The 232,927-nt window shown below is 36.9% G+C and overlaps 2 protein-coding genes across 2 annotated transcripts; one reads left to right on the top strand and one right to left on the bottom strand.

The window, feature by feature from the left end:
- Positions 1–29,261: 29,261 nt before the first annotated feature.
- LOC150089460 (torsin-1A-like) lies at positions 29,262–127,074 on the bottom strand. The gene is made up of 5 exons (XM_090389989.1): positions 126,979–127,074; positions 83,853–84,003; positions 57,027–57,104; positions 47,914–48,054; positions 29,262–30,349 (listed from the first exon to the last, which is right to left on the bottom strand). Exons 2-5 carry the CDS (start codon positions 83,971–83,973, stop codon positions 29,262–29,264), a joined length of 1,428 nt encoding a protein of 475 aa, XP_090246115.1. The 5' UTR covers positions 83,974–84,003; positions 126,979–127,074.
- Positions 127,075–139,564: 12,490 nt separating this feature from the next.
- Positions 139,565–225,597, top strand: LOC150089459 (uncharacterized). The gene is made up of 6 exons (XM_090368608.1): positions 139,565–139,784; positions 148,088–148,603; positions 158,633–158,721; positions 188,050–188,271; positions 197,688–197,757; positions 225,309–225,597. Exons 1-6 carry the CDS (start codon positions 139,596–139,598, stop codon positions 225,453–225,455), a joined length of 1,233 nt encoding a protein of 410 aa, XP_090224734.1. The 5' UTR covers positions 139,565–139,595; the 3' UTR covers positions 225,456–225,597.
- Positions 225,598–232,927: the final 7,330 nt, after the last annotated feature.

Here is a 232,927-nt window from a genome sequence, read left to right as displayed (position 1 = left end):
TCAGGAATGCATGCTAGTCTAAGTAGGTGGGGCTCACAGCATGTTTGTTTCTTATAGTCTCAAAAAATTTTTGAGCAAATTTCAGAGAAGATCATGTAATGAATGTCACCACAGATAAGCATTTGCTCATTTTCGAGATTTATAGGTCCAATTTTCGATATTAGGCTACATCTATCGAGATGGTGTTTGGGACAATCATAAAGCACATGGATCCAATCCTCCACAGGTACATTTACTGTCCTGGGTGAAACCCAGTTTGCAGACCTTTGCGTTCAGACAACCATGCCCTGTTAGCTGTTGTCAATGTTTAATAGGGTTTTAGGTGCACCAGCGAATAAGGCCTTATTGCTACGTATATACCATTTTTAAATTGCGTGTATTCTGTGGTCCATTGTCTGCTTGCTGGACGAAAAATCCAGTTTCTAGGAGAATAAAAACCAGGCTGTGTTCTCCTGAAACCGAGGAATCAGCCACATTATGAAAAGGCCTATTAAAATCCCTGACGACATCGATGGGATTCGAACTCAGGTCTTTTACACCCTGTGTGAGGAACATGGCGATTCTACCAACTCTGCTACCGACGAAGCAGAGTTGGTGACCTCAAATGAGGTCACCAACACCGGCATATCATCCTATGGTGCGGCCCATTAACCAGAAGGCCTTAAAGAAACTGAGAAAGTTATATAAAACAAAATATAATGTTACGTAACATGTCTGCGCTTGTAGCACGATGGTATTGTCACCGTTCTATCAACACTGGGTGGAAAAGGCCCGGGTTCGAATCATGTCGATGACGCAAGGAAATTAAGTGGGCTTTTTTCACTCCGTGGCTGAGTTAGTCGGTCTCAGGCGTAAATAGCAAGGTTTTTTCGTCCAGCAAAACAGGAAAATCGACCAGAGAATACACGCAATTTACAGACAAAGTAAAATATGGGTAGAGGTAATCATTTACAGGAGCCCCTAATATCATAATGTTTTTTTTTTTTTGTTACGTAAGCATATATTAGTATGCTACTACAAGAGAAGACAGTCCCGTTAGGTAGGACACGAGAGTGCCCTACTCAAGATAAGGTCAGACCATTGCCTAATACAACAGGACTATCCATGCTGTCAAAATTCCTATATATCATTTACAGAACTCCATACTCTGTGCGGCTCAGAGAACGTCGTGGAAGACTATACGATTATCATTTAGAGCGGTTTCAATCTCCACTGCCTTGTAGTAGTAGTAGTAATGCTAATGAGTACAGAGAAAGGCAGCAAGACTGGTGAAAGGAACAAAGGGGTGATCTTATGAAGAAAGTCTTAAGTTCTGCAAATTGCAGCTTCTGAAGACTAGGCACCAGCGAGGCGTTCTGATTGAGGTGTATAAGGCTTGAATGGATTGAGCAGGCTCAATGCTGATGGGATTCTTCCTCTTGCTCAAATTACAAACCCGAGGGGGCATGGATTCAAATTGAGGAAAGAGAGTTATAGAACAGATGTGCAGAAGCTTGCCTTTAGCCAGCGGGTAGTTGATTGCTGGAATAAACTTCCATCTGTTGCTGTGGAAGTTGATAGGTTAATAAATTCCAGGTAGAATTAGACAAACATTTGGAATGAATAGATCAGTGAAATGGGAAGGGTTTTTTTTTTTTTTTTTTTTTTTTTGACTGATGCTGTATAAACTTGCTTTCTTGCATCATGTGCCTATACTAATGCCAATTGAAGCCTTTCTAAATAAGAATACCCTTTCGTTCCCTTCACATGTTGTTAACCACCCTGCCATGCTTTCTATCATCTGCACTCTTCGACATTAAGCTTGCTATACCTTGATTAATATAATTGATTAATAGAAAAAACAACAATGGACACAGCACTGAACCCTGAGGACCGGGGCGTTCCTAGGGTATGTGACGTCCGGTTGCCAATTTAAATTTGGCGCACCCCCTTAAAATTTTCTTCATATGTGTACGTAAATTTCAGATTTTCAGGCCCCCCCCCCCCATCTTGAGCGTTGGCGCCCGGGTCAGTACACAACCCTTTCACCCTCGGGACACCCCTGCCTGGGGAACTTCACTAATAACAATAGTCCCAGAAGAGCAGTGCTCACTGATAACTACTCACTGTTCTCTAACACTTAACCATCTCTTTATCCAGAGCAGTAACGTGCCTTTAATGCCACATTTCTCCAGTTTGTACAGCCATCTTTTATGTACAACAGTACCAAAAGCCATCCTGAAATCCAAGTATACGTTTAAAAATTATTTTTGCATCCAGTTCCTTAGTCATTGCATCATAGTAATCTATCAGATTAGTTAGACAAGACCGTCCCTTGACAAATACACGCTGGGATTGCAGTATATACATACATGCCTGTCCAAAAGGACCTGCATTACTGCTTTAACCATTGATTCCATTATTTTATTTTCTAGAAGAGACATTAAGCTAAGAGGTCTGTACTTACTCATGTCGCCTTTTGATCCCCCTTTATGAACTAGGGATATATTCGCACATCTCCAGCCCATAGGTACCTCTCCTGAATCCAAGTATGCTCTAATAATTATGGGTAAGGGTTTGCTTGCCTCGTTTGCTGCCTATGTTAACATAATTGGATAGATTACATCTGCCTTAGGTGTCGTTTTTATGTCCATCCTCAATAATTTCTCCTTCAGTTTCCTTTCGGTGATCACAAAGTCATTTAGCTCTCCGCTAGATTTTGATAGACTTCTGGCATTCCCTTCCCTCAAAATTCCTAATGTGCGAATGTAATTACAAAATATCTGTACAGTTTATTAGCATCTTGAACAGGGTCATGAATAATTTACCGATAAACATTAAGTCGGCCAACGTGATTCAACCATTTTCTTCTACACTTAATATTAGTTTAGAAGTCTTTGCTGATTTTCTTTCCATTCCTTGTCAGAGACATCTCATAATCTGCCGTAGCTTGCCTAGCCCCCTTCATGACTTGATTACAAACCAAATTATATCTACCACAGACATCTGTATCACCAATAATTTATATGCATCTCATGCACTTATCTTCTGCTATGTGTCTCAATAGTTCATTTGACATCCCTTTAGGTCTTAGCTTTCAACAATATTTTTCTATTGGTATGAAAAGCCTCGTAGCATCTTTGATTACTTCCCATTTATTCGATTATTTCCCATTTACAATTTACAAATTATCACTTGGTCCCACTGCACATAATTTAAACTATGTAGGCGCCCTTACGAAAGCAAAAGTCTTTGCCTTTACCCATTATAGAAATAACTTGCTGAATCCAGTTGGGGCTGGAACGTGCCCCAGCTGACGGGAATATGGTTAACCCGATGAAGAGTTTTTTTTTTTTCCTCTTGTTGCCTCCCAACTTGCTGCTATAGAAAACAGTCATCGAAGATATCCAAAAAAGTCTTGCTGGTGTGCGAATGACCAACCTACAAATTCCAGTCAACATCTCGAAAGTTAAATTTCACTATTATTAGGCATACTGATTTGCCAGCCGACTCTACTTCACTGTATAGCTGCATAGTATACTGATCACAGTCATTAGGCCTATAACACACTCCCACTGTCAAGTTTTTTTCCCAGTGCTCATATTACACCAAACTGGCTCAAAATTGCACGTTGAGCCAACTAGATGCAGTACATTAGATTTCAGTTTCTTCTTAACTGAGACCATAACCCTTTCACATCTCCTGTCCTTTTTTTTATTTTTTTTTTTTAATGAAAATCCCAAACGAGAAGTATTAGAACCTATAGTACTTAGTATCATGATTGGATTGGAGATTGAGAAGACGAGAGAAGATATTTGTTGACATTACCCTTAAACTTCTGTGCACTGTAATTTTCACAAAATACGTATGAAAGAAGGTTGTTCCAGAAAACGCAGTTGAATGAATAAAGGAGGAAAATGAAAAGTTGGTTCTGTGAGTTTGAAGATGGACAGTAAATAGATGTTGTCTAGTGGTGGCATGTATTCGGACTGTTTTGAAAGAGAGAGCGGGAATTATATAGGGTGTTTCAGTTAAACGTTTCAGAACTTCTAAGAGGGGTAGGGTACATCCTGACAACTCGAAATCATATAGCAATGTGGGGTCGGAAATGCTTTCCTGAAGCGGTATTGTACACAGAAATCGTCGTGCGACGTCGTGCAGCACAGATTCGATTTTCGGTCAATGAATGGGCCAGTATTATGGGAGATCACCTCATCGGACCTTGCCTGTTACCGTGTCGTCTAACCGGACCTATCTACTTGATCTTTCTGCAGCAAGTATTGCCACAACTTTTGAGAGATGAACAGATTTCTGCATCGACGCAACAGACAATGTGGTTCCAACACGATGGAGCCCCTGCCCATTATAGCGGAGATGTTCGTAACTACCTGGATGTCACATTTGGTCAACAGTGGATCGGATCGGACGTGGTGGTCCCGTGCGTTGGCCTGCTCGGTCACCCGACCTATCATGTCTTGATTTTTATTTCTGGGGTCATATGAAATCGCTAGTTTATGACACCCCTGTTGACAATGCTGAGGAGCTGGTTGCAAGAATCGCAGTAGCTGCCGAAGAAATTCGAAATTCGCCTGGAGTATTCCAGAATGTTCGGATGTCCATGCGTCAGAGATGTGAGGCGTGCATTGTAGCCCGTGGAAGAAACTTCGAACACTTACTTTAATCCATGTACCGTTTGCTTCTTTTCATGTATTATTAAAACGATTTCTCACTTACGGTCTCTTTTCTTTATGGTGCTTCTGTGTACAACACCGCTTCAGGAAAGCATTTCCGACCCCACATTGCTATATGATTTCGAGTTGTCAGGATGTACCCTACCCCTCTTAGAAGTTCTGAAACGTTTAACTGAAACACCCTGTATAAGCCAATTCAGAAAAACAGTGCCCATGGAAGTATCTGTAGAAAAGTCATGCCCCAGAAACAGTACGTCTATGAGACAGCGAGTGAAGAGAGACTGTTAGATATGAGATTAATTAACCTAACTGCCCTATTCTGAATAGAATCAAGAAGCCTGTGAGAGAGTTTGGAGGCACCGTCCCAGATGTGGAAACAATATTCTATAGTAGGGCGGATTTGCAATTTGTACAGAGTGAACAGCTGTTTTGAAGAAAAGAAACGCCGAGAGCGAAAGGGAAAACCAAGTTTTTTTTAGATACAGAGGAAGTAATATTTGTAATGTGCTTGTGCCAAGAGAGACTAGAAGTCAGTGTAATCCCCAAAAGAGATATATCATTTTGCCTAGAAATCGGAGAGTTACCAAAGATAAGCATAGTAGCAGAAGAATCCTTTGTGCGAGATATAAGACAAGGCTGAGTTTCAGGAGGATTGAAATCAACTAAGTTGTCTTTGCCCCACTGGAGATCGGCATTTGAGGAATTGGTAGCAGATATTCGAGAAATTGAAGCTCATTTAGCAGGGCGTGGTTTCTCAAAATGAAAAATGGAATGCAATGTGCTGTCATGGGCAAAACTATGGATAAGATTTCCTGTCAATGGAAGGTCATTAATATACAAGACGAAAAGAGTGGGGAAAGAACTGAACCTTGGGGGACACCGGCATTAGTGGAGAAGTTTGAAGACAGAGAGCCATCTACCATCACTCTCAGTGAGCGATCGGAGGGAAAACTGGATAACCAATTAAAAAGAACAGGTGGGAGCTTATTTAGAAGACCTGTATGCCAAACACGATCGAAAGCCTTTTGAGATGCAAAGAGCAACTTCTTGCGTTTCACGGATATTTTACATTCAATTTGTCCATTATGGGTAACATAAGCCAGAATATCACCAGTGGATCGACACTGATGAAATCCATACTGGCAAACATTGATCAGACGTAAGGTTTCTAGGTAGTTAAGAGTTGGTGGTTAATTGATTTCTCCGTTACTTTAGAAAGAGTAGAATTAACTGCAAAGGGACGATAATTGCTTGGGAGGGGTTTCTCGCCCTTTTTAGGACCTGGCTAAATATGAGCAAATTTCCAAGCAGTAGCAAAAACACCTTTGGAATAAGAAAAATGAAAAAATTCGGCAAAGAATAGGAGTAAGTTCAGGAGGTGTTTTACTAAGATCATTGATACATGAGTTGGAAGAAAATTGGGATGTAGCAGGTCAGCTTTATCCTTGGCTGAAGTGACAACAGAACCATCTGGGTTTGACAGCGGTGGGAGCAGAGATGGGCAAAAGTGGCGGCTAATAGCTTTGGCAAAAAAACCAGAATGCTCGGCCACCATTAGGGCAAGAACCAAGTTTTCTACTCTTAGCCTGTTCAAAATCTAGTTTGGACTGATTAATAACTGCTTTACAATTGTTCCAAGATCTGGTGTAGGCAGAAAATGAAACTGAAGAATTGGAAACAAGCCGATCACGATATGCAACATTCTTCTCTTGAACAGCCTTAGCACATTTATTGGAAAACCAAGGTTTTGTATAAAGGACAAGATTTTAAAGTGGATTTTGGGATAAAGGATTCCATTCCTCAAGAATAATTTCACTGACACGATCTGAACAAATATTGACATCAGAAGTGGTAGTAGTAGTAGTGACATGTGATGCAAGAAAGCTAGTGTATGAGCTTATGAAACATCAGCCAAAAAAAAAAAAGAAAAAGTTTTGATACAATTATCGGACCAAGGAAAAGAAGGAAAGAAATCTCGCAGGTCATCTCATTTTGTATTCTTGTAATACTAAACAGTACGAGGTTGGGAATAGTCATGAAATAAAGGTTCCATTGGAGAAGAGACAATCACCAAATTGTGATCTGAAGGACCAAGAATGGTTGTTTTTGAGAAAAAGATGAAGCATGTTGGCTTGTATGGTTAGGATTGTCCACTCTTCTGATAGGTGAATAAACAATCTGTGTAAGGTCACTAGCAATTGCAAAAGCCTCAGCATCTCGACAAGCTGGGGCTGTGTGACTAGAAAACGGATGCTAACTGGAGTTGTGAACCTTCAAATCACCAAGGAAAATTATCTCACTGTTAGGATAATTGGACTGGAGAATGTCAAAAGGCAGAGAGAGGAAGTCAAAGAGTTCCAAATGATTAGTGGAGGATTAGGAATTATGATTAATTATCCTAACACAGCCCATGATAACGGTAGAGGTAACAGATGAATTTCACAGAATAAGGTAGAGAGATTTTTAGCCAGAGAAGATCGAAAAGAGGAGAATCCAGATTTACCAAGTCTCTGATATGGAATATCGGAACGGATATATGCACTAGTAGCACCTTTGAGACGAAAACAATCATACAGCGAGCAAATAATTTGGGCATCTGAGATGAGCAGTAGTTCAATCAACCGATAACTGAGATTCTGTCAGAAAATGTACATGGAGTTTGATAGACTGCAAGTGGAAATGGACATCGTTAAGATTAGAATTGAGACCACGTATATTTGTGAAATGAACTAGGAAGTGTTATATTCACTTCCTAGTGTTATAAACTTGGAAGTTATATTTAGCATCACTTATGTCTCAGTGAGACCATGTCTACACTATTCCTTCTGTGTCTGCATTTGCGACTTAATCATATTTCAAATTAATCAAACTTATTTACAATGCTTCAAGCATTAATGTACATGACTGACGTGCCCTTATTTTTAATTATATTAACACAGCCCATGTATTTATTTGTCCCATGTTGACCCGCAGCAGGAACTGAAATCCCAGACACCGTTCTTTCCAGGCTGCTGAATGTACCCAATAATAGCAATGTAAGAATCACTTTCACCTCGGCCTGTGGCTCTCGTTAAACTATTAGTCTGTGTATTTTCCCGAGCTAGCAGTTTTCCGATCCACCTATCATGCCTCGAGAGCATCAGCAAATATTCTTGCACCACTTCTATTCAAATGTGTCTCATTCCTGTGAAAATACTTCCTTCTGTTAACAAGCACTGATCACGTTCAGAAAATTTCTATACCACGAGCCTTGTAAATTCTTTCCCAGGTCGAACTGATTGACAAAGCTCTCAATGTATGCTTGCTCCTATCGTATCTGGGCAGAATTGCAGACACATTCAAATTCAATTCTAACTCGCGAATTTTTGCAAAATTTTATGTGTTGTTCTATATTATTCTGGAATACTGCAGTCACTTATGAACGCCTTGCACTTATGAATTTTAAAACTGAATAGGTACTTATCCACCCATCTTCTCACTTAACTCACTGTGTTGGATTGATATGTATTGATTGCTATCAGTAAATCCTTTCTACATTGTATCTTCACAAATTTGAAGATCAATAACATTAATATATGTTAGAATAATAAGGGCCCAACACCACATCCCAAAAGCTCCCATTAATAACGCCATTAATATTTACCACAGCTGAAACTAGAGGACCAACGCACCAAGTGGCGGGACACGCAAATTTCAATAAAAGCATTACACTACTTTCTGTAATTAAATAATGTTTATGATTATATTTATATAATATATATTTATAATAATTTATATTTATTTAAATGGTTTTTTTTTTTATGTAAACCCCAAACACGAGAGGTATTAGAACCTATAGTACTTTGTACCGTAGGCGCCTCCGTAGCCAGGTGGGAAGGAGCAGCAGTGCGTAGCACACGCTTCTTGATTAGACCGGGGTTCGAGCCCATCACCACCAAATACGGAGGATGTGGAAAGGTCAGGGAATGACCACCGCATATCCCGGAGCAATATGGCCTTAGTTGCTAATGCTCCTAAAAACCAAATAACAAACAAACTAACAAACTAATTTTGTACCGTAGTACCGTGCTTGGGTTGGAGGTTGAGAAGACGAAAGAAGATATTTGTTGACATTGGACTTGAACTTCTGTAGACTTTAAATTTCTGGAAATATGTATGGAGGAAGTTTGTTCCACAAAACGGCAGTTGAATGAATAAACCAGGAAGATGACAAGTTAGTTCTGTGAGTTTGAAGTTGGACAGTAAATGGATGGTGTCTGGTGGCGGCAGGTATTCGGACTGTTTTGAAAGAGAAAGCAGGAATTATAGAAGACAATTCAGAAGAACAGTGCCCATGGAAGTATCTGTAGAAGAGGCATGCAGTAGAAACAGTACGTCTATGAGACAGTGAGTGGAGAGATTCTGTTAGAGATGAGTCATTAATTAAGCTAACTGCTCTCTTCTAAATGGAATCTATTGTAGAAGCCTGAGAGAGGTTTTGGGGGCATCGCCCCAGATGTGAGAACAATATTCCATGGTAGGGCGGATTTGCAATTTGTATAGAGTGAGCAGCTGTTTGGAAGAAAAGTAACGCCGACAGCGAAAGAGAAAACGAAGTTTATTAGATGCAGAGGACACAATATTTGTAATGTGCTTGTGCCAAGAGAGATTAGAAGTCAGGGTAATACCCAAAAGAGATATATCATTTTTCCTAGAAATCGAAGTGTTACCAAAGAAGATAAGCATAGAAGCAGAATAATCCTTTATGCGAGATAAAAGACAAGACTGGTTTTAGAATTATTGAAATCAATTAAGTTGTCTTTACCCCACTGGAGAATTACCTGGAGACTGGCATTTAAGGAATTGGTAATAGATTTTCGAGAAGTTGAAGCTGATTGAGCAGGACAAAGTTTCTCAAAATAGAAAGCGGAATGCATTGTGCTATCATCAGCAAAACTATGGATGGGATTTCCAGTTAATGGAAGAAGGTCATTAATATAGAAGAGGAAAAGAGTGGGGGAAAGAACTGAACCCTGGGAGATACCTTCATTAGTGGAGAAGTTAGAACACAGAGAGCCAACTACCATCACCCTCATTGAGCGATCAGAGAGAAAACTGGAAAACCAATTAGAAAAGACAGTTGGTAATCCATAGGATGGAAGCTTCTTTAGAAGACCTTTATACCAAACACGATCGAAAGCCTTTGAGATGTCAAGAGGAACTGATTCTGTTTCACTGAACTTTTCCATTGAATTAGTCCATAAATGGGTAACATAAGCCAGACTATCACTAGTGGATCGACATTGACGGAATCCATACTGGCGATCGTTGATCAGACGGAAGATTTCTAGGTAGTTTAAGAGTTGGCGGTTAATTGAATTCTCCATTACTTCGGAAAGAATATAAGTAATCGCAATGGAAATGGGGACTGTAATTGGATAGGAATTGTCATCCATTTTTAGGAACAGGCTGGATATGATCAAATTTTCAAGTAGAAGAAAAAACACCTTTGGAATAAGAATGTGAAAAAAGGCGGCAGAGAACAGGAGCAGAGGTTTTGAGAACAAGTGGAGAAATATTATCAGGATCTGGAACAATCTTTGCATAAAGATTCGCCAAAATTCTTCTGATATCCTTTTGACGGAAGGCCACAAGAGGCATTGAATGGCGCGTGTTGAGAATGGTGGGAGGTGTTTTACCAAGATCATAAATACATGAGTTTTAAGAAAAATGGGATGCTAGCAAGTCAGTTTTATCCTCGGCTGAAGTGACAACAGAACCATCTCGTTTGGCAGAGGTGAGCAAAAGTTGGGGCCAATAGCTTTGGCAAGAAACCAAAACACTCGGCTACGATTAGGGCAAGAAGCAAATTTTCTACTCTTACCTGTTCAAACTCTAGTTTGGACTGATTAATAATTGCTTTACAATTGTTGCGAGTTTTGGTGTAGGCAGAAAATGAAACTGAAGAATTAGAAACAAGCCAATTATGATATGCAACTTTCTTCTCTTGAACAGCCTTAGCACACTTATTGGAAAACCAATGTTTAGATAAAGGACGAGATTTTAAGCTGGAGTGTGGGATTAAGGATTCCAATCCCCCCAAGAATAATTCCACTGACACGATATGAGCAAACAGTGACATCAGAAGTTTTGAAACAGTAATCCGACCAGGGAAAAGAAATATCGCAGGTCATCCCATTTTGCATTCTTGTAATGCCAAAATGGGATGACCAGCGAGATTTCTTTTCTCGCAATACGAGGTTGGGAATAGACGAGACAGAGGCCTCATTGGTGAAGAGACAGTCACAAAGTTGTGATCTGAGGTGCCTAAAGGGTCTGTCACGTCGACCGTGTACTTAAAAGGGTTGTTTGTGAGAAAAAGATCAAGCGTGTGGGCTGTATGGTTAGGATAGTCCGGCATGCTTGTACGTAAATGAACAATCTGTGCAAGGCAGTCGTAATTGCAAAAGCTTCAGCATCTTCAGCAGCTGGGTCGGCGTGACTAGAAAACGGAAGCCAGCTGGAGTTGTGAACATTAAATCACCAAGGAACATTACCTTACTATTAGGAAAGTTGTACTGGAGAAAGTCAAGTTTCAAAGAGAGGAAGTCAAAGAGCTCCAAGTGATTAGTGGAGTTGGGAGAAAGGTAGAGTTAACAGATTAATTTGAGACAATGAGGTAGAGAGAGATTTTAAGCCAGAGAAGATCGAAAAAAGTAAATTTTTTCGATCAACCCTTCCCTATCTCTTCCATCATGCAGTATGATTGATGACTTTTGAGGTTATGATGAACGTCGTGGAGAGATCCAATATTCCTTACATTTCGAGGGCACAGCTCTAAAACGGTGTTCGCAGGTCGGCCGCTAGTTAGTACACCGGACCGAACCTATTGGTAACTCTCTAGGAGGCTTCCGGATCAGCTAGTGTATAATCTTGCTACCTCTACTCTGCCAGATAGTGACTGGAGGGAGTCCGAGTAGTGTGTATGCGGGGAGCATTGTCGAGGCCACGTTATGTCAAGAATCTGGGTATATTCTTACCACATGTACACCATATCCAAAAATTTCATTACTTCATAAAGCATGTCCCACCCACTTTTTCTTACCATTGAATACACTATGAATTGTCAAACTAATAGAGAAAGCTTATCTGCGAAAAGATCTAAACCTCCCAAGGACTTCCTAAGTCATTTCACAAATGTACGTGGTCTCAATTCTAATCTCAACGATGTCCATTTCCACTTGTAGTCTGCCAAACCCCATGTACTTTTTCTGACAGAATCTCAGTTATCGGTTGATTCAACTACTGCTCATCTCAGCTGCCCAAATTATTTGCTGTATGATTCCTTTCGCCTCAAAGGTGGTACTTGTGAATATGTCCGTTCTGATATTCCCTATCAGAGACTTGGCATTTTGGAATCTCCTCTCTTTGATCTTCTCTGGCTTGAAATCTATCTACCTGATTGTGTCACATTCATCTGTTGTCTCTACCGTTCTCCCAACTCCACTAATCACTTGGAGCTCTTTGACTTCCTCTCTTTGCAACTTGACTTTCTCCAGTCCAACCTTCCTAACAGTGAAGTAATTTTCCTTGGTGATTTTAACGTTCACAACTCCAGCTGGCTTCCGTTTTCTAGTCACACCGACCCTGCAGGTCGAGATGCTGAGGCTTTTGCAATTACTAATGACCTTGCACAGACTGTTCATTTACCTACAAGAATACCGGACAATCCTAATCATACAGCCAATTCGCTTGATCTTTTTCTCACAAACAACCATTCTAAGTACACGGTTGAAATGAAAGGTCCTCTAGGCACTTCAGATCACAACTTGGTGATCGTCTCTTCTCCGATGGAATCTTTATCTCATGGCTATTCCCAACCTCGTGCTGTTTGGCATTACAGGAATGCAAAATGGGATGACCTGCGAGACTTCTTTTCTTCTTTTCCTTGGTCGGATTACTGTTTCAAAACTTCTGATGTCAACGTTTTCTCAGATCGTGTCAGTGAAATTATTCTTACAGGAATGGAATCCTTTATCCCACACTCCACTTTAAAATCTCGTCCTTTATCTAAACCTTGGTTTTTCAATAAATGTGCTAAGGCTGTCCAAGAGAAGAATGTTGCATATCGTAATTGGCTTGTTTCCAATTCTTCAGTTTCATTTTCTGCCTATACCAAAGCTCGCAACAATTGTAAAGCAGTTATTAATCAGTCGAAACTAGAGTTTGAACAGGCTAAGAGTAGAAAACTTGCTTCTTGCCCTAATGGTAGCCGAGCATTCTGGTCTTTTGCCAAAGTTATTGGCCGCAACTTTTGCCCATCTCTGCTCCCACCTCTGTCCAAACCAGATGGTTCTGTTGTCACTTCAGCCAAGGATAAAGCTGACCTGCTAGCATCCCATTTTTCTTCCAGCTTATGTATTAATGATCTTGGCAAAACACCTCCCACCATTCCCAACACGCTCCATTCAATGCCTCCTGTGGTCTTCCGTCAAAAGGATATCAGAAGGATTTTGATGAATCGTGATGCTAAGAAAGCTCCAGGTCCTGATGGTATTTCTCCACTTGTTCTCAAAACGTGTGCCCCCGAACTTACTCCTATTTTTTATCGTCTTTTTTCACTTTCTTATTCCAAAGGTGTTTTTCCCCCTGCTTGGATATTTGCTCATATCCAGCGAGCTCCTAAAAAGGGTGACAAATCCCTCCCATCCAATTATTGTCCCATTGCAATTACTTCTACTCTTTCTAAAGTAATGGAGAAAGCAATTAACTGCCAACTCTTAAACTACCTAGGAACCTTCCGTCTGATCAACGATCGCCAGTATGGATTCCGTCAGAGTCGATCCACTGGTGATATTCCGGCTTATGTTACCCATTTATGGACTAATTCAATAGAAAGGTTCGGTGAAATGCAAGTAGTTGCTCTTGACATCTCAAAGGTTTTTGATCGTGTTTTGCATAAAGGTCTTCTAAACAAGTTTCCATCTTATGGTTTGCCAAATGTTTTTAGTAATTGGTTATCCAGTTTTCTCTCTGATCGCTCACTGAGGGCGATGGTAGATGGCTCTCTGTCTTCTAACTTCTCCACTAATGCCGGTGTCCCCCAAGGTTCAGTTCTTTCCCCCACTTGTATATTTCCTCCTCTTGTATATCAATGACCTTCTTCCATTGACTGGAAATCCTATTCATAGTTTTGCCGATGATAGCACATTGCATTCAACTTTCCATTTTGAGAAACCTTGTCCTGCTAAATCAGCTTCAACTTCTCGGAAATCTGCTACCAATTCCTTAAATGCCGATCTTCAGGTAATTCTCCAGTGGGGCAAAGACAACTTAGCTGATTTCAACCCTTCTAAAAGTCAGTCTTGTCTTATATCTCGCAAAAAGAATTCTTCTGCTCCTATGCTAATCTTTAGTGACACTCCGATTTCTACGAAAATGATATATCTCTTTTGGGGATTACCCTGACTTCTAATCTCTCTTGGCACAAGCACATTACAAATATTGCTTCCTCTACATCTAAAAAACTTGGTTTTCTCTTTCGCTCTCGGCGTTACTTTTCTTCCAAACAACTGCTCACTCTGTATAAATCGCAAATCCGCCCTGCCATGGAATATTGTTCTCACATCTGGGGTGGTGCCCCCAAAACTTCTCTCAGGCTTCTTGATTCCATTCAGAAGAGGGCAGTTAGGTTAATTAATGATTCACCTCTAACAGAGTCTCTCCACTCGCTTTCTCATAGACGCACTGTTTCTGCTGCATGCCTCTTCTACAGATACTTCCATGGGCACTGTTCTTCTGAATTGGCTTCTATAATTCCCGCTCTCTCTCTTTCAAAACAGTCCGAACACGTGCCGCCACCAGCCAACATCCATTTACTGTCCAACTTCAAACCCACAGAACCAACTTTTCATCTTCCTCATTTATTCATTCAACTGCCGTTTTCTGGAACAACCTTCCTTCTTATGTATTTCCTGAAAATTATAATCTACAGAAGTTCAAGTCCAATGTCAACAAATATCTACCTTCGTCTTCTCAACCTTCAACACAAGCACGGTACTAAGTACTATAGGTTCTAATACCTCTCGTGTTTGGGGTTCACATAAAAAAAAAAAAAAAAAAAATTCCAAATTACCAAGTTTCTGACAGGTAATATCGGAACTGACACAATCATACAGCGAATAATTTGGGCAACTGTGATGAGCAGTAGTCGAATCAATCGATAACTGAGATTCTGTCAGAAATAGTACATGGGGTTTGGCAGACTGGAAGTGCAAATTAACATCATTGAGATTAGAATTGAGACCACGTATATTTGTGATATGAATTAGGAAGGGTTTGGGAGGTTTAGATCTTTTCACAGTTAAGCTTACTCTATTTGTTTGACAATCATTTTGTAGTCAATAGTAAGAAAAAGTGGATGGGAACTTCTGTATGACGTAATGAAATTTTTGGATATGGTACACATGGTAAGAATATACCCAGATCCGTGACATAAAGTGGCCTCGACAAAGCCCCCCCCCCCGGCATACACACTACTCGGACTCCCTCCACTCACTATCTGGCAGAGTAGAGGTAGGAAGATTATATACTAGCTGATCCGGAAGCCTCCGAGAGATTTACCAATAGGTTCGGTCCAGTGTACTGACTAGCGGCCGGCCTGTGAACAGCGTTTCAGAGCTGTACCCTCGAAATATAAGGAAGATTGGATCGTCACGATGTTCCTGATAACCTCAAAATTCATCAATCATACTGCATGATGGAAGGGTTGACTGGAACTCAGCTCTGGAGCCTAAACATGGGTTCCACCACTTCAAGCCTTCAAAAAGCAAAGTGGTGGTATTGCACCAGTTGATGAGAGTCATCTACCATCTAGTATAGCCCTCTGTGTTACATCTAGTAACACAGAGGGGCGGCATTTCTCTATGTGGTGTGACCCCCACACCACGACCCCTGCTTGTGTTGGTTCACACCTGGATGGTCACCCACCTTGTGCTTGTGCTTGGAGGTTATACCCAGGATTACTAAGAATCCCATCATTGTGAAGGTGTAAGCACCGGATTTGGCTGTTAAAGACCGTCCGGACTTCGCCGAAATTGGGTCCACTTGACTTGAGTGTCACCTGATTATCAGTTCCATCAGGATTTTAGACTCCCAGGTAACAAGTGGCTTGTCTGAGAGAATGTCTGTGACAACCTCAAGGACCGAGGTTGTCACTATCACAAAATGGTGAATATCTAAATCGTCACGGCGCAAAAGAAAGCCCTGCGCAAAGCAAAAGACTGGCTTCTTACAATACAATGTGTACAAAAAGGATAGGAAGGGAGGAGGGGGTTATGCTATTAGTTAAGAAACACATAAAATCCAAGGAAGTGAAGCCAGTCGACATCGCTGGACAGTGAAGTGTCGAGTCAGTTTGGTGTGACAAAGCATTGGGAGATCAAAATTGAGAGTAGGAGTGTGCTATAGGCCTAATGACTGATGAGTATAATAAGAAACTGTACAGGGAAATAAAGTGAGTCAGTAAATCAGAGTCTTATAATGGGGGATTTAATTTCCCAGATATTGACTAGAATTTGTGGGTTGGTCACTCACACACTAGCAAGGCTTTTGTGGATTTATTGGATGATTGTTTTCTACATCAGCATGTTCGGGAGGCAACTAGAGGGAGTGATACTCTTGATCTGATTATCAGTAGTGATTCTTCGTGCATTAAGAATCTGCAGATAAAGGAACCACTAGGTGGCAGTGATCACAGTGTGCTGAAGTGGGATTTACTCAAAGAGGTAACTACCATCAGGGGTAAAGGGAAGGGTTTTTGCTTTCATAAAGGCAACGATGGTCTGAGATAGTATTTAAATTCTATACAGTGGGACCAACTGATGATGTTACCAACAGCAAATTCAAAATGGGAAGCATTCAAAGAACTTATCTTGGAAGCTACTAGGTGTTACATACCAACTAAGAAATATTGTTCAAGGTTTAGGCCTAAATGGATGTCAGATGAACTAATGAGACATATAGCAGAGAAGAAAAATGCATGGGATACATATAAATTAATATGTGACACAGAAGCCTATGATAGATATCAGCTGATCTGTAACCAACTTACAAAGGACGTCAGGCAGGCGAAGGTAGATTACGAGAAATTTTTGGCAAAGGATGCAAAGAAAAACAGCAAAGAGTTCTTTACTTATGTAAACTCTAGAAGGATGGGGATGAATCAGATCGATCCACTTGATATCGATGGTTCAACTGTTGATGATCCTGCTCAGGTAGCTAACAAACTAAATGAATATTTTGCATCGACATTCACACATGAGGAATTATTCAGCGAGGGGAATGCCAGTGGTGTATTCAACTCTGGCAGTAAGCTAGATAATGTTGTAATAACTGAGAATAAAGTGAAGGAGAAATTGTTGAAGATAAACACAAGAAAGGCACCTGGGGTGGATGGGATCTATCCAGTTATATTAAAGGAGGCAGCAAAGGAAGCAAGCAAACCCTTAGCCATAATAATGAGAACTTCCTTGGACTCAGGGGATCTACCCATGGACTGGAGAAGTGCAAATGTGACCCCAGTTCACAGAGGATCAAAGGCTGACACAAATAATTATAGACCTATGAGTTTCTGTTCCAGGAAAATTAATGGAGGCACTGGTTAAAGAAGCACTGCAGGATCATCTAGATAAGACTTCAGTTATAGCTCGGACACAGCATGGTTTTGTTAAGGGGAAGTGTTGCCTGACCAATTTGATTGGATACTATGATGCAGTCACAAAAGAACTGGGTGTAGAGAATAACTTTGATATTATATATTTGGATCTTAGAAAGGCCTTTGTTACTGTTGTACATGGAAGACTGCTGAACAGTTTGGAGCAGTGTAGCATTGGAGACAAATTGCTGCTATGGATAAAGGGATGGTCGAGTGGGAGAAGACAGAGTTTGGTAATCAATTGACACTGCTCTTCGTGGACTAATGTTATTAGTGGAGTCCCGCAGGGTTCAGTGTTGGGTCCATTATTGTTTTCTGTATTTATAAATAATATTAATGATGGTATATCAAGCTTAATGTCCAAGTTTGCAGACGATACAAAGGTTGCAAGGGTTGTTAAGGACACTACTGACAATATGCTGCTGCAACAGGATCTGGAATGGTTGAGCAGATGGGCTGAGAGGTGGCAAATGAAGTTTACCATTGACAAATGTAAAGTACTACATATGGGAAACAGCAACCCCAGTGCAACGTATCAACTCTGTGGTACTACACTGACAGTGGTAGAGAATGAAAAGGACAGGGGGTTATTGTGCAGGCAGATATGAAGTTCTCTGAGCAGTGCACACGGGCTGCAAGAGTAGCTGATGGTGTTTTGTCAACGATATATAGGAATTTTTCTAGCAGGGATAAGGTGATTATTCCCTTGCATAAGGCAATGGTCAGGCCACACCTTGTGTACTGTATACAGGTCTGGAAACCTCATTTCAAGAAGGATGTAGAGCTGCTGGAACGAATACAGAGAAGGGCAACAAGATTAGTGAATGGAACAAAGGGTTGCTCTTACGAAGAAAGGCTAGTGTCTGGAGACTAGGCACCGGCGAGGTGATCTGATAGAGGTGTATAAAGCCCTGAATGGTTTGAGCATGCTCAATGCCGATGGGATTCTTCTTCTTGCTCAGAATAATCATCTGAGAGGGCATAAATTCAAATTGAGGAAAGACAGATGTAGGATAGGTGTGCAGGAATTTGCCCTTAGCCAGCGGGTAGTTGGAACAGACTTCAATTCTTTGTTGTGGAAGTTGATAGCCTAAATAAATTTAAGGCTCAGATGGACAGGTATTTCGAATGAACGGAGGGTCGAAATGGAAGTTTTTTTTTTTTTTTTTTCTTTGGCTGATGCGGCATAAGCTTGCTGTCTTGCATCATATGTCTCTAATAATGGTAATGCTAATACTGTACTGCTATGTACTCTCTCTCTTCCCCTAAATACCCGTTTATTCATAGCAGTTACTTTCTACCAGTACATCACTCCTCGAATTTGTGTAGCGCATGTTCATCTCTAAAAGTATCTAAAGCTTTTATATGATCACAGGATATAGTCCAAATTATGTTTGCATCGAGTTGCTTCGTACCTACCTCATATTAGCCAGACAAATAAAAAAATAATAATAAATATATAAACTATTATATTAGTGTTTCCTGGAAAGTCACTTGTACTACCCGTGTGTACTGTCTGTGAATTGCGTGTCGTTTGGTCGACTTGCCTGTTTTGCTGTACGAAAAACCCGTTTTTGCAGAGAAAACAAATGCCCGAGATCGACTAACTCAGCCATGGAGTGAAAAAGCCCATAAATGCTTCTCGCTTCATCGACAGGATTCAAATTCAGGCCTTTTTCACCCGGCCTTGGGAGGATGGTAACGATACCACTGTACTACACATGCAGACATATTGGTCAAAAAAGTGACATAGTATTTTATGGAAAGTAACCCCAGGGACTCACATCTGGTGAATATGGGCTTGGCACACCCAGGTCCCTGAGCTGGACATCATTCTTCTCTTCCTTGGTGATTCCCTTTTATCTTTATCTCTCTCTGGGTAGTTCAGAATTTTTTTTTTTTTTTTGGCTGGTGCAGCATAAGGCTCAGGCTTCCTTGCACCATATGGCTAATAATAATAATAAGTGGCTCCGGTTGTTTCCCACATCGTACAGGGTAGCCATAATTAAAGTATTCCTATTCAGAGCTCTATGTAGCTCTAAGTAATAAGCTGAATGCCACCAATATTAGCAAGTAAACTATTCAAGGCAGGGGGAGAAGGATCCCGTGGAAAACAATTTAGTTCCAAGATCTTCTGATAGGGTTGAATATGGCGCTGTACAAGAGGAAAGGCATGACCAAAAAATAAATAAGACAAGCCTCAACGAAATTACAAATTTTTATTTGTACTCTTTGCAAAAAAAAGAGAAACTGAATTGCACCTAAAGTTTTAAATCCAAACTAAAAAATAAGACACCCAAGGGAGCAGAAAATTTGCATAAATCTGTGTTAATTTAATTTTGACAGCAGCAGAGAGCAAAAAGGCACAACGCAAACATCGCAAGAGTATTCTGTAAGTTTACTGTTAACAATGCGTCTCTCTGCCTGATAATGCTTTAATTGCGAAGTTGTTCTACTTTAATGGATGCAATGCAGCAGCCGCTCTGCGTGAACTGAGACGTTGTAAGAATTTATAACCTCCTTTATCAGCTGTGGCAGTTAGGATGATTAACAAATTTGAGGAAACTGGGTCCTTTGTTGTTAAGCCTGGAAGAGGAAGCAAGCCTGTTTCCCTTCAGGTAGCAGAGGAAGTTGCAACGGCTATTGGCGACTGATCCATGGATACAGCTGCTGGAACTAGTAGCAGCGAGGCAATTGAATGTCCCATATTCCATTGTGGAAAATTCTTCAGAAACTAATCCACTATTATCTGTACAAGATCAGTCGCCAGCAGCAGTCACAAAGATATGATCCTGAAAAACGAATGGCATTTGTTCTAACGTTTTTGGCCAGAATGAAAGTGGACAATGCCTGGCCATGGAACATTCTTTGGGGAGATAAGGGCCATTTATTATCTCCTTGGGACTGGCAACACTCAAAACTGCTGAACGTGGGCTTCAGAAGCACATGCAATTCAGCAAGTCCCATTGCACTCTCCGAAAATAGTCTGGAGTGACTTCAAATTTCATCCTAGGGCCATGTTTTCGAGGAATTGCACCCACCAGTTCCATTACAGCAGAAAGATATCACATGCCGAGCAGTTTCATTATTCCTCAACTGCAGCAAAGATGCCTAGATGAGACAATTTTTATGCAAGATGGAGCTGCTCATATCACACGACCGGTACAGCGGCTTCTCCGGCATAATTTTACTGCAGAAAGTCAGTCGTTTTTCCATTGCATGGCCACCACGTTTGCCTGACTTGCCTGTCTTAAAGGGCAACGTAATGCAGAACATTACTCCAGAGATGTATTCTGCAGTCGAGCACACCATGCAATTTCTGTTCTAGAACAATAGTAATCACATCGACAGCCAACTCCACCATCAGAAGTAAAGTGTGAGTGAGTTTGGAGCTGTGAAATCATTTCCTGTGGGTTTATTTTTTTTTTTGCAGAGCAGAAATAAAATTTTTTAATTTCATTGTTTGTCTTAGTTATTTATTTGTTGGTACTTTGTCATGTCTTTCCTCTTGTACAGTGACAATCATCTCCTATCGGCAGATTTTGTAATTAATTTTTTTTTTCATGGGATCCGCCCTATGCCTTGAATAGTTAATTTCACCAAATAGTAATAGTAATTTCACCAAAATTACTTATTAATTTTGGTGAAATCCCGCTTATTACTTGGAGCTACAGAAAGCTCTGAATAGAGATATTTTAATTATGGCCACCCTGTACTTTGTGAAGTAGGAAACTTCTGTAAAAGCCAGAAAAAGGGTAATGTATGGTTCGTGTCAGAGTAGTGTTGTTGTTGTCCTACTCAGGAGACTGCTTGAGTTGCATTGTGCCAAGGTTTACACTTAAATCCCACCTGGATGAGGATGTATCCAGGTCAGCAAGGAGAAGAGAATGGGAACACAGAATAGTGACTTAGAGAAGGCTGAAACATTGTGACTGGGAGCTGGTTGTTGCCAGGATAAGGCACCTCTGCTTGAAAAAAAAAAAAAAAGAAAAAAAGTAGCAAATGTGGACAAGATCTCCCTTTAACAAATACTGTATAACCTTGTGATTTTCATATAACTGCGTTTATTGTGAAGATGACTTCTCAGTCCATTTCCTGAATCGCCAATTCCGTTATTTTCCTAGGCAAAGAGTTCAAGCATACAGGATTATAATTAATCATTTTGGCCATTAATCTCCCATCCCATTTCTTGAAAGATTAGCATTTTCACCCCTACAATTTGCATGCACATTATGTATTTATATTAAGGCAAGGGTCTTTATAACAATTCTAACTCAGATTCCTTTGAACTTTTGCCTACTGGAAGTTATGGGAAATTGAACCTTTCGAATTTTCACTTTGGAAGCCAAGGGTATTTGCTATGTATTATGAGTTTTCCTTTAGTTGTTTTGGCTCAATATTGTAAAAATTGATTATGAAGCTATCTGGCTGGGCTAATTGTTTGATCACAAGTGTTGGTCTTGTGTGACATAACTGAATTGATACGATGTTTATTAGCCAAAACTCTCGATTACTCTTATCTTAACTTGCATCTGAAGTTTATTGATGTAACTGAATTTAACTATTTAACTTGTACTTAGTAATGGTAAATGCTATATTTGTGATATGCTGTAAATTATTGCTTTTCTTAAGCTTGAAGATGTCTGGAAACCAACTCCTGACATTATATATACTATTTCCATATGATTGCATCTCTTCAGGGTTTGAAGATGTGTTTGGATGATACTTTCTGCTTTTATTTGATGTAATTATATGCTGTACATTACCTCATTACTTTGCAGTTTGTAGAAGTGACAGGTTGACTACTTCCAGTCTCTGACTCTTGTTGTTATATGTGATGTACTTATACACTGTAAATAACTTCATTTCTTCAGAATTTGAAGAACAGGATGACATCTTCCACTCTCTATTCCACTATTTTTCCTTTTTAATTCTACTGACTTCTATTTCATGATGGGTCCCTCTGTGATCCTTCTCTTTTCTATTCTATGCAATCCCATCCACTACCCATACTTCACTTAACTTGTATAACTTTTCTTCTTCAGTTGCACTTACAGGGACTTGTCCTGTCTAAGTGTGGCAAGATGAAGGTCCTGGCTGCCTCCTTGTGGTAGGGATGTAAAGTGAGACATGGCTAACTGGTGTTCCTGCTTCTCACCTACTAAGAGTCAGGCACAGGTCACCACACACAGAACACTACATTTCACATAAAATAGCCAGCATTGGCATTAGCCTCACCACAAGATGTTTACAAGCAGCTAATGGGGGGGACCCTGGGATCCATTAATTCAACATATGAACACTATTTATAGTTTTCAGAACCCCTTGACTCAAAGGCTATTCTCTTAATTATCACAAAAAGTTTGCTTATATCTTTGCTGTTTTTTAATATAACTAGCTAGATTCCTTCAGATTCAAATGCCTTTTACTTTTAGCTTGAATAAATTATCATGCAGCATCCCCAAAGCATCAATGGCCCACTCCACCTAATACTGCACATTCAGCTACTTCTTTAACAGGATATCTTTTAGACTTGTCTTCAGTTAATCTGTATATCTGCAATTTTGGTCAGGTAGATGAAAACTTTGTGGATTAACTCAATATTTCAGAAACTACAAGGCTTTTGATTGGAAATTTTTATCAGCATGGTCAACATTTGTTGTCAGAAGGGGCCTATTCTGTATACAGCTTACATTTGCACAAAGGTAGAGCAAGGGTTTTTGGCAATATGATTGAGATACTTTAAGGTTTCAGGGAAACTGAGCTAGGGAGTGGATAATATAGATTTGAGTTTATTTAATGATATAGGGTAATGCTTGTATACATGTCACAACTTCTTATTGGTTGATACAATGGCCGATATCGGCATGAGGATATTGACATTTCTAGTGCCAGGAAAGTTAAGCTTAAGTTCCTGTATATTTTAATACAGAGTAGTAAAATATACAGGAACACTGTCTTAACTGCATATAATGTCAGAAGTGTCATCAATAAAACAAGTGAATTAGAACTTCTGGTTAGGAAAACCAATCCTGACATAATAATCCCACAGAAAAGGTTAGGCTGATAAAGGCAGATTAAGAGAAATTCCTGGCTAAAACGGACAAGATAAGATTTTCACTTCAATACAGAGATAAAGCAGATCAGACCTTTCCAGATGAATATTTATAGACAAAGGACCCTTCATGGTGAGAAACAGTTCAAGCAAAGCTGGAAACACAAATATTGAAATTGCAGATTTTTTAGAAAAACTTTTGAGCCTATAAGCAAGTAGGGCAACTGGAATTGACAATATATTATATTCAGTAATTTTAAGGGAGGCAGCTTCTGAGGGAGCCAATATGAAGTCATCACTAGACTTAGATTTCCTTGGTTTAGAGAAATGCCAAAAGTATCATCAATACATAACAGCAGTTCTAATAGTGAAGTATGTAACCAGTCAGCCTGACTTTAGTATTGGCAAAATTATGGAAACAACCAAGACTGCACTACTCAAAATCATTTAGACACAATCTGGCTGTCATGGAAACATACAATGGTTTGGTTAATGGAAAAATATTTAATTAACTGATCCGGCTATCCATTTTGAGTTACTTGTAAACCAGATGTAGGAAGCAATTTTGACATTGTATACTTAGATTTCAGCACAGCAGGTGGTTGTCCTGCATGAAAGTTTATAAGCTATACCATGTTGGAACCACAAGGAAATCCTTGGTTGTTTGTTATTTGGTTTTTAGGAGCATTAGCAACTAAGGCCATATTGCTCCGGGGTATGCGGTAGTCATTCCCTGACCTTTCCACACCCTCTGTATTTGGGCTCAAACCCCGGTCTAACCAAGAATCATGTGCTATGCACTGCTGCTCCTGCCCATCTGGCTACGGAGGTACCCTGGAAATCCTTGGATTGAAGAATGGCCGCAGAGGGCTGTGATTAATGGTTACTCTTCAGATTAGGCTAACATAAAAAACGGGGTCATCAAGGATATAAAGCCATTGTTCTTGATTTTTTAAGTGACATTGAGAAAGGAATCGAGAGCATATCAAGATTGGTAGAGTATTTAATAATCAGCATCAAGCAGAGCTTCTTCGAGGACAGTCAAAAAACTGGCAGCCATTTTAATGCAGAAAAATGCAGTCTTTATGCATAGCACCCTCCCCTCCCAAAACTTGTATACTTCGGTGGGATTGAACTAAAAGCAGTGGAGGAAGAAAGTGATTTGGGAGTTTCGACATGGTCAGACAAATTTCTCTGAGCAACGTAGACAGGAGGCAAGGAAGGTCGGTGATGTTCTATCCATTACTGAACATTTGCTTATAGATATATAGAGATCATAATCTCACTGTATGTGTGACTACAATTTGGAAATTGTGTTCAAATATGAATACTGCATCTAAAAAGGCCAAGCTTCTTGAGAGGGCCCAAAGAAAGGCAATGTGCCTGGTGAGATGCCAACAGTAGTGCTTAAATATTATTGATTCTTCATGTTCTAATTGAATTTGAAATGGACAAATCTGCAGTAAAAGGAAGTTAAATATCTGAAAGAATTTAACTGTATTCTGTAGTGTGCTTTGATCACTTTCCACTATTTCAGAGCTTGGAAACTAGACACACAGACTTGACTGAGCTCTATAATGAAAGGAAGCAAAATGAATTTGGATAAAATCTTGATTGTTACAATTCCAGAATTAGAGGCCATAAATTCAAATTACAGGAATAAATCATCTCCATGAGTTGCTAAGGTTGAAAGCTCGGAGAAATGCAAAGGGCAGCTGGATAGATACCCGTGTGTGGTAATCAAATAGGGTAATTTATTTTCATTATTTATTTCACTGATTTATTTTCTTTTAATTTTTTTGGCTGGTACAGTAAATTCCTATTTCTTCCTTGCACCATATGGCTAATACTTTCCTGCACATATATGAAATTAGTTTACTGCTTTCTTGCTTCATGAGATGGTTATATCTTTAAGCCTCTCTATCTTTTCTTTCTTTCACTACTGTCACATTCAATACTTTTGGGTTTTAGAGTTGAACATGCTTTGTTTTCGTGGTTTGTTGTGAACACTGGGCCCATGGAACAATGCCACAGGCTATAAGCAAGTGGCCCATGCAACAACATAAATTTTGTATTCAAAACAGCAGATATCCAGCTGCAAAAGAAGCTTGAAATGGAAAATTTTACAAGACTCATCTCATCAGGATAATACATGCAGAATACAGTTTGCACATACAGACATTATTGACTTATATGAACTGAAACAGCAATCCAGTATTCAATACAAGTCCTGGTTGCAATTAAGTTAGATAATGATGAATCAAAAGAATATTTTTAGAGCTGTCATCCAGAGAGCATTTTCACTTTGATACAAGATTCACATCACATAAGTTGTGTCATAGGTAATAACTGTATTCTTCCAATAGATGTAGCTAGCTATTGAGTACATATCACATTTCTATCAAAATGGGATAATGTTAAAAATACATTTCTACCAAAATATCTCCAGAAAGTAGTTTAACTGATTTAGGGGAGCCTGCCAATTATTAAAAGTTCTTGAGGACAAAGCAGCATGATATTTTCCAAATGAAATTTCATTGCTGGAATGAACTATTAGGGACCAAAGTATATGGTTCATTGTCTTCTGTCCTTTTCTCCAGTGGCAGTATGAGTCTTAAAATTTTGGGGTTCCAGAAGCAGCTAAGCCACAACTTCCCAAACATGAAAAATTCAAGGTGCTATAAAAATTTTGAACACATTCAGCCCACAAGTTTTGCAGATATATGGCTCTTGATCTCATAGTCTACAATCAGCATAACTCAAAACAGTGAACTGTTTAATAATTTAAAGTAGTCAATTTGAAGATCATTGGTGGCTCTTGATTTATTTCCTAGAATTTATTATTGTGTCTGAGTTTATTCATGAAACCTTTTCTCTCTTTGTAGCATTGTTGTTGCAGAGAAGCTAATTTAGGATAATCATTGATCTCCTATGGTTGCATGAGAATTCTGACAATATGCCAACAGTAGTGCTTAAATATTACTGATTCTTCATGGTTCTAATTGAATTTGAAATGGACAAATCTGCAGTAAAAGGAAGTTAAATATCTGAAAGAATTTAACTGTGTTCTGTGGTGTGCTTTGATCACTTTCCACTATTTCAATAAAGGAATATGAGCGGGTAGTTAAACTCTATGGTTCTTCCACAGACCTCTTCCACATGCATCAAATCTTGGTCTAGTGGAAATGGAAAAACTGTCAAGTTATTCTGAACCACATTGGAAAAAGAGTATCCTGCAATATCTGGAAGAACTTTTTATGTTTTGTTACCCTTCTCAATTTCCTATCAACCCAAGCCTGTTCTCTAGTGTGAAGACACCCAAGGGGAGGGAAAAAAAAAAAAAAAAACTGTACCATCTATGGAAAAATTAAGAGTTGTAGGGTGATCTCTATATCTGTCTATCTACTCCCAGGGTGTCCTGGATTCATTCAATGCAATATTTAGATAGTTTGAGGCCAAAGTACATAGTTTCTCTGGAGGGGGGGGGGTTGCAAAACTGTACCACTTCTCCCCGGTATATCTTGTCTTACAAGGATTGACCCCACCAATATCAAGTATCCATTAATGTTTCCTGATATTTGTATCATAATCTTGTAAATTATGGTTTTAAATTTCTAGTGATTATTGCTTAAAATAAATTAAATAAAAAGCGATCAAGTAAGTTATTTTATTCAGAGATACGATTTAATTTGCATTAAAAAGTTCAAAAAATATGAGAATTATAATTGGCGTCGAATAACTTAGAGGAGAAGTGATGGAGGGGGGGGGATAAGTGCAACATGACAACTGGACAAGAATTAGTGTGGTGCACGAAGACCAGATGAGGATTAATGTGGCAGGGAAAGAAAAAGGCTGGGAACCACTGATCTAGACTAACAGAATTTATGCAAGGTGTATACCCTAGGGTTCCTCCCATTCAACAGGCAGCCCAGAAGGATGTGCTATTTGGCAACCAGCCTATTCCTGTTCTGTCAACCACAAGGGAAGAGCCATGGCAGACCCTTGCCTATGAGCTTAAACTATTGGTCCTGGAAAACGTCTCTGTAAAGGATTTGTTCCATAAAGTAATTCCAGGATTTCCCACCTTGTCAAAGAAAGACTGTTATGGCAGATAATTTTATAAAAAAAAAAAAAAAAAAAAAACCTGAAAATGCTTCAATATTTTAAAAGCGAACCTCATTTTTAATTACCCGCTAAAAATAAAATTATAAGTCATTAATGATTTAATCAAAGCATTAAAGCCTGCTATTTAACTTCTAAAATGAAATATGGAATAAAATAAATCTTTGATGATGACACAATAGTAGATTTCAAAGTTTATAAGAAGTCTTACAACTCACTACAGTGTTTAATTCCAATCAGTTGACCAGATATCAGTTTGTATCCATATTTTGAAAACATGGGCAAAAGTGGCATGTTGGTGACAGGCTTCTCAATTTTCTTTTGCTGAATGCAGAACTCTATATGTTAGCTTAGAACACCTAGGTTACAGGCACCAGATACCAGTGATGCTAATCTAAAGGAGCAGCATCACTAGATGGGCACCTTATCATTACAGATGCCTACATTGGGGAAGCAACATTTGACATTGGCAATGAATCTAATCTAATGCTATGGTATGACTGGATGGTCATGTGATAAATTCTGTGACACATCTCTTAATGGTTATTTTTAGTGAAAAGTGGCTTACTGACATAGTCATATAAAGCCGAATAGGACTTTATTACATCCTGTACATGACAATAAAAGTTAATCATGTTAAGAAATTTAAAAACTAATTTTTGACCCTAAACTGTGACCAGTAACTCAAGAGTTACTGGTCACAATCTATATAATAACAAAAGCTGATCTGACATAACAAAACAATCAGGAATCTCTAGTAAAATTTTTATTCTGCCATATTGCAACAGTTCCAAAATTAAGGGCACTATGCCAAGCATTAAATTTAACTAGTCAATTAATGTTACTTGACTAAAAAAAAAAAAACAAAAAAAAAAAAAAAACTGGTTTTTGGGACAGTCAACTAAGTTCAGGATGCTATATTAGTACTAGCACTATTATGAATTTGTTTGCAGTACTTACACCCAGTGTGGTCTTTCTGAGGAAATGAAAATTATCTCTAACTGTTATTTTTAAGATTCCCATAATCAAAACAAGCTTATACATATTCCCTTCTGTGTGTTTTTTATTTATTATTTTTCAACTCAAAATCAATGCTTGGCTTGAGGCTTCATTTGTTTTTTCACATATCCTTTATTTTATATTTACAGAGGTGAAGTGAATACTCATATATTAAAAATAAGTGAAAAGATAAGCAATCTGTACTGTTTTTATGAAGTGCTTTCATAAAAACAGCACAGATTAAGAGCCAATTAAATGTCTTTTGTGCAAAAACCACTACAATTGTCTCATGAAGTTATGATAATTCTTAGGAGGCACTTTACAATATTTTAAATGTATTCCTCAGAATTATTCTCCATTTTATAAGAATATGGCTTAAATTCAGCATCCTTTAAGAAGAATCATAACACCTATAAAATTAGTTCTTTCTTAGAGAATGAAAGAGAAAATAAATTTTCAATTTCAAAATATAAAGTATGAACATCCAAATTTTTCAGATATGGCAGATAATTTCATTAAAAAAAAAAAAAACTGAAAAATGCTGCAATAAATATTTTAAAAGCAAACCTCATTTTTAATTACCTGCTACAAACAAAATTATAATTCACTAATGATTTAATCAAAGCATTAAAGCCTGTTGTTTAACTTCTAAAATGAAATCTGGCATAAAATAAATCTTTGATGATGGCACCACAGCAAATTTCAAAGTTTATAAAAAGTCTTACAACTCACTATGATGTTTAATTCCAGTCAGTTCTACTTTACTAGATATCAGTTTGCATCCATATTTTGAAAACATGGGTATCTGTGTAGGGAAATATTCAAACTCATCAGCAATTTTTTCAACAATATCTTCTTCCTTAATCTGTAGACTCTGGTATCCATGTTTTTTTAAATAGTTCTTGATACAAAGCTTAACCTCATTTTTATGAAGGGGAAGAAATGGCACAATATGAAAATTACTGAAGTTCTGGATATCCTTATACCAGGAATATGAATCATTTAAGAGATTTAATTTAATTTGTTCAATTTCCACTTCAGATAAAGATTTGTTTAATTTATATAAATCAATAATGGTATTGCTTGTGTGCCATGTATTAGTGTTGGATATAAGGATGAATATCACAGGAATTTTTGGCTTTGCCATATCCCATCTTTTTAAGATTATTCCTAATTCCTGAACAAGAAAGCTTTGACTTTCATCCAGTCCATCTAAAATAAATAGGGTTGGAGCACAGAAATGTAAACGTGAATTAATCCATTGCCAAAGGAAACCCTGTTCATAACTCCATGATGAAGAGAACAAGACAGTATGTGGTTCAAAAAATCTATAGACTGTTTTAGCAGGAAAATGTTGAGCTAAAATTGATGATACCAAAGTTTTTCCTGTTCCAGTCCCACCAATGAATAACATCACAGAAGTGGATTCTGAAATTATGGTGGTCTGAAGTACATTCATTATATTTTCTAGAGCCTTTTCCTGTCCATACACTTCTGAGTGGAGTGTCCTATTTATTTCTGTTATATCAATTTTGTCTACAGAAACACAAGTGTATAGTTGAAACCACGATAATATAAAAGAAATTAGTACCAAAAGAAGTGCAAGTAAAATTAAATATATCCAAAATCTACTCTTTTTTGAACGTATAAACCCATCACAGTTAATAGGAAATTCTGTTTCAGGATTCCTCTCAGCAACAAAACTAGAAGCATCTCCTCCACCTCCAACTTCTTCACCATGGCCTCTCTTTCTCTTTTTCCAAGACACTAATTCATTTGTTGGAACTGGATACAGAGACTTGGCAGACTCTAAAGGAAAAATTATGATATTTCAGCTTTAGTGAAAGCAGAACTGCTTTCATAAAAACAGTACAAATATTATAATATTATTTATAATATAATAATTAATTTAATATAATTTTTTCCTGCTTTTATGATAAAATACAGAGATATATGCAGCTACAAGAAACCAATATAATTTTAAAAAATTGCTAAAATTTTCATTAACAAAATATGTTTAACTTTCTAGCAAAAAGTAGATAGCAAGAAGGACATAGTGAATGAAAAGGTGGTATCGCAGGAGTGATCATCATTTGTACATTACAGTGATCTATATACCTGCTAGGTATAATAGTTTGGATGATGGTAATTACCTTAATGGAAGATAAGATCTTTCACTAATAATAATAATAAAAAAAAAGTAATCTAAAATCCACATATAAAGTTAGCTAATTCACTCATTGAGGCAACTTTTTTTTTTTATAGTGATTAATACTGCTATGATAATGCACTTTACATCCTTTGCATAATGTTCAAATGATGAGATTGAGAATTTTCTGAGACTGTGAGCTGGATAAGGAAAAGGAGTTGTAATGCTGCACCGTTTTGCTCTGTAAAAGCTAATGAAGATATATTAAATCTTCCTTAAAAACAACTTAACTGCATTATTTAATCTTAATTATACAGACAAACAAGTTAGTGCATAGCATTGTTTTTGTTACATCTCATATTGTGAATGCCTTTACAATGAGTTTCCCTGACATTGCACTACTTCAAATAAGCAATGCTTCACTAGTGTACAGAAGACTAATGCTACTTATTTTCAGCAGATACCACCAACCAGACAACACTGTTTTGAAGCTTGCTGGTCTCTTATTGGTGCGAGTAGGTAGCCTGGTGATATAACGAGTGACCACCCAGTTATGAAGTTTAAGGTAATTAAGGTAATTACCATCATCCACAAAATGAGATGCCAGATGATGTGCGATCATAAAGACTAAAAAGGGCTTTAGGGCTGAAAGCCTCAGACCACAGGAAATTTACTAGATGAACAAGTTAGCGAAAAGCATCATTTTAGTTTGTAGTAAATCAAAGTAGGTGAAATAGCATTGTTTTTGTTACATCTCATATCGTAAATTTCCTGGAATTTTCCTCGTATTGTAAATTTTCAGGGAAGAACTATACAAACTGTAAGAGTGGGTGGACATGTGATATATGGGAAGTGTTTTTTTTTTTTTTTTTTTTTTGCTGATGTTGTGTAAGCTTGCTTTCTTGCATCACTTGCCACTGTTAATACTAATGATGCACATAACAGAAAAGAATGTTTGCAAAATAGAAATGCAGGATAATAACAGACTACCACAGCACAATGACATTACAATTACTGACAGTCAGTTTGTTAATGAAAATAAGCAGAAATTAGCAAAATTTAAAAATAAATTCTAGTTGTAACAATTTTTTTTGTGTGTGTGTATATATATATATACACACAAAAAAATGAGAAAAACTGGGGTTTGCAAAAAAAAAAAAAAAGAAGGTGGAGAAACTGTCACCAACTACATTACAACGATGATATGGAGAAGAGGCAAATCAGGTAAAAAAAAAAAAAAAAAAAGAAATGCCCACACTACCCAAGTACTGAGATTCTGACAGATGGTCCTGAAGAGGTTTACAAATGAAATGTGGTGTGGAAGTTTGCCCACAACTGTTTTACTATTTCAAATGCAAAAAGAATACATTTTTAACTTTTACTGCAATTGGATATGAATCTTGGATTCACCACTATTAACCTGGAAAACAAGAGACAGTGTAAGGAATTTTTCCATGAAAAATCCAAGCTGTCAAAAGTGATATAGAGTTTTTTTTTGACTTCATGAATGTTACCACAGCATCCACGTAAACGACAAGAATTCCACACCCTCTCATAGACTAGATTTGATCACAAGTGATGCGGCTTTTCCTCAAAGTTTGAAGAACATCTCTAAGACAACAAAGAAGTGGTTGGCTTTACCAAAAACAAGAAGAATTTTACTTTCCATTGAGAGGATAACAGGAGTTATTGGTTGATCAATGTGCAGAGGAATCACATTCTGCATAAAATTCCAAATATCCTTTCTAAGGAAGACCAGGCATCACACGATGGAGAAGACTGTATAATCAGAGATGCATACTGTCACAGTATGCATCTCTGGATTATGAGACTGAACTTCCTTCAAGAAAAGTGGTCCAGTTACAAAATTCGCTATAAGCCACAGCAAAAAGTAACATATAGAAAATGGAAAGGCACTTTGTATGTGGAAAAAATGTGATGTTAATTGTTTAAATATCTCAGAGACTAATTCTGAATCAAGCACTATTATTGTTCAAATTTCAGTACTAAAAGTTTTTAATTATTAGATAATTGAACTCACTTGGTGATGTATTTAAATTTCAAAATTCACAGTCTGTCACACAAATTATAAAAAACACAATTTTCAAACCAGTTTGTTTCGCTAAAAGGAATCATTGTACTTACTCCATAAAATAAAATAAAATGGTATGCATTTTATTTATTTGAGACAAAATTGCTGCTGCTGCTAGCTGGAGTGATAATTACACACGTGATCAGGGCATAGTTCTACGAGTTTTGTAGCAACTTAAGAGCATCTGACAGCTGTTGTTAGTAATGGAACACAAAAAAGGGCATTCAGGGAGAAAGTAATTATAATTAATGCATTTAGTTGAAGCCTAAAGTTTGCCTGTAGTTGTAAATAATGTTTCTAAAATAGAAAAAACATGGCTTAAGTGTTTTTTTTTACAGTTGCAAAGTTTCCTATGGTTTGGATTTAGCTGATTATTTTGTGAGAGAGTTTTATTCAGTAAACAGTGTTAAAATGGATAATGAAATGACCATGAAGCTTAAATCAGTCATGAATTAAGAAAAGGAAACTATGTAATGAGCAAGATAACTTAGTTCAATTTTACACAGCAGATCCCTTCTAGTTACAAGCAAGGATAGAGCTCAACACATCTTCAGTTTTTCATGATAAATAAAGTAATACAAAGATGAAAGCCAGAATGATGAATGTGGAGATAAGCTCAATTTAATCCTCCTCATAAATAAAATGCAAATGGCAGAAGCAGTGTCATATAAAGGAAAGGTAACTGTATTTATAAAAGTAAGAAAATTGGTCAAGAATAATCTAAATTTAATTGCTAATTGTACTGTAACTGAAAAAAAAAAAAAATAATAAATAAATTAAAATAAATAAACGTTGCATTATATAATTATCTTAAATACTCTCTTACGTCTTATTTAAGTTATTTGGTTTTTAGGAGCATTAGCAACGAAGGCCATATTGCTCCGAGGATATGTGGTGGTCATTCCCTGACCTTTCTGCACCCCCCATATTTGGTGGTCACGGGCTCGAACCCCGAATAATCAAGAAGTGTGTGCTACGCACTGCTGCTCCTGCCCACCTGGCTACGGAAGTGCCGTCTTATTTAAGGAATGTTTACATAAATAAGATAACAGAATTTGAAACATGGCAATTTACTGAAAAACAAGGTGATACAGTGAAATCTCATTAATACAAACTCAGTTTATACAAAGTACTAATTTATATGAAGCACATATACCATCCCCTGCAAAAGGATAGGCTTTCCTATATTCGTTTATTACAAAATTCGGTTAATATGTATTACAAAGTTCTTTTTTGCCACACGAGGGCAGGGGCAGCAGTGTGCAGCATGCGCTTCTTGATTAGACCAGGGTTCGAGCCCGTGACCAAATACGGAGGATGTGGAAAGGTCAGGGAATGACCACCGCATATCCTCGGAGCAATATGGCCTTAGTTGCTAATGCTCTTTAAAAAAAACCAAATAACAGCAATAACAATTGCTACATGAGAAATAAATATTGTCATTTTGTATGTTTAATACAAAACTTGGCAGAGCTGTCCGTCCGATTATTGCCTCTGGCCACCCAGCTCCCCACTTCCCAAAGGATGGCACTGACTGGTTAGAAATTAGTTTTGTGTAAACAAAGCACTTTATGGTAGTTACAATGTCAAGTGCACTATGAAATCATTCTGAAGGATGAGTTGTTAAATTAACAAAAGAATAAAAAGTTTTTTTGTCGTTGTTTACATGCACTCCCTCGCTCTCCATGGGAATAAGGTCAGTTGCAATTGTTACCCTAGTTCAAATTTGCTACCGTATATAGCAATTTATTTTTTGTGCCATTTTATCTGAGCTGATGTCTTTTTCAGAACTTGTCTTTAAGTTAATTTAAAATTTGTTTACATTGAATCTTATCGAGCAGTGTTATGGTGAAAAAACATAAATGGACAGAATTAAGCCTGGAAATAAAACTAAAAATTATACAAGAGGCTGATAGGATGGAAAGAAGTAAAATGGACATGGCAAAGGAATACAACATCCCTTTACCTACAATACTGAAAAACCAAAGACTTGAAGAAGTGTGTGACACTGGAGCAGCGATGAAAAACAGGAAACAAATTCGTGGTGCAAAACATGAGGAGCTTGAAACAAAACTCTTCGAGTGGTACCAAAAAATGCGTGCAACCAATTTGCCAATATCAGATCCGATTTTCAAGAAAAGGCAAATTGTCTAGCTCAGCAACATAGAATTAGGGACTTCAAATGCAGCAGTGGCTGGCCCCAAAGATTTAGAGACAGGAATAACTTGGTTTCGCGAAATTTTTGCAGTGAGTCTGCATTAGTTGACAAAGAAAAGGCTACAGACTGGCTGTGTTCTGTACAGTCCATTCTTGAAAAATATGAGGCAAAGGATATTTTTAATCTTGACGAGGCAGGTTTATTTTTTAATTTGCTGCCAAACAAAACATTTATTGTTGGAGGAGAGTCTTGTCATGGTGGAAAATTTAGTAAACAAGGACTCACTGTTCTGTTATGCTGTAATTCGGATGGCAGTACAAAACTATGCCCACTTCTGATTGGTAAGTTTTCCAAGCCAAGATGTTTTAAAGCAGTTAACCAACTTCCATGTGACTATGAGGCTAATAGAAGTGCTTGGCTTACAGTCAAAATTTTTCAGTCTTGGTTATCAAAAGTGTACAGAAGAATAGCTTCAGGGAAAAAAAATGAACATTTTGATGATTCTAGATGGTTGTACAGCACACTCTGCCGAGACACTTAAGTTGACAAATATACGGCTGTTAATTTTACCCCCCAATACCACCAGTTTAATGCAACCATTAGAGGCACTATTTATAACCTCAAGAGAGCATACAGAGCCCAAGCTCACCTGATAAGTTATTTGATCTGCAACATAGAAGGAGGGAACAATTTGCAGCCAAATTGGAATGTCTTGGATGCTATCTGCAATCTTGTTATTGCTTGGGACAGTATTGCATCAAGTGTAATAATCAAATGTTTCAGAAAGAGTGGCTTTGGAGGGAACATGATCGAAAAACATAGTCTAGTAGATGAACGTGATAGCAACATCGAGGAATTTGGAGCATATGGAATTTGTTGGAGAATTTGAAGAGTTTGTGAAGAGCTGCTGAGCACCAAACAAAACGATGACGTTTTTGTTACACACACACACACACACACACACACACACACACACACACACACACACACACACACACACACACACACACACACACACACACACACACACACACACACACACTTCCATCTAAAAAAGATGGCCAAAATGCATTGAACATAACAGAGAACGTATTGGCTGCAGTAATGTCGATAAGGAAACAACTATTGCATTTGGCAATGTCTGTGCAAACAACATTGGGTTCTTTCTTTAAATTAGATTAATTTATTAAAAAGTTAATGGTTTGTATGTCTCCTTTTATTTTAAGATTGTAATTCTTTTTACTGTGATACTAAAATATTATATATATCAAAATATACACTGTACAATATTTTCACTTTCATTATTGCTTTTTTTTTAGTTTATCTTACAAATTAAATAAAATCTGTAAGAAATACGATATTCCTATTACTGTATTGTTAGACATGGCTTTTGTTTTTATTTTATTTTATTTATTTAAATTCATTTTTTTTTTGATATTATTCGTAGATATATAGTATGTACTAAAAAAAAAGACACTTTTGGGGGACCTTGTTACTACAAACCTCATTATTACAAAATGTGAAACTTTACGTCCCTTGAACTTCATATTAACAAGATTTGACTGTATATACATATAATTTGGCAGTCTTTTACAGGATCTTGATAGTTTTCTCGTATGACTGTGCACAAAATAACTTTGTTTTCATATAACTGGATTTGTAGCTACTTACAAAAAAAATCTTCAAACTCATGCAATGGCCAAAAGCCAAAACTTTCTTATATTCCTTTCCTCAATTTATGAAGACTTATATAGTTCTTATACTTATGGATATTCTTAAACAGTTTTGATCGAAGAATTTTTGCAGAATTTTCATAGAAAGAATACTCTTTCTAGCTTTACCTAGATTTCACTCTGCATCACAAAAAAAATCTGAAAAAGCCTCCTAATTTGCTAAGAGATTGAAGCTGATGAGAAACCAAGTGACTGATAATGACACAGATGAGAATTTCTACATTGAACAGACTATTAATTTTTTTCTTGGTTACTATAGAAGAGGTTCCACTCTTGTTAAAGCAAAGAAAGTTGATGCCTTTAAGATCACCTCAATGCTTTTTTTTTTTTTTTTTTTAATCAACAAACATCAACGAGTCGAGACTGAGCAAGCTTATTCTCGGGCTGATATTTGGTTGATACATTAGCTCAGATCAAACAATGCTGAACAGCAGAAAGTCCAGTTAGAATGGAATGAGAAAATGGCAGTTCGACTTCAGCCTATACAAACCATGCAACTACTGCTCACCTCCATGCTACAACAGACATCTACTAATATGATTAACAGAAGGCAATTTTCACAAGCTGATGAATTTCAAGGACAAGTTGAAATTCACACACAAGTTGGTCATTACTTTCAGCCAGTTCCCTTTCCTTACTAGCAGACAGAATCAGATATGGTTCAAGACTGCTCCTCTCCTAAAGGGATTGGGTCCAAACCAAAGCAGCCTGTCTTGCCACCTTGCTCTTGTGGATCCACAAGAGCATGATAAGTCAGTAGATCGTGTGGAAAACATGCAAGGCGCCCAGTTCAGAATTTTTACTATTGGTATATTAAGATAGTGAAAACAGTAAGGTTAGGTTATGTGCTCTGTTGGTCAAGAGGCCTTAACTTTATTGGATATTAGAGTGGAAGTCTCTATAGTCACACACACTTTCTTAAATAAATTGCAAGATGGTCAGAGTGTGGCTGTGAATAAACAACTCCAAGAGTGTATTTAATTATATCTTTATAGACACTACACCAAAGTAAGACACAGTGTCAGACTCTTCATTTTCCTCCATATCAATAAAGATGTGTTCAGAATTATTAATCGTCAACAATATTCATTCAGTCTTTAGGATATGATATTGGGAGACCAATATCATATCCTAAAGACTGAATGAATGTCACCAGTGTCTAAGTGAATTCAACATCAAACTGAATTATAAACAAGTTAGTTAATGTATACAGTGTATTATATTTCGAATGAATTAGCAAATGGTAATAATTCATCATTTACACATATATATAAGAGAGAGAGAGAGAGAGAGAGAGAGAGAGAGAGAGAGAGAGAGAGAGAGAGAGAGAGAGAGAGAGAGAGAGAGAGAGAGAGAGAGAGAGAATGAAAAACACGAAAGCAATGAATTTTAGGTATGAACTGAAAGCATTTCAATTCATTTCTTCACATCCATCATATTCCCATTCATTACTCCAATCAGCACAGAGCAAAAAACATAATATCCAGTTGTCAGCCATATATTGTGGCTGACAACTGGATATTATGTGGATAGCCTATGTGACATGTATGGTAAAAAAAATAAATAAATAAAAAAAATAATAAATATATATATATATATATATAAGAATTAATGGATTTCTACTGATCCAATTTTAATGAAATTCGAGAAGGTTCAATAAATCATTCTAACTGAGAAAAATATAAAATTTTATGAAAATCCATCTACTGAGAGCTAAGTTACTAAATGCAGGTGGATGAAGAAATAATAACTGGCTGATTTCTATTGGCCCAATTTTAATGAAATATTGGATTTCTTAGAAGGGATGCAGTGTAATTGTTCTAAATTTTATTTTGACTATGCATCTTCTGATACACTGTAGCTTAGAGAAACAACAGTAAACAGATAAAACACAGGAAGGTGGTAGAACAATGCCTTCAGACATTATTCCAACTCTTGTTGGTATACGTTTCCTGGAAAGAGATCAAGAGCATAAAGGAATTGATACAAAGTTTTATGACCATCAATGAAGTAATAAGAGAGAGTAGTGAGCATACACGAGAAAATGAAGTGCATCAGCAAATAGAAGAATGTTCGCCATATAAGATTCCATTCGCCAAAGTTTGCCATTGTTGCCAGAAACAATGAATGGAAAACACATGATTCAGAAAACTGTCTGAAGAAGAAAATGACATATATGAAGATAATACAATGCAAAACCAATAACTTCTCAGGATGTTCAGGGGCCACAAAGGAATCACTCCACTACAGATGCTTCAGTTCAGTTGGACACTAATGTTCCTCATGAACCTTTGCAACAAAGGTATGATACTGAAGCCTCTTCATCATTTGAATCATTATCAGTACCACACTAGAACATGTACATTCATTCACAGATCAGATCTCCCTTAAGAACAACACTCTAATGTAAATGAAGGGTTATTTAGTAGTGGACAAGGTTATTCATATAATTTAAGACAAAGTGATACATTAAAACAAAACGAATGTCAATTGTTACTAGACAAGTAATATTTTTGGTATAAATATATATATATAAAAAAATACATAGAATCAGTAAGTTTAATAATTTGTTTGTGTATAATACAAAGATGTTTATGTGTTAAAAAAAAAAAATCTTCGGTCAAATTTTGTTTGGAAAGGATGGAAGGTGATGTAAGAACCTCTAAATTAAAAAAAATAATTAGATAAAAAATAAATAATAGGATCAAAAAACAATTTAAAAACCTCTTGTTTCACTTTCTCTGGATGCACAGACTTTAGGCCAAATACATTAAGATATTGCATGGCTACAAAACATTATGAAGTCCTGATGTTGTTAGCACTAGTGATTGTTTAGTCTATCATCAGAAAATTAAAAATATAGAGAAATAAGAAAATCATACTTATTTTTGTTTATTTAATGTTCTGTATCCACAAGAGATATCCTTGTCAATCACACTGTCTTACCAAGTGTACTAGTTTTTGTATGCTTATGTTATTATTGATACATACTTAGTGAAAAAAAATTGCTGCTGATGCCAATGGAAGCAGAACACATGTTATGTGTTAGCAACGTCTGGCATTATACAATCTGAGAATGCTAATTCATGGGTTGCCAGGTGATTAGTATACAGGCAAAAAAGGGAATGAATACATATAATAGCAGTATAAAAAAAAAAAAAAAAATGTTAGAATAACGATAATGAATCATTATGTTCTATGTATCCTTGAATTTGAAAACTTTAAAGCTAGCATTCAATGAGTGGCATGTTTTTTTATTTTAGTTGTCAGTTAAAGGGAAACAACACCGGTACTATTAGTTTTTTTTTTTTATATATATAATTTTGGTCAATAAGAAACTCAGCATTTGTGAAGATGATAAATAAAGAACATTGCTTGCTTAGGAAGAGACAGTGCATTATAGCCTAAGTTGCTGATGCACCAAACAATCTAATAACAACTACCAGGATAATATAGCTGCTGCTATTTGTACATCATTTTATGGAAGCTGGTAGTCTAGAGAGTTAATCAAATGAAGTATACAGACACACACATTCCTTCATACATTTTCCTGAATAAAGCAGAAGCCATTTTCATTTTTCAATGTGTTGGAATTCTTGATGGAGTACTGTTAATGGGAAGCTACTATAAATCTTTATTGAAAGGAAGAAAACTCCTGAGACACAATTTATTATCTTAATTGTTTGCCTGCTGTGCATGATATAGCTCTATCTAAACAGACAAGGACATGTACTTGAATTTTGTTAAGATGAAAAAAATAAAATAAAATACTATATAGATCTTATAAATTATAAAAGGAAACCTTATACCTTTATGTAGGATCAGAATTCTCTCAACACTCAATGTTAGAAGGATTATGTGATTATATAATCACACAAACTCAGGAGTTATTACTAGATGAACTTATGGAACTTGGAAAAAGATTTCTAAATAGGGGTTACACAATTGGTACCATTATAAAGATAAGACAACAAGCAAAATATAAACGAGAGACTGGTATAATGAACAGAAATATTTTATTAAAGTTCCATATGTACAGTATTGGTACAAACAATTTGTTAATTATCTTTAAAAACACAGAATTTAAGGTAGTTGCCCAACCACTTAGTAAACTCCATGTTGTTTTGAAACGTAGAGTGGTGGACTCCGTTCCAACTACAGATTCAACACAATGTAGTTTACAATATTACTTGCGGCAAACGTAATTCCTTGTACAAGTAGCCATCGTTACTTGCCAATGACTAACCCCAATGCCATTTTTATTTATTTATTTTTGCATATTTTTTATAAATTGAAAGTTTAAAATCGTCAGACAAAATTTATCGGCATCATACTGTGCTGTGCTATGCACTGTTCACATGATTTACAACAATCTGAGGCAATCAGCAATTAGCACATCTGTATCAGAGACAAGAAAGATTCCTGCCCTCAAAGTAACCACTTATGAATGCGGGTAGTAAAGGTCCAAGCGGTGAACCATTCAGTTGGTTGTTGTTTAAGCTTTTACAAATGTTGGAAATTTATTACGCTAACATTTTTTTATTAATTGCGCTATTAATAAATGAAATAATAATAATATCCATGTGTAGTTTTTGCCAGTTGTGTTACAAAGTTTTTAATTTAACAGAATAAAGAGATGCCATGTCTGGTAAAAGAAGTTCATTGAATCCTAGTGCAATATTCGGAGGATGGAATCTGGTGAAAGCCACCCTAATGTGTGTAGAGCTATGAATATGCCTCCATCGACTATTACTGCAACTAAGAAGAATGCTAATAAAATAAAACAATTGAAGCAAAGTGGTAGGTAAAATTTTGGTGTCCGGAACCTAACCCTGTGATTTCTGATTGACTCCATTATATAAAGGGTTCCATTTGCGCCTGTCCCCCAGGAACCTAACACAGATGTAAATCGAGGGCTACCTGTATACTGGTTTGACACGGAATTGTCTTTCAATGAGACAACATGTGGCACTGAGCGGGCTAGCTGGGTGGGTAAAGTGCCTACCTGGCAACCCAAAGGTCGCGGGTTCGAATCCCGCCTCAGGCTTGGGTCAAAGTACTGCAAAAACCTTGGGAGGTGCATTATGGCCACAGAAGCCAATGCGCCAAAAACTACCAAAAAAAAAAAAAAAAAATGTGTGGCATCAGTCAGGGCAAGAAGGAGATGTGCCTCGGAACTTGCTTTTCATGCTATCAATGATAGCCATGTTTTTCTTTTTAATGAAGTGAAAGTTTTAAATATGCAACATAAATTATTAATCGCTGAAACTCTTGAAATTAGGTTAAATGCAAATTCCATAAATGTTCGTAGGCCGTATACTATCTTGGACTCGTGTACTTTCACGTGCATTTGTGAATGGTAATTCACACATTGGTTTAGTAAAAATAATCTCGTATCAGGTAGTCGATAGGTTTAAATATAAAACAAGAGTGTGTATCATTCACAAAAACACTTTACTTCTTGTGAGCAGGAGTGTATCTGAATAAGTTTGGTCCCTTATAAGAAATTTAGACAATTTTATCTCACATTAACATGCGGTATTGGTTTTGGTTGTTTTGGGGGTGTTGATGGCCGTTGACTTCTCCTGGCTTTTCCTGATGCGATATGTTGGGTATGAGAATTGAATGCATGACAATCATTTAATAAGTATTTATTTATATAATTTTAATGTAATTTTTGTAATTGATTTTATTTAATATTAAATATGGGACATTTATTAGACAATTATATAATCACATAATCCTTCCAACGTGAGTGTTGAGAGAATTCTGAACCTACATAAAGGTATGAGGTTTCCTTTTACAGTTTATAATAATAACAATTAGGATCTTATAAATGTACAAAAGAATGAGAGTAAGAATTTTAATTTCCTAACTAGTAACCAAAAAGGTTTGTAATTTGGGCTTTTGGTTAAAATGCAAATAGAATTTGGTACCGTACATGTCTTATTGAGTATAAAATGTTAACTTTAATTTCAAACAAAGGAGAATTACACTCAAAAGTTATCAACATTAGAACCTGAATAAAGGGAAACATATCTAGGTCTGATATGAAATTTCATTAGCATTAGCATAGGCATTTGATGCAAGAAAGCAAGCTTATGCAGCATCAGCCAAAAAAAAAAAAAAAAAAAAAAAAACCCCACTTCCACTTCACCCCTCTGTTCGTTGAAAATACCTGTCCAGCTGAGCCTTAAACTTATTTAGGCTATCAATCTCCACCACAAGGGATGGAAGTCTGTTCTACCAACCAACCACCCGCTGGCTAAAGGCAAATTTCCGCACGTCTATCCTACATCTGTCTTTCCTCAATTTGAATTTATGCCCTCTCAGGTGATTATTCTGAGCTAGAGGAAGAATCCCATCAGCATTGAGCATGCTCAAACCATTCAAGGCTTTATACACCTCTATCAGATCACCTCGCCGGTGCCTAGTCTTCAGACACTGTAATTTGCAAAACTTAAGCCTTTCTTCGTAAGAGCACCCCTTTGTTCCATTCACTAATCTTGTTGCCCTTCTCTGTACTCGTTCCAGCAGCTCTACATCCTTCTTGAAATGAGGCCTCCAGACCTGTATACATAAAGGGATCGAGATATTATATCGATCCCTTTATCATTAGCCATTAAAAAATAAGGGGGAAGGGTTACATATTGACAATACCCAACAATGATGTTCACCACACTCATCAACTAATCAGAAATGAGCCTCGTCAGTCTGCAAGAAGCTCCTTGGCTACATGTCATTGACTCAATTGTTATCAGAAAACAAAGAAAAAAAGTCATTATGTTGATGTGGATCAGTTCACATTAGCTGCTAGACCACACATAACTTGTATGGGTAACAATTAATGAGGTACTGAATAACTTTACAGACAGTTGAGATACTGCCCTAGTACTAATGGACAAATGTTGATTTCATGCTGCACCATTGGACATAGCAACAGCAATTTCTTCCAACAACAGTCACCATGGCAGGGGGAAGGGCACTCTATTTTATGAGATACAGGTAAGTTACCCATATCTTTGAATTCTCTCATCATTTTGTGCAGGGTATTTTGGGAAAGGGGATCACATTCTTAATCTTTTTAAACACTAGTATTCTTTAAGTGCAGCCATGGAATTGGTGTTATTCTGATTAAACACCTTTACCAACAAAGCAACTTTTGAACATTTGTTCACTGCATTCAGTATACCTATTTTTAAATTCTCTCATGTCAGCAATAGTCACATGATGTTAAATTGCCCCATGGTGGCAATTCCTGGAACTAACTTTGTTTTTTTACACTTTCCATTTCCACAGACTTTGGATGGTGTACATCCTAAATTTCAATTTTCTATCACTAACCATTTTCCATCTACAACCAGCTGAAGTGATACTTTAATTATAACCAACCTGTAATAATAATAATGGTTAAATTTTTTCACAACTTAAAAAATGCTTCTGATTTTTATACCAATGAAGATTTGATGTGTTTTTATTTTTTCCCCCTATCAGGGCAAATGTATACTGAAAAATATATAATGGGCTGATAACACTGTTGTCAGTTATTATGCTTATATTTATCTTTTCTTAGGTGTATCTTGTGTAGTGAATCCAATGGCCTCATGTTTTTCTCCAGTATCAGTATTTTGGTGGCAAATGAAGGTTTTATATTTTTATGACATTAATATATATTACATAAGCCAATACTGTTATGTATAAGAACCTGTAGTATTCATTACAATTTTTTTTTTTTTTTTTTTTTGCAGTTTGCTATGGCTAAAGAATAATGGTAAGCATTACTTCCAGACACATTCTGCTATGTGGATATTATATAGATCCAAACAGGTGAAGCACAACACTGTCGATGACACCAAGTTTTACAGCACACATGAAACCATGTTTTTTTTAATACCTTGAATATGGAGAGAGCCCACAAATCACAATGATTACTCTTATACAGTGGATATATCAAAGCGTAAAACGTCTGCAGCTTGAAAAGCTATAGTGTATCCCAAACAAACTGGTTAAACAATTCATTAAATCATTATTAGATCCCTAAGGTACACTTTCAGGCATATACAGTTCATGGTTCCAAAGCCGTCTGATGCAAAAAGTAAAAGGTGGCATATTAATCGATCCACAAGTTATGCAAATGTTAGTTTCAGATGAGTTGGAAGACAAAATGTCTAACAGTCATTTTGCCTTGTAACAAATGAGTTTCTTGGTAATATTAAGAATGAAAATTAAAATTACAAAGAAATACTTGACAAAGTAATTGAAAATTAAGGAAAAATGGGATACAGAATGTCAGTCAAGTTCCATTACTTGCACTTTCACAGTGTTAGTGAACAGCACGGGGAGAGATTCTGCCAAGCGTACAGCAAATGGAGGAGGGAAGGTGGGATGAAGCTCTGATGGACAACTATATCCGGTCTTTGGTTTAGCATGATCACACAAGGCAAAGGCAATCAAATGTATATTTTGGAATAATTTTTTTTTTTTTTTTTAATTAAACCCAGGAAGGATTCTACTTTTTAATTTGGTATTTTTTCAGCATGTTGTTTACTTGTAGCAAAGAAGTTAATCATTGTCAATAAATCTGATATAGTACTATTGCATATTTGCTTATCTTTTATTTCTGATGCTATACAAAGACTATGGTCATGTTTGGAACCAGCATATACCCAAATTCATAAAGAAACACCAAGGAGAGCAGATAAACACAACCTTTTTGAAAATTTGTTAATAGTATATGTTTTCAAAAAACAACCTGTTAGTTTAGAGTTCTACCAGTTTAGCTTTCTCAACATTACTTTTAGCACAGACATCTGGTAAACTCCCAAAATCATAAATTTACAGCACATCTATCCATACCTGTATCTGAAATATTTTTTTGCGGTCAAATACACACTGGAGGAAATATACAATATTCTTTTTGAAAGCATTTTATGGCCATGGAAGACAATGATAACTACAGTGTGTAGCACAACAGGAAGAGAATGGTGCATATCATAAATTAATATGCAACTTTTTCTAGAATTATACCTAGCAGCATTTTGACTGTGGCCTACAATTTGGCTGTACACTCACTAATTATCAATTAAATAGTGATGTTAACAAAGAAATAGTTCAGAAGTATTAAGTTACAGTTGGGTGGACAATATGGCTGAAAAGTGACAGGGTTTTCAAATAGACTTCTCTCAGATTCTGAAGCTACTGCTGATGGATTAACTCCCAAGTAAGCAGTGCTATTTTGAAGAGGAAAAGAAACACCACGAAATGCAAATAAACAGACTTCTTTTGAAACGTGTTGCAGCATTCAATGCTTTCAAAAAGCACCCTGTTGCAAGTTATCACCAGTAAAGCTTGATAAACAGAGATCTGATAGATTCCCACAATCAAAATTTTATAGCCTAGCTATCCATATCTGTTTGAATACCTGATCAAATACACATTGGACACTATATTTGACAATGTCCAATGTACTAAATATGTTTGTGTGACCCCCCCCCCCAGAGTCAAAATGTACGAGAGCATTACGTCAAATTAATATTGATCAAATTATGCCAAACTGATAGACTATAAACTGCAATGGAAAGGAGAAATAACCACTCCTTAACTCCTTAACTCCACAAGGATAATCTCTACCTCATTAAGGCCACTACACTTCTCACCTTACTTTCAGGACACGGTAAGAGGTAGTTTTTGATTGGTCCAACAAACCATAGAACCTCAGAGAAAGAACCCAAAGCAACACTTCCCATCATACTGGCAGTCTAATGAACAAAGAAACAAATGTCAGGTAACAAAATCACAAAGTTCAACCATGAACACTATCCCACCAAGTTTTATAGCTATGCAAGAATGGCAGCAGCCATTAAGCCTTATCCAATGAAATACACGTTCCCAACTAACACTTCTATGCCACCACAAAATTTCAGTCCTTTCCTCTGTCTTCCCATCAGATAAGTCAGTCTTCATGCACAGACTTTAGTGTGGCATGCTTATACCATATCTAAATGTATAATGTTATTTTATTTTATTTAATTGTGTTAGTATATAAGGAGGAGACAAATGAACACAAGTGTGTGTGTATGTTTTTTTTTTTTAATACCAACAACTGATACTTCATTTTTAAAATTTCCATGTTTATGCACTTATCCCATCTTTACACAAAATTTTTTATACCTCTGTCATAAATCTTTTCGTTGCGGTTGACATCACTGCACCATGGCCTATTTCACTTCACTTCCTAAAAAGTCGTAAAAATCTCCAAGCATAGTGATGGCTGATGTTTCTATTGCATGCTATCACTTGCTCTCTGGTTCAAAGTGTCTGCATCATGTTTTATTTGCAGTCAATATGCAATCCCTATCACAACTGATTCTGTTCATCATTGATATATTTGGAAATCCACTGCACACAGATCTTCCAGTCCTATAATCCATAATGAATGATGGTGCAGGCAAACCCATAACCAATATACAGCACCCTGCACATCATCAACTATAATACATTGATCTATCCAAAACAACATATTCTTATTGCACAAAGGTATAAAATTGCCCTCGATGAGGGTCAGCCTCCAGAGTTCTTTTCACTTTCACGGTAGTGACATGCCTATTCATCCACTTGTAGGTGTAATGTACAGTCGTCAATGTTCACCCTTTCTATACATTGGTGAATTTTCTGCTCAAGTGATGCCCTCTATTATAAAAAACTGCATAACACTGAATTGGAAACACTTATTATTGCAAATGTGTCATATAGTATCAGTACTGCATATCACTCCTCACATATACAAGACAGCCAATACATCCTATTGTTCAGTAGAAGCATTAGCACCAATCCCTACATTAACATCCATGGCAATGGATAATTTAAATTTAGACAACTGAAATGTTACTTTTATTTGTTTAGCTTACAAAGCAGCAACTTTAACGTATCTTGAAGATCCTCAAGAGAGGGAATGAAATGAAACAAATTGATAAATTCATCAATTTATTTTAAGTCAATTAAAATGAATCAAATGAATTCTACAAATGTAATAAGAGAAATGCCTCTTGCAATCATACTGTCTAATATAAGGAAGTATTGACTTCCTTGACCATATAAGGAAGTATTAAATGTATTTTTTCTTATTATTACAAGCTTATGCTGCTTAGATTTTCATATGAATAAGCTATCACATAACAAGTAAAAATAAATATGTATAGTACCATGATTTTTTATGTGTATTTACAAGCATGTAATATTTACCCAATGAATCCATGCTGTTGTCAATGTACATGGAAGGAGATGGCAGAGCCAAAAGCTTTCTTGGAGTTGGTGAAGGAAGAGATAAGGATTTCTTCATTGATTTCTTTGACATGTTTCTGCCAGGTAACAGCAGCTTCCTACCTGTAAAGATTATTATTATATGAAGTAAATTAAACTACCCAGATTACATGGTGCTGCACGTAAGCTGCAACAATTTTTTTTCTTCTAAATTTATATATATATATTTTTTTTTCAGTTTCATACAATTTATAATGCTGTACCATTATATCTCTCTAGCTACACCTGACACAAACATCATAAATGTAGCCTTTGCAACAGTTATGAATCTGAAATCATTCAACATAAATAATAGTTTTTGAAGTGAAGTTTTCAGTTTTGCAAAATAAATGTGTAAGAGTATCTTCTTTTATTATTTCAATACAATATAAAAGCAGAAAATGTTTGAATACACAATTTTGATATTTCACGTACTTAATGATGCGAAATATATGAAATAAGGAAGTGACTGGTATCTAATATATTAGACAGAATATATATAAATAATATTAAACAGAAAATAAAGAAGGTATAACCAATAACTGCAAAATGGAGATGAAGAACAGGCTTTTTCTGCACAGGCAAAAAAAAAAAAAAAAAAAAAAAAACCAAATAAATAGGAAAAGGACAAATTATATGCTTCCCTCCTCACACAACTATCCAGTTGACCTTTGAATTAATTCAAGTTGTCAGCCTAAACTACCTGTGTGGGCAACTTGTTTCAGCAATCAATGACTCGCTGGCTAAAAGAAAACTTCCTAAAATCTAATTTAAACCTCAACCCCTGTAATTTCAGATGGTAGATCACCGGTCTAGATTTCATTAAAGGTTTTTAATAGGGCTTATAATGTCAAAATTACTGCATTAATTTTAAAATGCAGTAATTTTTCCTGTATATAATGTTTAATGCAGGGCATCTACCCAGCTGCATGGATGGTAGCAGATTTAAGACTAATTATAAAAAGTCCAGAAAAAAATCAAGTGAGCTGGGTTTGTATCGTCCAATTGCTCTTTTATCAGTAATGGCAAAAACTTATGAAAGACTGTTAATGATTAGACATACCAGGATGGAGTTATCTAGTGGCCAATTTGGCTATAAGAAAGAACACACTCCACTGAAGATGGCATTTACCATATGGTGAAATATGTGCAGGAGTATTCTGGGCAGTACGTCCTGGCTTTATTTATTTGTTTACAGAAACCCCCCGGCTTATGCAATACTTGACTTTACATAAGTTTCTGCCGGCCAGTGCAAACTTAAAAAAATCGTGGAAACTTATTTTGCACCCCGCAAGAATAAATGGAGATAGCGTAAAAATATCGTAATGTGAACCCAATAACACATTGTTTTTTTTGGTAATTCGTTTCAAGACCTCGGAAGTTGAAATTTTCATTATATAACTAAGCTTTTTATCTCTCTAAAAGGCATTTTTATAATTTGCACTACACTCTCATCATTATCATATGTTATAGGAATCAATTTTTAATGCCTTTGTGATATTTTTCTAAAACACATTCCTGGAGGTCACTATCATAAAACAATTTGCACTTTCTGGTTTACTGGGCTTTTCGGTTAGCACAAGCTATTATAAATGAGTAGTAAACTAGATCTTATTACATTTGCGATAATACCGATAACTGGACTCGTGTGGATTTATACGTTACGGTATTATGGTGAAATGTGTCCCCCACCTTTACTGAAATTTTCAATCATAAAAAACAAATTTTCAGAAACTTCTCTTCATTCCTATTTACGTATTACAATGATAGAGGAAAAGGGCCCAACGGAAATTGCAAGTGCTGGCAGTGCCAGGAAACAAAACAAAATTGATTTAGAAATGCAGATGAAAATGATTGAGAAGTACAAAGCAGGACAGTTTGTCATCTATTGCAAGCAACGGGTGGTTTAATAGGTTCAAGCATCGCGCTGGTTTCCAAATTGGGCCTCGCTGCTTCAACAGTGAATACTATTTTAAAGGACAGTGCACGTATAAAAGAACATGTTAAAGGATCAATGCATTTAAGATCAACAGTGATCACAAAACAGCGTTCAGGTGCTATATCGAAGATGGAAAAGCTATTAATAATATGGATGGAAAATCAGATTCAGATGAAGTGCCATTGAATCTAACAGCCATTCAAGCAATAAGTATTTATGAAGATAATAAGTACGGGGAACTCCAGGCAAGGTACGGGGAATTCGTGGCAAGCAACGGATGGTTTAATAGGATCATGCATTGCACTGGTTTCCAAAACATTCAAGTATGTGGTGAAGTCGCCAATGCTGATTCTGCAGCTGCAGAGAAATTTTTTGATGCGTTGGGAAAAAAACCCTTCTAAATACGCACAGCCCTCAACTTCCGCAGCAGTGTGCTTATCAGCTGTAGAGTTAATTCTGGCGATGATGCTTGAAAGGTAAAACTTGCTGAAGTCACACCTGTCTCCTCTCTCTTTTTGTAATTTTTCCTGCGCATGAGATAAAAAATTTAATAAATAATTCTAATTACATGTTCATCGAACATTTCTTTTTTGCTTATATCAAATTCAGCACACATTTGCGAGTGTAGAATTTCCTCAAATGCTTATTTAGGGAAATTCTGACTTACGCAGAATTCTGAAGAATGCAACACTTATGTTAATTGGAGAGTGGCTGTATTTATTTAATTATTGATTTTCACGGTGTCTTCGATATGTTATGGTGGGAATGCATTCTGTCAAGAATTAGAGTTACAGTGTTGCAATAATCTTTAAGTGTTTAACCAGTATTTTAGTACAGGTGACCCCCACTTAACGCTGATAATTCGTTCGGGAAAAACAGAGTACTAAGTGAGCGCCGCATTCCCATAAGGTAACATATGTATTTGTGAGTTGCGGTCGGTGCCATAGGACATTTCCTAATCAATAATAAACGGTAGTGAAAAGATGCCCAAATTTCGGTCAAAATATTTAATATTCAAATATTTGTACATATAAAATATTCTGCATTACATACGTATATAATTATGTGATAACTACTTACATATCAAAATTAAACTTAAAATTCCAATTAAAATCATGAATTTAATTGATCTAAATTTATTTTAATTGATGAATTTAATCATGAAAAATGTGTCGATTTTGGGTTGAACTTTGGCCCTCTTCCAAATAAACTAAAAGGGGTATTAATTTTAAATCCCCCGCAGTGTTACCACCCAACAATAAAGTCAACCGATCTTTCACCACTTTGAAACCTGGCATGTTTTTTTTCTTTTTTCAATATGAAACTTCTTTTAGGCATTCGTTTCCACAAAAGTCCTGCTTCATCTATGTTAAAAACTTGTTGAGAAGTATAACACATAATACACCTCTTCAATAATTTTAAGTTTTTTTGAAAGTTTCGGCTCCTTGATCTGCACGTGCGGCTTCTCCCTGGATTTTAAATCTATTCAACCAGCCCGTACCAGTTTTAAATGGTTCCACATTTTTTTTTTTTTTTAGGCAAGTTTTCTTCAAATCATCATATTGGATAATCTCTTTCTCTCTCTTTTTTTTTTATAATATTTAACTTAACTGAATTCTGCACTGGATATTATCTTCAATAAAATTATTTAAAGTCTTTCCATTTCAATCCTAATAGCTGGCCTAGCCCTAGTTGCTTGCAGTGGAACAGCTATCTTTCCCGCTGCTAAAATTAATTCTTTATTTTTTTATAACTGTTCGTACAGTTAAACTTGCAAGTCCTAAATTAATGCACACATCCGCTTGTCATTGACTGGAATCGATTCGCTTCAAATTCAGTCTTTTTCTTACATTTATAGTCTTCATACTGCGCCCAGACATTGTTGCCTTTTCATTCTTATCGGCCATTATTAACTCTTTGAAAATGTAACTGCGTTGGTTGCATTAATTACGATACAATGTTCGAGTAAACTGTCCGTTACGCACAATGTCAAATACTGTACTGAGTGATGATTAGACTCCGGATAAATGCATATAATGCAAATATTACAAGCAATATACTTGATCATTTTTTAAAATGATCAAGTATATTGCAAACAGCAAAAATATAGATCAAGTGTGAAATGCTAATAAGCCTTTTAACTTATTCCCAAAGGAAAACTGTAAGCACTGCCCTTGCTAATGAAAGAGCTATAGCATTTGTTTGACTTTTCTCATATTTGTGTTCTGTGTGCTAACTGTAGCATATCACTTACAAGTAGTGCACGTCAGTTGTTACTTATTCACTCAACATGGTGTCACATTCTCTTACATTTATTATTGGAATAAAAGAAAAGGTTCTCTGGCTGCAGGATTACCATTAGCTGGTTGTTTTCTGATCACTGGACCATTCTCAGTACATGCTAAACATACTTGCATGTGTGAAAAACTGCTGGTAAGCTGGCAGCAATGTCCATGATGCTTGTAACAGTTTGGGATTACCACACTCCACTGCATGCTATCTAGGTCACATTGTCAGTCCGTTCTCTTGGTGAATTGCATACAAAAAATTTCTTGGTATCTAGCTGCTTTATGGTTTAGACATGTGACAGTCTTTGACAGAGTGGTCAATCCCTTGATCGATAGGGTGAGCATAACAAGGTGGTCATTCAGTAGTTTGCATAAAGACAATGTCTTGAGATATCCATAAAGACACTTCTGTATGCAAGGCCTCCATAGCCGAGTGGTGTGAGTGGACATGCAGTAGCACATGGTCTTTGAGTAGACTAGGGTTCAAGCCCCTGACTGCTAAATACAGTCGATCTGCCAACCCGCACTGGACCAGCGTGGCAGATTATGGTCCATTTCCCTCAACATGAATTGTTGAGGAGGCTTCCATTCTGCAGCGGATTGATAATGGCTGCAGTTTTTACCCTTCTGTAAACAAATCAGCATTAATCTATATACAAATCAATGTTCAAGATTTAAAAGCTAGTTTAAACCTTAAATAGATGTCAATAGGCAAATAAAATTTTATTTGCAAAGTGAATCTACTCTACATTACATTTGGTTTATCCAACTATTCGAATGGTAATTTTACTGCAAGTTTGTTTTTTTCTGGTTTGAAGTTTTTTGCTTTGAAAACATGTTCAGGCTCTGAAGGCCAGTTCCTTCGCCCATTTTTTCAGGTAAAAACCTTAGAAAGTTCTTCCCATCATTAACATGATTCAAACCAACTTTTGAATTTCAAAATGCTGGAGAACAGGTAACTATAAGGAGCAAAGATTTTGAACTCATACTTTGGACTTGATAAATTTCACTGACAATATGCATTTTATGTTAAAATATGGAAATAGGATTGTTCCAGTACAGCAATTTCTTTTTTGGACCGTCTGTTAAACATAAACTGATTGTGACTGGTCTAAGAAGGATACTGTTGTGAAAGTATCCCTCCTTAAAGGAGGATACTTTCACAACAATATCCTCCTTAACATTTTGAGAGGGGAACATCTCAGAAATGTTAAGTTAAAGTGTTATTTATAACAATGATCCTGTTGTCTATACTTAGCCAGTAAGAGCATTTCTACAGCTTCACCAAAAAGACAAGATTTGAAGTGCATCCTATTTTTTTTTTATTTTTATTTTCACTTGGCTGAATATCCTATCACTCAGTAGTGATATGAGAAATTGTTAAAATGCCAAGCATGACTTGGAGTAATCTCTTATATTTCAAGCTTCTCTGTGCACTTATCAGTTCTCTAAATAAGGACCACTGTACATCATCTTTCTTCTTTTATAATAGCATCTGTCAGCTTATTGCACTGAGATTGATATAACTGTTACTGCAAAACACCTACTGATTCATCTGTTTCAGTATCTCCAATGATATTGAGAAGTAATGTAAACCTCTCCACAAAAAATTTCAAATTTAAAAATCATGTGCTGTCAAATGATGAAGCTTCTGCTATCTTAGTATTTATACAAACATTTTTCAATGGGAAGTTAAGCATCACGTGGAATTTCCTCAAATGCTTATTTAGGGAAATTCTGACTTACGTAGGGTTCTGCAGAACGCAACGCTTACGTTAATTGGGGAGTGGCTGTATTTATTTAATTATTGATTTTCACGGTGTCTTCGATATGTTATGGTGGGAATGCATTCTGTCAAGAATTAGAGAGTTACAGTGTCGCAATAATCTTTAAGTGTTTAATCAGTATTTTAGTACAGGTGACTCCTGCTTAACGCTGATAATTCGTTCTAGAAAAACAGTGCTAAGTGAATCCACGCTAAGCAAGTGCCGCATTCCCATAAGGTAACATATGTATTTGTCACACACAGCAATAAAGTACTTTTTCACCGAATAAAAGAACGGAACCTTCTGTTGTTTTACTCTTAGCAGAAAAAATGCCTATAATTAAGAAAGAATCATCCTCTTGGTTTAGTCTGCTATAGCAATGAACTTCAAATATGGAAGTGGAAGAGTTAATAACCATTAGTATTATGAATTCATAGATCATATTTTAACATTTGTGAGGTACACTAGAATATGAAGAATTCTTCATGACATTTAAGAATTGCATCAAGTGTAATAATCAACTGCGGTATTGCATCAAGTGTAATAATCAACTGCTTCAGAAAGAGCGGCTTTGGAGAGAATATCATTGAAAAACATGGTCCAGCAGATGAATGTGATAGCAACATTGAGGAATGGGAAAATTTTAAGGAGCATATGAATTTGTTTGGCGAATTTGAACAGTTTGTGAATGTGGATGATGAAGTTGCTACCAGCAATGCCAGCACAAGAAGAACAGCTAATAACAAAGCAAAACAATGATGTTTTTGTTACTAGCAACAGAAAAGTGAAGACACACACATTCAGCATAGCAGAGAATGTGTTGGCCCGAAATAACGCTGATAAAGAAATAACTATTGCATTTCATGTCTGCTGTAGTTAAAAATGTATATAGGACAAAACTGTGCAAAATTGGATTCTTTCTTTAAATTAGATTAATTTATTAAAAAGTTAATGGTTTGTATGTCTCCTTTTATGTTAAGATTGTAAGTCTTTTTACTGTGATACTAAAATATTGTAAATATCAAAATATATAAAGATAAAGTGCAGCCATTATCAACCCACTGCAGGATGGAAGCCTCCTCAACAATTCATGCTGAAGGAAATGGACCATAATCTGCCATGCTGGTCCAGTGTGGGTTGGCAGATCGACTGTATTCAGCAGTCAGGGGCTTGAACCCCGGTCTACTCAAAGAGCGTGTGCCACTGCACTCCCGCTCCTGACCACTCGGCTACGGAGTCTGACTGATTGACTGATTTGGTAGTTGTTGGCGCATCGGCTTCTGTGGCCATATTGCACCTCCCAAGGTTTTTACAGTACTTTGATCCAAGCCCGAGGCGGGAATCGAACCCGCGACCTTTGGGTTGCCGGGCAGGTACTTTACCCACTCGGCTAGCCCGGTCGGCCCGGCTACGGAGGCTCCCTACAATATTTTCATTAATTGCTTTTCTCTTAGCTTACCTTACAAATAAAACAATCTTTAAAAAATGTGTTATTCTTATTACCGTATTGTTAAACAAGGCTTTTATTTTATTTTATTAATTTAAATTAATTTATTTTTGATAATATTATTTATTATTATTCTTAGATATATAGCATGTAAGAAGAGGGGAAAAAAAACAAACAAACAGTACCCTCGTTACTACAAACCTTGTTATTACAACAAACATGAAAATTTAGGTTCCTCGAACCTTGTATTAATGTGATTTGGCTGTATTTATCTTGTGGGGTTCATTAATTTGCTGTCTTTAACTTCTTTTGAATTGCGAGCAGAATTTGACATGGTTCAGTGCCACGCGGTAGTGATTACTTCCACTTTTTAATTTGGAATCTCCAAAAAGTGTTCTCTATGGCTTTTGTCACCACTTCAAACTTCTTTACTATCCACTTTCAGAGGAGAATGTGCATCCTCCACACAAATTAATCAGATAACAACAGCACATTAGCAAGTGCCTAATCTCTTCTTTTAATACCTTTGCTACTCCAGATTTTAGGCCTGCCACGACAGGAGCATTATCAACAATAAGTGCCATACACTTTTATAAAGGAATCATACACACTTTCAAGTTCAGAATTAGATGCATGAAGTTGTACCTTTTAGAGTCACCTTCCAATTAGAGAAAGCTGCTTTGAACTTTTTTTTAAAGGAAAGGTCACCACAATGAAATATAGTCTGGAATTGTTTTGTTTTTACTGCCCTCCCCACCAAGTAAAAATCGCACATTTTTCAGGTCCATCACTACCTCTTCTTTCCCTCTATGTGCAGTTCATTATCAATGCCTGCTATTTGTTTTTCCACAACTGAATTTTTTAGACATTTTGCTATTGGGAAACATTTCTGAACAATAATGCACCTACCTCAGCGGTAGCACACCTCAGAGGAAGATTATATGTTCTATGATAAGTGATGCAAATAAACGGAATGCATGACATTATCACTATGAAATGCTACATATATTTTTACATTTCAGTGCACCGAACACACATTTTCCTTATGTTTTTTGCAAATGTCTGATTACATTGTATTTACCCCCACATGAAATTTAAAAATCACAACTACACATAGTACAAAATGTAAACACATTACAGTTTTCAGATTTTACAATACATAAAAAATCTTGCATATATGTCTTCTAAAATTTTAAATTAATTTTTTTTTTCCGCATCTTACTGAAGAACATTATTAATTAGCTTCACACCACAAACACCATGAGTGCTGTGGCCACACACAAACAAGCCAAAGCGTTTTCTGCATTCCACACACTTCATGTAACAAATTAGCACACCTCACGGCTGATTCATTAATGAAAATAAATAGAAATTTGCAGAATGTTTAAATAATTTTGAATGTAATGGTAAAGCTGCAGTTTTTTTTTTCTTTCTTTATGATTTTTTTGACAGGGTCAAAAAAAGTCATAAAGGTAAATTCTCAATTGTAAAGCCAGAGAGTTGACATGTATGCACTGTTGTAAAATAAGCCAAGCAATATTTATCTGCTGTAAACTTGAAGTATAAATAAAACAAAGAACATAACAAAATACTTTTTATAATATTCAACAACTCACAAAAATCTTCTTCTTCCAAAACTGTTTCAGATGATGTAGGCATCAGAGGTTGGAAGCAATAACTTTTATCATCATCACCTATATTATTAAACAATATAATGGTTACTCTACATAATTACTAAAATCCAAAAATTAAATATGACAAAAGAATTAATTAATCAATAAATTACTTATTTTGGATACTCACAATTCAACCTGGATAACAACACTGTCAATTGTAAAAACAAAAAATTTAAATAATTATGATAAAAGCCCATCACAAATATTTTTTTTAAACGAAAATTTCACTATAACAAAAATATTTCCCGGTACTGTTCGACTTCCCTTAGACCTGTTTCCTACAACCTGATTTTTATCTTTCACAATATTAAAAACGTATGTCAATAGTTGTGGTTCCTTTCAAAAACAACATTTGTTGAATAGTACCATAGTGGTAGTTGTTCCAAGTTCTTTTGAGAATGGAAGACATGAATAGAAACATTGTGCTGCATTATTTATATTGCTGAATTATTGAGAGAGAGAAAAAAAAAAAAAAAAAAAAAACAAATTTTGTAGAGTCAATCTATAGCAATACTACTGATTCTAGCAAAACTGCTTTGAAGTCACCCTGTTGAGTGAAGGTTTAGAAGACAAAGAGATAATTTACAGTACACAGGGAATAATAGCTAATAATCTAAGGAACACATTCATAGAATATTTGTTAATATCCGGGCACTACCATGGCAATATAAAATGTTGTGAAAATGGAGAAACTACTGCTTATGAGTATGTAAACTATGAGGGCTGTTCAATAAAGAATGATCCTAATTTTTTTTCAAAGTCCCCATTTGATGAAATGCACTTACTCCAATGTTACTGCCATTCTTCAAAAACATGGTGTAAGTCATTTTTTGACACATCTTTGAAACTTGCCTCTGAAGTCCTTACAACTTCTATCAACTGGAAACATTTTCCTCACAGCTAATTCTTTAACTTGGGGTGGGGGGGAAGCAGGATGCAAGGTCAGGGTTGTAGAGTGGATGAGGAACACATTTGATATAAATGCTGGCTAAGTACTCGATGACAGTACAAGCAATGTGAGGGCTTGCATTGGTGTGATGCAGCATCATGCAGGTAGTTGTGGTCACTTGCGATGAATGTAATCCTGCAAAGTGTAGAGTACAGTTCAATTGTAAGGTCCCACAATAGCCATATGACTTGGCACAACATGCTGATAAACCATTCCTTGAATGTCAAAAAAAAAAAAAGAAAAGACCATAACCTTTCCTGCACAAGAAAACTTTTGCTTTATTCAGTTTTAGTGATGATGTAAACTTCCAAACAGAGCTTTATTGCTTATTCTGGTCAAATTTATGGAGCCATGTCTTTTCCACCATTATCATCTTGTGCAGAACCTCACCATTTTCAGTAATCATCTGTTGCAGCTCCTGAGAAACCTCTATGCAAATATGCTGTTGCTTAGGTGCAAGTAGCCTTGGAACCCAGTGTGCACAAACACGTCATATACAAATGGTCATGATTTTTTTTTTTTTTTTTTGTAGTTGTTGGTGCATCGGCTTCTGTGGCCATAGTGCACCTCCCAGATTCGAACCTGCAACCTTTGGGTTGCCAGGCAGGCACTTTACCCACCTGGCTAGGCTGGTCGGCAACAAATGGTCATGAAGAATACTGTGCATACTTCCTACTGTTATTCTCAACATCTCTGCCAGCTGCCTTACTGCTATGCAATTACATTATCTTCTCTCATGATTAGAGAAAGCAGTGTTTATGGTTTCTGTGTATATTGCTTGATTTTCATCAGACAATATGATTCAACAGGCATAAATGTAACCAACTGCCGAGATAACAACCATGACAACGAATCAACTTTGCAGTTGCTATGTGATGCAGCTTAGTTAGGTCTTAAATTCTGCAGCTCCGCTAGAAATAGCAAGCGGTATGGTTGTTCATGAAAAATTACGACCAAATAAGCCCTATAGTTGGTTTAATCATTTTTGGGTTCCACACCAAGCAAGCATTTTTGTATTTTAAAAATATGTATGTGTTTCAGAGAGCGAGTGGTGAAAAAAGTGAACAACTGTTTTAGTGAATTAGTGTTTGTAAACAAGTGTTGCATGCATTAGTGTCGATCGTGAACTGTGTTTATATTAGAAATAAATATCTACAATTTCTTAATTGTGTTCTTATGTATGCATTGCTCAACTGTATGTGAAATATGTTGTGTTCTTGCTGAAACAAGCCTGGTAGCTTTTGCTACATTTGCAGAGAAGTAGTGTTAAAAATCACAGTAGAAGCTACTCTCACAACCTCTGAGAAAACCAAAACAGAGTCCACAGAAAAAACTATGAACTGTATTTTGGAAGTAAGGTCACAAGTGGATGATGGATATATATCCATTGTCCTGCGGAGATGCTTTCTTCTACATCCTCCACACTCTAACTTTACCCTGTCCTTCTATACAAACTGTACACTCCCATACACTAAACTTATTTACGATTTTTTTAAAGGTTTCTTCACTGAAAGCTTAGGCAATTAGGTGCTGGAATCTTCCAGAGTACTTTGCAACCTCTACTGTCCTGGCCTGCCTCCACTGGTCGACAGACGAGCAATGGAGGGTCGCACCAGGGGCCCTGCAGCTAAACAGCAAGAAAAACAATACACAATGCAAACTCACACACAACACTTTTCCATCTCTGGCCTTTACAGAGTGTGTATAACTCTGCAGTGACACTAATGCTGTGAAGTTAAAAGGCCTGACGTAGCCGAGTGGTCATGAGCAAGAGAACAGTAGCTCACACTCTTCGAGTGAGTGGACCATGGTTCAAGCGCACAACTGGTAAATACAATTAGCAATTGAAATTATATTCATTATTTATTGTGAACTCATTTGGCCTGGTAGTTGTTTCAGAATATAAACAAGTTTTTTTTTTTTTAAACTTCATAAGATACCCAAAATTTTGTATTTGTGACCCCCCCCCTCACTTGTGACCTTACTTCCAAATAAAGAAGTATAGATAAGAGAGGATTAGTGGAGAAGAGCAGGATTTCAGAGGTTATTTAGTATACTGTAAAGTTTATTTTGATAAGTTTTTTTTTTTTTTTTTTTTTTTTACTGTAATAGTTTGATTTTTTTTGACATTCCAAGCTCATTTTGACATTTATTCTAAATATAATTTTTTGAAAGTTTCTTTTATTAATGTTTAGTAAATTTTACAATAGTTGTTACAAGATATGCTTTGAACACTTTGTCAGATGGTACCATGACTCAGGGAAATAGCTGATAGCGATTTCGGGGTGAGTCATGATTTTATCCTTTGCAGAACCTGTGGCATGTATTCCAAGTTCGACCTAAATGATCATAGCTCACCTGGAGATACTTTTCTTTGTCACCATTGTGAGGAGTGTATCAATCTTAAGTTAAAATTAGGTGCATTACTAGAACAATTTGAGTCACTGAAAAAACAGTGACTCAAATTGCTTGTCCTCGAAAACAATGTAATTGGGAGCTCCTCAGGGACTCAAGACTTTAGTAACTTACCAAGAGATGCACTCCCGATTCAGGTCCAAGAACAGAATAACCAAGTGCAAACTACTCTGGTTCAAATGGACAGTTCTATTAGGAGACTCCATTGTCAGGGAAATGGGGAATATTTTTTATAATAAGGATAGGTGGAATAGAACCAGGGTATGTCTGCCGGGACCAACTATTAATGATGTCACCAACAGATTGTCAGATTTTAAGGGGAGTAAAGAGAATATTATTATTCATGTGAGGACTAATGACATTAAGCCTACATGATCTGACGATCTGTTAGACAAATATAGGATATTGCTGAAGAAATGCCATGAGTTAGGTAAAAATGTCTTTGTGTCTGCAATTCTGCCCAGGCACGATACGAGGGATTATATGCTGAAATCCATGTGGATTAACTCAAAACTTGAAGGACTCTGCAAGGCTTTCGAGGGAAATTTCTATTAGCTTGGCCCGCACTTGTAGGTAGAAGGAACCTGTTTTGTAGAGACGGGATACATTTAAATAAGGGTTGCAAACTTAAATAACTTTAAGGGTTTGTCAGGGTAGTTAACTACCCTGACATAATAGTGCTTACGGAAACGTGGTGCCACCTGGAGATAGGGGATGTTGAGTTTCAGTACAGCATGTATAATGTATTTAGGAAGGATAGGGAAGACAGAAAGGTGATGTTTCTTATCAAAAGCATCTTGAGCGCAACAAAAGCTTTCCTGGATTCAGATGTTTTGCATGCTAGTATAGAATCTGTATGGTGTGAGAGATAGTTGGAAGCAAAGGTATAATGAGGAAGTAATCTACAGGCCAGGAGATTGTGAAGATTATGATGGGAGCCTCTACATGCAAATGGAATGGGCAAGTGTGAGTGTCTTATTATGGGGGGGGGGGGTCATTCCATGTCCCTGTTCGACCATCTTCAATTTCATTGAAACTTGGTGTGGATGTTTAAACAGGTTTCAAATGAAGCTCTGCAAAATTTCAGTTCAAAATATAGTATGCTTGAGGCACCAGCACCTTTTTTGTAGAGGTCACTTGTGTTACCTTCTTCTTTGGACATTCCACTTACCAACTGCATGAATTCAGCCTAACTAAATATCAGCTCTTATACTTATTTTCTGGCTGAGATATTTTCCTTCAAAGATTGACTCAAAATTTTACCTATCTTAAGGGGCAAAATCTTAATGTGGGACAATTTCAATTCTCTCGTTTTTGCCACCACTGGAAAAAGCAGAGTTTCAGCTACAAGGATCATGGTTTATCTGTTTTTTGTCTTTGCACCTAAGGCCTTAAAATTAAGCCTAAGCATCAAGTAGTTTTATATGCCATATTGTTATTTTGTGAGATCTTTTTGTTGCAGAACACTTCCTTAATTCTGCCTAATGTTTAGAATAATCTTGAAATAGAGCATATTCTAAAATTCTGGAATATTCTAGAAGAATACCCAAGAATTACAGAATATTCTTGAATTCCAAAAAAAAAAAAAAAAACTGATGAACATTCTAGAACTCAGGAATATTGTAGAATCATACAAAAAAATTATAAATAGCTGATATTTGAACCATGCTGTTATTAATGTGTTTTATCTTCATGATGAGCAGTTTGTTTATTTTGTTGCTCTATTTTTTATTGTTTGACTGTAATAAAGTTAATTAAGTTTTCACTGCTTGCAGAAATGTCCACTTATTAGTCAGCATGAAAGCCATGGGCCCAGAAGATTTTGCTGGAGATAAGCTGAACTCATGCACCATCAGTCATATGGATAATTCTAAATGTTGTGTGCTTTCCTATACATGCAAAACTAGGTTAAAATTATTTTAAAAAAAATTGAATTTGAAGAACAGCTGATAGGTCAACGTTGTGGATTAAAATTGGGTGAAGAGAACACAATGTCTACATTATGAGGTTTTGCTTTTGACAAAATTTGATTTTTGCAGTGTTCATGTTGCAATCCTTTCCAGAAGAAAAATCATATGGTGAAAAAAAAAAAAAAAGTTTACAACCAACTGATTTGTCAATGGCAGATTACCTGAAAGACCTAACAAAGGTAGACATAAAACCAGGCCAGAAGCTGTGCCCATCATGCCAAAAAGCAGCAACAGGAACATCAACTTAATCTGGATCAGACCACGACGACAAAATGCATGTGACTGAAAGCGTGAACATAAGTTTGATGGCTATTGGTATTTCCCCTCTGAAATTTCAGCAAATGGCTAAGAAAAACTCACAAAGCTAGGCCAAAAGGAAGGCAAATCAAGTACAAGATGTAACTGCCAATAAAATTACATCTATTGGTGGCTTGGATCCAAATGACATTATGGAGCCAAGTGCAAGTCATCAGTGTGGAAACTGCTTAAATTACAATGAGCTGCTGAAAGAATTGAGAGAAAAGTTGATGGTATCAAATCATACAGAAATACTTCAAATATTAACACTAGCTCCAGTTAGTTGGTCCATAAAGAAAACAATGGAAAAGTTTAGTGTCTCAAAAAGAATGGTCAGGAAAGCTAGAAAACTTAAAGCAGAAGAAGGAATCACGGCCATACCTGGAAAAAAGCTTTCTGAGTAAGTAAAGCAAAAGGAGATGGAATTTTTTGAAGATGATGAATTTAGCCAGATATGCCCTGGAAAGAAAGATTACATTTCCATTAGAAATACAGATGGAATAAAAATGCAAATGCAACTACTATTCAGAAACTTGAAAGAAATGTTTATAACTTATCGAGATAGAAATGGATCTGACATTGGATTTTCTAAATTTTGTGAACTTCGACCCGAGTGGTGTGTCACAGTTGTTGCACCAGGAACACATTCTGTATGTGTATGCACAATCCATCAAAATGTCAAGTTAATGCTAGCAGCAAGTCCTGTTGAATGTGATTACAAGGTTCTCATTGGCAAAACAGTCTGTGATTTGGAGTCAAAAGATTGTATGCTTCATTGGTGTGAAAAATGTCCACGAATAGATGAATTAAAAAAAGTTTCTAGAGAATATTTTTGAAAACAATGAACCAGAAGATATCGAATTCAAGCAATGGATACACACTTACAGAGATACACTGGATGCAAAGCAATTAACAAGAGAAGATTTTATTAGAGTTGAGTACAGAGATATTTAACCTTTCCTGTCATCACTACATTGCTAAACATCAAAGCTACCATTTTAAGTCAACGAAGGAAAGCCTAATGACAGGAGAATTGGTCATCTTGACGGATTTTGCAGAAAATTATTCATTTGTTGTGCAAGATGCTGTTCAAGGGTTCCGCTGGGAGAACAGCCAGGCTACATTGCATCCATCTGTCATTTATTACAAGGACGTTGAACTTCAAAATATAAGTTTCTGCACAATCAGTGAGTGTCTTCGACATGACACAATTGCAGTGCATGTTTTTCTAACCAACTTAATTGAATACTTGAAGAGTTTCATTACAGAAATCAGGCACATTTACTACTTCAGTGATGGTTCTGAAGCTCAATACAAGAATTTCTAGAATTTTATTATGTCATCGCAGAAGGATTTTGATATCAGTGCTATCAGTATTAGTTTTGATATCAGTATTAGTAGTTGCATTTGCATTTTTATTCCATCTGTATTTCTAATGGAAATGGAATTTCTTTGGCACTAGCCATGGCAAGTCACCACGTAATGGAATTGGTGGAACAATAAAATGATTGGCAGCACGTGTAAGTCTCCAACACCCAATTGAAACCCAAATCCTGACACCAAGAAACATGTTTGAAACATGAATTTTGTGACAAGCATGTGACTGGAATAAAATTCTGTTTTGTTTCTAAAGAAATTGAGCAAGTAAGGCCATTTCAAGAGAAAAAATTCATAGGTGGTCATACTATTGCTGCAACAAGAGAAAATCATCACTTCATTCCTACTGATGCAAGACAGATTCGTGTTTGCAGAGTATCAAATAGCACACCATCATCATTTGTGGATCACGTAGATCAGACTAGTGAAACCAATATTCAATATGTGCCAATTGTTAATTTAAAACCTGGCCAATACATTGCCTGTATTTATGACAATAATTGGTGGATTGGAAATATTTGTGAAATTTAATTTGAAGAACATGATGTATTGGTTAATTTCATGCATCCACATGGAGCAGCTTGCTCATTTTACTGGCCTGCTAGACAAGATGTCTGCTGGATTCCTGAACAACAAATTATTGCCAATCTACCAGATCCAAAAACAACAACAATGGGATGACAATACAGCTTGCTTGAAGTAGTAATATCAACCATCAATGAAAAATTCCAGTCCATTACAAAGCAGTGATTCAATATCTTCACACTCACTTGCTTATTTCAAATCGTATTGCGTTTTAAATAAATTTTGTTGCAGTTATAACTTCTTTCAAGCTCAGAAACCAATAGAACATCATTTTTATGCTTGGAATCCTGAATAAAGACCACTTTTCAGGCTTGCACTAAAGAAGCTCATGCAATTTCTTTTCATGCCATCTGCACCCCCATTGTAAAAAAAATACAGATCTTTTTGTGCATTGGTAATATATCCTTTCTCCTTAAACCAAAGGGCAGAGTAATTGCAGAAAATTTCACTCTTGTAAATGCAATAGTTCTGTCCTTATTGAGATGTGAAACTTCACCATTAAATAAGTACGCAAATATTATGTGGAAAATATAAAATGTTTAAGGACATTTTTTAGGCCTTAAGTAGCAAGACAAAACTGAAAAACCACGATTCTTGTTGCTTAAAACTTGCTCTTCCCAATGGTGGCAAAAACAAGAGAATTGAAGGTGTTCCGCATTAAGATATTTGCCCCTAAAGATAGGTCAAATTTTGAGTCTATCTTTGAAGGAAAATATCTCAGCTAGCAAACAAGCATAAGAGCTGATATTTAGTTAGGCTGAATTCATGCAGATGTTAAATGGAATGCCAAAGATTTTTATTTCAAAGTTATGACTTTCAAAAGTCATAACTTTGAAATGTTGATAAAAAGGAACACTTGACATGTTGATATAAAGGGAAAGTACTAGGGAAAAGAATACTCTAGACATCATCATCAACCATGAACCAGATGACAAAATAGGGTCGACAGTACAGGAACCAGTAGCAGGAAGTGATTATGGAGTTCTATGGTGGACGATGAAGAGAGAGGTGGCAGTAGTTAAAGGCAAACGAATGGGTTATAATTTCAAGAAAGGAAATTACAATGGCTTAAGATGATACATGGCCTCTATTAACTGGGTAGATATCTCACAGAGAGCAAATACAATTGAATTATGGTATACCTTTAAAACATTAATCACAGAAGCCTTGACTGCTTATACAGATGACCCCCCCCCCGCTTAACGCTAATAATTTGTTCCGGAAAAACAGAGCACTAAGTGAATCCACACTAAGCAAGCGCCGCATTCCCATAAGGTAACATATGTATTTGTTGTTGTTATTTGGTTTTTAGGAGCATTAGCAACTAAGGCCATATTGCTCCGGGACATGCGGTGGTCATTCCCTGACCTTTCTGCATCCTCCGTATTTGGTGGTGACAGGCTCGAACCCCACTCTAATCAAAAAGCGTGCGCTATGCACTGCTGCTCCTTCCCACCTGGCTACGGAGGCGCCTATATGTATTTGTGAGCTGCGGTCGGTGCCATAGGATATTTCCTAATCAATAATAAACGGTAGTGAAAAGATGCACAAATGTTGGTCAAAATATTTAATATTCAACTATTTGTACATATAAAATATTCTGCATTACATACGTATATAATTATGTGGTAACTACTTACGTATCAAAATTAAACTTAAAATTCCAATTAAAATCATGAATTTAATTGATTTAATTTAATTGATGAATTTAATCATGAAAAATGTGTCGTGGGTTGAACTTTGGCCCTCTTCCAAATAAACTAAAAGGGGTATTAATTTTAAATCCCCTGCAGCTTTACCACCCAACAATAAAGTCAACCGATCCTTCGCCGCTTTGAAATCTGGCATGTTTTTTTCTTTTTTCAATATGAAACTTCTTTTAGGCATTCGTTTCCATAAAAGTCCTGCTTCATCTATGTTAAAAACTTGTCGATAAGTATAACACATAATACCCTTGTTCAATAATTTTAAGTTCTTTTTTGAAAGTTTTGGCTCCTTGATCTGCACTTGCGGCTTCTCCCTGGATTTTAAATCTATTCAACCAGTCCTTACTAGTTTTAAATGGTTCCAATTTTTTTTTTTAGGTGATGTTTCTTCAGATCATCATACAGGCTAATCTCTTTCTCTTTTTTATTATTTATAATATTTAACTTAACTGAATTCTGCATTGGATATTATCTTCAATAAAATTATTTAAAGTCTTTCCATTTCAATCCTAATAGCTGGCCTAGCCCTAGTTGCTTGCAGTGGAACAGCTATCTTTCCCGCTGCTAAAATTAATTCTTTATTTTTTTTATAATTGTTCGTACAGTTAAACTTGCAAGTCCTAAATTAATGCACACATCCGCTTGTCATTGACCGGAATCGATTCGCTTCAAAATGTCTAATTTAATTTTCAAATTCAGTCTTTTTCTTACATTTATAGTCTTCATACTGCGCCCAGACATTGTTGCCTTTTCATTCTTATCGGCCATTATTAACTCTTCGAAAATGTAACTGCGTTGGTTGCATTAATTACGATACAATGTTCGAGTAAACTGTCCGTTACGTACAATGTCTAATACTGTACTGAGTGATGACTAGACTTCGGATAAATGCATATAACACAAATATACAAGCAATATACTTAATAATTTTTTAAAATGTTGATCTCAGAACTACGTAACAAGTCACTGTACTGCAATTAAATTAGCGTGCGAGAAAATTTCACTGAGCGTGGGAAAATTTCTCAAGTTGGCATGGGAAACATTTTAATGCTGTTTTGCTATTCATTTTCAAGCTATCAACTCCATCAAATGAAACGATTTCGTTTAAATATGACAAAAATGGAATCTGTAAAAGAGCATTATAGTCAGATACGGGTTATAATATAAGAACAGCGTTACAGTGAATCAGCGTAAAGCAAACTGTATTATAACGGGGGCCTGCTGTATACCATTAACAAAATACTCCATGAGGAAGATTCCAAGTTGGATGAAAAGGAAGTTGCCAGATTTCTTGAGTAGAAAAATATGGCATGGTAAAGTTACAGAGCAATAAAAAGTACTGAAGCCTATAACAGCTACAAATTGATCTGTAATAGTGCCACAGAAAAGATTAGGCTGGCAAAGGCAGATTATGAGAAATCGCGGGCAAATAGTGAGGATAATAAATTCTTCACATACATAAACGCAAAGAAGAGGAGGACCAGATCAGACCTTTATGTAATGGACATGGGATAGTATTAATACCCCCCAGCTGAAGTTGCAGATAAACTCAATAGCTACTTTGCATTGATATTTACAGAAGAAAAACCCTTTATGTCAATGAGTAATTATAGCAGTGAAGTTGAAAAAAAAAAATGCAATTAATGATTTTGAAATTTCACATGTTCATTTAATGAAAAATCTTTTGAGCCTATAGGCCAGTAAGGCTCCTGGGTTTGATGGAATATAATCATTAAGGGAGGCAGCAAGTGAGTGCACTGAAACATTAGGGCTAATTATGAGAGCATCACTGGACTCTGGAGTGATTCCTGTCAGATTGGAAAAGTGTCAATATATCTGCAATGCATAAGGGCGGTTCTAAGAGTGAAGTAGGAAATTACCGGCCAGTCAGTCTTAACTTCAGTAGTAGGGAAAATCATGGAGACAATGATCAACGTTGGAATTCTGAAGGATACTCAGCATCGTTTTGTAATGGAAAAATCATGTTTAACTAATCTGGTTAGTTATTTTGACAGTGTCACCCAAGGGAATAATTTCAACATTGTTTATTTGGATTTCAGCAAAGCATTCAACTCGACCCCACATCAGCAGTTACTTTATAGGCTGGAACAGGTTGGAATCACGGGGAAAATCCTTAGATGGATAGCTGGATGGCTTCAGGGCAGGAGGCAGAGGGTTGTGATAAATGGATAAATGGTTATTCTTCAGATTGGGTTGATGTAAGAAGTGGGGTTCCCCCAAAGGATCAGCATTAGGGCCACTGTTGTTTTTGATTTTCATAAATGACATTGACGAAGGAATAGAGGACGTGATGTCTAAATTTGCAGATGATGTAAAGATTGGTGGAGTAGTTAATTATCACCGCCAAGCAGAGCTTCTTCAGAGTGACCTGGACAGACTTCAGAGATGGTCAGAAAAACGGCATCTATGCTTTAATCCAGCAAAGTGCAAGGCATTACACCTGGGGAACAGTAACCCCAAAATAACTTATACACTTGGTGGAGTTGAACTAAAGCCGGTAGTGGAGGAAAGGGACTTGGGTGTTATGATACAGTCAGACATGAAGTTCTCCAAGCATTGTAGGCCCGCGGTGTCCTATCAATGATTTATCGAACAATTGCTAGTAGAGATAAGGACATCATAATCCCATTATATAAGGCTATTGTTAGACCACACTTGGAATACTGTGTTCAAGTATGGAGACCACACCTAAAGAAAGATATCATGCTTCTGGAAAGGGCCCAAAGATAGGTATCTCGCCTGGCGAGATCAGCACAAGGGCATCCATATGAGAAAAGACTTTGGAAAGAGCTTGGAAGCTACGCACTTTAGAGGAGACTTGATTGAAGTGTTTAAGGCTCTGGAGGCATAAGTAAAATGAATAAGGATGAAATTTTCAGTTATAAATAATTCTAGAACTAGGGTACATAATTTCAAGTTACAGAGGGGGGGGGGGGATTGCAGGAATTTTAATTTTAGCCAGCAAGTTATAAATTATTGGAATAAGTTACCTACACAGGTGGCAGAAGCTGGCAGTTTGGGAAAATTCAAACGTCAGCTGGATAATTATGAGATCACCACTGGACTCTGAAGTGATTCCCATCAGATTGGAAAAGTGTCAATGTATCTCCAATACATAAGGGTGGTTCTAAAAGTAAAGTGGGAAATTACCGGCGGGTAATTGCCTACAGGAGGATGGAAATGCAATTTTCTCTTATTAATTATTATTATTTTATTTTATTTATTATTATGTTTTTTTTTTGGCTAGTGTAGCATAAGTCATAGGCTTCCTTAAACCATGTAGCCATTGCTAACACTAATACTAACCACCAACTAATGAACTATTTAGAAATCTTCCATCTGATCAATGATCGCCAGTATGGATTCCATCAGTGTCGATCGATAGACGGGTAACCCATCGATGGACAAATTTAATGGAAATGTGTGGTAAAACGGAAGCAGTTGCGCTATTGACATTTCAAAGGCTTTTGATCATGTTTGGCATAAGTCTTTTAAATAAGCTTCGATCTTATGGTTTGCCAACTATTTTTTGTAAGTGCATATTCAGTTTTCTCTCTGACTGTTCACTGCGGTATGTGGCAATGGTATGTGGTTCTCTGTGGTCTAACTTCTCCACTAATGCTGGTTTCCCCCACGGTTTGGTTCTTTCTTCCGCTATTTTCCTCTCGTATAGTATTTAGTATTAGTATTAGTAATGGCCGCATGGTGCAAGAAAGCCTATGGTTTATGCTGCACAAGCCAAAAAAAAAAACCCCGAACAAAACAATGATAAAAAAAAATAAATAATAATAATTAATGAAAAAAAGGAAATTAAACCTATCATCCTATGCGCTACCCTGACCTGAAAGTACTATCCAGATGACTTTTGAATCTCCCCAAACTGTCAGCCTCTACCACCCATGTAGGCAACTTGTTCCAGTAATTTATAACTTGTTGGCTAAAATAAAACTTCCTGCAGTCCAATCTAAACATTTTCCCCCCGTAACTTGAATTTATGTCCCCTAGTTCTGTGTGTGTGTGTGTGTTATGGAGGTTTAATGGCGCATAAGCTGCTGAGGCTATAGTGCATCTTCCCCTAGTTCTAGCATCATTTATAATTTTGAAAATTTCGTCCTCATTCATTTTACTGATGCCTCTCAGAGCCTTTAAACACCTCAATCAAATCTCCTCTAAGGTGTCTAGTTTCCAAACTCTGCAACCCACATATTCGAAGTCTTTCTTTAGGTGCGGTCTCCATACTTGAACATAGTATTCCAAGTGTGGTCTAACAAAAGCCTTATATAATGGGATTATCACATCCCTATCTCTACTTGCAAAAGTTCGATATATCATCGATAGGACACCATGGGCCTTCCTTGCAACCTGTTTACAATGCACAGAGAATTTCATGTCTGACCGTATCGTAATACCCAAGTCCCTTTCCTCCAATACTGGGTTTAGTTGAACTCCACCAAGTGAATAAGTTATTTTGGGATTACTGTTTCCCAGGTGTAATACCTTACACTTTGTTGGATTAAAGCATAGCTGCCATTTTTCTGACCATTCCTGAAGTATATCTAAGTCTCTCTGAAGAAGCTCAGCTTGACAGTGATCATTAACCACTACCAATTTTAACATCATCTGCAAATTTAGACATCACACCCTCTATCCCTTCATCAATGTCGTTTATGAAAATTAAAAACAACAGTGGTCCTAATACTGATCCTTGGGGAACCCCCACTTCTTACATCAACCCAATCTGAGGAATAGCCATTTATCACAACCCTCTGCCTCCTGCCCTGAAGCCATCCTGCTATACATTAAGGATTTTCCCAGTGATTCCAACCTGTTCCAGCTTATAAAGCAATTGCTCATGTGGACTGAGTCAAAAGCTCTGCTGAAATCTAAATAAACAATGTCGAAATTATTCCCTAAATCCAGCTCGTGAGTGACCCTTTCGAAATAGCGAACCAGATTTGTTAAACATGATTTTCCCTTTACAAAACCATGCTGAGTATCCTTGAGAATTTCAATTCGATCCAAATGATCTTGAATTCCACCCTTGATCATTTGCCTCCATGATTTTCCCTACCACTGAAGTCAGACTGACAGGTCAATAATTTCCCACTTCACTTTTAGAGCCACTCTTATGTATGGGAGATACATTGGCACTTTTCCAATCCAAGGGAATCTCCCCAGAGTCTAGTGATGCTCGCACAATTAGCCTCAATGGTTCAATTGCTGCCTCCCTTAAGATTATGGGGTATATTCCATCAACTCCAGGAGCCTTACTGGCCCGTAGCCTCGAAAGTTTTTTCATTAAATAATCTTACGAAATTTCAATATCATTAGTTACATATTTTTCAACTTCACTCCCACAATTTCCTATTGCCACAAAAGGTTTTTCATTTGTAAATATCGATGCAAAATAACTGTTGAGTTCATCTGCAACACCAGATGGTGTATTTAATAATATCTCCTTTCCCTTACATAAAGGTCCGATCTGGTTTGTCCTGCTCATCTTGGCATTTATATACGTGAAGGATTCCTTATGCTCCCCTCTTTGCTCTGTTTGCTAGTGATTTCTCATAAACTGCCTTTGCCTGTCAAACCTTTTCTGTGGCTGTTGTTGTTTTGGTTTTTAGGAGCATTAGCAACTAAGGCCATATTGCTCCGGGATGTGCGGTGGTCATTCCCTGACCTTTCCGCATCTTCCGTATTTGGTGGTGACGGGCTCGAACCCCGGTCTAATCAAGAAGCATGTGATACGCACTACTGCTCCTTCCCACCTGGCTACGGAGGCGCCCTTTCTGTGGCTCTATTACAGATCACCTTGTAGCTGTTATAGGCTTCAGTACTTTTTATTGCTCTGTAACCTTTCCATGCCACCATTTTCTGCTCAAGTAATGTGGCAACTTCACTATTCATCCAACTTGGAACCCTCCTCGTGCAGTATTTTTTTAAATAGTATATACGCATTCAAGGCATCTGTAATTAATGTTTTAAAAGCATACCAAAGTTCAAATGTGTTCATTCTCTGCGCGATATCTACCCAATTAATAGAGGCCATGTAGTACCTTAGGGCATCGTAATTTCCTTTTCTGAAATTAAAATCCATTCCTTTGCCTTTTACTGCTGTTATCTCTCTCATCATCATCCACCGTAGAACTCCGTGATCACTTCCTGCTACTGGTTCCTCTACTGTCAGCCCTGTTATGTCATCTGATTCAGGTGATGATGAAGTCTAGGATATTCTTTTCTCCAGTACTTTCCCTGACATGTTGATACAAATAACAGTCATCTAGTTGATTTAAAAATTTTGTTCCCCGTGTCGAGTTTCCTTCCCATTTTCTCCAATCAATTAGAGGCAAATTGAAGTCACCCATAATAAGACATTGACGCTTACTTGCCCAATTCCATTTGAATGTAGAGGCTTTTGTCTTAATCTTCACAATCACCTGGTCTGTAGATTACTCCTACTCGCATTATACCTTTTTTTCCAACTATCTCACACCATACAGTTTCTATACTAGCATGTGAAACGTCTGAATCTTGGAAAGCTATCACCGCACTCAGGCTGCTTTTGATAAGAAGCATTACCCCACAACCCCTTCTATCTACCCTATCCTTCCTAAATACATTATAGAAGCTGTACTGAAACTCATCATCCCCAATTTCCGGGTGACTTTTTTTTTTTTTTTTTTTTTGGTAGTTGTTGGCGCATCGGCTTCTGTGGCCATAATGCACCTCCCAAGGTTTTTTGCAGTACTTTGATCCAAGCCCGAGGCGGGATTCGAACCCGCGACCTTTGGGTTGCCAGTTAGGTGCTTTACCCACCTGGCTAGCCCGGTCGGCTTTCCGGGTGGCACCACGTCTCCGTAAGCCCTATTATGTCCGCGTTACTTGTTTTAACCAGCAGTTCGAATTCGCTCATTTTATTGACGACACTTCTAACATTACTATATAAACAATTAAGACTTACTGTTCTTCTATATTTAACAACCCTTGAAGTTTTTTAGGCTCTCTTCCCTGGCATTAGCTACCTGCTCAAGTGAAACGTTTCTGCTCCCAGAACATCTATATAATACGTCCAGTTGGGGTAACAGATAAGAACTCTTAAGGTATGTGCAAGAGTTACTTTGACCAATATTATCAGATAAACGCGTGTCAGTATTACCCACATCCCCCCTAACTAGCAGTTTCCCTGAACCTTTAAGGTATCCTCAACAATACTGGCAAAAACTTTTACACCACCTTTGTTTAAGTGCATCCCGTCTCTACAAAAGAAATTCCTTCTACCTACAAGTGTGGGCCATGCTGATAGAAATCCCCCCCCCCCCAAAGCCTTGCAGAGTCCAAGTCTTGAGTTAATCCACAAGGCTTTTAACATATAATCCCTCCTATCGTGTCTGGGCAGAACTGCAGACACATAGACATTGTGGCCTAGCTTGCGGCATTTCCTCAGCATGGTCCTGTATTTTTCGAACAAATCATCAGATCGTGTACGTTTAATATCATTAGTCCCCACATGAATAATAATATTCTCTTTACTCCCCTTAAAATCTGACAATCTGTTGGTGACATCATTAATAGTTGCTTCCGGCAGACATACCCTGGTTCTACTCCACCTATCCTTATTACAAAAAATATTCCCCATTTCCCTGACAATGAAGTCTCCTAATAAAACAATGTCCTTTTTAACCAGAGTAGTTTGCATTTGGTTTTTCTGTTTTGAGGCCCGAATCGGGTGTGCATCACTTGGTAGATTGTTGGAGTCTTGAGTCCCTTACGAGCTCCCAGATGCATTATTCTCGAGGGCAAGCACGCGTTTTTTCAGGGACTCAAATTGTTCCATCAGTGCACCAAATTGTAATTTAAGATTGGCGCACTCCTTACATCGATCACAAAGAAAAGAATCCCCAGGTGAGCTAGGATTAGTCATGAGGTTGACCTTGGAAAACATTTCACAGGTTCCACAACGGATTAAATCATGACTCACCCGTAAATCGCCATCGGCTATTTCTGTGTGAGTCACGATACCCTGTGATGTGTTTAAGGCAGATCTGGTAACTACCATTATAAAATTAAATAAATATCAATGAAAGTTAACTTTAAAAATTATATCTATAATATTATTAAAATCAAACTGTTACAGGAAAACCTATAACAAAATAATCCAACAATATCTAAATAAATCAAATATTTAAAAGCACTAACCAACAGTAATCCACTTAACTGAGGAGCCCTGATGAAGTGCATCCGCTCACCTCGAATGCCAATACTGGAATATGGAATATATTAATGACTTTCTTCCAATGACCAGAAATCCTATCCACAATTTTGCAGACCATAGCACATTGCATTCCACCTTTCAGTTTGAGAAATCTTGCCCTGCACAAACAGTTTCAACTTTTCAAATATCAGCTACCAATTCCTTAAATGCTTATCTCCAGGTGGGACAAAGATAACTTAGTTAATTTTAATCCTTCTAAAACTCAGCCCTGTCATATTCTGCAAGAAGGATTCTTCTGCTCCTAGGCTTCCCTTCGATAACACCTTGATTTCTAATCAAGATCATCTCTTTTTTGGGATTACCCTGACTTCTAATCTCTCTTGGCACAAGCACATTTCAAACATTGCTTCCTCTGCATCTAAAAAAACTTGGTTTTCTCTTTCGTTCTCGGAATTTCTTTTATTTCAAACTGTTCACTCTACAAATCTCAAATCCACCCTACCATGGAATATTGTTCCCATATCTAGGGCAGTCCCTCAAAACCTCTCTGGCCTCTAGATTCCATTCAAAAAAGGGCAGTTAGGTTAATTCAACTCATCTTTAACAGAGTCTCCCCATTCTCTATCTCATAGACATTCTGTTTCTGCTGCATGCCTTTTCTACAGATACTTCCTTGGGCATTGTTCTTCTGAATTGGCTTCTTTAATTCCCCCCCCCCTCTCTTTCAAAGCAGTCTGAAGATGTGCCGCAACCAATCAACATCCTTTTACTGTCCAACTTTGAACTCACAGAACCAACTTTTCTTCTTCATTTATTCATTAAACTTCCGTTTTCTGGAACAACCTACATACATATTTCCTGAAAATTACAATCTACAGAAATTCAACAATGTCAACAAATATCTTCTTTCATCTTCTCAACCTCCAACCCATGGACGATACTAAGTACCATAGGTTCTAATAACTCTCGTGTTTGGGGTTCTCATAAAAACAAAAATAAATAAATAAAAATAAATAACCATCCCAAAGTTAAAAACTGGCAACATACTGAAGTAGTTTCAGAGGTAACAAGGGACCCAAGAAATAACCAGAAAGATACAGAACAAAAGCACTGACAGACAGCAACTGACATACCCTGAGATTGCTGATTACCTCAGCTTGCCATCAGACCATAAGAGAATTGTGTCTGAAACTGTGAGCCAGCCATGGGTATAGCTGTAAATATTTCCATGTCGAGTAGAGAGATGTATACTGTGAATTTTCACAGAAGAGCTGTAACCTACAAGCCTTTCATAACAACAATGAAAGCACACTGTGAACTGGCATGGTCAAAAGCACGTTGAACTTGGACTGTGTGCTAGATCAACAGAAAAATAGGTTCAGTGGAGTAACAAGTCATGCTATACATTCTTTCAGTCAGGTGGATGTGTTTAGGTATGAAGGATGGCTGGAAAACACAATTATTGCAAGCATGCAACAAATATTCACCATTCCCTAATGAGATTGAACCATACTTGGATTACAAGAAAGCTTGCAGTTTTCATATGTTTGAACTCCAGTACTAAAAGTGTAACATGGTATAAGAGAATAACTGATAAAGAGGGGGTGGTTATTTGAAGAAACAATATTAGCTAATAACCTGGTGGCCCACATCATTATAATCAGCAACTTTTGGGACCATAAAAGAGAACCCAATAGACATGTCACTTTATCAAATACCTTAGGCTCAAAAATGGTTACTGGATGGATATCCAGTGATTATCAAGTAATTAGGTTCAATATTGGGAGCTCTAGGTCTGATATAGAATCAGAAAAACCATTTAAGGTGGATTTGCCATAAAATATGCAAACTGGGAACATTTTGAGCAAATACTAGAGGAACAACTGTGAAGTGTTTCAGAGGAGACAGCAGCACACAAGACAAGTGATATGGTTGAGTTAATTCAGCGGTAGCTCTATGAGGCGTCAGCAGCATTGAAAAAGTGAACAAAACAAGCAGACACCAATTAACATGTTTGTTGCTGGAATGCAAACTTGCATCAAAATGAACTGCAATTTTTACCTTAACACAAATAACTGTCCATTCAACTGCAATCAGTATATGAATGCTATAAAAATAAAAATAAAAAAAAGCACATGAAATGAATAACTGAGCAATATTGACACTGAGTGAACCATGGGCTATTGCATTATGGCTGGGTTTTTGCTTGGCATTGCACTGTCTAAAGAGTGCTATAAAAACTGTATACTTGGTTCACAGTTTTATATGTTCTTTATGTTGAAGTTATTTTATCTAGTCTGATATTTCAACAAGGAAAGGTAAAATTTTTTGAAGATTATGCTTGCTGTATTTTAATTCTTTAATTTGTGAAAAACAAAACATCATCCTTACTGCGTGTGTCTACTGATAAAATTTTGTGTAAAAAATTTTTTCCCTAGAAAATTTTACCCTAATGGGTTGTTATAATGAATCCACAGCCGGAAGCATCAGGACTGAAAAGAAACAGGGAGGGACAATATGTTGAAGCTGACAACATTGAATCAGCTCTTTATAATATATCATCTGATACTGAAAAAAAATTCTGTTCAAGTGATGTGGATTCTGAATCTCGTTCAAATGCATCTGTTGATTTTAAAATGCCACAAACAGATGCAGGCATTACTTGGAGTGATAATTCTTCACAGATGAAATCCACTTACAAAAAAGCATTGCCTACCTGTACCAGTGCTCCAAGGCACACAGCCGACCGGGCTAGCCGAGTGGGTAAAGTACCTGCCCGGCAACCCAAAGGTTGCGGGTTCGATTCCCGCCTCGGGCTTGGATCAAAGTACTGCAAAAAAAAAAAACCTTGGGAGGTGCAATATGGCCGCAGAAGCCGATGCGCCAACAACTACCAAATCAAAAAAAAAAAAAAAAAAACCAAGGCACACATAAAGGACATTTACAAATATAAGCTCCAGTGAATGTGTTAAATGGTAGTTCCTAGAGCTTACAAAGTTGCAGGAGCAAGTTAACAGAGCAAGGAAATGACTCCAGAATCAGAGATTTTCAGGTATTTCAGAGGAACTTGTTGATCATAAAAATGACTACGTAAGTTTAAGACACACACACACACTCAGTGATCACTGAAATATGCCTACCCCACCTACAATAGACTATGCCACATAGCTAATAGTATAAAAAGCCGAACAGCTTTGTGTGCTAGAGCAGTGGTAATCTACATCTGATTGTGCAAGTCAACATGATAAAGCAGCAGTATGGAACATAGTAAAGATAACAGAGTTTCAAAAGGACATGATTGTGGCAGCTCATGCAGGGTGCTTCCATATTAGAAATGCCATGTTTTGTCAGTTGCTCACAGCCCACTGTGGTTAAGGTGTACACAGAATGCATCAAATGGGTCAAACCACCTCACATCAACAAACTGTAATCCTTTACAGAACTGTAAAGGATTACACAGAAATTCATGGTAAGCAAAGTGCAATGCACTGTACAGCTCAACACCAGGTCACTGTGTGATAGTTTACATCCCAATACAGTATGGGGAATGCAAGAACAATATCCTACAAGATGATATGCTGCACACTCAGACGTAAGGGGTTCCACAGCAGATGACCTGAGAAACACCTCACAGATGATCATCAATTGACGGCAATTGCTGTGGTGTCAATAACATGCTGGACGACTGGAAATGAGTGTGCTGATTGGATGAGTCCAAGTACCTGATGCAACATGCCACTGGATGCTTTTGTTTGTGGCCCAAGCAACACAATTCCATGGACCCATTATGCATGGTGCCCACTATCTGTGCAGGTGGCAGTGGTTGCTTATGGGGCAAGTTTTGCTGGCAAGAACTTGAACCCCTGGTGTGTATATGGACCAACACTTCACTAGTGAGGTCTACTGGCAGCTCTGAGAAGATTCAAGTACATCTTGCCATGTTGCATTTCTTCTCAGACAGAAATGGGATCTTTCAAGACAATAACGTAGGGTATCATTGGACCCAAACTGCACAAGTAGTTTGATGAACACAGTGAAAATGTGACTCATCTTGATTAGCCTCCAAATTTGCCTGACCTCAACTTAACTGAACATTTGTGGGATGTTTTGGAACAGGAAGTGAGGCATATAGACATGCAATCATCATATATTCCAACACTGTGAAAAGCCTTACAGTAACCTATTTTGTCCATCTGTCCACATCCACACAACTTTGTTGACGTCAGGACCCATAATTAAAAAAGGATGTTACTGAAACTTGGTGGGTTACTATCTGAAGTGTTATACATTAAGTACAGAAATTTTTAACACTGTACCACTAACTCTTTCAAACTCGGCATATGAACTTTTGAAATGCATCTAATATAATAGACAATTAAGAAGGTCATCTGTATGATAGAAAGAATAACTAGAAAGGAGTGGGGGTTCAGGGATAAAAACTTATTTAATGAATGTACCTTCCATTTTCTCATGCAATGTTCATATATACAGATTACCAAGTGCACTTCACAAAGGAGACATCCAAAATACTTCTCTATACAGCAGATGCTACTAAAAATTGTTATGGCATGCTGAACAAGTAATAACCAAGGCACACAAGATCATTTTGGATCAATTGCCAGTGGGTGGATCTTTATCTAATATATAGGAGCATGTGCTATTGTCTCTGAAAATCAATTCAGCATCAGATTAGCATTAGCAGAGGCATATGATGAAGGAAAGCAAGCTTATTCAACATCAGCCGAAGAAAAATAAAACCTCCCCATTCCCCACATCCATTCACTCCAAATGTTTGTCTAGTTCTGCCTTTAATTTATTTAAGCTGTCAACTTCCACAAAGATAGATGGAAGTTTGTTCCTGCAATCAACCACCCACTGGCTAAAGGAAAATATCCACAAATCTATTCTACAACTGTCTTTCCTCAATTTGAATTCATGTCTCTCAGGCAATTAATCTGGGCAAGAGGAAGAAACCCATCAGCATTGAGCTTGCTCGAACCATTCAAGGACTTATATATCTCAATCAGATCACCTCGCAGGTGCCTAGTCTCCAGACAGTGCAATTTGCAGAACTTAAGCCTTCTTCATAAGAGCAACCCTTTGTTCTATTCACCAATCTCATTGTCCTTCTTCGTACTCATTCCAGCAACTCTAACTCCTTCCAACAATGAGGCCTACAGAGCTATATACAGTACTACTCAAGGTGTCGCCTGACCATTGCCTTCTACAAGGGAATAATCACCTCCATATCCCTGCTAGAAAAATTTCTAAATATCATTGACAAGACCCCATGAGCTACTCTTGCAGCCTATCTGCACTGGTCAGAAAACTTCATATCTGACTGCACAATTACCCCAGGACTTTTTCATTCTCCACTACTCTGAGTTTTGTACCGCACAGTTGTTATGTTACTCTGGGGTTACTGCTATCCCCATGCAGTAAAACTTCAGCTGCCACCTCTCAGGGCATGTGCTCAACTGTTCTAGATTCTGTTGTTTAGATACTGTCATTAACGAACCTACCCACCTTCGTATCGTCTGCAAACTTGGACAAACCTGATATACCTTCATCAATATCATTAATAAATACAGAAAACAACAATGGGCCCAACACCGAATCCTGGGAGACTCCACTAATAACATTAATCCATGAAGACTAGTGTCCATTAATTACCACTCTGTCTTCTCGCACCCAACCATCCTTTTATCCATTGTAGCAATGCCCTTAGTGCCATACTGCACCAGTTTGTACTATTCACCAATCTGAACCAGTGGTTCCTTTATCTGCAGATTCTTAATGCATGAAGAATCATTGCTGATAATCAGATCAAGAATATCACTCCCTCTGGTTTCCTCTTGAACATGCTGCTGTAGAAAACAATCATCCAATAAATCCACAAAATCCTTGCTAGTGTCAACCCACAAGTTTCAGTCAATATCTGAGAAGTTAAAATCCCCCATTATAAAGCAATCTGATTTACTGTCCCACTCTATTTCTCTGTACAGCTGTTCATTGTACTCATCAGTCATTAGGCCTCTAACACCCCTACTTTCACTTTCCCTTTCCCAGTGTTTATTTCACACCAAACACATTCAACATTGCACTGTCCACTGGGTGCACTTCCTTATATTTTATGTATTTCTTAACCAACAGCATAACCCCTCTTCCCTTCCTATCTTGTCTATCCTTTCTGTACACATTGTACTCCCCAATTCTACATTGGGGAGTACAATGAGCAAAAAAAAAAAAAAAAAAAAAAAAAAAAGCTGAGAACATGTTCTTTATCAATGTCAGGATATGCAGATCTTGGACAAGAACATGCTCCAAGCTTAGATCATCTGAGCAGTGGCTGTGAACATATGTTATTTAGTTCTAAGGAAGATTTCAGAGCTTTTTCAGCAATTTGCCCAGCAGATATTTTCCTCTACATTCCTTATATCTGTGTAACACCACATCTCTGATATCCCAACAATATCTGAATTTGATGTCTTGACCAGCACCTCAAATTCATCAAATTTATTTACTAAACACTAGCATTGGTGTACAGGCAAGTTCACATACATCTGTTCTTACTCTTAGCTATCCTAACACAGTTCATGTATTTGCTTGTTCCATGATAACTCCCAGCAGTCCTTGAAATCCCCAGCACCTTGTTTTCCAGGCTAATGCTCTTTCCAATAAAAGTAGTGCAAAAATCACTTTCACCTCTGTCAGCAGCTACTGTTAATCTATTAGTCTGTGTATCCTCCCAAGCTAGCAGTTTTCTGACCCACCTAACACTGCCTCAATAGCATCAGCAAATATTCTTGCACTCTTTCTATTTAAGTGTATCCCATCCTTGTAGAAGCAGTCTCTCCTGTTAACAAGCATAGACCATGCTGAGAAAAATTCTACCCCACGAACCTTGCACAATTTCTCCAGGGCCAAATTGATTGACACGGTCTCGTCATGTACTCTCTCTCCTATCATCTGGGCACAATTGCAGACACGTTCAAATTCAATCCTAAGTCGTGGCTTTTTTTCAAAATTGACCTGTACTTGTTAAGTAGATATTGGATATTTAGCTCAAGCAGTAAAATAAACCACCACAAGAGAAGACAAATATATGGGAATTGCTGATAAAGAGGTTGCAAGATTGTTGGGCATCACCGAACATGGGAATAGTAACTCCAAAATTTCTTCCAGATGCGAAAGTGATTCCTCATGAGCAGGTTAAATAGTTTAGCCCAAACCTAATCCATGTTTCTATTGGTTGGGCATGGTTCATTCTTTGGGAAGTTACACGAGCTGAGTTGTAGCAAAAAAAAAAAAAAAAAAAAAAGCTGAGATCATGTTCTTTATCAATGTCAGGATATGCAGATCTTGGACAAGAACATGCTCCAAGCTTAAATCATCTGAGCAGTGGCTGTGAACATATGTTATTTAGTTCTAAGGAAGATTTCAGAGCTTTTTCAGCAATTTGCCCAGCAGATATTTTGCAGAAAACACCTGTCGTTAAACTTAAAGAGGAACTTAAAGTCTCTTTAGATACAGGAAAATGGCAGTTTGGCTAGCAGAATGAATCCAATTCACAGGGCAAGTATGGATGAGTGGTATTTCGTTCTGATTATACAGAGGGAAGCTGTATCTCAGCACATCTTGTGAAGTGGCTGTAATCTTGCTGTCTTGATTGGTGTGCTCTCAAGCTTGTAGGCTGCTTTGTCTAGCTAGTTAGCTGAAGCTCATTTATCGGAGAAATTTAGAGATCTCCTGTGGTGAAGTAGATTACCACCATGACAAACTGGTATTTTGTAGTTCAAACTTCCTCCCACAGATGGTGGTGGTACAGAGATTGTCCAGCAGGCTAACAGGATACAAGCAATGACAAATGAATATCAAATTTTGCTTTAAACTAGAAAAATCTGCAACAGAAATGTATGAAATGTTAAAAACTGTTTATGATGATGAAACATTAAGTCATACCAGTGTGAATGGTATAAGTGGTTCAAAGACAGACATGAGGATATTCGAAATGAACCAAGAAGCAGGCATCCATCAACCTCTCCAAACAAGGATAGAGTTGCAAAAGTTCAGGAAATTGTGGCAAGAGATTGTTTGACTCTTAGAATGATGGCTGATGAGTTGGAAGTGGATAAGGAGATGATCTGTCAAATTCTGCATGACGATTTAGGGAAAAGGAAGATCTGCGCAAAATTTGTGCCGCTGTTGTTATTTGGTTTTTTAGGAGCATTAGCAACTAAGGCCATATTGCTCCGGGGATATGCGGTGGTCATTCCCTGATCTTTCCACATCCTCCGTATTTGGTGGTGATGGGCTCGAACCCCGGTCTAATCAAGAAGCATGTGCTTTTGTGCCGCACAGCCTTGTGTGTGAGCAGAAACAATGAAGAGTGTTATCATGTTATCAAGACTTCATTCAGACAATCCTAATTTCCTCACCTGTACTGTCCTGGAGATGGGTGTTTCGGTACAAACCAGAGATTAAGCGCCAGCAAGCAGTGGACTTCGAAATCATCACAAGGGACCAAAAAGTTTCATTTACAGAAGTCTAGGATCAAGATGATGCTTATAATGTTTTTCAATAAACAGGGTGTGATTTCACAAGGAATTTGTACCTGAAGAGGAGAGAGTCAATGCTGTGTGCTACGTACTGGTGCTTCAAAGGCTATCCTGGGTGGGGCTGCAATTTCGAGAGTAAGGCAACTGGTTCTTGTCGCATGACAATGCCCCTGCCTACAAAGCACTTGCTTGCTGTGAAGACACTTCTGATGAAACATGGCACTGTATAGTTCAACCATTCACCCTACTCTTCCAATCTAGCACTAGCAGACTTCCTCTTTCTTAACGTGACAACTGCCCTTAAAGGAAAGAGATTTCAGGATGTTGAGATCATAAAGAAAAACCTAACTGCTGAACTGAACATCTCTTTGGATGCCTTCAGTAAATCTTTTCAGATACTTTTATAACGGTATAATAAGTGCATTCAATCAGGTGGCGATTACTTTGAATAAAAAAAAAAAAAAAAAAAAAAAAAAAAAGAGGCCATTTTTGAGCTCCTTCACTCTGTGTTCTTTTTATAGAATCGGTTCCAGCAACTTCATTGACACACCTTATACACATCACCTCACTGATAAGTATACACCTATACGGTATTCTAACATATTATACAGTGGAGTTGCCATGGTTTATTCAGAGGCACCTACATACAATAAATAATAAAAAAAAAAGTTCTTACTATGACATATAGCAGGTACAGAAGCAGATCTTCCAGAAAATTTCCATTTTGACTGTTTCTTTTTTTTTTGATGCCATTGAAGAGCTAGTGGTTTCTGCTGAATTATATTATCTTCTTTCATTCTTTCAAGTATCAACTAAATTCTCAATTTCTGAAAAATAGAATAATTCATTTTCCATAAAAGTTATGATCAAGAACATTTACCATACAATACACTTCTAGTTATCTGGTTTATGAATTATTTGTTCATCATTTATTATTATTTTCATTACCTGATAAATTTATTCAAAGTTAATGAAATCATGAATCATTCTATCAATCCACAATTTCTGGCATTTATATTTCATTATTCAATAAATTTACTGAATGTAATCATATGTTACCATATATACAAGTCAACCTTGCAGATACTTCCAAGATTTGCCAATATATTTTCAGGCAAATTTCAGAAAAATTGCACATGCCAAGAAATTTACTTCTCAGGTTTGCCACTTACCCAAGTGGTGCATTGTAGCTTTCCCTCCATATGGATCATGGCATCTAAATTTGTTTATATCCACATTATCTGTGTTTACATGGTGCAACCCAAAAAACAAAAACTGGTTTTTGTCTTTGTATTTAAAATAATAATAACAACTAGGAGGCTTTGCCTCGTGCTTGCTGCTGTTAATAAAATAAAATACTTACAGGGGCTTTCAACACCGTGTGTGTCTCTTGCTCAGCTATGAATACATAAATACATTACTATATCTATATAATATCGGTGTAGATACATCACAGACAACTCTTAAAGAAAAACTACGATCGTAGTGTGAAAGGTATCATTTCATCTGTATCTCATATTGTGCTCATCCCTCACAAAGAGTTACCAAGTATTGTACTACCTCGAATAAATAACGCCTTGCTAATAGAGAAGACTATTATTACTTATTCTCAGTGGGTGCCACCGTTTCAAAGATAGTTGGCTTTTCATCAGTCAGTGCCTTTCACACTACAATTGTAGTTTTTCTTTAAGAGTTTTCTATGGCATATCTACACCGATATTATATACATATAGAATCTTAAAATATTATGCCTTGTTGCATTTAATTTATTTAAATAAATACGTTACATATGGAAATCAAGCTTGTTTTACCACAGTAAAACAAGATTCTGTTATGTAATTTAGTTTTCGTTACGCATTACCACGTAACTCGCATCTCTCTTCTCTCATTGGCTGAATAAATATCATTAGGAGGAAAATTATCTTAATGCATTGAAAGATAAGGAATTTTAAATACTTTATATTTAAAAACAAAGATAGGTTTAAGTTACCTATTCATATACTTGGATTTGGGGCTTAGAGGGGAACAGGTATCCTGTGTGTTATCAGACACTCAGCCTAAAACACTGATGGATCCAATATCTCTCTATTACAGAAGATTTAGGAGAAGTCCGGTTGGCCTGCCTCCCTAAAATCCACTCATGCACACCTTCTCGATGGTAAGCCCTGTTACGTCACTTAGGTGGCAACGAACGTGTAGAGTGGTTCTCTTCAAGACGCCTGGTCAGCGTGAAGAGGAAAAGACCAAACCCTCCAGCAATGAGAGCACAACAATACAAATGGCCCTCAGTCCCCAGCAGCTTTCACTCTCCCTCTTACGGCAGCGAGAGGATCAGAGTGGAAGCAGAGGGTGCTAAGAATCTCTGGGTAAGACCAGGCTGCCATGCACGGAAATTGAACTTGGCCTGTTATAACGTAAGATCACTCATCGGTGAAGACAGGATATTAGAGCTGGAAAAGGAATTAGAAAATGTGAATTGGAATATCATCGGTTTGGCTGAAACAAGAAGAAGAAATGAATCACTTATAAGTTTATCAAGTGGAAATCTGCTGTACACCAATGGAAACAGTGAAAGGAGTGAAGGTGGAGTTGGGTTTCTGGTCCATAAAGATTTTAAAAACAACATTTTGGAATTCAAAAGTACATCACCAAGGGTGTCAAGACTAATACTCAAGATTTCTAAGAGGTACAAGCTAAAGATTATAATGATTTATGCACCAACATCGAGCCATGATGATGAAGAGGTTGAAGAAATGTACACTGAAATTGAGAGTCTTCTAGATGAGCAGAAAACCCACTACACTATTATTATGGGGGACTTCAATGCTAAGGTTGGAAAAAGGCAAAACAGCGCAGATAGAGGAACTATAGGAAATTTTGGAATGGGTGAAAGAAATAAAAGAGGTGAAAGACTTGTGGAATTTGCAGAATCTCAAGGAATGTCAGTAATGAACACTTTTTTCAAGAAAAGGGTGAACAGAAAGTGGACATGGAAGAGTCCAAATGGATTAACAACTAATGAAATCGACTTCATCCTCACTAACAGAAGATATATTGTGAATGATGTTACCGTCCTGAATAAGGTAAATGTTGGAAGTGATCACAGAATGGTAAGATGTATACTTGATATAGATGTAGGAAAGGAAAGGAAAAAACTGACTCGAGTAAATAATACAAAGGTCTTTGAAATAACAGAGGAGGAGAAAAAGCAGTATGTACTGGAACTTAAGAACAAGTTTGAGCTTCTGCAGACTGCTCAGGACCAAGATATTTACGAGGAATATTACAACTTTCTGGAAGTGATAAAGCCCAAGAAACCTATAGGGAAAAAGAAATCCAAAGAAGAAAAAATTAGTCGAGAAACACTTGTCATGATGAATCGAAGACGACAAATGAAGAGCAAGGAAAACACTGACAGGAAGAAAATTGAGTATACTGAGTTATGCAAAGCCATTAGAAAGAAACTCAGAGAGGACATAAGAAGATTTAACACAAGAAAAGTAGAACAAGCATTAAGGGAAAACAAAGGATTTAAATCAGCAGCCATGAACAGTAATACAGAAAGACAAATGATACTGAAATTGAAGAATAGCGATGGTGTACTTATAAACAGCAGAGAAGGCATAATTCAAATAGCAGAAGACTACTATAGAGAATTATACAAGGAGCGAGGGAATGATGCTAGCAGTGGGGAAGATGGATTGCAAAGTAGCAACACATACGACATACCCGATATTCTTCCTGATGAGGTAGAACATGCATTGAAGAAAATGAAGAATCAGAAAGCCCCGGGGGAAGACGAAGTTACTGTAGAGTTGTTAAAATTGGGAAGAAGTGACATAACACAAAAACTGGCAAGGCTCTTCACAAAATGCATTAGAAAAGGTGTGATGCCTAAGCAGTGGAATTATGCAATCATAATTTTGCTGCATAAGAAAAGAGATAAATCAGAAATTGGAAATTATAGACCAATTAGCTTGTTATCCCATATCTACAAGTTGTTCACAAGGGTCATTACTAACAGATTAGAAAGAATACTTGATGAGAATCAACCGAAAGAGCAAGCTGGCTTTAGGACAGGATTCTCAACTATGGATCACCTTCACGTAATATCACAGCTATTGGAGAAAGCAAATGAATATAAAACACCATTATGCCTGGCATTTGTGGATTATGAAAAGGCATTTGACTCTATACAGCATAAGGCAATGTTTCAGGCACTGGAAAGACAAGGCATAGATATTCCATATATTATGATTTTGAAGAAAATATATGAGAGTGCTACATCCTTTATTAGACTAGACAAAGACAGTAGCAAATTTAAAATCGAGAAAGGAGTTCGACAAGGAGACACAATATCTCCGAAGCTGTTTACTGCTGCCCTTGAGGAAGCTTTCAGAAGATTAGACTGGTCGCAGAAAGGAGTCAATGTGAATGGAGAGTACCTAAACCATTTACGATTTGCAGATGACATTGTGGTCATAAGCCACGATCCCAAAGAATTAGAGGAAAATCTTAATCAGTTATGCACAGTTAGTAAGGATTTTGGACTAAAGATGAATATGGCTAAAACAAAAGTAATGATGAACAAGTATGCCATGGAAAGGGAAATAATGATTGAAGGAGCAGTAATTGAAAAGGTGGAGTCATATACTTATCTGGGACAAGTTATTAGCTGTAATAATGATAAATGGCTGGAAGTCAAGAGAAGAATAAATTTTGGATGGATAGCATTCAGGAAATATAGTCACATACTGAAGAGCAATATCCCAGTTTGTCTGAAACGTAAAATAATGAATCAATGTATACTCCCCACCATGACTTATGGAAGTGAAACTTGGGCACTCACCAAAAGAATGGAAGAGAAGCTAAGAACTACACAGCGAAGAATGGAACAAATTATATTGGGAATCAGACTGTTAGATAAGAAGAGAAACACATGGATTAGGCAGCAAACTCAAGTAAAGGACATTCTTATCAAAACTAAAGAACTAAAATGGTCTTGGGCAGGACACATAGCTCGAAGACATGATGGCAGATGGACTAAGAAAATAACAGAATGGTACCCAAGAGGAGCTAGAAGAAAACCTGGAAGACAAAGGCGGAGATGGATAGATGAAATTCATGAGTTTTTGAGTAGTAAATGGATGGCCAGTGCTCAAAACAGAAAGAACTGGAAAGTTGCTGGAGAGGCCTTCATCCTGCAGTGGATTGAAAATGGCTGATGATGATGATGATGATACTTGGATTTCAGGAAAGCTTTTGATACTGTTACACATAAAGACTGCTGTACAAACTAGGGCAGTGTAACATTAAGGGCAAGTTACTGCTATGGACAAAGGGATGAGAGAAGACAGAATGGTAAGGCCGATGTAGCCAAGTGGTCATGTGTGTGGGTGGATAAGTACACGTGCCTTGTGTGACTGGGGTTCAAGCCTGTGACTGCTAAATAAGGTGCTGTTTCTTGTATTCTGTCTATTTTGTGAACTCCTCTGACTGTTTGGTCATCCAGGAGTATAAACAGGAAAAAAAAAAAAAAAAAAAAAAAATTTTTTTTTTTTTTTTTTTTTTAAATCAATGGACACTGCTCTTTGTGCACTAATGTTATTAGTAGAGTTCCCAGGGTTCAGTGCTGGACACACTGTTGTTAATGACAGTAATCACACTGTAGATTTTAGTGTTTTGCACCAACCTTACGTAAAAATAAAAACACAAAGGAAACTGGACTTTTAATAACTGTGTTTATAATAAATTATAATAACCTGTATTTACAATAAATTTAACTTTACGATAAACTATACATATAAAATATTAAAATCTGCTACATTAAAAACAAAACACTAAAATCTACAGTATGAATATACCCAACCTCAGAGGCCTGTTTGAAGGACAGTAATCACAGTTAGCTACTGCAACAAAGTCTAGAAAAGTTAGGCAAATGGGATGAGAAATGGCAATTGAAGTTTAAAAATATGCAGTACTTTGACAAATGCAATGTACCGCAATTGGGCTGCAGTAATCCCAGATTAATGTACCAACTGTGTGGTACTACATTCAGGGCAGTAAGAAAACCAAAAAGACCCAGGTGCAGTCATATATGAAGTTTGCTAAGTAGTGCAGGCAGGCAGGCTGCCAGGAAAGTCAATTGTACACAGGCTGGCAGGTTTGTTAATGGTACACAAGAATTTAGCCAACAGGGATAAGGATGTGATTATCCCACTGTATAAGGCAATTGTTAGGCCATATATTGAGTACTACATATATGTCTTGAAGCCTCATTTTAAGAGGGATGCAGATCTGATGAAACAGGTGCAGAGAAGAGAAATGAGATTAGTAAAATCAACGAAGATGTGCATTTACTAAGAAAATTTCTGTTCTGCTAATTGCAATATCTGGACACTAGGCACCTGTGAGGTGATCTGATTGAAGTGTTTCAAGCTTTGAATGGATTGAGTAAGCTCAATGCTGATGGCATACTTCCTCAGACTACACAAGTGGACAAATTCAAATTGAGGAAGGATGGTTGCAGGATAGATGTGAGGAAATTTGCCTTCAGAACTATTCAAACTACTGATGGGGATACACAGGTGGTGTGGGAAATTAAATTTTTTTTTTGGCTAATGCTTCATAAGCTTGCTTTCTTACATCATTTGCTGCCAATAATACTAATACTATTTTGTTCATGTCTCCTTTAAAGTACTTCCACCTGGTACTTATACTGATTACAGCAATTCTGCGATCACAGGAAGTATGAAACCATATGTTCTAATTTTCAAATAACTCTGCAATTTTTGCTGAATCTGAGACATCATAAAATCAAGAAGAAATTGCAGTTGCCTTGAATTTGTCACAGACATTCTCTCAGATATGCCAGACAAGCTGTACTTGCTACCTGGGAGTCTAAAATGCTGATGGAACTGATATTTGGGTGACACTCAAGTGAAGTGGACACAATTTCGGCGAAGTCCGGACGGTCAGTGGCCGCCAAATCCTCTGCTTGCACCTTCATGATGGTGGGACTGTTAGTAATCCTTGGTATACTCCATGCACAAGCACACGGTGGGTAACTATCCAGGTGTGAACCAATGTAAGCAGCGGTCGAGGTGTGGTACCCACACCACACCACATGGAAGAATACCACCCCCTCTGTGTTACCAGGCAGTACTAGGGGGTAGATGACTCATCAACCGGTGCAATACCACCACTTGGCTTATTGGAGGTTTGAAGTGGTGGAAACCATGTTTAGTCTCCAGAGCTAAGTTCCGGTCAACCCTTCCCCATCTCTTCCATCATGCAGTATGATTGATGACTTTTGAGGCTAATATGAACATAGTGGCAAGATCCAATCTTCCTTACATTTCGAGGGCACAGCTCTAAAATGGTTTTCGCAGGCCGGCCGCTAGTTAGTACACCGGACCAAACAGTCAGGAGGTGTCCGGATCAGCTAGTGCATAATCTTGCTACCTCTACTCTGCCAGATAGTGACTGGAGGGAGTCCGAATAGTGTGTATACGGGGTGGCATTGTCGAGGCCACATTATGTCAACGATCTGGGTATATTCTTACCATGTGTACGCCATATTCAAAAATTTCATTACTTCATACAGCATGGCCCGCCCACTTTTTCTTACTATTGAATACACCATGAATTGTCAAACTAATACAGTAAGCTTATCTGCGAAAAGATCTAAAACTACCAAACACTTCTAGTTCATTTCACAAATATACGTGGTCCCAATTCTAATTTCCACTTGCAGTCTGCGAAACCCCATGTACTTTTTATGACAGAATCTCAGTTATTGGTTGATTCAACTACTGCTCATCTCAGTTGCCCAAATTTTTCGCTGTACAATTCCTTTCACCCCAAAGGTGGCACTTGTGCATATGTCCATTCCGATATTTCCTATCAGAGACTTGGTAATTTGGGATCTACTTTTTTCGATCTTCTCTGGCTTAAAATCTTTCTACTTCATTGTGACAAATTCATCTGTTGTCTCTACCGTTCTCCCAACTCCACTAATCACTTGGAGCTCTTTGACTTCCTCTCTTTGCAACTTGACTTTCTCCAGTCCAACTTTCCTAATAGGGAGGTAATTTTCCTTGGTGATTTTAATGTTCACAACTCCAGCTGGCTTCCGTTTTCTATTCACACCAACCCAGCTGTTCGAGATGCTGAGGCTTTTACAATTACTAATGATCTTGCACAGATTGTTTATTTACTTACAAGAATACTGGACAATCCTAACCATACAGCCAACACACTTGATCTTTTTCTCAAAAACAACCCTTCTAAGTATACAGTGGGAGTGATAGGTCCTTTAGGCACCTGAGATCACAACATGGTGATTGTCTCTTCTCCAAAAGAGCCTTTATCAACCTCGAGGTCATCCCATTTGCCAAAATTGGATGACCTGCGAGATTTTTTTCTCCTTTTTCTTGGTCGGATTACTGTATCAAAACTTCTGATGTCAACGTTTGCTCAGATCATGTCAGTGAAATTATTTTTGCAGGAATGGAATCCTTTATCCCACACTCCACTTTAAAATCTCGTCCTTTATCTAAACCTTGGTTTTTCAATAAATGTGCTAAGGCTGTTCAAAAGAAGAATGTTTCATATCGTAATTGGCTTGTTTCCAATTCTTCAGTTTCATTTTCTGCCTACACCAAAGTTTGCAACAATTGTACAGCAGTTATTAATCAGTCCAAACTATATTTTGAACAGGCTAAGAGTAGAAAACTTGCTTCTTGCCCTAATCGTAGCCGAGCATTCTGGTCTCTTTCCAAAGCTATTGGCCGCAACTTTTGCTCATCTCTGCTCCCACCTCTGTCAAAACCAGATGGTTCTGTTGTCACTGCAGCCAAGGATAAAGCTGATCTGCTAGCATCCCATTTTTCTTCCAACTCCTGTATCAGTGATCTTGGTAAAACACCTCCCACCATTCCCAACACACTCCATTCAATGCCTCCTGTGGTCTTCCGTCAAAAGGATGTCAGAAGGATCTTGACGAATCTTGATGCTAAGAAAGCTCCAGGTCCTGATGGTATTTCTCCACTTGTTCTCAAAACCTGTGCTCCTGAACTTACTCCTGTTCTTTGCCACCTTTTTTCACTTTCTTATTCCAAAGGTGTTTTTCCTTCTGCTTGGAAATTTGCTGATATCCAGCCAGTTCCTAAAAAGGGTGACAAATCCCTCCCATCCAATTATCGTCCCATTGCAATTACTTCTACTCTTTCTAAAGTAATGGAGAAATCAATTAACCGCCAACTCTTAAACTACCTAGAAACCTTACGTCTGATCAATGATTGCCAGTATGGATTTCATCAGTGTCGATCCACTGGTGATATTCTAACTTACATAACCCATTTATGGACAAATTCAATGGAAAAGTTTGGGGAAACATAAGCAGTTGCTCTTGACATCTCAAAGGCTATCGATCATGTTTGGCATAAAAATCTCTTAAACAAGCTTCCACCTTATGGTTTGCCAACTATTTTTTGTAATTGTTTATCCAGTTTTCTCTCTGATTGCTCACTGAAGGTGATGGTAGCTGGCTCTCTGGCTTCTAAAGTTTCCACCAATGCTGGTATCCCCCAAGGTTCAGTTCTTTCCCCCCACTCTTTTTGTCTTGTATATTAATGATCTTTCATTGACTGGAAATCCTATCCATAGTTTTACTGATGACAGCACATTGCATTCCACTTTCCAATTTGGGAAACCTTGCCCTGCTCAATCAACTTCAACTTCTCGAATATCCTTTACCAATTCCATAAATGCCGATCTCCAGGTAATTCTCCAGTGGGGCAAAGACAACTTAGTTGATTTCAATCCTTCTAAAACTAAGTCTTGTCTTATATCTCCCAAAAAAGATTCTTTTGCTACTATGCTTATCTTTGGTGATACTCCAATTTCCAGGCAAAATGATATATCTCTTTTGGGGATTACCCTGACTTCTAATCTCTCTTGGCACAAGCACATTACAAATATTGCTTCCACTGCATCTAAAAATAACTTTGGTTTCTCTTCCGCTCTCTGCGTTACTTTTCCTCCAAACAGCTGTTCACTCTGTACAAATCGCAAATCTGCCATACCATGGAATATTGTTCCCACATCTGGGGCGGTGTCACCAAAACCGCTCAGCCTTCTATATTCCATTCAGAAGGGGGCAGTTAGTTTAATTAATGACTCCTCTCTAACAGGGTCTCTCAACTCGCTGTCTCATAGATATGCTGTTTCTGCTGCATGCCTTTTCTACAGATGCTTCCATGGGCACTGTTCTGAATTGTCTTCTATAATTCCTGCTCTCTTTTTCAAAACACGTCCAAACAAGTGCCACCACCAGCCAACATCCATTTACTGTCCAACTTCAAACTCAAAGAATCAACTTTTCATCTACCTCGTTTATTCATTCAACTGCTGTTTTCTGGAACAACCTTCCTTCGTCCTGAAAATTAGTCTACAGAAGTTCAAGTCTAATATCAACAGATATCTTCTATCGTCTTCTCAACCTCCAACCCAAGCATGGTACTAAGTAATATAGGTTCTAACACCTCTCGTGTTTGGGGTTTTCATAAAAAAAAAATGTAGGTCTTGACATTGGATGTATCACAACCGAGTTTCCATCTCAAAAGGAAAGAGAAAAGTATGTTATTAATGGTCAAATCCTTCCTTCTCCTAAAACATTCCAAAAGATACCTGCAATCAAGTTTTCCTGGAAAGCATACTGAAATTTCAAAACACCAATGGAGAACTACATGTAAGAGACTGGTTTGTCTGGGGTCAACAGAAACAAGCATTATATTGCTTTCCATGTCGATTATTTTGGAAGACAGTCAATAGTCTCAAGACTAGCACTTCTGCATCTAAATCTGCACTGGTATCTGCTGAAGGCTTGGATTTTAATGGGAAGTGGCGGAAACCTTCCTATAGGATCACAAACATGAGAAAGGCAATAGTCACAGAGAATGTTACCTAGCTTGGCGAGAACTAGAAAGGTGCCTGCTGTCTGGAACAGGAGTTGACACCATCTTAGAAGCGTCAATCAAAACTGAAGCTGTGAAATGGTACAACCTTTTAAAGCGCATCATTGATGTTGTACTCGTCTTGGGAGAACATGGTCTGGCATTTACTGGTTTATCCCATCGAATTGGTGATTCAAACATTGGAAGAACCCCATCCTTCAAGAACATGTGCTAAGTGTAGAGGACTCAGAAAAGGAGTGAGCGGCTTGAAGTTCATTATCTATCCCCTGACTCACAAAATGAATTTATTGCAGAATGCTCGAATCTTGTGAAAAAATACATTTTTCTGGAGAGGCAGTCTGCAAAGTACTTTGCAGTAATAGTAGATGCCACCCCAGATTCCTCCCATATTGGGCAAACAACATTTCTCTTGAGATACATACTTTTAAAAGAAATGCAGTATGAGAGTCAAGAAAGATTTCTCAAGTTTGCAGATTGTAGCAACAAAAGAGGGGAAGAAATTGCTCAGGTAATAACTGATACATTGAAAGAACATTCTATTCCTCTCAATAATTGTACAGCTCAAGCCTACGATAATGGGGTAAATATGGCTGGAAAATACAATGGCACACAGGCAAAAATACAAGAACGATGCTCAACAGCAATTTTTTCACCTTGCGGTTGTCACACACTCCACTTATGTGGAAATGATGCTGCTGAATGCATACCTGAAGCAATAACCTTTTTTCAGAACAGTTCAAACTGTGTACCACCTGTTCAGTTCCATTCCTAAGCGGTGGGAATTACTACAAAACCGTATTGGTTGTTCTCTTCATGGTATGTCTGAAACAAGATGGTCAGATTGTGTTGAATGTGTAAAGCCTTTTGCAGCTCACTTGCCTGGCATTAAATTTGCACTGGAAGACCACCTAGAACTAAATTTGATGGCCAAAACAAGAAATTAAGTCCATGGAGTTTTATTATATGTGACATCTTTTGCCTGTGTTAATGTCAGCTATGTGGTACAAAATATTAGCTGGCATAGATATTTGCAACAAGGTCATCCAAGCTAGTGATGCCACACTAGATGCTGAAGTAGCAAACATAGAAACTCTCCTCACAGATCTGACAAAACTTCGAAATAACTGGAAATGCATGTGGAATGAAGCCAAATTGGTTGCGGGAAACCTAAAGATAGAAATAAAACTCTCCCATAGGAGTTAGGTGCAAGAGGGCACAGCTGCATGATGACAGCACACCTGATGCTAACTTGGAGGAAGTGAATGACACAGATGATATGCCAGAAGAGGCCTACTTCAGAAAGTGTGTTTTACATTTTGGTAGACAATGTTATAGCAGGATTAACTGTCCATTTCAATGCTGTTAAGCCAGTTGGCAGAAAAATTTGATTTCCTGTGGAAATATCTCACCATGTCTGAAAGTGATGTGGAGAGAAAAGGTTTATTTTTATCAGAGCAATATCCTGCTGACCTTAACGGTGATGATTTTGGAAAAGAAATGCAATGTTTACCCTCGGTACATAAAGCGAATTTTGTAAATACACAGTTAAAGCCATTAGGTCTGTTGAACTTGTTAAGAGAGTATGAGCTTAGTGATCTGTTTCCAAATGTTTGTGTTAGCTTAAGAATAACTATTAACAATTCCAGCAACAATAGCTTCTGCAAAGAGGTCATTTAGCAAACTCAAGCTGATTAAGAATTATTTAAGGTCTACAATGTCTCAAGAACGTCTTGTGGATTTGGCCAGTCTAAGTATTGACTCAAACAATGCCAGAACAATTAATTTTAATGATTGCCAGTATGGATTCTGTCAGTGTCGATCCACTGGTGATCATCATCATCATCATCATCATCAGCCATTTTCAAACCACTGCAGGATGAAGGCCTCTCCAGCAACTTTTCAGTTCCTTCTGTTTTGAGCACTGGCCATCCATTTACTACCCACAAACTCATGAATTTCATCTATCCATCTCCGACTTTGTCTTCCAGGTTTTCTTCTAGCTCCTCTTGGGTACCATTCTGTTATTTTCTTAGTCCATCTGTCATCATGTCTTTGAGCTATGTGTCCTGTCCAAGACCATTTTAGTTCTTTAGTTTTGATAAGAATGTCCTTTACTTGAGTTTGCTGCCTAATCCATGTGTTTCTCTTCTTATCTAACAGTCTGATTCCCAATATAATTTGTTCCATTCTTCGCTGTGTAGTTCTCAGCTTCTCTTCCATTCTTTTGGTGAGTGCTCAAGTTTCACTTCCATAAGTCATGGGGGGGGGGAGTATACATTGGTTCATTATTTTACGTTTCAGACAAACTGGGATACTGCTCTTCAGTATGTGACTATATTTCCTGAATGCTATCCATCCAAAATTTATTCTTCTCTTGACTTCCAGCCATTTATCATTATTACAGCTAATAAATTGTCCTAGATAAGTATATGACTACACCTTTTCAATTACTGCTCCTTCAATCATTATTTCTCTTTCTGTGGCATACTTGTTCATCATTACTTTTGTTTTAGCTATATTCATCTTCAGTCCAAAATCCTTACTAACTGTGCATAACTGATTAAGATTTTCCTCTAATTCTTTGGGATCGTGGCTTATGACCACAATGTCATCTGCAAATCGTAAATGGTCTAGGTACTCTCCGTTCACATTGACTCCTTTCTGCGACTAGTCTAATCTTTTGAAAGCTTCCTCAAGGGCATCAGTAAACAGCTTCAGAGATATTGTGTCTCCTTGTCGAACTCCTTTCTCAATTTTAAATTTCCTACTGTCTTTGTCTAGTCTAATAAAGGAGGTAGAACTCTCATATATTTTTTTCAAAATCATAATATGCGGGGTATCTATGCCTTGTCTTTCCAGTGCCCGAAACATTTCCTTATGCTGTATGGAGTCAAATGCCTTTTCATAATCCACAAATGCCAGGCATAATGATGTTTTATATTCATTTGCTTTCTCCATTAGCTGTGATATTACGAGAAGGTGATCCATAGTTGAGAATCCTGTCCTAAAGCAAGCTTGCTCTTTCGGTTGATTCTCATCAAGTATTCTTTCTAATCTGTTAGTAAACGACCCTTGTGAACAACTTGTAGATGTGGGATAACAAGCTAATTGGTCTATAATTTCCAATTTCTGATTTATCTCTTTTCTTATGCAGCAAAATTATGATTGCATAATTCCACTGCTTAGGCATCACACCTTTTCTAATGCACTTTGTGAAGAGCCTTGCCAGTTTTTGTGTTATGTCACTTCTTCCCAATTTTAACAACTCTACAGTAACTTCGTCTTCCCCCGGGGCTTTCTGATTCTTCATTTTCTTCAATGCATGTTCTACCTCATCAGGAAGAATATCGGGTATGTCGTATGTGTTGCTACTTTGCAATCCATCTTCCCCACTGCTAGCATCATTCCCTCGCTCCTTGTATAATTCTCTATAGTAGTCTTCTGCTATTTGAATTATGCCTTCTCTGCTGTTTATAAGTACACCATCGCTATTCTTCAATTTCAGTATCATTTGTCTTTCTGTATTACTGTTCATGGCTGCTGATTTAAATCCTTTGTTTTCCCTTAATGCTTGTTCTACTTTTCTTGTGTTAAATCTTCTTATGTCCTCTCTGAGTTTCTTTCTAATGGCTTTGCATAACTCAGTATACTCAATTTTCTTCCTGTCAGTGTTTTCCTTGCTCTTCATTTGTCGTCTTCGATTCATCATGACAAGTGTTTCTCGACTAATTTTTTCTTCTTTGGATTTCTTTTTCCCTATAGGTTTCTTGGGCTTTATCACTTCCAGAAAGTTGTAATATTCCTCGTAAATATCTTGGTCCTGAGCAGTCTGCAGAAGCTCAAACTTGTTCTTAAGTTCCAGTACATACTGCTTTTTCTCCTCTTCTGTTATCTCAAAGACCTTTGTATTATTTACTTGAGTCAGTTTTTTCCTTTCCTTTCCTACATCTATATCGAGTGTACATCGCAAATGTTGGAAGTGACCATTCTGTGATCACTTCCAACATTTACTTTATTCAGGATGGTAACATCATTCACAATATATCTTCTGTTAGTGAGGATGAAGTCAATTTCATTAGTTGTTAATCCATTTGGACTCTTCCATGTCCACTTTCTGTTCACCCTTTTCTTGAAAAAAGTGTTCATTACTGACAGTCCTTGAGATTCTGCAAATTTCACAAGTCTTTCACCTCTTTCATTTCTTTCACCAATTCCAAAATTTCCTATAGTTCCTCTTCCTGCGCTGTTTTGTCTTTTTCCAACCTTAGCATTGAAGTCCCCCATAAAATAGTGTAGTGGGTTTTCTGCTCATCTAGAAGACTCAATTTCGGTGTACAATTCTTCAACCTCTTCATCATCATGGCTCGATGTTGGTGCATAAATTATTATAACCTTTAGCTTGTACCTCTTAGAAATCTTGAGTATTAGTCTTGACACCCTTGGTGATGTACTTTTCAATTCCAAAATGTTGTTTTTTAAAATCTTTATGGACCAGAAAGCCAACTCCACCTTGACTCCTTTCACTGTTTCCATTGGTGTACAGCAGATTTCCACTTGATAAATTTATAAGTGATTCATTTCTTCTTCTTGTTTCAGCCAAACCGATGATATTCCAATTCACATTTTCTAATTCCTTTTCCAGCTCTAATATCCTGTCTTCACCGATGAGTGATCTTACGTTATAACAGGCCAAGTTCAGTTTCCGTGCACGGCAGCCTGGTCGTACCCAGAGTTTCTTAGCACCCTCTGCTTCCACTCTGAACCTCTCGCTGCCGCAAAAGGGGGAGTGAAAGCTGCTGGGGACTGAGGGCCATTTGTTTTGTCGTGCTGTCATATGCTGGAGGGTTTGGTCTTTTCCTCTTCAAGCTGACCAGGCGTCTTGAAGAGTACGCTACCAGGTGAGAGTATACCACTGGTGATATTCAGGCTTATGTTACCCATTTATGGACAAATTCAACGGAGAAGTTCGGTGAAACACAAGCAGTTGCTTTTGACATCTCAAAGGCTTTCGATCCGTGTTTGGCATAAACGTCTTCTAAACAAGCTTCCATCTTATGGTTTGTCAACTGTGTTTTTGGTAATTGGTTATCCAGTTTACTCTCTGATTGCTCACTGAGGGTGATGGTAGATGGCTCTGTCTTCTAACTTAGGCAGAATGCACTGGTCCCAAAGGAAATAGTTGTTGTAAGTGACTATTGTCAGGGAAACGGGAAACATATTGTGCAAAAAGGATAGATGGAACAGGACCATGGTATGTATGCCAGGGGCAAAGGTTGATGACGTTGTAGGGCATATATCATCCTTTAAGGGCACAAAGGGTGATATTGTTGCACACATTGGCACTAATGATATTAAGAGTAGGAGGCCGGCTGGAGTATAATGCTGAAAAAAAGTTGAGTTAGGGTTGAATTTGAAAGTGTCTGCAATTCTGCCCAGACAGGATAGGAGGGAGTATATGATGAGAGCCTTATCAATCAATTCGGCCCTGGAGAGATTGTGCAAGGCTCAAGGGGTAGAATTTTTCTCGGCCTGGTCTGTGCTTGTTAACAGGAGAGACTGCTTCTACAGGGATGGAATACACTTAAATAGAAAGGGTGCAAGAATATTTGCTGATGCTATCGAGGCAGAGTTAGGTGGGTTGGAAAACTGCTAGCTTGGGGGGATACACTAATAGATTAACAGTAGCCGCTGGCAGAGGTAAAAGTGATTCTTGCGCAGCAGCCTGGAAAGCAAGGCAATGGGAATTTCCAGGACTGCTGGGAGTCATAGTGAAACAAGTAAATACATGGGCTGGGTTAGGGTAACTTAGAGTAGAAACAGGTGCATGTATACTTGCATGTACACCAATGCTAGGAGTATAGTTATTAAATTCGATCAGCTTGAAGTGCAATCAAGACATCAATCAAGCAAAGGAAGATATTGTTGGGATATCAGAGACATGGTGTCACACAGACATAAGCAGTGCAGAACTGGAATTTGGGGATTACAATGTGTACAGAGAGGATAGACAGGACAGGAAGGGAGGAGGGGTTATGCTGTTAGTTAAGAAACACAAAATCTAAGGAAGTGCATACAACTGATGTGGGTGGACAATGCAATGTTGAGTCTGTTTTATGTGACATAAGCACTGGGAAAGGAAAAATGAGAGTAGGTATGTGTTATAGGCCTAATGAATCTGATGAGTATAATAAGCAATTGTGCAGAGAAATAGAGTGGGCCAGTAAATTAGAGTGTCTTATAATGGGAATTTTAATTTCCCAAATATTGACTGGAATTTGTGGGTTGGTCACTCACACACTAGCAAGGCTTTTGTGGATTTATTGGATGACTGTTTTCTACATCAGCATGTTCGGGAGGCAACTAGAGGGAATAATACTCTTGATCTGATTATCAGTAGTGATTCTTCATGCATCAAGAATCTGCAAATAAAGGAACCACTAGGTGGCAGTGATCACAGTGTGCTGAAGTGGGATTTACTCAAAGAGTAAAGGGAAGGGTTTTTGCTTTCGTAAAGGTGACTACGGTGGTCTGAGAGAATATTTAAATTCTATACGGTGGAACCAACTGATGATGTTACCAACAGCAAATTCAAAATGGGAAACATTCAAAAAATTAATCTTGGAAGCTAGTAGGCTTTTCATACCAACTAAGAAATATTGTTCAAGATTTAGGCCTAAATGGATGTCAGATGAACTAATTAGACATGTGACAGAGAAGAATGCATGGGATACATATAAATTAACATGTGACACAGAAGCCTATAATAGATATAAGCTGGTCTGTAACCAAGTTACAAAGGAGGTTAGGCAGGCGAAGGTAGATCACGAGAAATCTTTGGCAAAGGATGCAAAGAGTTCTTTACTTATGTAAACTCTAGAAGGAAGGGGATGAATCAGATTGGCCCACTTGATATCGATGGTTCAACTGTTGATGATCCTGCTCAGGTAGCTAACAAACTAAATGAATATTTTGCATCGACATTCACACATGAGGAGTTATTCAGGGAGGGGAATGCCAGCCGTGTATTCAACTCTGGCAGTGAGCTAGATAATCTTGTAATAACTGAGAGTAAAATGGAGGTTGGTTGGTTGGTTATTGGACGTTTAATGGCGCATCAGCAACTAAGGCTATCATGCGCCAGAGTAAAATGGAGGAGAAGTTGTTGAAGATAAACATAAGAAAGGCATCTGGGGTAGATGGAATCTATCGAGTTATATTAAAGGCGGCGGCAAACGAAGTAAGCAAACCCTTAGCCATAATTATGAGAGCTTCCTTGGACTCAGGAGAGGTACCCATGGACTGGAGATGTGCAAATGTGACCCAAATCCACAAAGGAGGATCAAAGGGAGACACAGGTAATTACAGACCTGTTAGTTTACCTTCTGTTCCAGGGAAATTAATGGAGGCAGTGGTTAAAAAGAAGCACTGCAGGATCATCTAGACAAGACTTCAGTTATAGCTCAGACACAGTATGGGTTTGTTAAGGGGAGGTCTTCTCTGACTAATTTGATTGGATACTATGATGTAGTTAAAAAGGAACTGGATGCAAAGAATAACTTTGATATCATATATTTGGATCTTAGAAAAGCCTTTGATATTGTTACACATGGAAGACTGCTGCACAAATTGGAGCAGTGTGGCATTGGAGACAAATTGCTGCTATGGATAAAGGGATGGTTCAGTGGGAGAAGACAGAGTGGTAATCAATAGACACTGCTCTTCATGGACTAATGTTATTAGTGGAGTCCCTCAGGGTTCAGTGTTGGGTCCATTGTTGTTTTCTGTATTTATAAATGATAATGATGATGGTACATCAGGCTTAATGTCCAAGTTTGCACATGATACAAAGGTTGGCAGGGTTGTTAATGACACTAATGACATTACACTGCTGGAACAGGATCTAGAAAATTTAAGCAGATGGGCTGAGAGTTGGCAAACGAAGTGTAACATTGACAAATGTAAAGTACTACATATGGGAAGCAGTAATCCCAGTGTAACGTATCAACTCTATGGTATCACACTTACATTGGTAGAGAATGAAAAGGACTTGGGGGTAATTGTGCAGGCAGATGTGAAGTTTTCTGAGCAGTGCAGACGGTCTGCAAGAATAACTCATGGTGTCTTGTCAATGATATGCAGGAATTCTTCTAGCAGGGATAAGAAGGTGATTATCCCCTTGTATAAGGCAATGGTCAGGCCACACCTTGAGTACTGTATAGAGGTCTGGAGGCCTCATTTTAAGAAGGAAGTAGAGCTGTTGGAACAAGTACAGAGAAGGGCTACAAGATTAGTGAATGGAACAAAGGATTGCTCTTACGAAGAAAGGCTTAAGTTTTTCAAATTAGTGTCTGGAGACTAGGCACCTGCGAGGTGATCTGGTTGAGGTGTATAAAGCCTTGAATGGTTTGAGCATGCTCAATGCAGATGGGATTTTTCCTCTTGCTGAGAATAATCGCCTGAGAGGGCATAAATTCAAATTGAAGAAAGCCGCTTGTAGGGTAGATGTGCAGAAGTTTGCCTTTAGCCCGCGGGTGGCTGATTGCTGGAACAAACTTCCATCTGTCATTGTAGAAGTTGATAGCTTAAATAGATTCAAGGCAGAATTTGAGAAACACTTGGAGCAAGTGGATGTGTGAAATAAGGGGTTTTTTAGCCTGATGCTATATAAGGTTGCTTTATTTCATTATGTGCTATTTATTGTTATTTGGTTTTTTTTAAGGAGCATTAGCAACTAAGGCCATATTGCTCCGGGATATGCGGTGGTCATTCCCAGACCTTTTCGCATCCTCCGTATTTGGTGGTGACGGGCTCTCACCCTGGTCTAATCAAGAAGCGTGTGCTACGCACTGCTGCTCCTTCCCACCTGGCTATGGAGGCGCCGACTTATCATGTGCCTTTGCTAATGCTAATTTCTCCACTAATGCCAGTGTCCCCCAAGGTTCAGTTCTTTCACCCATTCTTTTCCTCTTGTATATTAATGATCCTTTTCCATTGACTGTAAATCCTATCCATAGTTTTGCCGATGATAGCACCTTGCATTCCATTTCCCATCCATTTTGAGAAACCTTGCCCTGCTCAATCAGTTTCAACTGTTTGAATATGCGCTACCAATTCCTTAAATGCCAATCTCCAGTGAAAACTCCAGATCTCCAAAAACAACTTAGTTGATTTCAATAATTCTAAAACTCAGTCTTGTCTTATATCTCGCAAAAAGGATTCTTCTGCTCCTATGCTAATCTTTGGTGACACTCCGATTTATAGGCAAAATGATATATCTCTTTTGGGGATTACCCTGACTTCTAATCTCTCTTGACACAAGCACATTACAAATATTGCTTCCTCTGCATCTACAAAACTTGGTTCACTCTTTCGCTCTCAGCATTACTTTTCTTCCAAACAGCTGTTCACTCTTTACAAATCGCAAATCCGCCCTACCACGGAATATTGTTCCCACAGCTGGTGTGGTGCTCCCAAAACCTCTCTCAGGCTTCTTGATTCTGTTCAGAAGAGGGCAATTAGGTTAATTAATGATTCATCTCTAACATAGTCCACTTGCTGTCTCATAGATGTACTGTTTCTGCTGCATGCCTCTTCTACAGATACCTCCATGGGCACTGTTCTTCTGAATTGGCTTCTATAATTCCCGCACTCTCTTTCAAAACAGTCCAAACATGTGCCGCCACCAGCCAACGTCCATTTACTGTCCAACTTCAAACTTACAGAACCAACTTTTCATCTTCCTCATTTAGTCATTCAAATGCTGTTTTCTGGAACAACCTTCCTTCATACGTATTTCCTGAAAATTACAGTCTATAGAAGTTCGAGTCTAATGTCAACAAATATCTTCTTTCGTCTTCTCAATCTGGCAGATATGAATGTATATTCAGATTTCCTGTTAAAATACATTGGCAGCTTCACAAGAAAGATTCAGTTTAATGCACAAATAACGAAAACAAGATGCCTGTCCTTGATGAATTAAATTAACCCTGCAATCTTTTCCACATTTTCATCTGTTCCATTTGTCGGTGTATGGCCAGAACATTGATCATCTTTCATGAATTAAAAAAAAAAAAAAAAAAAACGTTCTTGTTTATACTCTGGCACAACCACCAGGTCAGAGGAGTTTACAATAAATTATCAATACAAACATCAATCATATTTAGCAGTCACGGGCCACTCAAAAGAGCACGTGCTACTGCACTCTCGCTCCTAACAACTTGGCTACGCCAGTCCTATGTATGCCTTTGATTCTAGAAAACAACTGAATATTTATGCTTTTAATAATGCATTATCTCCAAAGGCTCTCCATAACATATCACACATTTCTGAAATTATTCTGCCAAGCTTGAAACAAAACTTGACGTAAACCCTTTGTTCCTTTGAATCATACATTTCAACAACAACAACAAAAAAAAGCATATTGTTTTAGTGAAGACAACACAAATGTTATGCACATTGTGTATATAATATTTTTTAATCAGAACAACATGGAATAATGTATGACAACGAAAACCATCATGGGAGTATAACTATTATCAACACCTAGCTGGAAAAGTGCACACATTGGTAACACTCTTATTTGGCCTAAACTTTTGGGTAACATCCTACTAGGTATATCCATTTACCTAGCACATTTACCCGCATTTTTCTTTAAACATGTAAACTAAACGAAAAAGTGGTGCAAAAGACTGATATGATCTAAAATGAAAGTAGAGGTCATCATCTGTTATGGAAAATGTTACACTATTAAAGAAATATGGCAATGCAACTGTGTGAAACTTTTGATATTAGTTATCAACTGTGTATAACACAAAGTGCAGAGTGAAGTATGGTGCTTAAATCATTGGCAGACAGCATGGCAAAGAAATAAATGATAAAGTATACACTACTCTATAGAGTATTATGAATAATTAATTACATTATAAAACTATGTTAATTTCAATACTTTAAGACCCAGTTCTGTCTTATTTCTTGCAAAAATGGGATAATCGCCTGCTATGCACATTTTCAACAATACTCAATTTTAGATAAGAGCCTGACTTTTTCTCACATAAGCAAATTACAAATATCGCTTATTTCACATCAAGAAAACTAGGTATGGCATTACTTTTCTTCAAAAGCTCTTAACACTGTACAAATCATCTTTTCTGCTATAAAATACTGTTCCAACGTATGGGGTACTGCTACCAGAATTTCCCTAAAACTCCTTTACTCTTATGGTAATTAATAATTCCTGTCTTAAAGACTTGCTTCACTATCATACATAAGTTCAATTTCTGCTGCATGCCTTTTCTATAGCTATCTCATTGTATAAGGCAACTGAAAGATGGAATGCTCTGTCCAAGTATGGGGACCATACTTATAAAAAAATAGTAGAGGTTCTTGAGAGGCAGGCAGCGTGCTTATTGATATCAGCAAAAAAGTATCCATGTGAGAATAGTCTTTGAACACATTTATTGTTTCACTAATAAAACAATTATTTAATTCCAGATATTAGCTGATTCTAATAACTGCAATAATACATCACCTGTATAACTGAAATGTTTTTAAAATAGCTGTTTTTAATTTACTCAGTGTTAACTTTCAAATAACACAACTCTTAAATATCACTAACAATCAGCACCAAGCAGAGTTCCATCACAATGACTTCGATAAGCTTTAATGATAGTCTTGTACTTTAATGTAGTAAAGTGCAAGGTCTTAACACATGGGAAATATCAATCCCAAAGTAAATTACACACTTAAAGGGTTGAATTAAATTATACCGCAAGAAAGGGATTTGGACCTTATATAACATAGGCACACAAAGTTTTCTGTGCAGTACACACATTCAAAAAGAAAGGGAGTTGGGAAAGCAAGCAGACTGAAAGACTAATGGCAGAAAACCTGTGGGTAGGTCGTAATGTGGAAAAATGTGTTAGTTCCCACATTCAAAAGGGAAAGGTCACTATCTATGAGCATATGCTCTATGATACAACCCCTCCCTTTAATGTCAGCAACACCTAAAAGGATAGAGTTTTCAATGACATCTGCTAGAAGTAAGTTAGGGGAAGGCAACTGCATAATAAAATTTCCAGGCTTGCTAGATGTCAGTCACAGTTGGCAAACATATGGAGCAAACTGTTAGTAGAAATTCAACTGCAAGTTTAACTGCTACTGCCTTTACATCAGTTGAATATCAAAGGTTCGAACAGAAAGAAGCAGGGGGACTGGTTATCCACAAGGATGACAACTCCTCTACGTGCGCAGGATTATACCTATTTCTGTTTTTACGAATGAAATAATAGCAAAATTATGCAAGGAAGGGTCTTCATTTCTCTTTTGTATAATTTTTAGAAGAAAAACCAAACTGTTTCATGCTTTAGCAGGTGGCCTATGACATCATCAATATTTTGCCATAATGCTCAACAATTCCATCATAAGAATACAGCCATTATTTGGGCTTGGCAGAAAGGCAATTTGACTTTCAGAGAGCTGAGGCTGCATTTTCAGTTTTACATTTATCCTTTTTTTTTTTGGAAAGTATGGATGTTGAACTGTTATCATTTTCTTTTACTACAAAAAGTTCCAGGACCACAACTTCTGTGATAACTTAAGGTAACTCCTTAATTTTCACATTTGTTTCCTTGGTATTAATTGCTCATAGGTTTTCTTTACCACTAGGATTTTGTAGAGGCAGACCAAGTTTTGTGAACCAAATAAATAGCATATATTACTATTTATTTAGTTCTCTAAAACCTCTGCCCTAAGTATTTGAATTTCTTTTCTTCCCTCAGTAATAAACAGATAGAGTATTCTGAGTATTCTTGACTAGGAGTTTGATAAAGGGAGCTCACACAAGCCCCTTGTTTAAAACAATTTCTCCTTCACTGTAATCACAGTTATCACAAAATCATTTAGCTACCTGACAGAATGGCTCACTTCTGGAAATTGAATCCCTAAAAAATTCCTCATGTGTGAATGTAGATGGAAAATACTCATTCAGTTTGTCAGCAACCTTAGCAGGATTATCAAACAGGTGACCATTCACATCCAGCAAACCAATGTGATTCAACCCCTTACTTCTACTCTTTATGTAAGTAAAAAAAATCTCTTTGCATTCTTTGGAAGTGACTTTAATCTACATCTAATTGATTGGAATAATGTGGGGGGGGAAATCGCCAAGAGGAACAAAATTTTTAAATAAACTAGATGACTATTATTTGTACTAGCATGTTACAGAAAATACTAGGGGTAAGAATATCTTTGACCTCAGTATTACTCAAAAATCAGATGTCACAGGGCTTAACGTACAGGAGCCATTGGCAGGTGGTGATCACACAGTCAGTAGTTAAAGGTAAAGGCATGGGTTATACCTTCTGTCGAAGAATATAATGGAAGGAAAAATTGAGGGGAAGAGGAGCAGAGAAAGACCTTCTGGGCATGACAGTTTGCAATGCTGCCCGTAGAGCACAAGATTGATGCAGTTGGAAGAAACTGATGGTGGTCACAACAGCTTCTCAGGGAGCTACGTGACTGAATGAAGATGGGTTTTAATTTCAGAAAAGGGGGCTATGGAAGTTTACGGCATCTATTGTAATAATTGGGTAGATTGTAGAGGTAGGATGAATACTTTAGAACAGTGGTCTCCAAACTTTTTGGTCACACACCCATGTTACTTAAAAGAACTACCATGCACCCCAGAAGAAAAAATTAAATATATAAGTTTAATATATATTTTTTTATTTATAAATCATTTACATGGAAGGCATTATATCTAAAATCACAAATAAAAAAATACAAAACAAAATTAAATCGAAATATTCAAGCACAAAATGATATGAAATCATTAATGCAACAAGTTTAGTAAATGTAATGTAATACTATTTGTTTTATTTATAAATAATTTACATGATATGCATTATATCTAGAATCACATATATAAAATCACAGTCTAATTCGATGCAAAAATACAAAACAAAACAAAATTGAAATTAAGGTACAAAGTGGTATAAATCAAATCAACAGCATATTTTTGTGGGAACAATTTGCTCGAATATTTTTCATTATTGCTGTGTATCTTGGTTTCATATTTTGGGACCCAGCTACCCGAAGATCTGGTTCCAAGTTAAGTTTATTTCTAAACGTGGTTTTAATAATAGTCACTGCAGAGAAAGTCACCTCACATAGGTATGTTGAGCCAAATGGAAGGATTGCATCGCTCACTCTGCTTACCAAATCACCCCCAGGGATCATCTCGAGCACCTTACTTTGGAGACCACTGCTTTAGTAGAATCATAGAATGCCTTTAAAGCAATAGTCACAGAAGCCATGAATGCATATATACTATTATGAAAATACAGCATGAGGAGGATGCAGGAATTGTCTGAATATAGAGCTAGCCAGTCTAATAGAGCATAAAAAAAAAAAAACAGCACAAGAAAGATGAAAAGTAATGAAGCCTACAACAGCTACAAGTTGATGTGTAATAGTAACACGGATAAAGTTAGGGAGGACAAAGCCGAGTATGAGAAAGCACTGGCTAAGGGAACAAAAAATGGGGACAAGGAGTTTGCATGTATGTGAATACAAAGAAGAAAAGGAATCGGATTGGACCCTTGTGTACTAGGTATGGGAATGACTTAGATAATCCAGTTGATGAATTAAATAAGCACTTCGCATTTGTCTTTACTGATGTAAGAAATCACTAATAGTAGCCTTTCTGTCTACTATTAGTGATTTCGAAATTACAGATGACTGTTCGTTAGAAAAACTTTTGAGCTAAAGGCAAGTAAGGCTCCTGGAGTTGATGGCATACACCCAGTAATTTTTAGGGAGGCAGCCAGAGAGTATATTGAATCACTGGGGTTAATTATGAGGGCATCTTTGGACTCAAGGAAGATTCCTTTGGAATGGAAAAGGGTCAATATATCGCCAATACATAAAAGTGATTCTAGGAATGAAATGAGTAATTACAGATGGGTTAGTAAGACTTCAGCGGTAGCAAAAATCTTAGAGGCAACAATTAAGAATGTAATCCATTTAAATTTAGATAGAAGTAGCATTCTGAAGGACACACAACATGGGTTAAGGGAAAATCATTTTTAACTAACCTGGTAAGCTATTTTGACAGTTACTCGTGAACTAGGCATAGGGAACAACGTCAACAGTTCATTTGAATTTTAGCAAGACATCTGACTCAGTCCCCCCAAGAGGTTGGTGTATAAGTTGGAACATGTTGAGATTTTGGAAAGATTCTAAAATGGATTGCAGGATGGCTGCAGGGGAGAAAGTAGAGGGTTGTGATTAATCGATATTCTTCAGATCGGGTCCTGCAAGGATTGGTTCTTGGACCACTGCTGTTTCTAATTTTCATAAATGACCTCAACAAATGGATAAAGAGCACGATGTCAAAGTTTGCAGACAACATAAAGATTGAGAGTTGTTAATGATTTGTGCTAAGCAATGCTCCTTTCTGATGACTTGAACTGGCTTCAAGAATGGTCAGAAAAGTGGCAACTATGTTTTAATGCAGCAAAATGCAAGGTCTTACACTTGAGAAATAGCAAACTCAAAATAACTTATACACTTGGTAGGGTTGAATTAAAAACAGTAGAGGGGAAGAAAGGGATCTGGGAGTTAAGATACAGACAGATGTGAAGTTTTCTGAGCAGAAAACCATGTAGCCGGGATAGCCCATGATGTCCTATTGATTTATCAAACAATATCCTGTAGAGATAGGGAGGTCATAACCTCCATTGTATAAGGCAAATGTAAGACTGCATTTGGAATACTGTCGAAGAACGGAGACTTCATCTGAAAAAAGATGCTGGATTCCTTGAAAGGGTCAAAAGACAGGCAACTTGCACGGTGAGATCAGGAAAAAGGACAATTGTACAAGGACAGACTTCAATTATATGGGCTACAGAGCTTGGCAACTAGGCACCTCAGAAGAGACCTGAACGAGGTTTATAATGGCCAGGAAAGGTCATTTTACTAACGTCTCTAAGAGGGTTTAGTTAAAGCCCTACAAGATAATTTTCATTAATGTTGGGCTAAAATGAATTGTACAGCAATTAAAGCAGAGGTGTTAAAATTTGTCTAAAGCCATTTATTGTTCATTCCAGATGTATATTTAAATGTTGAAGTGTTTAAATCCAGTGTGCTCTGTTGAATTAGTAGTTTATTCTCACAGAACAGCACTGTGTCAGTGAGATTGAAGCAATTTTTTTTTGAAATTTTAAGACTACTTTAAGACTTTATAAATTAATATGGTGAAATCAACTAAAATTTCTTTCCAAAAAATTAAAATTAAATAAAAAAAAAAACATTTGAATTAACATCTTTTCTTGGATACCTTTCTATCAGTTACTGTAACATTGTACCACACCTTTTGACACGTAGTGTTTCAGAACTGTGTTTTCTAGGAGCCCACATGGTCACTAACAACAGCTAAACATTGATCATTGAAGTAAATACTGAAAACTTAACATTTACCTAACAGTACTAGAAACCATAATTTCAGAACAGTCACTGACAATTATTTCAAGGTCTTTATCACCCTTGAGTGTGGTATCATCCAACTGATATGTTATTCTGGGACTACTGTAGCCCATATGAAGGACCCAGCATTTATTAATGTTAAACTTCAAACTGCCCTTTTCGATCTTTCTGTCTACTTTTTCTAGGTGTTGCTGCAGTAACATACCCTAATTCTGGTCATTAAGTGTCCTACCAACCTCCGTATCAACTGCAACCTTAGATATTAAGCTTGATATGCCTCCATCAGTATCATTAATAAATACTGAAAACAATAAAGATCACAACAATGAACGACAATTTCTCTTCCACTTTCGTCTCTCTCAAAATCATTTTCCGTGAATTATAAGTTGGCATACCAATCACTAAATACCTCTACATGTGTGTGTAGATACAAAATATTTATTCAAGTTATCAGAAATCTGAATAGTTATGGCATTTTTATCTAGTGGACTAATGTGATTCACCCATTTCCTTCTAATTTCAACTTAAAGAATTCTTTGCTATTTTTCTTTGTGTTCACAGCCAAAGACTTCTTGTAATCTGTTTCAGCCTGCATAACAGTGAATTGATTGCAGACTAGTCTTACTTACTATAGGATTCAGTGTCCCCTGACAATTTATAATCGTTCCATGCATTTTTCTCTGCCACTAGTCATCACTACAGTTCATCTAACATCCATTTGGTCTAAACCTCCTTGAATCTCTCTCAGCTGGAATAATACATTGGTCCAGTCCCACTGAAAAGGATTTAAAAACTGCCCATAAAAAAGGCCATCGTACTCACCTTGATGAAAGCAAAAGTTCTTTCCTTTACTCTAGACAGCAGTTACACTTCAAATAAATCCCACATCAATACACTATGATACATGCTATTATTAAATTTCATTGTTAATTAAATTATACTTAAACGGAATCACAACCCAGACTAGAGCAGCAAAGCAGTGAGCACAAGGTAGAGGTGGTACTGTGGCTCGTGGGAGAACCAAAGGGTGCGATTCTCCAACACATCACAGTCTAAGAAAATGTGCGAAATGTGAAATGTTTGCAGACCTGTCTATAACAGGACATGATCGAGCCAAGGAGGATGTCTTTGTGTGTGCTAGGTGCAGAGACTGTGAAGAAATTAGGTGCCAACTCAGTGTTCTGATGGGTGTCTACGAGAGGTTGAGGTGTAGGGCGGATGCCCTAGAAGAAATTAATGAGGGGCCCATCAAGCTCTCAGCTGCCCAACTCAACGCCAGAGCTCACTCCTGTGTATCAGGCAACACAGCAGTAATCTACAAGGCAGAATGCACTGGTCCCACAGAAATTAGTAGTAGTGGCATGTGATGCAAGAAAGCAAGTGTATGAGTTTATGCAGCATTAGCAAAAAAAAAAAAAAAATTACAAAACAATCCCCTCTAAATGTTTGTCCAGTTCCTCCTTAAATTTATTTAACCTATCAACTTCCACAATGACAGATGGAAGTTTGTTCCAGCAATTAACCACCCGCTTGCTAAAGGCAAATTTCTGCACATCTATTCTACATCTGTCCTTCCTCAATTTCAATTTATGCCCCCTTGGGTTCGTAATCTGAACAAGTGGAAGAATCCCATCAGAATTCAGCGTGCTCAACCCATTCAAGGCCTTAAACACCCCAATCAGATCACCTCGCAGGTGCCTAGTCTCCAGCTGCTGCAATTTGCAGAACTTTAGCCTCTCTTGGTAAGAGGATCCCTTCATTCCCCTCACCCACAGGAAGTAGTAGTAGTGGCATGTGATGCAAGAAAGCAAGTGTATGAGCTTATGCAGCATTGGCCAAAAAAAAAAAAAAAAAAAAAAAAAAAAAATTACAAAACAATCCCCTCTAAATTGTTGCCCTTCTCTGTACACGCTCAAGCAAATCTACATCCTTCCTAAAATGAGGCCTCCAGACCTGCACGCAGTACTCACGGCATGGCCTTACCATTGCCTTATACAGAGGGACAATCATCTCCTTTTCCCTGCTAGCAAAATTCCTGTATATCATTGACAACACCCCATGACCTGTAGTTATTGTTGGTGACTCCATTGTCAGGGAGATCGGAAATATATTACGCAAAAAGGATAGGTGGAACAAGAACAGGGTATGTCTGGCAAGGTCAAAAGTTGATGACGTTGTAGGGCCGATATCATCTTTTAAGATCATAAAAGGTGATATTGTTGTACACGTCGGCACTAATGACCTTAAGAGTAAGAGATCTGCAGATTTACTTAACAATCTATAATCAATGCTGAAAAAGAGTCAAGAGTTAGGATTAAATTTGAAAGTGTCTGCAATTCTGCCCGATAGGAGCGAGTATATGATGAGAGCCTTGTCAAACAATTCGGCCCTGGAGAGATTGTGCAAGGTGCATGGGGTAGAATTTTTTTCAGCATGGTCTGTGCTTGTTAACAGGAGAGACTACTGCAGGGATGGGATACACTTAAATAGAAAGGGTGCAAGAATATTTGCTGATGCTATCGAGGCAGTTTTAAGTGAGTTCGAGAACTGCTAGCTTGGCAGAATTCACAGACTAAAAGATTAACAGTAGCCACAGGCAGAGGAGAAAGCGATTCTAGCACTGCTTCTATTGTAATGAGCAGCAGCCTAGACAGAGAGTTGTTGGGAGTAATTATGGAACAAGTAAATTTGTGGGCTGTGTTATGGTAACTAAGATTAAGAACAGGTGCATGTATACTTGCATGTACACCAATGCTAGAAGTATAGTAAATAAATTTGATGAATTTGAAGTGCTGATCAAGGCATCAAAGGCTGATATTGTTGGGATATCAGAGACATGATGTCACACAAATATAAGCAGTGCAGAATTGGAATTTTGGGAGTACAATGTGTACAAAAAGGATAGACAGGGTAGGAAGGGTGGAGGGTTATGCTGTTAGTTAAGAAACACAAAATCTAAGGAAGTGCATCCAGTTGACATGGGTGAACAGTGCAATGCTGAGTCTGTTTGGTGTGACACAAACACTGGAAAAGGGAAAATGAGAGTAGGAGTGTTATATAGGCCTAATGACTCTGATGATTACAATTAACAGTTGTACAGAGAAATCGAGTGGGGCAGGAAATCAGAATGTCTTGTAATGGGAGATTCTAACTTTCCAAATATTAACTGGAACTAGCGAGTTGGTCACTCGCACACTAGCAACACTTTTGTGGATTTATTTGAGGATTGTTTTATACAGCAACACGTTCGAGGGGCAACCAGGGGGAGTAATACTCTTGATCTCATTATCAGCAATGATTATTCATGCATAAAGAATTTTCAGATAAAGGAATCACAAGATGACAGTGATCAGTGTAGTAATGTGGGATTTACTTAAAGATGTAACTAACATCAAGTGTAAAGGGAAGGGTTTTTGTTTTATAAAGGCAACTACAGTGGTCTCAGACAGTTTTTAAATCCTATACAGTGGGATCAACTGATGATGTTACCAACAGTGAATTCTAAATGGGAAGCCTTCAGGGACTTAATCTTGGAGGCTACTAGGCTTTTCATACCAACTAAAAAATATTGTTCAAGGTTCAGGCCTAAATGGATGTCAGATGAATAAAAGAGGCTTGTGGCAGAGAAGAAAAATGCACAGGATGCATATAAATTATCAGGGAACACAAAACCCTACCGCAGATATAAGTTAGTCTGTAATCAAATCACAAAGGAGGTTAGGCAGGCAAAAGCAAATTACGAGAAATCTTTAGCAAAGGATATAAAGAAAAACAGCAAAGAGTTCTTTACTAATGTATAACTCTAGAAGGAAGGGGATGAATCAGATTGGTTCACTTGATATTGATGATTCTGCTCAGGTAGTTGAAAAATGAATGAGTATTTTGCATCTACATTCACACAGAGGAGTTATTCAAGGAGGGGAATGCCAGACGTTTATCAAACTCTAAAAGTGAGCTAAGTGATTTTGTAATAACTGAGAGCAAAGTGGAGGAGAAATTGTTGTAGTTTAACATAAAAAAGGCACCTGTGGCAGATGGAATTTATCTAGTTATACTGAAGGAGGCAGCAAGGGATGTAAGTAAATCCTTAGCTATAATTATGGGAGTATCCTTAGAGTCAAGGGAGATACCCATGGAAAAGGGTGACACAAATAATTATAGAGCTGTTAGTTTAACTTCTGTTCCAGAGAAAATAATGGAGTCACTGGTTAAAGTGGTGATACAGGATCACCTAGACAAGACTGCAGTAGTAGTTCAAACCCATCACGGGTTTGTTAAGAGGAAGTCTTGTCTGACCAATTTGGCTGGATACTACAATGTGGTCACAAAGGAACTGGATGCAAAAAATAATTTTGATATCATATACTTGGATTTCAGGAAAGCTTTTGATACTGTTGCACATGAAAGACTGCTGTACAAATTGAAGCGATATGGCATTAAGGGCAAGTTGCTGTAATGGATAAAGAGATGGTTGAGTGGGTGATGTCAGAGAATGGTAATAAATGGACACTGCTATACGTGGACTAATATTATTAGCGGAGTTCACCCAGGGTTCGTTGCTGGGCCCTTATTTGTTTTTTGTATTCATCGATGAAGATATATCAGGCTTAATGTCCAAATTTGCAGATGATACAATTGTTATTGTTATTGTTATTTAGTTTTTAGGAGCATTAGCAACTAAGGCCATATTGCTCCGGGATATGCGGTGGTCATTCCCTGACCTTTCCGCATTCTCCGTATTTGGTGGTGACGGGCTAGAACCCCAGTCTAATCAAGAAGCGTGTGCTACGCACTGCTGCTCCTTCCCACCTGGCTACGGAGGCGCCAGATGATACAAAGTTTGGCTGGGTTGTTAATGACAGTAAAGACAGTATGCTACTGCAACAGGATCTAAAGAAGTTAGGCAGATGGGCTGAGAAGTGGCAACTGAATATATGAAGTTTAACATTGACAAATGCAAAGTACTGCATATGGGTAGCAGTAACCCAAGAGAAATGTACCAACTGTGTAGTACTACACTCGGGGAGGTGGAGAATGAAAAAGATCTGGGGATAATTGTGCAGTCAGATATGAAGTTTTCTGAGCACTGCAGACGGGCTGCCAGAGCAGGTCACAGAGTTTTGTCAATGATATATAGGAATTTTGCTAGTAGAGACAAGGAGGTTATTATCCCTTTGTATAAGGCAATGGTCAGGCCACAACTTGAGTACTGTGTACACGTCTGGAGGCCCCATTTTAGGAAGGATGTAGAGTTGTTAGAACGAGTACAGAGAAGGGTAACAAGATTGCTGAGAGGAACAAGGAGTGTACTTATGAAGAAAGACTTAAGTTCTGTCAGTTGCAGGATCTAGAGACTAGGCACCTGCAAGGTGATCTGATTGAGGTGTATAAGACCTTGAATGGTTTGAGCAGGCTCAATGCTGATGGGATACATCCGCTTGCTCAGATTAAGAACCGGAGGGGGCATAGATTCAAATTGAGGAAAGACAGTTGTAGAATTGATGCGCAGAAGTTTGCCTTTAGCCAGCAGATAGTTCATTGCTGGAACAGACTTCCATCTGTTTTTGTGAAAGTTGATAATTTAAATAAATTTAAGGCTGAACTAACAAACATTTTGAGTGACTGAATGGGCGAAGTAATGGGAAGGTTTTTTTTTTTTTTAGGCTCATACCGTATAAGCTTCCTTTCTTGCATCATATGCCTCAAATAATACTACTCAGTGGGTCCCTTATCTGTAGATTCTTAATGAACTAAGGGTCGCTCCCATAATTAGATCAAGAACACTGCTTTTGTTTGTTGCCTCTCTAACATGCTGGTGTAGAAAACAGCCATTCAATCAGTACAAAAAAGGTTCTGTTACCATGTGTGACCAACCCACAAGTTCCAGTCAATATCCAGAAAGATAAAATCCTCAATTGTAAGATAATCTTACAGGCACACTCTTTTTGTTTATTATAAACATCAATCATTTAGTCTATAATAACATATTTCTGCTCTCATTTTTATTTTCCAATGCACGTATCACACCAAATTGATTCAACATTACGCCCATGTCAACTGCATGTACTGCCTCCAGTCCTCTGTGCATCTTAACAAAGAGCATACGTTCTTTCCCAGCTATCTCTGCACACATTGTACTCACCATATTCAAATTCTGCATCTCCTATGTCCAAGCAGCATCGTGTTTCCAATATCGTTCACATTTCATGACTTAGCTAACATCTCAAATTTATTCACTGCACTTTTAGCATCAGCGTACAAGCAAGTATATATGAATCTTTTTTTGATGCTTTAGTAATTCTAATACAGCCCATGTAGACATCCAGCAGGTCTAGTAATCCCCGCCACAGCTTGCTTTCCAGGTTGTTGAATGCCCCAGTAGAAGCAGTGCACGAATCAATTTCACCTCAGTGTGTAGCTGCTGTTATATTACAAGGGTCAACAATTATTTTTCATCAGATAAAAAAAAAGTAAAGAAAACATGTTGACTAGATAGCTCTTTGAATGGCAATTCCAAATCTGTTTTCAGTTTTCCTTTAGCATGTCTAATTTTTGTGATGAGACTAATTACACATCTACATATACAGCGAACACACATGAATATAATTATTTATTTATTATTATTGTTTTTACATTCATATTTAATGTAATTGTTTGAATATAGCTATATCCTTTTAATTTTATGAAATGATTATAAATTGGTTCAGGTAAGATCCAATGAATTACAGAAACACATTCATCATCATGCTTCAAAGGGGTAAAAATCACAGCAACAAATTCTACTATGTGTGTTGCTCTTTCCTAACTAAATCATCATGGGTAGAATCAGAACATATACTGTATTTAGAAAATTTACCAGTTATACTTTGACTGTCCTCTAGATCAGTGGTTCTCAATCTTTTTTTTTTTTGCTCGTGGCCCATTTCTGAGTTTCATTCATCTGTGGCCCCACCCCTCATATTGTTTAATTATAATAAATAATATTTATAATAAATATGTACTTTATCACCTGCACTTTTTATTTATAACATGTATTATTTGTTTATAATATAAGGAATATTAATAATAAAAAAGGGGTTTATTAACTACAATCTTTATTTATAATAGAATTTTTACTCATAATATTTTGTTTATTCACAATATACAATTATGCTCCTAACAAAACATATTACAATAATATTACTGTCCCTTAGTTTAGTAAGATTCTTACTGATCTCAATAATTTCTTTTTTATATCAGTAATAATTTTATTTTAGAAGCGAACTTTTCGTAGCCCACTTAACAGTTTCCATGGCCCCCAATTTTACGACTTTTACCTGTGTCCCCTCAGAAATACGGCATGGTCCCCATTGAGAACCACTGCTCTAGATGACCAGGATAAGGCACAGGCACATAATATTATTATAAGTATGACTTGTTCAAAATGGATTATGTGACTGCTTGAACAAAAAGAAAAAGTTGATGTCATTTACCATATGCATGATATGGAGCAAATCAAAAGACCACGATGGTGATTGTTATTTTTGTAATGTGAATGCAACTGGTTTCAGAAATGAATTAGTGCAAGCTTGCTTATCCAAACCTGGATTTGGTCGTGAGACAATCCTTCATGATGACAGAATGCCAATTCCAGCAGCTCCACAGCATGGACTACATTCTTCAGAAAATGAAATGGAATGGGATGGGATGAAGGCACGACCGGCAGAGACCTTCGAACTTCACCTGATCCAGAGAATCACTGAGCTCGAGTTGTGTACCAAAAATGAGTTGAATCAGCTGGTTAGAAATCTAGCCCTCTTAAAGATAAAGGTCCAACTTCTCACCTCAAGTAAAAAGCAGAAATGCTCAATTATGAAGAATGTCAAAGTGTACTACTATTGAAAAAAAAAAAAAAACCTCAAGTTTCAGCAATATTCTTTATGGTAAACGGTATGCTATTCTACTGCGATGATATCAATGGAGTTTTTAGGGAATTGTCAAAAGTACACATTACATCTGAATGGCACCTCTTCAACTCCTCACAGTAAAGATTGAAAGCTGTTCTCTTGCATAACAGTAACTTAAAGCCATCCCTACTACCCACTCTGTTTATGTAAATGACACATAGTATAACATGAACTACTAGAAGCAATTCAACACAGCAATTTTTAATGGAAAAGATGTGATTACTCTCAAAGTCATGTTATGTTAATAGGCATGCAAGTAGGCATCACAAAATGTTGTTTTCTTATACCTATGGGATAGCCATTCAACCATGACCTGCTACATGACACATTGACTGGCCTCAAAGAAGCAAAAGAGCTAGGAATGAATACTGTGCAATGTTCAATTAGTGGACACTGAGGATTATCCTTACACCTCTCCACATTAACCTTGCCTAATGAAGAATTTTATGAGAGCAATGAGTAATATGAATTCAAGAGGATTTATCACTTAAGTGAGAAATTTCGAAACATCAGTGCCACAAAAGTAAAAGAGGGAATCTTCATGGGGCCTCAAATCAGCGAGAGCTCTGCAGGATGAAATCTTTGAAAAATGCATTAGAATTAAAAGGCATGGCAGGCTTTCAAATGGTTTTATGGTTATAGATACATAAGAACAATGATAGTGCTACACCATTCCCAGGTTATGCAACAGCAGTACATACTACATACTTAACGACACTACACGTATACAAAATCCATACACCTTTAAACCTCTGGCATTGACAGTGTTGTTTCACACCCAAAATGTATAGTATGGAGAGATGGGAGAAACCCCTAGAGCCGTTTGACACTAAACACACTCTACTACATATTTAAGTTATGTTATCACAGTTATGTTAAAAAATCACATTTGTATTTTTATAAATTTGGTTTAAAAAAAACACTTCTAAAATTAATTATATCCCTAAGAAATTACATACAGGAATATTAAATATTTTTTATATTAGTGTTAGCAGTGGCACAATGCAAGATTATACAGCATTGAAAAAAAAAAAAAAAAAGATCAAAATTGAGAGTAGGAGTGTGCTATAGGCCCAATGACTCTGATGACTATAATAAGAAACTGTACAGGGAAATAGAGTGGGCCAGTAAATCAGAGAGTCTTATAATGGGGGATTTTAATTTCCCAGATATTGACTGGAATTTGGGGGCTGGTCACTCACACACTAGCAAGGCTTTTGTAGATTTATTGGATGATTGTTTTCTACATCAGCATGTTCGGGAGGAAACTAGAGGGAGGAATACTCTTGATTTGATTATCAGCAGTGATTCTTTATGCATTAAGAATCTGCAGATAAATGAACCACTAGGTGGCAGTGATAACAGTGTGCTGAAGTGGGATTTACTCAAAGAGGTAACTACCATTAGGGGTAAAGGGAAGGGTTATTGCTTTCGTAAAGGCGACTACGATGGACTGAGACAGTATTTAAATTCTATACAGTGGGACCAACTGATGATGTTACCAACAGCATTCAAAATGGGAAGCATTCAAAGAACTTATCTTGGAAGCTACTAAGCTTTACATACCAACTAAGAAATATTGTTCAAGGTTTAGGCCTAAATGGATGTCAGATGAACTAATGAGGCATATGGCAGAGAAGAAACATGTATGGGATACATACAAATTAACACATGACACAGAAGCCTATGATAGATACAAGTTGATCTGTAACCAAGTTACCAAGGAGGTTAGGCAAGCGAAGGCAGATTGCGAGAAATCTTTGGCAAGGGATGCAAAGAAAAACAGCAAAGAGTTCTTTACTTATGTAAACTCTAGAAGGAAGGGGATGAATCAGATTGGTCCACTTGATATCGATGGATCAACTGTTGATGATCCTGCTCAGGTAGCTAACAAACTAAATGAATATTTTGCATCGACATTCACACATGAGGAGTTATTTAGCGAGGGGAAAGCCAGAGGTGTATTCAAAGAGAATCTTGTAATAACTGTGAGTAAAGTGGAGGAGAAATTGTTGAAGATAAACACAAGAAAGGCACCTGGGGTGGATGGGATCTATCCAGTTATATTAAAGGAGGCAGCAGAGGAAGTAAGCAAACCCTTAGCCATAATTATGAGAGCTTCCTTGGACTCAGGGGAGGTACCCACAGACTGGAGATGTGCAAATGTGACCCCAATTCACAAAGGAGGATCAAAGGCTGACACAAGTAATTATAGACCTGTGAGTTTAACTTCTGTTCCAGGAAAATTAATGGAGGCACTAGTTAAAGAAGCACTGCAGGATCATTTAGACAAGACTTCAGTTATAGCTCGGACACAGCATGGTTTTGTTAAGGGGAAGTCTTGCCTGACCAATTTGATTGGATACTATGATGCAGTCACAAAGAAACTGGATGCAGGGAATAACTTTGATATTATTTACTTGGATCTTAGAAAGGCTTTTGATACTGTTGCACATGGAAGACTGCTGCACAAATTGGAGCAGTGTGGCATTGGAGGCAAATTGCTGCTGTGGATAAAGGGGTGGCTGAGGGGGAGAAGACAGAGAGTGGTAATCAATGGACACTGCTCGTCGTGGACTAATGTTATTAGCGGAGTCCCTCAGGACTCAGTGTTGGGTCCATTATTGTTTTCTGTATTTATAAATGATATTGATGATGGTATATCAAGCTTAATGTCGAAGTTTGCAGACGATACAAAGGTAGGCAGGGTTGTCAAGGACGCTACTGACACTATGCTGCTGCAACAGGATCTGGAAAGGTTGAGCAGATGGGCTGAGAGGTGGCAAATGAAGTTTAACATTGACAAATGTAAAGTACTACACATGGGAAACAGCAACCCCAGAGCAACGTATCAACTCTGTGGTACTACACTGACAGTGGTAGAGAATGAAAGGGACCTGGGGGTGGTTGTGCAGGCAGATATGAAGTTCTCTGAGTAGTGCAGACGGGCTGCAAGAGTAGCTCATGGTGTATTGTCAATGATATATAGGAATTTTTCTAGCAGGGATAAGGAGATGATTATTCCTTTGTATAAGGCAATGGTCAGGCCACACCTAGAGTACTGTATACAGGTCTGGAGGCCTCATTTCAAGAAGGATGTAGAGCTGCTGGAACGAGTACAGAGAAGGGCAACAAGATTAGTGAATGGAACAAAGGGGTGCTCTACAAAGAAAGGCTTAAGTTTTGCAAATTACAGTGTCTGGAGACTAGGCACCAGCGAGGTGGTCTGATAGAGGTGTATAAAGCCTTGAATGGTTTGGGCATGCTCAATGCTGATGGGATTCTTCCTCTCGCTCAGAATAATCACCTGAGAGGGCATAAATTCAAATTGAGGAAAGACAGATGTAGGATAGACGTGCGGAAATTTGCCTTTAGCCAGCGGGTGGTTGGTTGGTGGAACAGACTTCCATCCCTTGTCGTGGAAGTTGATAGCCTAAATAAGTTTAAGGCTCAACTGGACAGGTATTTTGAACGAACAGAGGGGTGAAGTGGAAGTTGTTTTTTTTTTTTTTTTTTTTTTTTTTTGGCTGATGCTGCATAAGCTTGCTTTCTTGCATCAAATGCCTCTACTAATGCTAAATGCTAAAAAAAACCCAACTCATCGGTTACTAACTAGGCACTAATAATTTGTCTAAATCTTCCTTTAATTGATTCAAACTACCCACTTCCACAACAAAAGCTGGTAGTTTGTTCCAACAATCAATTACTCTCTGGCTGAAAGCAAATTTTCACACATCTTGCAGCTATTTATCCTTTTTCAATTAAAGTCTATATCCCCTTATGTGTGTGTTGTTCAAGAAAGAGTACGGTTTCAATTGGCATAATGCTTATATTGATGCAATGGACACTGGCAGCAGAATTCTCTCTTACTTCAACAATTGTTTTGAATAATTTGAATAAGTAAGAAACAATATCACCTACTTTATCACACAAACACAATAACTGCACTACTAATTTTAAACAAAAAAAGATATCAAAAACCAAAAATTTCTAAGTAATAAAAAAGTCTACTTATCAGCTTTTTAAAATGGCTCCTGCTCAGTGCTTAGCACTCCCTGCTTTACAAACAAAACCACCTTTCCGTGTGCACTCATTTGTTTTTTCAAACATTTCCATGGTTATCCACAAACTTTTATTCAGTCATGGGTTTGAACCTCAGTCACTCAAGGCATGTGTACTTATGCACCCTTTTTACTTGACCACCTGGATATGGCAGCACCAGATATGTAAGTCGCTTTTCTTATACTTTGAAGATCCAGACATTGCATATGTTTAGTGGTGATAGATTAAGGAGAGGGTTTAATCAGTGTCCAATTAAATTTGACTGACAGTTTTATTAATATAGCATACATTTGTAGAGGGGCTAATGCAAATGCATTAGAGTCCATTGGGTTTTAATTTTTTTTTTTTTTAAATTTGTTGTACAGTACTGTATTGCAACTGCATTCTCACATTCACACTAAAACTCTCCCCTTTCTCAGCAACCGCATCTTTCACGTTTACAATTTTATTTCCTTGCTAAGTGATGCACACACCAGTGAACTGCTACAGACAGTCAAAACGAAGTTTGTAAACTCTATATCAAAACTGCTGAGCACATTAATTATATATTCTGCAATCTACTCCACAAGTAATCTGTGGTTATCAGAAGTCCAATTAGTGTCACTGTTACTGTAACAACCTTGATGTTCAATTGCCTTTGGGGATAAATGAAGCCATACGAATACATGTGTCACCAGCAATGAACATATTCATTCAAAATGTTACCCTTGAAAACATCTAAGTGTCCACTGCAGGAAGGTTGAAAAAATCAAAAAAGATAGCTATCATCACAGTATTTGCATCTGTACTAGAGAGCGACTGCTTTAGAGAGGTCGCTTAACATGTAATTTCAAATATTTATGACCAGGACACAAGCCCAAGTGTCAACAGCAAGGTGTGGTGTACATTAAAGGTTTCATTGTACTTCAAGAGCAAAGCTGTTGTTGTTGTTATGTTATTTGGTTTTTAGGAGCATTAGCAACTAAGGCCATATTGCTCCGGGGATATGCGGTGGTCATTCCCTGACCTTTCCGCATCCTCTGTATTTGGTGGCTCACGGACTCGAACCCGGTCTAATCAAGAAGCAAAAGCAAAGCCTCTGTACTCTAAGGACTGTACGGAAAAAGACATCCACTGACCAGCAAATAACATCTCAATTCAACAAAGTCCAGAACTGCCCTATTTCAATATGTATCATGTGCAGGGAATTGAAGAAACTGAGTATTGGCAGTTGCCTTCCTATTTAGAAGTCACTAGTTTCAGAGAAAAACACAAAAATCCACTTGCAGTGGTTCTGGGAACAACATAATTGATGGTAGGCAAAGAGTGTGGCAAGACCATCACAAAGAGATGAGCCTTTCTTGCCTTGTTAAAACAACCCAAGCATCTGGAGGTAGTATCATGGTATGAGAAATGTTTTGTTGGCATGGACTGGGTCCATTGTCACTGGTGGAAGGTCGAATGTCATTCAGGGAGTACCTGAATTTTGTATCGCATCTACTGCAATGTCACACTTTTTTCCCGAAGGTGATGGCCACTTTATGGATAACAATGCAACAGCACATCATGCTAGAATGGTTAGAAGAATGTGACATGTATTTCCACCATCTTCCCTGGCCACCACAGTCACCTAATCTCAATCCTATTGAGAATGTGTGGGATATGCTGGAGAGAGCTATTTGGCAACAAAATCCTCTTCCTTCAACTTTGTCGCAGCTACACGATATTTTGCTGGAAGTTATGTTTTTCAGCCAGTTGTTTGTACATTTTTGGCCAGTGTGCATATATTACTAAATAAGGATATATATATATATATATATATATATATATAATGACAATGTTGACAAAAAGGAGTTGGTATACAGAGGGTTAAAGAGCAGAACAATGGAAATATTACACTGTTAATGACTTGAATTTCACAAATTGCAAATCACTATAAGAATATCAGTGATATATCACTATATTTTTCCGTAGTAGTAAAACTACAGAAGTAGCGTAAATTGCATCAATTTAATTGTATCTCATATTTTGACTACCTTCACAAGTTACTACGTATTGCACTACCTCGAATAAGTAACAAGCCTTCTCCATTGGTGAAGTGTTACTTATTCGAGGTAGTGCAATACGTGGTAACTTGTTGGGAAGGTAGTCACAGTATGAGATACAATTAAATCAATGCCATTTACACTACTTCTATAGTTTTACTACTATGGAAAAATATGATGATATATCACTGGTAATCTTATGGTGAATTACCAATCCGTAGCCTATTACGCCTTGTGCTTTGTACAAGTACAAATTGCAAATGTATCAATGTTTTCAATTGCTCAAACAGCAAGCAAATATGCCAATCATCCATTCATTTAGTATGGAGGTACACTACAGGCCACTGAATTCACAGATGTTGATTTGCAATAGGTGGTAACATTTTGTTTAAGTGGTACAAAATGCTGAAATGAAATCTCTGTTAAATGCAGACACAAAGTCAAATTTAGTGAAATTAAAACTTGATTCAATATGGATTACATTAACTTTCCAAAACAGTTATATTCCCAAACATTTTGAATTCTTGAATTTCTCATCATGTCCTCAGGAAAAAGGGGGAGATGACTTACATAGGCTTGACATAGTCGAGTGGTCAGGAGCGAGAGTACATAGCACGCATTCCTTGAATGGACCGGGCTTCAAGCCTGTGACTACTAAATACAATAAATATTTGTATTGATGATTTATTGTAGTCTACTGACCAGGTTGTCATGCCGGAGAATAAACAGAAAATTTAAATTAATTAATATTGTGTGTCTGACCTACAGTCCTAGAACCTATGTTTGGTTGTGCACATCTGCCTTGATATCCAGCTCAGCAAAAAATGGTCTGTTCTTGCTAGTGTCATGGTAACTGTTGCATTATTTGCTCAGGTGGGCACCTACATCATTTCAAACAAACTGCAGTTCTGTCCATTTGTTAGAATGGGAACTGGCTAGGAATGATGTCACAGCCTGCTGTGGGGAGCTGCATGTCTTGTGGCAGTCAATACAGATTTATGCAATTTTGTGAGAGATGGACTGGGAACCTCCTGTGCAATGTGGCTACTGGATGACCTAGAGCAGCATTTCCCAAACTGGGGTCTGCAGACCCCTGGGTACATATTTCAAATACATATTTCAATTAAAAAAATACATATTTCAAATTATTCATTCTATGTATAGTAAATTGATGATAAATAAAATTGTTGTTATTATTATGTATCTGTATAAAAATAAGAATAAAGTTGAGTTGTTTCACACTTTCTTAACCTTTGAATTTTCTTTTCAGAAAACCCAGTGTTCATACAGGGTTTTCTTTTTTGAAGGGGTCCGCAAACTTGTTTTTATTTTTGAAGGGGTCCATAAATCTCAGCAGTTTGGGAACCACTGACCTAGGGGGGGGATCTTATTCATGGACAAAAAAGAACAGATGGAGATGGGGCTGGAAGGGCTGTAACTTTGCTCTTATTTCTGTTTGCTTTAGGACTATGATGAATGGCTTATTCTTCTTTCAATTCTATTCTCTTTAGGTAGTGACAATGTAGACTGACATGGTTCTCTGACATCATGACAGAAGATTTTGCCATGTTAAATGTCATTAGAATATTTTTCTTGTGGACAAAGCTTCTGGTAGGTCTGCCAGATATAGTACTTCACACACACACTGGCATGGCGTCCAGTATACTGTGTTGTGTGTTTCTTGTGGAGAATCACCCACAGAACTAATTTTAGTCTCCTATTTTCAGTAAAAATAAAGCCTAGATACCTAGAATAGCCGATGTTTCCACGAAAATACCTAGAATAGCCGAAGTGGAAACATCGGCTATTCTAGATACCTAGAATAGCCGATGTTTCCACTTTGTTTCCACGAAATCAAGTATTTAAATTATAAAGTCGCAATACAGGCAAAATGCCTGTATTGTGTTGTACTGCATTTTATATGCCTTTCCTCCTCTCATATTTGGGGTTAACAAGCAAAAATGAAACGCAAGGGCAAAATCAGGATCAAAAACGGAGAAAAAGGACATAACAGTGAAAATTTATTTAAAAATCAAATTTAAAATAATTAAAATTATAAACATTTATTTCGTCTAATTTCTTTTTCATTAAATATTTTCGATCATATTTAAAGGACTGTTTTAGGCAAAAGGCATCCGATTGCGCGCAAGGCAATCACAATCAAGAAGAAAGTCAACACTCACTCTCTCTCCAATTGATTACAAATTTATATCTATTATCGTATATTTCGAACAGAGTAACAGTTAAAATGAAAATATCTCACAATACTCTCTTGCATGACTGAACTTACTTCATAAGGAAATACTTACTTTAAATTAAAAGAAAAAACTTGCATTTACCAACCCGAACTATAGAATCGAACGATCAAAACAACGTTCATATTTCGCGACCGAACCTAGCTCCTCCTCTCGGAAGAAAACTTTGAAAACTATTACAGAGATGCAAATAGATACAGTACAGTATTTGAAAAAATACTGTACTGTATCTATTTGTATTGTACTGTATCTATTTGTATACTGTATCTATTTGTATACTGTACTGTATCTATTTGTATTGTACTGTATCTATTGTATTATTATTATTATTATTATTATTATTATTATTATTATTAGCCATATGGTACAAGGAAGCCTGAGGCTTATGTTGCACCAGCCAAAAAAATTCCACGAGTCACCCTGAGAGAGAGAGTCAGAAGTAAAGGAGTCACCAAGAAAAATTATGATATCCAGCTACACATCTCCAGCTTGTGTGCACTGTGCCTCAGAATGCCCGAATAAAGAGGAATCCCCTTGTTGTATAAATTGGAAAAGGTGCAAAAGAAACTTACAGCATTCTATTAAAGATCCCAACTGCTGTGAATATAAAAGAACTTTGGAACTGGCACGACAAAGGATTTCTGATGATTGAGTCTGCAGCTGCGAATACAATGAAAATTGAATTTAAGCCGATTAAAGTTAAGCCATCAAAATTAGTCCGTAACAAAGGAGTTTTACTAGAAACAGCATCAAAAGTTGATTTAATAAATAATTCAACGTCAGATTCTTTAGCTGTAGCAGGAATTGCCACGGTGGTTCCTAGAAAAGATAATCCAGCCTTAATCATTTATGATGTTCCCAAAGACTTGAGTCAGGATGAGATACTAGAAGAATTATATTGTAAAAATTTAGAAGAGTTTGGTATTACATGGGATGAAGTCAAAAGGGATATAACCTTCAGCTCTACAACTAAGAACAGAAGAACTCTAACAGGGCATTGGGTAGTTAGTATCTCCCCACAATTGTATAAACTTATCTCTACCTTGGATAGAATTTACTTGAATGTTACTTCCAGCAGGTACAGGTCGTTTGCGATAGTCTCCAGGTGCTTCCTATGCCTTGGGTATGGATTTATGAAAAAATATTGCTCTCAGACCTTCCCATCTTGTGGCCATTTCGCAAGAGACAGGCATGTACTATCAGAGTGTCTCAATAAGGTCGAAGAACCGTATTTCGTGAACTTCACCACTCGGCAGGGATTCTCCTTATCCGGAATATTTAGGGGCTATGGAACTGATACAAATAAGGACGGCCAATGAATAATCGAAATAATCAACAATCGAATGGAGCTAATAAACTTACAAGAGGATCTGCACATGATTCTGTGGTGGATAGAGTTCATGGTTCTTCAGGAATTAAAATCATGCAGATAAACGGCCAACATTCTAGGCTGGTGACATGAAATTAGGAAGTCAATGGAGGAGAATTTGATTGATATAGTATCCGTACAAGAACCGTATTGGGCCAGGATTCAATCGGTGCACTCACAACTCCTGCATTCAGAGGATATCCCTGTATCTTAAAGCAAAGCTTTAAGATACAGGGATATCCTCTGAGTGCAGCCTGTAAAAGAAGAGCCCAAATCAGGAATCGTGGTAACCTGGTAACCAACCACGATTTAGACGTTGTGGTGATAAACGGGTTGGTAATCAATGTGCCACATAATCAATGGTTGTTAATCAATGTGCGTGATGATTGCAACAACAACATTGCAATTTTATTTTATTTCATTATATTGTCCTCCATCAATGGATTTTAATAGCTCTATAGATTACCTGGAACATGCATTATTTATGTTAAAGCCTAATCACGTAATAATCACCACTGATGCAAATGCTAAATCAAGTCTATGGAATAGTTCTACAACAGATGGGAGAGGTCGTCTGCTAGAATAATTTATATTAATCACAATTTGTAGGTGATCAATATATCCAATCAGCAGGCCACATTCTCTGGACCTATGGGGGCTGTGAAAATGTCTTCAGTTTTACTTAGTTTGGTTCACCTTTACAGTGAGAGCAGATACCCCATACTTGTTGCACTGGCTGTATGTGTGAAACGATCGGGGGAAGGCTGTGTTTTACTTTCGTTTTCACGTATAATTGACGCCGCACGAGAAAAGGAGTCGTGAAACATTACACCACCGTTACGTGTCCGCTAGTTAGTAGCGAGACGTCGTCATTCGTGATTGTTATCTAAAAATAAGTTGAACTGATCAGACTTTAGATCTAGTGATTACCGCTGGACAGTCTAGAGAAGCAACCTGATACAAATATTAAGTTCTCCCATGCCCCTCATGAATTCCATTTTGATTATGTCAGGTCTCCTAGATGACAGTCCCTGTATTTTCTTCCCCCAGACAAAATTAACCCGAGCCAATGCGGGGGGGTAGGCTCGAAAGAGGGGGATCTATATATATATATATATCGAATGAAGACAAAGAAAGGTGTGATTGTGGTTGGTTGCGTATTCTGATGTCTTAGAGCGGTGGTGGAAAAGCGGTAGCGAAGTTTTAGGGGAGAATGGCGTATCGTATGAAGTAAGAAGAGGAATATCCGATGGATCGTTGTGAGGAATCTAAAATGTCTGATATGAGGCAGAAGATGGTCGGTAAGTTGTCCCTCGTTGCTTGATCACATACCAAACTAAATTGACCAACATCAAGTCCTACAGTTTACTTAAATATTAAGCCCCTAACAGACATTTCTCTTCCTAGGTATACACCATGACGAATGGTGAGTTTTATAGCACTTGAACCTTAAAATGTATTATTAATGCGACCCATTATTAAATGTAATATTGTTAGTCATTGTTGAATTCACATGCTAATTAGACACTAGCACCCCACAACTTGACCAGCAAGATGTTTTTCTGTTCCTGAGAGTACGAGTAGCGGCTGTTTACAAATGTCACATGAAGAACGCCAACCAACTGATATACATGTACCATTTATATTTTAACCCATAGTACATTGTGTAACTTTCAGTATATAGTGACGAAGGTATAGAGTTATACTCTTTTAACATGAAGATGCAATAAGTCATCCCGTATATTCATTTAGTGTAATATGTGTGTATGTTTAATAAATCATGTTTTGTTTGTTTACTCCTGCCTCTTGACCATTCTCTAGTTACACATAAGTCACTGAATAAGTTATTGTAAAAGAACCATAGTTTTGCGGTGCTTTGGAGCCGAATCACACAGAAAGGAGCCCAAAATATAGACAAAACGCGAATCCTCGATGCTGCGAGCTTGTCCTCAGTGTCAAGCTGAGTGAGCCTTGAGGGGACAGAATTTATTGTCCTAATATAAATTGCTAGACGATCATATAAAACCCAGGTTTCCTGGAATATTAATGTTAGTGATAGTCTTGCCCGGTAGCTTTATTTTATTTATTGAATGTTGAGTTTGATTGTCTTAATCGTTAGGTGAAAAAGGTTATCCGGCAAGCACACTATAACGGGAAAGCCTGTGGAACAGGGCAGTACAACATTGATATAACTATAGTAACTTCTGGCCTACGACACTACATCTATGATTAGCGGGTCATTTCTGACTGGACATCTAGTGACCATAGAGTTATCTCCTTTTATGCAAAAAATGTTACAACTTTAGATAGTCAATATTGAGTGCCAAGGTTGGTTCGGTTCTCACTGAAAACAATTGATTGTAGTAGTAGTACTACTTCAGTTAATAGTAGTAGTGGCATGTGATGCAAGAAAGCAAATGTATGAGCTTATGCAGCATCAGCCAAAAAAAAAATCACACCGTTCCATCCAAATGCCTGTCCAGTTCCTCCTTAAACTTATTTAACCTATCAACTTCCACAACGACAGATGGAAGTTTGTTCCAGCAATTAACCACCCGCTGGCTAAAGGCAAATTTCTGCACATCTATTCTACATCTATCTTTTCTTAATTTGAATTTATGCCCCCTTAGGTTCGTAATCTGAACAAGTGGAAGGATCCCATCAGAATTCTGCAAACTGCAATTTGCAGAACTGAGGGGAATGAAGGGATCCTCTTACCAAGCCTCTCTTGGTAAGAGGATCCCTTCATTCCCCTCATCATCGAATGCAGATTGGTCTGTGTTCGATGTGATAAGTGAAAAGTCAGTTAATATAGTATTCGGTTGACTCTCTTGCTGTATTTATACAGGATTCAATTACAAGAGCAGCGTACAAGGCTGGTAAGAAGAAAGTTGCTAGATCGAAATCCTGTCCTTGGTAGACTTCAGAGTTAACAGTATTAAGGCGAGCAGTAATAAGGCTAGAAGACATTATCAATCACAGACATTGGTCCCCCTCCGAGGTTGCAATGCTGCAGAAGAACTATTTGTCATTAAAAAAACAAAGTAGGAAGATAGCTGATCAAAAGCGGCGGACATGGAAACTTTTTTGTGAAAGATTCGGGAAATTCTAACCCGCGGGGTTTACTATATAAACTATTACGTGACAAATTCAGTTATGGGGAAGTGTTTAATATTTTAACCACGGATATCAGTGAGACTATTGGGTGGAAGGATTCCGTTGAGATAATTTTAAGTAAGCTATTTCCAACTGACGATCCTCAGGAAGATATTGAATATCAAGCTGGTATACGTAGAGATAATCGGCTCTATGTAGCTAGACAACATGCTGCGGAGTTTACGATGGATGAAGTTATAGGAGTTTTGAAGAAGCTTAATCTCACAAAATGTCCTGGAATTGATTTAGTCGAGAATATATTTATAACAAGGTTCTATAAGTCGTTACCTAATATCCTTTTATTAATGTATAACAAATGTCTAACAGAAAGGCCGTTGCCAACGCAGTGGAAGATTGCATTATTGAAGTTATTTACAAAACCTGGGAAGCCACTATCTGAACCTAAGTTATATCGCCCGATCGCTCTTTTGGCAAACATTGGTACAATCCTTGAAAGGTTAATGTTATTGTGGGTAACCGACCTGCTAATGCAGCAGGATATGATATCGCCTCAGCAATATGGGTTCACTCCAGTGAAGATTGTCTAGTGCCGTTTCGAACGCATATTGAGAATTCTACATCCAAATATGAATTAGCAATGTACGTTGATTTCGAAGGGGCATTTGTTACAGTTTGGTGGGAGGCAGCGATGGCTCAGTTAAGAAACGCTAATTGTTCGAAGGAATTATATATGCTTTTCAACAGTTACTTTTCAAATAGATATATGCTAGTGAACTCTGAGCACTTTCATCTAGGAAAACAAGTTTTGAGAGGGTGTCCTTATTTGTAACCTAGTCTTACAGAACTGGTTGGTCTGCACGTTCCCGAATTGTAAGGTGATGGCATTTGCAGATGATCTGACAATTATAATTGCAGGCCGATCTCGCTCACTCTTAGAACAGAGAGCTAGTAGTGTGCTGACAGGCTTAAGTTCTTGGGTTCAAAACCATAAGCTTGCTATTAGTCCTTACTAAAAAAGGCGCCTCCGTAGCCAGGTGTGAAGGAGCAGCAGTGCGTAGCACACGCTTCTTGATTAGACCGGGGTTAGAGCCCGTCATCACCAAATACGGAGGATGCTGAAAGGTCAGGGAATGACCACCGCATATCCCGGAGCAATATGGCCTTAGTTGCTAATGCTCCTGAAAACCAAACGACAAACGACCTTACAAAACTAAAATGACGTTATTTAAAATAGCTTTGGACATAAATCGACCTCCTCAGATCAAGTTGAATGGTGTACAGTTAACTATCGTCCTTGATACCAAGTAGCTTGGAATTATTGCGGACATTAAGTTATCATTTCACCAGCATTTATTATATTTAAGCAATAAAATAAGGAAATTTTCTGGTGGTATCATTAGAATTTTAAAGTCTGACTGGGGCCTATCACATAAAACACTGTTTCTGTATTACTGAGGTAATATTCCTTCCTATAACTACGTACGCTGCAGAAGCCTGGTTCCATAGAGTTAAAATAGCTAGTTCGGGCTAAACTAAATTCCATACAGCACATCATGCTTCATGGTATTCTAACAGTGTGCAGAACATTGTGCACTGCCGTGCTGCAGGTGTTGGCCGGAGCACTACCCTTGGATCTACATTTGTTGTATCGTGATTTTGGCTACCGTATTAAGAGGGAAATTCCTACAGAATTTTTTAATATAAAGATCAGTATTCGTTCTGACTGTAGAGGCGAAAAGAAAAGATGTATGAATGAAGTAATCAATTTATGGCAGACAAGATGGGATACCATACCTACTGGAAGAGTGACCACCTTGTTTATCCCGAACGTGACTTTTCTTAATGATAAAAATGTTCCCAATTGGTTTACAGTCGTCATTTTTGTTAACAGGCACGGGCCAATGAATGAGAAATTATATGCATTAGGACTAAATAACAGGGACCTTTGTTTTTGCGGGGCCATAGAAGGATGGCAGCAGATACTATATGATTGTCGAATATATGACAATGCCAGGCAACAATACGTGAAATTCTTGAGAGTATAGCTCCAGGAGAAGAAGCTATATTTTTAAGAGACCGTAGTAAGTTTCAGATGTTCCAGGTATTTGTTAAAGAAGTGTTTGAACTAAGGAAAAGTATGATTCCAGTGACACGAGGTTGATAAAATCCATCTGGCTGGATTAATAGAGGTGTTTTGATGCTGCCGTTCTTAATGGTTGCACAACTGGAAGATATACTTTTCTTTTCTTTATCTCTTTTTTTTTTTTTTTTCCCCTTTCGGTTTTTATTATAATTTTTTTTTATTTTAGCTATTTTTTTTAAATTTTATTTCTCTTCCTTTCGGGTTTTTTTCCCCCTTTGGAGTAGGCCACAGAGAAGGAATTTTTATTTATTTTTATTATTTTTTTCTTTCTTACTCTGAGACCACAGGTGTCCCATCTACTGGAACTGGCCCACCTTCCCGTGGTGTTACGAGAACCCAAAATCATTTGTCCAGGTGACTAATGCTTCTGTGTAGCCAAGCGACCTGAACGTCAAGAACGTCAAACAAATCAAAACTACTCTCCTTGCAAAGATCCGTGATCCTTACAATGCTCGGTGCGTGCAGGACTGTCTCAACCGATGCCCTGCAGGTTATAGCTGGAGTATTACCTCTGGACTTGCACATTTTACATCGTGCCTTCTGCTACGTTCAAAAACATCAGACTTCCATGGAATACAGAATGATGTCCTTGCAGATACCAAAGCTGAAAAAACCCGGATTTGGTCTGCTTTAACAAAAATTTGGCAAGATCATTGGAATACATCCCCTAAAGGCAGAACTACTTATAAATTTATATCAGCCGTCTCCTTTACTGTCAGCAAGAAAAATATCATAACTAGACATGGCTCTTTCAACTCCAAACTCTTTCAGTTCAGAATAAGCAATACCGATTCTTGCCTTGTCTCCAACTGGAACCACCTGCTCTATCACTGCCCTCTTTATGCTGACCTACGGAAATCCCTACAAGACCGTATAAACACCTTCTCACCTGGCAACGAAAACATCTAGTAGAATCTGCCTCACACCTTGGAATCCTACAACAATTTGCTTCTGATTTATTTGCTAAAAGAAAACTTCTGTTGGCCTATCCCACTTCAGCTTCACCTCCTACGGTGGCATCTTCAATAATGCCAGCCTCAACAGTGAGCAGTGTCTTGCAAAGATAAAATATTGCACCTTGAATAGCTCTTAGAAGATCACATAGATCCAGTTTTTTTTTTTTACTTTTATCCCCTTAGGCCTGGGCAACCCGAGGATTGCTGGCACCCACTCGTATTGCACTGACTCAAGCATGTGCGTGATTTGTCCAATCTTAGACCATTCACTTTTATTTTTTTTTATCTTTTTTTTTCTTCTGGCTAGAGAAAATAGAAGAAAGTCTGGGCAACTGGTTTTTTTTATTTATTTTATTTTATTTTATTTATCTTTTTATTTTATTTTACATTTACAATGATTATTTATTTATTTATTATTATTATTTTTTCTTCTTCTTACTTTTATTTATAATTTTTGTTTTATTATTTTTATTTTATATCATTTTACTTCACCTTCATTTCATTTATTTTTTTATTTATTTTATTAGTAATTTCCTTTTTTTTAACTTTGTATCTATATACATCTATATAATTTTTTATTTATTTTTATTTTATTTTACTTCTTTTTTTCTTTTTATTTTTTTAAAATTTTTTTCTACTCCTATCTATAACTTTTTATCTTAGTTTATTTTTCTTTTTTTTTTTCTTTTTACTTATTTATTTATTATTTTTTTAATTATGATTTTATTTATTTTATTTTTTTCGCTATGCTGGTACCCTAAATTTGGATAGCTGTGGGTACAGGATTTGCTGGCATCTACTGGTATAGCACTATCTCCAGTGGGTACAGGACTTCGCCCTCTTCAAGGCAGACAAAGATTGTAATGGTCTATCTCCGCTTGGCCAAGGACATATCTAGTTGTGGCCCCCCTCCTCGTGGTGTAGACGGGCACCGCACACGCTTTCCAGGAGATTGCCTGTCCTGTGGCAAAGAGGCCAGAAACAACAACACATAATATACACAAACATAACACTACACGTTTCTGGCCGCTCTACAGAGTTTTTTTATCATCACAGAGTAACATGGCGGAGATGAACTTATGTTCCTGGAGCCGCTGTACAGAAGATACTATACATGTCTACATCCCTTTTACCCTCGAGACGGAATGCCCCTGCATGTAATTACTTCTGTTCCAGGAAAAATTATGGAGTCGCTGTTTAAAGAAGTAATGTATGACCATTTATACGGGAGTGCAGTTATGCTTCAGTCACAGCATGAGTTTGTTAAGGGGAGATCTTGTCTGACCAGTTTAATTTTACGGTATGATGTAATGACAAAGGAATTGGATGCAAAAAAATAAAAATAAATAAATAATAATAATTTTGATGTAACATACTTCGATTTCACAGATTTTATATTGCACATAAAAGACTTCTTTACAATTTAAGTGCAGTGTGGCATTAAAGGAAAGTTACTGCTATGGACAAAAAGGATGGTTGAGTGGGAGAAAGAGTGGATATTAATAGGTACTTCTTTTCGTGGACTAATGCTGCTATCGAAATCCCAAGCATTCGGTATCGAGTTATTATTTTTCTGTATTTATTAATGATAATGATGAAGGCATATGGTGCAATGTGCTTAAGCCACTTCTGTATCTAAAACTCCAAGAATGCTTATTACAAAACGATTGGTTTTTTCTCAAGGAAACTCGTTCTATTTTTGTCTAGCAAACAGAAAATCGACAAAAGAACTCATGGATTAGTCTTTTTTTTTGTTTTTTTTTTTTGTCTAACAAACAGAAAATCGACAATAGTACTCATGGAATTTACAGATAATAATATTATTATTATTGCTTTTATATTATTTCTCCCTGATTGGGGTTTCTACTTCGTGACTGGTATTGCTGCCAAGTACACAGGGTGATTGTTGTTATGTGTGGTATTATTGTTAGTCGAGGAACTCTCTGATTATTATTATTATTATTATTATTATTATTATTATTATTATTATTATTATTATTATTATTATTATTAGCCATACGGTTCAAGGAAGCCTGAGGCTTTTGTTGCACCAGCTAAAAACAAATTTTGAATTAGCAAGTGTGTGTATCTGTGTGGGTGTGTGAGAGAGCGAGAGAAAACAAGAGTCAGAAGTTGAAGGGAATAACCAAGAAAGAGAAGAATGACGATATCGAGCTAAGGACCCTGGGTGTGCAAAGCCGATACTCACCAGATGCGAGCCCCTGGGATTATATCCGGAGCCATATGGCCTTATTCGCTGATGCTCATAAAACTCTAAACAGTGGTCTCAGACAGTTTTTAAATTCTGTACAGTGGGATCAACTGACGGTGTTACCAACAGTAAATTCTAAGTGGGAAGCATTCAAGGAATTAATCATGGATGCTACTAAAAGTTTCATACCTATTAAGAAATATAATTCAAGGTTTAGGCCTAAATGGTTATCAAATGAACTAATGAGACTCGTGACAGAGAAGAAAAATGCATGGTATGCATATAAATTGTCAAGCGATTCAGAAGCCTATGGCAGATATAAGCTAGTCTGTAATCAGGTCACAAAAGAGGTTAGGCATGCGAAGGCGGATTCAGAGAAATCTTTGGCAAAAGATGCTAAGAAAAACAACAAGGATTTCTTTACTTATATACACTCTAAAAGGAAGGGGATGAATCTGATTGGTCCACTTGATATCGATGGTTCGATTGTTGATGATCCTGATCAGATAGCAAACAAACTGAATGAGTATTTTGCATCTACATTCACACATGGAGAGTTATTGAGGTTTGAAAATGCCAAGAGGTTCTCAAAATTCTAGCAGGGTGCTTAATGATTTGTAATAACTGAGAGCAAAGTGGGGGAGAAATTGTTGAAGTTAAACATAAGAAAGGCACCTGGGGTGGATCGGATCTATACAGTTATATTAAATGAGGCGGCAAAGCAACTAAGCAAACGCTTAGCCATAATTATGAGGGCATCCTTGGACTCAGGGGAGGTCCCCACGGTCTGGAGATGTGCAAATGTATCCCCAATTCACAAAGAGGGATCGAAGGGTGACACGAGTAATTACAGACAAGTTAGTTTAACTTCTGTTCTGGGTAAAATAATGGAGTCACTGGTTAAAGATGCATTGCAGGATCATCTAGACAAGACTGCAGCAATAATTCAGACACAGCACGGGTTTGTTAAGGGAAAGTCTTGTCTGACAAATTTGATTAGATATTATGATGTGGTTACAAAGGAACTGGATGCAAAAAATAATTTTGATATCATATATTTGGATTTAAGGAAAGCTTTAGACACTGTTGCGCGTGGAAGACTATTGTTCAAATTGGAGCAGAACAGTATTAAGTGTAAGTTGCTACAATGGATAAAAGGATGGATGAGTGAGAGAAAACAGAGGGTGGTAATTAATGGGTACGGTTCTTCGTGGACTAATATTATTAGTGGAGTCCCACAGGGTTCGGTGTTGGTTCCTCTGTTGTTTTCTATATTTATCAATGATATTAATGAAGGTATATCAGCCTTAGTGTCGAAGTTTGCAGATAATACAAAGGTTGGCAGGGTTGACAGTAATGGCAGTGTGCTACTGCAACAGGATCTAGTTAATTTGGGCAGATGGGCCAAGAAGTGGCAACTGAAGTTTAGCCTTGACAAATGCAAAATACTGCGTATGGGCAAAAGTAACCCCAGAGAAACGTACCAACTGTGTGGTACTACCCTTATGGTGGTAGAAAATGAAAAAGACCTGGGAGTAACTTCACATCTAGTCAGATATGAAGTTTTCTGAGCAATGCAGACAGACTGCCAGGGCAGGTCATGGGGTTTTGTCAGTGATATATAGGAATTTTGCTAGCAGAGTAGATGACTTTCATCAACCGGTGAAATACCACCACTTTGCTTATTGGAGGCTTGAAGTGGTGAAACCCATGTTTAGTCTCTAGAGCAAAGTTTCCGGCATCCCCCTCCCCCCATACTTCTCCTTCAACCCATGCACGGTACTATGTACTATAGGTTTTGATACCTTTCGTGTTTGGGGTTTTCATAAAAAAAAAAAAAAAAAAAGAGAAGAAGGTGATTGTCCCTCTGTATAAGGCAAAGGTCAGGCCATGACTTGAGTACTGTGTACAGGTCTGCAGGTCTCATTTTAGGAAGGATGTAGATTTGCGTGAGCGTGTACAGAGAAGGGCAACAAGATTGGTGAGGGGGAATGAAGGGATCCTCTTACCAAGAGAGGCTTAAGTTCTGCAAATTGCCGTGGCTGGAGACTAGGCACCTGCGAGGTGATCTGATTGAGGTGTTTAAGACCTTGAATGGGTAGAGCATGCTGAATTCTGATGGGATTCTTCCACCTGTTCAGATTACGAACCTAAGGGGGCATAAATTGAAATTGAGGACGGACAGATGTAGAATAGATGTGCAGAAATTTGCCTTTAGCCAGGGGGTGGTTAATTGCTGGAACAAACTTCCATCTGTCGTTGTGGAAGTTGATAGGTTAAATAAGTTTATGGAAGAACTGAACAGGCATTTGGAGGGAATGGTGTGATTTTTTTTGTTTTTTTGGCTTATGCTGCATAAGCTCATACACTTGCTTTCTTGCATCACATGCCACTACTACTACTACAACAATGCGAGCGTTTCTCATTCGCAGTACGCAACATTGTGTATCATCTTGTCGTTTTAGTAGGTGTCCCGTTTTCTGTATTTTTAAATTTAGTTATCCCACTTGTAATGTAGTTTAATTTCTTCTGTATGTGTTTTTAGTGATATGTTCAAATTTACTGCATTGCACAGCCATGTTGTGTTTTTATTGATACGCTGAATTTTACTTTAGCAAAGATATGTTTTTTTAGCGATACGCTCAAATTTTATGCATTTCACAGCAAGGGTTTGTGTTATTCTCAATTTTACTGCATTTCACAGCAAAGAAACACCCAGTATGATATTAGAAGTGGGCTGTGTCTGGCGGATGTTTTGCGGTCTCTTGTTCATTATTTTAAAAATTACTTACCGTGGACAGTCCATGAGGAGGCAAATGTGTATATCTGTTTGCAGTGTTTAAAGTTATTTGTAAAATTTTATTTGAAATACTAATGGCAGTATGCCTGTGTTGTCTAAAATTTCCAGGAAAACGCGCAGTTGGTTCGTCCTTAATCGGAAACTTTTGTCTGATTAAGTTATATCCGGTGTTGCGTGCTTTACGTTTTAATATTGGCCAATATGGTGTAGCGTCAGTACAAAACAAGTTTCTGGAGTCTGTCTTTTCCCGAGGAACGAGTGAGGTAAAGGCAGTGGATATGTACCGGTGTAAAGAAGTTGCCCGGTTTCCAATAGTAGCAGTGGCGTAGCTACCATGTAGGCAGGCAAGGTAATTGCCTCCGGGCCCGGCGTGTTTGGCTGTCTCCTCTTCTTGCAATTTTCATTAAGTATGGGCCCGAACATGTTCTTTGCCTCCGGGCCTGAAAAAGGGTAGCTACGCTACTGAATAGTAGATAATGTCTGATAGCAAGTGAGCTTAGTTTACTAATAGAAAAGTGTTTATTTAATTACAATATATACCGAGTAGTATAAATAAGTATACGTTTTTTTATTTATTAATTAAAGGGATCCCAGCTAACCCATTACAACCCCGCTGTCAGTTATACCTAATTTAGGAGTACTCTAATATACTCCCTCTCCTGTTTGCCCAAGTACAGGGAGGGAAAAACTGCCACGACCAAAACAGATACATATGAAAAAAACAGAATAATCAAATTGCTTAAAAAATAAATTTGGACTGTCTGAAATTCCTAAATTTCAGACAAAGTCCAAACTTCATAGCAAAAGAGCTACATCTGTTCAGAGTCTGTTGGAAAGCTAGCAGCACAAGGAGCTGCCAAGAACAGAAATGCCAGAACAAGGAGCTGGAGTTGCAGTGGATATGGCAGACTTATGCCTCCTCCAAAGCAGCAAAGTCTTTCAGAAAGATTCCAAAGAACTTTAGGGAATCTGGTACTACACCATACCACATTACCAATCCACAGCTGCCAGATGCAGAAGAGTCTTCTGCCTAAGAAATAAAGCAGTTGTAACGGCTTGGAAAGTCAAGAAGTTGTCCTGTTTATCAACTAGAATCATCTTGCAGCCTTTTGCCATAAGATTGAGATTACTCACTCATGATACCAATTCAATTTGTAGATCGCTGTACTCCTCACAGTTGTACATATGTTCCCATGATTCCCTTTCACCACAATGGCAATTGGATCTTTCAGTAATTCCTAAATCGTGCAGTGTTGTATTAATGAACCATGACTAGTCAATAAGAACATAGCTTGTATGTTTGGTGCAAATCTTAAACTTTATTGAGGCTGCATTTCTTATATCTTGGAAAAATTGTGTAATCCATCCTTTATCACAAACACTCCTGCCAGACTTTTACCAGAGCATCCCAGATTCTTGCCTTTTTCTTCCTGGGATGTCCACCTCAATATTCAGAAATGAACAGGGAAGGCCCCAGCAGATGGAATAAGCCAACACACAATGCACCAAATGCAGATCAATAGGCAATTTTCCAGTCAAAACCTGCAAATCTGGAGTCGACACAGTTTTGCATGCTGTGCACATCCTAAGGAGCATTACTCTTTGAATGGAACTGAACTTTCTAGTAAATACTTTTCCACTTACACGCTCAAACCAAATTGGTGCACCATACGGTACCATGGAGATAAATACACATTCAAATAGCAAGTTCAGTGCCCTACCTTTCATTCCCCAGCCAACCCTAGTGATTTGAGTAATCATCCCAATAAATTTCCTCACCTTTTCTGATAGATATATGACATGTGAGTTGAAAGTCAAAGATCCATCAAGCGTAATGCCTAAATATTGTAATTGCCTTGCCAATTTTAGCCTCGACCCATTCATTCTCACAATTGGTGATCTTCTATCCAAAAAAATGACCATTTTCCTTGTTTTGGTTCCTGATACAGTCAGTTTAGATGGTGTTAATCTACACCAGTTAAGTTCAAGCAAAACGTGCGTGACCTGGTTTCTAGTTGCATCTGTGGATTTCCTTCAATAGGCAGCACAAGATCATCAGCATACACCACTATATCTATATCCTTGTAGTCCCTACACAACCAGTCCTCTCAAACTAGGTTCCACATTAGCGGCCCAAAACTGATTGTTGTGGGCATCCGCTGGTCACCTCTCGTACAATGGAACCAATTGATGACTTAACAGTCACTGTACAGTGCATGAAGTAGTCCTTTACCATCCTAAAGATCTCAGCCTGCAAGTTGCAACATCATAAGAATGCTGTTCCATTGAATGGAGTTAAAACTTCCCTTGAAGTCAATAAAGATTCGAAGGACATACTTATTATTCGAGCCTAATATATAGTTCCGGATACCAGGGAGGAGGGCAATAGGTCAATAAGATTGTGGATCATTCTTTGGCCTAGATGGTCCCTTCAGTCTCAGCTTTAATAAGGCATCCTTCCGTGGTGATGGAAAGACCCCATCATGCAGGTAGCTATTAAAGACTTCAGGTATCAGTCGATGAGCCTGTTCAATGACCTCTTCTTCAATAAGGTCCATCCCTGGGCATTTATTATGTGCTGTATTGCATCACAATTCAATCAAACTAAAGGGATTCTCATTATGTACCCCAGAGTAAGCATGATTCAGCCTTTTCATCATCATATGTTCCTCATTATCTTGCTCAGAGATAGTATCTCCAATTAGATAATCAAGATCACAGACATGCTTTCCCTCCAACTTGTACTTTCCTTGTCAACACCTCCAATAGAGTATGCCATATCTCCATTATATATTTAGTTTTGCCAGTATATAGCTTATATACAATTCCCCATGGGTTCTCATTGCCCACTGTTCTAACCAACGTTCTCCAGGTGGTTAAGTTTGATTTAGATATTATACGCACATATGCACTCCATATCCTCTAATTGTACTTTCCTCGTCAACACCTCCAATAGTGCCACAACTTCCTCCTTCCCATTGTTACCCCCGCTTCTTTGGTACCTTTTTTCGTGCTTTATGAACTTGCTTCTGAAGTTGGCTTAACTCACCAGACCACCATTTAACAGGAATCTTATTGCAGTTCTTTTGCTTCATAGATGTGCTGGAAGCCTCAAAGAGAGAGTGCTGAAGTATGCCCACTGGATTCTCTCTGGACATCTGATTGAATGCCCCGATGTCCAGGTTCCCAAGTCGGACACGAATATGTTCGACTTGGGAATCTGGGCAAATCGTCATAACTGTTCCTGAGATGGAGCTAGTTTTGTCATGTCACTGACAGAAAATACAATGGCCTGATGATCAGAGCAGACCAAATCTGCTCTTAATCACCAATCGTCCACAATACCAGCTGCCATTACGCTACAGATTGTCAAGTCAATATTTGATTCTCCATTAACAGTGAAGAAAGTACTATCTGGACTTGGTAGATTTTGTGTAAGCTATCTACAACAAGCAAAGAATTAATCTAGTTTACAACCACAATCATTTGTAATTCTTTCAAACCCCGACGCTGATCTTGCATTAGAATCCATCGCAAATATTACTGAATTATTACCCAAGTGATTTTTAACCAGTTCCATGTACCTGATGTAGATGTTGTCTGTTGAGTGATGACAATACATACAACATAGATAGAATGATGCAAGATCTGACTCCACCCCTATGCACACCATCTGTGAAGAGCACAACAGATTTATAGCAGTGATAACTACATTCTTATTAAACATTACAATTGCAACTCATAAGTCAGGTTCATCTGCACAAAATACGCGTGCTGAAAATGGATATCCTGTATGCCGACTTTTCACTAAGTATGGTTCCTTTATGCAACCTATATCAATATTCTCTCTGCTGCACACTGGTCTAACTTCATCAGCCACCGATCTTGTTATCTGAGCATTAATCTGTAGTAATAGCAGGTTATCATTCAATTTTGCATTGTACTGATTAAGAATTAAGTGATTATCAGTATCTGCCATTAACATTATCATATTGCCGTGCTCTTTCACCAACTTAAGTACATTCAAGTAGTCTGGACACTGTTTACTCCTTACGGAATGATTTGCAGCTCGTTTTTTTTTTTTTTTTTTTTTTTGCCTTACATTGGAACAGATCAGTTGTTCTCGCTGATTACAGAATGTGTATAGTCACTGTGCAGGTATAGGAGTGTTCTATACCTGCACAGTGACTGCAAATTGGGTCTCTGTGGTAACATGTTCTGCTGTGTGACCAAATACCTGACAATTAGAGCACAAGATAACTAAATGGAAATCATTGAACTTATATGACATGAAGCCAACTAAAATCCTATCCTGCAGTAACAAATGACTTCTAATACGCCTTGATACCTTGAAGACCTAATTGTTTCCTGTTTTTGCTTTATTAATACTACAAAAACGGACAAATATCTCCATCTCCACTTCCTCCCTGAAGATGTTCATGCTTACTAAATTTTTGTTATACAGGGTGTTTCAAAAATGATGGTCAATAATTTAAAAGTGAAAAGTACAAACTAAAATAAGCAAAAAAGTCTCGGTGAACATCAGGCCGCAAATGAACCACTTTCGAGATAATGCACATTTTCTGTTAAGATCCGCCACTGACTATGGGAGCACTAGTTTAGCAAAAAGCTGTGAATCCTTTGCTGAGGGTGGTTTTATTAAACATAAGATAATACATTTTTAATTTTTGGTTTCAACACAACAGGATTTTACAGATGTTACATGTTACAGGATGTTCTTTCTAACACCCTTTCCTCAACATCAGGTGTTATGCTTCTGGGTCTACTTGCTTGTACTCCATGTGCGAAGCACCCATGTTCTCTGAATGTTCTCTGATGAATGTGCACCCGTTGGGCTGCCTTTGGCAGGGAAATGCTTCTTGGTACAAACGTGCAGTCTCGAGTGCACTGCCGTACTGTGTTGGCTTTACCATACATGAAGTGCATGTCCGCATGCTCTTCGTTGCTGTAACCTCTTTCCATGTTGACTATCCTTTGACAAGTACTAGTATGCCTGCTACGTCTCAGAGCATTGAGAGAGGGGAAAGGGAGAAAATGAGCATAACCTAACCTAAACAAACAAGTCAGTGGTGGATCCCAACTCTGTACAGTTAACCTTGTCAGTGGTGGATACCAACTAGAAATGTGCAATATGTCGGAAATAATTCACTTAAGGACCCATGTTCACTTGTCTTTTTTTGCATATTGTAGTCTGTACAGTTCACCTTTAAATTATTGACCATCACTTTGAAACACTCCTGTATAAGTCTCCTAACAGGTCTTTCTTGTTGATCATTTTTTCCCACATCATACAAAATTATTTTTTGTCCTGTTTTTTTTTTTGGAGTTGAGAGGATCAAGCCCAATCATTTAATGCTCTTGCATTGCTTTACCTCTTGTAGCTCTTTTTCTGTTTGCATCTCCAGTACCACAACATTATCCCTAATCTTTCAAAACCTCCTTATCCTTATTTTCTTTAAGCTGCTTTTAAGCTCTTTAGTTACTGCTAAACTCATCACTGTTTTTCAAGTTTGATCCATCGGCTGCTTTCACTCTCAGTCCTCCTGTTCCATCCGACGATGAGGAAGATAAGCACATCCGACTTTCATTTCGGCCCTTAGTTTGCCTTCGTTCCTTGACATTCACCTGACCCTGAGGTGTTCTATGCTGGATTACCTTACTATATAGTTCTCTTAATATATCACTAACTTTATTTTTCAGTCCTTCAATTTTTTGTTTGTATTCCTTCAATTTCACCTCCAAGGATGTAATGTTATCATTTAAGCATTTATTTTCTGCATCCACCAAGGAAGCATTAAACAGTTCCTTAGTAAGCCAGTCTTCCTTGATCTGCAGCTCTCACAGTTTTCTCATTCACATCTAGTACCCTCTCTAAGCCAGTGACCTCCTTTAGACACTCATTTTCAATGCCAACATCATGTAGGGCGCTTTCAAGCACACACCATTGTGAAAGTACCCCATTTACAATCCTCATACTCACCTTTTTTTTTCCTGAAAAAGAAATTCTTCCAGCTCCTTATGCAGGCAGAGAGAAAGCTCACTAAACATTTTAAAAGATATTTTCTCAGCTAAATCTACAGGTTCCCTCGCACGATCCAGATAAAAAAAAAATCCCCTTGATCTAGCACACTGTGTTCCATCTCGTGGAGACAAACCAAGGGAAACAGGTGGTGTGCATTTCATCAATTTCTCCAAATTCCTGATAAGAAGTATACAAAATGTCAAAATGTGTTTGTTTTATGGCAGTCTCCGAGGTTTTCCCCCCCATAAGCTGCTGTAGCACCTGTATGAGGCATGTGCCAATGCAGGCAATGGTAAGTGTGGGTGTGGAGTGGTGTGTTTGTTCTGTTGAGTGTTGTTTTCCAGCCCCTGGTGTCTTCGCAGGCATGGGGCATAGAACAAGTTTGTTCACTGTCTTCCATCACTAGCCACGAAGAGGCATGCCAGGGTGTACACAAGAAATATACAAGGTCAAGGTGTGTTTGTTTTAATTGCTGTCTCCAGGGTTCCTCCTGTATACCGCTAGCATCTGAAAAGGCAAAAAGCCAAGGCAAGCAAGTGTGTATGTGTAGGTGTGTAAGTATGTGTGGTGTTATTTTGAGTGCTGGCACCTGGCAACTTTGTAGCCAGGGAACACCCGGTCCCCTGCCCCCTGACTCCCAACCTTGGCCACGAGGAGGCATGCCAGGGACAAATTATTACCAGAGACACTTACTGGGGCTATCAGGCAAGCCTGGGAGCCCCAAGGTGTTTAGGGAAAGGAAGTGGAGATTAGAATGAGAAGTATGGGGATTGAAAGGGAAGAGGGAAGGTTGGATAGAAGATAAGGAGAAGAAGAAAAAGAATAGACATCCCCTGAAATAGAAGAGAAAAGGTTACAATAGTAAAAAAGAAATAGTGTATAGTGAACTATATTCTATTACATTTAAACTCTAATCTAAAGATACTTAGACATATTTGAACTAGCAAAGCTAGCAACAAAACAGTATCAATGAAAATTATATATAAGTCTACAGCCTGTAGACAGGAAGTAACATTAACAAAAAATATACAGGATGAAACAGTCAAATGCTAGATTTGTGAGGTAGTAGTAGAGGCAATGTGATGCTAGAAAGCAAGCTTATGTAGCATCAGCCAAAAAAAAAAAAAAATTTTCAAATATTCATTCCCTCTAAAAGTTTGTACAGTTCCTCCTTGAATTTATTTAAGCTATCAACTTCCAAGACTAGCTAAATTTAAAAAATAAGCTAACGAATGCCACTAAGCCTATTTAAATCATTTGTAAAACACAAATTAATCAAAAATACAATAAAATGTGTAAGAAAAACTTATCATTTGCAGGAGCTCAATAAGTGTACGTCTTCACACTTATAATCTCATTCCAGTACTCTAATGACAATGATCATAATTATTTATATTATCCACGAGGGATCTGTTGCTGAATCTGTTTTAAACTTGTCGGTGATTTTCTTCCCATTTGGCTGAATTAAAATTGCCCAGGAATAGTGGCTGCTAATAGTAGTGGTGTTTCTGATAAGGAAAAAAAGGACCTAGAAGTCTATTTCTTTGGTTAAAAACTAAAATATTGAAGCTATTAAAGATAAGAATACAAGGAATCCCTTCTATGAGTTTGATATCCATAAAGGTAAAAAGGTAAAGTGCAGCCATTATCAACCCACTGCAGGATGGAAGCCTCCTCAACAATTCATGCTGAGGGAAATGGACCATAATCTGCCACGCTGGCCCAGTGCCGGTTGGCAGATCGGCTGTATTCAGCAGTCAGGGGCTTGAACCCCAGTCTACTCAAAGAACGTGTGCTACTGAACTCCCGCTCCTGACCACTCGGCTACGGAGGCGTTATGATATTTATGATATCCATAATGAAAGATAAAGTGTGAATTGCAGGGCTCTGAAAATAATAGGTTCCATTTTAAGTCAGGATTCATTTTATGATACTGGGCTAGAGCCTAACTTGTCATTTAATTTGTAATTGATACCTAACTTGTTACTAGGTTTGCCTGTATTTATCTTATTTTTACCGTCCTTATAATTTGGTTATCCGTGAGGGGGGGGGCGGGATTGAGGAACTTCCACACTTGGGCTGTGTATGCTACTACAAATGGGCCATATAAGAAGTGGGCATTATTCAAAGTAAAGTTTTTTTTGTTGGAAACTTCGCTGCATTTACAATTATTATAATTTATGCTTATAGTATGTATAGTGTACTGACAAGAAAATAAAATTCATTGATATATATTCATATGCAGCTGGGTTATAAATTTTTAAAGGTTGAGGGGTAAAAATTACTTGTGTGTTCAGTTAGGTTACCAACTAATAAAAACAAAAAACATTGCTATGACAGTGAAGATAATGTTTTGAATTTCATTGCATTAGGTATTGTAAAAGAATGATTGAAAAATAACTGCTAACTCAAAATGAATCACTTATCACAAAAATGCACATCTAGAATTCATATAACTCAAGGCATGCTGTACTTTTATGCACCTTCAAGGACATTAATAGGGATTTTGTTTTGATATTGCAGGTTCAGAATAGGGAGTTTGCTCTACCAGTTTCCAAATGCTATGAAGTAAAAGGACACAGTCGAAGTTTTATTGATTTTTATGAAGTACCTTATTCTAGTTCTTTTCAAGCAGTTCTGAAAATTATTCAGAAAGATACATTTTTTAAAAGTGGTTCTGAACTATGGTGTTTTGAGCCTTACAGATTATGTGAAATGCCATTTGTGTCTCTTGAGAGCGAACAGTCATGTTATAATTTTAAAGCCTGTGAAACTGAATTCTTGACTGGTGATGATTTAAATGGAGGAGGAGTGCCAACTCCACAAACACCTAGCTGTCTTGATTTTTCTCCTCATTGGATAACAGTATCTAAAGAGAAAATCAATATATATCATTCAAGCAATACCTTTCTTTCACCATTAGAACAGCATTATTTATCATGCACTCATTTAGATAATAATATTTCAGGGACTTCACATTCTTCTGGACGGCCATCACCTGAACACTTGCATAAAATTTTCACTGTGTTGTCAGACATGGTAAGTTGAAGCAACATAGCTTAAAGCATACTAACTTAAAGCATTTAGTTATTCACCATATTATATTTGTTTATTCCATATTTGATATTTTTATGTTATGCAATTAATGATGTAGAAATTATGTACTACTGAGTTTTTAGGTAATTTTGTATATTTATGTTTTTTCCCATTCCAAAAACAAATTTGAGTTCTCTTAGTTATGTTGGACATCACAGCAAGATTTAGTACTCTACATTTTGAGAGATCAGTTTTAAGATTGTTTTGTAAGATGGCCATTAGATAGTCCACCAGAGCAGACTTACTGGAAATGCTTTGTGTCACCCATATCAGCTAGTTTATCTTTTGCTGAAGGAGTTGAGTAGTATGTGGTTACTAGCATTGGAGCTATGTTATGTCAAGAAGATGGGTATAACTTTGCTGTGTGTTCAGCATATGTAAAAATTTCATCAATTCTTATATGTATCCCCCCCCCCCAAATCCTACCTCATCATGAGTAGCCAAACTGATGGAACAAACTTATCTGCCAAAAAGGATTCAAACCTTTTGGACATTTCCTAATTTATTTCACAAATCTAAATGTTGCCCATTTTCATCTAAAAACTATCAAGCTTCACTTACTGTTTTGATAGAACTTTGCCGACCAGGCTAGCCAGGTGGGTAAAGAGGCTGCCTGGCAACCCAAAGGTCGCGGGTACGAATCCCGCCTTGGGCTTGGATCACAGTAAAATGCAAAAACTTTGTGAGGTGCATTATGGCCACAGAAGCCGATGCGCCAACAACTAACAAAAAAAAAAAAGAAGAAAATATAGAACTTTAATTATCCGTTGTCTCAAATTTTTTGTCCTAATTATGTGCTTTCTGATTCCTTAGTTGATTCATTTTAAAGATGCTATTTCTACATATGTCTCTCCACTCTGGCCATCTTTTTCAGAAACTTCCTAATATTTTGATCTCCTCTGGCATAAAATTTCTCCTTAGTTATTTTGTTGAATTCATTTGTTGTCTCAGTCATTCTTTCAACTCTACACAGTTTATATACTTTTGCAGTCATGCCTACCATAGTAGAGGCAGAATGGACTCACTGGTAATGCAATCTTTGGTTGTATTGATTATTTATGTCTGAAGTTTTTCAGAAAACCTCCTAAGAGAAAAGTTTTATCTTCGGTTGAATCTTTCAGTGGGTTCTTGCTGTCATCAGTAAATTTGTAATGACTTTCTTCTTTTTTTCAAAAATCTCCCACCCCAGTAAATAGGTTTTTTTTGTTGTGTTTTTTTTTTTTTTTTTTTTTTGCTCAGCACTATGATTTAGATTTACAATCTCTTATTAGAAAAGTTTTATTTAAATTTATCATTGTTGTTTGTTTGTTATTTGGTTTTTAGGACCATTAGCAACTAAGGCCATATTGCTCCGGGAATATGCGGTGGTCATTCCCTGACCTTTCAGCATCCTCCGTATTTGGTGGTGATGGGCTCGAACCCCGGTCTAATCAAGAAGCGTGTGTTATGCACTGCTGCTCCTTCCCACCTGGCTACGGAGGCGCCAAATTTATCATTGATGTACATTTTATTTTTTTATCAATTTAATTTAATTTAATGTTATATTTTTCTATAAATTGTCCATTTTGTTGATCCCATTTCTGATTGTTGTCTTTTATCATATTAATACAACAGCAGTTCCCATTTGGTGGTTTGCAAACCCCTGGGGATTTGCAAAAGTGATCTATGGATTCATGCTAAAAATTCTAATGTTGGTTCATGATAAAAATTCTGATGTTGTCTACAGTTTAAACATATTTTATTAAAAAAAAAATAGTTGAAAATGTATACTCCACATTAATCCAGAAGACCAATTGGTCAGTATTATTAAGACAATGTAATGTATGTTGATGGTGAATTTAGAATTGTACATATCTCAAAATTTATGTAAATTTAGATATTATATGCCACTGTCTACAGAAACTACATAACCCAAAATTTTACAGTGCTAGCTTTATTGATAATATGGGTTTTCCCCCGCTTTTTTAAATGACTTATGTCAATATTAAAATGTTTAGTAAGAAATTTGATGTAAGTTAGTGAGTTCAGTAAAATATAACTTAAATATATAAAAGTTTTATAGAAGTAAATTTTATATAATATAAATATTTTAAAATTATAACAGTCATAATGGATCATTGGTTGAAGACTGGAAACATAAGGGAAAACAATGTTGAAAAACATGTTAATGAGAGGCAACAAAATTTTCCTGCAAATTCAACTCAAGATGACCAAGAAATTAGTAAAATGCATTCAACTGATCAAAATTCTCAGTAGGGCATAAAAATGTTCAGGATATCAGTATAAAGATGAACATTAAAAAGAGGAAATATAACGAATATTACATTAAAATTTGGTTTTTAATTTTTTGGAGATGATGAGTATCCATGCCCATAATGTGTCATTTGTGGAAAAGTGCTTGCAAATAGCAGCTTGAAATCTTCTCTTTTGTCTCGAAATTTACAATCAAAACACAAATTCTACATTGATAAACCTGTCTTTTTTTTTTTTTTTAAAACTGGAATCACAAGAACACATAAATTCATATATTTCTCTCAATAATCAAGAAAGCAAAAATGTAATTGAAGCTTCATATTTAGTAAGTTACCAGATTGAAATAGCTGGGCAATAGCTTAATTAACCTCCAACTCTTAAACTACCTAGAAATCTTCCGTCTGATCAACGATCGCCAGTATGGATTCTGACGGTGTCGATCCACTGGTGATATCCTGGCTTATGTTACCCATTTATGGACAAATTCAATGGAAAAGTTCAGTGAAACACAAGCAGTTGCTCTTGACATCTCAAAGGCTTGCGATCGTGTTTGGCATAAAGGTCTTCTAAACAAGCTTTCATCTTATGGTTTGCCAACTGTTTCTTGTAATTGGTTATCCAGTTTTCTCTCTGATCGCTCAATGAGGGTGATGGTAGTTGGCTCTGTCTTCTAACTTCTCCACTAATGCTGGTGTCCCCCAAAGGTTCAGTTCTTTCCCCCACTCTTTTCCTCTTGTATATTAATGACCTTCTTCCATTGACTGGAAATCCTATCCATTGTTTTGCCAATGACAGCACATTGCATTCCACTTTCCATTTTGAGAAACCTTACCTGCTCAATCAGCTTCAAGTTCTCGAATATCTGCTACCAATTCCTTAAATGTCGATCTCCCGGTAATTCTCCAGTGGATTTCTTGTCTGATATCTCGCAAAAAAAGGATTCTTCTGCTCCTATGCTTATCTTTGGTGACATTCTGATTTCTAGGCAAAATGATATATCTCTTTTGGAGATTACCCTGACTTCTAATCTCTCTTAGGCACCTCCGTAGCCAGGTGGGAAGGAGCAGCAGTGCGTAGTACACGCTTCTTGTTAGACCGGGTTGAGCCCATCACCACCAAATACAGAGGATGCGGAAAAGGTCAGGGAATGACCACCGCATATTCCGGAGCAATATGGCCTTAGTTGCTAATGCTCCTAAAAAAAAAAAACCAAACCAACCAAAAAAACTAATCTCTCTTGGCACAAGCACATTACAAATATTCCTTCCTCAGCATCTAAAAAACTTGGTTTTCTCTTTCACTCTTGGCGTTACTTTTCTTTCAAACAGCTGTTCACTCTGTACAAATCCTCCTTACCATGGAATATTGTTCCCACATCTGTGACGGTTCCCCCAAAACCTCTCTCAGGCTTGTAGATTCTGTTCTGAAGAGGGCAGTTAGGTTAATTAATGACTCATCTCTAACAGAGTCCACTCACTGTCTCATAGATGTACTGTTTCTGCCGTATGCCTTTTCTACAGATACTTCCACGGGCACTGTTCTTCTGAAATGGCTTCTATAATTCCTGCTCTCTCTTTCAAAACAGTCCGAACACGTGCCACCACCAACCAACGTCCATTTACTGTCCAACATCAAACTCACAGAACCAACTTTTCATCTTCTTCGTTTATTCATTAAACTGCCGTTTTCTGGACCAACATTCATACGTATTTCCTGAAAATTTACAACCTGCAGAAGTTTGTGTCTAATATCAACAAATATCTTTCATTTTCTCAATCCATCATTTTGTCATCTTTCTACCCATGCACTGTACTAAGTACTATAAATTCTAATACCCCTTATGTTTGTGGTTTTCATTAAAAAAAAAAAAAAGAAATACTCATACTATTGAAGAAGAATTGATTTTACCATGTGCAATTGTCAAGTGTATATTTGGAGACGATACCCTTTTCTAATAACACAGTGTCTCATCGAATATGTGATATGTCAGGTGATGTTGAATCAGTTATTATATCGAGTTTGAAAAAGTGCAATTTATGGTTTGTAGTTGGATGAGACCACTTATGTTTCTAATCCAGCAATTTTAATTGTATGAGCAAATATATTATGGACATATTGCAGCATACATAAGCAAGCTTTGGCATCAAGATGAATGCCACAACTGAAAAGTGTTAGATGATGCCATCAAAATAGTTAATTTTATAAAATGAAGACTAACAAACTTTTGGCGCCTCCGTAGCCAGGTGGGCAGGAGCGGCAGTGCATAGCACATGCTTCTTGATTGGACCGGGGTTCGAGCCCGTGACCACCAAATACGGAGGATGCAGAAAGGTCAGGGAATGAACACCACATATCCCCGGAGCAATATGGCCTTAGTTGCTAATGCTCCTAAAAACCAAACAACAACAACTAAAAAACTTCCTATTATTTACTACTTTATGTAAAGAAATGAGCAGCAAACATGTTGAACTTTTAATGCGCATGGATGTTAGGTAGCTTTTCCATGGCAAATTAATTACTCTTTTATTTCAGTTGAGACAAGAGTTAGTTTTCTTCACCAATCATCCTTTTCACCTTAGTGGGTGTACATATGGTGGGATAACATATGGCTACAAAGATTAGCATATTTAGCAAATTTCAAAAATAAACAAATTTAAACATCATTACAAGATTCAAATACAACTACAGGTCGACCATCACTAATCTGGCCACCGGTAATCTGGTTCCACCGCTGATTCGGACATGAACCCTAGGGGCTCACATCTGGTGAGTATGAGCTTGGCACACCCAGGGTCCTGAGTTGGATATCATCATTCTTCTCTTTCTTGGTGATTCCCTTCTACTTCTGACTCTTGTTCTCTCTCTCTCTCTCTCTCTCTCTCTCTCGGGGTAATTCAGAATTGTTTTTTTTGGCTGGTGCAGCATAATCCTCAGGCCTCCTTGCACCATATGGCTAATAATAATAATAATTTCCGCGAACGTAATTTCAGATTTCCCGGGTCAGGGCACCGACCTGCCGTTACTGTATTGGTGGCGTTAGTTGCATCATCAGCTGTTGGCGCGAACTCGTAAACACTGGCAAGCCATTCCCACTTGTTTTTCTGCCTTTATTATTATAATCTGCTCACATTTAGCCCTAGCTATGGTTCTAATTCATAAAGGAAGTGCCTCTCGTGGTGGAAAGCATACGCACCGTAGATTGTCCATAACGGATAAAGTTGAACTTCTGAAAAAACTCGACAGCAGTGTGTCTGTGAGAAGTTTAACTGTGCTTAATTGTAAATTCCAGCAATTTCTCTCAGTTCCTCTTATTTTAGTAATTTTCTTTTAGCCATTCTTTTTTAGATTTTTTTTTTTACAACGCACTTGTACAAACTTGCAGAAAAATACAACATAATATGATGGATAATTCAGCGCCCTAACAAACTTGTTTTCACAAAATCTCTAACAATACTGTACTGACAAACTTATTGCGATGTTTGAGAGTTTATTTTATCGTAATAAGTTTTATTGCAGCACTTGCCGCACATGCAATAAACTAATCACAAATGACCTTCATATGTATGCAGTAATAGCCTCGCATGTACATGGCTGATACAGCTTCTCAAGAAATAAAGTAACCAACATATGTGGCCAACGTGGCCACATATATGCGACATAAAAAAAGACTTTTTTTTTTTATATATTTTAAGCGAAAGAACGACAACATTGACATTACAATATTTATTTTAGAATTCAAATTATTTAGACTAATCAAACTATTTGCTAAATATTTTTTGGCCCCTGGGGAATTTTTTTTCTTAAACTAGCTTTGAAGTCAACGTGTTAAAGGTAGGAGGAAGTTGTTAGCTGTTGGGTAAACTATATGTGCTAAAATAACCACCGGTGATCCGGCAAACTCACTAATCCATCACCCCACAGGTCCCAACGCTGCCGGATTAGTGATGGTAGACCTATATTTTCAATGTCAAAGACAAGTTATGAAAAAGAAATTAAAAATTTGAAATAACACAATTGAGATGAGTGTTTTAGAGCATTATATATGGTTTTTTTGACAGAAAATGAACTAACTCTGGATCAAACTGTCAAAAAAGATATCAGTAGTCATCTCAGATTTTTAAAAGTGACTTGAGGGAATATTTTCCTCAAATTTATCCATCACTTAGGTACAAAGCGTGTAAAATCATCTTGCCATTTTCCACTAATTTTCAACTACAGGTTGAAACGCCGACCGGGCTAGCCGGGCGGGTAAAGTGCCTGCCTAGCAACCCAAAGGTCGCGGGTTTGAATCCCGCCTCGGGCTTGGATCAAAGTACTGCAAAAACCTTTGGAGGTGCATTATGGCCACAGAAGCCGATGCGCCAACAACTACCAAAAAAAAAAAACAGGTTGAAACTATGCATGGACATATAGAAAGCTACCTGGCTGACTGTGTTGTCTCAACAATGAAGTTTGGCAGAGACAGCATGGCAGCCTGAAACCATTGGTTGTTTTGGACAAAACCATGAATGCCATGAATCTGTCTAGACATCCTGGACAATAGTGTGTTACCTACATTCTAGTTGCACATCAGGGAAAGCCCATACCTGTATCAGCAGGACACTTCATATTGTACTGCTCTCTTTGTGACTGACTGGTTTCTAAAAGTTGGAGAAAAATTCTACCCCATGAGTCTTTCACAGTCTCCACAGGGGTCAGATATTTTAACATGGCTGTTACCATGTACAGCTTCAAGGTTTACGGGAAAATATGTGCGCATTAGTAAGGGCGCATGATGCAAGAAAGCAAGCTTATATAGCATCAGCCAAAAAAAAAAAAAAAAAAAAAACACCACACACACACACACACACACACATACACACACCCTTCTCATTTCACTCATCCACTTGCCCCAAATGTTTGTCTAGTTCTGCCTTCAATCTGTTTAAGCTATCAACTTCTACAACGACAGATGGAAGTATGTTCCAGCAATCAACTACCCGCTGGCTAAAGGCACATCTATCCTATAACTGTCTTTCCTCAGTTTGAATTTATGCCCTCTCAGGCGATTATTCTGAGCAAGAGGAAGAATCCCATCAGCATTGAGCATGCTCAAACCATTCAAGGCTTTATACACCTCAATCAGATCACCTCGCAGGTACCTAGTCTCCAGACACTGTAATTTGCAAAATGTAAGCCTTTCTTCATAAGAGCAACCCTTTATTCCATTCACTGATCTTGTTGCCCTTCTCTGTACTCGTTCCAACAGCTCTACATCCTTCTTAAAATGAGGCCTCGGGATCATGCATTATGGCCACAGAAATTGATGCACCAACAACTAACAAAAAAAAAAAAAAAAAAAGAAGTTTTGTCAGAATTGCAGATACTTTCAAATTTAATCCTAATTTGCAACCTTTTCTCAATCCTATACTGGTTGAGTAAATCCTGAAATCTCCTGTTCTTAATATCACTGACAGTTGGTATAACAATTTCACCCTTTTGTGCATTTAAAAGGTAACCGCTCTTCGGCATCATTAACTTTAGCCCATGGCAGACATACCATGCTCATATTATACCTGCCCTTTTTGCACAATATATTTTCCATTTCTCTGATGCTTTTTACCTTGTTTATAGAAAAAATGCTTGCCTCTTAATGTCCTCCTTGGTGATTCTTGTGGTGGCAGCAGCTGAATTTAACTTTGTTAATGCATCACTTTTAAATACAGTGGGTGCCACTTATTGTGATCACTTCTGGACACAGTTTGATAACAGTAGCTGATGAAATAACAATGCAGCTATTCAGTGTTGTTTATTTATTATTTTTTAAAATTTTATTATTATTAGCTATATGGTGCAAGGAAGTCTGTGACTTATGCTGCACCAGCCAAAAAAAATTTCCCTAGTTACTCTAGGAGAGAGAGAGAGAGAGAGAGAGAGAGAGAGAGAGAGAGAGAGAGAGAGAGAGAGAGAGAGGGGGGGGGGGGCACAAAAGGGAATCACCAAGAAAGAGAAGAATGATGATATTCAGCTCAGGACCCTGGGTATGCCAAGCCCATACTCACCAGATGTGAGCCCCTGTGGTTTTTGATGCAGAATGGAAATTTGTGCATTAAAAGTTGAAAGTGACCGAAAGAAAACTTTAAAATCAAGAAATGTAAAATACTTTAATTTGACTATCCACTTTAAGAAAGTCATTAACAGAAATGAAATTAGTAAGTGTCACAATATTTCTGAAAATCCATACAAACCATTAAAAACAAACAAAGAAAATGAAAAATATTAAAATCAAAAATTTGAAAGGGTTATTACTCTGCTATAAACAGTCAGATTGATAGGAGTACAGATACAGTACTTTCCTACACAGAGGGACAATGCTGACAATCATAAAAACTGTACAAAGGCAGAAGAAGTCATTAGACATGCAACATGTCAAAAACAAACCTTGATGTTATTTAATCACTTCCATTGCACATGCGTAAACTGCAATAACTTAAAAAAAGTGATAAGAAAACCCAAAGCTCTGATTACAATAACTCGTTTTTTTATGTATTAATATACTGATGATTGGAACTTCATAAAAGTGATAACATTACACAAATGATAAGATTATCTGTGATCACAATAAGCGGCATACAAAAATGAATATATATATCAAAACTGTTACAGAATGTTCTGTAATGTGCATTCATTCTTTGGTGTGTGTTTGATATAAGTTTGCAAAGAATATATTTATAGTAGTGCAAATGCAGTTCTCATCGCTTTGCTTCAGTTTTATTTGGTACTAAGCCTTTTTTTTTATATTTATTTATGAAATGCCTCTTGGCAATTAAAAATGATATGGATGCAAAATAATGTACCAAATTAATAAATGCTATACTACCTGTCAGATACTACTGCAATCATAGTGAATCTGCCTTATGTTACATGTCTAAAAATATCTGTATCCATTGGCATTGTGTGCTCTGTTGCCATAATTACCCTGTTACACAGTGGTAATTATGGCATAGTGTTGAACAGTGGTTGGATGATGGATGGATAACTGTATAATTCAGATTATCTGGAATAGTGGCATTTAGTAAACTGACGACTGTCTTGCCCTAGATGTTTGGTCACAAACAGAATTTAGATTAGTTGCAAATATCATATAAAGTATTCTCTGCTCATATTTTAAACAAATTGTACTGCATGCTAGCTCAGAATTGCTTCATTATTCACAAATTGTCAGAGATGATTTAATGAAACTCTCCACTGTGACTGAAAAACCAGTAAGACTTGAAATTGGCAGTCGTGATGGCATTTTATATTTTAAAATAGCGCTTTTGTAGCCCTTTGATTCTATTTTTTAAAAAGTCATATATTTCAAATTGACCATTAGTAATTGTTCAGCCACCGGGAACTAAGGCTAGAGCAGTCAAAAGTCTGCTAGTCAAAAAATATGTAAGACAAGATAGTCCTTAGTTTATTAAATTTATTTGTACGGCCAGTACTGTTTCTGCTGTATTAAATACTTAGTGGCAGTTACATAAAAATCTAGAACTATTTAAAAAGACTCAGATAAAGATATATCTTTGTTAGATGTTTTCTTTCCATTTATTTTTTTAGTTTGTTACAGCCATTGCATATTTTATTTCACCAAAATTTTTCAGTAAGCCCTTAAACTATGTTAAATAAGTTTTAGTGTATAAAAAAAATATTGAATACTTTTTTGCAGAATTGCTGCTTTCATTTTTTTTCTTTTAGCTGCCAAGGTTTTTTAAATCTCCACATAATTATTCTATCTACCACAGAAACGTTATCTTCCAGAATAATATCAAAGGTGTGGTAACTGTGTAAGTACTGTACATTTTTATATTTTGCAAACCAGTCTGTTCAGATTTGCTTATTTCTAAATATACAAGGGGGAAGGCCTTAAAGTTATGAACTCAGAACATTTAAATGACCATCTGAATGTAGAGACTGACATACATGAACTAGTAGTACAGTAATGCCTCACCATTTGATTGTTAACTAAAAAGATACTCTTTGGTCATTCCCATTATACCTATTCTACCAGTGATAAAGGGCATCTGTAAAGTGCAAGTCACTTGCTTTTCAAAATTTAACCTGCACTTCTTAATGTATATCTAAAATTTTTTAAATTACTGACTGAAAATTTAAATTACATAGAATTATATTACATATTCAGTATATGTAATATATGTATAATATGCATATTCAATTCCACTCTGCATGGTAACAAATCAATTTTAGTTTTCATCTTTACAAATGCATAATTTTTTTTTTTTAATCTTCAGTTAGTCATTAAAAAATTAAATGTATGCAGAGAAGTGTGCATGTGTACATGCACATTAATCATAATCCGGCATTATCATAATCCATCTTGACATCACCCTTATGTGGTACTTCCTAATTGGATTGAATGCTTTGAAATTTCCCTGTAACTGTGCTGCACTTTCCCTCAGGTATGTTTAGTTCCTTACCTGCCAAAATCTCATTTGTTATCATCTACTGCAGGCCATTATGGTCTTTTGCCACTAATAATTACTGTACCATTATATTTGTGATAATACCAAGATTGGTATTGATGACTGAAGCTGAAGGATATTAGTGTCCCTTCTAATTTCCCCAACATATTGTATAGATAGTGATTAAGTTGTGTCAGTAATCTATCCCAAAGGTTGTATTACCAGTCATTTCACAAATTTAAACAAGTACACCAACCGTTTAACTATAATAGTTTAATACTGAAAATTATAAAATGTATCAGATGATACAGTACTGTAAAATAATATTTACAAAAACTGACTTACAAAATAAAATGTATGATGAAATTTTAAAATGCAATAAAATATAGTAAAGGTTAAAAGCGATAAAACAATGATTGTAGCTTTTGGGGGCATCCGCCTCCTTTCCCAACAACAATGATGTTTAAGCAACACATCCTTAAATATCAGGTTTATGGCACATGTGGCTGACCAGGTGCATGCTCAATATTTCTTCCATGTGAACCAGAACCGGAAGTGGTTCGGGAGTGTGGAAATGCAAAGCACTCATCTTTTGCAAGGACCACAGCCTCCAGAAGGGGGTGGAGCTGAACACCCCTGTCCCTAATCATACTATTGTTTTCGGAAGAGCCAATCCACAAACTCTCCAGCCACTTACGGTCCCAGAACCTATGCGCCCTGTCAAGGATGACAACATTCACTGGGGAGACCTGGTGTTGTTTTTCCCAATAATGCTCAGCAATGGCGGACTTATTAAACTCTGCAGTCTGTATGGCTCGCATGTGCTCCCCCAGACGGTCTTTTAGTCGCCGTCCTGTCCATTCCCCACAATCCGGGCATTTGATCTCATATACAGCCCCACTACTGGAATCCCCAGTAATGGGGTCTTTGACCTGTGACACCACTGTGTGTAACCTCCGGCCCAGAAGCTGCACACAACATGCCTGAAAGTCACGAAGCATCCTTGCAATACGATCTGACAAGCCCGGATATTAGGGAATATAAACTGTGGTGACTGGAATGGATGGTGTTCCATGATTAGGCTCCACGTCTCTGTTATATTTATCAATGACCCTCTGGGGGTAACCGCATTTTATAAGATCTGCCATAACTTGCCCAATTTCTCTCTCTCTCTCTCTCTCTCTCTCTCTCTCTCTCTCTCTCTCTCTCTCTCTCTCTCTCTCTCTCTCCCCCCCTCCCCAAAAGTGTCCTGGCAACACTATTTTTATGTTGCGCAGTCTGTGCTGACCTATAATGGGTGTACTGGCTCCTACACATTGGTTTCCTAAAAACTGTTGAGAAAGGAGGCGGATGCCCCCGAAAGCTACAATCATTGTTTTATCGCTTTTAACCTTTACTATATTTTATTGCATTTTAAAATTTCATCATACACTTTATTTTGTAAGTCAGTTTTTGTAAATATTATTTTACAGTACTGTATCGTCTGATACATTTTATAATTTTCAGTATTAAACTATTATAGTTAAAAGGTTGGTGTACTTGTTTAAATTTGTGATATGAATCATTCTCCCAACCGTAGAGGCCTTTTTGAAGATATTACCAGTCATTGATTTCTTATCGCTAGGTGGTAAATTTATCTCCTATAACAAGACATTTGGGCTTACTTGCCATTCAAGTTACACTTAGCAGCTCTTTTTGTATTCATTGCAATCACATAGTCTATAGTATGTGCTCTTAACTTTCCTTTCCCACTAACCTTCTCACACCATATACAGTATTCACTGCTCTCCTGAGATTATTCTGAATCAGGTTACAATCGTAGCATATTCAGGCAGCTTTTGAACAGAAGAATAATCCCCTCTCCATCCCTCTATTCCAGCCTCCTTCCTATGCACCTTAACCTTTCAGAATGAAACTCATTCTGAAATGTTCAAGTGTAATTCTCAGTCATATTGATTTCATTATTTCCTTAATTAACCAATGGCTGGCCAATTCTTAGTTTACTGCTGTGTATATAGCTATAGTAACAGTAGAGTTCTGAAACAGCAATGCCACAAATATGATTTCTGGACAAGAGTGCAGCAGTCTTATATTGAAATTTGAACTGACAAGGGGCTGCTGCTAATGCAATACAGGTAGTTCTCGACTTTACGAGTTAATTTGTTCCTAGTGCGTGCTCATAAAGCGGGAATTTATTTCACATAGACATAAGGTTAAAATGGGGATTATGTTCTCAACAATGAAATTAGTTAGCCAATTAGTTTGTTTAAACAATGATTGATTTATCCAAAGAAATGAAAACGTAGCCTGTAAACTCAAGTAAATTATAATAATAGAGAAATTATTTATGACTTACAAATGTTAAAGAATGTTTATTCTTCATCATCGACTAAATGCACACTCATTATTGGCTCGACACTTGTTGGTTTGTTGCACAAGGAGTCGTCTTCTTCAGAAATGTTTCAAGAGGCATTTTTTTCCAAGATGATCTCTTTTAATTATAAATTTAAAGTTTATAATTAAAAGAGAAGCTTAAAAAAAAAAGTTTACGAAGCTTAAAAAAAAAAGGAATGAAGAGAAGATTCTGAAAATTTATTTATGTTTTTTATACGATTGAACATTTCAGTAAAGGGAAAACACATTTCACCATAATGTAAAAAACCACACAGTTCCAGCTATCGGTATTTTTGCAAATGCAATAACATGGAGTTTACCACCCATTTATAATTGCTTGCAGTAACAAAAAAGCCCAATAAACTGAAAAGTGCAAATTGTTTTTATTATTTTATGGTTGTGACCCCCAGAAATGTGCTTTAGAAAAATATCACAAAGGCGTTTAAAATTGATTCTTATAACGGAACATATGATAACGATGAAAGTGTAGTGCATTTTAATGATTTGAATTGGTAACTGATACAATTTACAAACCACGCTCATGACCTTTTATATGGCCTTAAGGTCATGCTCATGACCTTAAAAATGACATTTTAGAGAGCTAAATAGCTTAGTTATACAGTAGAAATTTCAACTTCCGAGATCTTGAAACAAATTACCAAAAAACTTGTTATAGGGTTCACATTACGATATTTTAATGATACGATAGTGTCTCTGGAACGGATTAATATCATAAAGTGGGGTGCACTGTATTGTATAGCTACGCACGTGGTTTGAAATGTGGTATTTATGAATGTTTAACATTCATTTTTTGCATATTTTTCAAACAAAATCAAAAATATGTTTATATTTTTGATTTTGTTGATACTTGATACTTGGGGAAAAAAACTCATAAACCCGAGAACTCGTAAAGTGAGAACTGCCTGTATATACTGTTGAATTTGCAATACCCATGGAAATGGCTTGAGAGATAGAGTGGAATATAAACTTTTATCAATGAGCTTTTTCAACAGTCATTGTTGTTTATTAATCTTTTTTGGACTATTGGATCTGTGGTTGTCTGTTGCAGGTGCATTGAAAGCATCTATTAAAACCTCGCTTGAGCTGAAGAACAGCATTAACTGTGATGCTCTGTTGTTAATGCATTACAACATAACATCTAACTTTAGTGAAACAAATAGGCTTGCCCATTGCAGAGGTCGTGGTTCTGTTTATCATGAACTCTTTCAAATATAAGCATTTCAAGTTTAACACTTTGTGAACTTACATTTTTACTGCTCAACAGGGAAACAGCACTTTAGACCTTCTGTCCCCTGATGTTTTTGCAGTCAGCAGATTTTACGCTGCAGTGTAAAATCTTAATGGTATTATTATATATACTCACAAAGCGAGCTCCTCTATCACAGGTTGTCTAGAAATTTCACTACTTTCGCACAAATGACACCATCAAAAGACTAGGCTCCCACTCGTGTATTGTTATGATAGCCTGTTTCAGGACTTAATGGTTTCATCAGATAGCAAGTGGTTCAATGAAACTACTTGGTCAATGATCTGATGGAACCTACTAGGCTTAGATGAGCTCAGGACAACTAGTGATAAAAGAAGCATTAATTTTTCAGCTGAAATTTAAAATCTGCTAGCTAAAAAAAAAAAAAAAAAAAAAAGCGTAAGTAGACAAAATAGTCCATGTATTTTTCTCTATATTAAGCAGGCCATATAATCCTTGATATGTTTGATGTCGAGAGTTATATGGCCTTGACATATACATTCTTTACACTGCATGATAGGTTGCATATGTTAGTTACATTAAGTAAAAAAAGCATGATAGTTTTTCTTTACTCACTAACTTGCTTTCAGTTTACCAATAGAGGTGCTCTGCTATTTGATAAGGGACTGATAAGTCCTAAAACAGGCTTTCATAATAGTTACCTTTTAAATAAATTGAAAACTAGTCTTTTGGTGATGCCATTTGTTTGAAAGTAGTGCAATATCTGGGAAACTCATGGTAAAGGATTTTGCCCTGTTGCAAATACTAAGATATTTGCTACATTTTAAAATTGGTTAGTCATAAAAAAACACAAGTGGATAGAATAGACCAAGTGTTTATCTGTATCTTATGGATTTCTTAAATTATTGTCGAGCAGTGATGTGCATTTTCCCAAACTTCTCTAGTCTAGAATGATATACTGATTGACAGGTAGGCGTTGCAAACGATGTGCTGATTGGTGCGTGAGCACAACAGACGATAACATCGGTTTAGTATCATTTGCCTTAATCTCAGAAGCACTAATGGTCACTTGCCTCAATGGTAACTTGCTCTAATTGCTCTAATGAATGCATTCCATAATGGTGAAAAAGAGGTCAGGTTACCTCCACTTGAATCCCATGGGAGCTTGAACCCCTCGCAAAGTGGAGGAGGTAACCTGACCTTTTTTCTTTAGAATCATGGGTGTACTAGTGCGTAAATTGTTTATGAACAAAATATTAATTTTTTATTACTGTATTTTATTTTTAAAGACACTTGTATGGATACACACGTATCATAACGTCAATCAACACCTCAGTAGCTATTCTCAGTATACAGTAGACTTTCGATTTTCCAGGATTGATGTAAAAAAACAAATCGCAGATAATCGATTTCCTGTTAATCCGAAAATAGAGAAGTCCCCGATATACGTAGGAGATACGTTCCAGGACTTCTTACTTCGTTGAGTTTTACGTAACTCGGGAATGACTAGTAACATATTGCTACTATATTATTATTGACAAATCTGAATTCCATGCGATACTTATTAATGTTTGGCCATTTTCATATGTCCTTATTAGTTTAAATTTCTGATCCAAATCGATGGCTTTCCTTTTCTTGGTAGATTTACTAGTAGTGCTGTTACTTATTCTCTTAGTTGGCACCATGATAACAATCAAAATGAAATTTTCTGAAAAGAACTTCACAGGGTTAAGGCTAAAACTCACTATTATCACCCCTCACGAGCTCACATTTTACTAAAGCACATTTCTGGAGGTAACCAAAAAACAATAAAAACAATTTGCACTTTCTGTGTTATTGGGCTTTTCTGTTAGTGCAATTCATTATAAACAGGTAGTAAACTTGACCTTATTGCATTTGCAAAAATACTGATAGTTGGAATTCTGGGGTTTTTACGTTATTATGGTGAAATGTGTGTCCCCTTCACTTAAATCTTCAGTAATATATATATAAAAAAAAAACATAAATAAATTGTAAGAATCTTCTCTTCTTTCCTATTTTTTTTGCTTGTTACTCCGATCTCACTTGTGCAATTTGTGCGTGCTGTGATCGTTGTTATTGATTGCTTATTATTATTGTTTGTTGTTTTAAATTTTACAATCCTAAAAAGAAAACTGAGTGAAAAAAAATTTACGTTAATCCGTAGTTCGTAAGTCGCGGACTTACTGTATCGAAAAATGTTCAGCAACCTACATAAAAAATATGGCGATAGAAAAAAAAACTTATCACCTACTACTCCCCTGTCCAATATGATGCTTCCCTTTATTTTTTGCGATATCGATTTAAATCTAATAGCTTCCCTTTATTTTTTACGATGTTGCATATGGTTTGGTCACCAACATTATAATGGTTCATTAAAGATTTAACGGATGCACCGTTTTAAAACTTTTGAATAATTTCAATTTTTGTTTAACTGAAGGTGCAACTCTTTTGCATTTACCCATCATTTTCGCGATTTCTAAACAAAAAAGTATATATATATATACAGGCATACCTCGGTTAACGTTACCTCTGATAACGAAGCTTCGATATAACGAAGTCGGCAATTTCAAGCCCCATTTAACATAAAAAAAAATATTCCAGTTTAATCACCTGAAATCTAAACAAACTGAAGAAATTACGGAAACCTTTGGGGCTTCTCGTGGTTGGTTCGAGAAATTTAAAAAATGGGCCAGAATTCAGTGTAAAATTAACAGGAGAAGCTGCAAATAAGTTTCCAGAAAAACTAAAGGAAATAATTGAACGTGAAAATTATCCGAATTTGGTGTTCAATGTTGGCGAAAGCGGTTTGTTCTGGAAACGGCTACCAACAAAAAGCTTCATTTCTATTGAAGAAAAATCAGCTTCTGGGTTCAAAGCAGCCAAAGACCGTTTAACGTTACTCTTTGGATCAAATGCCTCTGGCGATTATAAATTAAAATTGTTATTAGTTTACCATTCAGAAAATCCGAGGGCGTTAAAAGGTAACATAAAAATGAATTTACCTGTAATATGGAAAGCAAATAGAAAAGCGTGGGTTACCAAGGAGTTATTTACTGATTGGTTTGTTAACCACTTTTGTCTTGAAGTAAAACGGTATTGTCAAAAAAACAACTTTGAAGAAAAAGCTCTTTTGTTGTTAGACAATGCTCCGGGACATCCTACTGATCTTAACACGTTGGACACATGCATTCCTGTCAAAGTTGTGTTTCTTCCAGCAAACACAACTTCCCTGATTCAACCATTGGATTAGGGAGTAATAGCATCATTTAAAGCTTATTATCTGCGTCGAACATTAAGCAGTTTAACTGAACTAGAGGATAAAGAGGAAATGACAGTTAAAACTTTTTGGAAAAACTACACCATTAAAAACGCAATTGAAAACATTGATAGTTCTTGGAAAGAAGTCACTAAGAAATGCTTAAATGGAGTTTGGCGCAAAATATGGCCAGAAGTTGTACTAGAAGAAGAAAATAACATCCAAGAAATTAGAAATGAAGTTATCCAGATGGCTCAATCAATAGGTTTCGAAAATGTCGATGAAGAGGATGTTAGAAATTTATTGAATGCAGAAGATGATGGTTTTTCAGTGGAAGATTTAGAAAACCTTGTTAGCAATGAAGACGAAGTTAAAGTTCCAGCCGAAAAAGTGTTAAAAAACCAAAGATTTAAAAAGGTGCTTAAATGACATTGAAAACGTTTTAAATTTTTTTAGTGAAAATGATCCTGATTTAGGAAGAAGTATTATTGTTAAGCGATCAGTGTTAAATGCAATAACTCCGTATAGGCAATTGTTAAATGAAAGAGAAAAAGAGCATAAACAATCAACTTTAGACTCGTATTTTAAAATGTGATTTCACTTTGTATGTAAGTTGACTGTTTATTTAATAAAACTTTTCTTTGTCCGAAAAAAAAGCTTTTCATTTTCTTTACGTAGGAACGTATCCCTATTCTGGCCATAGTATTTTTACCTCTGAAAACGAAATTTCGCTTAACGAAGTAATTTCGTGGAACGCATCCTATTCGTTATTCGAGGTATGCCTGTATATATATATATATATTTACTATAAAAAAAATTTCGACATCCCTGACATAAATAACGAAACATCTGTCTTTTTGCGGTGCGATGGAACACAACAATCAACGCGACGCACTAAAACAAATTAAACATTTGGGTTTTTTTTTTTTTTTTTTGAGTGGTGGGTGTGAAGACAGCAAGGGTTGCAAGATAATAGGCACACTAATCTCCCAATGATGACTTATAGTGCCGCTTCTTGTTGCTTATTTACGACTTGGAAAGCATCTATTTATACCTATTCTAGTTATTAATGAAATTTATGATTTCTGGTTAGTTTTATTATTTTTATTATTATTTTTTTTAATTTGGAGTCTTGAAGTGTCCTGGTTAATCTGCTTCCCGGTTAATCCGATCCCGGTGAATCGAGTCTGCTGGATAGATGACCAGGTAAAAGAATGTTAGTTGACATTGATTTGATGTTTATTTAATTGTTTGTTTGAAATATATATATAATACTAACTTCATTTATTATTATTACTATTACCATTACATGTACAGACCCTCAGGAAGAAGTTAGACTACACATGCTAACTGGTTTTCCTGTTCCCTATACACCTAAATACCTATATAGATATTAAATAAATACCAGGAAATAGATTAAATCGACCAAATCAAAGCAATTTGTTCATCAATTAACCTGTAATATATCAAGCACTTATAATGTACAATTGCCACATGACAATAATATTAACGTAGCAAGAGATAAAGAAGAAATAATTACATAGGCTTTAATAATAATAAAAAACACAATATATATACAGTGAAACTTCCCTTTAACGGACAGCCACGGGGAACGAAAATGTGTCCGTTAGAGAGAAGTGTCCGCTAACAAGAAGTCTGAGGGAGAAAAAAAAAAAGAAAGAAAGAAAAATCATTAAACGTTTAATGTAAAATTAAATTAAATTATATACAGATTTTTCACAATATTTTTGTAAATAATATACATACAATTGTGCTATGTATATTATGATATATCTTAAGAAAAATACATACAGTAATCACTTATTTTCTTCTGCACCTTCTTCCGGCTGATAATTTTGTTTTCAACATTTGTTTGGAGTGAAGAAACCATCGAAAGTCCTTCAGTATCTTCTTCAGCGGCGAAAAACATTTTAAATGATTGATTTGTATGAGCGCTTCTTCTATTTTCATCGGTGGTTCGTCGTTAATATGTTCTTCGACAGAATGACCTCCTTCCATTTCTTCATCCTCATGAGGAACTTCTTGAAAAATATCGATGATAATGTCGTTGATATTTAGAGCACCATCTTCTGTACTGAGGTTTGAGTCTATATCTTTGTAGCCAGGGTCACTTGTAGCTGAAGTATCGTACATTATCAATAAATGTTGAAGTTCTTGTTCTTCTTGGTGCTCCACATTGCTGTTCACAACTTCAATTTTGCATTTGAGAAGCCAGACTTTACAAAACAGTTCACGACAGTTTGTTTTCTAATTGCGTTTACTGCATTTGAGAAGCCAGACTTTACAAAACAGTTCACGACAGTTTGTTTTCTAATTGCGTTTACTGAAGAGGAAATCCATTGAATTGCATCTAGGATGCTGATTTTCTTTGCAAAGTCACTCGCACATGTTACATCGTTCATGTTTGCAATGAGATGTCTTAAAACACGTTTTCTGTAGTGAAGTTTAAAATTTTTTATTATCCCTTAATCCAAGGGCTGACATTCTGCAGATGTGTTTGGTGGCAGAAAAATGATTTGAATTTTGGAAAATTCAATGTGCGGGTGAGATGCAGCATTATCCATGAAAAGAATAATTTTTCTGTTTTGACGAATCATGTTTTGGTTAAAGTGACTTATCCATTCGCTCATGATATCTCGTGTCATCCACGCTTTTTTATTAGACTTCCAGTCAACATCCAAAAGATTCAACTTTATGCCCTTGAAACAACGAGGATTTTGTGGGTTTCCTATAACAAGAGGTTGTTCAAAGTCTTCCAGCATATTTGTACACAATAGTACAGTCAAGCGTTTCTTAAAAATTTTTCCGCCCTGGCATTTTCGTTTTTTAGACTCATTGTGTTTTCAGGAAGAGCTTTAAAAAACAACCGTGTTTCGTCACAGTTGTAAATATCCTTAGCTTCAAAATCACGACATAACTCTTCCAATTTGACGGTCCACTCTGTTACAACCCCAGTATCAACAGATCCACCTTCACCACTTACGGTTTTCCAAGAAATTTTATGCCGAGTTTTGAACTTGTCTAGCCATCCCACAGAACTCATTTACTCCCATAGATTTCGCAACCTCCAAAGCCTTTTCCCTAATAATAGGCCCATTAATGAGAATTTTTTTAGCACGTGCGCGACAAATTTGAAGTCCAACAGTTTTTGGGAATGATTTTTGAACCTGATCATTTACGTGTTGCCAAAATTGTTTGAGCAGTTCATTTTTTTTCTTTAGGATGTCGCTTACCTGCGTCTTCCCGATTTTGAATTTTACAGCGAGATTGCGAACACTATTTTATTGCCGATCATACGCATTAATGAGTTCGACTATCTTTTGAAGTTAAATGTTTACGAGAAGACATTGTGCACTTCACACGACACTGAACAAAACTGAAAACTGAAACTGAAAGGACGAAAGGCCGACCATATTCCCCCCCTCCCTGCACACACCGAATTCATCAGAAGTTTTACACGTGCCTTAAAATTCTTGAAAAAGGGTTTAGAACCGCGACGTAAACCTTGATAAAATTCAGAGAATCGGAAATAGAAAATAAACACACGATTGAGGCAATACGTGTAAGAAACGTTCCTAGAAAAAGGGCCGTGAGCTCGCCCGCTGTCCGTTATGGGGAGATCAAATTATGTGCAAATCTAAACGAAACAGTGCAGATTGCCTAGCCGCGTCCGTTACAGAGAATGTCCGCTAGACGGAAGCTGCAAACACGTTAAAACCAATGGAGGTGAGTTGGGGAATTTGAAAATGTCCGTTTTAGAGAGATGTCCGTTAACGAGAGGTGTCCGTTAGGAGAAGTTTCACTGTATATATATATATATATATATATATATATATATAAATATAAATAAAGAATCTTTCTTTCTTTCCCTATTATTTCCTAATCTAACCTTTAAGGTTAGGTCATGAAATATAAGGAAACCTTTTCTATTATTTCCTAACTTACCATTTAAGGTCAGGTTATGAAATAAAATGAAAAATAAAGAAACCTTTTCCTTTTTTCATAACCAAACCTAAATCAATAATATAGCAAAAACACTCAACTCCAAAAATGTGCTTTTAATAACAAGAAAAAAACATAATGAAGAACATAAAAATAAACGGAACGGAACTTTTTCATAAAAAAAAAAAATTCATGAATACAAATCATATAGTTGGACCTCAATAGCTATTCGCAATTTGAGTGATAATATTCTAAAAAGTATCTTCATGATTTTTCCCATAAATTTGACACCACATATATTCATTCATGTGACCCGTCAACATATCTTTACAGCTGCCATTTAGTCTTTTAGTCACACTTTTTAGTCTTTTCCACTGGGCTTTGATGTTATTCACATGTGTTCCATTTATGTGGATCTGCGAAATGAACCTTGTGTTTCACCGTTAAATGTTTGTAATTCTTTTTTTCTAAGGCCGTAATACGCCTATATCCAAACCATTCATCTGTTATGATGGTAGTATTTTACTTCACTACTTTTCTAATAATGAGTAAAAGAGTTTTTGTTTCTGATTTTTTATGAAGATGAATTATGATTCTCTTTCAAATACTCCAAACACCCATTTCTTCTTGGCAGTTAAATTTCATCCTCTGTGATGAAATTAAATGTGATTGGTTTTACCAATACAGTTTCGCCTGCTTCTACAGTTTTCCCCGATCCACCCAACTTAATGGGTTTTTTAACAACTGCAATTCGCAAATATCTCTTAGTTTCGTATAAAACTTAATTGCTGTTACTTTCGAAATCTCCAGATGGAATGCTGTCATAGTTATTGGGGTGCACGTTGACCAAAAGTATATAATATACATTATCTTTTTATATGGAAGTTTTGTATTTTCCATAAAACTATGTTTTAATAAAGAAACTCGTACAGAACATTTTTTACAATACCAGAACTTTCCACATGACTTTGTTCTTGATTTTAAAATAATCATTGCACTTAAAACAGTACAATTTCGGTCTTATTAATTTAGTTTTCATCAAAAAATCAAGCAACATTTTATTTTTCTTACAAATTTCTTCCATCTTTAAAAGATTCATCGCTACTATTACCTGTTTACCGTTCATTACAAAACTAATTATGCACCATTCTTTACTCATAAATACATATGCCAACCAATGACTACACAGTAGCTTGTCATCTGTCATGCCCACCACCAATCATTTCATTGTTTGCCAAGCCTACCTGTCAATCAATATATTATTCTTAACTTCTGCTCCAGACTGATAACTTACCGTCTGTTTACCAAGTGAGCACTGCTAGAGTGTGGTATCGGGAAACTAAGTTTCTGCATAAGTTAGTCGACGTTTCCAGTGGTTCTCGTGTTGGCCACCTCGATGTGGGCACCTGTACGTGGTGAGGGGACCTCCCAGTGACGCTGCTGGACTTCCAGGCTTACATCAATGGAATCCGGCGTGTTTGCCGTGCGCTGCGACCCGTGGAAATTCAGAAAGGGGGATCCTAGTGGTTGAGGGGCCCAGCTTCAATACACCACTTTGGCCCCTGCTTCGACAAGACGAGTGGTCCTGGAAGGCCCGGCTAGGATCAGTCGGCTAGTAGGCTCGCCTGCGAGGGTCAACCGTGTCAATGCCACGCCCCTACCCTCATGGTCCGAGGGACAGGATTCAGGCTGGCGGTGGTGCGGGTATGGTGTCTGGGGAGCCCTGCCGTTCCACTCCAGAGCGCATTTATTGCATGCCGGGTAGTGGGCATCCCTTTGGGCTCCGTGGTGGGTGGGGAGCCGGGGCACTGAACCACTTCAAAACTTCATGAATCCTGATAAACATATTTCTTCAGGAGCCCCAACCCGGTCCCTATCTGAAAACAGAGACGGAGAGGCAGATAGCATTATTGCTACAAAGAGGCAGCGAACAGAACTACCATCAGGGACTGTCCCAAGGTTCTTAATTATGCATTCCACAAATGAAACACCGATTGGTAAAATGTCACCCTTTTTTATACAAAAAGGGTTGGATGGGTTAGCAGGTTCACCCAAGTCGGTTAAGAGGCTCTGTTCTGGGGACCTCTTGATTGAAACAAAAAATGACAGGCAGTCTGAACATCTACTCCGAGTAACATCAATCGGAGGAGTACCCATAACAGTGACACCACACAGAACACTAAATTCATCGAGAGGTGTAATTTCAGAGTGGGACCTTCTTGACATTACCGAGGAGGAAATCTGCTTGGAATTGAAGTCACAGGGAGTTATTGCCGTCAAGAGAATTAGTGCGCGTAGGGATGGGAAACTTGTTAAAACCAGGAGCATTATCCTGACTTTTAACTCGCCCAAACCTCCTGATGAGATTAAAGCTGGCTACATCAACTGTCCAGTGCGTCCATATGTTCCCAACCCTTTACGGTGTTTTAAATGCCAGAAATATGGACATTCTCAAATGGCCTGCCGCGGAGTCCTTGCATGCGCTCGATGTGGTGCAAAGGACCACGAAACAACAGCATGTTCAGCCACAAAACCCACCTGCACTAACTGTGAGGGAGAACATCCAGCCTATTCACGAGCATGCCAGAGGTGGAAAGAAGAAAAAGAAATTCAATGGCTGAAGGCAGAGCTAAACATATCGTACCAGGAGGCAAGGAAAGCAGTGAAACCTCTAAACATCAACAAACCTACCTACGCCCAGAAGGTAGCAGGGAGGTGCTCCATTGGAACTCAGACGGACATGTCCATCCCTCCAAAAGAATCATTTACTCCCATCGCACGTTATCTCTTAAGCTCCCAAAAACCTGCACAGAAGGACCAATCAGCTGCCACTCCTATATCGGTACCTCCTAATGCTCCGCAAGTAACAAAAGCAACTGGAAAAGAAAAGAATAAGAAAGGTGAAGCATCCCTTAATACCCAGGAAAACATGGATGTCGAGTACAAGAAGACTCAGTTTTGGAGCTCTTTGCTGAGGAGGAAATGGACACTGGACAGCGTCCATACTTCCCCAGGAAGGATAAAGCCAAGGCTGAAAAAGGTAAGCCCTCAGCACCTCGGAAGCTGCCTGATGGACCCACCAAGCCAAAATAATGGCTAAATTCCTACAGTGGAACTGTCGTGGATTCCGGCAAAATACTGATGACATCAAGGCACTCCTGCAAAAGCACAAACCAGCTTGCTTTTGCATACAGGAGACTTACTTAAAGGCAAATGATGACCCCACCATGCATAACATTACCATCATTCGTAAGGATAGAATTGTGGATGGTCCTGCTCACGGAGGAGTCGCAATCCTCATTGGCAACCAGATCCCATTTCAGCCTTTGCAGCTTACAACTAGCATTGAGGCTGTAGCAATTCGCCTTACAGTGGGGTTCTTATTAACTGTCTGCTCTGTCTATTTGCCACCTGGGATTGACATCTCCCAGAAAGGCCTTGATGATCTTATCATGCAATTGCCTTCCCCTTGTTTAATTCTTGGGGATTTCAATGGACATAATACTCTGTGGGGTAGTGCTCACATCAATGGAAAGGGACGAGTCATAGAGCATATGCTCACTGACAATGACCTCTCCCTCTTAAATGTGGGAACAAACACCTTCTTCCACATGCCTACCCATACATTCTCTGCCATTGATCTTTCTATCTGCTCCCCTTCTCTCTCCTTCCTTCACTTACTTGGGAGGTAGAAGAAAATCCATATGGAAGCAATCACTTCCCCGTGATAACCACCCTAACTAGTGGAAGACCGTATCTGCCATTTAGTTTACCGCGGTGGTAGATTGATCAGGCTGACTGGAATGCCTTTCAACATATGGCAAACCTTGATATCCGTACAGTCAGTCAGGAGCCAATCAATGAAGCAGTCATTCATGTCACAGAAACGATTGTCCAAGCAGCTGCAATTGCAATCCCAAAATCATCCAGCCGGTTCCCACTATTCCCGAAACCTTGGTGGAATTCAGAATGCACGGCAGCAAAAAAAGCACAAAACAAAGCCTGGAGGATATTCCGCCGATATCCCACCACTGAAAATTTAATATCATTCAAATGTGCACGTGCAAAAGCACGTTATGTGCGACGTCAGAGCCAAAGGAAATCTTGGATTCGTTTTACATCTTCTATAACTCAGGCTGCTAGCTCAAAAGAAGTCTGGGATAAGATCCGGAAAATGAAGGGAAAATATCCACCATGCCCTTCAGTGATCCTCGAGCACAATGGATGTCCAATTGCAGATCGAACTGCAGTTGCACATAGTCTAGGGGAAACATTTGCAAAAATCTCTGCAATAACATCTTTTCCCACAGAGTTTTTGGCCCTGAAAAAGAAAGTTGAGAAAAACCCACCAAACTTCTCTTCAAAAGGGCTTAAAGCGTATAACAAGCCCTTTTTACAGGAAGAGTTAAATGCAGCACTCTTTCTCACGCATACAAGTGCTGTGGGGCCCGATGACATCCACTACGAAATGTTAAAACACCTTTCACCACAATCTAAGGATCACCTTTTAATTCTGTTTAACAGAATTTTTATTCAGAAACAATTTCTGGATTCCTGGCAAAGGGCTATCGTCCTTGCTTTCCCAAAACCAGGAAAAGATCCTAGCAATCCAAGTAACTATCGTCCTATTGCTCTGACAAGCTGTTTGTGCAAAGTCCTGGAAAGAATGGTTAATGCACGCCTTGTATGGTATTTAGAAACAAATGGTCTGCTTTCCAGGACACAGTGCAGCTTCCGAAGAAATAGATCCACTCTGGATCATTTAATCCGATTGGAAATGTCCATTCGTGATGCTTTTATTAAATCCGAGCATTTGGTAGCAGTTTTCTTTGATATTGAAAAAGCGTACGACACAGCCTGGCGATTTGGAATTTTAAAAGACCTCTATAATTTTGGTCTTAGAGGTAACCTTCCTCTTTTTATTAAAAACTTTCTTTCGAATCGCCAATTTCAAGTCCGTTTAGGATCCACCCTCTCTCGAGTTTTCTCTCAGGAAGAGGGAGTCCCACAAGGATCCGTTCTAAGTGTTACGCTTTTCGCAATTAAAATAAACTCTATCGCAGAACAACTTCCACCCACTGTAAACAATGCCCTCTATGTAGACGACTTTGCTATATTTTGTAATTCATGCAATATGAGAGTCATTGAAAGGCAACTGCAGAAAACCATTGACCATCTTACAGCTTGGTCTTTGGCTAATGGGTTCAGATTTTCATCACAGAAGACTGTTTGTGTACACTTCTGTCGCAAACGTAATCTTCATCCTGACCCAGAATTAAGGCTTGGGCAAAATAACATCCCAGTTGTAGCAGAATTCAAATTCCTTGGACTTATTTTCGACAAAAAGCTGACATTTTTACAACATATTTGCCAGCTGAGGACAAGATGTGTGAAAGGGCTTAACATCCTTCGTGCCCTTTTGCCAACTTCATGGGGCACAGATCGTTCTACCCTTCTTCGTCTTTACCGAGCACTTGTCCGTTCCAAACTCGACTATGGGTCTCAGGTTTATGGTTCTGCTAGAGATAGTGCACTTCGGTGGTTAGATCCAATCCACCATCAAGCCATCCGGACAGCCATTGGAGCATTTCGCACATCTCCTGTCCAAAGCCTTTACGTTGAAGCAAATGAACCATCTCTGTCTCTTCGACGTAAGCAGTTGTCCTTACAGTATACCTTCAAATTAAAATCCCTGCCCAATCATCCCACGTGGCCATCCGTTTTTGAGCCGCACTGGGAAAACCTCTACAACACCCGTCGGACTGCCAACAAACCTTTTGGTATTCGCATTCAAGGGCTGCTGAATGAGCTAAACTTTACGGTAGACAATGTTGCCCAGTCACCAAGGCAATTCTTTCCACCCTGGCATGCTTATTTTCCAACTTGCGACTTCTCCCTTAAGATCTGGGAGAAGGCTACTACACCGCCATCTGTCTACCAGCAACTCTTTGCATCACATAGACAGCAGTATTCTGACTTTCTGCCAGTCTACACAGATGACTCAAAGTTAGAATCTTATGTGGGATCTGCAGTTGTGTTCCCTCACAAAACATTATCCTATAAGATCCCACAAGAAACTAGCATTTATACTGCAGAGTTGCATGCAATACAAACAGCCCTAGATCACATTAAAAATCGTGACTACCAGAGGTATATGATTTATTGCGATTCATCGAGCGTGTTACAGGCTCTGGTATCGGTGAGTTTTAACCCTCATCCGATCCTGTCCAGGATCCAGCAGATTCTTTTTTCTCTCGTGGAATTAGAATTTGATATTCGCTTTTGCTGGATCCCAAGCCACATTGTTATCCGGGGAAATGAATTAGCTGATACCGCTGCCAAATCAGCCATTTCCCTGGATAATCATTGCCTGTCAGTCCCCTATACAGACTTCAGGCAAATAATGTTCTAAATTACTCTCCCAATGGCAAAATTCTTGGCATGGACAGGCCACAAATAAATTACATCGCATTAAGCCTGTAATTACGCAATGGCAGTCCAGTCTACGCAGGGTCCGAAGAGAGGAAGTTGTTCTTGCTCGGCTCCGCATAGCTCATAGTCATCTAACACATTCCTATTTGCTGAGGGCGGATGACCCACCTATGTGCGAGATGTGTAATGTTATTTTAACCGTCAGTCATCTTTTTATAGAATGTCCCGTTTTTATAGAAGCACGACGCTTGTGTTTTACTGCTTTTAATAATTTGACTGAGCCATTTACACTCAGTCAGGTAATAGGTGACAGAGACAATATGTCCGACGTTTTTAACTTTCTACAATCTATTTATTTTTATACAAGGATCTCAATTTTTATACTTTTTATGCTTTTACTTGGTCCTTTTTAACATAATTAATTGTTTGACGTGGTAGCCTTGGCTATCAAAATGTTTAGTAGCATCTTAAATTTGACTTGGCGCATTATGGCCTTAGCTGCCAATGCGCCATTAAAAACCAAATTGTGTTGGCTTTCTTTACCTTAGCCCAAATGTTAAATAGATACTTGACTTTAGACTTGATTCTCTAGATCAGTGGTTCTCAAGTGCGGCCACCAGACAACTTTCATATATATCAAAATTTTTTATTTATTAAATTTCAACATTAAAAACAAATTAATTTATGTACAACAAAATATCATATGGACTTTTATAGAAGTGATATTCAATGTGTATGAGACATGATTGTTCATTCAGTGTACTGGCATTTTAATAAAAAGACTAGGTTTATCGGTTGTGTGGTACTTCACTCATGGTGGTGGAAAATGAAAAAGAGTAGGTATAATTGTACAGCCTAATATGAGGTTCTCTGAACAGTGCAGACAGGCTGCCAGGACAGCTCATGGGGTTTTGTCAGTGATATACAGGAATTTTGCTAGCAAGGACAAGGAAATGATTATCCCATTGTATAAGGCAACGGTCAGGTCACATCTTGAGTGCTGCATACAAGTCCGGAGGTGTCTTAGGAATGATGTACAGCTGCTGGAACAGGTACAGAGACAACTTTAAAGAGACAACTGAACTGTCTACATGTTAAAAAAAAAAAAAAAAAAAAACACTCTCTGAGTGTAAAATTTCAACATGTAAATTGAAAACTGCATTATTTTATTATTATTTGTGGTTGGCAAGGAATTTACTGTATTATAAAATCTAGGAAAGGTAACTTTTACTTTGTACACTTGTGTGTATGTGATATGATATTTCAATTTCGAGTGGTAGGAAATGCAATGCAATTAGACACTTGCAAACAAATAAGCAGAAAACAATGTGTGGTGTGTAGAAAAAAATTCAAATGAAAATGTTAATTGTGCAGGTGCATTGTTTAGAAATGTATTTCCTCTTAGTGAAATAGCAAAAAATAATGATGAGGATGAGCATTGTTGATGAAATTTCACAGAGAGGGAAAGACAAGGTAATGTTGGCTCTAAAGATGTGCCATTTTTGATGGTAGAGCAAAAATGATTCTAAGCTGTATCCTATTGCAGAGGTTCCTCCCAAACTTTCTCAGTTCATGGCACCCCTAGACCAAAAGAAATACCTAACAGTTCCTTTTATTAAGAAGTTAGGTCCAAACAATTTAGTAAATAATGTTGAAACTGTGGTAATGCTGACACTGTGAACTATCTCGAGGCAGCGCACAGTTCGGGAATCGCTGTCCTATTGTGATCTCTCCAAAAAAAAAAAAAAAAAAAAGTCAAATTGAAAGCAGCTTGTTCTCAGTGTCGGTGCTAAATGTTTACTTTACAGGGTATCTTCTGAACGACTGGAAAGCACATGGGGTTCCTTTAGAAAACTGACACTTTGTTTTGATAATGTCCTTGTTATGGTAGTCTGGAAACTGGAGTTGTTAGAATATTAAAATGTTAATCACCATAATGCTAATAAAAAATTTTCCTAAGAGCCTCCATTTTTTTTCAAAAATATAATTAAAAGGTATTGTTAATGAAAAATTTGAGTGCATTTATTAATTTTACTTAATTTTTTATTGTTAATTGCAAAGATTTACCATGTGTTGTCTCACCATTACAAACTGCTATGACCTCAGAAGTTAATAATGACTACAACTGTGTTCAAATACATTTAGTAGTTAGTAGGTCTGTATATGCTGTGTTTTGCCATGGTTTCATATGAGGATAAACAAGCATAATTACAAAAACTACTGTGTTGATATTGGGGAAGGGGGGGGATACTAGAGGGGTTTTATCAGGTGATTTTATAATATAAAAATTATATTATTACATAAAATAAATCTTTTCTTATATATAAGATATGTAGGTCTACTTTATAACTTCGTATATCCTTCAAACATACCATGTCCTATTTTAAAAAAATTGAAACCAAAATAGTATTTGGCCTGTCAGGCCATGTAGATTCATCCTATGTTGAAGAATATGCTGTCTGTGATGCTGTGATTGTCACACACTTCTTGAACTGTGACATAATTTAAGATAATAAAGCACTCAAACCTACATTTGTTTAATTATGTTGATTTCTGATTTGGAAATATGCACAGTGAAACTTCTCCTAATGGACATCTCTCTACAACGGACATTTTCAAATTCCTCAACTCTCCTCTATTGGTTTTAATGTGTTTTCAGCTTCTGTCTAGCGGACATTCTCTGTAACGGACGCGGACAGGCAATCTGCACTGTTTCGTTTAGATTAGCACTTAATCTGATCTCCCAGTAATGGACAACGAGCGAGTTCCCAGCCCTTTTTCTAGGAACGTTTCTTCCACATATTGCCTCAATCATGTGTTTATTTTCTATTTCCGATTCTCTGAATTTTATCAAGGTTTACGTCACGGTTCTAAACCCTTTTTCAAGAATTTTAAGGCATGTGTAAAACTTCTGATGAATTCGGTGTGTGCAGGGGGGGGGAATTTGTCGGCCTTTCATCTTTTGAGTTTCAGTTTTCGGTTTTTTTCAGTGTCGTGTGAAGTGCACAATGTCTTCTCGTAAACATTTAACTTTAAAAGATAAAGTCGAACTCATTAATGCGTATGATCAGCAAAAAAATAGTGTTCGCAATCTCGCTGCAAAATTCAAAATCGGGAAGACACAGGTAAGCGACATCCTAAAGAAAAAAAATTAACTGCTCAAACAATTTTGGCAACACGTAAATGATCAGGTTCAAAAATCATTCCCGAAAACTGTTGGACTTAAAATTTGTCGCGCACGTGCTAAAAAAATTCCCATTAATGGGCCTATTAGGAAAAAGGCTTTGAAGGTTGCGAAATCTATGGGAGTAAATGAGTTCTGTGGGATGGCTAGACAAGTTCAAAACTCGGCATAAAATTTCTTGGAAAACCATAAGTGGTGAAGGTGGATCTGTTGATACTGGTGTTGTAACAGAGTGGACCGTCAAATTGGAAGATTTATGTCGTGATTTTGAAGCTAAGGATATTTACAACTGTGACGAAACACGGTTGTTTTTTAAAGCTCTTCCTGAAAAAACAATGAGTCTAAAAAACGAAAAGTGCCAGGGCGGAAAAATTTCTAAGGAACGCTTGACTGTACTATTGTGTACAAATATGCTGGGAGACTTTGAACAACCTCTTGTTATAGGAAAACCACAAAATCCTCGTTGAATGTTGACCGGAAGTCTAATAAAAAAAGTGTGGATGACACGAGATATCATGAACGAATGGATAAGTCACTTTAACCAAAACATGATTCGTCAAAACAGAAAAATTATTCTTTTCATGGATAATGCTGCATCTCACCCGCACATTGAATTGTATCATTAAAATCATTTTTCTGCCCCAAACACATCTGCAGAGTGTCAGCCCTTGGATCAAGGGATAATAAAAAATTTTAAACTTCACTACAGATGGTTTTTGGTTTTTTTTTTGGGAGCATTAGCAACTAAGGCCATATTGTTCTGGGAATATGCGGTGATCATTCCCTGACCTTTCCGCATCCTCCGTATTTGGTGGTGACGGGCTCGAACCCTGGTCTAATCAAGAAGCGTGTGCAACGCACTGCTGCTCCTTTCCATCTGGCTACGGAGGCGAACTTCACTACAGAAAACGTGTTTTGAAGACATCTCATTGCAAACATGAACGATGTAACATGTGCGAGTGACCTTGCAAAGAAACTCGGCATCCTAGATGTGATTCACTGGATTTCCTCTTCAGTAAACGCAATTAGAAAACAAACTGTCGTGAACTGTTTTGTAAAGTCTGGCTTCTCAAACACAAAAATTGAAGTTGTGAACAGCAATGTGGAGCACCAAGAAGAACAAGAACTTCAAAATCTATTGATAATGTACGATACTTCCGCTACAAGTGACCCTGGCTACAAAGATATAGACTCGAACCTCACTACAGAAGATGGTGCTCTAGATATCAACGACATTATCATCGATATCTTTCAAGAAGTTCCTCATGAGGATGAAGAAATGGAAGGAGGTCATTCTGTCGAAGAACATATTAACGACGAACCACCGATGAAAATAGAAGAAGCGCTCATACAAATCAATCGTTTAAAATGTTTTTCGCCGCTGAAGAAGATACTGAAGGACTTTCAATGGTTTCTTCACTCCAAACAAATGTTGAAAACAAAATTATCAGCCGGAAGAAGGTGCAAAAGAAAATAAGTGATTACTGTATGCATTTTTTTAAGATAAAGTCATAATGTACATAGCACAATTGTATGTATATTATTTACAAAAATATTGTGAAAAATCTGTATATAATTTAATTTAATTTTACATTAAATGTTTAACGATTTTTCTTTATCTCTTGTGTATGTAATTGTATATTATTTACAAAAATATTGTTCAAAATCTGTAAACATTTAACGATTTTTCTTTCTTTCTCTTTTTTTTCTCCCTCAGACTTCTTGTTAGTGGACACTTCTCTCTAATGGAGAGATTTTCGTTCCCCATGGCTGTCAGTTAAAGAGAAGTTTCACTGTACATAACGGAGTCAAATGTTTCTCGGTATTTCTTACCACCTCTTCAGTAACAGCTGTCATACAAGCTCTTGTAACCCAAATGACCTTTTGTGACGGTGATATTACAAAGACAGCTGTCTTTTCAGTATCACCAATGTGGGTTTGAGTGCTATATTATCTTCAAACAACATAGTTTACCTACATGCCATGTGCTCAAGGAATATATAAGAACTGTGTCATAAATGTTGTGTTATACTGCCTAATGCTTAAAAAAAAAAGTGAGAGACAAATGCTGTTAAAAGAGAGTGACACTAGGTTTTCAGTAACAGCTGTCATACAAGCTCTTGTAACCTAAATGACATTTTGTGACGGTGATATTACAAAGACAGCTGTCTTTGCAGTATCACCAATATGGGTTTGAGTGCTATATTATCTTCAAAGAACATAGTTTACCTACATGCCATGTGCTCAAGGAATATATAAGAACTGTGTCATAAATGTTGTGTTATACTGCCTAATGCTTAAAAAAAAAAGTGAGAGACAAATGCTGTTAAAAGAGAGTGACACTAGGTTTTAGTAGACTATCCTTGTCATCAGATCAATTTGTTTTCATGCCTTCCTCTGAAAATGGTTGAATATTTGATGGACATTTAGCATTAGCATTAGTAGAGGCATACAATGCAAGAAATCAAGCTTATGCAGCACAGCATCAGCCAAAAAAAAAAAAAAACCCCTCCCATTTTACCCCTCCATTCGTTCCAAATGCCTGTCCTTAAATTTATTTAGGCTATTAGCTTCCACAAAAAAGATGGAAGCCTGTTCCACCATTCAACCACCCACTGGCTAAGGCAAGTTTCTGCACATCTATTCTATAATTATCTTTCCCCAATTTGAAACTGTGCCTCCTCAGGTACTTAGTCTGAGCAAGAGGAAGAATCCCATCAGCATTCAGCTTGCTCAACCCATTCAATGCCTTATACACCTCAATCCAATCACCTTGCAGATGCCTACTCTCCAGGTGCTGCAATTTGCAGAACTTAAGCCTTTCTTGGTAAGAGCACCCCTTTGTTCCCCCTCACCAATCTTTTTGTCCTTCTTTGTACTCATTCTAGCAACTCTACATCCTTCCTAAAATGAGGTCTCCAAACCTGTACACAGTACTCTAGGTGTGGCCTGACCATTGCCTTATACAGAGGGACAATCACTGCCCTGTCCCTGCTAGCAAAATTCCTATATATCATTGAAAGACTCTATCACCTGCCCTGGCAGCCTGTCTGCACTGCTCAGCAAACTTCATATTTGACAGCACAATTACCCCCCCCCCCAGGTCTTTTCCACTTTCACTGAGTGTAGTACCACACAATTGGTACGTTTCTCTTCGGTTTTGCTATCCACACGCAGTACTTTGCATTTGTCAATGTTAAACTTCAGTTTCCACTTTTGAGCCCATTGGTGCTCCGTAGCCAGGTGGGAAGGAGCAGCAGTGCGTAGCACAGGCTTCTTATTAGACCAGGGTTCGAGCCTGTCACCACCAAATATGGAGGATGTGGAAAGGTCAGGGAATGACCACCGCATATCCCGGAGCAATATGGCCTTAGTTGCTAATGCCCCTAAAAACCAAACAAACATCTGAGCCCATTTTCCCAACTTATCTAGATCCAGTAGAAGTAGCATACCGTCTTTACTGTTGTTAACAACCCTGCTAACCTTTGCATCATCTGCATGCTTGGACATTAAACCTGATATACCTTCATCAGTATTATTGATAAATATACAAAACAACATCGAACCCTGGGGAATTCTACTAATAACATTTGTCCACGAAGAGCAGTGTCCATTGATTACCCCTCTGTCGTCTCCCACTCAACCATCCCTTTATCCATTGTAGCAACTTACCCTTAATTCCATACCGCTCCAATTTGTACAGCAGTCTTCTGTGTGCAACAGTATCAAAAGCTTTCCTGAAATCCAAGTATATGATATCAAAATTATTTTTGGCATTCAGTTCCTTTGTAATCATATCATAGTATCCAATCAAATTGTTCAGGCAAGACCTTAAACAAACCCATGCTGTGTCTTAACTATTACTGTTGTCTTGTCTAGATGATCCTGCAGTGCTCTTTAATTTTTTTCCCCGGAACACAAGTTAAACTAACAGGTCTGTAGTTACTTGTGTCACCTTTTGAACCCCCTTTGTGAATTGGTGATACATTTGCTTATGTCCAGTCCATGGGGACCTCCCCTGAGTCCAAGCAAGCTCTCATAATTATGGCTAATGGTTTGCTTACTTCCCTTGCTGCCTCCTTTAATATAACTGGATAGATCCTGTCCACTCCAGGTGCGTTCCTTATGTTTAACTTCAACAATTTATCCTCCGCTTTGCTCTCAGTTATTACAAAATCACTTAGCTCCCTGTTAGCATTTGATAAACTTCTGGCACTCCCCTCATTGAATGACTCCTCGTGTGTGAACGTAGATGCAAAATACTCATTCAGTTTATCAGCTACCTGAGCATCATCAATAATCAACCCATTTATGTTAAGTGGCCCAATCCGATTCATCCCTTTCCTTCTAGAGTTGGCGCCTCCATAGCCAGGTGGGAAGGAGCAGCAGTGCATAGCACACGCTTCTTGATTAGACCGGGGTTCGAGCCCGTCACCACCAAATACGGAGGATGCGGAAAGGTCAGGGAATGAACATCACATATCCCGGAGCAATATGGCCTTAGTTGCTAATGCTCCTAAAAACTAAATAACTAACTAACTAACCTTCTAGAGTCTACTTAAGTAAAGAACTCTTTGCTGTATTTCTTTGCGTCCTTTGCCAGAGAATTCTCGTAATCTGCCTTTGCCTGCCAAACCTCCTTTGTGACTTGATTACAGACTAGTTTATACCTGCCATAGGCTTCTGTGTCACCTGATACTTTATATGCATCCCAAAAATTCTTCTTCTCTGCCACGAGCCTCATTAATTCATGTAACATCCATTTAGTCCTAAACCTTGAATAGTATTTCTTAGTTGGAATGAAAAGCCTAGTAGCCACCAAAATTAAGTCTCCGAAGGCTTCCCATGTAGAATTCAATGTTGGTAACATCATCAGTTGATCGCACTGTGCAGAATTTAAAAACTGTCTGAGACCTCTGTAGTCACCTTTACGAAAGCAAAAGCCCTTCCCTTTAGCTTTGATGGTAGTTACATCTTTAAGTAATTCCCACATCAGTACATTGTGATCACTGTCACCCAGTGGTTCCTTTATCTGCAAATTCTTAATGCAGGAATAATCACTGCTGATAATCAGATCAAGAGTATTACTCCCTGTGGTTGTCTATCAAAGTTGTTGCTGCAAAAAACAGTCATCCAATAAATCCACAAAAGTCTTGCTAGTGTGCGTGTGACCAACTCAAGTTCTGGTCAATATCTGGAAAGTTAAAATACCCCATTATAAGACATTCTGATTTACTGGCCCACTCTATTTTTCTGCACAATTGCTCATTATACTCATCACATTCATTAGGCTTATAACACACACCTACTCTGATTTTTCCTTTCCCAGTGCTTATTTCACGCCAAACAGACTGAACACTGCGTTGTCCACCGACATCAAATGGTTGCAATTCCTTAGATTTTATGTGTTTCTTAACTAACAGCATAACCCCTCCTCCCTTCCTGGGCACCTCCGTAGCTAGTTGGGAAGGAGCAGCAGTGCGTAGCACACACTTCTTGATTAGACGGAGGTTCGAGCCCGTCACCACCAAATACGAAGGATGCGGAAAGATCAGGGAATGACCACCACATATTCCGGAGCAATATGGCCTTAGTTGCTAATGCCATAAAAACAAACAAAAAAACCCCTCCCTTCCTGTCCTGTCTATCTTTCTGTACATATTGTACTTCCCAAATTCCAATTCCCCACTGCTTATACCTGTGGGACACCATGTCTCTGATATCTTAACGATATCTGCCTTTGATGTCTTGACTAGTACTTCAAGCTCATCAAATTTATTAACTATACTCCTAGCATTGGTGTACATGCAAGTATACATGCACCTGTTCCTACTCTTAGTTACCATAACACAGCCCATATATTTACTTGTTCCAGTACGACTCCTAGCAGTCATGGAAATCTCCATTACCTTGCTTTCCAGGCTGCTGCTCATTCTAATAGAAGCAGTGCAAGAATCACTTTTGTCTTTGTCTGCACCCACTGTTAACCTTTTAGTCTGTTTATCCCCCCCCGAAGCTAGCAGTTTTCTGACCCACCTAACACTGCCTTGATAGCATCAGCAAATATTCTTGCAACTACTGTATTTACTACTATCTAGAAAGAAGTGCTAGAAGGAAAGACATTGAAGCAGTTTCAGTTAATCTATGCAACTGAATTAAAAAAAAAAAAATTTTGGGCATGCGTATATGCGTATATTGTGTTGGCTGTCTTTGGGTAAATGTTTAGAATAGTAGAACAGTAATAACTTCTGATAAGTCTGTTTAAAGAAAAGGCAAGAAAAGTCAAATGAGCACTTTTGAAAGTTACCAAATCGAAAATACAATAGTCACTAGTGGGTAGCATTGACTCGTGCAAATCCAGTTCATGATCCAGAAGTTTTGGAATAAAATACAAATTAATGAACTCCTCGAGGATTTTTGAACATTATACTTTAACAATTCCTCATAGCAATCTGAGTATGGAGGATATTCAGCATGGTGAAAATAGAAATTATTTGCTTCTGCTCTCTTTCAGTTAACTTTGGAAATGCTTTTGGCAGCTGGTCCATTGTTATAAACAAGACTTTGTAAATGTTAATAACTTTAACAGTTACAAAGCCAGTCTGCAAGTGTATTATCCTTGAAGCAGTCTTAATCCATTAATTCAATGGTGAAATTGGTTTTGTCATTCCAAACAAAATCCACAGATAGAAAAGCCCTATGTAAGCTAATGTTTGAAAGAAATACTGTATTGGTAAATAATGCTGTATTTTTGTATAAATATTATAGCTATATCTTTATATAAAATGTGTATGTTTTCACTAAAATTAGTTTCTAAAGTCTGGATTTTAAAAAGTATGCTTTCCTCCTATATACAATTACCAAATCTCTGGTATTTTTGGTCAAAATATGGCAGCTATGTGGAATACATCACTATTGGTTATAGAAAGCTCTATACATGCCACAGTCAGTATAAGCAGTAACTAACTATGAATCTTCATTGGAAATTTCCCCCTTGAATCATACCATCCTCAAGTATATTGTGCTTATAATTTATTTCGGAATTGTATTTACTGCTAGATAAAATGAAATTGAAATTACAAAAATATCACTATACTGTAAAACACTAATTATAATACAATGAAGTATTCTTAAAAATACCCTACACTAGTGTTAAAATGTATGCTTAAGCAACATTGAAATAGGTTCACCTACCAATTCTGAGAAAGCACACTGCCTCATGGAAATAAAAGCTCAGCTGGATGAATGCATACACATTTGATGTACAGGTATATACAGGGCTTTTTTTGTGACGGTATGCAACGGTACACCGTACCGGCACCTTTTTTACAGCGTGCTGGCACGGGTGACATACCTGGCACGCAGTGGGTGTCAGCCATGCCAGCTGCTTCCGTCTATTAAGGAGATCACGTGACAATGGGCAGAGTCAGCACTCATCAATCACGGCCGTATCGCTAGCAGTCTGGAAGGGGTACCTGTTTCTGAATCTCGACCAAAACTTCATTATGAAATTATTTTTACTTTTTTTTTACTTGGTACTTACCGCATTTTTACATTTTACTTATTATTTTTTTATTTATTAAATAAGACTCACCTTTGACTTATTTTTAATATACTTTTGTATAATAAATTTATGCTTAATAAAATGTGTGTTAATAAAATTAATGGTCGAGATTCAGTATCGGATATAGCGTACCGACTGCTAGTGATACGGCCGTGATTGACGGGTGCTGACTCCGCCCAGTGTCACTTGATCCTTAACAGATGGAAGCAGCTGGCATGGCTGATACCCGCTGTGTGTCAGCTGTGTCACCTGTGCCGGCATGGAATTTTTCTTGATAGCAAAGAATGAGTACCGGCACCTATTTTTTTACAAAAAAAGCACTGGGTATATATATATATATATATATATATCTGGCACATAACAGACTTGGTGTTAGCCACCATAACATCTTTAGCCAGCAGAATGAATATGATGGATGAGTAGATTAACTGGTTAAGAGATCCACCTACCCAAGTGACATCCCTTTATGACTTCTGGATTGTAAAACAGTATATATCTTTTAACCTTTTGTGTTTTTATATATTTATCAAAAACTACCTATAAGCATTTTCAATTTAAAGAGCAAGTTCTGCTAAACCAGGTTTACTATGTACAGATAGAGAATAATCATATTTTTTGTAGTGTCATTCTTTCTCTATTCTCTTCTCTAGGGGAATACAGAATTATGTCAAGCAGCTCTCATTTATTAAGATTTTAGGCCACTTAAATTATGCCAATGTCAGAATGGAAGTGCTTAAGATTACACAGCATCCAGAAGATGGAACAGTACGTGTTCGTTGGCGCATTGTTGGTATTCCTGGATTACGGGTGATATTTCGTGTCTGGAAAATTTTATCAACCGATTGGAAAAAAATTATGTCTAAAGATGCAGAGTATGTATTAATTTTTTTTTATAAAATAAAATGAATATTTGATTTCTTATTAGCTGTTTTTGAAAATGTTTGAAATCTAAGGATAAATTGAATATTTAATGAATTAATGATTAAAAATTTATAACTGAATTTTTAATTTATAAACTGAAATAAATTAATTTGAAGAGAAGCTAAGAATTGCATAAACTTTTTCTTTGTTTTTTTTAATGCATTGAATATCTGATTAAAAATAGAGAACCATTGTCATTACTCCCGATTAATGCGATGAAAATAAGTTAGGTAATATGCGCAATGTGTTATATTTCAGACTTGTTTGATTTTCCTTTCTTAAATTAACTTCATTTTTTCTTTTTCTCTGATTAACAGAAATGAAAGGTAAATAACTAATTATTGCATTACCAATAAGTTACTACCTAATTACAATAAGCACTAATCACTAATTAATTGCGAACTAATAATATATAAAAGTAATTTTCACTTCAGTGCATATGCTTCATAATATGAAATTTACTTCACGTTTTATCATACTTAGTAATCATTGCACAGGTAATTCAATGCATATTTCTGGCTCTGTGATTTATTAAATTAAGCAATCGTAGTATGCTGTCAACATTTTCATAATGCAGTTTACTTTATTTCATCCTAGCTTTTAATACCAATTGAAATATAACACATTTTTAATATTTCTGCTGTGATTAATAAGAAAATAATTATAATTCATGATTTATATATTTAGTAAACTGATAACAAAAAATGAGCAAAAAGTAATGACTTATGTATTGACTGAGAACATTTTATTTCTGTAAATCCACCTTATTGCCCATTTATTCCTTTGATAGGTGAATGGCTACAATATATGGTATATGTATACCCAATGTGATACGTATGAGAAAGTAAATAATTGCCAGATCCCCCCCCCCAGTCTTAATGAAATTCGAGATTGCTCAACAAATCTTTCTAAAAGAGTCGAATTGCGTTCCACGGAATGCTACGTAAGTCAGAATTTCACTAAATGCTTATGCAGCACTCGCGAATTTGATTGAAGCAAAAAAGAAATGTTTGACGAACGTGTAAATAGAATTATTTATTCAATTTTTTTATCTCATGCGCAGGAAAAATTACAAAAGTGTACAAAATTATAAAATTACTAAAAGAGAGAGGAGACAGGCATAACGTCAGCAAGTTTTACCTATCGAGCATCGTTGCCAGAATTAACTTTCCAGCTGATAAGCATGCCACTGCGGAAGTTGAGGGCTGTGAAGATTTAGAAGGTTTTTTTTCAAACACATCACAAAATTTCTCTGCAGCTGCAGAATCGGCATTGGTGACGTTACTGCATAATTTAGCATTGTGGAAACCAGCATGATGCTTGAATCTGTTAAACCACCCGTTGCTTGCCACGAACTTGACTTTGGGGTTCGCCGTACTTATACTTATTATCTTCATAAATACTTCTTCCTTTTGCTTGAATGACCATTGGACTCAGGGGCACTTGCTTCTGAATCTGATTTTCCATCCATATTATTAATAGCTTTTCCATCTTCAATATAGCACCTGAACACTTTTGTGATCACTGTTGATCTTAAATGCATTGATCCTTTAACACAGGCCAGGGCAGACTATGGCCCACGGGCCGCATGCAGCCCGTCACACATTTTTGTGCAGCCCACGAGCTTTAATTGCATTTTTGAAAAAAATTTACTTATTTATGCCTTTTGTGACGCCTTTTTGAAAAATAAATTTGTATATGTAATACATTATAGAATTTGTCGACTTGTAAATTGTTTTATCATCTCTTATTGTTCAAATTGAGAGAGAATTTGAAATTGTGCGCGAACCGCAGCGAGCCAACGGGCACTTTTATAACAGTATAATTTGCGATTATAAACTAACCGCGTGAAACTATGGTAACAGACAACCGGTGATGACGACGACAATGGCTTTGCTACGGTGGCGGAGTAATAGGATAGGACTGCTGACCGGCCGCAGTTCCAATCTGTTTTTTTGAGTTATCTTCGGTTATCATCTTGGTGCCAGTAGCGATAAAAATAATATTTACGCCCTTTTAAAAATGAATGAAAAACGAAAAATTCAACAAGAGCATTGTGTCTTCAATGAAGGGTGGAACAAAGTATTTTTTTGCTAACATAAATAACAAGACTATTTGTCTCATCTGCCAGGAGAGTGTCTCAGTGTTGAAAGAGTACAATATTAAAAGACATTTCACTACTAAACATTCCGAATATGGTGCCAATTTAACTCTGGAAGCGAGAAAGAAAACTGCTGATGGATTGATTCAAAATTTATCTAGACAACAAAATGTGTTTACATGGCTAACTAAGAAACAAGAAGCTACTGTAGAGGCAAGTTTTCTTATTTCTCATATAATTGCAAAAAGCAACAAGCCTTTTTTTGATGGAGACTATATTAAAGAATGTATGACTGAAGCTTGTGGAATATTATGTCCTGACATTAAACACAAAATTGAGAATATAAATTTATCTCGGCAAACCATAGTAAGAAGAATTGAATGTACCGATACAAATTTGAATGAGCAGTTATTATCAGTATTAGAATCCATAACATGGTACTCGATAGCTCTCGACGAAAGTAACGACCAAAAGAATACTGCACACTTATTAATTTTCATACGTGTATGTACCTATAATTTTGAAATTAATGAAGAGCTTCTTTCAATGGAATCTCTTAAAGACCAAACAACGGGAGCTGATATATTTGGAAAAGTTGAAAAATGCTTAACAAGATATAATTTACAATGGAACAAAGTGGCAAACATAACAACTGACAGAGCACCAAGTTTGACAGGTAAAAATGTTGGAGCGTTAAAGAAAATTCAGGATAAAATTTGTGAAAATTATCCTGATTATAATTTAATTACAATTCATTGCATTATACATCAACAAGTATTATGTAAAAATATGTTAAAAGTGGAACATGTCACATCTCGTATTATTAAATTAGTAAATTTAATACGATCGAGGGGCCTGAAACACAGACAGTTCGTTAATTTTCTTCAAGATATTGAATCAGAGTACACAGATCTTCCTTATCATAGCCAAATTCGATGGCTTAGCTTATGGTAACAGACAACCGGTGATGACGACGACAATGGCTTTGCTACGGTGGTAACAGCAAGATATAATTTACAATGGAACAAAGTGGCAAAGTTGTTTTTAGTTGTTGGTGCATCAGCTTCTGTGGCCATAATGCACCTCCCAAGGTTTTTGCAGTACTCTGATCCAAGCCCGAGGCGGGATTCGAACCTGCGACCTTTGGGTTGCCAGGCAGGCACTTTACCCACCTGGCTAGCCCGGTCGGCCTTTGGAAAAGTTCTTCAGCGAGTATGCGATCTTAAAGATGACATAATTCTATTTTTAAAACTGAAAAATATTATGGACTTTCCCGAATTAATTGATAACTGGATTTGTGATTTTGGGTTTACCCTGGACATCGTGACACACTTAAATACTTTCAACACCGTGTTGTTACAAGGGAAAAATTTATATGCCCATGATATTGTAAAAAGGTTTGTATGGATTTCAATTAAAACTCCAGTTGTTCCTTTGATATTTATTGATTAACAAGGTAGACCACTTTCCAACCATGAAGTTGCTGAAGATTCCAGAAAATAAATTTGAAAAATATTGTGAAATTATCAACGCTTTGAATGACTATTTTTCACGAAGATTTGGCGACTCCCGAAAAATTGAGACAAGTTTGACAATAGTGCGCGACCCATTTTCAATAGAAATTGATAGTGCACCGATTGAACTACAACTTCAGATTATAGAACTGCAGTGTGATACCGATTTAAGGGTATTGCACCATCGTGAGGAAATCTGTAAATTTTACAATACGGGTGACCACCACTTAACGCTGATAATTCGTTTCGGAAAAACAGAGCGCTAAGTGAATCCACGCTAAGCGAGCGCTGCATTCCCATAAAGTAACATATGTATTTGTGAGTTGCAGTCAGTGCCATAGGATATTTCCTAATCAATAATAAACGGTAGTGAAAAGGTGCACAAATGTCGGTCAAAATATTTAATATTCAAATATTTGTACATATAAAATATTCTGCATTACATATGTATATAATTATGTGGTAACTACCTACGTATCAAAATTAAACTTAAAATTCCAATTAAAATCATGAATTTAATTGATCTAAATTGATTTAATTTAATCGATGAATTTAATCAAGAAAAATGTGTCAATTTTGGGTTGAACCTTGGCCCTCTTCCAAATACACTAAAAGGGGTATTAATTTTAAATCCCCCGCAGCGTTACCACCCAACAATAAAGTCAACCGATCCTTCACAGCTTTGAAACCTGGCATGTTTTTTTCTTCTTTCAATATGAAACTTCTTTTAGGCATTTGTTTCCACAAAAGTCCTGCTTCATCTATGTTAAAAACTTGTTGAGAAGTATAACACATAATATCCCTCTTCAATAATTTTAGCAAGTTCTTTTTTGAAAGCTTCGGCTCCTTAATCTGCACTTGCGGCTTCTCCCTGGATTTTAAATCTATTCAACCAGCCCTTACTAGTTTTAAATGGTTCCACATTTTTTTTTAGGTGAGTTTTCTTCAGATCATCATATTGGCTAATCTCTCTCTCTCTCTTTTTTTTTTTTTTTTTTTTTATAATATTTAACTTAACTGAATTCTGCATTGGATATTATCTTCAATAAAATCCTAATAGCCAGCCTAGCCCTAGTTGCTAGTAGTGGAACAGCTATCTTTCCAGCTGCTAAAATTAATTCTTTATTTTTTTATAATTGTTCCTACAGTTAAACTTACAAGTCCTAAATTATGGCACACATCCACTTGTTTTTCACCGGAATCGATTCGCTTCAAAACATCTAATTTAATTTTCAAATTCAGTCTTTTTCTTACATTTATAGTCTTCGTGCTGCACCCAGACGTTGTTGCTTTTTCATTTTTATCTGGCATTATTAACTCTTTGAAAATGTAACTGCGTTGGTTGCATTAATTAAGATACAATGTTCGAGTAAACTGTCCGTTACGCACGATGTCTAATACGGTACTGAGTGATGACTAGACTTCGGATAAATGCATATAACACAAATATTACAAGAAATGTACTCGACCATTTTTTAAAATGTTGATCTCGGAACTACATAACAAGTCACTGTGCCACAGTTAAATTAGCGTGCGAGAAAATATCACTAAGCGTGGGAAAATTTCTCAAGTCTGCATGGGAAATGTTTTAATGCTGTTTTGATATTCATTTTCAAGCTATCGACTCAATCAAATGAAACGATTTCGTTAAATATGCCAAAAATGCAATCTGTAAAAGAGCGTTATAGTGATCTGTGACAGTGTTATAGTCAGATACGGGTTATAATATAAGAACAGTGTTATAGAGAATCAGCGTAAAGTGAACCGCGTTATAAAGGGGACCTGCTGTACTCTTAATTCGGACAAATTCGATGAACTTAAAGATTTTGCCCGAAAAATGTTGGTTATTTTTTGATCAACCTACATATGTGAACAAACATTTTCCATCATGAATCTAAATAAAAATTCTTTACGATCAAGCCTCACCGATGAACATTTAGAAGCAGTTTTAAGAATGTCAACTACAAAATTAAGACCCGAAATTAAAAAAATGTTAAAAGATGTAAAACAGTTCCATTCATCTCATTAAATTCTTGGTTGTTAGAGAATAATTGTTTTTTATGTTATATTTCTTCTTCATGATAACAAATAATGTATATCTAAAAATAGTATTTTACATGCGGCTTGCCTTCTTTTTGAATTCCTAATGGGGCTCTTCAGCCAAAAAGTTTGCCCAGGCCTGCTTTGACAAACTTTAAAACTAAAATAGATGACAAACTTTGTCCTACTTCGTACTTCTTAATCATTTCCATCTTCATTTCTAAATCAAATTTGTTTAGTTTCCTAGCACTGCCACCACTTGCACTTTCCGTTGGTCCCTTTCCCTTCACCATTGTAATAAGGAAATAGGAATGAAGACGAGTTTCTGAAAATTTGTTTTTTATATGATTGAAGATTTCAGTAAAGGGAAACACATTTCACCATAATACCGTAACATAAAAACCCACAGAATTCCAGTTATTGGTATTATTGCAAATGCAATAAGATCGAGTTTACTATATGTTTATAATTAGATGCACTAACAGCAAAAGCACAATAAACCGTAAAGTGCAAATTGTTTTTATTGTTTTATGGTTGTGAACCTCCAGAAATGTGCATTAGAAAAATATCACAAAGGCGTTCAAAATTTATTCTTATAACGGGAACATATGATAACGATGAAAATGTAGTGAAATTTCCATTATAAAAAAAAAAAATCCTATAGCTTAGCAATATAGCGAAATTTTCAACTTCCACGGACTTGGAACGAATTACGAAAAAAAACAATGTGTTATTGAGTTCACATTACAATATTTTCCCAATACTTCCATTTATCCCTACAGATGCAAAATACATTTCTATATTTTTTTCAGTTTGCACCTGCCGGCAAAAACTTAAAGTTGAATTTGCATAAGTTGAGTATTACATAAGTCAGGGAATTCCTGTATATGGATAGACTGTGTGATACGTATGGGGAAAAAACAAAAAATAGAAAGAAAGAATAATTTAAGCCATGAAAACAAAAGATCATTGCACAATGATTGGTAGAATACTAAACAGATTAAATAAAAAAGTATTAGGTATGATTATTTTGTATACTCATTTTAATTGTTGTGTGAGAAATTTCACATAGGTGATATATTACAATTGAAAGTTATGTTGTTTTTACTGATTTGGAGTTTTTTCCTAATTTATGTTACTTGAGATTAACATAGAGAGCCTTTTCTTTTGTCTAAAATGAATGTTTTTAATAAAAGCCAAAAAGTGATAAACATTTTAAATTAAATAGGTAGTCTGTTCCATTTGTATTGTGAGTATTCTGTCCAGTTATTGATTCTGTGGTTTGAATAGTGAAACTTTTGTAAAGCATATAGTGATCCCTTCTGTTCTTCACAAAATGCCTACAATATTCTGCAACTTTTTAGTTAATGCAGGGACACCCATCTGAATGCTACAGGTGTGCTACAGAAAATTTCTTTGGGTGTAATGTAAATGCTATGATTGTTTTGTATGTTAATTTCTGTAATAATACTTTAGCATGGCAGAAGTTTAGGATAAAAATTGCTGGCAGAGAATACAGTTAAGTTTCTTCTTTAAAATAGTTAAATATCATACATTTAAAGAATTTCCACTTATACTTTAGGTTGCCAATCACTGAAAGTGATTTTTATAGAATGTAGAAAAGATTTAAGAACAACTAAACTCTTTTTTTCTTTTTTTTTTCTTTCTTTTTTTTTCTTTCTTTTTTTTTTCTTTCTTTTTTTTTTTCTTTCTTTTTTTTTTTCTTTCTTTTTTTTTTCTTTCTTTTTTTTTCTTTTTTTTTTTCTTTCTTTTTTTTTTTTTCTTTTTTTTTTTTACCTATGATCAAGATGGCTAAAAAGGGCATATCTGATGTAAGTCTGTAAAATACTAAATTTTGTGGGGGGGGGGGAGTTATATATAATGCCATTTGGGTGTATAAAGCCATTTTGTCTTGGCTTGAAGCTGTACACACCAAGAATGATTCTAGTCCTTCCAAAAATGAGTAAAAATTAAAGTATTTATGTATGAGATGAACATATTTCTGAAAATTTCTTAGCACTCTGTTTATGTGGACAACCCTGGCAATCCTGTTCACAGGTATCCTCATAGAAGCATGCCTGTTATCTGATGATGGAGCCAAATATCTCCGAAACTGGTCATAACAATGCCTTGGAGGTTTTAACGAATGATGGATCCACCGACTAGATGATGTTTTTTGATTAAAAAGAATATTAGTACTTGAAGTCAACTTGTGGGCAAACAGTCATTTCTAAAGTGTGTAAAAAGTTGCCTTCCTTTATTACTTTGAATAAGTAACACTTCCCCATTAGAAAAGTTTATTTTTACTTATTCAAAGTATAAGAGGTAGTGAACTTATGAAAGATTTCACAATATGAGATGCTATAATAATGATGGCTAACGTACAAACTTCAGTTTCTCTTAAATTCAGCTATGCACTAAATAATGTCATAGTTAGATGGCTTAATTTCTAAACAACTGGTGCTGAGTTAATTGGAAGTGGCTATAGTTTAGAAAAGATTTTAGCTCCTCTTGGAACTAGATTCTCAAAAAAAAATCACCAATTTATCTTAAGCCTTATTTTATTGGTAAATTATTGTGAAAGTAACTAATACTATGTAATTGCGCAAAATAAAAAAAAAAATTAAATAAGTTATTTCGAAAGTATACACAGAACAAATAATTAAAAATGTGATTTATTTAGTTTCATAATGGCATACATAATTCATGTTGGTTGATTCCAACAGAAAGGCAGATTGGTATTTTAAATTTTATGGATTCTAATTGTTAAAAGTTAAATTTATTTTTCAAAGTTATACAGCAGTTACAGAATATTTTTGAACCACAATCGTACTTAGAGATATAACCATATGTAAGGTAATATTGTTTGTTTCTTGTCAAAGTACATGTGAGACCATTTACTTCATTCCTTAAGTTATTTAATTTTTGATCATCAACAAACATATACACACATTAAGTATAATATAATCCAGGGCATCTATATATGCTACACATACTTCTTTAGCTAACTTCATATCCCAAATGAACAAGAGAATTATAAACAAGCCACTTTAGCTAGATAAGTGAAATTCTTCTAAAATAGAACTTCATGCCATCAGTATTAGTAATCCAGAATTACTAATTTGCTGTTAAATTATTAATAAGTTATTGCTGTCTTTAAAATCACAGATGATCAGACAAGTGATGCATCTATGAAATGTTATGTTTAATTGTGCAGAAATGCTGAATTTTACATGTTAACTTGAAGGATTTGCTAAAAAGTCCATACTTCCTCATAAGTTCTTTTGTTTTGATATTTTTAGTAATTTAGTTTAAATCTTCTGTATTTTTCTTGATGTCCTTTAACTTCATAATTGCAATATATTTAATAGATAAATTGGATGCAACTCCAGCTGTAATCACAGTTTTCGGGAATCTGTGCACCTGCTGCTGCTTGTGCCTTTCTGAAAACTTTGTGATTATAATTTTCTCTAACTGCAACTAAGTTATCAATCATTATCTGCCACAATTCTTAACTAAGGCCTTCTTACATCATTTTGATGTATTTTGTGATGCTTCATTTGCTTCCTGAATTTAAATGATTACATTTTAACTGTAGGTGGTACATTTTAATTTATCTGTTTTCAACTTTAAAAATATTTAAACAGAACTAAACAAAAATAGAAAATTATAGGAAAACTAGTAATAACGTTTAATCTTTATTTTATGGCAGGTATATAGATGGGTTTTCTGTATTTCATATCGACTCTGATGGACTTATTCACAAACATGTATGTGATAAGGTAAGTGTCTTTCAAAGGTTAAATTAATTATTGAAAAATTTAACTTAGATAAGCACTGGTGACATAAAATGAATTATATTATAGTCATACCAGTGCATTTATTTTTAGATACAAAAATTAATATAAGCAAAATGACAATTCAGCACATAACCACATTAACCAACTTACAAATTTTTATGGTAGAACACACAGTAGAAATAGGACCATCTACTTAACATCAAGTTGGGTCTCCCTGGACTCACAAGGATGGCTCATATGTGTCATGGACATTACAAAATCCTGTATAACATCTCATGTAATACACATTTGCCGCAATAGAAATTTGGTGAAATTCACCAAACATTACCTGATATAACATATCGCTAAGTTTCAAAGGCACTTTGTTAATCATATACTTAATGGATCATTACAGGCTTCCTTGAACATTTCCCATTTAGCATTTTTATTTGCTAAAATCACAAGTTTGTCACACAGAAAAAATTCGAAAGGTGCTTTTGATGTCCTTGATTTTGGTTCTCTGTGTCAGTATAGTGGGTTCAGCACTTTTCACTCAATTGAAAATTCTTAGTTTGAATTCTGTTGAAGATTAGAGGAATTCTCTAACTGTGTTAAAAATCAGTTAGGACTATAGTTAGTTGATCTCAGAGTGAGGGAGAAGTATTATTCCCCCATAAATTACACCAAGTTTCTTAGTCTTTGCAGATAACTTCTGTTTTGCTTCCATGTACTTCAGGTCTTCTGAGCACTTCACATTTTTTAGAATCTATTTGTTACAAATAGAGCCAAAAATGCATTAGAGTCTTTACAAAAACCTTAAAAGTCATGAACTGCACGCTTTGAAGTCACAATTTTTTATGATCTCAAACAAGCACTGGTTCAATAGTACAGAACCTAACCTAACATAATAGCAGGGTTTTCCCCACACAAAAGCTCAAAAATATCATGTTATGCAAGGTTTGCAGCAATTCTCTAACTGTGTTAGATTGAAACCGAGTACTGTGTTGTGCGAGGATTTCCACAATTTATAAGTTATGTTAGAGCGAAACTGTGTTGTAGAAGTACTGTGTTATATGGGAGTTGCCTGTATAAGGTATACTGTACTGATAAACAATCCTGTGGCTATATTTTATTATAAAAAGTGTGCATGCTAATGTTTGACCTCCATCAAGAATACATAATATATGAAAATACTGTATTTTATTATAAAGTGTGTGTTGTCAGTGAAATTGAATTTCTAGGGCAGCATTTTTGCAATTGTGAAACAGTATTGAGAAATTTATTAGCTCATGGAATTGTTTACTGCTATTTGTGATCAAGATTAATGTGGTATCTGACAATAAGCAATGAATTACTTATAATTTCTGTTTCAGAATGGAACCATTAAACTGTGGGAAGGGTTCAATATATAAGTTTATGTCTAGTAAGTTTAGTAAGTAAATGTTTGTTAAGTTTATTTTTAGCAAATGTTTTTAGAACTTTTTGATCATTGCTTGTAAACAAATCAGCGCAGCCAACAAATTTCATGTGCCTTCTGAAAGCAAGTACCAGAGAGAGTTGTGGCCAGTCAAAATGCTAGGATTTTGGTGAAGCGATTGTATGAAACTTTTCACTTTTGTCATTCCAAAATATACTGTACACAGTGCAGTATATTTGGAAGAAGAAAAGATGAAAAGTTATGTTGCATTAATGACAGGTAAAAGTACATTGCTGATGTTTGGCCATAGGCACCAATTGCTGTACAATGCTATGCTATGTTTATACAAAAAGAAACAATTATACTTCCTTCCAAAATACATTTTACTATTTATGGTATGTATGTTTTTTATTTATTTCTCTTTTTTTAAACTTACTGTGCAATATTTACTATACATTTCCCATATTGTATATCGCCTTTCTCTCAAAATAGGAAACTTGTACAGTACCACATACACTAAAATGTGAAAAACTGTAAGGTTGTTAATTTGAGATTCAGTTGCATACTTAACTATCAGAATTTTTTTTCGTAAGATTATGTTAGTTTTTTTTTTTTTTTTTTTTAATTATATTTGCCAGTATTGATGGAAAACTTTTGCTTGTATGAATAAAATAAAGTTAAATAACAACTCAAATTTCTGATTCTATTTTACAGCAAAAGTTAATGTGTACCCAGAGGAATCAAAACATTTGAGTATGTGTAATTGTATAAAATAATCAGTTAATAACACAAATTGATGAACTCTTTACATATCATAAGGTACTAAAAAAGTAACACATACAGGAATACCTTGCATAGCGTGGTTAATTCGTGCCAAAAAAATACCGTGCTATGCGAAACCGTGCTGATTGAGGTATTATTAGTATGTATTTTAATGTAATGCGTTCCGACAATGTGATTATATGGGTTGAGTTGCAAAAATATATAGGTGTTTGTTTACTATAAATTGATGCACACAAAGTTCTTGCAAAAAAAAGAAACTAAAATGATAAAAATGAAAAATACTAGTAAGTACAGTAGAAATTATTTCTATTGCAGTGTGTACATATGAAAAGAATATCAGTGAAGTATGTACTGTGTTTTTATTTCGAAAAATAACTGATCAGCTTAGTTTGCACAGTTTTTTCTTCTTTTTATCTTCGTACATCTCTTTATAACATCGAATGTCATTTTGCAACGTCTGCCTTACTTTCATACCTCGTTCAGTGTTTGGATCTAGAACACTCAGCGCCATTACATTTCTTCTTTCCACTCATATTTGCATATAAAGGTGTAACATTTTTAACAAATGATCTTTAATTAAAATACAAAATGAAAAATACAGCTTACGCACAATCAACGACCTCACTGCTCCCAATCTGCTTACTAATGGATGAATGCTATCAGAGCCGTATATAATGAGAGTTTCGACAACAGTTAGAATGGCCGTGAATCCATAACGCATTGGCCTACGTCCTGGTATTATAATACATACATATATATCAAATATATTGGTGCAGTTAATTTTTTTTTCAATTTGTAAACTGTGCTATAGCGAAGCCCACGCTGTTCGAAACCGTGCTATGCAAGGTATTCCTTTATTGTAAATGTCACTTAATTTGTAGAAATTATTTTATCAATCATTTAGTGGATGTCCCAAGTAATTGAAACACTTTTTGGCTTAACTCAGAGTTTCTAGAACTTTTATACATTGCTGCATACCCCTTGAAATATTTCATAAATTTCACATCACCCTTCCAGGACAAGTGTAAATAAACAGATTTGATGTAAAATGTAGCTATGAGCATACATATTAAAAAAAAATATGCTTCATACCTGGATTAATGAAATGGTTTGTTCGTGTTCCTTTAAAAAAGTGCTTCATAAAAACACATCCTGGTTTAAAAAAAAAAAAAAAAATGTGCCATGAGGGAGGGCTTGCCCCATATTTTAGGTTCAGTTAAACCTCTGGGTTAGCTGAACTAAAATGAATTGAAGTAAGGACCAATCATTTCTCAGAATGTAATTGAAAAATATTCGAGAATATTCTGAGAATCCTCAGCAGGGTGAGTAAGTTCATTTGATTGAAGCAGATGCTTTAATGTCACTAAAGCAGTGTAAAGTACTTTAGATTCTTTAATGATACTAAAGGGAGCATTACTTTTATAGCCTTTGGTTATCAAATAAGAGGTTAGGCAAGTGAAGGCAGATTACGAGAAATCTTTGGCAAAGGATGCTAAGAAAAAGAGCAAGGATTTCTTTACTTATATAAATTATAAAAGGAAGGTGTGAATCTGATTGGTCAACTTGATATCGGGTTCGACTGTTGATGATCCTGCTCAGATAGCAAACAAACTGAATGAGTATTTTGCATCTACATTCACACATGAGGAGTTATTAAGGTTTGAAAATGCCAGAAGGTTATCAAATTGTAGCAGGATGCTTAATGATTTTGTAATAATTGAGAACAAAGTGGAGGAGAAATTGTTGAAGTTAAACATAAGAAAGGCACCTGGGTGGATGAGATCTATCCAGTTATAATAAAGGAGGTGGCAAAGGAAGAACCAATCCTTAGCCATAATTATGAGAGCATCCTTGGATTCAGGAGGTGTCCCCACGGACTGGAGATGTGCAAATGTATCCCCAATTCACAAAGGGGCATCGAAGGGTGACACGAGTAATTACAGACCAGTTAGTTTAAGTTCTGTTCTGGGTAAAATAATGGAGTCACTGGTTAAAGATGCATTGCAGGATCTTCTAGACAAGACTGAAGCAAGAATTCAGACACAGCATGGGTTTGTTAAGGGAAAGTCTTGTCTGACAAAATTGATTGGGTATTATGATGTGGTTACAAAGGAACTGGATGCAAAAAATAATTTTGCTATCATATACTTGGATTTCAGGAAAGCTTTTGACTCTGTTGTGCATGAAAGATTACTGTACAAATTGGAGCAGAATAATAAATTCTTTATTGCTAATAAATACAGGACATGTACTAGAGACAATAATACACAACACGGCGACATGGCCAGGAGTTTTACATTATAAATAAGATTAATTGGCAAAAAAGAAAAATTTACCTTTACATGGAAATTATGAGTTACAAACATGTAAAATTATAATAATGAAAATATGAGGACTTGAACGTCATATGGAGGAAATTATCCCAGTTCCACAGATGTAATCCACTCGAGGAGCATGTGATGGTATTTGTAGTCGGTAGCCAATTTCTGAAGGTCGACTCCCAAGACGGAGCAGTGCCTGAATTTTGGGGAGTGCCTGGGCAGGTAGGAACCGACTACAGTTTCAACTGGTTGTATTTGAGGATTAGTGTGGGCTCTGACCTCAAGGATGGCGGAGGATTGTGCCACTGACAGAAATCCCAGATGTTTGGGGCGTTTATCACTCCTGTGTACATTTTTACTGAAGTCATTAAACGCCTGCTGTCAATTAACCTCGGGAGCCTGGGTACATTTAGCTGCTCAGCCATGTCAGTTGTTCTCTGTTGAGGGGGTTGGCGATGCTTATTTGTGACCCATTTCAGGGTCCAGTATTCACACGAGAACACAGGTTTTTGAAGTGAGGGCGATGCAGATGCCCAAATTTCAGCAGCATATAATATAGCCGGATAAAATTTCAGCTTCGGATCAAAATAGACACCGAATGGTATTAAGTTGCTACAATGGATAAAAGGATGGTTGAGTGGGAGAAGACAGAGGGTGGTAATCAATGGGTGCTGCTCTTCATGGACTAATGTTATTAGTGGAGTCTCACAGAATTCAGTGTTGGGTCCACTGTTGTTTTGTATATTTATCATTGATATTGATGAAGGTATATCAGGCTTAGTTCAAAGTTTGCAGATGATACAAAGGTTGGCAGGGTTGTTGATGACAGTAATGGTAGTGTTCTACTGCAACAGGATCTAGATAATTTGGGCAGATGGGTTAAGAAGTGGCAACTGAAGTTTAACATTGACAAATGCAAAGTACTGCATATGGGTAGAACCAACTGTGTGGTACTATATTTAAGGTGGTAGAAAATGAAAAAGACCTGGGAGTAATTGTGCAGTCAGATATGAAGTTTTCTGAGCAATGCAGTCAGGCTGCCAGGGCAGGTCATGGGGGTTTTGTCAATGATATACAGGAATTTTGCCAGCAGGGAAAAGGAGGTGATTGTCCCTCTGTATAAGGCAATGGTCAGGTCAGGCCACGCCTTGAATACTGCATGCAGATCTGTAGGCCTCATTTTAGGAAGGATGTAGATTTGCTTGAACATGTACAGAGAATGGCAACAAGATTGGTGAGGGGGAATGAAAGGATCCTCTTACCAAGAGAGGCTTATGATCTGCAAATTACAGTGGCTGGAGACTAGGCACCTGCGAGGTGGTCTGATTGAGGTGTATAAGTCTTTGAATAGGTTGAGCATGCTGAATTCTGATGGGATTCTTCCACTTGTTCAGATTACGAACCTAAGGGGACATAAATTCAAATTGAGGAAAGACAGATGTAGAATAGATCTGCAGAAATTTGCCTTTAGCCAGCGGGTGGTTAATTGCTGGAACAGACTTCCATCTGTCGTTGTGGAAGTTGATAGATTAAATAAATTTAAGGAGGAACTGGACAAGCATTTAGAGGGAATTGTTTTGTAAATTTTTTTTTTTTTTTTTTTTTTGGCTGATGCTGCATAAGCTCCTACATTTGCTTTCTTACATCACATGCCACTACTACTTCATCTGTTTTTTTTTTTTTTTTATCTAACTTCAGTTCGGTTTTAAAAACTAGTGCCATATTTGAAAATAATATGTAAATGGATGAAGATCAAAGGCCAGAATAACTTGTAATTTTTAAACATAATTTTCATTTTATGAAAAAAATAGATTTTAATATATTTTTGTGTAATGTAACAGAATTGAAAACTATATTTAAAATATAAAACACTTAAGTAGGATGCATTTTGGTGCGAAAATCATCAAGCAATGATTAGATTATTTGCTTCCACCGACCTAGGGTATTGCTAATACCCCATGCATCTTTTGAAAGATTGAGAATCTTATTTGCTGATAGACTTTCGAAATTCTTCATGTTTATTCTCTTTCTTTTTTTTTTTTTTTTTTTGTGTAATTTACCTCAACATAATAATGTGAATGAATAATCCATACTTACATGAAGATGTGCTGCTGCCTTTTTTGCAGCTAATTAAAAAAAAAAAAAATTCTTGTTTATAATCTGGCATGACCACCAGGTCAGTGGAGTTTACAGTAAATCGTCAGTACAAACATTAATCGTATTTAGAAGTCAACCCCGATCCACTCAAAGAGCACGTGCTTGCTCATGACAACTCGGCTACATCAGGCCTAAGTAACATACAATTAGCTGTGATATCACCAATAAAGTTCTATTTGTTCACTGTTGCTATCATGACTTAAGCAACATAATTTGGCAATGTTGACATAAAAAAAAACAATTCACATCTAAACGTTGAACTGGAGAATCTTAGAAATAAGACACACCTGGTCACGGAGAATGGGGGGAGAAATAGAGAGAAAGTGCGCTAATGGAACAGAAATTAGTAATTTTATGATAAGAAAATTGGTAAGTTCGTATATTTTTTAAAGAATTTTGAAAGTTATTTTATTTTTTTAAAGGTTCATGTATACAGGGTGTCTCAGAAATACACGGCATAACTTCAGGAATGAGTTCCTTGTGTGTAGACAATAAAAATATTTTATATCAACATAATTCCGGAAATGCTTGGTTCCCGAGTTATTAACTGGAATTTCTTATCTCCCGCAGGTGATTATTTCCTTTATCACAAGGTACTGACAGAATCTGGTGGTTTTCTATTCCGACCATGTACTCAAATCAGGAGCAAGCGGATATGTACGGTTTGGCGAACGGCAATGCTCTGGAGGCTCGTCGTTTGTACCACGAAAGGTTCCCAGAATGAAGATGTCCATACAGGAAAACGATTGAAGGTATCCATTGCGGCCTTTGTGAACATGGGACCTTTACACCTCCTGCTCCTGACACAGGACTACCAAGTTCTACGACTCCTGAAGTAGAGGCGTGGACCAACTGCCTGGCCTCCACACTCATCTGATTTAAACCCACTAGATTTCTTCTTGTGGGGTCGTTTAAAGTCATTGGTGTATTCGACTCTGGTAGCTGATGTGAAAACTCTCTGCAGTCGAATTGTGGCAGGTTGTGAGATAATACGAAACATGCCAGGAATTTGGCATAGTCTTCGTGAGTCCATGAGACGTCGATGTGAGGCCTGTATTCAAGCAGAAGGCGGACATTTGAACAATTACTATAAGGTGATGTGAACAGTTAAGTGTCATAGACAGACCTCCAAACTCGGAAACCAAGCATTTCCGGAACTATGTTGATATAAAATATTTTTATTGTCTACATATGAGGAACTCATTCCTGAAGTTATGCCGTGTATTTTTGAGACACCCTGTGTATATATATATATATATATATAAAGCATCCATAATATTACTGAGTTTAGGTTGTAAAGATGTAAAATTATAGTTAAAGTGTAATATATAGAACACCCAATTAATGCCATCAAACGATCGAACATTACATCGGACGTTATGTATATACTAAATAGATACGTTATAGTGTAAAGTTAATATCTTTAAAGTTTGAAAATCCATATAGCCATAGTCCTGCCATATCTCCAGTATACATGAAAACCAAAATATAAATCATATTAAGTAAATTAATAAAATAATAAAATAATAAGCCCAACACAGGAAAATTATTTTGCAAGGAACTTTGTCGAGGGCTAAACCCTTACAAAATAACCAACCCATGCTAGACTGAGCCATCGGTTTCTGTTATCATCTGCCTGTATACTAAAGCCAAAATAATATAATAGTGGAAATGTGGAATAATTTAGTATAACATTAACGTAAGATTTGAGACAAATGTAAGTCTAGAATGCCAAAACAACAAGTGTCGTACCGTAATACATAACAACAATTTATAAATGATACAGGCTGGATGATATTTAGCCCGACCGATCGCTACCACATTATAAGCACAACTGAGTAATTATTAAAATTTTTGCTGAACACAATTTAGCATAAAATTTTGCAGAAAATAGCTAATAAAGCTAACCGAAGGAGAACGGAAAAATGTATAGTAGAGCAATAGTACCTCACTCCCCCTCGAATTACCCTAATAGTTCGCGAGGTATGAAAAAAAAGGCAAGAGGAAAGCTAAAAGCAAAAAGAAAGAAAAGGTCAATTTATCGATAGTACATCGGATATTAACCGGGAGCGTAACTTCCCGACCCTAAAAGTAGGGATCCTGGTTAGGTAGTAAAGGCCTGTAAAAATATATCAATCGAATAAAAAGAAAAAGAAGAAAAAGAAAAAGGAAAAAACGGAATGGCTAATTCCTAATAAAGTTTACTTTAAGTATGACATAAATAATGTCAGATAAAGTCAAATTGTCAGTAATGCTAAGATAACGAAAGACGGAACCTGTCAGATAAGGTCGAATTGTCAGTAATGCTTAGAGAACAAAAGAGGGGACATGGTAAAAACCCCGTAAGGAATCTACCAAGCATACTTTACCGTAGCCCAAGGCGGGAAAAACAAAACGCCTGCAGCAACCTCACTAGACTTATATAACTACAAAGCGTCATGCGCCACCTAAGATTTGTCAAGAATTAGCCGGTGTTTTTTGGATGAACAAAAGCATAATAGCGCCCTCTATAATAGAGAAAACAAAACCAATAATACTCAGATGTAGAAGAGAAATCCTAGTATAATATAGAATTCATTCCTACTGTAAAGAACCCATATAGGTACCACTTTTCTAAGGCGTAAGCTATATATAGCGAGTTCAAAACAGCAGTCCCTAGTATGTACATGTATATACAAAGGCTAATTAGTACACCACTCGCTATATCTATACCCTATATTAAAAAACAATAATGATTACATTAAGACCACGGCAATATCCAAAATGTATATAACAGTTTAATAAACTGCCTGCCTAATATTTTCGATAATTTCCAACTGGTTTAAATTATCGTGGTACTTTTTTAGTGCTATGGATAAAGCAGTACTCATATGTTTCAAAATGAAATTATATGGGAAACCGTTATCCAATAATTTATGCTTAAGATCGATAAGCGCATATATAACATCACTTTTATTATTACAAATATATACTCTTCTGATAGTTTGTGTCACTATAATGTTTTTAAGTATACGTACAGAGATATTAGTACCCCAACGGGTTAAGTCTATAGTTTTGAAATTGAATTCTTTGCGTTTGTCAAATAGCTTGGTAGATAGTGTATTATTATTAATCTGAATATCTATGTCCAGATATGCTACTTTAAAAGGGTCACCGTTGTTAGTGACTTCTAGAACCAACTCCTGCGGGTAGTGTTTAACCGCTTCTGTAAGAAAGCTAGTATTGTTGAACACAATTAGGTCATCAATATATCTGAACATATGGATATCTTTAACAAAGTTGTTTTCAAAATGATGCAGATATAAGTTGGCGATGAGACACGAGCTACTCGCCCCCATGGCAATGCCAGCATGCTGTATGAAAATATTACTACCATTATAAATATAGCTGTTGGAAATACAAAGATTAATCAAGTTATCCCAATAATTACGTTGGCAGGGTAAAATTTGGCTATATTCTGTAAAATAATTATTTAACACCAATTTTAGACTATCATGTGGGATGCTAGTAAATAAATTTTTGAAATCATATGTATTTATATGTTTGATGCTATTCATATTGTTCTTTATAAAGGTTAAAATAGGTCTATTGTTATTAATAATTCTGGAGGAATCTATAGCCTTGAAAATCATGCTGAGCAATTCAACTAGCTTACTATGTGGGACTTTAGAGTAGCTATTTCTACAAGATGTAATAAATCTGAAACTAATAGGCGATTTGTGAAACTTGGGAATACCATACAAATACGGAAAATTAGTATTATAGTTACTAATTTTTAACCTTTTTTGTATAGCCAGTAGCTTTTTGGTAATAGTACCAAGGTTACAGTTAGATTTAGTATATGTAGCACTGCTATGTAGTTCATTGTATAATAGTGTGGCATAGAATTTTTTGCAGATGAAACTGTAATTATTAGCGGCCTTATCTATAGTTGTTATGATAAATATATCCTGTAACTCCTTTAAATGTCGTTTGATTAACTGCATATTATATCTTTTGCTATCTCTAATGGTATGATGCTTCCTATGTAAAAGCATACTAAATATATGTTGTTTAAAATCGCTATTAGTAAGAACTAGCCAATTATAGAAGGCCTCTAGTGGTAAATTAAACTTATAGGCCAATTTAAGGCAAAAATGCATAAGGTCAGAATGTATTAGTTTGGTTATAAGATTAGCATTAAGGCTAGTGTTAGGTCTGTATTTAAAACCGTAGGAAAGAACAGATCTCAATTCCTGGTGAGGAACCAGGTTAAGATTACCAGTAATTACATGCCCATGATGTAAGTCAACGAAATCATGGTATTGTGGTAAGTGGCAGTAGCAAATAGCATCCTGGTAGACATTATCTAAGTTGCAGGCTAGCTGCTTATAATTACAAGCAGTAAGCCCAAAAGGTTTATTGTAACTAAACCTAGTTACTATATTCCTATTACTGAGTGGAAAACTGCTAACATGTTTATTTAATATCTCCTTTAACGGTAAGTAGTCAAATATAATGTTACTGAATTTAATATTGATATAGATGTTATGGATAACAGGTTTATTACATAGACGATATTTAAAAATATCCCTAAGTAAGTGGTCAAGATGCTGGTTACGAAGTGAATATGTCTGGTTAATTTTTTCTAAGGCTTTTAACTTGCTATGCTTGAGGCCGAATAAGATATCATGTATGAGTTTAATATTTATAACATTTTTATCCCAAGTATCCAGCATGTCGGTAAATTTTCCTAAAGTATGCTTAGTGCGCATTTGAATGCCAGTACCAGTATTGTTAAAAACTTTGTTTCTCATCTTACTACGTGGCAATTTAGGCTGGGATCTATTAGCCATATGAAAAAGTTTATAAACACAAGTATCTAAACTACCAATATTATAATTACGTCCATTAAACAAACTATTGAGACCATAAGGGTACAGGGTTTTATATTTAAGAATATTGCAGTTTTCACGTTGTAATCTAATGCTGTGTCTATGTTCAATATCTAATATAGTAATAGAAATGTTATCGAAACTATGTGTTTGGAAGTGCTGCAGTTCAATGTCATTTTTATTAACAAAATTATTAATATGGGATCTGTGCCCATTAATTCTAATATGTAATTCACCTCCTGTTTGTCCAATATACTTAGCCATACACGTATTACATGTAATTAGGTAAATAGCTCCCCTAGAATGGCAGAAAACCGGATCATAGGTATTATGGGAGACATGTTTAATGTTCATGGCCGGGCAAGTTTGACATCTCATATTGTTGCATTTGTTGAATTTTAAGTATAGCTCCGATGCAAAAGTCCTCGTGTCCAAATGTAAGTTATTGTCTATAGTATCATTAACCGGGCGGTTACTTGGTAAGCCTAATACATTAGATGCAACATGGCTATTTTGGTTACTTATCGGATCACTCATAGCCATAGTAGAATCCGCGGTACAGTTTAGCCTACGCGACCGACGTAGTATCTTATGATTATTCAAAGTGTAGTAACTCATGATAGTATTATAAGGTAAAAATAACTAAAAAATGGGGGAAATACAGTTAACCATCGACTATATATCTTACCAAACTCACAGAGTATGATAACTAGCATAATAGTATCCTTATACTTTAATATAGCGAAAACAAAAATATTGATATAAAAAGATGTAGAAATTTAATGTAATTAGATAACGATAACGATAAGGAGAATCCTTGCAGACCCACATAAAAGTCCCACATAGTAAGCTAGTTGAATTGCTCAGCATGATTTTCAAGGCTATAGATTCCTCCAGAATTATTAATAACAATAGACCTATTTTAACCTTTATTAAGAACAATATGAATAGCATCAAACATATAAATACATATGATTTCAAAAATTTATTTACTAGCATCCCACATGATAGTCTAAAATTGGTGTTAAATAATTATTTTACAGAATATAGCCAAATTTTACCCTGCCAACGTAATTATTGGGATAACTTGATTAATCTTTGTATTTCCAACAGCTATATTTATAATGGTAGTAATATTTTCATACAGCATGCTGGCATTGCCATGGGGGCGAGTAGCTCGTGTCTCATCGCCAACTTATATCTGCATCATCGCCAACTTATATCTGCATCATTTTGAAAACAACTTTGTTAAAGATATCCATATGTTCAGATATATTGATGACCTAATTGTGTTCAACAATACTAGCTTTCTTACAGAAGCGGTTAAACACTACCCGCAGGAGTTGGTTCTAGAAGTCACTAACAACGGTGACCCTTTTAAAGTAGCATATCTGGACATAGATATTCAGATTAATAATAATACACTATCTACCAAGCTATTTGACAAACGCAAAGAATTCAATTTCAAAACTATAGACTTAACCCGTTGGGGTACTAATATCTCTGTACGTATACTTAAAAACATTATAGTGACACAAACTATCAGAAGAGTATATATTTGTAATAATAAAAGTGATGTTATATATGCGCTTATCGATCTTAAGCATAAATTATTGGATAACGGTTTCCCATATAATTTCATTTTGAAACATATGAGTACTGCTTTATCCATAGCACTAAAAAAGTACCACGATAATTTAAACCAGTTGGAAATTATCGAAAATATTAGGCAGGCAGTTTATTAAACTGTTATATACATTTTGGATATTGCCGTGGTCTTAATGTAATCATTATTGTTTTTTAATATAGGGTATAGATATAGCGAGTGGTGTACTAATTAGCCTTTGTATATACATGTACATACTAGGGACTGCTGTTTTGAACTCGCTATATATAGCTTACGCCTTAGAAAAGTGGTACCTATATGGGTTCTTTACAGTAGGAATGAATTCTATATTATACTAGGATTTCTCTTCTACATCTGAGTATTATTGGTTTTGTTTTCTCTATTATAGAGGGCGCTATTATGCTTTTGTTCATCCAAAAAACACCGGCTAATTCTTGACAAATCTTAGGTGGCGCATGACGCTTTGTAGTTATATAAGTCTAGTGAGGTTGCTGCAGGCGTTTTGTTTTTCCCGCCTTGGGCTACGGTAAAGTATGCTTGGTAGATTCCTTACGGGGTTTTTACCATGTCCCCTCTTTTGTTCTCTAAGCATTACTGACAATTCGACCTTATCTGACAGGTTCCGTCTTTCGTTATCTTAGCATTACTGACAATTTGACTTTATCTGACATTATTTATGTCATACTTAAAGTAAACTTTATTAAGAATTAGCCATTCCGTTTTTTCCTTTTTCTTTTTCTTCTTTTTCTTTTTCTTCTTTTTCTTTTTATTCGATTGATATATTTTTACAGGCCTTTACTACCTAACCAGGATCCCTACTTTTAGGGTCGGGAAGTTACGCTCCCGGTTAATATCCGATGTACTATCGATAAATTGACTTTTTCATACCTCGCGAACTATTAGAGTAATTCGAGGGGGAGTGAGGTACTATTGCTCTACTATACATTTTTCCGTTCTCCTTCGGTTAGCTTTATTAGCTATTTTCTGCAAAATTTTATGCTAAATTGTGTTCAGCAAAAATTTTAATAATTACTCAGTTGTGCTTATAATGTGGTAGCGATCGGTCGGGCTAAATATCATCCAGCCTGTATCATTTATAAATTGTTGTTATGTATTACGGTACGACACTTGTTGTTTTGGCATTCTAGACTTACATTTGTCTCAAATCTTACGTTAATGTTATACTAAATTATTCCACATTTCCACTATTATATTATTTTGGCTTTAGTATACAGGCAGATGATAACAGAAACCGATGGCTCAGTCTAGCATGGGTTGGTTATTTTGTAAGGGTTTAGCCCTCGACAAAGTTCCTTGCAAAATAATTTTCCTGTGTTGGGCTTATTATTTTATTATTTTATTAATTTACTTAATATGATTTATATTTTGGTTTTCATGTATACTGGAGATATGGCAGGACTATGGCTATATGGATTTTCAAACTTTAAAGATATTAACTTTACACTATAACGTATCTATTTAGTATATATATATATAATATTATTATTATTATTATTATTATTAATGGCTTTACAAAAATACAAAATTTACTCCTATTGATTTTCAAAGAAAATCATCTTTACTTTTTACCTCTTACTAATTTTGGAAGTGAAAGCAGAAAAATTAGTAATTATCTGACAACAAAATTTGTAAGTTTATATATATTTATACAGCAAACCCTTGCTAATCCGGAGTAATTGGGGTGAGAGGTTATAAATGAAAAATTAATGATATAAGTAGTGAAAATAAATTTGATGAATCTGATGAAAATAAATTTAAAAAAAAATCACTGTAGAGCCTTTATTTAAAAACTACAAAAAAGACAACACATTTTTCCATTGATAGATAGGTAAATGTATTGTCTTTTTTCTTTTTATACATTTATCAGGTGGCATTGGCATCACACACCAATGCCACTTGTTACTGGGCATACCATTTAAATACAGATTCTTCCAGCAACACTTCTTTTGGTTTTTTTAATGTCTGTCTATTTGATACACTGATTTTATCACTCCCCACATTGAATTTTAAAGGAAATGTCTTTATAGATCCTTTTTGTTTTTTAATATCTGACACAGCCTATTGGCCAATGCCAAATTCTTCAGCAACTTTTTTTCCAGGAACACCATTTTCAAGTTGTTCTATCACTTTGAGTTTATTAATGATAATTAAAGTAGTGTTTGCTTTTTATTTCACTTTTTAATTCTTTAGAACCCATAACATATATATAATATGTTAACTTATGTATGTATGTAGATACGTATAAAGAAGTACGCAAATGAAGCGATATAAGCAATGACATCCGTCCAACTCAAGAGTCAACAACGATTCTGAACAACACACAAGACAATGTAATGTATGTTCTGTCCCTCTCTGCACAGTCAATCAACACAAATTGAGAGTTACTCAAACAATTCACATCTAAACATTGAACTGGAGAATCTTAGAAATAAGACACACTTGGTCACGGAGAATGGGGGAGAAATAGAGAAAGTGCGCTAATGGAACAGAAATTAGTAATTTTATGATAAGATTTTATGGTAATTTTAGACAGAATTTTGCATATATATATATATATATATATATATATATATATATAACTGTAACCGCATTAGCGAAGGTTTACTGTATATGTATAATTACCATACTATGTAAGATAAGGATTTAAGATAAAGGTTTTGAACAGTGTTTAAAGTACAATATTGTATAATAAAAGTTATACAATAGAGCCCTAAGGCCAAATTAATAGAATAAGCTTGTATTATGCATACATATATTATGCATAGCATTAATTGAGGCATATGATGCAAGAAAGCAAGCTTTTAAAGCATCAGGGAAAAAAAAAAATAATGATGACTTTCCCATTTCACCCATCCATTGACTCCGCGTGTTTGTCTAGTTCTGCCTTGAATTTATTTAAGCTGCCAACTTCTACAACGACAGATGGAAGTTTGCTCCAGCAATCAACCACCCGCTGGCTAAAGGCAAATTTCCACACATCTGTTCTACAACTGTCTTTCTTCAATTTGAATTTATGTCCCCTTGGGCGACTAATCTGATCAAGAGGAAGAATCCCATTAGCATTAAGCCTGCTCAAACCATTCAAGGCCTTATACACCTCAATCAGATCACCTCGCAGGTGCCAAGTCTCCAGACACTACAATTTGCAGAACTTAAGTCTTTCTTTGTTAAACAACCCTTTGTTCCATTCACCAATCTCGTTGCCCTTTCCTGTACTCGTTCCAGCCTCATCCCTCCTAAAATGAGGCCTCCAGACCTTATGCAGTACTCAAGGTGTGGCCTAACCATTACCTTATACAAGAGAACAATCACCCCCTTATCCTTGTTAGCAAAATTTCTGTATATCATTAACAAGACACCATGAGCTATTCTTGCAACCTGTCTGCACTGCTCAAGAAACTTCATATCTGACTGCACAATAACCCCCAGGTCCTTTTCATTCTCTGCTACTCTCAGTGTAATACCACACAGTTGGCACCGTTAATCTGGGGGTTCAATGCTACCCATATACAATACTTTACATTTGCCAATGTTAAACTTCAGTTGCCACCTCTCAGCCCATCTGCTCAACCTTTCTAGATCCTGTTACAGTAGTATACTATCATTACTGTCATTAACAACCATGCCAACCTTTGTATTGTCTGCAAACTTAGACATTAACCCTGATATACCTTCATCAGTGTAATTGATAACTGATAATACAGAAAAGAACACTGAACTCTGGTGGACTCCACTAATAACATTAGTTCACGAAGCGCAATGTCCATTGATTACCATTCTCTGTCTTCTCCCACTCAAACCATCCTTTTATCCATTGCAGCAACTTGCCCTTAATGCCATAATGCTCCAGTAAGCTTCCATGTGCAACAGTATCAAAAGCTTTCCAAAACTCCAAGTATATGATATCAAAATTATTTTTTGCATCCAGTTCCTTTGTGACCACATCATAGTATCCAATCAAATTTGTCAGACAAGACTTACCTTTAACAAATTCGTGCTGTGTCTGAACTATAACCGCAGTCTTGATGATCCTGCAGTGCTTCTTTACTAGTGCCTCCATTAATTTCCCCAAAAGAGAAGTTAAACTAACAGGTCTGCAATTACTTGTGTCACCCTTTGTTCCCCCTTTATGAATTGGGGTCACATTTGCATATCTCCAGTCCATGGTGATTTACCATGAGTACAAGGGAGTTTTTATAATTATAGCTAAGGGTTTGCTTACTTCCTTTGCTGCCTCTTTTAATATAACTGGATAGATTCTGTCCACCCCATATGCCATTTTTATGTTCAATTTCCACAATTTCTCCTCCACTTTGCTCTCAGTTATTACAAAATCATTTAGCTCCCTGCTAGTGTTTGATCAGCTTCTTACCTCCACTTCCCTACAGAATTCCTTATGTGTGAACGTAGATGCAAAATACTCATTCAGTTTGTCAGCTACCTCAGCAGGTTCATCAACAATCATCGAACCATCAATATCAAGTGGACTAATCTGTTTCATCCCTTCGTTCTCGAGTTTTACATAAGTAAAGAAGTCTTTGCTGTTTTTCTTTGCATCCTTTGCAAAGAAAAACCTCTTTTGTCACTTCATTACAGACTATCTTATATCTACCATAGTCTTCTGTGTCACCTGATAATTTATATGCATCCCATGCATTTTTCTTCTTTGCCACAATCTCATTAGTACATCTGCCATCCATTTAGGTCTAAATTTAGGTCTAAACCTTGAACAGTCTTACTTAGTTGGGACTAAAAGCCTAGTAGCTTCCAAGATTACTTCTTTGAATGCTTCCCATTTAGCATTTGCTGTTGGTAACATCATCAGTTGATACCATTGTAAAGAAATTAAAAACTGAGACTACTGTAGTCATCTTTATGAAAGCAAAAACTCTTCCCTTTACCCCTGATGGTAGTTACATCTTTCAGTAAATACCTTATCAGCACACTGTGGTCTCTGCCACCTAGTATTTGCTTTATCTGCAGATTCTTAATGCATAAAGAGTCATTGCTGATAATCAAATCAAGAGTATTACTCCCTCTAGTTGCCTGTCGAACATGCTGCTTTAGAAAACAATCAACCAATAAATCCACAAAAGTCTTTCTAATGGTAAGGCTATTGATTTTCAATGTAAATCATCTTTACTAAATTTTCACCTCTTACTAAATTTAGAAGTGAAGGCAGAATGAAGGAAAATTAGATTGGCAAGAATGACTGTTTAGCATCGAAAGCTTATTGTACAATAAAAGCTGTACAGTAGAGCCCTAAGGCCAAATTAATAGAATATGCTTGTATTATGCATACATAGTTAACCTCAGGCCAATAAAGAAGATAAGATTTTAGAATAAACATATTAAGTATAAAAGTATACCCATTGAGCTATGAGGCCAAAGAAATTAGATAGCCTGAGCTAGTTTATTTATTTATACCGTATAAATAAACAAATAATTAATAATAAAATAAAATAAATGTAAGTAAAATAAAATGATGATAATGAAGCAAATTATTGATATTAGGATACATTGAATGGTATGTTTACAAGGCTAGCACCATAATTTATTATTTTGTCTTGCAGTTACCTGAACTGAGTTGATGTCGCTATCTTTTTGTTTTATAATTTTCAGCCATTCAAGTATTTTTTTAGTTTGTCCTCCAGTTACCTGAACTGAGGGGGTGCTGCTATCTCTCTTTGTTTTATAATTCACCGATGAGCCAAAACATCATGACCACCTACCTAATATGATGTGGGTCCTCCACGTGCAGCCAAAACAGCTTATACCTGGCGAGGCATGGGCACTACAAGATTTCTAAATGTGTCTTGTGGTATCTGGTACCAACACGTAACCGACAGATCCTTTAACTTCTGTAAGGTCCGTGGTTAAGACACTGCAGATCGGAGTTGCTGTACCAACACAACCCACAGATGCTCAATGGGATTGATGTGTGGGGAATTTGGAGACTAGGGCAATACCTAAAAGTCTAACTCATGTTCCACGAACCAGTGTCAAACAACCCGGGCGGTGTGGCATGGCACATTATCCTGCTGAAAGATGGCACTGCCAGTGGGGGGAAGACTGTTGCCATGGAAGGGTGTACCTGATGAGCAATGATGTTTAGGTAACAAAGTACTAAACTATTATATTTAGGCCACTCGAATAATTAAGTTTATCTACTGTGCATTGTGTATTATGTGTAAATTGTGTGTTCTCTATGTTCAATTTGTTTGTGTTGCTAGACGAAAAACCCGTTTCTGGGGTTAAAAACCTTGCTATCTATGCCTGAGACCGACTAATTCAGCCATGGAGTAAAAAAAAGCCCATTAAAATTCCTTGTGTCATTGATGGGATTCGAACCCAGGCCTTTTCCACCTGGTATGGGGAGGATGGTGACAATACCACTGTGCTACCCACACAGACTGATGTTTAGGTAGGTAGTAGACGTTAGAGTGCCTGGCACATGGATGACTAGACCCAGGGTATTGCAGCAGAACATTGCTGCCGCCAGCTTGTTTTTGTCCCACGATGCATCCAGGCACCATCACTTCCCCAGGGAAATGACGCATGCGTACCCGGCCGTCCATGTGGTGCAACAGGAACCGATATTCATCAGACCAGATGACCTTCTTCCAGTCACTCAAGGTCAAGTTTCGATGCTTGCATGCCCATTGTAGGTGCTGTCGGTGGTGGACCATGGTTAGCATGGGCACTCAGAGAGGCCTGCAGCTACACAGCCCCATTTTCAGCAGGGTTCGATGTATTGTGTGTGTTGTGACACATTACTCCCGTCACCAGCATTCCAATTGCTGGCGAGTTGCACCACTCTCACCTTTCTGTTGCCATGTACATCCGGGAGAGCTTTCACTGTACTAACCACGGCTGACCATGAGCACCTCACCAGCTGTGCTGTTTCGGATATGCTCTGACCCAGTTTTCTGGCCATTACAATTTGGCCTTTGTCAAACTCGCTTAAGTCCACTGCCTTTCCCATCTGAAGAACAAGAGTAACACTGATTAACAGAGCTTAGTGTCAGGTGTTTTTTATACCATGTGCTGAACTGCGCACCTGCCATAGTTCACCTGCAGTTGCTTTAATTTGCACTGGTCATAATGTTTTGTCTCATCAGTGTAGGTAACACTGGCTAAAATTCATTTTGCCCTTGTTTCTATTGGGATAAGGTGGTAAGCTTCACATCCTATTTATTCCTTCTGTTTTAATTTGTTCCTTGATCCATGAAAAATCAGAAGCAATTTTATTATTATTATTGCAGACGGGTTGAATTATTTTCATTATAATATTCTTGGTAATTCTTTATTTCACTATTTCTTTAATTTTGTACCTTTAAAATTCTACAACTGATATTTCTTTATCATAATCCAGTTTTGCCTAATGCAGACTATCCTTAAAATTCTTATTCTTACTGTAATACCAGGATCCCTTACTAAAGGGACAGGCAGTTACTCTCCTGGTATATCCGAAGTACCTTTATTAGACGCTATTTTCTTTGCTTTTTTGCTTTCTAATTCTAAAGTTTATACCTCAAGGTCTATTAGAGTAATCTGAGGAAGATTGAGGTGCTATTGCTTTCCTTACTCTTACTTTCTTTCCCTTTATGTCAGCATAAGTCTTTTTTTTTTTTTTTTTCCACACTGATATATCAAATACATCACAACCCACGTGAAATTTATTGTTGGCTCTCATTTTTTCTATTATTTGTTTCAAAACTATATGTCAGGCTAGCTGTTACTTTGCTTATTTACTATTATTGAGACATAGCTGCTTTTAAATTTATTGTAAATTTTAATATAATTTTTAACATTTGGGTAATTTTAGATCATTAGGACATAGCTGAACTAGCAGAAAACAAACAGAAACAGATAGCGTTTGCAAATTATTGATTGTATGTTTTGAATGGTGCTAGCCCTTGTAAACGTACCATTCAGTGTATCCTAATATCAGTAATTTGACTCAAGATTTGATTTTACTTTACTTGCTTTTATTTTATTTTATTATTAATTATTTGTTTACTTATAGGGTATAACTAATTAAACTAGCTCAGGCTATCTAAGTTCTTTGGCCTCATGGCTCACTGGGTATTCTTTTATAATGAATACATTTATTCTAAAATCTTATCTTTCTTATTGGCCTAAAGGCTAACTATGTATGCATAATACAAGCTTATTCTATTAATTTGACCTTAGGGCTCTGTTGTATAGCTTTTATTGTACAATATTGTACTTTAAACACTGTTCAAATCCTTTATCTTCAATCCTTACCTTACATACTATAGTAATTATTTTACAGACTGATGTAATATTTAATGAATAATTTGATGGCATTAATCTGATCTGGGACTCTTCATACTTTTACTGCAATTCCATTAAAAAAATTTTCATCTTTGCTTTTTATTAAATCTAAAAATATATATATATATGTATACAGTCGAGCCTCTCTTTAACAAACTTCCATATAGCAAATTTTTCTATGTAGCGAACCTTTTTGTTCCCCCTTGGTCATTACATTGAAAATAATTTCTGTATAACAAAGAAAATTTTCATTTAACGAACTGATTTCGAGAGACCTAAGTATGCATTGTTCGCTCCTCTGGCCTTTTGGCAATAAAGCTGATGTTGTAGAAAGCAAGAATTAAGAGCTAAAAGGATTAAGAATTCATCCCTTTAGCTTTTAAGAGCTAAAGAGATTAATTCCATGAATTAAGAGCTAAAACATTTGACAATTTACTGGTTCCTATAAAACCCTGCAGGAGGAAACTCTCCAATCACAGTGCAGAATTTCCGATTTATTCAGAGTGAGCAGCTGTTTGGAAGAAAAGTAACGCCAAGAGCAAACCAAGTTTTTTAGATGCAGAGGAAGCAATATTTCTAATGTGCTTGTGCCAAGAGAGATTAGAAGTCAGGGTAATCCCCAAAAGAGATATCATTTTGTCTAGAAATCGGAGTGTCACTAAAGATAAGTATAGGAGCAGAAGAATCCTTTTTGCGAGATATAAGACAAGACTGAGTTTTAGAAGGGTTGAAATCAACTAAGTTGTCATTGCCCCACTGGAGAATTACCTGAAGATTGGCATTTAAGAAATTGGTAGCAGATTTTTGAGAAGTTGAAGCTGAATGAGCAGGACAAGGTTTCTCAAAATGAAAAGCGGAATGCAATGTGCTATCATCGGCAAAACTATGGATAGAATTTCCAGTCAATGGAAGAAGGTCATTAATATTAGAGAGGAAAAGAGTGGGGGAAACAACTGAACCTTGGGGGACACCGGCATTAGTGGAGAAGTTAGAAGACAGAGAGCCATCTACCATCACCCTCAGTGAGCGATCAGAGAGAAAACTGGATAACCAATTACTAAAAACAGTTGGAAAACCATAAGATGGATGCTTGTTTAGAAGACCTTTATGCCAAACATGAACAAAAGCCTTTGAGATGTCAAGAGCAACTACTTGTGTTTCGCCGAACCTTTCCATTTAATTAGTCCATAAATGGGTAACATAAGCCAGAATATCACCAGTGGATCGACACTGACGGAATCCATACTGGCGATCGTTGATCGGACGGAAGGTTCTAGGTAGTTTAAGAGTTGGCGGTTAATTGATTTCTCCATTACTTTAGAAAGAGTAGAAGTAATTGCAATGAGAAGATAATTGGATGGAAGGGATTTGTCACCCTTTTTAGGAACTGACTGGATATGAGCAAATTTCCAAGCAGAAGGAAAAACACCTTTGGAATAAGAAAGTGAAAAAAGGCGGCAAAGAATAGGAGTAAGTTCAGGAGCACAGGTTTTGAGAACAAGTGGAGAAATACCATCAGGATCTGGAGCTTTCTTAGCATCAAGATTCATCAAAATCCTTCTGATATCCTTTTGACAGAAGACCACAGGAGGCATTGAATGGAGCGTGTTGGGAATGGTGGGAGGTGTTTTACCAAGATCATTATGCATGAGCTGGAAGAAAAATGGGATGCTAGCGGGTCAGCTTTATCCTTGGCTGAAGTGACAACAGAACCATCTGGTTTTGACAGAGGTGGGAGCAGAGATGGGCAAAAGTTGCGGCCAATAGCTTTGGCAAGAGACCAGAATGCTCGGCTACCATTAGGACAAGAAGCAAGTTTTCTACTCTTTGCCTGTTCAAACTCTAGTTTGGATTGATTAATAACTGCTTTACAATTGTTGCGAGCTTTGGTGTAGGCAGAAAATGAAACTGAAGAATTAATTGATTAGAAACAAGCCAATTATGATATGCAACATTCTTCTCTTGAACAGCCTTAGAACATTTATTGGAAAACCAAGGTTTAGATAAAGGACGAGATATTAAAGTGGAGTGTGGGATAAAGGATTCCATTCCTGCAAGAATAATTTCACTGACACGATCTGAGCAAACGTTGACATCAGAAGTTTTGAAACAGTAATCCGACCAAGGAAAAGAAGAAAAGAAGTCTCGCAGGTCATCCCATTTTGCATTCTTGTAATTCCAAACAGCACGAGGTTGGGAATACCCATGAGATAAAGGTTCCATTGGAGAAGAGACAATCACCAAGTTGTGATCTGTAGTGCCTAAAGGACCTCTCACTTTGACCATGTACTTAGAAGGGTTGTTTGTGAGAAAAAGATCAAGCGTTTTGGCTGTATGATTATGATTGTCCGGTATTCTTGTAGGTAAATGAACAATCTGTGCTAGGTCAATAGTAATTGCAAAAGCCTCAGCATCTCGACCTGCTGGGTTGGTGTGACTAGAAAATGGAAGCTAGCTGGAGTTGTGAACATTAAAATCACCAAGGAAAATTACCTCCCTGTTAGGAAAGTTGGACTGGAGAAAGTCAAGTTGCAAAGAGAGGAAGTCAAAGAGTTCCAAGTGATTAGTGGAGTTGGGAGAACGGTAGAGACAACAGATGAATTTGACACAATGGGGTAGAGAGATTTTAAGCCAGAGAAGATGAAAGAGAGGAGATTCCTAATTGCCAAGTCTCTGACAGGGAATATCAGAACAGACATATGCACAAGTACGACCTTTGAGGCGAAAGGAATCATACAGCGAATAATTCGAGCATCTGAGATGAGCAGTAGTTGAATCAACCGATAACTGAGATTCTGTCAGAAAAAGTACATGGGGTTTGGCAGACTGCAAGTGGAAACAGAGATCGTTGAGATTAGAATTGAGACCACGTATATTTATGAAATGAATTAGGAAGTGCTTGGGAGGTTTAGATCTTTTCGCAGATAAGCTTGCCCTATTAGTTTGACAGTTCATGGTATATTCAATAGTAAGAAAAAGTGGGTGGGACATGCTGTATGAAGTAATGAAATTTTTGGATATGGCATACACGTGGTAAGAATATATCCAGATCCTTGACATAACGTGGCCTCGGCAATGCCTCCTGCATACACACTACTCGGACTCTCTCCAGTCACTATCTGTCAAGAGTAGAGGTAGCAAGATTATACACTAGCTGATCCAGAAGCCTCCTAGAGAGTTACCAATAGGTTCGGTCCGGTGTACTAACTAGCCGGCTGGCCTGCGAACACCGTTTTAGAGCTGTACCCTCGAAATGTAAGGAATATTGGATCTCACCATGAAGTTCATCATAACCTCAAAAGTCATCAATCATACTGCATGATGGAAGAGATGGGGAAGGGTTGACCGGAACTTAGCTCTAGAGACTAAACAGGGTTTCCACCACTTCAAGCCTCCTATAAGCATCAACCATTATTTCACCGGTTGATGAGAGTCATCTACCACCTAGTACTGCCTGGTAACATAGAGGGGTGGTGTTTTTCCATGTGGTGTGGGCGCCACACCTCGACCCCTGCTTACATTGGTTCACACCTGGGTGGTCACCCACCATGTACTTGTGCATGGAGGTTATACCCAGGATTACTAACAGTCCCACCATCGTGAAGGTGCAAGCAGAGGATTTGGCTGTCACAGACCATCTGGACTTCGCCGAAATTGGGTCCACTTGACTTGAGTGTCACCCAAATATCAGTTCCATCATCGTTTTAGACTCCCGGGAAGCAAGTACAGCTTGTCTGGCATATCTGAGAGAATGTCTGTGACAACCTCAAGGACCTCAAGGCACTGTTCTTCTGAATTGGCTTCTATAATTCCCGCTCTCTCTTTCAAAACAGTCCAAACACGTGCCTCCACCAGGCAACATCCATTTACTGTCCATCTTCAAACCCACAGAACCAACTTTTCATCTTCCTCATTTATTCATTCAACTGCTGTTTTCTGGAACAACCTTCCTTCATATGTATTTCCTGAAAATTGCAATCTACAGAAGTTCAATTCCAATGTCAACAAATATCTTCTTTCGTCTTCTCAACCTCCAACCCAAGCACGGTACTAAGTACCATAGGTTCTAATACCTCTTGTGTTTGGGGTTCACATAAAAAAAAAAAAAAAAAAAAAAAAAAAGAAGCTCATTCACTACTGTACCAAGAAGTCAGTCTGGTCAATTGCTATGTGTGTGTCCACAGCTATAGGTAAAGATTAAGGCATATTCCCAAAGCATACATTGACTCTGGTCAACCTGTTTTCTCTGTAAAAAAAAAAAAAAAAAAAAAAAATCTTTAAAATTTGGTATTTCTACCAGTAGTGGGTTAACCGTTCTGAAAAACTGTTCTGATTTTAAAACTGTTTGAGGAAACGGGACCCAGTCGGAAGCGTACAAAATTATGCCTTTGTGAAGATGTAGATGAGGCATTTATTAAGTGGATGTTGATTCGAGACCAAAACTTGCCAATATCAGGGCCATTAATAAAAGAAAAAGCTATGGAGTATGCAATGCATCTTTTCTGGGGTATAAAACATTCCAAGCCAGTTATGGATAGCTGGACAAATTTAAAGAGCGCTGTGGATTACTCAAAGTTATTTCTGGTGAAAGTGGGATTGTAATCGAAGAAGGCTGTACCCATTGGAAAGAAATAGTTTTGAAAAAAAAATTATGGAAGACTACGAGCCCAAAGACATATTCAACGTTGATGAAACATGTCTATTTTTTAAATGTTTGTTGAACAAGACACTGACTTTTAAAGTGTATAAATGTTTAGGTGGTAAAAATAGTAAGAGGAGAATACACTCTTATTTGGTGTAAATATGGCTGGTAATGAAAAAGTGAAGCTTTTGGTAATAGGCAAAAGTAAACAACCCTGATGTTTCTAAACTGCAGCCAATGGGCCAAGGATTTTAAATGCAATACCAAAGGTGCATACTGATTATACTGAGAAAAGAAACCAACCAACCTGTAGATTCTATTTTAGATTTGTGGATGTGCTTATCAGAGTTGGCAAAATTGTGGAATAAAGATGTGACGGAAACATGATTAAGAATTGTTTTGCAAAAGCAGGTTTTGCTAAAACTCTAATTAACAGCAATGAGAGGGATGAACTACTACAAGACATTGAGCAATCTTGGGAAGAGTTCCAAGCAAGGTTTGATCAGTGGAGAAATTGTTCTTGATGAATTTTTAGGAGTTGATAATGTTATAGTAGCTGAATATCCGAGTGACTCCCACATTTTGGAGAGTATTCAAAGAACTAGTGACAATATCAGTGATGAGTTTGATGAAAACAAGGCACAGAGACAATGGGGGCAATAGCACTATTAAACCTTTCAAACAAGAAATGTTGACAGCATTTGAAACTTTGCATTGAGGCCTTCAGTGGGAAGAAAATGTAACAGAAAATATATTTGAATGTTTAAACAATTTTTTTATGAACGATATACAGTAAAATCTAGTGTACAACAAAAAAAAAACCAAATATTTTATGACATAATTCTTAAAAGTGTACTAATACATGGTGTGCATCACGTGAGTAGTCTTTCCTTAATATGTATATATTAATAAATTATTTTAAAATGTTAGAAAATTTATTCATTCCCATTTATTTCTGATTTATTTCCCCCATCTTTTACTATATTTCTGAATTTACAGCATCTTTCACTGTTGAAAAGGTCATATTTCTTTATAACAAAATATGTTTTGAAAATTTTTTCAAGGGAACGATCGATTTTATTACATGGAGGTCTGACTGTGTATATATATATATATATATATGTGTATATATATATATATATATGTGTGTGTGTGTGTGTATATATATATATATATATATATATATATATATATATATATATATTTTTTTTTTTTTAAAAGGACAATGACCATAATAATACGAATTATGTACTGCTATTGATTTTCACTGCAAATCATCTTTACCGAATTTTTACCGCTTACTAATTTTGCTAAATTTGAATGTTTAGGGTAGCAAAGAATGACTGCTTAGAATGGTAAGATTGAATTTATTACAGATGTTATTTAATTCATATTTGAATGAATTTTATAGATGATGCCAGATGAAGATTATATAAAGAAACCTGAGACTGTAGCAGCAACCCTTGCTCTTCTGCTAAGTTTAATATTGCAACCTTTAGGAGTTGGTACAACGGACTCTGTTATGACATTAAAGCTGCCTAATTTGCCAGATCATTAACCAGAGAAACACATCCTGTTATTTTGAAAAAATAGGGTAAATCACTAGTAAAATAATTTCCTTTATAATGCCAATTTATGGAGTTAAAATTTTCATACAGATGAAACAGTAAATAAATTAAAGTTGATTTTTCAAACCTGAAGGATGATTATTTACTGATTTAGATGTCTATGAATAACTTGTTTTTATGTCTAAAGTAGGTAGGAGCTAAAAATTACACTATGGACTGCTTTTCACTATTATATACATCCATAAGAGAGTAGCTTTTTTTTAATCCCAAAATTTTCCTTGTGTTATATACTGTCTTAATAAAAGTATGATGTGTATAACTTTAAAGTTTCCTTTTGATTCTGCCTTTTTTTTTTTTGAAATATAGTTGTGCTACTGTATTAGAATCTAGGTTGGATTAATTAAATATTTCATTGTATAGTACAGTAACATTGTTATGTACATAGCTATTGCTATTTAAATAACAAACAGAATTTGCATAAAAGGCATCATTATACATCTCATATTGTGAACTTCTTCATAAGTTGCCATGCTGATGCATTCTTGTATAAGTGATGCTTTCCCAGAAGGGATGTACACACCTTGAGTCCTGCGCACAGGTATGGAAGCCTCATTTTAGGAAGAATGTAGAGTTGCTAGAACGAGTACAGAGAAGGGCAACAAGACTAGTTAGGCGAACAAAGTGGTGCTCTTATGAAGAAAGGCTTAAGCACCTGCAAGGCAATCTGATTGTGGTGTATAAGGCCTTGAATGGATTGAGCAGGCTCAGTGCTGATGGGATTCTTCCTCTTGCTCAGATTATAAACCTGAGGGGGCATAAACTGAAATTGAGGAAAGACAGTTGTAGAATAAATGTGCAGAAGTTTGCCTTTAGCCAGCGGGTAGTTGATTGCTGGAACAAACTTCCATCTGTTGTTGTGGAAGTTGATAGCTTAAATAAATTCACGGCAGAACTAGACAAACATTTGGAACAAATGGATGGGTGAATTGGGAAGGTTTTTTTTTTTGGCTGATGCTGTATAAACTTGCTTTCTTACATCATATGTCTCTACTAATGCTAATACTGCTGTTTATTATCAGTTGACTCTCAGATGTCATTACTAATTCAGATTCTCTTCATATTGCAGAGTCATGCCTAGTTTTGGCTTGACTTTACACAGATGCCAAAAAGTGTAAGGAATTAAATTCCGTAATAAGTTTAGAGCATAAAGCTTCAAGCTGTGAAAATATTTATATCTGAACAGGTAGTCCAATAGCATCATTACACACCATCTCATATTGTGAATTCTTTCACAACAGAATGTACAAGTAGGGAAACTTGTGAAGGAATTCACAAACTTTGAGGAGTGTTTTAAAAAGTTTGCGACCTGAGTGTGAAAGAGTAATGGTAGAGCGTTAACATTTTCTGTACGTAATGTATAACGCTTCAAATAATAACCACCAGGCCACCAAATTCCATGCAGTTTCACTAACATATTTTATTATTATTTTTTTAATTACAGGTCCTGAAGTTAATAAAGTTGTGCGAATCAGGAAAGATAAACAGCAGCAGTCACTGTGCAGGCATTCAATATTTGGGGGGGAAAAAGGGGACTAATGCCAAAGACCAATTCATGAGGATATGGTTACAACACTTAAGCAGAGAGAGAGAGAGAGAGAGAGAGAGTCTTGAATATGACCCATGCTGTGAAAGATTTGCATTGTTCATTTCTCTAGTTGTTGCAGTATGCATGAATACGTAGCACTGTTATTAGAAATCTGTTAGATTTCTAATACAGTGCTACGTATTCATATACGTAATACAGTTAGATTTCTAATTAATGAGGGGAACTCACAACTACAAAATAAAATGAGATTTTGAAGGGATTCTACAGTTGTATGACATTGTTGCCTACTGTGAGTTTATGAAACTGTTAATGCTGGAATGGCCAGACATCTCAAGGAAGCTATTTATTCTGGTGATACAGTAATTCCTTGTTTAATGTTTCACAGTCTATGCATTTTCAGAATTATGCAGTTTTTTTGACAACATTGTTTGCCTGTTATTGCAGTTATTTGCATGGTTACTGACAGCTAATTGTGAGTTGCTGGATGAACTAATTTTGATGCTGGGTATACAAGTAATATACAGCATCATTTTCATTCTTTCTATAAAAATTTAGTTGTCACTTATATAAATCATATCTACCATAAGTTATGATATATCGTAATTTATTATTGCCAGTGACTGGAATCATGGAGGGTAAGACATTATCCATTCTGTACTGTGGAACTTGCAACTACAAAATAAAATGAGATTTTGAAGAGATTCTCCAGTTGTAATGAAATTGTTGCCTACTGTGAGTTTATGAAACTGTTAACTGGAATGGCCAGACATCTCAAGGAAGCTAGGCTTTTGTTGTATCACAAAAAAAAAAAAAAATTGCTGGCTATGTGCATATGAATATAGATTAGATTACTTTGTGCAGAGACATTTTCTCTGCATATTCATTAATTATTATTTAATACTTAACTTATTATTTTGATTTTGATTTGTTGTACTTAGATTTAAATTTAGAATTGCTTTTGATTCAGTTAACTAATTTATTTGTACAGTATTCATTGGTTTTGCCTTTGGCATATCTTTGCCTTGGATGAGCTCTGTTTGTTGGATTATTGTTGCTTGTAATTAATTGTCTCTTTGTGTTTTGTATATATGTATTTGCATTTCTTCTGGTTGACTATTTTTGTTAATTTCTTGGTTGACTGGTTTTTCAGCTAAGATTTTAATTACTTATTTTGTAAATATTGTATATTTTACTCTCTGCTTATGCAGTGTAATTTGTTAATATGTTTACTGCTATGTTTCATATCGGTGACATAAGTATTTCTTATTTATTCTTTTAAGTACCTATCTAATAGCCACTTGTACATTACCTATGTTCTTTCCTTGAGACTTTTCTTTCTCCCCTTGTCGGTGCAGGTTGGGCTTCCTTCCCGGCTAGGGGAATCTTCCTTTCAAAATTACAAGCCTTCGGGCTTCAAAATTGTACCTCTTCAAGCTCTCTTGCTTGTTAGATTTTCCAACTAGTGTTTTCCTCTTTCCTATTTCTTCTTTTTCCTGAGAGTGTTTTGCTCTCTTTTCTTCTTCTGCTTTCTTTTCTCCCACTTTCTCCTCCCCATTCCTTATTTATTATAACCGGGATTCCACTTGTTGGAATCCCACTTAGTGTCATTTAGATAGTTCCTGGAGCGCCTCCACGTGGCTAGGGACGGGAGTCGGGACGCAAATAGCTTGCTCCCTGCCTCCCGGCTGCCAAGACTCCAGGCCGGCTTACACACTACTTACACACACTTGCCGGCTATAAATAACCTACAGATGGTACATCGGTATATAGGGGTAACCCTGGAGGCTGCAAACAATACAAGAATACCTTGTTCCTTCCCTCTCTTGGTCGATTGTCACCTCACTTTTACGAAGTATTGGTGACTTTGGTGATATAAGGTTGATAAGATATAAGCAGATGAAACTTTACAGACTTGTAAATTTTTTTTTAATGAGATCTCTCCATAGACTTTCAATGGTAATTCTGAAAGCACATGGTAGACTAACATGGCTGACTACCTGTCGTGTAACATAGAGTCACATAGGAAAGGCATTGGCAGCCATTGTACTTAATAGAAGCCAATAGGAAGTCCTTATTCATGTTTTTGGTAGGAAAACTTTCTTGGTATCGGCCATCTTGTCTGTAGTGCCATCTACATAGAATAATTTAAAATAATATAATTGAAATGGAAAATATAAGACCCTCAAAGTGCTATAGTGTATGAGTGGACATTATTCTCATACCACTACATCGAAATATAAATTAGATATGGGCTCTTTTGGACTATTTTTGGTGTGCCCTTTGAATTCAAATATCTCTTCACCTATTGGTTGAATTGGGACTAAACTTTGTACAGAAATCCCCTTCCAATTTACATAATTATTTTGGTGCCACCTGGTGGCTAGAACAGAAGTTACAAAACTCATTATTTTGTAATTTCAAAAAATTCATTCAATTTTTCATCCAGCTGGTTAGACAGACCATAGTTTTCCAGTATATAAAAACTTTGTACAGGGTGTCTCAGAAATATTGGTACAAACGTTTAGGGGAGGTAGGTAACATCCAAAGGAATGTGAATCGCATAGGAACCCATAACCGGAAACGTCACTGTAAGTCGGTAGACTGCACTGTTCATCAGTTCGTGAGAGGGAAAATTTCTGGATTACTCATTCAAGCAGTAGCACTGCACGAAGAGTATGCATCGATATACGAACTATGAGCTGGCAGACATGCACCTAGTGTATGGATTAGCAGAGGGCAATGGACGAGCCACTCAACGAATTTATGGAGAATGCTTCCCAGACAGACAGACATGTATCGGACCACCGTTTGTTTGCACGTGTGCATCAAAATTGTGCAATCATGGGTCATTTAGAGGTAACAGGAGTAGTGCGGGCAGGCCACGTTCGATGCGAACTCCCGTTGTAGAAGAAAGTATGTTGAATGCCGTCCAGAATAATCCCACTACCAGCACACGTCCCGTTGCCTCTGCCTTAGGAGTGTCTCGTTGCAGTGTACAGCGTGTCGCATGAAAATTACTTACACCCTTTTCATCTCCAAAGGGTTCAGTTACTGCTCCCACAAGATCATCTTGCATGTGTGGCTTTTGTGCAGTGGTTTCGCCAAGAAAGTGTTCAAGACTTGAATTTTGCAGCCTATGTTTTGGTCGCGGATGAGGCTTATTTCACTCGGGAAGGCTTGTTCAATCAGCATAATGCTCGTGTGGATTCACAACAACCCGCACAGTGTGCGCCCCCATGCGGCACAACATCGCTTTGCAATAAATGTGGGCATGTATGGTCGGGGACTGCTTAGTCGGCCCATACACGTTACCATCCTGCATGAACTCCGCTAAATATCGGATCTTTCTTGAACAAGTTCTACCAGGGTTACTTGACGATGTTCCAGCAAATGTGAGACGCAACATTTGGTTTCAACATGACGGGGCGCCTGCCCATGATGGAAGGTGTTTTCGTGACCATTTGAAAAGGCGTTTTGGGCGTCGATGGATTGGCCGCGGTGGACCCGTTGCCTGGCCCCACGCTCACCTGATTTATTGAGCCTTGATTTCTTTCTGTGGGGGCCCTCAAATCTATCGTGTATGAATCGCCTGTGGTGACGGAAATGGATCTCGTGGCGAGACTCATCTTCGCTGCTGCTACTGTCAAAGAAACTCCAAGTGTGTTCGACCATGTCCGCCAATCCATGCTGCATCAGTGTCACGCATGCAAAGTGTTTCATGGTGGAACCTTCGAGCATCTGTTGTAACATGAAATGCATCCATCTCATACTCCATTGTTAATATGTGAAATAAATGTTTGCCACTAATTACTGTCTTGTGTCGTTTCTGCTTCTTGTGCCTCTGCTAATACTTTCCCGTGACATTTCCAGTTATGGGCTTCTGTGTGATTCACATTCCTTTAGATGTTACCTATCTTTCTAAACGTTTGTACCAATATTTTTGAGACACCCTGTATATTGTTATTTTTTGAAAGGTTATTTGTAAGTAATTTCAATATAACAATCCAGACCAAAAGAATAACTTGAAAGAAGATAAATTCAAATTGGAGTGATACAAAATATTTTAATTTCTGGGAAGACTGGAATTTTATTTTAAATTAAATATTTTGTATGTACTGTTTCATTCATCAACACGACACTATGGATTCTAGTGCATCACCTGTGCATGACTCTGATGGGAACTTTCTTCATTTGTTGCAGATAAGCCTGCTAAATCAGCTGGGGAAAAATCCCATAGTATTAAAATTAACAAGTGATCAGGATAATTCGGCAGATGATAAATCTATTTCATCTGCTTCTGATCCCAGTAGTTCTGTCCTGGATAAAAATCCAAATCAAAACAGATCAAAGCAAAGACAGTTGCCAACGCTTTGGCTAATGTACAAGAATTCGTGCAAAATACATCATTCACCGAAGGCTTGGACCTAGGGGAGTCTTTAGATACCTCGGTACTTTCAACAATGACCAAGATTAAACAAGCACTCGGAGAGTTTTTTTTTCTCTGCAGATATCAGCAAAGTCACTTAAGGCAGCCTCAAACTATATACATCATTTATGGCCAGACCTGGAGTCAAATGCACTATTGATCTAAAATGAACGATTGAAAGTAAAAACATCAGAATTAGAAACGCACAGATTTTTCATCATCTAATCAAGAACCAACCCAAACAGCGTACCTTTGCTGAAGCAGTTAGAGGATCAACTTCTACTGCAGCAGGCATTCAACGTACTGAAAATATTGTACGTAAACCTAGAGAAGATGAACAAATACATCATTTTTCTCAACTTCCTTTGGACAAAGGTGTTGTTCCCCCATCAAACAATAACTTTAATGACCTTAAAAGCATATTGAGGCCGAATCTGAAATTTCATCTAGTCAGGATGTTATAATTAAAGTGACAGAGGTGTTCAAAAAAACATTGAGATATTAAAATCAAAAATATGAGGTTGCTAAGAAACAAAGGTCTCTTAATTGAAACTACTAATCCGATGGATGCAAATAAAAGCAAAATGATGTAGCTGACAAATGCAGGTTTGTCTATGGACAAACCACGGTTACTAGACCCCACGGTGGCCCCTCTGTAGACAAGTGGGAAGGAACAGCAGTGCGTAGTACACGCTTCTTGATTAGACCGGGGTTCGAGCCCATCGCCGCCATATATGGAGGATGCGGAAAGGTCAAGGGAATGACCACCGCATATTCCCGGAGCAATAAGAACTTAGTTGCTACTGCTCCTAAAAACCAAATAACAAGCAGACCCCACGGTTTGAATTTACAGTTTGCCGAAGGAATATACAAAGGATATTTTAGAAGATTTGTTTATAAAGAACCTAAAGGATCATGGGTTTGAACAAGAGGAAGTTTAAAAAGGTACAACGTTCAGATTTAATACTGGCTCTGGAAATAAAATTGAGTAATAGGATTCACCCCCCAAATTTTTAAACGCTTAATACAGAATGAACATATCTTTCTTGGCTTCGCTTCACAAATTCCGTCGTTTCACAGTGGTTACTAAATGTTTCCGCTGTGTGGACTATAGCCATTCAGCTTTAAATTGCACACATAAGACGGTGTCTTGTGGCCATTGTGGAGGTGGTGGACATGTGTTTGCTAAATGCACACACAGGGAAGAACCCCCATCGGTGTGTCAATTGTAAAAGATGCAACAGATTATCAGCATTCAGTCCGAGACAATAACTGTCCGGAGTATAAACGACTGCTGAACTAGTAAACCAGAAAACTCATAATGAATAATACGGCCACTACAAATTTTTCTGACGGTGTGAATTTTGAGGGTATAAAAATACTGCAAATAAACTGCCAGCGTTCACGAGTGGTCATGGATGAAGTAACAG

The sequence above is a fragment of the Mastigoproctus giganteus genome, chromosome 2, assembly GCF_048544385.1.
Source record: "Mastigoproctus giganteus isolate SK-2022 chromosome 2, ASM4854438v1, whole genome shotgun sequence".
Classification (NCBI taxonomy): Eukaryota; Metazoa; Arthropoda; class Arachnida; order Uropygi; family Thelyphonidae; genus Mastigoproctus; species Mastigoproctus giganteus.
Note: the sequence above shows the minus strand (reverse complement) of the source record. Positions and strands in the feature narration are given on the sequence as shown.

Bases quoted from the DNA above. Each gene is read 5' to 3' on its own strand.
- LOC150089460 (XM_090389989.1), bottom strand. From the start codon at position 83,973: ATGAAAGAAGATAATATAATTCAGCAGAAACCACTAGCTCTTCAATGG. The intron at 48,055-57,026 runs GTGAGTTGTTGA...TAATCTTTACAG, and splicing joins TTTGGAAGAAGAAGATTTTT to GTAGGAAGCTGCTGTTACCT. The intron at 30,350-47,913 runs GTAAATATTACA...TTTTTCCTTTAG, and splicing joins CAACAGCATGGATTCATTGG to AGTCTGCCAAGTCTCTGTAT.
- LOC150089459 (XM_090368608.1), top strand. From the start codon at position 139,596: ATGGCAGTATGCCTGTGTTGTCTAAAATTTCCAGGAAAACGCGCAGTT. The intron at 188,272-197,687 runs GTATGTATTAAT...ATTTTATGGCAG, and splicing joins ATTATGTCTAAAGATGCAGA to GTATATAGATGGGTTTTCTG. The intron at 197,758-225,308 runs GTAAGTGTCTTT...TGAATTTTATAG, and splicing joins ACAAACATGTATGTGATAAG to ATGATGCCAGATGAAGATTA.